Source organism: Megalobrama amblycephala, linkage group LG18 (assembly GCF_018812025.1).
Source record: "Megalobrama amblycephala isolate DHTTF-2021 linkage group LG18, ASM1881202v1, whole genome shotgun sequence".
Taxonomy (NCBI): domain Eukaryota; kingdom Metazoa; phylum Chordata; class Actinopteri; order Cypriniformes; family Xenocyprididae; genus Megalobrama; species Megalobrama amblycephala.
In genome coordinates this window covers 29477832-29737044 of record NC_063061.1, presented here as the reverse complement: position 1 = coordinate 29737044, position 259213 = coordinate 29477832, and the positions used below count along the sequence as shown (strand labels likewise).

General features: G+C 36.9%; 14 protein-coding genes across 30 annotated transcripts; 7 read left to right on the top strand and 7 right to left on the bottom strand.

Moving 5' to 3' along the window:
- Positions 1–17967: 17967 nt before the first annotated feature.
- Positions 17968–45426, bottom strand: zgc:113162 (uncharacterized protein LOC553743 homolog). Of its 2 annotated transcripts, none has more exons than XM_048165448.1 (10): positions 45020–45426; positions 44496–44565; positions 31365–31558; positions 29455–29576; positions 26907–26955; positions 26516–26665; positions 21000–21173; positions 20599–20682; positions 19301–19387; positions 17968–19115 (listed from the first exon to the last, which is right to left on the bottom strand). In XM_048165448.1, exons 2-10 carry the CDS (start codon positions 44527–44529, stop codon positions 19014–19016), a joined length of 996 nt encoding a protein of 331 aa, XP_048021405.1. In that variant the 5' UTR covers positions 44530–44565; positions 45020–45426; the 3' UTR covers positions 17968–19013. The 2 variants fall into 2 exon arrangements, with proteins under 2 accessions (XP_048021405.1, XP_048021406.1); XM_048165449.1 differs by having other exon boundaries at positions 44496–44562; positions 45020–45425.
- A 524-nt stretch (positions 45427–45950) lies between these two features.
- On the bottom strand, positions 45951–75144 carry LOC125252264 (calcium/calmodulin-dependent protein kinase kinase 2). Of its 3 annotated transcripts, XM_048165445.1 has the most exons (17): positions 74989–75144; positions 65141–65771; positions 63784–63831; positions 60547–60600; positions 59244–59295; positions 58949–59082; positions 57459–57495; positions 57289–57310; positions 57105–57193; positions 55698–55897; positions 55550–55603; positions 55339–55412; positions 55169–55256; positions 54244–54375; positions 53962–54062; positions 50410–50460; positions 45951–49624 (listed from the first exon to the last, which is right to left on the bottom strand). In XM_048165445.1, the coding sequence occupies exons 2-17, from the start codon at positions 65726–65728 to the stop codon at positions 49552–49554; spliced, it is 1797 nt and encodes a 598-aa protein (XP_048021402.1). In that variant the 5' UTR covers positions 65729–65771; positions 74989–75144; the 3' UTR covers positions 45951–49551. The 3 variants fall into 3 exon arrangements, with proteins under 3 accessions (XP_048021402.1, XP_048021403.1, XP_048021404.1); XM_048165446.1 differs by lacking the exon at positions 50410–50460; XM_048165447.1 differs by lacking the exons at positions 45951–49624; positions 50410–50460 and adding an exon at positions 52708–53530.
- Positions 75145–76579: 1435 nt separating this feature from the next.
- Positions 76580–78281, bottom strand: snrpd3l (small nuclear ribonucleoprotein D3 polypeptide, like). Its single transcript, XM_048165991.1, has 4 exons — positions 78144–78281; positions 77470–77603; positions 77139–77331; positions 76580–76809 (listed from the first exon to the last, which is right to left on the bottom strand). Exons 2-4 carry the CDS (start codon positions 77593–77595, stop codon positions 76742–76744), a joined length of 387 nt encoding a protein of 128 aa, XP_048021948.1. The 5' UTR covers positions 77596–77603; positions 78144–78281; the 3' UTR covers positions 76580–76741.
- A 3330-nt stretch (positions 78282–81611) lies between these two features.
- On the bottom strand, positions 81612–94123 carry adora2ab (adenosine A2a receptor b). Of its 3 annotated transcripts, none has more exons than XM_048165987.1 (4): positions 93801–94123; positions 92778–93174; positions 89397–90090; positions 81612–84735 (listed from the first exon to the last, which is right to left on the bottom strand). In XM_048165987.1, the coding sequence occupies exons 3-4, from the start codon at positions 89717–89719 to the stop codon at positions 83727–83729; spliced, it is 1332 nt and encodes a 443-aa protein (XP_048021944.1). In that variant the 5' UTR covers positions 89720–90090; positions 92778–93174; positions 93801–94123; the 3' UTR covers positions 81612–83726. The 3 variants fall into 3 exon arrangements, with proteins under 3 accessions (XP_048021944.1, XP_048021946.1, XP_048021947.1); XM_048165989.1 differs by having other exon boundaries at positions 92778–93044; positions 93801–94121; XM_048165990.1 differs by lacking the exon at positions 92778–93174.
- Positions 94124–95250: 1127 nt separating this feature from the next.
- specc1lb (sperm antigen with calponin homology and coiled-coil domains 1-like b) lies at positions 95251–141176 on the bottom strand. Of its 3 annotated transcripts, none has more exons than XM_048165557.1 (16): positions 140979–141176; positions 132931–133111; positions 132646–132790; positions 130830–132481; positions 130527–130734; positions 128201–128274; positions 127626–127801; positions 127312–127475; positions 125656–125780; positions 115081–115159; positions 114702–114791; positions 112209–112356; positions 111063–111165; positions 100146–100262; positions 99918–99977; positions 95251–96995 (listed from the first exon to the last, which is right to left on the bottom strand). In XM_048165557.1, the coding sequence occupies exons 2-16, from the start codon at positions 133072–133074 to the stop codon at positions 96906–96908; spliced, it is 3375 nt and encodes a 1124-aa protein (XP_048021514.1). In that variant the 5' UTR covers positions 133075–133111; positions 140979–141176; the 3' UTR covers positions 95251–96905. The 3 variants fall into 3 exon arrangements, with proteins under 3 accessions (XP_048021514.1, XP_048021513.1, XP_048021512.1); XM_048165556.1 differs by lacking the exon at positions 140979–141176 and adding an exon at positions 133428–133708 and having other exon boundaries at positions 114702–114788; XM_048165555.1 differs by lacking the exon at positions 140979–141176 and adding an exon at positions 133428–133702.
- Positions 141177–143837: 2661 nt separating this feature from the next.
- setb (SET nuclear proto-oncogene b) lies at positions 143838–147347 on the top strand. Of its 2 annotated transcripts, none has more exons than XM_048165278.1 (8): positions 143838–144163; positions 145146–145203; positions 145280–145422; positions 145530–145633; positions 145715–145828; positions 145948–146118; positions 146204–146347; positions 146486–147347. In XM_048165278.1, the coding sequence occupies exons 1-8, from the start codon at positions 144091–144093 to the stop codon at positions 146504–146506; spliced, it is 828 nt and encodes a 275-aa protein (XP_048021235.1). In that variant the 5' UTR covers positions 143838–144090; the 3' UTR covers positions 146507–147347. The 2 variants fall into 2 exon arrangements, with proteins under 2 accessions (XP_048021235.1, XP_048021236.1); XM_048165279.1 differs by having other exon boundaries at positions 143895–144163; positions 146204–146342.
- A 1222-nt stretch (positions 147348–148569) lies between these two features.
- Positions 148570–153454, top strand: dync2i2 (dynein 2 intermediate chain 2). Its single transcript, XM_048165277.1, has 9 exons — positions 148570–148982; positions 149081–149332; positions 150506–150615; positions 150700–150857; positions 151230–151339; positions 151420–151587; positions 151788–152020; positions 152129–152286; positions 153094–153454. The coding sequence occupies exons 1-9, from the start codon at positions 148905–148907 to the stop codon at positions 153330–153332; spliced, it is 1506 nt and encodes a 501-aa protein (XP_048021234.1). The 5' UTR covers positions 148570–148904; the 3' UTR covers positions 153333–153454.
- sptan1 (spectrin alpha, non-erythrocytic 1) lies at positions 153453–188830 on the bottom strand. Of its 6 annotated transcripts, XM_048165267.1 has the most exons (58): positions 188754–188825; positions 185768–185830; positions 179133–179372; positions 178014–178139; positions 177448–177588; positions 177058–177338; positions 176539–176683; positions 176180–176334; positions 175932–176067; positions 175735–175836; positions 175489–175626; positions 175241–175351; positions 175070–175147; positions 174780–174935; positions 174481–174685; positions 174090–174271; positions 173082–173325; positions 172835–172957; positions 172485–172702; positions 172134–172226; positions 171879–172013; positions 171629–171777; positions 171118–171177; positions 170466–170664; positions 170266–170370; positions 168924–168956; positions 168765–168800; positions 168454–168501; positions 167706–167797; positions 167434–167578; positions 167158–167339; positions 166220–166319; positions 165892–166089; positions 165648–165794; positions 165434–165537; positions 165160–165322; positions 164902–164916; positions 162891–163022; positions 162664–162801; positions 162318–162422; positions 162017–162225; positions 161796–161916; positions 161552–161673; positions 161257–161389; positions 161022–161120; positions 160749–160908; positions 160565–160641; positions 160170–160379; positions 159783–160079; positions 159478–159590; positions 158988–159005; positions 158596–158658; positions 157567–157621; positions 154675–154871; positions 154486–154539; positions 154256–154402; positions 154029–154176; positions 153453–153909 (listed from the first exon to the last, which is right to left on the bottom strand). In XM_048165267.1, exons 2-58 carry the CDS (start codon positions 185795–185797, stop codon positions 153784–153786), a joined length of 7539 nt encoding a protein of 2512 aa, XP_048021224.1. In that variant the 5' UTR covers positions 185798–185830; positions 188754–188825; the 3' UTR covers positions 153453–153783. The 6 variants fall into 6 exon arrangements, with proteins under 6 accessions (XP_048021224.1, XP_048021225.1, XP_048021229.1 ...); XM_048165268.1 differs by lacking the exon at positions 158596–158658 and having other exon boundaries at positions 188754–188830; XM_048165272.1 differs by lacking the exons at positions 158596–158658; positions 171118–171177 and having other exon boundaries at positions 188754–188830.
- Positions 188831–190801: 1971 nt separating this feature from the next.
- Positions 190802–191984, top strand: si:dkey-228b2.6 (uncharacterized protein LOC563918 homolog). The gene is made up of 3 exons (XM_048165282.1): positions 190802–191034; positions 191106–191289; positions 191440–191984. Exons 1-3 carry the CDS (start codon positions 190970–190972, stop codon positions 191752–191754), a joined length of 564 nt encoding a protein of 187 aa, XP_048021239.1. The 5' UTR covers positions 190802–190969; the 3' UTR covers positions 191755–191984.
- Positions 191875–205839, bottom strand: odf2a (outer dense fiber of sperm tails 2a). 3 transcript variants are annotated; one of them, XM_048165275.1, is made up of 19 exons: positions 205338–205839; positions 204484–204600; positions 204228–204332; positions 203905–204078; positions 202562–202749; positions 202337–202475; positions 202085–202216; positions 200503–200577; positions 199015–199086; positions 198817–198933; positions 198451–198636; positions 197708–197817; positions 197470–197605; positions 197195–197305; positions 196062–196325; positions 193807–193907; positions 193397–193559; positions 193173–193298; positions 191875–193091 (listed from the first exon to the last, which is right to left on the bottom strand). In XM_048165275.1, the coding sequence occupies exons 1-19, from the start codon at positions 205338–205340 to the stop codon at positions 192918–192920; spliced, it is 2493 nt and encodes an 830-aa protein (XP_048021232.1). In that variant the 5' UTR covers positions 205341–205839; the 3' UTR covers positions 191875–192917. The 3 variants fall into 3 exon arrangements, with proteins under 3 accessions (XP_048021232.1, XP_048021231.1, XP_048021233.1); XM_048165274.1 differs by lacking the exon at positions 205338–205839 and having other exon boundaries at positions 204484–204606; XM_048165276.1 differs by lacking the exon at positions 205338–205839 and having other exon boundaries at positions 202343–202475; positions 204484–204606.
- Positions 205840–206610: 771 nt separating this feature from the next.
- On the top strand, positions 206611–224091 carry fam219aa (family with sequence similarity 219 member Aa). 2 transcript variants are annotated; one of them, XM_048165280.1, is made up of 6 exons: positions 206611–206914; positions 215091–215190; positions 216289–216391; positions 217726–217806; positions 221901–221976; positions 222132–224091. In XM_048165280.1, the coding sequence occupies exons 1-6, from the start codon at positions 206855–206857 to the stop codon at positions 222288–222290; spliced, it is 579 nt and encodes a 192-aa protein (XP_048021237.1). In that variant the 5' UTR covers positions 206611–206854; the 3' UTR covers positions 222291–224091. The 2 variants fall into 2 exon arrangements, with proteins under 2 accessions (XP_048021237.1, XP_048021238.1); XM_048165281.1 differs by having other exon boundaries at positions 206627–206914; positions 221901–221955.
- Positions 224092–227619: 3528 nt separating this feature from the next.
- On the top strand, positions 227620–240543 carry zgc:109965 (Nicalin-1-like). Its single transcript, XM_048165482.1, is given in 17 exon segments — positions 227620–227661; positions 227663–227734; positions 230138–230312; positions 231498–231688; positions 231876–232020; positions 232815–232912; positions 233024–233101; positions 235175–235278; positions 235374–235462; positions 235927–236066; positions 236167–236345; positions 236717–236804; positions 236917–236955; positions 237499–237671; positions 237935–237988; positions 240135–240213; positions 240362–240543. Coding segments are annotated over 17 exon segments (1803 nt in total). The 3' UTR covers positions 240419–240543.
- A 3212-nt stretch (positions 240544–243755) lies between these two features.
- On the top strand, positions 243756–246315 carry LOC125253595. Its single transcript, XM_048167624.1, has 4 exons — positions 243756–244155; positions 244297–244456; positions 244736–244870; positions 245922–246315. Exons 1-4 carry the CDS (start codon positions 244047–244049, stop codon positions 246013–246015), a joined length of 498 nt encoding a protein of 165 aa, XP_048023581.1. The 5' UTR covers positions 243756–244046; the 3' UTR covers positions 246016–246315.
- Positions 246316–246981: 666 nt separating this feature from the next.
- On the top strand, positions 246982–253956 carry myorg (myogenesis regulating glycosidase (putative)). The gene is made up of 3 exons (XM_048165779.1): positions 246982–247169; positions 249557–250043; positions 250128–253956. Exons 2-3 carry the CDS (start codon positions 249781–249783, stop codon positions 251920–251922), a joined length of 2058 nt encoding a protein of 685 aa, XP_048021736.1. The 5' UTR covers positions 246982–247169; positions 249557–249780; the 3' UTR covers positions 251923–253956.
- Positions 253957–259213: the final 5257 nt, after the last annotated feature.

Genomic DNA, 259213 nt, shown 5'->3' with positions numbered 1-259213 from the left:
CATACTGTTGTCTATATTCACAATTTTAGTAGCCTTTATTAGGCATTACAGTCAAGGAAGTCTCTGTTAGCATTTCCATTCATCGCAAATGCACTTGTACGGAAGTATGTGATTTAAAAAAACGTTCATTACATGCTATAGCCCTGATGAAATGGGATCTACCATCTGGAATTAACCTGGTCATGCCAACTAGCTGAACCTTAACCTCTTGAGTACAGTATTTACACACATAAATCTTGCATTGGTCGGCTACAATGGCCAAATCAAGCCGGTGCTTCCAGTGAGAGCACAAAGAAAAATGAAAATCATTGGTGTATTGTGAGATACAGTATAAACAGTATCATTTTTTTATCTCGTGCATATATTTCAACCCTTTGTGATCATGCAATATGCTTGTTAATGCAGTTTAATGGTTCTCCAGTTGAGAATGTACCGAATTAATTTCAAGTGAGGTTGCAGTTACAGACCGGCTGTTTATTTCACTCAAAATGCTCTTGAGTAGAATAAATATCTTACAATCTCTCCAAAAACTTTCATGTTTTTCCTTCCTGCCCATCTCACCATGTCCCATTCATATGTGCAGGAAGATAAGCAGGAGCGCAGGTGCGCCAGAGCTCATTAGCTTTATGAGAGACTTGATGGATGGTTTGGTTTTCAGAGCATTACACTCCAACCCTCTTCACGTCATATGAGATTGTGTTTTATAATTAAAGAGAATGAATATTCAACAAAAAAACATCCTTTATTGTCTGTTATTCAGTGAAGAGAATGAAAATGTTCTCTGTGCCACTTGAGAGGTGGAGAGAGTGTATCATCATTGATATTTTTTTTTTTTTTTTTTTTGATGCACCCATGAATAATGATGACATGCTATTGATTTTAAGACGTAGATATTGTAGATATGAATTACATAACAGATATATCTGGTGTTGATTATGTCATTGAGATATCTACAGTACATCTGCAGATTTGTGTCTTGTGCATTTCATGGTGTAACTGAATCATTGTGCTGGAGATAAACTCATGCGGTCGCTGGACCCGCAGCGTCTTAAATACGAGATATTCCAACATGCTGGCACTGAACGGGTGCAAAGTGTTTCTATGCTTTTCTTTTCTAATAAAATGTTGTTTCGACCATCCTTTGTGGACCCTTTCAAATTGTTCCTGAACTGTTTTCTTTACAAATGCTATTGAGAATTTAATTGCATTTTGCAATGGAGTGCATGAGGCTAAAGATAAAGGTTCATTTTTGTATGTGTATTTGCTTAAGCAATAAAGTACGAGAATATCACAGCTAAAGGGCATCGTTAGGCACCATGTACAATGGAGTTACCATGGTATTGTCATGGTAACATCTCCTTTGTATCATGAAAAATACTAAAATTAATTTAAAAAATCCATAGTTAATTTTACTCAATATTAATAATATTACAAATGTCATTTTGTTAGTTAATTAATTCATTAAATGCAAAGTGTTACCTAAAATGAAAATCATTTTCTAACACAACTACCCTGATGGCACACGTACATCTCGGAGACGTCTATTTGATGTGCGTGTTTCGTCTGGAAGATGTCATTTTGTGTTCGCTCATCTGCAATGCGTCTATAGGATATTTCCTGTCAGATGTCAAATAGACCTTTAGAAAATGTCTTTAAGATGTTTATGATTTAGAATGTATGTAAAACTGACATCTTAAAGACGTCTATCAGATGTTTGTAAACAGCAGATGCTTTCCAGATGAAGTGATCTTTAACAGACATCTTGCAGATGTACGTGTGCTATCTGGGTAATAGGCCTGTATGTGACATCTGTGGAAAAGGAAAGTCATTTTAGAAAAACAGCAAGTTACTACATTTTATTATTCTTTGTAGTAGCCTACTGTGCACTGATGAATCACAATAAGGATATGAATATGTATTATGTTTGTAACATGTAGCTAATACTGTATGTTTTAATTTCATGATGAATTTAAAACCTTGATTATTCTTGGTAGAAAAATATTTTAAAGACAATATTTTGATATGTGGAAACAGGAATTTTTGGAAGTGAACAACAGACATTAAAAGAGGAAACTCAGGGGCTGTTTATACGACACCGTTTTCAAATAAAAACAAAACTTTTTAGGCGTTTTGGCCGTTCATTTACATGACAATGTGGGGCCTGAAAAAGCAAACTTTTCAAAACGTGTTTTAAAGTGCAAGTTTTTGAAATCGACACCGTTATTGTCTTTGTGTAAACTACAAAAATGCGAATTTGTGAAATGGTGACATCATGTAGACTGGGTAAACCCAGCCTGATCTGCCGGCGATTTGATTTCGCCCGGCAACTCAGTCTGGAAACCCGTACATTCATTTCTACTGCTTCTGTTACACTTTTGCGGGAACCAATCACAGACTGGCTTATCCACCTTGCTCGCTATTGGCGGGTATAACACGATGACGATAGAGAAGCGACGGCAAGCGCGACCGTCAGTCCAATTCCTTTTAACCTCTCGACGATGCTGAATGACTTCTTTAGTTTAGCAAACAAATTGGAGTGGGTGTAAATACCACTCACTTTCATGTTTTTTTTGCACAACCTGCAAAAATCGCTCGATGCCATTGCTGCTTCTGCAAACCGCTGATCAATGCTACAAACTAAACCTGTCTGGAGTTTTTGTGTCGCTCTGCAAAGTACATCACCCGGATCATTGATCTGATTGGTTGAAGGACTATCCAATTGCGTGAATAATGCTCGTTGATCACGCCTCTTGTGCAGTAGAAAATACATACAGACTCTCCAGACCAATGTTCAATTTTAAATTGAGCTTGGTCTGGTAATAAACATGCGAATGCCTATTACGTGTTCAGTCTATAGGCGCGTAGTGTTTCTTTACAAAGTGACATCGCCAACTACTGGCCTGACAGCAGAATACAGCGCTTTTAGTCGTTTTCGCAGATCCGTGAGAATGGGGATTTTTTGTGATGGGCGTTTTGTCAACGTTGTTGTCTGTACATAAAAAACGCGTTACATCGTTGTCGTGTAAACGTACCCTAAAAAAGATTAATGTAGTATCCCAGCTAATAAGAATATGTTCTAAGAACGTTAACGTTTCCATTAAGTTGTGAAAACATTATTTCTGAATGTTCCCTGAATGTTCAAAAACGTCCAGTCAAAACATGTTTTTTGCAGACATAAAGAGAACCTTCCATTTTATCATTCCGCAAACATTACAGGAATGTTACTTTTAAATGTCCTCTGAACATTGTGTAGTAACATTTAAAAAATAAAAAAAATGTATACGAACCTCTAATTAAAACATTTCAGAAAAAGAAACATTTCCGTGCTAACGTTTTGAGAACATTATTAAAGGGATAGTTCACTCAAAAATGAAAATTATCCCATGATTTACTCATCCTCAAGCCATCCTAGGTGTATATGACAATGTTCTTTCAGACGAACACAATCTGAGATATATTTAAAAATATCCTTAGTCCTCCAATGTTTATAATGGTTGAGAATGGCAGCCCAAATTTTGAAGACAAAAAAATGCACCCATCCATAAAAAAATTAATCCATACTACTCCAGGGGGTTAATAAAGGCCTTCTGAAGTGAATCGATGCATTTGTGCAAGACAAGTGTACTTAATATTTAAAACATTATAAAGTAAAATAACGAGCTTCCGGTGCAACAGCCATTCGACGTACAGTACAGTCCAAAAGTTTGGAACCACTAAGATTTTTAATGTTTTTAAAAGAAGTTTCGTCTGCTCACCAAGACTACATTTATTTAATTAAAAATACAGTAAAAAACAGTAATATTGTGAAATATTATTACAATTTAAAATAACTGTGTACTATTTGAATATATTTCACAAAGTAATTTATTCCTGTGATCAAAGCTGAATTTTCAGCATCATTACTCCAGTCTTCAGTGTCACATGATCCTTCAGAAATCATTCTAATATGCTGATCTGCTGCTCAAGAAACATTTAATGTGTACAATTGTACAAAATATTTGTGTACAATATTTTTTTTTCAGTATTATTTGATGAATAGAAAGTTCAAAAGAACAGTGTTTATCTGAAATCTAATCTTTTGTAACATTATAAATGTCTTTACTGCCACTTTTGATTGATTTAATGCATCCTTGCTGAATAAAAGTATTCATTTCTTTAATTTCTTTTCAAAAAAATAAAAATAAAAATTCTTACTGACCCCAAACTTTTGAACGGTAGTGTATAATGCTACAGAAGCTTTGTATTTCAGATAAATGCTGTTCTTTTGAACTTTCTATTCATCAAGGAATCCTGAAAAAAAAAGTACACAACTGTTTTCAACATTGAAAATAATCATAAATGTTTATTGAGCAGCAAATCAGCATATTAGAATGATTTCTGAAGGATCATGTGACACTGAAGACTGGAGTAACGATGCTGAAAATTCAGCTTTGCCATCACAGGAATAAATTACTTTGTCAAATATATTTAAATAGTACACAGTTATTTTAAATTGTAATAATATTTCACAATATTACTGTTTTTTACTGTATTTTTAATTAAATAAATGTAGCCTTGGTGAGCAGAAGAAACTTCTTTTAAAAACATTAAAAATCTTAGTGGTTCCAAACTTTTGGACTGTACTGTACATCCAAAAAGCGTTAACTTCTGCAACGTAGTACACAATGACATGACGTACTATGCGTTATAGCTTTTACTTTATAAAGTAGCTATTACTTTATAAAGTTTTAAATACGCATATTTGTCTTAAGCCTGGAACACACCAAGCCGATGGTCGGCTGTCGGCCAGTTTTTGTTCGTCGACGTGTTTTCTCAGTGTGTTCTGCACCGCCGGCTGAAGTTGGTCCTCGTCTGCTTTTTTTCAGCTGATTCGACATGTTAAATCAATTTGCTTCAGAAGGCCTTTATTTACCCCCTGGAGTTGTATGGATTAATTTTTTTATGGATGGATGCATTTTTTGTCTTAAAAATTTGGGCTGCCATTCAAAACCATTATAAACCTTGGAGGACTAAGGATATTTTTAAATATATCTCCGACTGTGTTTGTCTTAAAGAAAAGATAGTCATATACACCGAGGATGGCTTGAGGGTGAGTAAATCATGGAATAATTTTCATTTTTGGGTGAACTATCCCTTTAAAGACTACATAACTCTGAACATATGTTCTAATAACGTTACTGGAAGAATGGTTGTTTATAACTTTGAGAGGACCTTGCCACAACGTTAACCTGAGTTCTGAGTGTGTTAGTCCCTGTTAGTGTTGGGATAATTCAAAATTTTCTCAGAAAGAAAATCTTTTCATTTTATTCAAAACTAGATATACAGTGCACCATGTTTCACTCTTACCCAGAAGGCCATCTGGACAGGCGAGGTGAGAGCGGACAGGAGCAATCATGAGAAGAGGGGGCCGTGTCGTGATCTAGTGACCTTGCTGAGCTCAAGGCTGCGGTGAGGACGCTGATGGCTTGTCAGAGCACAACATGCGTCTTGCAGCCCTCCAGGCTTAAGCTGCAGAGATTCATCATTTATACTGTGTGTCTGTTGACTTTCATGGGCAGCAGACCGCGAGAGGTTAGGACCAGTGAACTCTCCTTTCTCCCTCTTTATAGCCTACTTTATTCATTCACCTAAATGAGCACCTGTGTTTTAACTTGCATCAAATCGATGAAATATTTGTTTTGGTGGCATTATATAAGAAGAGTAGTATAATACACTCATTATTTCTAATTAGGCTAGACTCAAGAGTTTATTGAGCATCAAAAACAAAAGCAGCAATATCAATTAGGTTCTCATAGCTCGTAAATTGTCCATAGCAGCCAGTGTTGTGAGTTTAGCCTAAAAACTGATTTTTTTTGTACTGACTAATTGTGTGAACACTGAATTACAAAATACTGTTACATTGTTTAGCAGTTCATAATTGTACTATTTAAAGGTATCGTTCACCCAAAAATGAAAATTCAGTCAGAAACAGAAAGGTTATGTATTATTAATATTTTGACTAAATAATACATTATCTCTTTTTTTTTTCCAAGTTTGAGCCTGGTTGTGATTCACTGCCATATGGACGAGTTTGAGCAGGACATTTTTCAAAATTTCTCCTTTTGTTGATCCAGAGATGTTGACTTGGTAAAATCACATTCACCGTTTGGGTCAATGCCAACTTTAAAGATACATAAAATAAGTAAATATAGTCTGAGAAATATTCCTTAAAAAACAGTGACAACTAGCCAAGGCCCATACAATAAGAAAAAGTTTACATTACTGTAAAGTTGTGTGGAAATGCCTGTGTTTATGTGAAAGCACATATGGGCCTTGAGAATCATGCAGTGGATAGACTGGCCTTGCGCCGAGAACATCAATCCATACAGCCATATATGCCAGGAAACCTTCAGCTGTGACAGTAGTGGTAATGTATGTGTTTTTTCTTCCATCATCCACGGACCTAGATGAGACATATTTTCTCTTCTATAGATCCGAGAGCTGTTCTGCTCAGTAATAATCAGTCTGACGGAAGGCTCGACTCGATCGCCACCCAGAGGACAGGCTGAGTACGACACAATGAGAGAAAACGCGCTAATTTATTTTTTCACCCTGTTAATTAATGTTTAAAATGAAGAAAATAATTCAATCAGACTTTTAAAACAAACATTTTTTAATAATAATTCTCAATTTTTAAAAATAGGCTAATTTTCTTTTCATATTTCACCTGTTTCTATTTCAAGGTCACATAGGCTATTAGGTTTTTTTTGTTTGTTTGTTTTTAATTATAATTATTTTATGATTGTGCTCATTTTTTTAACAACAATAATAACCAGGATATATTAGTTGTGATAAAATATGAGCACAATCATAAAACAATACAACTTTAAAGAAAAAGTTTGGGACTTTAGATAATTTCCCTAATATGTAGGGTGAGTTCAGGGTGATTGGGACACTTTTTGTCATTGCGATTACTTGGAAAAAGTGTCCAGGCGACTCCCAATCAAACTAAATTCACAATGAAATAAAAATCGGCAATTCTTATTTTTTATGAACAATTTCAGTCAGTATTTATTATAAATTATTTATCTGTGCACACCATCATTTTTTTTTTTTAATCCACGTGCCCTTGTAATCTTTAATCAAAATGAGTACCTCAGGGACGACATGTTTTTGTAGGCCAACCCGGAAGTTAGCCGCGCACGGGTTCCCTCGATCGAAAGTCAATGCATTTTTCCAATAGACTTGGAAAATCGCAAAAAAAAAAAAAATAAGCTCTGTGTTTAACAAAGGGTTATGACACTTACACGTTTTGTCTATCAAGATAATCTTTACAAGTTAACACAACATACATTTTGAAGCCTAAATAAAGTCGTCAGATATAAAAAGCTAACAGTAGGCTATAAACGGACTAGCACACCATCAAAGAATACACACTAACAAGAAGCGACAGTCAATAGAAAGTTCCATTGAAACACCGGCGCCCTGCAGCAGCCCTGCGTTTCCGCCATTTTGGGGTGAAAGCGAGTCGGTAGTCCACTTTCTATGGCAATATCAGCTGCTTTGTTAAAAAAAAAACGTACATTAAAGCTGAAATTCAACCTGAGTGATGACAACACAGAATAAAATACTGTAAGTGATCATCAAATCCTTTTAACAGTTTATTTTACACACTTTGTGTTTAAGTCTTCCACTTTTTTCACAAAACTTTGCTCTCTAGAAACCCAGTCAGTTTGGGTTAAAATTCTTTAAAAGGCTTATAAACACTGAATTAATACCAACATATGAAATTAAATTAAGGACATGCTTCAGAAAAATTGGGAATGTTGGACAATATATTGTAACGAACGGAGGAAATGATGAAACTCACTTAACAGCTTAGTCTTCTTTTATTCAGGTGAGCACCTGTTTGGCCGATGCTCTTACCTCACAGACATCGAACCAACTTAGGAACATTTTCCCCAGAACCCCGCCCACACAACACCACGCAGGCTCTACTTTCAAGAGAACCTCCCACCCCTTAAAGCCCCACACAAGCTGAACCATAACATAAGAAAAGAACATACATTACTTAGATTTATCTGAACAGAACATAAAACACTCTTTGGACTTGCTACAATATATATGAATAACAGCTTGATTTTGCAGTGTTAATGTCCGTTAAAGCAAAAGTGTACAAAAGTATGAATTATGCGATAATGGACACAGCAATGCATCATGTATTTTAAGATCATTATGTTTGTAGCGTGATCGATTAAAACGTACAATATATAGCATATTTCAATTCTAGTGATATATTATTATTATTACTATTACTCCACTAGGTCTGAAATATATTGTTCGCTGCAACATGATGATCTTAAATTTATTAATTATTAATTTACTATTAATAAATGTGTAAAGTTGCATCAAATGGAAATACTCAAAGTAGGCTATACTTTACCTCAGAAGGTTGAATGGTTGAATTCCACAACTGGTAAAATAAAACATATATAAGACAATACAACATTTACTGTAGGTGCCATAAAATTTACTGGTGACTTATTTTAAAAAACGGTTCTATTGCGCTTCTGATTTGGTTGTGAAATTGGTGATTTTGGTTGCATAAGATGTGAAGGATTCTAAGGGCCTGTTAGTGTTTTCACCCCATAATGGCGGCCACGCTACTGGAGTGCCACCTAGTGACTGTTACCCAAAAAGGATAAGAGTTTCGCCTCTTGGGTTCTAAGCTCTTTGACACCATGGTCGCGGATCAACGTCACCACCATCAAGCTTCCTCAAACTTTATTTAAAAAAACAACCTTATTTAAAAACATGCTCGCTGATTACGATTTGCGCTGTGTATGAATACTTATCCACTTTTTCATGAGAAATGCTGTCCAGATATCTTGTTTGTCATGATGACGTCTAAAGTCCCCGCCAAAGGAAGTAGTCCCTTTTAGCAACTTGTTAGCAGCCGCCGTTTTTAAGACATAAAGGTTTAAAAAATCACAAGCAGGTTATAACTATGTGTTTTATGTCATAGATCAAAACGTGAAAAACCCATTCAAAAAACCCATTGACTTTCGGGCGATGGAACCGGAAGTCCTAAAATGCTCGCTTCTGGTTTTTGCCTACAAAAACACGTCATCCCTGAGGTACTCTATTTCCCCTCCATCTTGCAACGACATCTTTGATGATGTGTTTACTGGTGCGAGAGTGGGAAAACCTGTCACTCAAATGAGATCGAACACACCACATTTTTTCTTGTTCAAGAAGCCGTTTCACTTAAACCTTCGGAAAGAAAGACTAGCGCAATTTCCGTTTCGTGCCGACAATTGTCATTGGGGCAAACTGTTCCTTTAATGTGTGAAAATTAACAATAGAGTTAAGGAATAATAAAACAATATTAGAGTGTGAAATTACATCAGCACAAATATTACAAAGGCCTCTTTTTTTAGGAACCACGTTTGTCCTTTTCTTCTTTGTTCTGTCCTTTTGCTGAGTCAGACCAGATTAGGAGTGATTGAACACACGGGAAAAGAATCTCAACAAAGTTACAAAACACAGTCTTGCACCTGCAGTTGTAGAGTGCTGACGATAATCCTTCATTACGGAGTTGTTTGTTGCTGCACCTGTTCTCTGAGTAAACAATTAAACATGGCGTCTGGATACAAACCTCCCCTAGAATCAGCAAATCTTGTGTGCTGACTCAAGGATCTGAACCCCACATGTGCCGCTGGGTTCAACTTGCCTCACATGGGCCTTTGAACAAGAGCTTTTAATGTCACTTTCTTGGCGAGCGAGCCGAGACTTTGATGTCTGTTCCCACAACTGTGGCATTTTCTAAAAGCTCTTAGCATAGCAATGTATGTAATTGAGGTAAGACATTACCTACATTAGCAAATGGTGCAAGTTAACAAACATGGCTGCATCAACAAAATAATGACAGATTCAGTTTTGATGTGTGCACAGTGAATTCCACAGTGACTCAGGTCGAGTATAATTTTAGATGTTTCACCTTTCTAGATAATCTGTAACAAAAGGCCATTACTCTTTCTGCCTTAAACATGCTGACCGGAGAGAATGAAATGATTTTGCTGACTCTTAAACCTCACATTCTTTACCCCTGAGCGGTGCTTGTGAAGGCCAACCTGCAAGTAGCCTATAGGCTATATATGCTCAGTTTCTCTGTATTTTAATACCTAATAAATGAAGCATATACTGTATTAGATGGTCTTTGACAAGATGATGGGTGAAAATTGTGCAGATGTTCATAGCGCCTTGAGATGATACCAGCTTCAAGGAGAAAAAAAAACATTTAAGCTACCAAGAAATCATACAAGCATCATATTCTTACAAAAAAAGTAGTGACAGTAATAGGCTATGTTATTCCATGATACTGAATGATGGCCATATTCAAATAATTTCATGATGTCAGCATAGAATAAAACACCACAAAACCTGTCAAATGTCCTAAACACTTTTTAGTTGATTTAAAGGGTTAGTTCACCCAGAAATGAAAATTCTGTCATTTATTACTCTCACCCTCGTGTTGTTCCACATCTGTAAGACCTTCGTTCATCTCCAGAACACAAATTAAGATCTTTTTGATGAAGTCTGAGAGGTTTCTGTCCTTCCATAGAGATCCAACGCAATTACCACTCCAAGGTCCAGAAAGGTAGGAGAAACATCATCAAAGTAATCCATGTGACTCCCGTGGCTTAAACTCAATTTTATGAAGCGACGCAAGTAAAATTGACCACTTTATTTACAAAATAATATCCAAAACAATGTCAGCTCTCGCGTGAACACATGCGAACGTGCAAGAAACATAACAGAAACAGAACATTAAACATTAAACACTAACAGATCTCTCAAGATCTCTGCATCTTCACTTATTACAAACCACTCTGACTTTATTTCTTTCATACAAATCTTCTTAATGAGGTGTTGATGTTTTATCAAAATTTATAAATGTCACCGTTACAGAGGTTAGCGCATGCTTTAGTTGGGCTCCTGACTCTTGACATTTAGACTTTAATTTTTCTCCAATTATTGTAACTCTGTTTTTAAAGCATGTTACAACAAAAATTTGTGGGGGGGAAATCTGATCAAATGGGTTTGGTTGCTTATTGTTGATGAATATATAATCATACAGTGGCTTTATTCACTGATCTCTGAATATTGTATTTTCTTTCAATGTTGTTGTAGTCCTATGATAATGCATAAAGTAAAAGTCCTGTCTTGCTTTGACATTTTGATAGTTTTTATTATACAGAAATTATTCAGGCAACATCATGTAGACTCACACAGACATCAAGATTCTGCGTATGATCCTCAACAATGGTGACAAGATTTTCAGATAAAAAGATCAACTCTGAGCATCACAAAACAAGCTACTAAAGTCACAAAAAGATTTTTGTTTGTCACCACTGTTAAGGATCATATGCTGATTCATGAGGTCTGTATGAGCCTAAAAGTTACTGCTCACAACTCTGTCAGTATAATGAACTTAAAAAAAAAAACAGCCATTAATTAATGCAAAACTAACATATAATATACTCACATTTTGGGCTCTGGTGATGATCAGTGAATAATCAGCACTAAACAACAAAATTCATCTGATCAGAATTTCTCCTGCATTTTGTGCTATAACAAACGTGTCTTGAAAATACAGTTAAAGCAACCAAAAAAAAAAATTAATGAGGTTAAAATGGCAAGAATCAAGAGCCCATCTAAAGCAAACGCTCACCTCTATAACGGTGACTTCAAACATTATTTTCTATAAAACGCACGTTAGAAGGCGACGTTCTCGTGACCTTGTGCAACTTTGCCTAAAAGTTCTCTAAAAGTGACAAAAATTCTGAAATTTTACAGAACATTTGGGATATAAAACGTCCTCTTTTGGTAATGAAAGTGCTGCAGTTCAAGGTTCCTTTTAGGCGGACATTGCAATTTGGTTAATTTTATGGTCACATAACAACGTTAAATTGAGGACATTTGGGGCATTACCTGAACGTTCCCACACGGTCCTCTGTTGGTCATTTAATAACGTTCCCGATATGAGTTTAAGGGGACGTTCTATTTTGGTTATTTTATGGCCGCGCGAGAACGTTACAAAGAGGACATTTAGGAAGTTAACAGAACGTCCTATAGTAATAGTCCCCTAAACATTCCCAGAACGTCCTGAATGTCCACCAAATAACGTTCCAAACTTTAAAAGAACTCCACATCGTGACCGTCTCTGAACGTTCTGGGAACGTTACTAGACAACGTCCTTAACTCGACGTTCTGAGAATGTTCTGGGAACATAAAATTTCTATTGGGATAACCTGTCACACAAATAGGGCTACAGTAGGAGTCCATTTCTGTCCCCCAAGGTACAATCTACACTAACGTACCCCATAGGGCTTATTATTGGACCTCAAGGTACATGTTTGTACCTTTTTGAGGGTCAAAAAGGTACATATATGTTCCCAAGCATTAAAAGGTACATATATGTACTTTCTTTTAAAGGTTAAGGTACATCAAGAGACAGCCTCTGCTAAGCCTTTTTTTTGTGTAAAAGTTGTTGTTTAAAGATTTTAATGATATATAAATGATATATAAATTATATATATATATCATTAAAGATTTTAATGATATATAAAGTTGTTGTTTAAAGATTTTAATGATATATCATTAAAATCTTTAAACAACAACTTTTACAAAGAGGCTGTCCATCTTACCAGGTGTTAAAAAGTAACACTGAAGCAGTGTTAAAGTTAATGAGATAATTGATTGATGATTGAGTGGTGATTGACAATTAGTGGTGACACCTGATGTTAATAAGCAGAATCACTGAAGGAAAGAGAGAAAAAAGGTGTTAATTAATGTTTTATAATGTTTCATTTCAAGTCACCATGAAATAGGTCAGCGTTTGCTTTAGTTGGGCTCGTGACTCTTTACCTTTTATTACCGATTTTTCTCTGGCTGCTCCATCATAGTTTGATGATGATATAATCATCATTGGATGGCCTGATGTTGTTTGGAGTCTAAAATCTCTGACCGTGTGCTTGATGTGTAGCTTCGTATTAATGATTGAGTATTCCTGTGATTTTACAGCTTGAGATCCAACAGCAGTATGACTTTTTTTTTTTTTTTTTTAGGAATAATAGATTGTAAACTGAAGCTTCAGTGTTTAAACACACACAGACATCAAGAATCAGCATCTGATTCTCAAGAACGGTGAGGATAAATAAATACAAAATACTGACAAACAGATCAACTCTGAACATCACAAAACAAGCTACTGTCACAACAAAACAACAGAAAAATAAAAGCAAACATGAACAATCTACGAAAATTACAGGAAAATTCAGCTGCATAATTTATTCATGCAGCAATGCATGATGGGAGCCATGGATGAGTTTTGATTGGCGGCTCCCATCATGCACTGCAACATGAAGCACTTTGTTTGATTGTCACCATTGTTGAGGGTCATATGCTGATTCTTGATGTCTGTGTGTGTTTAAAAAAAAAACCTTCAGATTATAAAAGCTCTGCTGGATTTCAAGCAGTAACAGAGATTTACTATAAAGAAATAATATAACATCTATATGACCAGTTAACACTGGATGTCACCAATGAATCTGACCATTTCTCAATGAGAAAACACAATCATTATGACTGTGCTTCCCAAAGTATTGTAAACCTAAATTGATCAACTTTGGCTCACAGCACTTTTGGGAAACACAGCTCAGATCATAGTTTCTCTGACCATAACAAATGTGCTCTACAAACACAAAGTTGAAACAGTCAAAGAAAATTAATGTTAATAAATAGAGTCAAGAGCCCAACTAAAGGACATGCTTTTCACCATCATGGTGACTTCAAACTAAACTTTCATTAAAACATTAACATCTAAACATCTGTTAATTCTCAATAAGAACTTTTGTTGATGTATGACAGAAATCAAATCAAACTGGTTAATAATAAGTGTAATAATGTTTAATGGCTGGAAGTCAGTTGTAGTTGTTGTGTCTCTCTTTTTCTCTTGTTGTTTCTTCAGCGATTCTGCTTATTAACATCAGGTGTCACCACTAATTGTCAATCATCACTCAATCATCAATCAATTATCTCATTAACTTTAACTGCTTCAGTGTTCATTTTTAACACCCGGCAAGATGGACTCAAATGAAATGTTGTAAAATGTGAAAATGAAAAGGATTTAATAAATTCTGATTTTAATCCAGCGTGTGTGTGTGTGTGTAAAATATATATATATCTCATTATAGTCAACGATTGTATGCTGTCAAAGCCAATTTTGTAAACATTTTGTTAAATAAAGGTACAAAATTGTCACCAAAGGTACAAAACTGGTCTCTTAAGGCAGTGGTTCTCAAACCTGTCCTGGGGACCCCTTACCGCTGCACATTTTGTATGTCTCCCTCATCAGACACACCCAATTCAACTCTTGCAGTTTCTACTAATTAGTTGATGAGTTGAATCAGGTGTGTTAGATGAGGGAAACATGCAAAATGTGCAGTGGTGAGGGGTCCCCAGGACAGGTTTGAGAACCACTGTCTTAAGGTACAAATCATAAGGGTACAAATGTGTACCATTGAGGGTACAGCCCCAGTGACAAGCCATTGTACCCCTAAAGGTACAATTATGTACTTTATTTTCTGAGAGTGTTAATTAAAATAAAAACCGCATGCATGATAAGTCTAAAACAAGTAGACAAATGTTAAGTAGATTAAACAGAGCATGTGACTGACTCTGAAGGTGATTGACCCCTAATGTATTTCTACGGATTTTGATATTATTATAATTATTATTATTATTATTATTATTATTAACAGTTAAGTTCTTTTTGAGAATTGACAGAGGTTTGATATATGTTCAATATTTGAAAATATTTGGTTACCATTATGGTGATCAGTGCTTCCTTTAGTTGGGCAGTTGCTCTTGGTCTCTATGTTAAGATTATGTTAAACACTTTGTAACTGTATTTACAAAAACAAATAAGACATCAGATAAAAGCAGTCTGGTGATAGAGTTTACACCATAAATAATAAAATCTAATCCCATCATTGACTGAAAGTGGTTGTTCATTCATTATTAAGTTATTTTAACAACAGTACTTTCATGCAACAGATCAGGCATTTTGAATTAAAATCTTAAACACACTGGGAGAAAAGAAAAATTTTGCCAATTTTGTCCCCTTTTTGAAGGGTCTATTTTTGTACTGTTAAATAAAGGTACAAAATTGTCACCACAGGTACAAAACTGGTCTCTTAAGGTACAAATCACAAGGGTACAAATTTGTACCCTATGCTAAGGGTACAAAAACTGTACTCTTGAGGGTACAGTCCCAGTGACAAGCCATTGTACCCCTAAAGGTACAATTATGTACTTTATTTTCTGAGAGTGCACCTACTAACGTTCCCAGAACATTCAGAGACTGTCACGGTGTGGAGTTCTTTTAAAGTTTGGGGAACGTTATTTGGTGGACATTCAGGACGTTCTGGGAATGTTTAGGGGACTATTACTATAGGACGTTCTGTTAACTTCCCAAATGTCCTCTTTGAAATGTTCTTGCATGACCATAAAATAACCAAAATGGAACGTCCCCCTAAAGTCATATAAGGAACCTTAAAGGTCCCGTTCTTCGTGATCCCATGTTTCAAACTTTAGTTAGTGTGTAATGTTGTTGTTAGAGTATAAATAAAATCTGTAAAATTTTAAAGCTCAAAGTTCAATGCCAAGCGAGATATTTTATTTAACAGAAGTCGCCTACATCGAACGGCCAGTTTGGACTACATCCCTCTACTTCCTTCTTTAATGACGTCACTAAAACAGTTTTTTGACTAACCTCCGCCCACAGGAATACACAAAAAGGGGGCGTGGTCTTGTTGCGCTCCCACGGAGAAAAGCAAGAGTTGCGTTTGTAGAGTGTGTTTGTCGCCATGTCGTCGAAACGCTGTTATTTTCATCCCGCAGTCCAATCACCTTTGTTTGGCCTTCCCAGGGACGCTGTACTTAGAGATCAATGGTTACAATTCATGTTTAACTCGGTTCCCGAAAATTATAATCCACATGCAAAACTATGTGCAGCACATTTTGCTGAGGACAGCTTCCTCAATCTCAATCAGTTTAATGCCGGATTCGCACAAAGATTATTCTTGAAAGATGGAGCAGTTCCCTCTTTGTCTGGAGAATAACACTGAGCGCGTGCATCTCCACGTTATGGTAAGAGGCGTGACCTTTCCGGGCAAGATGTGCTAAGCTGCTGTCGAATCACAACACAGGAACCGCTGGCACAATCAGAACTCGTTACGTATTTCTGAAGGAGGGACTTCATAGAACAAGGAAGTCATCAGCCCGTTTTTATGACAGTGGAAACAGCGGTATGCAGATAAGTAAATTATGTGAAAAATACAGTTTTTTTTTACACGCAAAACATGAACACATGTTATATTGCACAATATAAACACAATCAAAGCTTCAAAAAACCACGAAAAACGGGACCTTTAAACTGCAGCACTTTCATTACCAAAAGAGGACATTTTAGGAACGTCCCGAATGTTCTGTAAAGGTTCGGAATTTTTGTCACCTTTTGAGAACTTTTAGGGAACGTTGCGCAAGGTCCTGAGAACGTTGGAATGTAACGAAGCCTCGTTTACTGAAATCACCTGACTTTCACGCTTCAAACTACTGATTCGAAACAAAAGATTCGTAAAGCTTTGAAGCTTCATGACGCAGTGTTTTGAAATTGTCCATCACTAGATATTGTTGAATAAAGTTATTTTGTTTTTTTTGGCACACAAAAAGTATTCTCGTTGCTTCATAGCATTAAGGTTGAACCACTGTAGTCACATGAACTGTTTTAAATACATATTTAGTAGCTTTCTGGGTGTTTGAAAGCGTAAATTAACTTGCTGTCAACGCAGGCCTCACTGAGCCATCGGATTTTATCAAAAATCTTAATTTGTGTTCTGAAGATGAACAAAGGTCTTACGGATGTGGAGGGTATTACTGATGTATTTCATTTTGTAGAATAAAACATAAAATAATATCCAGAGGTTCTGTAAACGCTGACATTTTTTCAGGCCAAAAACCGATTAAAAAAACAAAAAAAAACATTGGCCTACAAAAATATATCATCCCTCTGTAGCAATCATTACTTAAGGTTTTATAATCAGAGACAGCTGTTAACTGATTCATGCATTTTTATATATCACACTTGCAGCCTCACAGATTAATTTTTATCAGCGTATTAGCTTTTGATACTATTTTTAATTGTCTTAGTATAATAAAAGTGTACTCAGTATGTGTTTCAATGAATCACTTGAATGACTGCCTTGTACTCAGAGACACTGATTGCATTTCCCATATAATGAGGCTTGCGTCCATATATTTGCCACGTTCATTTACACCAGGGTCATTTACAACCACCATAGGAACATATTTCCCAGCAGAAATGACACCCACTTACCGTCACCCACATACATTTCCTCGCAGGGAGCCCTGTCAAGTATTCCTCTGGCTGTAAACGCTTCTGTCACAAATCATATATGCTGTTTACCACCACAAAGTGCTCTCATTTCATACCGCTGGTGGCCTCCAAATGGATTTTCCCTGATCATAAATTAACATCACACAGGCCATGTCTCTTACAGGATTGGCCCAGCGTGGATCGAACTTTCGAGCACACACACACCATTGTCAGAACGGTAAATCCATGGCCTCCAAGTCACCTCAATTACAGAGGAAAGTACAGGGCAGTAATGCAGACGCCTGTATCGGAGAAACCGAGCAGGACCCCTGAACTGTACCTGAATACTAATGACAAAAATAAGCAATGCTCCATTCACACAAAGTGCTTATCATATTGATTTATTGTCGTGATTTGATTTTAATAGATCTTTTTTTGTGGTCCGAAAGAGTTTGAAAAGGACATATCGATTTTTTTTTGTGTGTGATGGATCTCACCCAATTGTGTTTTCATGAATGTCAAAAGACTTAAAAACTAATCAATATACTTTTATTGGTGTAACTAATAAACTAGAAATGTAACCAAACACCATATACACAAATATAGTCAGGAATAATACAAACAGCCCAATTAGATTCAGTAAACAAAATAGATTCTGGTTTAGAAACACTATTTTAACCTAGTTAAAGGGCTATACAAACATATCTACAAAGATAAAGTACAAGACACCACTAATATGAGAATATTCACATATTTAAAGCCCCCATGTGACCTGAGAAAACAGTGATCCACAGCCCTTACTAAAGTACATTAACAAAACAGCTCTGGTACTGTTGTTTTTAGTATGATTGTTCAACTCTTACGCCTAAATGAACTGAATTTTTATTCAGAAATACACTGTATTTATGTTCTACGACCACAATTTTGAGTTTAATTGGACATTTTAGAGCTCCATGAATCTGACAGTTGCTAACACTGGGAAAATGAGTGACATGGAAAGTGCAACAAGGTAAAAAACAGGTGATATCAACTAAGCGATTACTTGGTACTGTAAATGTACTGATGGGATATGCTTTTTTTTTTTTTAAACAAGGCAAAAGGTGAAATTAAATCTAGCACACCTTAATTTCTCTAATTTGGTTTGTTCCAGGTTTGTGCAACCTTTGCTATATACTTATTTTGAACTTTATAAAAAAGTAAGCTCATTTTATATTTTCCTGAAACCTTCAATCAAGGAATCAAGGGGTTGTCCATGGTGAATTTGGTCTTTAAAAAAAAAAAAGTTGGTCCCTAAAGAATCATCTTACTTTCATCTATTTGAAATAAAAAACATAAAAGGCAAAATTCAGCCTCTCGCAATCGTTCAGTGTCACTCTGCAGGCAGGGCGTCCAGAACTGGTTATTGAGTGAACATTCAGTTGAGTGGTTTTGTCCTCAATTACCAGACATTCCCCTGTATGTCCTACTCTTGGGAGAACAGAGTGCCAGTCACGGTCCACCGCTGCAGACTCTTATGCAGTAAAGTCCCTTAAATCCTTCAGTCCAGGGGTTTGTTAGGAGGGATTTGTGAAAATCACCCTGTGGTTAGGTTGTTGTCTGGTGGCTCTAGGGTCTCGGCGATGTCCTCCAGCTCATCTAGCAGCTCAGAGAAGGAAGGTCTTCGGAATGCATCCATCTGAGAGAAAGAAAGAAACAGGATAGGCTTTGGATGTGTTTCATTGAATCTATTATATATACAGTACACATCTTCAAAACAGTTAACCAGGCTGCCACATTGTGAATGCTGAAGGTGAAATCTCTCACTTTGAAGGTGTTATTGCTATTCACAGTCACACCATTATTAAACACACCACTTCATACCTGGCAACAGCTGGCCGACAGCTCCAGAACCCGCTCTGGGCAGCCGTGCACCAGCTCTCTGAACGAGTCCACATCTAGCCCATAGTCCTGTGAACAGATCACACAATAAATGTCAATTTTCTTTCATTCTTTCCTTTGAAAGAAAAGACTTCTTAATTAATCCAAAACATAAAAAATCTTAATTATTCCAAACTGTTGGAATGGAGGTGTATATACCAATTGGTTTAGCCCCATACATATATTAACGAAAAGTGGATAGACCAGAAAATCATTATCCTTGATGTGATAGAAGTATGCGATGAATAATTCCATACTGAACAATCTAAATGTCTGTGCGATGGTTCCCTTGACCTGATCTATCTGTTCTCTCCCCTCCAGACATCATCGGATGTCCATCAACATTAATGAAGCATAAATGACCACACTGCGGTACACCAGAGGGCAAATACTCCGTCTGACCTTCCTTTCAGCCCCAGTGCAGGGAACACAACCATATTAATTCATGCCACATAACAAGCCTCTCTTAAGGGTTATATGAAACCATCTCAGAGCTCACGCAAGTGCTAAATTATGCATTCTGTGTAAGGATTTAATGTAAAAGAATAAATACATTGGCCTACATTTATGGCCAATGTTAAAACATATGTTTGTGATCAGGAGAATGACCTCGTAAAAGCATTTTCTATAGATTTTTCATGCATCAAAAATATGATCCATATGTCTTGGCGAATAAACTTCATTTTAAAATATTTATCGTCATAAATTATTTGTATGTTTTGAGGAATTGCTTACATTTGTTTTTTGCCCAGAAGCAACACTGTACAACAGTGGGTGGATATGAATGCAGTGGATATGAATGCAGGATATTATCATATTTTTATTAATAGTTTTTGCATTATCCATTATTAAAGTATTTACTTAACATTTTTAAACAATAAAATTTGAGTAGAACTTTAAGCCAGGAGCAGTGAACGTTTGGTCAGCTAATATTTCATAAAAAAATAAAAATAAAAAAAGGTTTAATAGCATTATTCTTTGCTGTTTTTCAGTATTCTAACATACAAGAAATAAAACATTTAAATAAAGAAAAAACTTTTAAAAACTTGTACTGTTTTAAATATATTTGTATTGTATTTCATTATTTCTTCCTACATGACATGCCACAAAGATTTGCCATAAAAAAAATTTTATTTCATCATTGATGGCCATTTTATACAAGAAGAGTGAACTACATGTTTTGCTTTTAGCATTGCTTTCATAATGTATGCGATAGAAGGTCGATGGGTTTGAGTGTTTACCTGCGTCCTGGGCAGCACCTCTGGGTCGGCTGGGATTCTTGCTAAGATCTCGCACAACATGATCCCGAAAGAAAAGACATCAACCTATGATTAAACAGGGAAAAACGGCCAGTCAGCAGAGGTCGAGTTCAGTCTCTAATCACTTCAGCACCGGCTTTATCTCTGACAGTGAGGGAGACACAGTTTACTGTATCTGTTACTCATTATAAATGGCTTTCCAAATCTGTTCCTCTGCCCTGACCTATTAAGTTTGGCATCAAATCAGAAGGTTACATTTTAATTAAGAAGCAACTGCAAAAGGTTATGTGGGTTAATGTGAAATCTGTCAGTAAATCAATACTAATTTAATTTTCCTACACGTCCATTTTCAAAGTCGTCATTTGAATTTTGATTCTTAGTACCTTGCGATCATACGGCTCTCCTCTAAGCATTTCAGGGGCCATCCAGAAGGCCGACCCCACCAGAGACAACTTCCTGTCTGGGTCATTTGCGGGAAGCTCCCCCACCTCTCTGGCCAGCCCGAAGTCAGTGACTACGGCCTCCCTGCCACGCGAGGTCACACGGATGAGACAGTTCTGCATCAAGAAAAACAACAGATTCCACATGTAGTATGTTGCATGAGTCACAGATTGAGATCTTTATCTCACTGCGGTATGAGGAAAGAAAGCAGAAGCAAATTAGTAAAGCATAAAACAATAAGGAAGATTTCTCTCTATCTCAGATTACCAAAATGATATGCAAACAGAGTTGGCTGATGTGCGAGACCTGAACCACAAGCACAGTATTACACCACAAGATGGCAGTATTGCTCTATAGGAGGATTGAGCACTCTTTCACTCTGCTTCTCTTTCACATATCCCCTAAACTAGAGCTTGAAGAAAGATCCAGTCATCATATGGCCAGCACATCTAACACTAATCATAATAATATATAAGATCAAATATAATAATTGAATTTAGAAATTATACATTATACATGAATGAAAAAAAATTTAATGCTGAATGGTGAGAGTTAACAAGAGAGGCACCATCAATAAGACATCAATGAGAATGTGCAATGCAGGATCATGCTCTGAGGTTTCATGTGTGTCAGTACCAGTAACAGTAGCCCTGTATTTTAAATACACCCACTGACAAAAGGCAGCTATACAACCACACTTCACCTCCAGGAAGAAACTTGAACTTGTCGTGTTATGTAAGCAAGCCAGTAATGCTTCAACCCCACTCTGATAATGGCATCTTTGCTTCAATTAATGCACTTAGATAACAGAAAAGTGGAAGAAAACAACACTGAGGTGGGTGATTGCGTGGTATGGAGAGGTTGTGTGTGTCTGAGTGGGCTCATGGTTAGGAATAGGTTTGAGCATAGGGTTAGGGGGTAGAAAATAATATAATTGTTATTAATAATAATATAGTAAATTATGCATAATAATATAATTAGCTCAATAGTCAATGGAAATGTACCCATCATGATAAATGCGAACATAAGTAATGTTGTGTATTGATTTCAAAAATATGGTTAGACTTTGTAGTAAACTATAGCAGTAATCTTTGTGCTATTTAAATATCACAAATCATGTGGCTTGTTCAAGAGTGCTATTACTTCTCTAACTAATCAGGTTTGTTTTTTTGCCTGGCAGATGAAAAAAAAAAAAAAAAAAATCCCTTTAAATTGTGCCAGTAAACAACCCCCTAGCTATGCCTCATCTAACAGGGAACATTCTCAGAACTTTGTCCAACACTCTTGAAAGGTTCACTCAAATTTATGAAAAAACATTTCTTTAGTAATTATGTGGTCTTTGATAATGTTATCAAAACATTAGCAAAAAAAAAGTTTATACATCGTTCGTGGAATTTTTTCTGAAACATTTTAATTGGACGTTAGTCTGTTTTTTTTCGTCTCAGATGGTTCAGATGTAACCCCTCCTGTTCGAGCGGTCCAAGCGGGACTCGAATCCGGGTCCACTGGCATGGGAATCGGGTGCTCTAACAAGGAGGCTAAAGACCGCAGTCTCTAACGTCAGTCGCTAGAGCAACTCTTGAGTTCAGGGGAGTGAGGTTTACATGAGCTCTCACTAGCCTAGCCACAGAGAACATTCAAACATAACATTCCCGAACTGTTTGCAAAATGATCAAATTTAACATCCACTTAATGTTTTCTCCAATCTTCACATAATCAAGAAAAACGTATTTAAAACATTAAAAAAATAGATGTTTTTAAAGTTCAGAGAACATTCAGAAATAACGCTTTCGTTTACACTAGTGCGTTTTTGTTTTAAAATGCCGGTTTGCAGTTCAGTCTCCATGTTATTGTTTATGTGGTCGTTAAGGATACGCAGAGTGAATGTGGGCAGCCACACCATCGTTTTAAAAAGTCTCCGTTTTGGTCCGTTTATACTGAAATGCAACCCCGGCATTTTCAAACTAAAACAGGGTCTGCAGCATTTTCGAAAGTCTCCGTTTTTCGAGGTTCCAAAAACGCCGGCGTAGTGTGAACGACAGGCGTAACTGTAGCAAAAATGCGTTTTAAATCGAAAATACACTAGTGTAAACAGGGCCTTAATGGTAATGTTAGGAAAACTTTCTTAGAACATTTTTGTTTGCTGGGGCCCTAGCAACCATCCAGAACACCTTAGCAACCATTTTAGTAAGCACATAGCAACACCCTAGCAACCCCAAACATTGTGGCAGTAAGTTACTGTAACTTGGAACAAGCACCAGTCACATTCTAGTATGTGCAATCTAGTTATTTTAAAGGTGTCCTAGAACTTTTTTTAAAAAGATGTAATGTAAGTCTAAGGTGTCCCCTGAATGTGTCTGTGAAGTTTCAGCTCAAAATACCCCATTTTTTTTAATTCATTTTTTTAACTGCCTATTTTGGGACATAATTAGAAATGAGCCGATTCAGGGTGTGTGGCCCTTTAAATCCCGTGCTCCACACCCCAAGAGCTCTCGCTTGCCTTAAACAACATAAAAAAAGTTCAAACAGCTAATATAACCCTCAAAATGGATCTTTCCCTAGTGTTCGTCATGCAGCATGTCTAATCGCGTAAGTACAGTGTTTATTTTGATGTTTACATTGATTCTGAATGAGTTTGAGGCTGTGCTCCGTGGCTAACGGCTAATGCTACACTGTTTGAGAGATTTATAAAGAATGAAGTTGTGTTTATGAATTATACAGACTGCAAGTTTTTAAAAATGAAAATAACGACAGTCTTGTCTCCATGAATACAGTAAGAAACTATGGTAATTTTAACCACATTTAACAGTACATTAGCAACATGCTAACGAAACATTTAGAAAGACAATTTACAAATATCACTAAAAATATCATGTTATCATGAATAATGTCAGTTATTATTGCTCCATCTGCCATTTTTTGCTATTGTTCTTGCTTACCTAGTCTGATAATTCAGCTCTGCACAGATCCAGACGTTCTGCCCTTTTCTAATGCCTTTCATAATGTTGGGAACATGGGCTGGCATATGCAAATATTAGGGGCGTACACCCCGACTGTTACGTAACAGTCGGTGTTATGTTGAGATTTGCCTGTTCTTCAGAGGTCTTTTAAACAAATGAGATTTATATAAGAAGGAGGAAACAATGGAGTTTGAGACTCACTGTATGTCATTTCCATGTACTGAACTCTTGTTATTTAACTATGCCGAGGTAAATTCAATTTTTGAATCTAGTTGTTTTTAAAAAACAAGGCTAAGGCTATGTCTGTTTTTAGTAAAGTTAAGTGTGTGTGAGCAGGGTGAGATGATAAAAGCTTGAAAGTCGACAGGAGTCAGCAGGTCATTTTATATATAGTGAGCGAGAAGAAAGAAAGACAATAAAGAGGTGAAAAGCAGCCTCAGGTCTGGTGTTTTTGGAATGGTGAATGCTGGGTACAGCATTAGCATAATAAAGGTCTGACCTCCTCATCTCTGTTCAAACACACAGTCCTGTGCTCACTGCGCACTGCAGCCTGGCAACTGACACAGTTAAATTTGTTTTTCACTGCTTAGAACTATATAGGAGTGCAGGATCCCTCCCCAAACAGCAAAAGTTTTTGTATTTTGGTCTAATTCACTAACAATATTAGTGATGGCATCATATACTACCATTCAAATGTATGGGGTCAATAAGTTTTTTTTTAAAGAAATCAATACTTTTATTAAGCAAGGATTAATTAAATTGATCAAAAGTGACAAAGACATTAAATAATGTTAAATGCTGTTCTTTCGAACTTTCTATTCATCATCTTGAAAAAATATAATTAACATTTTAAAATATTTCAAAAGGAAACTTATTTTAAAATATAAAAATAATTGCAATGCGAGTGCTTTGTTTGTGCAAAAATCTGCTCCTGCGTCAACACAACATGCATGCATCATGGTGCTCTCGTGAACGCATTTTGGAGATAAATGTTTTGTTAAATAAAGTTGTTTTTTTTGTGCAAACGAAGCACTCGCGTCGCTTTATAAAACTGAGGTTAAACCACTGAAGTCGCATGGAATACTTTAATGATGTCTTTACTATCTTTCTGGACCTTGAAAGTTGTAGTTGCATAGGCTGTCAATGGAGGGACAGAAAGCTCTCATATTTCATTAAAAAGATCTTATGATAAAAGTCTTATAGGTTTAGGAACGACATGAGGGTGAGTAATTACTGACAGAATTTTCATTTTTGGGTGAACAAACCCTTCAATATTTTGATCAAATAAATGTAGCTTTGGTAAGCATAAGAGACTTCTTTCAAAAAAACAAAAACAAAAAAAAACAAAAAAAAACGATTGCACGGCAGTGTATTTACAGAAGGAGTTTCAACATGATGTGATTTTCCATCACTGCACCTGTATATGTTATTCTGTAAACACATTCAAAAGAAAAACAGAAAGAACCATCACTCTTATTTTCCCCTGGGTTAATCATGTTCCTTTACAGCAAGCGTCTTCTTTAGGACACAATGTTCTTTACCAAAAAATGCTGAAATACCTTGGCACACGGTGTGAGAATGGTCACATGTGTTTTGGTATCTACGTTCCATCACTCTGCTATTGTGTTCATAATGGACAAATGGAAACCATAACCGTAGTAAATGACTTTACACCTAACCAAAGTCTTTCACTCAAGATATTATCAATCTCACACATGAGTTTCACACATTGAAAACTATTTGTTACAAAATGCCTTTAAATTTTTTTTTTTATAGTTTCAACTGTAAATTTGAAATTTTATTTTTGCGTACATACCACACTTAAAATGCATTCAATTCATTGCAAAATTTAGATTTTAAACCAAGCAGCATCTGTAAGCAAATAATGCTAGATCTTTTCCCAGAACTAACTTCAGTTGGTTAAAAGTTTGTAAAAAGAGTGAGTTCTGAGAAAATGTCTAGCAATAGTCTGCAGATATCAATTTGATATATCCAATGCAATGCAATTAATTCTTATTTAAAATCATATTATTTTAATATATTTTAAGTGTGGCTTAAGCATCCAGACAACTTTGGTGTCATTGTGTAAGTATGCCAATCTTCACTTTGATTTTGAGTAAGATTATACGAGATAATATTACGGTTATCTCATAACTAATATCAGAAACTAAACTTTGCCAAAGCAATAAAAAAGTCTGTGCCACATCCAGTTATATAGGAAATGGACACAAGTAAAGTGTACTAACTACCACTTAAACATTCAAATACGTGGTTTCACTGAATCATTTTGTTCAAAACATGACTCAGGTCAAGTCAGGCAAGTTAATAAAACATTAGAGCTAAAATCATTAGCACATATTTCACTGGAATGACATTAGAAATGTCTGTAATTATCTATAAATGCAAGGCGTGTTCTTGACACATGCTGCAAGGTGATATTTCATAATATATCTTTGCCATAATTGCTCAACTTTGATCCCTAAAGCCTGCCAACACACCTTAGAGTTGAGGTCTCTGTGGTAGATGTTCTTGTAATGGAGATAGGTCATTCCTCGGCTGATATCACAGCCCAGTTCGATCTTCTCCCTCCAGCAGAGGCTGACGTCATCCCTGGCCAGCAGCTCCTCCAGACAGCCTCCGCTAACATACTAGGTGGAGGAGGGAAGGACGGGATTTATACAGTGAAAACACAACTCACTTTTACAGCATGTTAAGTCAGGAAAACTTCTGCTTTGTAGAAATTATATACTCTTGACACATTAGAAGAACCTAATGGTGAGTCACTGGTTTGTGTCATGAGATTTACCGGTCAGCCCGTTGAGAAAGCAAAGATTGCTTGTACTGGAAACACTGAATTGTGAATACTAAATCCTTAAAGTTGCCACCCACCTCAAGAATTGGGTACAGCTTGTTCTCCTTGACACAGATCCCCATGTACCTACAACAAGAAAATCAGAATAATTGACTTTATCCGTCTGAGGAATGAGGAATTATGCAAAGTTTAGAACATTTACTGGCAATGACAAGATTGAGAAATCATCCAATCAGCACCTGCGACCTTTATACATCTGTGTAAACTCTTGAAACTAAAATAAAACTTAATTTCAAGCATTTCAGAAGTGCAAATTAAAAGTAGATTTTTACATTTTCAACCAAATGCGAGTGCCTATCCAAAGTTCACTGCCTTAATGCAGGTGTTTACCAGGACATTGCTATGCATATAGTAAGTACTAGTAGGTTTTAGTTGCTATTGGGTTCCTAGGGTATTCTGGGTGGTTGCTAGGGTGTTGCTAGGGTAGACAAATATGAGGCCACTCCAAGTTTCTATCTACACAAAATCCGATCTGGGGTGCGTTTCCCAAAGCAAACTATGGTCGCAAGTTCCGGGAAACGCTTTCGAGAAACGCACCCCAGGTCGGATTTTGCGTAGTTTATGTGACTTTCTCACGTCATGTAAAATGTAATTGTTAGACATTGTTATAGGAAACATGCTGAAAGTCGCTTCAGAATAGAGCTGTTGTAAAGTGTCGGATGAGCAGAATAACAATATAACGAAGACATGTTTTGAAAGTGCCGGAGATGACAGCATGGAATAAAGCCTCCTACATTTCTGCCGCTGCCTCAGAAGATGCAGTAGTCCAGCGCGGCGGCGTATACCTATTAATGCAATGTGATTGCCAAAGATACCAATGCAAATATTCTGGAAAACGAAAGAGTGGCATGGACGCACAAATCAGATCTGAACAGCTGTGATACACAATGGATTCCAATTGGATACACCAATAATCGGATTTGGACTGACAGATTCAAATTCTACAAAAGAATTTATGGTAACACTTTAGTATAGGGTACATGTATTCACTATTATTTATGACTTTTTCCTCAATAAACTCCCAATTTACTGCTTATTAATAGTAAGTTAGTTGTTAAGTTTAGGTATTGGGTCGGATTAAGAATGTAGAATAAGGTCATGCAGAATAAGGCATTAATATGTGCTTAATAATTGCTAATAAACAGCCAATATTATAGTAATATGCATGCAAATAAGCAATTAGTTAAAAGACCTTAAAATAAAGTGTTACAGAATTTATGTATCACAACATTGTACAGTATGAAAATTTGATATTCATATGGAAATTTGCTAAAGATTATATTTAACAGTGTAATTAAGATTTGACGACTAAAGGCCCGTTCACACAAAGAACGATAACTATAAAAGATATAGTTCTAAAAATCATTCTAAATATAAAATAATAGCATAGAGACCATACCACATCTATAATGATATAGAGGAACGATATAGTTGGAATCACTTTTAGAATTATTTTTTTTCCAGCTGTTGAACAATAAAACACTGACAGCCAATCAGAATCCATTCTAATTTAACAATCTGCGCATTTAAAATGGAAGGCGACATTGCGGAGAAGTTAATCGCCGAGGTCCAGAAAAATCCACCACTGTTTGACAAGTCAAAAAGCCCCTTTTCAGTTATACTTTAAAGAAAATTGATATATGGAAAACAAATCGGCCATACCTCGGAATTAATGGTGAGAAGTATTAACAATGAGATCATTATGTCAGGCTAGCAAACAGTGTAACATAAAATTACCTCAGGTATCCAGTGCTAGTTTCGACAACATAGCCTTGCTTCCTTTGAAGTTGCAGTGAAAAAGACTAGGGGTTGTTTTTATTCCACTATATTGACTTTGTCAGCTAAATTCACTTAGATTAGATCGATTACACTAGCTATTCACTCAAAACATTGCATGCTGAGGACATCTGCTGGCTAAAGCCATGTAAATGCAACAAGAACAGCAAAGACATGTTCAACGAATGACATGCATGTACACACTTTGAAACTGCAGAGCATGCGTTTAGAATAAACAGACCATTATTGTTCGTTGGTGTGGACGCAAATATAGTTATCGTTATAGTTATCGTTCTTGGTGTGAACGGGCCTTAAGATTTGAAGATCTAACTGATATTAGAATTGAACATGCACAAATTAAATTTCCAATAATGAACGATACCAATGAACTAAAAATCTCTAATACCGGCTAATATGGTGTAGATATGTATCCTTACAAGCAGTACAAATAATGATGCTTGTTTTAGCAAACATTACTAAAGCTTAGTAACTAAAGCAAGGGCTGTGTGTAGGCATTACAGTCTGATGCTTTTAATATCAGAATTTTAAATTGTATTTTAAATTTTAAGTTGTATTTTGAATTATAATTTTTATATTTTTTAATTGTAGCCAATCACGAGTTATTTTTGTTCAAGGTCAGGAAATTTTAACCCAGTCAGGATTTGTTATTCAGTATTAGGCAAACAGAGTCAGAGTTGTTTTCTTCTCATGTTCTGAGTGGGCGCTATGAGCATCAGGCCGGCGTGGGATTGATGGAAGTGATTAATCGCGTGCGCAGAGGCGGCTCACCTCACAATGTTCGGGTGGGAGAGTTTCTGAAGTAAACTGATCTCCCTCACAATGCTGTTCTGATCCACGTCATTCTTATAGATCTTCACCACCATCACCTTTTTTGTAGTGCTGTGCATCACCTGAGTGGTAGAAAACAACATTATATTGATTAGAGTGGGAGTTTCAACAGGAGGGATTTCCTTCACTGAGATTCTCTAAACACGTTCACAACAAAAAGAAGCATCTCTCTCATTTTCCCCTGAGGTAATCCTATTCCTTTACAGCACACGTCTCCTTTAGTACACAATGTTCTTTACATAAAATGTAAATTTGTCACATTTCTTGGCCCGTGGTGTGAGAATGGTCACAGTGGAGGTATGTGGCACAGTTTTTCATGTTCTGTGTGCACTGATATTAAACACGTTATCTACGTTCCATCACTCTGCTATTGTAAAGCTCTGTTGTGAGCCAAGTCTTTACCAAAGTCAATCAGTCAAGATAATATCAAGCACTAAGAGTTTCACACTTTGGCATTTTTGTGAGGTCTACTTGTAACAAAATGGCCTTCAATGAATTCTTTCAACTTGAATTATGAAGGTAAAGTAATGCAGGAGGGAGGATATTTTACAAGATGAGGCATGGCATATAAACAAAATGTGGTTCCTCAAATATTTTTTAAAAACATATAGTTATTTTCTTGTTTGTGAAGTCTTTCAAGACCATTTAAGCTTGACTGGGTGTTGACGGTACATGACGCTAAACATGTATTTCTGTGTTGAGTTAAAAACCGTCTGCAGGATGTAGCTTGTTTTTGGGAGACTACAAACACACCATGTCTGTACAGTTCTGTTGTAAGGACTAACAGGGCTGTGACTTCCAGACAAAATGATTTCAGGATTATTTAAAGGATTAGTTCACTTTCAAATGAAAATTACCCCAAGATTACCTCAAGCTTTACTCTTTATATGACTTTCTTCTTTCTGACGAACACAATCTTAGAAATAATAATAAATATCCTGACGCATCCGAGCTTTATAATGGCAGTAAGCATTACCAAACCGAGTATGAGCTGAAGAAAGTGTCTCCATCTACATCCATCCATCATAAATATAGTCCACACGGCTCCGGAGGGTTAATAAAGATGCGTTTGTGTAAAAAATATCCATATTTAAAAAGTTACAAAGTAATATATCTGGCTTCCGCCAGATCTCCTTCCGTATTCTTCAAAAAGCTTACGCTGTACGTTCTACGCCTTCCCTATTCAACTTATGTCAGTTCTGTTTTTCCGTAATTTGAATACGGAAGGCGGTCTGGCGGAAGCTAGATATATTACTTCAAAACTTGTTTAATATGGATATTTTTTTACAGAAACGCATCGCTTCGCTTCAGAAGGCCTTTATTAACCCTCCGGAGCCGTGTGGAATATGTTTATGATGGATGGATGTGGCTCATGCTCATTTGGTAACACATACTGCCATTATAAAGCTTGGATGCGTCAGGATATTTATTAATATTTCTAGGATTGTGTTCGTCAGAAAGAAGAAAGTCATATACACCTAGGATGGCTTGAGGGTGAGTAAAGCTTTTGGTCATTTTCATTTGAAAGTGAACTAATCCTTTAACATTTTGGAAACAGAATTTGGTATGGAACAAAACCAAGTGATGAAAACTTTGAAGGCCTTGAGCGCCTGAGATCTTGATGTGCCTCATTTTCACAGCTTTGATTAAATCAGCGCACTTTTGCTAAAGGGCAGATTATCTAATCAGATTCTGTGCTGTTCAATATCAGCGATACAGCAGCTGCGTCCATTATTACATGCTGCCTTCAGGTCATTCTAGCAATTTTAGTACATTTTTTTTGTTGCAAACTTTCCATCTCCAAACTGTAATTTGTTTTTCCTCCTCCATTATTGAGAGGAAACCCTTACCTTGTAGACCTTAGAGAAGAAGCCAGTTCCGATAAGCTCTGCGCTGAAGTCATCCCAGAATTCCAGCTTGCGAACGGTGGTGCGGAGTGGGTGCCAGCAGTCGGTCTGGCAGTAGGTGTCTGTGGATTCGCTGAGCAGCGTGGGACTGACAGGTTCCGGAGTCTCATCTACCTCACACATCTTAGAGATCTCATCTGCAACGGAAAAAGCAGAAGCAAGAGAGATAAAGCTTAGTTTTACACTGCAGAAGTGGATCTGGAGTAATCAAAGCAACCAAGATTAATTTGTAGGACATGAAATAATCTGCTTTGTAATACAAAATAAATAAATACAATTCACAGACAATTCATCATATACAGCCTTAATCATATGATGTAAGACCAGTTTTGTAGTAAAGCCAGCATTTGTTGAAAGTAAAGCCCATTTGTTTGGGATCAATCTTAATGCCCAACTCTGCATCTATACAGAGGATAATCCAAAGAAAAAAAAAAAAAAAACGGATGAAAAATTACTGCCATTTCTTTCCTCCAGATGTAACCTCAAATAATAAAATGGTTCTATATAAAATATGTGCATATTTTCAAATCCTTTACAAATATCTTTATCATACTGCACACTTAACAAAATCTGCAGGTTCATAAGACAGATTCACAACAAAACGTTTTACTGTTTAACCATGCATTTGCATTACATAATATATTTATTTAGCTGTTGCAGTGTTTATGACTATGGAAAATATAAATTTAAACTCATAATTTTTGATATAGGTCTACAATTACTTTGACAAATTTTCCATGAATTTTTCAGTACTTCATTTCAATACTTTATTTTTTCAGTACTCAGTACTTACAGTATTTTTAATAATATTTCAATAAAAATGTGTATATCGTGATACATAATCTATTGTTATCAACCAAAATTGTAAGAATATCATAATATAAAGTTTTGTTTATATCGTCCACCTCTACTATAGTCATAATTTACTGCATACAAGTTGTATTTACAAGATAGCAGGTTGATACAGTTCAATAAGTTTGCGATGACAAAATCTTTAAACCATACTCAGAGTTTTGTTTGAGAAACAAGGAGATATCCTTGAGCACTCCTAAATATTCTCCTTTGTTGTCGGAGTTATATCCAATTTCAAATTTACCCAACTCGAAAAGAACCTGTGTTTGGTCAATCTGGATCTTGGCCAGATGTCTTCCTATATAAATTGGAAGCTTTTGGCCTAAATAAGCTGCAAAGTCCACCAATAGTTAAAGTTCTAGCTATGCAAGCTATCCTTGAATTGGGGCTGTGTCCGAAACCACATACTCTTTCAGTAGGTACTTATATTTAATTAAAGCTGCAAGCAGCGATGAAAGGGCCCTTGCACTTGTGTCACTCAATTGCGTATTTTAGTATGTTGCTAGTAGTGCATCACAGCGTTAAACACGCAACTTCCTGTTACCAGTGGGTGGCGCTATTACTATAACTGAATATTGTCATGTAGATGTGTTCAGGGATTGGACATAGTATGCCTGAGTTACAACAACTTCCTGTTTCTTGGCGTTAATCGCATACATTAGCACTTAGCCAAGTGTTGCATGATTTAACATGTTTCTAGCATGTTTCGTACTTTGTGGCATATTGAAATGTGTTTCTGGTAGTGAATTACAATATAAAGCATGCCTTGAATTACAGTTGCCAACCGTTGGCACTATGACTAACTGAATATTGTCATGTACATGTCTTCAGGCCAGGACTCTTATCACACATGTGAAGTTTGGGGCAGATCGGATATTGTATGCCTGAGTTACAACAGCTTCCTCTTTCATGGCGAAACATCAGAATTTGTCAGGCCGCCACGAGACACGCCTTTCAATGAAAACTCAAGATCTTTGCAATTTAACATCAGTAAGGCCTTAATATTAGACTGACCAAATATGATGTTGATCTGGTTAAATCTCAATGAGGAGTTAATCACAGTGTAAAACATGGCATTTCCTGTTGCCCGCAGGTGGCGCTATGACTGTAACTGAATATTGGCATGTAGATGTCTTCAGGCCAGGACTCTAATAAAACGTGAAGTTTGGGGCAGATCGAACATTGTATGCCTGAGTTCCTGTTTCACGGCGAAACATCAGATTTTGTCAGGCCGCCACGAACACGCCCTTCAGTGAATAGCTTTTAGATTAGACTGACCAAATGTTATGCTGATCTGATTAAAGCTCTAGGAGGAGTTTGTTAAAGTAAATGGCAAAAAAGAAAAAAAAAAAAGAAAATTAAAAATATCTAATTTTCTGTTGGGTTTTCAGATTTTTTTTGTAGTTATTTGGCTGTTACATCTGTCTACCGAATTTCATACCCGTACATGAAACGTAGCGCAAAGGGCGCTTAATTGAAATTTTGTAGGTGGCGCTATTGAGCCATACATTTCCACGCGTATAGTAGGGAAGTATGTGATTTCGGATGCAGTCTGACTTTAAAGATGGTTTGGCTTTATTTAGGCCAAGAAGAAATTATATAACTATCTCCTAAGAGATTAATGAATTCACAGGATGAACTCACAACATGAGGTCAAAATGTAGACTTTGGTCTAAATAAAAAGGTGCCAGCCAAAGTTTATATTTATTTATGTCTCTCCTGATGCTTGGTGTAGATAATGTCATGCATTATGCAAGCCTTTATGTGCTACACTAGCACAAACTTGTGTCTGACAATGAGATCTATAAAGACCATGGCTTGCAAATAAAAACTATACATGTACATGTGTGCATAGTGTAGATAAGTCTGGACATTTTATTGAGTTGCATGTTAGCGTGTCAGCTGGAGAAGATGACATCACTGCTCGACTGAAACCGCGTCATCTTTGGTGCCCAGAGCACCGGGTGTCCTAACTGCCTAATAACATGATTACTGGCTTTCACACGCGACATCCTACAGTGTTTCTCAGTGATGATCGTGCCTCAACCTCTATCCATCAGCTGCCACCAACACACCAGCCAATGACCCCAGGCTACTGACACCAACACACCCCCTCACATTGTACTAGATATGTGTTTGCTTAGATATTCAAAGCTCTGTATCGGTTGCAATAATCCCCAAAGTGATGACGCATTGCTGCTGCGCTGGAAAGATCTGGAAAGTAGAATCCATTTAATATCAGTGTTACCTCAGCATAAACAGCGATTAGATAACTGACTGACCGCACATATGGAGAAAAGGCTATAATCATTAGAGAATGGATTTGCAGAAAGAGACAAAATAACTGCATGGGTTATATCACTGCTCTGATGATTGTCTGCAAGATACACAATTTAGTCCATCAACATGGTTTGGTCAAGTTTTTTTTTTTTTAAACCATAGCTGCCTATTAAAATTGTTTTGAACTTGTTTTTATGCTTGTTATTGCTTGTTGTCATTTGAGTTTTACAAATTACAATGCAGTAACCAAAAAAAATATCAGGATTACTTTGGTTTTTTGGGACAAAGGTAATACCATGGGATTATTTTGAGTGACATGGATATGAATACCATTGTGTATGAATATGGTAATTATTCAATACTATAGTGTTTTAGAAAAATATAAATTGTGGCTGCATTCTAACGTATTTACAAAAATATATCACTTTATCTAACCTCTTATATGTAATATTATGTAATATATAATATATCAGAGATGCTCAAATATAAGATTTTTGGTCACTATATACATCCCTCACCAGTGCTGGGGAAAGTTACTTTTAAAAGTAATGCATTACAATATTGCGTTACTCCATAAAAAAGTAACTAACTGCGTTACTGTTTTATGAAAAGTAATGCATTACAGGCTGGGCTTGCTTGTTTGTTTTTAAATAACAACAAAAAGTTCTATTTTGAACAAATGTTATGGCCTTTTCATACCAAAAGTGAAATTTATAAACCTCAGGCTGAAGGACAAGCATATTTATGCCTGTACAGTAGAGGGCGCAGCTCAAACAAACCTTTCAGCTGTGCTGCCATTCTAGCCTGACTTCGTCATACTCATATTCTAGGCAGAATGTGAGTCTGATACTGCTCCATTGCACTTGAATTATGGGGCGTGTCTTAACCGAACCAGTAAAAAAAAAAAAAAATCTGCACTCAATTGGATAGACCTACAACCAATCAGAGCAACGCAGTAAGTGACATATGTTGAACTTGTACTTAAACTTTTGCCGAATCCCGTTGGAAGGACGGCAAACACATCTTTCCCATCGACAAATGCCTTGATTGCAGTTCTTTGTTCGTCTTTTAAAATTAATGCGCTGTCGATTTCTTTTATTACAGACGTGATAGCGGAATCTAAACATCTTACTTCTCCAGCTGCAGTCATCGTTGGTGAAAACCAATTCAACCCAAGCGCTCTTTGATGACGTGGGTGGTTACGTAACCGCAGATAGCCTGTCCATCATCGATTAAAGCCCGCCCTGGCAATTTGACTGGCTCGGCCTTCTGGGAGCCGAGCATAATTACTCCACAATGGATCGAGTCCAGACCGAACTTCCCGTCCAAAAAATGTTGTGGGCGGGGTTCGGGCTGGCACCCAGGCTACTGCCATTCTGGATTAAAGAAAAATAGGATACAGGAGAAGGAAGTTCAACACTCTTATTTCTAAATCTAATCTAAAGTAAATTTTTGCCTATTAGTGTGGTTGAATTAGATAATTGAAGGTCAGCAGCAAAAACAGTGGTTAATAAAGTGAGACTAAATACATAAAGTATATTTGTATAATTTAATACAGTTAATAATTACAGGTTTGCATAAAATTCTGAGATTGTATTTCACTGTTTTTATTCATTTTGAGGAATTTCTGTTTTCGTGCAAGTGAGATGAGTAAATGCATGTTCACATTTAGTCTAGAACTACTATAATCATCATGTTCATACAGCGCACACAACACCTCTGCAATTTATTTATCTCAACATGGAGACAGGAGAGCCGTCAGTCAATAAATGTGAAAAAGTGACTTATATAAGTTACTTATTTTAAAAAGGTAGTTTGGATATTTTGTTGTAAATTGAAAAAGTAATGTGTTACTTTACTAGTTACTTAAAAAAGTAATCTAATTACATAACTCAAGTTATTTGTAATGCATTACCCTCAACACTTTTCCTCACATATTCGGTCACTACATATTTTCCATACTTTCATTTAAGTTATTTAATAGTTTTAATAACTTTACTATTATTCTAAATGTGCAAAATAGTAACAATAAAGAATGAGCCACAACTTTCTAATATTGTTAAATAAAATACCATGGTATTTCCATCTGATACCATTACTGCTTCACAGTACCACCACAATACTGCATGTAAGGATGATGATTTGTGGAAAAACATGGCATATGCTGAGCGCACATATGCTAACAAAAGGTGTTGATTGAAACGTTTCTTTTTCACGCTTGGATAATATTAAATGCTGCCGCACTGCATTCGCGTGTGGCTGCATGTGTGAACAAACAAAAGCATTTTTCCAAAAACTTCTTTGAATACTTTATGATGACATATGTACGTAAGATGTAATAAGATCCATCGGGGTCTAAATCTTGAATTTACGTTATCATCTAAAGGGATCATAACCAGAATGATCTAAAGTAAACAGCACTCAAAGATAGACAGGTCACCTAACCATCAAAGGTGACATAATAAGAGATAAGATAAGAAACTCACTAATCCTGTACGATAAGAGAGAGTGATTACTGCCAATGCATAACTGACTGATATTTGATATCTCGTACTATCACGCACAGACCCATGCACATGCACGCACACAGATGCACTGACTCTTAACACCATCCTCGAATGTCATTGTCGTTATGCGTGACACTTGAAACCTGCTTCACCAGACGTAGCTAGTCTCTCTCACATGCACATGACAATGGTGAACATAAGATCGACTGACGAGGTCTTTGAGGGGGTTTAGCAACCCAGGGTGTCTCTTTCAGTGAATGTGGGTATGATAATGTAAATGAGACATGGAAAGAACAAACAGAACAAACAAGTGTAGAATGGATTCAGATGTGGTGTGACGCAAAGCACTTGCTTGATCTGTACCTTGGAAAGAGAGGAAGAAATTAGTCTTAACACAAGGCTCCTACTGAAATGGTGAACAGCACAGCTTCATCCACTTAGGGTCTGACTCTGAAGAAAAGTAAAGCAAATGCTGTGGAGATTGTAAAAATGTGGTTTAGGGTGATTTATTCTACAGCATGATACTCTGTGTCCACCAAAGTGTTTTTTCCTCTACTCTCTCTCTCTCTATATATATATATATATATATATATATATATATATATATTGTTTCTTTTCTTGTTGCAGAGAGTTGAAATTTTTTTTTTTTAACTTTGAGTGAAACACATCACTGGCACCTTTTACTCAGCCGTCCAATCACAGTGGAGGAGAGGCGGGACTAATACCGCACCGACCAACCATGACATCCTACTTGTACAAGGACAACTTTCTATAGACCTTATGTAGCCCCGCCCCTTTTCAGTGCTGTGCTTTTTGTCTTTTGACTTCGGTTTGTACTTCCACAGTGGTCTTACGTATTTATGAATGAACTGCTCATTTTAAAATCTTCCCGGTCTACTGACATTTGTTAAGACATCTGTTTTAAACATAACAATGCTCATGATAACTTTCATTAACTCTACAGCAGGTAAATCCAATTCACCAGCTAATTATTCTTCAACAGCGATGCCACAGAAATATATAGGGCTACCGCAAAAATGGAAGTTCAAAGACAATATTCTAAAGCGCTTGTTTCTCTGGTAAATAAGGTCTATATGGTTCAGCCATCTCCTCATCCAAAATAAGAGCCAAGTACTTTACATTGTGTTGACATTTTGACCCACAGTTTCACAAACAAGGCTTAAAAAGGTACCCTAGAATTAAAAATTGAATTTATCTTGGCGAGTTCATTACTGTTGTTTCCTCCTCCTTATATAAATCTCATTTGTTTAAAAGACCTCAGACGAACAGGCGAATCTCAACATAACACCGACTGTTACGTAACAGTCAGGATCATTAATATGTACGCCCCCAATATTTGCATATGCCAGCCCATGATCAAACATTAGACAAGGGCAGGACGTCTGGATTTGCACAGCTAAATCAACAGACTAGGTAAGCAAGCAAGAACAACAGCAAAAAATGGCAGATGGAGCAATAATAACTGATATGATCCATGATAACATGATATTTTTTAGTGATATTTGTAAATTGTCTTTCTAAATGTTTCGTTAGCATGTTGCTAATGTACTGTTACATGTGGTTAAAGTTACCATTGTTTCTTACTGTATTCACGGAGACAAGACTGTCGTTATTTTCATTTTTTAAACACTTGCAGTCTGTATAATTCATAAACACAACTTCATTCTTTATAAATCTCTCCAACAGTGTGTAATGTTAGCTTTAGCCACGGAGCACCATCAAACTCATTCAGAATCAAATGTAAACATCCAAATAAATACCATACTTACGCGATTAGACACGCTGCATGACGAACACTTTGTAAAGAACAATTTTGAGGGTTATATTAGCTGTGTGAACTTTGTTTATGCTGTTAAAGGCAAGCGCGAGCTCCGTGGGCGGGGAGCACGAGAATTAAAGGGGCCGCAGCCTGAATCGGCTCATATTTAATGATGCCACAAAATAGGCAGTTAAAAAAATTAATAAAAAAAAAAATCTATGGGGTATTTTGAGCTGAAACTTCACAGACACATTCAGGGGACACCTTAGACTTATATTACATCTTTTAAAAAGACGTTCTACGGCACCTTTAAAGGGATAGTTCACCCAAAAATGAAAATTATTGAAGATTTACTCACCCTCAAGCCATCCTAGGTGTATGTGACTATCTTCTTTCAGACGAACACAACCAGAGATATATTTAAAAATATCTTGGCTCTTCCAAGCTTTATAATGGTAGTGAAGGGGAGGCCAAACTTTGAAGCACAAAAAAATGCATCCATCCATTATAAAAATAATCCACACAGCTCCAGGGTATTAATAAAGGCCTTCTGAAGCAAAGCGATGCATTTTTGATTCTGGCGGAAGAGTGAACTTTGACCTGACACATATAACGTATTGGCGTTACATGAATTAGAAGTCTAAAACAAGAATTTTTAAAGAGAAATATCGGAGGAGCTTGAGTTTGTTGCCCAGCCCTATTTGTTTGAACCGGAGGCATCCACTCTCACCTAAGCTTACGCTACTCTTATATCCTACGTCATACGCCGGAACTTGACTCTCTCGTGAACGTGCGGACGGACAATACCGGAAGCTAGCCTATAAAGTTATAAATATGAATATTTTTCTTACAAAATTGCATCACTTCACTTCAGAAGGCCTTTATTAACCCCCTGGAGTTGTATGGATTACTTTTATGATGGATGGATGTGCTTTTTTGGGCTTCAAAATCATGGTTACTATTCATTTCCATTATAAAGCTTGGAATATATTTTTTAAATATAACTCCGATTGTGTTTGACTGAAAGAAGAACATCATATACACCTAGGATGACTTGAGGGTGAGTAAATTATGGGATAATTTTAATTTTTGAGTGAACTATCCCTTTATTCTAAGGCCTGTCTCTGAAACCAGGCCTTATATTCAGAAACAGATTATCACCAAAATCAGATCATTTAGTGTCCGCCAAAATATTTTCAACGTTTTACTCTCAGCGACAAGAAAAACAACAACAAAAGCACAGCACTCAGCGTGAAATAAACACTCAGTGCCTCATCAAGCTGCTGGCATTTGGTGCTCCCTTTGAAAACAATTGAAACAATATGCTACCATATGGAAACACTTTGGTGGGCACACAACCTATATGCCATTCAGGTAGTTTTCACGGTGATAAAACTCTTCAAAGCCCACAGAGGAAAAAGAAACTAAAAAACATGGGCTTGTGCTGTTAAACAACTGAAGGGTTAAAACAGGCCATATCCACAGTAAATAATTCAGTGTAAGGCGAGAACTCTCATGTGAGTCTCTTTGGATGCTCTCCTTTAGAGATCTATTGAGTTTCCTTCTGTCTGTGTGGCAACTGAAGCTCCCTGGGTCACATCCCCTCTGCTTTCTATGACGTGAGCTCCGGAGCGTGTGAATGAGACAGAAAGAGTGAGAAAAAAACCAAAAGAGGTGATGAAGATTACAGTTTGGCTACATTCATCCCAAAGCTTCATATTATGTTAGAATATTCAGTGCAATGTCGTCTCACAGATGGTTACTGAAAACACAAGCTGTGAAAATCTGTCATTTCACATCGGTAACCATCTCTAAGTGCTTTGATTTGGCCGATAATAACCCTGAAGTCAAGCGTGGGTTAAGCAGGTCTCAGTCATCACAGGTAATGCAGACGACACATGCATAATTTACACATACAGGACGAGTGTGATGAGTATTCAAATGCATTCCGGATAGAGACACTCCTATAAATGCGGGTCAAATATCAATATAGCTAATGGACATAAAACCAGACTGCAAAGTAGTCATATTTATGTCATACTTCAGATTAGGTCCACTTCTCACTATTACCTAACTATTAACTATGACTTTTGCCTCAATAAACTCCTAATTACTGCTTATTAATAGTTAGTAAGGTACACAATAAAATCCTTAGAGTTAAATCAGCTCTGCTCAGAGTGCATATGGTCCCTCTCTAAATAGTGTTAAAGTAACACTGAAGCAGAGTTAAAGTTAATGAGATAATTAAGCAATTAATATGGCTGTGACTGAAGTCCGTTGTAGTTTCTCTTTTCTTCACTGATTCTGCTTGTTAACAGCAGGTGTTCATCACTAATGTACAATCATCATTTAATTAATTGCTTAATTATCTAATTAACTTTAACTCTGCTTTAGTGTTATTTTAACACTATTTAGAGAGGGACCATATGCACTCTGAGCAGAGTTGATTTAACTCTGGAGATTTTGCTGTGTAGTTGTTAAGTTTATGTATTGGGTATGATTAATGATGTAGAATATGGTCATGCAGAATAAGGCATTAATATGTGCTTAATAAGTTCTAATAAACAGCCAATATCCTAGTAATATGCATGCTAATAAGCAACTAGTTAATAGTGGGAATTGGACCCTAAACTAAAGTGTTATCCATATTTATATCAATCAAAATAATCCGGTTTTATTCAGTTTGTTCCATAACAAAAATATGCTTTTTTATTTTTCTAGACTGTTTAAAGGGGTTCATTTCAGCTGCTGTGCCTTGACGTAGATACTCTATATGTAAATTAGCACTTTGCATATGAAATGATTATTAAAATTAATTATATAGTTGACACTGACCCATGCATTTACATAAACTCTTTGCGAGGCCTTCATTACACTGAAATATGATGAAACAGTTAAAGTTGGACGTGATCGGGAACATTGTTGAAAATAAATTTTCTTTCCTGACATTATGCAGAGCTGTATGTGCAGTCTCACAGCAAGAAATAGAAAAACATTTGGCAGAGTATCTTACTTAATGTTAGTTATATACAAACTGTACTGTAGTCATAGTTACTTCTTCTTTTGGTGTTTAGGATTAATTGTTTTTTTGTTCTTTGTTCTTATTACTTCACCATGACTGGGTGAGTCAAACTGAATACAGAAAAGGTGTTGATGGAGTGGTTTGAAAATGTTAGAATAGAATTAAATGATTCTGTAGAAAACATTCATAAAATCATCTGTATGACTCTCAAATGTTGTCAAGTGTAAGTATCAATTATGTCAAAACTATACGGGGTCCAAAAACTGATTGTTTTACAGCAAACAGACATCTTCAGGGTCTAAACACAGGTTATCGGTTTCATTAAAAAGAAACAGAGTAATGGAGTCACCCTGCAGGACATGGATAGCTGAGCTCAGGCAAACACTGGAAAAAGCTGGTATAGTGAAGTCAGAGAGGTCAGGCATTTGAGTACAGTGATAGAAAACCGTGCACATTATACCCTTCAAAAGTTTGAGGTCAGTACGTTTTTTTTTTTTTTTAAGAAATGAAAAATACTTCAGGATGCATTAAACGTGACAGTAAAAACTTTTACATTGTTAAAAAAAAAAAAAAAAAAAATTTTTTCAACTTCATATTCAAAGAATGCATGTTGGGTTTTCATGTTTTATGGGGACATTCCACAGACATAATACATTTTATACTGTAAAAACTGTATATTCCGTCCCCAACCCCTAAACTAACCTACCACAGAAAAATGTCAGCATTTTTACATTTTCAAAAAAACATCACTTAGTATGATTTAAGCTATTTTCCTCAAGGGACCAAAAATTTCCTCACAAGGTCAAGGATTTCAGATATTGCCATCTTTGTGGGGACATTTTGTCCCCATAATGTAGGGTATACCCGAAAAACACACAGACACACACAGGGTGCGGTTCATACCAAGACACCATTCTGTGAAATTCCACACTTTGTGAGGATTCTGTAGCACCTGACATGAGACAAAAAGCACATATCTGCTAGTCTTACCAGACTAGAAATCAACATCAAGAGGACAGACATACCAAATAAAGGCTTAGGCTGTCCAGCAAAGTCACTGACACCTATGAAAACGAGACTCTTTTCCGTTTTACAAGGGTTTCAAGACACTTGATCTCCATTTGCACGTGTACGGACGGATCTACCAGCTAGCACACGCAGCTCCAACCAACTCTTTAAAACTTACCGGCTCCATCCGGTAATATACAAAACGTGAGGGAAAAGGTCATCTGATTTTCCAGAGGGAATTTATTCTGATTACATCAAGAAAAAGGGAGATTAGCAACAGCCTGAGATCATTAGCGGGTTGCGTGCCGCTGATTTGCCCAACTACAGCAGTCATAATGAATCAAAGCCCTTGTACTCTTTGTTTAGCCTGCATAGATGACCTTTAACCTTCTATTGAGACCTTCCACTACAACTGGGACAGCCAACAGTGATTCCAACAACTTTAAAGTTGAACTAATTGATGAACATGATGTCCAAATCATTTATGGCTGGGTATATTCCCCTCTTGGATAACATCACAGAACTGTCAGAAAGGTCACTGACCTCAGGTCTGAGATGTATCTAGTTTGGCAGCAATATGAAATTTAAACAAACTGACTGGCGGTATAAGGAGACATTTTGTGACCCTGAAGACTGAAGTAAAAGCTGTTGAAAATTTAGCTTTGCCATCACAGAAAGAAATTAAAGCAATTTAAAACTTAATAATATTCACAGTATTATGTTTATGTTTTTTTCTTAATAAAATAAATGCAGCCTTGGTAAGCATAAGAGAGTTCTTATTTGAGCACAGAAACTAATTTCAATCTTTTTTTCAATAAAAAAGAAACAAAAATTGCATTGACAAATGCACTTACAATAGAAGTCTATGGGGAAATCATTTACCATTTTGCTTCCTGTAAAGCAACTGATAGCCGAGCAAATCATTGCTCAAGTCATTTTTTTCAACAGATTTATTGTGTAAACCTCATAAAAGTTGTTTCCTACATCCTGCACATGATGCTTAGACTGCAAATGACATTGTTCTTGAAAAGTCTGTGTTTTTATCCTTCTGCAATGTTTCTGTTTGTGCTAAACTGACAGTGCCGGTCGACACCCTGCGGTCTGTTACCTTGGTAGATATAAATATCTGATTCATCACCTACAGTACATTTCCATTCGTACTCTCTAACCTCTCAACAAACCTACGTAATCTGTAAAACAATGTCACAAAATATAATCTAAATCCTCTTGACAAATATAAGCAATAAATTAGAGAGAAAGAATAGTTTTAAAGTCACACACACACATGGTTTGAACAGCCAGTGACATAAAACACAGCATCTATCAACACCTGACAGTATATTTGTATTCATTAGCATTTGTAATTGAACATTTTCCAACTGCAGTAAATTTCAAATGTCATTCAGTAGCAGCTGGGCAGACCGGTAGACTAACCCGTCATTTTCCCTTGCAATACAATCCAAACTTCTGAACTAACACGCAACTAATTTTAAGGTTCATATCCATCTTAATGCATACAAAATATAGAGAGACATCATGGACATATAGCCTGCACATAAATGTAGTTTCTTACAAAAAGAGAAGGAAAGTATTTTTACAAGTAAAACTATAGATAGGCTACTTACTCCATCTGTTCAATAAGCTGTTCATATGCATCATGAGAAGATGTTGATGGTCAACTTCCTGTGACTGCTTCTAGGAGAGACCACACAAGTGTGAAATACTTGTGGAGCACATGATACCAAAATATGCATTACAGTCTCATAGAAAACAACACATTCTGAGATGAAGTGCTGATTGACTAGGCAGGGTTTATTTCTTCTCTCTACACTTTTTTCTGTAAAGCTAGATTTTGTCTATACTTCTAAAGATAAAATAAGTGTTAGATAACTGTTCTTAACTAAACTTGCTAGATAACAGATTATTTACTTGTACATTTTGACTCTGATTTATTCAGTTGTTGTTTACTAATATATATATATTCATATATATATAATATAAAAATTATATTCATATTAAAATAAGCCTACATAATAAAAATTATCTAAATAGTTCCTAATATTCAGTAAACAAACACAGTTATCTAAACATTATCTAAAACGGTTTCCCGCAATAGCATCTCTTAAAAGAAAGGAAAATATATACTTACAAAAAACCACCTGCCTCCCTCAAAATTGGCACCTTCAGAGGGAAAATGCTCCTTAGATGTTAATGGCAGATTAAATCGTGAATCCACACTGTTATGAAGGCTTCCTTCTCGGACAGATGCGCAGTTCAGTGCGCATTCCCGCTGATCCGCGCGCTACTGCGGTCCGCCGTTCACAATCACAGAACGCGCGCACAGCTCAAGTCAATACACGTTTGATCAGTTGCCATAGGAACCTGCGAGATAAAGCCTTCATGCTGATCATAGGCTCCACTTACCTGCGCATACAGTTCTCAGACTGCAAATTTGTGGCGCTTCCCACACGCGATAGTTTTTTTTTAATTTTCAGGCAAAATATCTCGCAGAGTTCATATACATTTGTGTCGAATGTGTGAATATGGCAATTACGTTCTACAAGTTCGTGTTTTATATCCTCAGAGGTGTCACGTTAGACGAAATACCAAATTACCTATATAAATGCGTGTCTTAATCCCAATTCTGATTTATTTTTGAGTTTATGAAAATATTTTTCAGTCTTATTAAAAAAACAAACCTTTAAATATACTGAGTCTACTGATATTTTTTGTTTGCAGAATGAACAATCCGTCACGAGACCACTGACGCCCTCTAGTGGAATTTAAAGGAATATTTCTTTCCTGAAAAGAACAGTAAATTCTGACATTTAACAGTTACTCACCCTCATGCTTTACCAAACCTAAATGACATTCTACCTACTGTGAAAAACAAAACGAGAGGACAGAAAAATCATAATTTGTGTGAACTATTCCTTTAAATCCACATTATTACTATACCATGTAGGCCTATTGTTTGAAAACTGCCTGATTCTTTTTTTTTCTTTTTTCTTTAAAAAAAAAAAAAAGCAAATATTATTAAAATATGTTTAAAAAAAAGAATAATAAGAAAAAAGCAAAACTAAAGGCAACTTCAATTTATTCAAATAATCAACTGGATACAATATATAGAATGATCAGTAATGAGATCAGAGGATGCTGTAAAGAGCTCAAACATGCTTTGAAAACATGCTGAATGAAATAGCGTGGTTGTGACGGCATGCATTTATGTAACATGTAAACAGCCCTCTCAACAGTGCTCAAAACGCAATCGCTTTTGTGATATGGATGCAAACATTTACCCTAGCCCTTCAGGAAATACTGGGCAGATACAGTGAGGAATGATATTGAGAAGTTAGAAATGTACAGTACAGCGTTCCCTTTCAAAATACACCTCTACAATCAATCATTTCAAACTACCGTTCGCATGGTCAGTATTTGAGAAAGTGGTTATACATGAGAAACTGAAAAATGCTGTCTTTGATTTCAGCTGGTGAATTTTGCTCCTAGTTTTGATCGTACAGAAGAATAAAACATGGTTACAGAGACCTCATCCTTCAGTTAAAGTTAATAAACATGCATCTTTTGAACAATTCCAATGTGCAAAGATAAATCTCCATATATATATTTAGATTTTCTCTAAAAATATTTACTCAAAAAACGGGAACGGTGCTTCTCTGGTCCTGAATATATTACTTAAAGGTGCAGTATGTTATATTGACAGTCTTACACTGCAAGTTGATCAGGTAGTATATATACGTTTGCAATATTTTATTGCTTTTTTTGGTCGGGTCGAATCTGCGATCTCCAGTTTGTTTGCTGGTTTCCATGGCCAGGGAAAAAATCCAGCTAAAACCAGCCTAAGCTGGTCAGGCTGGTTTTAGCTGGTCTCCCAGCCTGGTCATAGCTGGTTTTAGAAGGGTTTTGGTTAGCTAGGAGACTGGGAGACCAGCTTAAACCAGCTGAACACCAGCTAACCCAGGCTGGGAGACCAGCTAAAACCAGCTACTTCCAGCTTAAACCAGCTAAGACCAGCCAACCAGGTTGCCAGATTTCCACAACAAAACCAGTCCAACTGCTACTCAAAACTAGCCCAATCGTGTTTCAGGTGGGCCCCACAGTAAAAATCACGTTCTGGAGGGTAAAATCCCCGTTTTTGACAGGGTTACCCTGGTCAAATTGCATTTCAGGGGGTAAATATAATGTTATTTTGGGGCTGCTTCAACCCGCGGACATGAAAAACAACCCGCGGCAACAGGACTTGGCAACACTGTCCATGGCTGCAATTCGCTGTGTTTTCCGCCAACTGGCAACCTGGGATGTCGAAATATTATTGGGTAAAGCGGCAGTGGGCGGGATCACACAGACCAAAACAAAAATATACATTCCGACACGGAATGCACATTTCAAAGTAGAATAACTGGTTGTTTTTCAGAGAAACAAGTGTTTGAACTTAGAATCTCTGCATATTATGGTATTTTTATGCTTTAGTACGGTCAAAAAATGACATACAGCACCTTTAAAGGTCATCAAAAACTGTTCAGCAAATCATTAAAATGTTCACTTACATGTAGTGACATTGTATAACCAGCTTCGGTCTGTCGGCGCACATGCATATTTGAGTTAAAATTACACGTTTGCTTCAATTTTCAATAATCAACATCCAATAGAACAAACACAAAGGACCAACCGACTGACTTACAAAGTCCAGAACTGCACCACAATGTGAGATTTCTTATGCATAGTAATAGTACCTACACAAAAATAAATCTCTAAAAGAGAGAGAGAGAAAAAAAAAGTCACAAAAAACAAGTACTATAAAATACAGCAAAGTTTAACATGCGGGAAAAAAAAGTTAAAGAAAATTGACTTTAGCTACAAGGTAAACCAACAACATACATTCAACCTACTTGTGCAGAAAAGACTCCCCTGATACATGGAAGCATGAATTATGTTATAAATCAGTGGTGGAAAAGCACCATCACTCAGACATGTTGAAACTACAGCTAAAACAATCATAGAAAAATCATCAACACAGGAGATACATGACCGTAGTGCACATTGAGAAAATCTCAACAGGGCTTTGGACTATTTTTGCTAACTTTAAAACTGAGCTTAAGCAAGTTACTTTATTTCTACACTGTCTAGAACAGCTTATTTAAAATCCCAAATTCTACTTTATCTACAATTCTATTGTACCAAAAAACTCTACACATGTACTGGTGATCTATGCTACACTTATGAGTATGAAAATGTAAGGCATACATTTGTGTCAAAACAGACTGACAAACATTGATTCCTTAAGTGAAAAGTCATGCATAGATTGCACAAAGTTATTGTATTTCCTCAAGAACGTTAGAGTAGGATATAGAAATGGCGATAACTAATTCACTCTGATCATGACGAAGTCGGAAATGCACTACTACATGGCATTTTGGTAACTCTACACAGGGAAAGGAAGCGAAATTACAGTAAGAGACTGTTACCTTCATGATTAAAAGGGTCACGTTACATACAAGGAGAAGAATGGTCACAATGCCTACAGTGGCATTCCCTAGATGTTCGTTGTGCCCTAAATAATTGAACTACTATTCAAAAACATGCTATGCATAATACTCTGATCTCTTGGATTTGGACTTTGTTGTATTAAAAAGGAAGTTTACAGATAGTTTCCAGGTCTGGTCCTGTTCACCATCTACAGCGCAGACATTATTATACAAACACAAAGCTGTGTGATTTGATATATGAACAAACACACATACAAACATATCTGTATTTTCCCTAAATCACACCCTGAAGTGTCTCCTTACTGTATTTATACACATTTCCTGGCTGCAAAATTTGAAGAATTTGATTTCTTAAAAACTCACTTAAAATTAATTCAATTCTTTTTTTTTTTTAATGTTTTTATTATTATGTTCAAATTTTATCATACTTTATTCAAACAAACCTGATTTTTCAGAAGATTTGAAATTAATTTATGATGAAAGTCTGAGCAATTTTTCTTTTATTATTTTCAAATTCAGTTCTAAAAATCTAATGAGATCTGTAAAACTGCAATCAAGCAGCATGTCTATCTAACAACTGATGAGTGATGGACAAACCTAAGAAATCATAAATTTCTTCTAAAAACTTAGTGAATATTGTGTGCAAATTTGAGGAATTTTAATCATTAAAGGTCATTTATTCTTTTATTTGCCTTTATAATATATATATATATATATATATATATATATATATATATATATATATATAGCTTAATTTTGTCAAACCTGTTTTTTGAGGAGATTTTCAAAATGAAATGAATTGCAAAACTTAAATCAAACAGAATGTCTCTCTAATTAATGACTGAAGTCGCAAATTTCTTGTAAAAAATTCTTAAAGGTTATTATCCGTTCAGCCTTCAGTGGCGCCCCCTAGCTGAAGTAGAGTCTCCGTGCCGGAGAGGAGAGTAGAAACACGCGCACACAGAAAACAGGTCCTGAGAGATGGCAGAGACCTGGGCGGACAGATACGGTGCATGCTGCTGTGGACTGTACAAATGCATGCATGAGCGGGTGGGCACCCTCCACATCAACAACTTCCTTCCGTCCACGCCCCAGCCCCAGGTCCATATCCTGGCCTTCTGGAAGCCACAACAGCCCCATCCTGATGCATTTCCCCCGAGTAAGACGCCCACAATTATCAGGAAAGAACTTCATCCTCGCCCACGAAGGGCAGCTCCATGCTCCGCATGCCTTCCTCGCTCTCTTGTTTCCTAGGAAACAGACAAATGTGGAGGTTTAAAATAACCGCACATTCTAGGCGCGTCAACCTGTCTGCAGCAATGCAGACTGTTGTTAAGTGTTGCTAGAATTGTTAGGCAGAGGGGAAATTAAGTCAGCGCGAGGGGGAGCACATGGCATCGCACCAGTCATATGCTAGGGGTCAGATGGAGGCACATGAGAGTGACTGACTACCATGTTTTTGCCAGAGGTTGTACCGGGGAGGCCAGGACTGTGGCGCCACATGCAAATGCACCCAGTCCAACAAACCAATCAGAGTCCTCGTAAAAAAAAAAAATTATATACCATGGCTGGGTGGCAAATCAGGATGCTCTTTTCTTTTCGTTGCTGAGATTACCCATGAGGAGCATGCAGATATTTAGAAGGACCTGGAAAACATCATCCTGAACTGCCCATTAACTTATATTTATCTGTTAAAACATTACATGCAAAATATAAATGCTTGATGAACTATTAAAAGTAGCTTAAATACATACAAGAGGTTTTTAGGAGGGAATATCATGAATATTTTGGATATTACATGCATAAAAAGCCGTTTATTAGGTAGGAAAACAAGCGGGAAAGCTTGTTATTCTTTAAGCCATCTGAATGCTAATTGTTTTGATCTTAAAAGCATGCTAAAAACACCATGTCATTCATTTTAAGTGCAGATCATTCAATATGGGCATGACCATTATCTCTTACATATACATATAATACAGGTGGAGGAGAGTGAACAGGACATAGGTGGAGCGCTAACAGGCTAGCGGAGCTTTACCTGGGGGTAACGAGATTGCGGCAGTATTTCAAACTCCCTGCTCTCCCTTTTCTAGACGGTAGGAGAGATGCGGATATGTGAGAATTCTTAAATCGGAGTGTATCTATCAAATATTCCTGAAAACACGACTAAACAAAAGGCTTAAAAGAATACTTCATGCTAAATATTACTCGAACATGCTATTGATTACCACAGAAAATAATTTATACTTGCTCCTAGGGTTTTGAAAACCAACAAAAAATGTGGGTAAAGTAACAAGTAGTAATTAACCTAGCATAGCATTGAGCACTGCTGCAAAGGGGGCGCTCATGAGCCAAAAAAATGGTGACTATATAGCAGTGACTGAAAATGCATACTTTCCTACTATATAATAGGTGAAAAAAGTAGTATATCCAAATTCACAGTATTCATAAAACAGTAGGTGAAAAGTAACCGGATGACCTACTACTTCTGGTGAGATTCTGACATGCGCATGCAATGGGCACTTTATTATCCCATGAGGCTTTTGTGAGTGGCAGTGACGTGACGCAACTGATGCTGTAACTCACATGATAATGGCAACATGGCTGGATTCCATTCATACTACACACATATAGGATGTACTTGAGAAAAAAAAAATTAATGTAGCAAATACTCAAACAGTATGTGATTTTAAACGCATCTTATGGTGTTGTGGATTTTATGGATGCACACAAGTGAAGGCCACAAGTCCACATCAAGTGTCATTTGGACAGAGCCTTGTGTGAAGCATTTTAGCTTAGCAGGCTAATCAGTTAGCTAACGGAAAGTACAATAAAAGTGTTTAAAGGCACAAAATGTAGTTTTTCATCACTAGAGTTCGCTTATTCAAAACAAAGGCGTAGCTTGATGACGCCTTGATTTTGGATTTTTGGCAGTAGAGCTTATTATGCCGCAGGCGACCGCTTCCATTTCTTCTGGTCGTGTATGTGGGGTAAAGCAGTGCTGTTTTATCATATTAGATACATTTGTGTGTTGAAAGTTGTTATAATGCTATTCTGCATTCGCTCAGCAGCTACTATAAGACACTTGTTGCACACTGCAGTAAGCTAGATCGATATTAGGCATGGTAAAACATGGTACTCGCAGTAAATCAAGAAAATGAGATTTAAACAATAAGACCTACTGTGTTAAGCTATAGAACAATGATTAGTGTCTTTGGTGTTTCCATGGTTTCTTCAAAATAAAACGAGGATAACGCGGATATGATGTCATTGATAGGCGACGCACGGACACAGTCCGTCTCCTGGTAAAAAATTGCTTATTTCTCTGGATTTAAACATTCTTGGAAACATTTGGGATAATGTAAGTACACAAGTCAACAACACATTAAACATTGTTCTAGTGGTTTTTGTATATTTTAATCCAAAAAAATGTTAACATGTAGCTTTGGTTTCAAAATGTGAAATATGATTTGTGACATATGATTTGAAAGCCATTAATTTATTAATTGAGAGAAAATAACCATTTTTAATTTAAAAATGCAATAAACTCCTGTGATGCAAAGCTGAATTTTTAGCAGCCACTACTCCAGAAATCACATGATCCTTCAGAAATCCTTCTAATACGTTGATTTTGTGTTAGAGAATCCTTTCTTATTACTATCATCAATGTTGAAAACAGTTGTGCTGCTTCATATTTTTGATACTTTTTTCCCCAGAATTCTTTTATGAATAGTAAGTAAAAAAAAAAAAAAAAAAACAGCATTTAGGGGAAAATGGGGTGAGTTGTGCCAGTTTTTACTCAAAGTGACTTTAAAGTGAGGCCATGGCAGTAATGCCTTCAACTTAAGAATGTACATATATTTCAGGATGTGGTGAATCCCTGAGAACAATAAATTGTTTCACAAATATAGCTTTTGGGAAAAAAGTGGTCTTGTGGCACAACTTGCCCCTGCCTGGTGCGGGGTAAGTTGTGCCTTTGGGGAGAATACGTTGGGGTAAATTGTGCCAGTCATTTCTGAAGTAAATCAGAACATTTGAATGTTTTGAACTGTAATGCTATATGAAAGCAAGACAAATTCAATACAAAATTACTAATTTAAGGTTTATTTAGATATTGTTACCCTATTAAACTGTTGGAATAAGTCATATTTTGTAGTTTTTGGGAAAACACAAAAACTTAAATACACAATATATGATATCTGTGAATCATTTCAGGCAAAAATGCTTTCTAAGAAAATGTTTGTTTGTTTATCCATGTCTTTTTAGATTAACTGGTATCAATCTCAGACAAAATAATTTGCCAGGTCTATGGAAACACTACTTAGAGGTTGTTCCACATTATTAAGCAAGTCTCAGTTCTCATGCAATATGGGGAGGAAGAAAGATCTTTCTGAAGATGAAAATACCTGTTTGCTGCTGAACACTGGCTTTTTTTTTTTTTTTTTATAGCCGCCCTTTTTTTGACAGGATCTTTCATGAATAAACCTTTATCTGACCGAGTTCTGCTGTGCTCTAAATCACTCACAAATCTTATGATAATTTGATCATCTCCATTCAGTTTTCACACAATATTAGTTGTTTTTATGCCTTTTGCACAACATTGCACCATTTCATGCTTTTCATCTTCAGAAAGTGTGTTTTATAAGTGCGTGGCATGATGGGTTTTGGTCTAAAATCAAGAATGTGACATAGTTTAACAGCTAAAATGTAAGAGTACAATGTACAATTAAAATTAATAATATGTTGAAAATAATCATAAGTGGGGGTCACTGGCACAACTTAACCCAGGCCCTTTGGCACAAATCACCCTGGACCCACAAGTTTGAAAAGCTAGCATGATCTAGCAGTTAAGGGCTAACATCATGCTAACTGTATAGACTCATTGTGTAGCCTGCTAAAGCACTAAAACATGTGTGAAATGTTTTCAAACTTGTCTATAATTGTTCAGACACTACAATCAAAAAACCTTTGAAGGTTACTTTGAAGGGAACTAAACAGTTTTTTGAGCTAAAATGTGCTTTCCTCTCATGCCATGTGTCTCTCTTATTTCGAGAATGAGTAAAATGGATGGCTTTTCAAAATGATGTGGTCACGACCAATTTCTTCTATGGTTTTCCAGAAACAATGGGTGGAACTGGCACAAATCACCCCACTCTCCCCTATTTGAAATGGAAATAGAAATATTTCATAACATTATAAATGTCTTTACTGTGACTTTTGATCAATTTAAATGCATCCTTGCTGAATAAAAAGTATTTTAAAGGATAGGCTTACATTTTAGGTGCATTACTATAAACACATTTTTTGATTGTATTTAAGGAATTGAGAAAGTAGTCAAAATTATTTTCTGTGGAAATGCTGTGCATAGACAAACTCTATTTAACCTGAAAATACATTTACGCTTTATCATTATACTATTACAGTAGGACCTAGTATAGTGACATAGCATTGTTTAAAGTACGTCTATACTAGTAGGTTCAATTAAATTACTGTCAAACCAGCAATGATCACTGAAACCACTGCAGAAATCCAAGTCTACGTTCAGGAAGTCTGTTCCAGTTATAGCCCATCCCTAATGAGGAAGACTTACGATAGCACGTGTCCTGGTGCGGCGGGACTTCTGTCTTCCCTGCGGCCCCAATCAAATGGGTTTCCAAAAGAACGTTTGCGCAACATAGTCCTAACCAAGATCTGTAGCAGAGAGCATGCAGCAAGTATAAGTAACTCCAAAAACAAGCATTGGGTTGTAATCTTTGTGGGTCATTAATCTGTTTATTCATTTGATGTGGTCATTAGCATTGAATACATTATGTGGGATCATACAAATGAATTAAAATTGTCTAAACAGGCCACCAGGGGCTTGCGAACTCACCACAGTGGCCAGGCTGGGGATGTGCTTGACAGAGTTTTCCACCTCCTCCTCCGTCACTTCTATCAGGCTGCAGCAGTTGTCGTCCTCAGGGGGGAGGGGCTCAGCGCCGTGCCGCGTCACCCATGGGTGCACCTACAACAACAACGGAACAAAAATCCTGCTTTGATATCATTAATTAACTCAAGACTGTGTCTAGGCAGCTGGAGTGTCCTATATTCACACAGGAAGTGCTTTGAAATCATCTTTTAAGAATAAGGAAGAGTTTTATTTTTGGTTCAATTGAAGTACAGAGGCTAAATTTAACATTATAAGAAAAACGACACTACCCTGTACAAAATTAAAAGAAAAGAAATTAATACTTTTATTCAGCAATGATACATTAAATTAATCAAAAATTAAAGTAAAAAACATTATTAATGTAAAAAAGACTTATTAAGACTAGCACAAGTGTATTCAATATTGATAATTGCGCACCAAATCAGGGATCAAGGATCACGTGACACTGAAGACTGGAGTAATGATGCTGAAAATTCAGCTTTGCCATCAAATTACATTTTAAAATATATTCAAATAAAAACAGTTATTTAAACTGCAATCATATTTCACAATATTACTGTTTTACTGTATTTTTGATTAAATAAATGCATAAATACCTTGGTAAGAATAAGAGGCTTCTTTCAAAAACATAAAAATAATAATAATAATAATAATCTTACCAACCCAAACTTTTGAACGGTTGTGTGTATAAGTGGAAAAACAAAACATCAACCAATAGAGTGATTCTGGGGTGAAACAGCTTGTTTTTCTGACCAATCACAGATGAGTGCTAGGCATTACTGGTGTCGTTTGTGGTTCTGAAATTACGCTTTTCACCTATGATGAACTGGAAGGGGACGTCCTTGGTGAATAAAAGAGTCATACTGACCTTGATTTGTGGGACAGTTATTCTGGTTTCAGGATTCTTGTCCAACATTTTAAAAAGAAGGTCCTTTAAGTCATCCGATATGTCCGCACTGTTAAGTGGTAGAAAAACACTATCAATGTCAAAACGGTGGGATGAGGGGAAGGTTTTTCAGGCTCAGGAGAAATACTCACTTCTCGGGAAGCTCCACTGGTTGGGTCTTGATCTTCTGATGGAGGCTCAAAATACGCTCATCCATAAAAGGACACTGTGGAGAGAGGAAGTAAAGTCAAAGGCAACATCCGTTTTACATATTTTTCTTGCACAGTTTTGCTGAATTTAATTTTGGATTATTTTTAACACTGCATATTTAATGAGAAATATGAAGGTCCAAACAAGCCATACCACTCCAAAGATGAAACAATACAAGGTGACTCCCATTGCCCACACATCCAGAGCCTATAGAAACATGATGTTAACTTAATTAAATCAAAATTGACAGCAATATGGACAGGCTATTAGAGAAACTAGCTTATAAAAAAGAGCATTTAACCTTTCCAGAGAAGTTCTTGCGTGTCTCTGAAAGGGTCTCTGGGGCAAGAAACGCTGGCGTTCCCACTGTGCTGGTCAGCAGGGCATCCGTTCCCTCAAACTGGTTACTGACCCCAAAGTCGGCAATCTTAACGTGGCCATCTTCTCCCACCAGCAGGTTGGAAGGCTTGATGTCCCGATGGATGATTTTCTGATAATGTACTGTTGAGGATGGATAGTTATCATCACTTTTGATCATTATTTAATGTATTCTGAAGACTAGCAACAAGAACTGTATCTAATCTCGCTATTTGATGCATATTTCAGAAAGAAATGTCAAGAACTTTCTGAAAACAAAAGCTTTAATGCTATTGGTACCCAGATTTACTGTCATTTAAATGTCAGTCAGATGGCTTCTTCCTTTATAAGTGGCAGTGCTGTTATCGTTAACTAAAACTATTAAAAAATGTTTTTGATCATTTAAATAAAGCAGAAATAAAATATAAGTATTAAAAAAAAATTTTTATTGGTAACCCTATATTGGTAATTAACTGAAATATAAGATTAAGAATTACAATTTCTAAAACTAAAATTAAAAAAAAAAAAAATCAGAAATATATAAAAATATGTATATTTTTATTTTTAATATATAAATATTAAAAATATAGTAAAATGACAAAAGCACATGACAAAATGATATATAAAAAAATATTTTTTATTTTTAATATATAAATATTAAAAATATAGTAAAATGACAAAAGCACATGACAAAATGATATATAAAAATATATATATTTTTATTTTTAATATATAAATATTAAAAATATAGTAAAATGACAAAAGCACATGACAAAATGACAAACTTGAAAAAAAGCATATTTAAAAAAGGCTAAGTCGAAATATTAATAAATGCTATAATAGTATAAAAAATTAAAGATATGTAAAAATACTAAAATAAAATGAAAATGAGAAAAACATGTCAAAGTGATTAAAACTTAAACAGAAATAAAAAACTGAATATATAACTGAATGGCTAATGCAAAATATTAATAAATACTATAATAGAGTATATAAAAATAAAGCTATAAATTATTATAAAAAATATATATTTTTATAAAAAAACAAAAATTTCAAAACCACGACAAAAATCACAAACTTAAAAATTGAAAAAAAAAAAAACTGAAGATATAAAAATAAATACTATAATAGTATACTATAATAAATAATGCTAAAATAACACTACTAAGTGGGTTGTTGTTGGCCAGAATAAGCTTTGTGGACAACACTAATAGTCTAAATCTAAAAGTTAGGCTCCATGAGACTAATCAGAGCCTAGCCAATTGTAAGGTACCACTTTTAGTTGGATGTACTAGTACCAATCATGAGTACAGATGACAGTGCAAAGCAATAGCTAAATTCCCACACTCACAATATTCAATTCCTCTCAACAAGTCCTGGAAGTAGAAGCGTGCCTGGTCCTCATCCAGGGGCTTATCAGTAGGAACCTCCATCACTGCTCTGCAAACACATGGGGAAAGACACAGTTTCTCTAGCAGAGTGACACTAGCACAGCATGGGCCGGCGCTACAATCAGAAATAACGTGCTTACTCACCCTCGTTTGACAAGCTCGAATACTGTGAAAGCACAGAGGAAGCAGAGTTAAGGTGTTGTGCATTACATTCTCTGACTTCACTTACATTTATCACTGAAAATTTTAGAATACATTGTGCATGTGCACGTGTGTAGCATCTGCCAAGAAGATGAGTATCTAGCCAGACTTACCCATGTACAGATGGTCCTCACTTGGATCGTCCAGCACCTGCACAAAAAAAACAACAACCCAAAGCTGTTTAGAAAGAGAATGAAACCAGTCAGCATAGAACTTATATTATGCCACATCTAATTTGATGCAAATAAAAACAAGGCTTCAGTTAATTCAATATAACGGACCGCATTAACGTTTCATGTCACGTCTAATTATGACAACCCAGACTTTTTTTCCACTGGAAATTCGTGGAAAGGCTTACTTTCAGTGTTTTAGTTGTATAGTACATTGCAAATTAATTAATTTTCCAGTAAAATATTTTCATCATAAAAATAAACAGTTTCTTCATCTTCTTCTTATTATTATTTTGGCTTTAAGCATTAACCTCACTACATATTGTTAGAGTTATACTTAAAATTGAATGACTTTTTATTAATTTCTAATTTGAATAATTTTTATGCAATTTTTCTAAAGTACATTTATATTGTTTTAAGAAATGTTTATACATTTTTACTGGAAAACAGAGCAAAGATTCTGATTACAAAATGTATTTTGCAGTGTATAACATTCAACAAACCGTTTATCTATCCCTCGCTGTTTTGCATTTATTCATGTCAAATTTAAAGGCACAATATATCAGATTTTTGGATTAAAATATCCAAAAACCACTAAAACAATGTTATATATTTTGTTGACTTGTGTACTTACATTATACCAAATGCTTCCAAGAATGTTTAAATCCAGAGAAATAAACAATTTTAACCAGGACACGGACAGCGCCCGTGTGTCGCCAATCAATGACATCATACCCGTGTTGCCCTTGATTTCCGGTTTTATTTTGTAGAAATCATGGAAATACCAAAGACGCTTTAATATATTATGTGTTTTATTAGTCAGGTGAGCAGCTGTTTGGATACATTCATTGACAGAAAACTAATCATGTTATATAGCTCAACACAGAAAGTCTTATTGTTTAAATCTCGTTTTCTTGATTTACCGTGAGTACCATGTTTTACCATGCCTAATATTGATCTAGCTTACTGCAGTGTGCAGGAAGTGTCTCATAGTATCTAATATGATAAAACAGCACTGCGTTACCCCACATACACATGACCGGAAGAAGCGGAAGCGGTCGTCTGCGACATAATAAAACCTCTACAGCTCTAGTCTCGTCAGATTCTTTTCCACCGGACGTAGACATGAAAACAACACCTCCCATGATTCCATGAAATCAAGGCGTCATCAAGTTACACCTTTGTTTTGAATAAGTGACCTCTAGCAGTGAAAAATTACTTACTAATTATTTTTTCAAGGTTAAAATACTTTCCCCATCCCAGTTTAATAAATTGCATTTTCTGTTTGTCTGACGGTGGAAGTGTTTGGGTAACCTGTTCGAAAACAGTCATTATTTTTTTTAATTCCACGTTAGCGTGGCATAAATTACACACTTCACACTGTAAGAATACTGCATATTGAATGGCTGCATACTGAGAATAGAAGCACTCACCTCCACAAGCTTAACCACATTAGGGTGATCAAGCTTCTTGAGGATGGCTATCTCCTGGTAAACACGCTCCAGCGGCCCTTTGGGCTGAGGGTGGCCTTCAGGGGCAGATTTTGCCCCACGAGGAGGAGGTCTGCCTGTTTAAACCAGCACAAGAGGAAATCATGTGAAAGGTTGAAGTATTAGGCATTCTGTTAGCTGATGAAAGTGCGCCCCCAACCTCACACACATACACTCACACATACACTCAATCATAAACCCCGCTGTGCGTTCCATCTGCTTTAAAGCAGACACTTACGCGGGAACCCAGCCTGCCTCATCAGTCGTTTCTTGGACAGCACTTTCATGGCCTGTGGAGAGCAGTGAGAATGAGAGAGTGAGAGCAGATATCCAGTGTCATTACTGGTGCTGGGTGACATATGCCCCATTCTACAACCAGCACTGTGTGAGAACTACAACTACACCCAAAACAATGGGATAAAATCAGAGCAAGGAGCAAATTTAAATTAATATTAAAATATTACAACATATTATTATTAACATGCTGTAGTAATAATACAAATAATAATAAAAAGAAGAATATAATATCATCAAGATAAGGATATTCTATTTCAAATTAAAATTAAACTATTTATCAAATCTCAACAGTACAGAATGGCAAGAATATGAAAAATATATATATAAATCACAAAAATTAATATAGAAGAGGAGAAAGAGGAGAAATTATAATATATATACATATATATGTGTGTATATATATATATATATATATATATATATATATATGAATGAATGGAACCCTTAAAGGGATAGTTCACCCAAAAAAAATAAAAATGATCCATTATCTTCTTTCAGACGAATGCAATCGGAGATATATTTAAAAATATCCTGGCTCTTCCAAGCTTTATAATGATAGTGAATGTGGGCCTGTTTTGAAGCCCCAAAAAATGCATCCATCCATTGTTTTGTTCTATCCTCTGAGCTTCTGCATTCATCATTGCGTCATGCATCGGGTCAGAGGTTACTCTTCCGCTGCGAATCGATGCATATGCCATCTGCTGGAAGCTAGTTATTATACTAGATAAAGTTTTAAATATGTATATTTTTCTTACAAAAACCATCGCTTTGCGTCAGAAGGCCTTCATTAACCCACTGGAGCCGTATGGTTTATATTTATGATGGATGGATTTTTTTTTTTTTTTTTTTTTGGGGGGGGGGGGGGGGTGTTCACTACCTACACAAAGCTTGGTAGAAACAGGATATTTTGAAATATATTTCAGATTGTGTTCATCAGAAAGAAGATATACTGTAGATATAAACCTAGGATGGCTTGAGGGTGATTAAATCATGGGATAATTTTAATTTTTGTGTGAACTATCCCTTTAAGGAGCAACTTCCCGAGAGGAAGGCAGCCTGTGACAGTGTCTACAGGACCATTTTTGGCTGCTGAAGGTGACCTCAACTAGGCAATCATAATTCAATGATTGCTGATAACACTAGGATGTTAGCTCTTTACTCTCCTTGTCTCCTAAATAAAACTGAGATCAAGTGTGTAAACATATGTGTGCGAGATTGTAAAGAGACCATGTTGCATCACTCACATAGTATGTGTTGTCGTCTTCATTATACGCCAGCTTGACAACTCCATAGGAGCCCTTTATCAGGAAAACAAGGTGTGTCAGTCATGACAACTTGTAAATGGATCAAACTGCAGTGCAAACACACTCAGCAACATGCAATAACTGAGGGAAACAGGAAGCTAAAGTGTCCAAGCATTTGTGCCGTTTGATTAACTGGAGAACATGTAAACCAAACCGAGCCAGTAGGCAACAGCCGGTGTCATGATGAACTCCACAGACAGGCATAATTCCACTTCTGTTCCGTCTCTATCTCTCTCAAACCTACACACACACACACACAGGTCCCAGCTGGGAGAGCAGATTGCCGTTCCAGCAGGGAATCCAACCCTCAGACACAGAGATGAGAGCAGAGCAGGAATCTCCCCATCCAAGCTGACAGTTTTCCGTGCCCTCATATCAAGATGAAGCTTAGTGGAACAGCAACAGCGAAAACACTTCACTGCTACTTTTAATTGTATTACTGTATTACTATAAATACTGTAGTAAATTTATTACATGCTCTTATCCTACTCTATGCTTCTTAGAATAAAGTACTGTGGTGGAATTATGGTTTACTGATGGCATCAGATGGGAATATCATGGTACTTTATAATCACCCTATTCATATTTCACAGTAATCTGAATTCTTCAAAGAATAACAGGGCATTACCATGATGCCATATCCAAAAAAACCACACAAAAAAACAAACAAAAACAATGTGGTAAAACATGGCACTTTTTGTCTATTCTATTCTATTGTATTGTATTGTATTCTATGGTATTCCAAGATACTTTAAAGGTGCCGTAGAACGTCTTTTTAAAAGATGTAATATAAGTCTAAGGTGTCCCCTGAATGTGTCTGTGAAGTTTCAGCTCAAAATATCCCAAAGATTTTTTTTTATTAATTTTTTTAACTGCCTATTTTGGGGCATCATTAAATATGAGCTGATTTAGGCTGCAGCCCCTTTAATTCTCGTGCTCCCCACCCACGGAGCTCGCGCTTGCCTTTAACAGCATAAACAAAGTTCACACAGCTAATATAACCCTCAAAATTGTTCTTTACAAAGTGTTCGTCATGCAGCATGTCTAATCACGTAAGTATAGTATTTATTTGGATGTTTACATTTGATTCTGAATGAGTTTGATACTAGCCTATGCTCCGTGGCTAACGGCTAACATTACACACTGTTGGAGAGATTTATAAAGAATGAAGTTGTGTTTATGAATTATACAGACTGCAAGTGTTTAAAAAATAACGACGGCTCTTGTCTCCGTGAATACAGTAAGAAACGATGGTAACTTTAACCACATTTAACAGTACATTAGCAACATGCTAACGAAACATTTAGAAAGACAATTTACAAATATCACTAAAAATATCATGATATCATGGATCATGTCAGTTATTATTGCTCCATCTGCCATTTTTCGCTGTTGTCCTTGCTTGCTTACCTAGTCTGATGATTCAGCTGTGCACAGATCCAGACGTTAATACTGGCTGCCCTTGTCTAATGCTTGAACATGAGCTGGCTTATGCAAATATTGGGGGCGTACACCCCGACTGTTACGTAACAGTCGGTGTTATGTTGAGATTCACCTGTTCTTCGGAGGTCTTTTAAACAAATGAGATTTATATAAGAAGGAGGAAACAATGGAGTTTGAGACTCACTGTATGTCATTTCCATGTACTGAACTCTTGTTATTTAACTATGCCAAGATAAATTCAATTTTTAATTCTAGGGCACCTTTAAACACTATGGCATTACCGTAGTAGCATGTTCATAAAAAACATGAATTCATTTTAACATATTAGGCAATTGTGCCAAAAAAGTAAATTTCCCTTGTTTTGAGAATGTTAAAAATTATACTGGAAAAAAGCAAAAATTCTACTCAAATACTAATTAAATTGTTACTGTACAACATTGAACAAACTGTTACAAAATGTATTCTCTATTCTATTCTATTCTATTCTATTCTATTCTATTCTATTCTATTCTATGCTATTCTATTCCATTCCATAAAAGCATGTTAAAAAAAATTACAATTTTTTATGTAAGTCTCTGTGAAATACTTGATTCTGAACGGTCAATAGTGTCAATATGTGGTCCTTTTTTTTTTACATTTTATACATACACTACCGTTCACATGTTTGTAATCGGTCCGATTTTTTAATGCTTTTGAAAAAAGCCACTTATGCCAAAGACTTTATATATAGAAAGACGGTGCACTTGTATTATTATGAATGGGTAAAGACTAGAAGAGATACAGCTATGGACGCTGGACATGCATACATTAATATTGAGTCATTTAATTACTGTATTTGCATTATTGTAAGGTTTAGGGTTGGAGTAGGTGTAGTCATTAAAAAAACACAATCTGATAAGTAGAAAATAAGTAGCAAATTAATTTACTGTTATTTTATCATGAAATTTTGCCTCATTTCCGGCGGTTACTGTATCCCTTCTAGACAACCAAATGAATGGGAGAAAGTGCAAAGCGCAATATGGTAGAATAAGCCCCGCCTTCTAAAAAAAGAGCCAATGGCTGATTGGTAAAGTCATCACGTGTGTCACTGCAGTGGCCGTTAGAAGCTCCGGTTCCTATAGAAACAGATGCGTGCTTCCTATAGAGACTGTGCATGCGCATTAGCTTGATCCAGCCTGAAAAATACAGTTTTTTTGTCATGATTCGAGTGTTTAGAAACAAAATTTTTGAGACAGTTGTTATCAGATTTCATTGGTGATTTAAATATGAAATTTAATCGAAAGCTTGGCAAACAGCTTTGGAGAATTTGATGTTTCCCCATTCAAAGAGATAGGAGCTGCACTTGCATGCCCAAGAGGCATTTCAAAGATGGCCACCGAGTGAAATGACTTGTCTTAAAGGGACTTTGCTTATGCTCACCATGGCTGCATTTATTTGTACTATAAGAACAGTAAAATTGTGAAATATTATCACAATTTTAAATAACTGTTTCCTACTTATATATTTTAAAGATTTTTTTATTTCTGTAATGGCAACACTGAATTTTTTAGCAGCCATTACTCCAGTGTCAGAAATTATTTGCATTTTTTATTTACTATACCAAATATGTGAGATATTTGTTTGTTCTGAAATAAGAACAACCGCTCAATTACTATTTCAGCAGAGCGTTCATTCGTCTCAGACTCTCAGGAGGAAATGATCTATGCATAAATAATAAATGAAAAATAAACATACCTTTCCAATCTCATCTTTCAGCTTGTACTGGTTGAGCTGCACACAGTCCTTTTGAAATAAAGAAACAAATGACATCGATAAATGACATTGAGGTCTTCTTTAGAGAGTTTTAGTTACTGAAGGACAGCTACTTCAGCCAGTGTGGCCAAAGATCACAGCAAACGCAAACTTGATTCTCTCATCAGGAATGATGCTTGCAACATTCCAGGTTCAAAGAATCGAAAGCATTAGCACCAGAAGTACTACAGGGAGTACTTGAGTCGAGAAAGGCACAAGAGCTAAAGCTACACACATTTCTTGCTGATTTCATGTCCTAATGGAAAAGCAGAAGCATCTACTGGGGAACTTTCTGTTGACAAGCACCATTAAGAGAAAGGTAATTGCTCCTGTCAGTAACCTTACCTTACACACCTTCTCAACCTTGACTTTGCAGACTTGAAGCCAGTGCAGAGAATGAAGAAAAGGAAATGTTCTTCTCAAAGACAACATCAGTTCTCACACAAGCAACTCAAATCTCAGGCCACAGCATTGTATTGTCTCTTTTTTGGTGGTACAATTATATAATCTTGCACTATTGGTCAAAAGTTCGGAATTATTAAGATTTTTTAATGTTTAGGAAAATAGTCTCTTATGCTCAGCACAGCTGCAGTTATTTGATTAAGCAGTAAAAACAGCACTGTGAAATATTGAAAATTTTAATTTAAAAGAACTGTTTTCTATGTGAATATATTTTAAAATGTATTTTTTTTCTGTGATGGCAAAGCTGGATTGTGGTGACACATTCTCCAGTGTCACATGATCCTTCAGACATCATTCTAATATTTGCTGTGCAAGAAACATTTCTTATAATTATCAATGTTGAAAACAGTTGTGTTGCTTTATAAAGTGACAGTAAAATCATTTATAATGTTACAAATGCTCTTATGAACTTTCAATTAATCAAAGAATCCTAAAAAAATATATCATGTTTTCCACAAACATGTTAAGTAGCAAAAACAATAGTTTTCAACATTGATAATAATAATAATAATAAATGTTTCTTGAGCAGCAAATAATCATATTAGAATGATTTCTGAAGGATCATGTGACACTGAAGACTGGAGTAATGATGCATTTTATAATATATTAAAATTTGTAATAATACTTCACAATATTACTGTTTTTCTGTATTTTTGATCAAATAAATGTAGTTTTGGTGAACATAACTTCTTTCAAAAAATTTATTTTAATTACTCCAAACCTTTGACCAGTAGTGCATAATTATTAGGCATGATTGTGTTGTTCAGACAGCTGGGTTTTTTGTAAGGGACTTCCAAACAATTCCAAAAACACTTGGGGTTTAACTTCGGCCACCTACCTGCAGGTCTGTGATGGACACACGATGAGACTCCACGGTTGGTCTTCGAGGGAGGCGTGGAGACGAGTGAGGGGAGGTGATTGGCGAGTAGGGCAGGGATGGGTAAATATAGCGTCCGTTCAGCCCCGGTGAACCACAGGGCGACGAAAGTGTCTGTGAGCGTTCCTGTAGTGACAGCTTCCTGTCGGAGAGGCTGAGTCTACCTCTGTGTTCCTGCGGTTCTGGGAAGAGCGCTTCTGGGCGGGCCATTGTGTGGGATAAAAGATCACAGGAGGCCATGCGGAAGGGCGGTACCTGACCTGACGACGCCGGCTCTGGTGTTTCCGAGCTGTCCATGTCCTCCACCTCCTCCTCCTCTCCGCCCTCCTGCCCTGAGCCACCACTGGGCTCATATTCCGTCACCACAATCATGGACTCCATCTCGTTGGTGCAAGGGCTCAGGCGCGTGGATGGGGAAGGGAGGACAACGCAGCTCCGCAGCAGGTCAGGCAGTGGGTGATTGGGCGGCTGTACCGAGGGAATGGGCGGAGCATGGCCGAGAGCGGCAGGGGGATCAGAAGAGGGCCAGGAGGAGACACAGGGAAACATAGTGTCCTTCCCAAACACCTCTCAGTAGCCCCTCCATCAACACCTTGCAAGAAAAACAGATTTGAGTAAATGTAGGACACAGCTTTTTGGCCAATGAATTTCTTTGACTTTGAGTAGTATTTGGGAATGGGCGGTATGATCAATTTACATTCCGAGTGAAGGAAAAGTCAAGTCAAAAAGACATTTCATTATATTTTTTCATCATGTTTTTTTCTTGATATTGCACACCCCTAATATAGAGATCACAAAGAGCAATCATATATTTTTAATATTTATTATATAAATATTTAATACTTATATTTAACATTTAAATTTTAATTAATTGGTCTTAATTTATAAAATTGTAAATATTATGTAAATAATATACAAATACATTTTTGTTAAAAAAAAAATGGTAAAATTTTAAGGTTTGCTGTTGTAAAATTTTTAACTGCATTTTTTTACCTCCATGACTTTATATTTATTATTGTGACATATATACAGTATTAATGTAGTTATGAATATCGTGATTTTTTTTTCTAAAATTGCAACTTCCATTTGGAGATCACAAAGAGCAATTTCTATATAAATATTTATTATTTACATATAATAAATAATTTACTGAAATTAATATATATTATATATACAGTACAGTCCAAAAGTTTGGAACCACTAAGATTTTTAATGTTTTTAAAAGAAGTTTCGTCTGCTCACCAAGACTACATTTATTTAATTAAAAATACAGTAAAAAACAGTAATATTGTGAAATATAATTACAATTTAAAATAACTGTGTACTATTTAAATATATTTGACAAAGTAATTTATTCCTGCAAAGCTGAATTTTCAGCATCGTTACTCCAGTCTTCAGTGTCACATGATCCTTCAGAAATCATTCTAATATGCTGATTTGCTGCTCAATAAACATTTATGATTATTTTCAATGTTGAAAACAGTTGTGTACTTTGTTTTTTTTCAGGATTCCTTGATGAATAGAAAGTTCAAAGAACAGCATTTATCTGAAATACAAAGCTTCTGTAGCATTATACACTACCGTTCAAAAGTTTGGGGTCAGTAAGAATTTTTATTTTTATTTTTTTGGAAAGAAATTAAAGAAATGAATACTTTTATTCAGCAAGGATGCATTAAATCAATCAAAAGTGGCAGTAAAGACATTTATAATGTTACAAAAGATTAGATTTCAGATAAACACTGTTCTTTTGAACTTTCTATTCATCAAATAATCCTGAAAAAAAAAATATTGTACACAAATATTTTGTACAATTGTACACATTAAATGTTTCTTGAGCAGCAGATCAGCATATTAGACTGATTTCTGAAGGATCATGTGACACTGAAGACTGGAGTAATGATGCTGAAAATTCAGCTTTGCATCACAGGAATAAATTACTTTGTGAAATATATTCAAATAGAAAATTTTATTTTAAATTGTAATAATATTTCACAATATTACTGTTTTTACTGTATTTTTAATTAAATAAATGTAGCCTTGGTGAGCAGACGAAACTTCTTTTAAAAACATTAAAAATCTTAGTGGTTCCAAACTTTTGGACTGTACTGTGTATATATATATATATATATATATATATATATATGGGAATCGACCCAAAAACCTTGTATTTTTGTATGAGGCTTGTCCTTAAGTCAACTCATTGTTATAAAATTATATTACATTGAAAAATGGTTTACCTATACAGATTAAATGACAGAATACATCTAATAAGCTGTATTCAGTCACTTCAAACATTACTCAAGTAAAGCCTGCTCGAAAAAGATTACATATCTCCATTCTGCTCTAAGCCTCCGTTTCTTATGGCCTTGATTTACATGCAAACTAGAACTGTAGTTTCTTTGGAAAGCAGATTTTCTGAACATTGGAGACTCTCTCTGCGTGTATGTGTGGGAGAGGTGTGGGTCTCACAGAATGAGAGAAATATAAGCAGGTACAATAAAAAGACATTCATTACTCTGAGGGGTTCAGAAAGGAGAACTTGTGTGGGCTGGCCCACCCCCTCTGTGCGTCCTCATTTCTATCTCTCACATTTACAGAGATTCAATGCAGCTTAGTTTTTCTTCTCCGTCTCTGTTTCGTTCCCTGTCATTTCTTCATCTGTGATCGAATCTCTACTTGTGTTTTTGCTGTAATATCATCTTGGGGCCCTGGCCTCCATGCATTCTCCTGTCAAAACACCCACACAGCTGGAAGATGGTGTTCTCTCTCCCACTTTCGACAACCCGGTGCGGGAAAAAAAAGCATATTTTTCTCAGCGTTCATCTTTGACCCCTCCCGCATCCATTTCTCAAGTTATTACGTCCCTGACACTCATTTTCACTCTAAATCAGAACACACTGATGAGGATTCGACATTCAAGCTTTTCGAGCTAAAAATGCCAGTCATACTGGAAACAACTTCTCCAAACAGTATAGCTGCTGCACAATTATGGATAAATTGAGAAACATGTTTTGTTGTTGTTGTTGTTGTTGTTGTTGTTTCAAATAGAGATCACGATTCTGAACAGACAGCTAAATAAAATAACGTGAATTACTAGAGGTTCTGACAAAAAAAAATTAATTGAAATTAAAATGTTTAATTAATTAGAATGAATATTTTTAAAAAATAATTAAAAATTGGTTTGAATGAATGATTCAATGACTCGCTCACAAAGACTTCAAGGCCCAGTTTCACAGACAGGGCTTAGACTAAGCCAGGATTAGGCCTTAGTTCAATAGCTTTCATAAACATGCCTTAGAAAAAACTGTTAAATCGAGGGCACTTGTTTCATTACTGGATTAATCAGCGTTTTTGAACGAATCACTTGAATGAATGATTCAATGCCTCACTCATAAATACTTAATTTGTCTCATTACTGAATGAATCAGTGTTTTTGAACGAATCACTTGAATGAATGATTCAATGGCAAATATTTTAGCACTTGTCGCCACCTAGGGGCTAGTGGTGTAACAACAATGTAATTGATACCATCGTTATTTGAAGCGCCATGTTGCTTTCAAAAGATGCTTTGCTCTATTTTGATCGCAACTGTAGACATCTGTGTTTATATCTGAACTATAAACTTTTATCCCAGTAATTACTTCTGTGGTCATTTGAATTATTGTAAGACAGAAATAACGATACTGTGTGTGTGTAGTTGAAAGTACTGTTTGTGAAGCCATATCCAGAGACCAGAATATCATAGAAACTTGGGGCCAGACTCTTAATTTAAACCACTTTCTAATCATCTAGAACACCCTAGCGACCATCTAGCAACCACATAGGAGCATTCTAGAACCACTCAGAACACAACATGTCAACCTCAATATTAAGCAAGCACCAAACGTAGTTTATATTGTTTATTAAACTGCCTCTCTCCATCCATCACCTACAGAGAAATTCTGCCAGCAGGAGAATGAATGATGGATTCTTCATGACATCAATATGACAAGAGGCAAGAGCCAAGTGATTATAACGTCACGCAACATAATATTTGCAGCATTCTGTGTTATAGGCTAAACATTTTAAAACATACATCATGAATCATCAGTTAAGCAGACAAAAGTACCTTTATCCTCATTAAACTATAAACATTTTAATAAGATATATATTACTACCATTATATTTATGCAGTTTCTATTTAATATAAAATTTAAAATTTAAATTATAAATGTATATTTTACATTTACTTTAAACATTTTACACTACCATTCAACTATTTGGGGTCAGTAAGATTTTTTGTTGTTGTTGGAAGAAATTAATACTTTTATTTAGCAAAGATTCATTAAATTAATTAAAATAAGTTTCCACAAAAATATGATTAATATATGATTAAAATATGATTAATATATATAGATATATCTCAATTAACCACATTTAACATAAACATTTGTAAATATATATGTATGTGTGTGTGTGTGTGTGTAATAATATATATATATACACACACATGTATATGCACATATTATATATATACACACATATATATATATATATATATATATACATATATATATATATATATATATATATATTCTTTTATTTAACATTTACATTTTAAGTCATAAATTATTTTTTAAATATTCTATAAATATTATGCAAATATATTTTGAGCGTAATTATATATATAATATTATTAAGTAAGAAATGTTACTTCAGCACCAAAATATAAAAAAAAAACTGTTTTAAAAATTTTTAAACTTCAATATTAATATTTAATAATAATAATATTTCACAATATTACTGTTTTTACTGTACGTTTAATCAAATAAATGCAGCCCTGGTTAGTATAAGAGACTCAAAAACTTTATTAAATATTAAAGAAACTGATTGTGCTGAAAAGTGTAACTACTGGTAAAAACAAAAAAAAAAAAAAAAATCAATAGAATTGATTATCTCTGATGATAATCATTCAGTGTCATATCAAAGTATCATAGTATTGACATCTGATGCCATTATACCATAGCACCACCAAAGCACTAATGGTTAACTTTCTTGTAAACTATTATTAGTACATTTTGGCTAACAAAGTAGCGCGCAACAAAATGAATCAGCTATTTGAAGACATCAGAGCAGAAGAGGCCAATTTCGTGATAACCTACAATGAGACCCTTTTAACGTCAGATCAGATTTTAATCACTGGCCCGTCCCTGGTGTGGGCACCGTTTGCGACTTCCCATCCTCACATTTCTCAACCTTGATGACAAAGAGACAGCCCAGCTGAGCACAGAGCGGCCAGGCATGTCCGACCCATTTGTCAGATGAGGTGCCGATGGTAGGATGATGAAAGTGTGCAGAAAGTCAGAGGGATTGATGTGCCATTACCCAGTCCGAGCGTCAAGCGACTTTAAAATGCATGCGGCAGAATTACGAGTACCTTGCAAGCTTTTACAAAAAATGCAGAGTATCACGTCCTCTTTTCAAGAACAGGAAACACACGGTAGATGCGGGCAAGATGTGGCCTGACTGCAATGGTAGGCTGAGCTATTTTAATCTGAGAGCAGTTTTCACATTCTCTGTGACCTACTTCGATCTTTGATGGATTGCAAACCAAGTGCCTCTCCTCCATGTGCTCAACCTTCCAAACACATCCAAACCTCATTTGTTATGGACTCAGACTCACAAGCAAACAATCCCCGGGGACTGGACTCCCACTGACCACATAACAAACGGTGTCTACATTAAAGGGCTTCTACAAAGTACAACATCAAACGCATAAAAAGATCCATCGTTTTCAATCAAGCCCTTACCCAAGATGACCTCCTGGAAGAAACCAATCTTACCCTAGAAACAAACAGATGCAGCCTTAGATGACTCTGAGTTTAACACACACTTTCCACTCCCTGGTTGTTTTTATTATGGGGAGATACATGGGGCGTCCACAGGGTCAGAGGATTGACCGTATGGGACAATCTGCAGCCTAGCATTCTTTGAAACGTTCGCTTTAACGGGGGGGGGGTACTAATCTGTGGTCAAGAGCAAGGATGACAAAAGAATTATCAGGAATAATCCAAGTGTAATTTTTTTTTTTTTGGTCATTTTTCTAGTAAAATACAGTAAAACTGTTACCATAAAAACCAGGTTAACAGTTAGTTACCTTTACTATAGTTGAAAAAACTGTAATAAATCTTTTTTGGAAAGAGTTTATGGAAGTGAAAATGAACAAGCCATCTTAAAATGTTCACTGAAAACTGAATTCCCTGTGTGACACTTCACGTTTGATGGTTTTTCTTTGTAATAAATCTGTTTCTTATTATTTTTTTACCGTACATTTCACTGATTTTTTCAAAGTTTGATTTAACGTTAAACTACCATGTTATACCTAACAATTTAAACACAAGTTATGGGTTCAAAACGAATAAATGGTGAGTTCAAGTCATGTCGGAAAGATAGTATTTATGAGTTGAACCCGTTAATATGAGTGGGAAGCTCAGGGTTTTCTTTAAGCCCAGAAACATATGGGGTTAGAATTGTTGCATTATTCCAAATTCTCTGGCATTTTCAAAGGCTCATAAAATATAATACTGTAAATGAATGAGCAAAGTTATTTCAGGGCTGGTTGTAGCAAGAACGTGTCATGATTGGTCAGCGCAGTGTGGCTCCTTGAGTAAACGGATGGTGGAGTTTACTTATTTGTTGATTTGTCTCCACGTTGACGCTAGAAGTGTTTCAAAATCCACACAAATGCACTGTACAAGTGCACAAGAAGCAATTCACAAATGAATGCCATGCAGAGTTGTGTTTGTGACATAAAACTGATTTGTAAATATTTTTTTTTTTTGCAAATCTCATTTTATTTATTTGTGTATTTTATAAATTTTTGTGAAACTCTTTACTTGGAATCTTTATTTGGAATAATGCAACAATTTTGACCCCATAGAAACATGGTGGAGTCCCACAATACTTTGCCTAAAGGTATTAGCAGTGATATTGTCAGGCTTTTCTATTTACAACGAGGTAAGCTAATTGCCTGCATAAAATATGATAGCATTGTAATATAACAATATAATAGATAACGATAAAGTTGCTTCATAAATTAATTAAAAACATAAAAAAGCAAAACACATCTGATGCACATTCTTTGTTCTTCATTTTCTAGAAGTATAGAGTTAAAAACCTAGCTGTATTTTTGTGTAGTTAATTAAAGGTGGGATATGCATTTTTTCAACTACACTGTTTAGAAGTTAGTCGGGCCAATACCAACAACAAACGTGTAACCAATCAGCATTAGGGGGTGTATAACGGTCGAGGAGAGAGAAAGAGCAAGAGCGAGTTTTAAAAATAAGAGAAAAAAAAACAACACAAAAGAGCTCAAAAGAATATCACTGGAATGAAGGTTTATGATTGGGCAAGCGCTTTAGGACCCACGGTTATATTAGAAAAGCTTTCCAGCACTTGAGAGAGCTAAGCAGGAAGGCCTGAAAACAGATGTGGAGGTTGCTTTGATCCCGCTTCCCATGTGAGTAACACTGGGTTTTGATTGTCTGGAGCTGCTGTGCTGTTGGTGACTATCAACAAACACTTGTTTGTATTTACTCTTGTGTATTGTACTGTAGTTTTGCTGTTAAACTACAGAAAATGTGGTGAATGCGGTGAATGCGGAGAATGCAGTGTTTAGCGTCATTGGTAGTGCATTCGCCTCGTTTGTCAGCAATGATCAGCCTGAGGTTCGAGACAGACTCGGAGCAGGGTGGTTAGGATTGGAGTGTGAGTTTTGGAGGCGGAGCAATGAAGAGAGGGGTGGGTTTGTTTGGGTTGATTTCAAATATCAACAGTGTTCAACAACGAATTTGAAAAATCGCATACAGCACCTTTAAGAGAAAGTACACCGCCATCTTACTCCGACAAAAATGTCTTGAACGCACCTGACGTCATAAACACCACTTCCCACCACGTAAATACGAACTTCCCAGGAGGACATCACCACAGATGACTCAGTTTAAAATATTTGGCAGGGTTTAAAAAGCAGAAATGTACAGCTTTTATTCTCTTATATTGAAACTTCTGTACAAAATTATATTTTATTTGAACTATAAAATTGTATTGTTATATGTTTTTCTTTTTTAAATGTTTTTCCTAGTGCAATTCCTTGCCCCATAGACTCAAGCACATAGCAAGCACATTACTGAAAACACAATTTCTGTTTGTTTTTACAAACTGAGGAACTAGTTTGAACCATTTTTTTTTTTTGTAATAGATTATATTGAATTTGGAAGCAGTTTAAAAACAAAAAAGGCCATGTCTGTGGATATGGTTGCATCTGATCAGGTTCCATAAACTAGAAATGAAGAAATGAAAGAAGAAATGAAAACTAATTACGGCAACCTCAATCATACTTTTTGCACTTGAAGCATGACAAATAAACAACTTTATCCAGCACATCCAAACATACCCAAATGGCTCATTCCACAGGGAAAAGCCCTCCAGGGACCTTCTTATGTCACCCTCTCCAAACAAGGCAAACTATTTTAGACCCAAACACCCAAGCAACATGAAAACACAAGTCAGTGGATACAAAATATAATTTGTTAATAATACAGCACAACTGACATCTAATGTACTTGCATGCATGCTTCTCCTTTCATTATATTATACGGATTAAAGCATCACACAATAGCTGTCAAAACCTAGCGAGCTATCAAACTAAGAGAATTTTTGGACATGCGAACCTTTCAAATGTGCCTTTGATGCCCAAAAATACTGTCTAGGCAGGCAGCTCACAAGATGCTGATACACAGCCAGTGATTTTACGGGTTTCACTTGTCAGCTGTCAAACAGACAGGATGAAAATGAATTAAGGATGCTATATTCTTTGGTAACTGGGTCATTGTACAAAACAGGTGCCATTTTTGTCTGTGGAAAAAATGACTTTAACAATCAATAGATGATGCCATGCCAACTTTAAACACAGCAACAAACATACAGCAAGTTTATTTTTTGCTTTTTTCTTTCTTCATGAAGATGAGTCATTTTTGGGCTGTACCCACTCCTGTCTGTTTAACTTCTTGCTATATATTAGAATAAAATCAAATTTAAAATATATATTTAAATAAATATAAATAAAAATATATAAAACTAAAAATCTTTTTTTTCTTTTTTTGCCAACTTTGTCAGTTAATTCTTAAACGTCAATCCTGTTTACCTGAACATGTAAATACTTGAGAATTAAAATATGTATATATGTTTAAATACATATCTAGTTTCTTCCTAGTTTCACGACCTTGTAATATCAACTTGAGCTAAAAAAAAAAGCTGTCAACCCTGTTACAATCAGTCCTGTCCTATCATAACGTTACATTAAAATGTATTAATTTAATTTGAGATGCCACAGTACAATTCATTAACACTTAAAACATTAATTGTCTCATTGAACGTAAATAATCTCAGAAAATGTAACTTTAAATCACCTTATCAAACTGGAAAATGCGCCTTTTTCGTAGAATAACCAAACTTCTCATCTTATGTGAATATTTAGATGTGTACAGGCTTTTATCACTCCTGCTTTACAGTTGACATGCAACGCAATTTCGTGCATAATATCTTTAAAGGCGTCATGTAAACACTGACACTGGCTCGAGGAGCCGATGCCGTTTGGAGAATAATTTTAAGGCAGGTTGTTATTTTGCTAAAGCTGGCTAACGCATCTCTTACGAAACAGATGTTTGGAAAATCCAGCCGAGGATTAATAAAATGATTGTGATCAAGTATGTTCACGCATGTCGCTATATAGAGGTATAACACAAATCGTTAGTTCAGTGTTATGTCCTTACCTCGGCCGTTTATAAGATCCTGTTTTTGAAGGGTATGTTGTTAGCTCGCTGGCAGTAATGGTAGCGGTTTATGATATGGTATGATGTGCAGCAGCGGGGGACGGAGGTGCTTCTGCTGCGAGTGAATGTGAGAGGAGTGGCGACATCTAACGGCCACAAGAGGAACTGCGTCTAATGCTGAACTGACACGCAGGGTGTTATTAGTCCTTGATTGATTGAACTTCATTGCTGTGCTTCACTGGAATACCTGCACTCTTACTTAAAGGATTAGTCCACTTTTAAATACACTTTTCCTGATAAATTTACTCACCCCCATGTCATCCAAGATATTCATGTCTTTCTTTCGTCAGTCGAAAAGAAATGAAGGTTTTTGAGGAAAACATTCCAGGATTGTTCTCCTTACAGTGGATTTCAATGGCTACCAACAGATTGAAGGTCAAAATTACAGTTTCAGTGCAGCTTACGGAACGAACGCGGCGCCAGTTTCGTTTTTTTCCGTAACTTGAATAGGGAAGGCGTAGGACATTCAGCGTAAGCGTTATGAAGAATGCGGAAGCGGAAAGTACGTTCAAGGTGATATTTTGTTTATAAAGCATTAACGGTTGTATTTTTTTCGAAAATGACCGATCGATTCACTAGATAAGACCCTTATTCCTCATCTGGTATCGCTTAAAGCCCTTGAAGCTGCACTGAAACTGTAATTTTGACCTTCAACCTGTTGGTAGCCATTGAAATCCACTGTAAGGAGAATAATCCTGGAATGTTTTCCTCAAAAACCTTAATTTCTTTTCGACTGAAGAGAGAAAGACATGAACATCTTAGATGACATAGGGGTGAATAAATTTATCAGGAAAAGTGTATTTAAAAGTGGACTAATCCTTTGTTTTTTTACGTCACAAATTAAACTTTTTAATCTTACAATTTTATGTAAAGCCCCAAAATGCCATTTTATTGATCTTACAAGTCAATACAATGATGCACCTGGCTGAACTTTCATAGCCAGTGACATTGAATTTCAGTGCAAATTGTATTTGGACACACGTCTATGGGTATTTATTCTTGTAAACACAATATTGGACCTAAATACATTTGTTGAAGGTGGACAAATTATCAAACAGGTTTAAATTAAACTTCCAGTGTGTTCTAGAGCAAGGGGTCTGATTTAAAATGAATTTTAAATAAATAAAAAGTAATAAATTGATTTGGATAACTTAATATAAACAAAAATACATTTAACAGTACAGAACTTTACTGAGTATAAAAATAGAAACTTAATATTTCCCAAATTAATAGTATTTTTTTATAGTATAAATTGGGTCTTTAAACATGAAAAAAAAAAAAAAATTCTATCTTTTAAATGTAAGTATTGGGGTCCCTCGCATGAGGATGATCATATTTGGGGTCCATGGCATCAAAAACATTAAAAACACATTACATAATCAGGACACTGATGAAACAGGTTCTTTTCCTTTAAAGCAATAATTTGGTGCAAACTTTAAGTGCGTGCTGAGGTGTTTCAATATTTGACTGCTAATAAATGGAATAACGATGCTAAATCAGTCCTTCACCTTAATCAATAAAACACTTTTTGTGTAATTAAACAGCTTTATTACATGAGAAAAGTGAAATAAAACTACTGCAAAAATCAACAAAACAACAAGATCACCAATTTTAACAATCCAAAAAAAGCACAATTTCTCAAAAGAAAAATAAAACTGTACAAAATGACATTGTGACTGAAACAGGATTCACATTATCGCCTTTTCTGGAAAATATTTCCCCTTCCTCCTGGTCCTCCTCGACCTCGGCCCCTTGCTGCGACTGCAAGGGAAAAATAAACAGTGGTTTCATCTTGTGCTTTTCCCATGAAAAACGTTAACTTGTTCAGCCACTTGATAATGTATTAAATGACAAATAGTGCCATTATCTTTCCAATCGTTTTTTAAGAATTGTAATATTTTAATTGTAGCATTTATATTAAAATGAATGGTACTAAAAGTAAAATGTACTATATTCCCAGCAAAAACATTTTGGACCATACAAATAATTTATGCACCTAAAAAGCACTTGATATTGCAACCACTGAATAATACATATGCAGCTACTGTATGAAGTCAACAATACCGAATAAAGGATGTTCGTTGACTAACCTTGTGCTTTGAGAATAGCAGCTTTGCCTCTTCCAGCTCCTGCCCCTTGGTTTTTGTTTTTCATGCTCTTCAACATAGGGGCGTTTTTCAACATGTCAGGCAGAATGAGAAAGCGTATTTTGCTGCCGCGAATGTACACCTGCTCTAGCTGGGACACTCTGCCGTCGCGATAGGTCACTGTAATGTTGGACATCTGGTTCACACAACATAAGTATTTGCATTAGTCACGAATCATTGCAAATTCAAGTTAATGGAAATGGTTTGGGTAATGGAGACAACTTTTCAAGAATGAATTGTGATTTTTGTGGGATCAACTCATTTTCAGAAGTACCTGGCAGTTCATGTTATCCTCTGCTTCAATCAGTTTGCCTCTGTACACTTCACCTGTGTTTGTCTCGCAGGTCACGATGTGACCCTCTGCTTCATGCAGGACTTTGATGGGAACACCAATAGACATGTTTTAACCTGGGAGAGAAAAACAAGTTAATTAACAGCAAATAAATTTAGGTTATTTTCGAGTCAGACGTGGCGAAGATAATAACTAGTGAACAGCTGTACAGTGAGAATGTGTCACAGTTCCGACTCATTAGAACAAGAGCCGACTCATTAGAACGATTCGTTCAGCAATCCGACGACACTGGTCACACTTTATAGTTGTGATTCACTAAAAAGAACCGACTCGTAAGAATCATTCGTTCTGGAATCGTTCTGTGCATATTGGAGGACACAATCTACGGTGTAAAACGAGCGTCATGGAAAACGTTCAGTTCTGGTATTTACTAAAGTTAGCTTAAACTGACTTAAATAACTAAACTAACAAATTCACAATAAACATCTAGAGTGGTCTCGAACGAGTCGCATGAATAAACCAAGCAAACAATGACTGTCTAAGATGGACGTTTCTCCGCTAAAAATTAAAACAGATCAAACACGACTGTATATTTTAGTGAAAGACCAAGTAACAGATTACAAGTAGTAGATTTTCCCTATTAAGCATTACAGTACCTTGAGTAGACGGCTTCGTTGAAATCTCCACTACTGAACAACGTGAGTATTTGCGGCGTTTTCCCGCTCCCACAATGCAGCTGAAAGCAGAAGCCCCGCCTTTTCCTGAAACCCTATTGCATCTTGGGAATTGAAGTCCTATTAATATGTAAAATTCAGGTCAGTGTGAACAAGCGGAAGACACTTCAGATTTACAGAAGAGGGCGGTATTGAATTGTGGATATGATTCAATTTAATTTAGTCTTTCAATTTAATGTCACAGTTATCACTTATTTTAATAAAATGTTACAATAGGTGTCACATTCAGCATTTATTTCTGCTTTTTGGTTATCATTTATTTGTTATTATTTAAAAAAATATTAATCTTACTGTATTTATTGTCCATGAAATCCATATTTGACACAGATTTTATAAATGATTACTTTTATATATTTACTTTTAAACCATTATTATATATATGATACAGTATATGGCACATATAAAACAATGAAGGTCAAAAGATTGTTAAACAATGGAAGACGCTTGGGGAAGTCATTTGTCTGTGTTTGGCATCATCAAGATTCATCGCTGTACTCTCAGGAATTGTGTAAGGCAGCAATATGGAGTCTAAATGTGTTCTGTCATCCTGCTGCTTGATAGACTGATTCTGTGTCTATTCTTAGCATAGTCTTTTCCTCTTTGTCTGTAAATCACTGCAGAACAAGAGATGTTATGTGCAAAATGGGCTGAACTGAGCCAAGACAGGAAGTAAAACCATTACGTCTGCTGATTATGTTTATTAATTGAATGTTCCTGTTTTCCAGAAATAAATGCAAGTAAAATCTAATAATGTGCTGAAATATTGTTTGTCAAAGTGCAGAACATTAAACAATTGGTTTATTTAATTTTACCACATAACGTTGCAACATCGAAATTCCCCTCCTAATATAGGCATTTATTAACTTATTCTTTTATTTTGATGTTATCTAAGGAATTTTGTCAATGGTAAGAGGTAATAAAATGAAAAAAAAATACCTTTCTTTGAAAGCATTAACAGGAAAATGTGTTTATAAAATAAAATCAACAGTCTCTTTCTGTGACCTGAAACTGCCCCCATGATCTTGAACCTGACATTCTGAAAAATGTCACCTGCATCGGATCCACAAAAGAGAGAAAAAAAGAAAAAGAAAAAAAAAACTCAATTCAGCCAATTACAACCAGTGACAGTGGAAGAGGTGGGGGCATGTTTGTTGATTACACAGTAACTCAGCAATGTCTTCAAACCTCATTTTACCAGCAGAATGAACCTGCCAGCTGCTACTGATCTATGTGACATGCTGACAGTCTGTTAGCTTCACTCCGATCTGATTTACACAACAAACATCCATGATGGAATAAGATAAATTACTGCGTAAGCCTGGAAATTCGTTTTTGTAAAGGACATCTGTCTTATTAAAAAAATAGTGCTTTCAAAACAAAATCAAACCATGCCACTGCTGCGCTGACTGACATTTCTCAGCTTGAATCAACAAACCAGCAGATCTGAACTGATATACTCTGACCAAGTGCTGGATACATCACCTTTACTGAGCAAATGGACAGAACTGAACAATGGAAAAAGCTTCTATCTTTTTCTTAACTTTTGCTTTTTATTGTTATAATGATTATAATTAGTATAATTGGGTAGTTGCCATTAAAATAATATAAATAATAATACAATTTGTATGTGCACAGCTTTAATAACCTCATTTTCATAATAATAAAAATATATATGTATAGGCTACATATAATTGGTAACACTACAACATGGTCTAATTTTTTAACACTAGTTAATGTATTAACTAACAATATATTTGTTACAGTATTTATTAATCTTTGTTAATGTTAGTTAATAAAAATAGAACTGTTCTATTAATAATAATTACTGTAAAGTACCATATATTTATAATATAATAATATAATATATTTTAATATATTAATGTACATTTTTTAAATTTCCTCAACAAATATTAAAGTAATTATATATATATATATATATATATATATATATATATATATATATATATATATATATATATATATATAATATTTACAGTATTTAATAACTTTTGTTAATGTTAGTTAATAAAAATAGAACTGTTCTATTAATAATAATTATTGTAAAGTTTTATCATATATTTCTATTTTAATATATTATTGAACATTTTTAAATTTACTCAACAAATTTACTCTGTATATATATATATATATAATTAAGTAATATATATATATATATATATATATATATATATATATATATATATATATATATATATATATATATATATATATATATACTTATTAAGTATTATTATATTAATTATTATTAATATTATAAGTTTACTTATTAATAATAAATATTTTTATTAATAATATTATTATTCTCTCACCAAATATAACATTTTGCCATCACAGGAAAAAATATATATATTTTAATATGTTAAAATAGAATTTTTTATTTTTTATATATATGTATGTGCATATACACACATATCTACATTTTTTCCACTGTACTGCTGATTTATAACAAATGTAAATGTATCGACTACCCATGTCTATGATCCTTCAAAGTAAGCCAAATACAGAGGCAATATTGATTAAAGTTATAATTTTTTTTAAAAATGTAAAAATTCTGGGAAGTCTAGCTCACTTGTTCTATTTTTATGAATGGTCACTCTATACTCGCTCCTATAAATGGACCGTTACACACCACAACACCTAAAAATGTCAACTCCCATGTGCCAAATACATGTATCAGTAGTGCAGATCTTTCCCACTCTAAAGCTTTTTAATGAGGAAAAGGGAAGTGTAATGGTACATTTTAAGGCATCATCAAATGCCCCTTCATTTGATTTCCATTGCATTAGGCCGGCCGCTGGCATCAGCAGTCTCTCTGTAAATACAATCATAGCTGGTCTGTGTAGTAGTCCACGATTGTGTTTGTATGCGTGTGTGTCGCAAGAGAGGATTATACACCACTGTCCTACATCCTCTGAGAATTTTATGATCCCTAATCATTATGTTGTGTTGAAGAATAAATAAATCTATTACAGATGACTGCTCATTTAATACACTATTTGTGAATCACTAGTGTTTATACTTGCATTTTTCTGGGAAATTTGGAATCAAAGTCCACTTTATTAAGCACCAAGAAGTCCACTTGATGGTGCACAGACAGTATATGGCTTAAACTCTTATCATAATGAATGTCTGCATTTGATTCTAATCAACACACAAGGTTTTATGCACTCTCAGTAAAAATAGGTTGTCAGTGGGGTTGAACCCTAAGGTGCAACAGATTTCACTGGGCAATACACTTTCATAAGGTACTAATATGTATCATTTAGGTACTAATATGTACCTTTTACCTTTTGCACTTTTTGTATCTGGGTGCCACCCCAGTAACAACTTGTACCTTGTACATGATACATAACACTCTATTTGCGCAAATTTGGTTATAGCTTTGTTTTATTCAGTACATTTCCTTAAATATTAACACATGCTTACAATCAGTACAGTATAATTCAGGTTGGTCATGTTTTAATAGGGCTGCACAATTAATAGAAATTGAGCAGAAATCACAATATCACTTTATCAAATCGCAAAGGCTGCAGTTTATAGGTTCAGCGTGTAAATTTTTGCGGTGTCTAGTGGTGAGGTTGCGAACTGCAACCAATGGCTCAGTCCACCACTATTCCCTCCCTTTCGAAACACATAGAGAAGCTACGGTGGCCAACACAGGACACAGGACACAGTCAAGCAAACGCGCTCTGTAGAGCAGTTTGTTAGGGCTACTGTGGAAACAAAATTGCGAATTCGATGGAAGGGGACTCAAGGCGCATTCTAAGTAGGGCTGCACGATTAATCGCATGATTAATTAGAAAAAATAACATTGAAAGCACGCTTAAATGTGATTCTTAGTGCAATTATGAATTTGCAAAGGCTGCGATTATTTTTTTATGCGCAGCTTGTCAATGAAGTATGGCTCGAAATGCTAATCCATCTCAAAGCACTGCGAGTTTGAGTCACTTATAATGTACATTTGAAAAATCAAACATCTTTCCAGACATGAGAAGCATTTATGTACATCATGTCCAACAAAAGACAACATTTAAAAACATGTCTTTACTCCAAACTCACTTCATAACATCAGTTGAAAGATTCTATGAGATGATGTGGCCTCTTACACAGAAAAAGGCAGTCGTGTTTATTAGTTTCAATCTTCTGTTTATTCAGCTACAGCAATAGTATGATGCCCATAGTGATTTCCTGGAATGACATGTGTTATCTACTTCTGCGGCAGGGCATATCTGGAGTTTCTGTGCAAGAGCACCCTCTGGCTTTCAGATGGAGAAGCATTTACTACTGATCACTGAGCCGTACAGCTCTGACAAGCTGCGCATAAAATAATCACAGCCTTTGCCAAATCGCGTGCAGTTTAATTGCGATTAATCGTGCAGCCCTAATTCTAAGGAAATAAAAACATAATGGTTCATTATGTAAGGTCTTTATACACCACTGAAAACATAGTTATGTATATTACATTGCATTTCTGTGAATAGATCCTCCTAAATGTTACACACTGGACCTTTATTGACAAATGTGTGCTTCATGTTTCAGAGTGAAGAGCGGCGCTGTGTTCTTTTACAAGCTAACAGCTCATGATGTGCTGTTTTCAGTGTCTCAGAGTGGCTCGGTTCACAGTAAAAAAAAATAACGTGCATTTGGAATTATTATTATTACATAATTTTTCTTAAATACTTGATTTTTTTTTATTTTACAATGAAATATTATAATAGTAAAATTTCTAATTTTTTATTTAAGTAATAATAATGATAAATTATTTTATAGTCATATATTAATATATAATCAAAACATTTCTGGACAAATTGTGCAGCCCTACAAACAAGCACATACAGCAAACCTGGAGCTTTTTTCAAATCACATTTTAAATAGCAATCACAATTTTTAATCAGAAAAATTGCAATTAGATTTGTTCCCCAAAATCATGCAGCCCTATGCTTTAAAGCGCTACAGAGGTTCTTGAAAGTGTATTAATGGTACATGTTCTCAGTTTGGACATACAGTACTCCTACTTATAAAGCACAGAAACATGATGCTTCTTTAAAGCGTGCCACACATCAAGGTATTATATGGCACGGTCATAACAGGTTTATCTGAATTCCCCAGAATATTGATTTAATCTATTAGGCCTCTCCCACTTTGGCTGGGAACAGTAATCTTTTAATAAAGCTCCTTAGAATCGCTTTGAATATACTCTACAATGTCAGCAAACTAGTTCTTTATGAGGTCAGAAAATCTGGAAACACCATCAGGGGTGTTTGACTGCAAAGACAAGTAAGAAATTCCTGGAATTTGTGCAGTGAGGGTTCCCACAGGAGCTATGTGATCCTCTCATAGCTTTATCTTTCCTGACCCTGGCCTGGATAGTACTGTAAATGAAGTCACCCTCACTTGCACAACAACTCAGATCAGTGATTGCCTCGCGAAGAACGAAACAAGCCTCGTTTGGGTATTTAACTTGTTGCGTAATGGAAGTGTGTGTCATGACACTTCTGCAAGATCGGATGAGTTGCTTGTCCTTATGGGCACCAGACATCTGACAGGCACATTAGTAACAGCACTACAGTCTTTTACCGTCATGATTTCTACATGGTCTCTGATGGAGGGAACTTCCTCCCTGGTATGTAATGAAAAAATCTGTGTCGAACTGGCTCCATTTAAAGCTCCATTTAAACTGTATCCTAAGTCTTGGAATTCCGTTTTTGGCCTGATTTTTGCTGGCATTTGCTTTGTAAATTCATCGCAAGAAATCATGCCTCGAATGGGATTGGGATCCAGCACAAAGCCACTGGACATCGCACAAGAAGTCTCAATCACACTGACCGCAGCAGAAGAAGCAGTCATACCTCCATTGCTGCTACCAATAGCCAGTCTGTTTTCGTGCCACAAGAAGTGCTGACGGATGATCCTTCGGAAGGTTTGCCTGAAGTCACGTATTCGGTAGGCGTATATAAACGGGTTCACCACTGAATTAGCATGTGAAAGTATGATGGCCAGGTACATGACCCAGTCCTGAGGTCGATCACACTGAGGGCAGAACAATGTGAAGCAGTTAATGATGTGCAACGGGAGCCAACAAATAGCGAAGAGGCCCACGATGATAGCCAAGGATTTGGCGGCGTGGACCTCCCTTTGCAGTGTGGACCGGGATGAGGATCCCTCCCCGTGGGTATGTCCGTGCATGTGCACTAGCTTCTGCTCCATCTGTCTGAGCTGGCGACGGGCAGCCATGAAGATCCGTGCGTAGATGGCCAGCATAGCAAATAATGGAATCAAGACGCAGCCGAAAAAGTTAAAGTAAACCATGTAACCCATGGTGACCACCTTCTCGAACAGGCACTCCGTCATACCTTGAGGACAGGAGCTGTTGTTGTCTGTGGCGATGCCACTGTTCCAGCCCAGCATGGGGGTCAAGCCGATGACCACTGAAAGTATCCAGCATACCGCAATGATGCCTTTGGCTCTTTGGCCTGTGACAAGGCTGTTGTACCTTAGCGAAACAAAACAAAAACAGACATGAAACAGCAATTTTGGAAGGAAGCATGCTATGAAGCACTATGGTGATAAGAATGCCAAATTTGATCATATATTACAACTCTATCTGCCTCAAACAATATGTTAATGTTTCCTGAAGTCCATCCTGAAGTGGGCTGTATTGTTCTGTATTGTTCACTGTCAGGGCTGGAAAAGGGTATGGCATTTTTTTCCCCAAATCCACACAAGCATGCACTGAATTTGCTCCTGGGAAATGTCTATTGTTTAGGTGTTAAGTCCTAGTAATTGTTGCCAAAGTGGAAAATACCAGGATATGTGCTAATAAGAAGCATATATTTCACCTGTATTGTGCCTAGTCTTAAAATAAAACTTACGGGCTTTGTTTTTCTACAACTTTCAATGAGGCTGAAAACTTAATCTTTTCAGTGATATAATTAGAAAAACAATAAGACTTAAATTGTTCAGTTAAATCAGGGGGTTTCAACTGCAAAAGATTATTAAAATCTTTTCACAGTACTTTGAGAGGTGGCAAAAATGCAATCCAATTAACCCAAAAATGAAAATTATCCCATGATTTACTCACCCTCAAGCCATGCTAGGTCTATCTTCTTTCAAACAAACACAATCAGAGATATATTTAAAAAATATCCTGGCTCTTCCTAATGGCAGTGAGTGGGGCCCAATTTTGAAGCAAAAAAAGTGCATCCATCCATCGTAAAAGTACTCCACACAACTCCGGGGAATTAATAAAGGCCTTCTGAAGCGAAGCGATGGGTTTTTTTTCAAAAGAATATCCATACTTAAAACTTTATTAACTATAATAACTAGCTTCAGGCAGACAGAAGCTTACAATACTCCTACATCCTACGTTGTTGCACAGTATGCGGTCGTCTGCCAGAAGCTAGTTATTTTAGTTTAAAAAGTTTTAAATGTGGATATTTTTCTCACAAAAACCCATCACTTCGCTTCAGAAGGCCTTTATTAACCCCCCGGAGCCTTGTGGAGTACTTTTATGATGGATGGATGCACTTTTTTTGGCTTCAAAACAGGCCCCCCATTCACTGCTATTATATAGCTTGGAAGAGACAGGATATATTTAAATATATCTCTGACTGTATTCGTCTGAAAGAAGACTTGGATGGCTTGAAGGTGAGTAAATCATGGGGAAATATTCATTTTTGGGTGAACGATCACTTTAACTTCTAACTTACATGTGTTTGCCCTGTATATTTTTTAAAAAGAAAAGTTTTCTAAAAAGAAACGACTCGTAAGAGTCATTCGTTCGCGTGTCATACTACACTGGTTGCGCTGTATGCTTTTTATTCACTAAAAAGAACCAAATCAGAAGATTTATTCTTTCAAGAGTTGGACTACACTGGTTGCGTTGTAGGTTTTTAGATTCTCTAAGAAGAATCAGCTCAAAAGTCATTTGTTTGCGAGTTTGTGTACACTGTTTATCTGTTTTGTTTTTTTTTACTAAAAAGAACCAGCTCACATGAGATTCATTCAAGAGTCAGACTATACACTGGTTACGCTGTATGTTTTTGATTCACTAAAAGAAACTGGCTTATAAGAGTAATTTGTTCATGAGTCGGGCTGGTTACACTGTTTGTTTGATTGTTTGTTTGATTCACTGAAAAGAACCAGCTCATGTGAGTCATTCGTTCGAGAGTAGACTATTTAATCGGTACGGTGTTCTGTCCTCTTAGGCAGAAGTATGCATGTGAAAACTGTTAATGCAACCAAACGTCATTTGTTTTTTTATACCTACCAGAAACCCCCTCCCAGCCAACCCACAGGCCACAAAAAAAAAAAATCATGGTAACACATTAAAACGTTTTATTAAGAATGCTACTATATTGAGACCCCGCAGACCCCCTGGTTGAAAAACTTGATGCTAAAATAAATTATACAAAGCATATCAGCAACTGCATAAGCATCAGTTTACAAACAGTTTGGAATACAGCTGTGCAAAATCCACAGCCGCTACACATTTCAAACATCCCGTCACACAGACAGCCCTGCTACATGTTTCCTTTGCCAAGGGCAACAGTTGGAAACGGTGGTCAAATGTCAATTGTTCCAAAAATCCTTGGGCTTATATCAGGCCCATCGAGAACAACAGTGGCTGTTTCATTAAACCCAGAGGACTTACTGGGCTCCAGTACTACTGGTACCTCATTCACACACCCACAGAGACTGGAAGCCGGCAGACCTTATGTAATCAACACTTGCACGGGCTTTTGCTGTCACTGCTGTTCTCTTACAACGCTTTGGGCAGCTCAATCTACACCATGAGCAGAAATGTGCATCACACCCTGTAAGCAGGCAGGTGGTAAAGTCCCACACCTTTCAGCTTCCGAAAAGTGCTGCTGAGAACTGCTGGGCCAGAGGGTTTAAGAATAATAATTACGATGTTCAACTGGAGTGCAAAATGTCCCAGGTTTAATACCACACTTTTACATCTTCAGTAAATTAAGTTTATATCATTGGACCAAGATATAATTAGTAGTAAAAAATACTAAAATAAGTATAACTCTTTATGATAAATACTTCAATCACTAATTAAAGTGTGTATACACACTATTTATTCCGAGAAACCCTTAACCTCAGTATTAAACTCCCTCACCGTTTGTGCTACATACAATGAATGATACCACAAATCATGTGGCTTGTGGAGTAGACGTGTGCTATTATTTTTGTAAAGGATCAGACCTATGATTTACAGCTAACGGACAATAAAACGGCTGAAAAATCCCCTAGGCTTACACTGAAGGAGGGACCTGAGTCAAATCTAGAGACTTGGGCCTGTTTAAAAAAGCATCTAGCAACCAGGGTTGTATGCCATTTATAATTCAATTGAGAATGGCTTTTGAATTACAAATCAATTCCAGAATTTGAACGGAGGTAGCAAACAGGATGCAGAATTTCATTTTGAATTTGAGTGTAAAAAGAATCAAACTGAATTGATTTTGAAAAAAAGAAGCAACATTTGTTTTTGAATGTTTGTAGCTGTTTGAAAACTTTGAAACAAGTAATAGATAGATAGATCATTCTACTTCCTGTAGGGTGTGACTTGTTTGCTCCTCCTTTGTATGTCACTATGTTACAACATGGTGCCAGATTAAGTATTGATTATTGATTTGGCTCTACTGAAATTAACTATTCTTGAAACATTTGTCAACAGTGTAAAGCTGCATGATGCCTATTTACTGCAAAAATCATTGCAAGCAGAGAAAGAGAGATTAAAGGGGAAATTACATGTATTTGAGGGAATTATAGTGCATGTTGTGCCCATTATCAAGTCATTATCAGGAAAAAGGCACTCAGTCTAGGAGCCTTTAACCTCATATCAAAACATTTGCAAAATTCACATAAATAAAGATTACATAAGATTACATATCTGCAAACACGTTTCATTCTAAACCTGTATGAACCATCTTTCCTCTGTGGAATGCAAAACAAGATATAGAATATACATTCTTCAATATATTTTATGCCCCCATGAGTAAATAATGACAGACTTTTCATTTTTGTGTGAACAATATATATTTATTTTGGGTTGTGTGTATGTCTGCATTCCAAACCGGTATAAAAAAAAAGGACTATATCACTATCCAGTGTTATTTTAGTATCTTTGAGAAATTTTATAGTTTTTATTAATATTTTGAATTAATATTTGAATATTTTCAGTTTTCATTAAAATTTTAGTTAAATTTTTAGTAATTTAATTGGGTTTTTGTCAATGTTTTTTTTAAATATCTTTCATATGGAAGTCTTTTTTTCTCAGAATTGCGAGTTTATAATGCAATTCTGACTTTATAACATGCAAATGCGAGTTATAAAGTCAGAATTGTGAGATATTAACTCGCAATTCTGAGAAAAAAAAGACAGAATTCCCTCAGAATTTTGACTTTATAACTCGAAATTACGAGTTTACATCTTACAATTCTGAGAAAATAAGCAATTCTGACTTTATTTCTAGCAATTATGAGTTTATAACTCGCAACTCTGACTTTATTTTTTCTTAATTATGTGTTTATATCTTGCAATTCTGAGAAAAGAAGTCAGAATTGCTACATGTAAACTCGCAATTCAATTTATTTCTCGCATTGTGAGGTTTTATCTTTTATTACAATCTATTTTTATACAATCTTCCATAATTTCCATGTTTAATGTTTTTAAATGTCTATAGTTTTTATTAATTCGTATTTTAGTTTTAGTTATTGTAGTACATGACATGAAACTAAATTAAAATGAGAAATTTTACCTTGTTATCTACTTTGTTTAATTTATTTATATTTATTTTTTTGGTTTTATTATAACACTTTTTTTATTTCAAGTAAAGATTTTTTTTTTAATGGTGTTAGTTTCAGTTTTAGTTTTTGTTAACTATAATAACCCTGCTCCCATTTGCCATTATTTAGACAAACAGACAAGACTGCAATTCTGATAACACAAGTTTTGATCAATTTTTAGCATTAATAATAACCAATTATGAATGTACTGGTAGTGTGAAAGAGGAAACTTTGTCTATGTTCTTGCTATGGGGCGACTCTGTAATCTGTTCTTTAAAGCAACCATGTGATCAGTAATCTTGTTCTTAATAAAAGTTTGCCTTCAACTCATACCTGAAATTCACAACCTTTCACTCACCTCAATGGGATCTTGATGGCAATGTACCGATCCACAGCAATGGCCAACAAACTGAAGATGGAGCTCTGCGTGAGGACCAGCACAAAGCAGGCGATGAAGAGGCATCCATGAAAATGGCTGCAAAAGCCCGTGCTGATGGTGACGGCAAATGGAATGGCCAGGAGTCCCACTGCGATGTCCGCCACGGCCAGTGATACCACGAAGAAGTTGGTGATGCTCTGGAGATTGCTGTTGAGGCAGACGGCCCAGCACACCAGAACGTTCCCTGCCACGGCCAAAACCGCAATCAGTAGCTCAAGAACAATGTAGACGAGAGAAGACATGGTTCCATCAACCAATATGAAAGGACATCCTCAGAGACACACATAGTTGTGCTCCCGATAATTGCTCAGTGGGACTCTGCCACTCAATGGCTCCTGCACTAGGTGTGAGGACGAGCCAATCCAACCATTGCTCTAACCAAATTTCTCTTTTTGAAAGGAAAGAGGGAATAGGAAGAACCTGGTATCAGCTGCTAAGCCACTTTGGGGCTCACTGTGGTAACTGCAGGGTCAACAGAGACACCCCTCCATAAATCTTGATTTACCCGTTCACCAGCCTGTCCTTTAGGTCCAGCTCACTTCAGCCTTTCATTGAAAGGAAACAGATGCTAGATTGCATGAAGCAGCTTCGACCTTCAATGGGACTTCTTAGCCTGTAGAAAGAACAATCACATCGCAAAATAAAAGATCAACATCTCTGGGTCACAAAAGCAATCCATCTCTCAAACAGGAGGTCTCCAGCAAAAGAAGACAGACCAAATCCAACAATAAGCTTTTATTTTAAGAAAGACTCCACAAGTACGAATGAAATATTTGTGCATGCCTTATTTATCACAAGACCCGGTCAGCACTTCCTCCATTAGTTTCTAGGATGTGTACAGTTGAACTTTGCAATGCCTTTGCTATTATTGGCTTAGAATCATGAACAAGTATTCTTTTGTACCCATTCATGTGATTCTGCTTTCATGTTACATGGACTTTCTACTAGAAATGCATCAGTTTCACCTTTATTAAATGAATAAATGGTAATTATTGGTAGTCATTTCTTTTATATCATAATCAAACACACATTCAAAAGACTTTTGAAGTGTTTTTGAAATAACCCTTTTATGCTCACAATTTAAAAAAAGAATTGTTGGTTTAACTTAAAAAAGTAAGTTTCACTGGTTGCCTTAAAATTTTGAGTTCACTGCAATTAAAAATTTTAGTTAATACAATGAAGGCGATTGGTTTAATCGACAGAAACTCAAAATATTATGTTATCTGAACCACATTAATTATTGAAGTTGATTTGACAAAAGAAAAAATGTGTTAAATCATGAAAATATATTTTTTTACAGTGTACCCAGCTTGCATTTATTTGATTAAAAATACAGTAATTTCTATTTTAATATATTTTAAAATGTAATTTATTCATGTGATGGCAAAGCTAAATTTTCAGCATCATTACTCCAGTGTTTAGTCACATGATCCTTCACAAATCATTCTAATATGCTGATTTGCTGCTCAAGAAACATTTCTTATTAGTATCAATGTTGAAACAGTTGTGCTGCTTAATATTTTTGTGGAAACAGTGATATATTTTTTTCCAGGATGAATAGAACTCCTTTGCATTTATTTGAAATAGATTTTTTTTTGTCTTTACAGTCACTTTTGATCAATTTAACACATCCTTGCTGAATAAAACTATTCATTTGTTTAAAAAAATCTTACTGGCCCCAAACATTTGAATGATAGTATAAGTTTCAGCTCTACTTCTTTAGTATTTGATAATGTCTGAATTGTTCAAATACAGTATGCTCATCTAAAAATGTCTGTCTCTATGTGTAATTAAATCATTCTAGCTATCCTTTAACTCTTTTGATTTCTTTATTGTGGTTTTGTGAAGGCCTATCTAGAAAGAATTGAGTAACTGCAGCATTCCTTCCAAGGTAGACCGCATTATCTTTTATTTATTTATTTTTTTAGAGATTTCTTATCTTTTAGCTCTGTTTGATAAGGCACAGAAATGCTATGATTAAAGTCACAGTCAATCTTTGTGGGGTTTAGTGCTGTGGTTTTCTTTTTATAGTACAGTGTGACTGAGGTATGGCTGTTGATTCTCTCAAGTGAAAAAAAAATGACAAATTGTTTCCAATGCACAGGTCCAGAATCATGTTGCGTTTTAACAACTTTTACCTCAGCAAGCATCGTTCTACAAAACGTTTCCTGTGCATTTAGGTGAGGTACTTTCCGAAACTTGTTGAACTGTTACGAAGTATCTTAATATTAAGCACATGATGTCTGGACTGAAAAGAATGTACCAGGTCCCTCATGAGTCACGTCATGCACGTCTTTATTTAAAAAAGGGGTGGGAATGTGGAAATATTGTACAGTATTCAGTACTGTAACAGATGCTCAGCGAGCGTGTTTGGCGTGAGAGGAAATGATGCTGAGGGTTTGGGAACTATGATAAGCATGTATCTGTCATAAAAAAAACCTGTCATTAACAGTTCTGTCATTTTAGTCTAGTTATTTTAAACCTGCCACTGTCAGAGAAGGATATGCCTTTTACAGATTGTAAATTACATCACTTTTCTGTAAATCATTCCATAAATAGATGTAGATAGGTAGCGGACAGGAACTTTTTAATTTTTTATTGTAATATTTTAGCTTTAAAATCTTACTTAAAATCATTAAGAATCGTATTAATTATAATCTAAAAGTTAAAGTGTTCAATTTTTTGTCCCTTTAATCAGCTTTTGGCCATGAGGTGTGACAAAAGATTAAAAAAATAAATGATTAAATAGACCCATATGAGGTCATAAAATGTGTATGCATGGCATAATACTTGTAAAAGATAAAAGAAAATAGGAAAAAAATGCTATTAAAAGTAGTTTTTAGCACAGTAACTTATCACACTGACTGTACACTGTAAAAAATGACTGTTGTAGTTATCACAACTTAATTTTTTTTTTTTTTTTTTGGTGTGATAACTCAAAAATCCAAGTTGATTAAACTTAAAAATTTAAGGCAACGCCTACACTTATTATTCTAAGTTGTTTATGTCGAAAGAACATATTATTAGTTATTCTAATGGTGAATTTTAAGTTGTGATAACTTCTAATTGCAAAAGTAGACTAATGTCACTCCTTGTCTTGAGAAAAAAAAAAGTAGAAAAAATGAGAAAAACAATACGTGACGTTATCCAAAAATAACGAATACATAGAACACAGGTGTCACTTTGTTTCCAAAACTGACAAAGCCACTTAATCTAAATCCAAAGTCAATACTTTCAGTTAGATCTAAAACATTATTAGTAAACAAATACAGTTATAAACACTTTCGTTCCGTTACTCACTTTGGCTGTGTACAAGCGCGTTTCCGTCGCGCACCTGAGTTGTAGGTTTCTCCTCTGGCATCTCATCGCTTCTTAAAGTCCAACCGCAAAACTGCTGAACGTACGTACATTCCACACGTTTTCCTCACCCTGACAAAGTACACTTACAGACTACTCTGAACGTGTTTGGTCGAGGAAAAGGCGAGCAGCAGCTTCCCTCAACGCTCCGTGGAGATGTGTGGTGGCCACAGACAAGTGCGCGCGCTTTCACAGTGACACTGACACGCGCTGTGAGAGAAAGAGACGCACTCCTGATTGGTTTTCGTGGTTACATTAAACATGATGTTTTCCTCGCTACGTCTACATCTGGGGAGGTAACCTCTTCATCATACTGTCATACTGTCATGTTTCATATTTCCTGCAGTTACAACAATAAAAGTCAAGGCATTAGCCAGCGCATGATAAGTAGATAAATAAAACAACAATAGTAGCCTAATAAAAAAAATAATAATAATAAATATTTATTTAAATGAGTACGGTTTTGATTTATGTACAACATTTACTATATATATATATATATATATATATATATATATATATATATATATATATAACTGATATGTGAGAAAAATGTTAACTTTGCAACAGTTATTTATCGTTAGTAAGCCCGCTTTGAAATGTAGTACTCAGCCAGCACAATGGGCCAGCTGATGTGAACGTGAGGACAAGGAAGTGAGGGACCTGTGATGGGTACCGTGAGGTTGTGTGCTTTCTCACGTACAGCTGAAACATCCTGCTTCACCTCAGGGCCACATGAAGATAAATGTATGTAATCAGCAAACCAGAGGCTGAGGTCCACCCACCAAGGACTTCATTAAAGCACGCAGCGCACACTGACATTTCTTAATGTTTTGGATCTAATACATAAGCCGAAGACTTTTTTGTGGCCCTTCAGTAAATCAAATCACAGCCTCCCTGCTCACCCTTTACTACAGCCTTGTTTACGCTTGGACAAAAAAACCTTCGGCACAAATAGACACTTACCTCAGAGTTCCAGACACAATCGGTGTGAAAATGAACGGTTATTTTCGTAGAAGGAGGAAGTTCTTGAGTACAGCTGTTTAAATAGACCTTTTTTTGCTGGTTCAATTCTTTCTTTCCACAAGACAAGGGTGTAGTTTAGATTATTTATTTATTTTCCACATTTCTGTTTCTTCCCTTAAGTGCCATGCACGACTTCCAGGAAAAGGCTATTTAAAAAGAAGAAGAAGAAGAAATCTTGATTACTGTGCAGTTTCAGGATCATGTGATCTTGGAGTAATTTAAATACTACTAGGTTAATTTAAAACAGGCGTGTGTGTTGTAGAACTTTAACTCATGTCTACAGAAAGGTGTCTTTGATTTAACATTATGGATCTAAAAGGTTAAACCTACTCAAGCTGGAAATGTACTGAATTTATGTACCGTAAAAGTAATTGTTAACCAGTGACAGAAGGACCCCCAAAGACCAAGATGAGATCAATATATCAATAATGTTTAAATAAACATGAGGGATATTTGAGAAGAAAATAGTTTGAGAAGAGAGTATTATTTTTACTATTAAATTTTGAATTGGGTTATATTTTAGTTATTTCTATTTAGCTTTATTTTCAATTGAGTTTTTGTAATTTTAGTACTTTATTTCAGTTAATGTTTAATTTTTTAGTGTTTTTATCTGATATTTGTACTTTGATTTCTGCTTTATTTCAAATAAAGAAAAAGATTTTTAATAATTTTAGATTACCATAACACTCACTGTAAAAAATAACTGTTGGTTTAACTTAAAAAAGTAAGTTTCCTGGTTGCCTTAAAATTTTGAGTTCATTAAAATTAAAAATTTGAGTTAATACAATGAAGGCGATTGATTTAATCAACAGAAACCCAAAATATTATGTTATCAGAACTACATTAATTATCTAAGTTGATTTGACAAAAGAAAAAATGTACCATAATTTTTACCACAAATATTCGTATTCTTCAAAAAGCTTACGCTGCATGTCCTACGTCTTCCTTATTCAACTTACGGAACGAAAGCGGCGCCAGTTCCATTTTTTCCGTAAGTAAAATAGGGAAGGCGTACGACATACAGTGTAAGCTTTTTGAAGAATACGAAAGTGCATTTTTGGCGGAACCACTTGGAAGGCTTATCGTTTCGCTTGATTAGACCCTCGTCTGGTATCGTTTAAAGCCCTTTGAAGCTGCGCTGAAACTATAATTTTGACCTTCAACCGTTTGGAGGCCATTGAAGTCCACTATAAGGAGAATAATCCTGGAATGTTTTCATCAAAAACCTTAATTTCTTTTCGACTGAAGAAAGAAGGACATGAACATCTTGGATGACATGGGGGTGACTAAATTATCAGGAAATTTTATTTGAAAGTGAACTAATCCTTTAAGTCTCATTATAAAACCATGCAAAAGCTCATTCACACAAATAAATCAAACACACACTGAACACATTTGAAAATATCAAACTGTATTTGTGCACACAAATATTGTTCTCACAAAACCTTTGCTTACAGGAAACCTTATTTTTCTTCAAAATCCCCCCTTATCGTACAGTGCTCCAAGAATCTTGATAGTGAAACATTAAGGTATTTGTAGTGTCAACAAGGCTCCAGGATTTATACAAATATGAATTATGGCAAGTTTTAAAGAACAGCACAGCAACATATGATGTGATGTTGTTCAAATCAAAGCGTTCATATCAAACTCCATGTGACTAGGTAGCAAAACAGAGGTTACGTCTCACAAGAAGATCCAAACAAAAATACTCCTTGTCACTACTGACCTTTTCTAGGAAATTCAATGTCAGTGTCAATGACATTTCCACATATAAACAGAATCTATCATTTAAAACACGACAGAGCTCTCTGTAGCGTAAATAGAATAAGTTAGTTTTGCGACAAACACGACTTGCCCTTGACATAAAATTCATTTTGAACTGCTGTCATTAGCAACACACTCGATCCCTTCAAAGAGGTCTCGAATTGGCAAATAATCCATGAAACAAACATATTAAAACAGCAGTGCATTGAAGACAGCAGAGCAAGTTTACCTAAAACAAAAATTGTGCTCTTGGCAATTCTTCTTCCATGTAAGGCTTCGGTTTTGTGTGCGGAGGCTTATCTTTGACAGACGTATAGTATATAAAGCATGAGTAAACCATGAGCTGACAGTGTGGATGGATTGTAGTCGTCTTATTTCACATTTCATTTAGGTAAATACACATTCAGCCTTTTTGTATTTGTGCTTTTTTCACCCATAAGACAAACTCAATCTGAATCAGCAAGCTTCCAGAACCCAGCTGGCTTTATGTGTCAAATAAGGATTAGTAGTGCGTAGACAAAGGACTGAAATGCTGAAAAATATTCAGTAAAATAGAAAACAAGCAGCCATGCATTTCATTTGTGCTGATATTTCAAACAAAAAACTTGCAGCATTTTCAGTGATCAGCTGGAATGAGCATTGAGGGGGGGGAAAAAAAACACTTTCTGGCCAAACAGCTTCATTTCAAATTACATATTAGCTTTCATTTAGTGTATGAAAACAGTACAATATTATAATAGCAACAAAACAAGGTTTACTTATTAGGAAAAAAAGGCTAAATAAATCAGGTTTGAGCTTATTCAGGCTAAGGGAAACACAAAAAAAAAACAACATTTTTGTGGGCGAAGCCTGTTGTGGCATCACTCTTTGGAATAAATACTGATAATCTAAGACCAATACTGGCATCCTTTTGAAAAAACAACCATTTTCAAAGGCAACTGTTTTCCAAGATACGTGTTTTTGTTGATTCATCGGCACAATACGCTTTAAATCGCGTTGCATTGTTATTAAAGGAAGTTGCTGGCTCATGATCTCGCCAACGTCCCACTCCTCTTCAAAAGTATTGCCGCTCAGAGAAGCTTAGTAGGATCTGGCCAGCCTCTGCAGCCATAGAGGATTCTGGGAAAACACATTGGGAGAGAACTATAAGTTGTGTGGGTCGAACAAGCTTCCCCCATGCGCAGCTAAGGCATCTGGGAAATTTGTAGCATCTTGGAAGTAGCATTTTGCAGCAAGGCGAACTGAGGTAAGCTGCCAATACAGCCCTGTTCAAGAAGATTCTCAGGTCTCAAAATACTTATAGATGGCCGTCACGTAGGTCATGACGCTCTGCCAGTCGGGTCTTTCTGTGTGCACCATTTCACCAATGTCCTGTCAGACACAGAGATTGAGTCAGAAACGGGAAGGCAAGAGCATTTGCTCTTAAAAAAAAAGACGTTTGCGTCAACCTATGTGATGTTACACATGCATCTTGCCACAGCTTGTTGAGCAAACATTCCAGCTATCAGTTACAGTTTTCAACACTAAAACTGCTAAATATAGTCATATTATTACACATCTATTTATGTAATACAAACTTAATTGGGTAATTCTTAATATATGTTGACCGCATGACACCTGAAACCATAAAAACAAAAACAACAATGGTTCACATTTTTTTAACATTGAAACGGGACAAAACAAACTGCTGGGTAGAATATGTATATAAAATCCAGTTCACCCAAAAATTATTTAGTCACCTTCAAGCCATCCTAGCTGTATATGACTACCTTCTTTCAGACAAACACAATCAGAGTTATAAAATATCCTGGCTCTTCCAAGCTTTATAATGGTAGTGAATGGCGCTCACGATTTTCAAGTTCAAAAAAGTGCTTCCATCCATCATAAAAGTAATCCATACGGCTAATAAAGGCCTTCTGAAGTGAAGCAATGGGTTTTTGTAAGAAAAATATCCATATTTCAATCTTTTGGCGTAGACGGTCTGCCAGAAGCTAGTTATTTTAGTTTTTAAAGTTTTAAATATAGATATTTTTCTTACAAAACCTATCGCTTTGCTTCAGAAGGCCTTTAACCCCCTGGAGTTGTATGGATTACTTTTACCCCTTGTTTACACTGCATGCGTCTGCGGCGCGTTACAGCTCCGGCGAGGTTTTGTTCCGTCCTCTACGCGGTGTCAACTCACACCAGAAACATTTCAAAAGCGAAGCGGCTGGATTCGCGAGACCACTAGATTTGCCTGTCCGACGTTGTTTTCCTTGTTTTTTTGTGTTTTTAATGGCTAAGTGGTTATATTTTGTCCAGTTTAATTGTGTTTATTTCTATGCCATACTTTATTTTGCTGTAGCCTACAGACAAAGTTAAAGGTCCCGTTCTTCGTGATCCCACGTTTCAAACTTTAGTTAGTGTGTAATGTTGTTGTTAGAGTATAAATAAAATCTGTAAAATTTTAAAGCTCAAAGTTCAATGCAAAGCGAGATATTTTATTTAACAGAAGTCGCCTACATCGAACGGCCAGTTTGGACTACATCCCTCTACTTCCTTCTTTAATGACGTCACTAAAACAGTTTTTAGACTAACCTCCACCCACAGGAATACACAAGAGTTGCGTTTGTAGAGTGTGTTTGTCGCCATGTCGTCGAAACGCTGTTATTTTCATCCCGCAGTCCAATCACCGGGTCTGATTCTGGCTCAAATTGATATTGTAAACATGTCTTTAATTTTACCCTAACACTGAGCGCATGCATCTCCACGTTATGGTAAGAGGCATGACCTTTCCGGGCAAGGTTCGCTAAGCTGCTGTCGAATCACAACACAGGAACCGCTGGCACAATCAGAACTCGTTACGTATTTCTGAAGGAGGGACTTCATAGAACAAGGAAGTCATCAGCCCGTTTTTATGACAGTGGAAACAGCGGTATACAGATAAGTAAATTATGTGAAAAATACTGTGTTTTTTTACACGCGAAACATGAACATGTTATATTGCACACTATAAACACAATCAAAGCTTCAAAAAACGGGACCTTTAATACACTTTAAAGTCCAGTTATGGATGACAAGGACAACATTTTTTTTTTAAGTATTTCCAACTTTGAATTTCTTGTCAATTTCTGGCCTCCTAGTGATGTAAAATATGAGCGGGAGTTTACACAGGGTGACTATTTTGACTTTATTTTGTATTTGAGCTGCGCGGCATCCGTCAAAAAGACTTGGCGCCTATCTTTAGCGAAGCGGCATGGCGAGTCGCAGATGGTGTAAACACAAGCATTGACTAAAGTGGCTGCGGATCAGCTCCGGTAGCCTCGTCGCAGCTGTAATGCCGTAATAAGTGGTTATGATGGTTGGATGTGCTTTTTTGGACTCCAAAATCAGGAGCGCTATTCACTACCATTATAAATCTTGGAAGATCAAGGATATTTTTTTAATATAACTCTGATTGTGATTGTCTGAAAGAAAACAGTCATATACACCTAGGCTTGAGGGTGAATAAATCATGGGATAATTTTCATTTTTGGGTGAACTATCCCTTTAAGAAAGACTGAAATTAACAACATGCATTTTAATAACATTCCTGTGAGGAATGACTAAGTTAGTTGTAAACAAGCGGGCTATGACAATAAAACATCCATAAATCAAGAGGATCATTGAGGCTTATGAAGTCTTCATAGGATATTTTTTTTCTCAATATAAGAAGGGGAAGTGATGTCATACTTGCATAATTGCACTAAGCAATTAGTATTTACTAACAGGATGGCAAAATTGGAATACATCTACTAATGTTGAGGGAAATTCAAAGCAAAAGGAGACAGATTTGTAGCTTACGGAGATCATTTCATTTGTTTACAACAGAATTTCATTAGGAAAGGTAAAAAAAAAAAAAAAGCACCTGGAGACATGGAGAACACATGCCTCCTCTGATAAGACACACACATTTAAAAACTACACAAATGCCGTATTTATTTGATCAAAGATACAATAAAAAGAGAAATATTGTAAAATATTATTAGAACTTAAAATAAAAGGTTTTCTATTTTAATATAGCTTAAAATGTAATTTATTCCTGTTATGACAAAGCAGAATTTTCACCAATCTTCAGTCACATGATCCTTCAGAAATCATTCTAATATGCTAATTTGGTTCTCAAAAACATTTATTATTATAATCAATGTTATAGCAGTTGTGCTGTTGTAACTATTATACATTTTCTTCAAGATTCTGAATATATATTAGGCTTTGAGACATTGTAATATGATGCATATCTGAATTAGCTGTGACGTTCATATTAAAACTCACCAGTGTTGATTTAATTCCCACGCTTTCTGCTGCCTGGAAGGCTAAAGTGAAATTTCGCCTCTGCAAACGACAACCAGGAAGAATAGATGTCAATAAATGAATTTTTTATGCTAAATGGTATTGAAGAACACAACATATAGAGTGAATTCAGGAAAATTGGGCCACATTAGGACAAAAGTGGTCCGACTGACCTGAATTCACCCATCTTATGTGTATGCGCGTACAGACCTTGTCCTGGCTGCTGAGCTCGTGGTAAGGGATATGTGCTGGTAGATAGGTGTGAAGAATGGCACAGAAAGCGAGCCCATCATTCCAGCTGCTGCTGAAGTTGGTGATGTCAATGTTCTGTGTTTGTGTGGAGGGGGAGAGAAAGATCAATAATTACAATTTCAGTAGATGAACTGAGGGGATTGGGTGCATGATTCAGAGGGACTGATGAAGCAGTGAATCTTTCGGTGTTCCTGTGACATTATGGTTGTAGTTAAGAGCCATAACTGTAAATCTCGTCACAAATAATGTCTTTTTTCAATGTTTACAGAAACATTGGCAAACACTGCTTTTCATACAGTTAAAACACACCTCCCTTATTTGGAGATGTGCAGATTCAACAAAGTGTATGTTGACCAAAAACCTTACCTTGCTACATTTGTTACATTACACTTAAGCATTACATTGTTTGTTTAGTAAATATTTTTGAGTGCATCCAGCCACCGATAAGACCATATTACTGAGAATGTACATTTTACAATGTTTAAAATCACCATGAAATCAAAATGGACATTTTTATGGATATTTTATGGCAGTATTTATTATAAATGATTTAACTGTGCACATCATTTTTTTTAATTCACGTGCCCCCGTAATCTTTAAATTAAAAGTAACATCCCCTCCTTGTGGAGTAACATCTTTTCTCTGATTATGCGTTTACTGGCGCGTGGGCGGGACAACCTGTCACTCACATGACATCACAGCAATAGCAAACCACAACCATTAAATCAATTTTCAATGGACAAAATCATGTTTTTCTTGTTCGAGAAGCCGGTACACTTGGATATACATGAGTGAAATGTATTCTGGGTAAACTGTTATGCAACCAAATATTTTATCAGACACTTTCACAAAAAGTAACTTTCATGCTGTTCAGAGATCAGCGTTCACTTACTTATTCACAGGCCAATGTATTCACATTCACTGAGACCAGCGTTGGAATGTCAGTTCTTGATATCAACAATTGAATTGCTACTAGTAAAAATGTTCATTTTTGATATCTGAAAATGTATTTCTGATATCAATATCATTTCAGATATCTAAAATAGCTTTCTTACTACTAACAATCACATTCATGATATCAGAAACTAACATTGTCACTAGTGAAAATCAAATTATTGATATCAAAAATTAACATTTTTACTAGTACCAATTCAATTTTTGATATCAAGAACTGACATTTCAACTAGTGACAACTGAATTATTGATATCAAAGATTATTATTTTTACTAGTAAGAATTGTATTTCTGATATGTGAAATTGGAATTTCAACTAGTAAGAAATCAGTTCTTGATATCAACAATTGAATTTGAATGGCAGCCTATGGTGACATTTCACTAGTGAAAATACAATTACAGATATCAAGAATTCTAGTTTATACTAGTGGAAATATAATTCTTGATATCAAGAATTAGCATTTTAACTAGTGAAAATTGAATTGTTGATATCAAGAATTCATATCTTGAGAATGAATAAAAGTCAAAACGGCTTGCCATACTTATTCACATTCACAGACTGACAGTCTCGCCTCATGCTGAAGTATTTGTTCAACAGCCCTGCTTATCTACATCAACATACTTCACACATGCTTTAATCCATACACGGAAGAAGCCATTCGACTGATTGCAGGACATTTATGGTTTTGTTGTGACCGGGAAAGAGGGTTTGCGTTCATTATTTGCGTCAGCATTTGTACAACTATTGCTCTCCTTTTCAGATCTACAGCTCTCACGTGTTTCATTCACATAATATACACTACTGTTCAAAAGTCAATAAGATATTTTTTTTTAATACTTTTGTTCAGCAAGGAATCATTAAAGGGTTAGTTCACCCAAAAATGAAAATAATGTCATTTATAAATCATCCTCATGTCGTTCCAAACCCGTAAGACCTTCGATCATCTTCAGAACACAAATTAAGATATTTTTGATGAAATCCGATGGCTCAGTGAGGCCTCCATTGAGAGCAAAGCCACTAAAACGCTCAAGATCCATAAAGGTACTAAAAACATATTTAAAACAGTTCATGTGAATACAATGGTTCAACCTTAATATTATAAAGCGACGAGAATACTTTTTGTACGCCAAAAAAACGAAATAACGACTTTTCATCTCGTGATGGCTGATTTCAAAACACTGCTTCTGAGCTTTATGAATCTTTTGTTTCAAATCAGTGATTCGGTTCTCCTATCAAACGGCTAAACTGCTGAAATCATGTGACTTTTGTGCTCCAAACCACTGATTCGATTCGTAAAGCTCTGAAGCAGTGTTTTGAAATCAGCCATCACTAGATATTATTGAAAAGTCGCTATTTTGTTTTTTTTGGCGCACAAAAAAGTATTATTGTCGCTTTATAATATTAAGGTTGAACCACTGTAGTCACATGAACTGTTTTAAATAATTTTTTAGTACCTTTATGGATCTTAAGAAGTTCAGTGGCTTTGCTCTCAATAGAGGCCTCACTGAGCCATCAGATTTCATCAAAAATATCTTAATTTGTGTTCTGAAGATGAACAAAGGTCTTACAGGTGTAGAACGACATGAAGGTGAGTAATTAATGACAGAATTTTCATTTTTGGGTGAACTAACCCTTTAAATTGATCAAAAGTGACAACAGAGACCTTTACATTGTTACAAAAAATATTCTATTTCTTTCTATTATGATGTTCTTTTGAACTTTCTATTCATCAAAGAATCCTGAAGTGAATTACAGTATCCACAAAAACATTAAGCAGCACATCTATTTTCAAAATGGATAATAATATGAACTAGAAGCTAAAGTTCGTAAACAATCTTTGATGTTGGCTTGAGAAAGCCTTAATGGGCAGCCTCAGAAAAAAGAGCCAAAGCACACGTCTGTTTGGTGTTCTGGAGCTGGCCCCGCCACAAAATAAATAAATAAATAATTTATTTTGATGATCGGTTAATCTATCGATTCTTTTATAGATTAATCTATTGATTATTTTCACTTTATGTTAGGTGTCTTTAACTACTATGTAGTAACATTTAATTAATCATTAATCATTCAAATTAATCATTTATTTATTTGTTTTTACATTGTACTTATATTTTTTTAAAAATACCTGCATGTATCTACAGCTTTAGTTAATGTCTATAATTACATAAGGACACCTAATATAAAGTGTGGTGTTGGTGGATCCAAATGGTCAATATTAATATTCATGCATTTTTATTAATATTTATGTTAATCGTTTATGGCTTATGATTGATCAGTTTTACTTTTGATTTCATATATTTATGTACTTCTACTTATATATATATATATATATATATATGTTAATTCTCATCATATTTTCAAGTATTTACTTGTTATTGTACCCTTATGGTTATTCTTATTTTATATTTAAGAGTATGTATGCTTGTTCAATTGTTCTTCAAGTGTTCCGATGTGACAGGTCACGCTGACACGTTTGTACTCATTTGAATTCGATCAAAATATGTCTGTTATTATTCCTGCTGACATTTAACAGTGTAAGATTTGCAAAATTCCCTAAGGGTTAAAACAACTATTTTTGACACTGGACCAGTCGATGACGTAATGGGTGAAATCATTTAACCTTTATTTTAACAAAAAAACATCAGATTGAGTGGGTTGGGAATTTCCTTGTATGCTTATGGTATAATATGGACTGAGTTGTTGATAATTTAGCTTTTTCCCTCCTTTGCTCTCCTGGGCTTCTGCTTCTTCTCTCTTATCTGCAAATGTTTTAATTCTTTTTTGATCTTCATCTATTAGATACAATACTCTGGATTTTACAATACTCTAAATTTATTATTAAAGGATTAGTCCACTTTTAAATAAACTTTTCCTGATAATTTACTTACCCCCATGTCATCCAAGATGTCCATATCTTTCTTTCTTCAGTTGAAAAGAAATTAAAGTTTTTGATGAAAACATTCAAGGATTTTTTTCCATATAGTGGACTTCAATGGGCACCAAACAGTTGAAGGTCAAAATTAGTTTCACTGCAGCTTCAAATTGTTCTACACGATCCCAGTCGAGAAATAAGGGTCTTATCTAGTGAAACAATCACTAATTTTCAAAAAAAAAAAAAATTATACATATTAACCAGAAATGCTCATCTTGAACTAGCTCTCTTCTTCTTCTTCTCTATTAGAATTCCGGCAGTGTAGACGCTGCTAAGTGTATTACTGCCCTCCACAGGCCAAAGTTTGAACTAATTGTTATATACTATTGAACTAGCATATTGCATATAAAAATTAGTTCAAACTTTGACCAGTGTCTACACTGCCGGAATTCTAATAGAGAAGAAGAAGAGAGCTAGTTCAAGATGAGCATTTATGGTTAAAACTTTCAATTTTTTTCAGAAAATGAGCGATGGTTTCACTAGATAAGACCCTTATTTCTCATCTGGGATCGTGTAGAACAATTTGAATCTGCAGTGAAACTAATTTTGACCTCCAACTGTTTGGTGCCCATTGAAGTCCACTATATGGAAAAAAATCCTGGAATGTTTTCATCAAAAACCTTCATTTCTTTTCGACTGAAGAAAGAAAGACATGGACATCTTGGATGACATGGGGGTGAGTAAATTATCAGGAAAAGTTTATTTAAAAGTGGACTAATCCTTTAACTATTGACTACTCCTTTATGATGGTTATTTTACCTTTTGGTTTTATTAAATATTTTCATTATCGATTAAAGTTTGCGTGTGAGGCTAAATTTAATTGTAATGAATAAATATTTTTTCATCAACATTATCATCAGCCTGGATCTCAATCTCTCAAGTTTTTGCATCAAGTGTGACCTTTTTTTCCCTTCATTTAATCTATCTATTTTTTTTCCTGAGTAGTCAATTATAGTGCCTTGCCAGTATAACCTTAGTTTACCTACTAACTATAATTTGTCATTAATCTTTAAATGTTTTATTTGAACATTTTTTCATAAGATTTACAAATAATAATAATAAGAATAATAATCCCAACAGCAAATCAGCATATTAGAATGATTTCTAAAGGATCATGTGACACTGAAGACTGGAGTAATGATGCTGAAAATTCAGCTTTGCATCACAGGAATAACTTATATTTTAAAATATTCCAATAGAAAACGGTTATTTTAAATCGTAATAACATTTCTCAGTATTACCATTTTTACTGCATTTTTGCATCCTTGATGAACATAACAGACTTAAAAAAAAAAAAAAAAAAAAAAAAACATTTGAATGGTAATGCAGGTGCAATAATTAAGGTAAAGAGTTACAATAAAGCAAGGCTAGCAAGTATCACTAACTAGTGTTTTTTTGTATTATTTCAGTTTTTTAATCCTTTGTCTTGTTTGTTATATCTGGAATCCAGAATGAAATGCGTAGGATGTACGGTGGCAATTTACTGGAACTGATATTTGTTCACCCGTTCATTTGATGTGTATTCAAGAGTTCCCAAAAGAAACAAAAGCACCCTTTCAGATTAGACTATCACCCACTTCCTCTAGCAAAAACGGACCCTAGATTGTAAAGAAAGAGTAACAACCTTTATCAGATGTGGCAGGCCAGTGTAACCGTGCTAAGGGATGGCGTAAATTGGCAGAGAGCACGCTCGACTTTCTGGTAACCCATAGAGAGCGGATTGGAAGGAAGTGATGAGCTCATCATGAGAGGGAGGAAGAGACCAAGGCCTGTGGAGCACCAAAGTGGTCTCACACTGATAATGATGCTCTGCTTTTTATCCAGAGATCTGTGATAGCACACTGACCACCAACATAAAAAGACACTGGCTTTAGTTATTATACAGTGTCACTATAAACTATCTGGACATTTAAGCTACAATCAAAGATGTATGAACATCATTGTATTTAAATATCAAAATATAAATTAAAAAACATAAAAGAAATAGTAACACTTTACCATAAGGATAAATTTGTTAACATTTGTTAACATTAGTTGCATTAGGTATAATGACAACGATAACAATGGAAAGTACTTTTACCACATTTATTAATCTAGGTTAATTTATACAACTTGGGTTAATTTATCAAAAGTGACAGTGAAGATATTTATAAAAAGTCACTATTTCAAATAAATCCTGTTCTTTTGAACTTTCTATATATTAAATAATCCTGGGGGAAAAAAAATCATGGTTCCAACATATATATTAAGCAGCACAACTGTTTTCAACTGTGATGATAATAAGAAATATTTCTTGAGCAGCAAATCAACATATTAGAATGATTTATGAAGGATCATGTGACAATAAAGACTGGGGCAATGATGCTGAAAATTCAGCTTTGATATCACAGGTATAAAGTACTTTTTAAAGGTGCCCTAGAACTTTTTAAAAAAAAAAAAGATGTAATATAAGTCTAAGATGTCCCCTGAATGTGTCTGTGAAGTTTCAGCTCAAAATACCCCATAGATGTTTTTTAAATTCATTTTTTTAACTGCCTATTTTGGGGCCGATTCAGGGTGTGTGGCCCTTTAAATCTTGTGCTCCACGCCCCAAGAGCTCGCGCTTGCCTTAAACAACATAAAAAAAGTTCACACAGCTAATATAACCCTCAAAATGGATCTTTACAAAGTGTTCATCATGCAGTATGTCTAATCGCGTAAGTACAGTGTTTATTTTGATGTTTACATTTGATTCTGAATGAGTTTGATATAGTGCTCTGTGGCTAAAGCTAACATTACACACTGTTGGAGAGATTTATAAAGAATGAAGTTGTGTTTATGAATTATACAGACTGCAAGTGTTTAAAAATGAAAATAGCGACGGCTCTTGTCTCTGTGAATACAGTAAGAAACAATGGTAACTTTAATCACATTTAACAGTACATTAGCAACATGCTAACGAAACATTTAGAAAGACAATTTACAAATATCACTAAAAATATCATGATATCATGAATCATGTCAGTTATTATTGCTCCATCTGCCATTTTTCGCTATTGTCCTTGCTTGCTTACCTAGTCTGATGATTCAGCTGTGCACATCCAGACGTGTAATCCCATGTTGGGAACATGGGCTGGCATATGCAAATATTGGGGGCGTACACCCCGACTGTTACGTAACAGTCGGTGTTATGTTGAGATTCGCCTGTTCTTCGGAGGTCTTTTAAATAAATGAGATTTATATAAGAAGGAGGAAACAATGGAGTTTGAGATTCACTGTATGTCATTTCCATGTACTGAACTCTTGTTATTTAACTATGCCAAGGTAAATTCAATTTTTGAATCTAGGGCACCTTTAAAATATATTAAATGTAAGTGTCAAATGCAAGTGATGAAATACACCTCTGGTTACTCTCCTAAAACACATGTGTGAACTTGAGAGTAACTGACTTCATAAATACAATAAGACCAGGAACATGTACTGAGGAAGTAAATAAAGGTCAGTTTTGTTTTCACTTTTACTGTAGATTCCTTAAAGCAAAAGTTCACCCAAAAATGAAAATTCTGTCATCATTTACTCACCTTAAAGTTCATCTAAACCTGCATGAAGTTCTTTCTTCTGCTGAGCACAAAAGAAGATATTTTGAAGAATGTCGGTAATCAAACAATTGATGGACCTCATTGACATTTTTCTTCTATACTATGGAAGTCAATGAGGTCCATCAACTGTTTGATTACCAACATTCTTCAAAATATCTTCTTTTGTGTTACAGATCTTCATATAGGTTTAGAACAACTTTTGGAACAAGAATTTTGGGTGAACTATCCCTTTAAATCCCATTGTAGCCAGTTATGTGTACAAACTCAAGCCATGTTGTTTGCAGCCAAACAAACGTCAGCACAACAAAACTGTGTGAAGAGACAGGGTTACGAAGACATCAAGACATCCTTTCCGTGTCCTCTCTCGTTTGTGTGCGAGTGTTCAAAGTGAGCAGCTAATGAAAAGAGGTCTTCTGTGCAAAAACAGGAAGGCCCAGGGGAGAGAGCATTAGGCTAATCACATTGAAAACAGAGAAACAGAAGCCCGCCCGCTCGCTGCGCTCTCTGCAAAAAGTGCACTCCAAGTAAAGCCAGGCCGCTTGTAATGAACACATTAGAGTTGTAGTGAAAAATGGCTTTTATCCACTACTGGACATAACCATCAATCACACGCACGCTTACAGAGAGACAGACAAAGATGTAGAGAGAAAGGAGGAGACAGAGACTGTTGGGTTATGGGAGTATGGTGTCAAAAAGAACTACCAAAACTGAAAAGGAGAAAGTTGTATTTGTACTGAGGCGATAAAATGAACAAAAAATCCAAACCGCAAATTTCAGAATCTATAAAATAAAAATAAAAAACACAACTTTAAATCACAAGGTCATCAAAATCACAAATCTGTGCCCACAAGGGTTCTATGCTCTGATTGGCTGAGAGGTTTTCTGTTTGCGACATGAAGCAGGAGAAATGTAGCACACTTCCTGGCTTGAGGGAAACCATGGTAACATCATGGTCCAAAACCCTCTCTGAATGGTAAACAATTTGTATGCTTGACGGCAGAAGAGTCATTGTGATAGAAGACAAATTTGTGGATTATGCATGGTCACGTTCTGTTTAAAAATCAAACGCACTAAAACAAGAATACCTGAATGCTGATAACTGTGAAATTGGCAAGTGAATTGAAGAAGTTTAAGCTATATTGAAATAATGAAACTATTTCAATTGTTTAACAAGATGAGACCACATTAATATTTTCAAAAATTTATAAACAAAGTTTGGAGTTTTGAAAACTCTAATGTGCAAAAAGGTCAGAAAAAAAAAAAAAAGTATGTAAAGGCCTATATTAAACTGCATTTTGAAGCACTTTCACCATTTCACAAGTGAATATCTTTGGCACTGTATGTGTGTGTGTGTGTATGTGTGTGTGCTTGTTTTTATGATTTATGAGGACACAAATTTCTATAATGACATGGGTATTACTACAGAAGAGGATTAGGGCCAAGCAATAATAAAAAAATAAAACCATCCCGAGATTAAAGTTGTTAAATTTCGAGAAAAAACTTGTTAAATTTAGAGAAAAAAGTCGAAATAAAATGTTGAGAATAAACTTGTTAAATTACGAGAAAAAACTAGTTGAATTTCGAGAAAAAAGTCGAGATAAAATGTTGAGAATAAACTCGTTAAATTACGAGAAAAAACTCGTTGAATTTCGAGAAAAAAGTCGAGATAAAATGTTGAGAATAAACTTGTTAAATTACGAGAAAAAACTCGTTAAATTACGAGAAAAAAGTCGTTAGATTATGAGAACAAATTTGTTAAATTATGAGAAAAAAGTCGTTAAATTTCGAGAAAAAAAGTCGAGATAAAATGTTGAGAATAACGTCATAAAATTACGAGAAAAAAAGTCGTTAAATTATGAGAACAATTTTTATTCTGAACATTTTATCTCGACTTTTTTCTCGAAATTTAACAACTTTAATCTCGAGATGGTTTTATTTTTTTATTATTGCTTGGCCCTAATCCTCTTCCATAGTATTACACTGGTATTATGACGCAAACATGAAATATTAGGACATTTCATGAGCTTTAAAAACATACTAAACAATGTTTTATTAAAAAAAAAAAAATGTAAAAATGCATAATGCTTTCTGTGATGGGTAGGTTTAGGGGTAGTGTAGGGGGATAGAATGTACAGTTTGTACAGTAAAAAAAACATTACGCCTATGGAATGTCCTCACTTTGATAGCAAAACAAACCTGTGTGTCTGTGTGCATACATTATCATTCATACATATCATTCATAATTTTTGTTTTTTAATTTTGAAATTCTCTAATGCTCACTAAGGCTGCACTTATTTAATCAAAAATACAGTAAAAACAGTAATATTGTGAAGTATTATTACAACTTTTAAAACTTTTAGAAGTTTTCTATTTTAATACATTTTAAAATGTCATTTATTTCTGCGAATTCTTCATTCTTCCGTGTCACATGATCCTTCAGAAATCATTCTAATATGCTGATTTGGTGCTCAAGAAACATTTCTTCTTATTATTATCAATGTTGAAAACAGTTGTGCAGGTTAATATTTTTGTTGAAACTGATTTTTTTAGGATTCTTTTATAAATAGAAAGATCATAAAGAAAAAACAGCATTTGAAACATTCATTTTTGTGACAATGTCGGTTACATTTAAAAATTGAATGCATCTTTGCTGAATAGAAGTATTCATTTCATTTCATATGATAAAAAAATAAAATAAAAAATAAAATAAAATAAAATCCGTACTGACCCCAAACTTTTTGGATGGTAGTGCATATACACTGCTCTCCAATTTGTGGTCATCACTTGTGTGTGAGTGTGTGTGTGTACATACGTGTTTTCGTGATTTATGAGGCCGAATTTGTATAATGACATGGGTATTACACTGGTATTATGACGTAAACATGAAATATGAGGACATTTCATGAGTCCTCATATTTGAAATAGCCTTAAAAACATACTAAACAATGTTTTATTAAAAATATAAAAATGCATAATGTTTTCTGTGATGGGTAGGTTTAGGGGTAGTGTAGGGGGATAGAATGTACAGTTTGTACAGTATAAAAACCATTACGCCTATGGAATGTCCTCACTTTGATAGCAAAACAAACCTGTGTGTGTGTGTGTGTGTGTGTGTGTGTGTGTGAGAGAGAGAGAGTTTTGTTTGTTCATCTCAGGCCAATATACCGTATATTATTAATAGGGGTACATATATAATTTCATGTTATGACTGACAACCAATATGATGATCAATCGTATAAATACAGATATTTATTCATTTTATAATAACATGTCTAATATTTGCCTAATCAGACCAATATTAAAAAAGAAGCTAAAATTAGCTCATACCAGTATGGTCATCAATATATATTGTGCATGACTATTAATATCCCAAGTGACTCAAAGAAATGTAGATACAAAAAGAACATGTACCTGATAACCCTCAGTCTTCTTCTGGCACCACCTGAGCAGAGCGTTCCTCTTGGATCCTCCATATTCCCTGGCTAATGCAGACAGAGGGTCCTTCCTTTCCTCTCTGGAAAGACATCAATCACCTTAACAGCACAGTTCCTTTGTATTACACTCAACTTTAATAGCAAAAATGATCCTTCAATTTTTTGAGTGGAAATTCTACCAAGCTGCATTGACCTGATAGATGCCCCAACTTTCTTAAGATCTTTCTGGCACTGTAATGATTTATAAATTGATCAATGATTCTGTATTGTAAAACAGATAACCTGACTCAAAGAAGGAAGCAATTATAAAGGTTTATAATATGAAAGAAAGGCACACAGAAATGCCAACTCACTGACCTGAAGTGTGTAATTATTTTAAAATTTGCAGTAATTAGCTAATTGACAATAAATGGCACACAACCTTTAATGACTCCATCTTTAGGTCAGATATGACACTATATAATAATAATAATAATAATAATAATAATAAAAGATAAAATGAAAAATAAAACTTTTTTCCTCAAGCATAAATGTCTAGTTTCAACCCTTTCACTTGATTTGGATTTAATTGACACTATATAAAAATAATAAAGCAACAAAAATATTAATTATAATATATACATAACAAAAATAAATAAATATTATATTATATTATATTATTAATTAAATATTTAAATAATTAAACATTCATATTTTGCCTCCATGCACAAATGTCCAGTTTCAACCAGCCAGCACTTGAGATAAACCAGCTACCATCAGAAGTCGGTTCTAGCTGGATTTTTCCAGCAAGGAAGTTAATGCTACGACCAGAAGGAAATGCTCTGATAATAAAGGAAAGTGCAGAATGATTCGTCTTCTTCCAATGGCCTATTCAAAAGCCACGGTGGACCCACGGTCAGGTTTCAGGACAGGTAAACGAATGACATCCATTATCGAAACACTGGCCTGTCAACACCGCAGTGAGCAGACAGAGACAGAGATAGAGTGTGAAACAGAGAGACATCTGGCAAACATGACAGCGAGAAAGAGTCTTTTAGAAAGTCAACAAAAGAAGAGCCAGAGAAGAGATGAAACATAAAAGAAATGGAGGCAAACAGACAAACAAGGAAAGTCCGCCTCTTACCGTAAACGTCCTCGTGTGGTTGGTGTGACGGAGGCGGTCGGGGAGGATGAGTTTGAAGACATAGAAAGCTGGGGAGATGATGAGCCCAACATTGATGTGTCCGTCACTGACAAATCTCTCTTTAACTCATCGCTGCTTCTGCCAGAAACTGACAAGGACATTATGATAAATATTATACCTTGAATACCTGTTAAAAGGGTAGTTCATCCAGACATAAAAATTCTGTCATCAATTACTCACCCTTATGTCATTCCAAATCCATAAAACTTTCATTCATCTTTGGAACACAAATGAAAATATTTTTAATGAAATCTGAGAGATTTCTGTCCCTCCATTTGTTCACCCAAAACTTTGACGCTACAAAATGTTCATAAAAAGATCACAAATGAGGTTCATTCTCATGTGTCACGGAGCACGTTTGAGCTTCAGCAAAAACCAATGAAGTTTGTTCTCACGCGCCAAGCAAGTACGGTTGAGCTTCTGTTTGTGTTCGCTGATCAATGTTTATATGTGAATAAAAGCCCAAATTAAATCTGTTCGTCATATAAAGCAATCAAGTATCTTGGATTAAGCCATTTATTTGATTTACAGTTAGGTCCATATATATTTGGACACAGGCACAATTTTCATACTTTTGGCTCTGTATGCCACCAGAATAAAATGAAAATCAAAAAACCAAGATGCATTTGAAGGGCAGACTTTCAGCTTTAATTCAAAGCGTTGAAAAAAAATATCAAGTTAAAGGTTCAGGAACTGCAATCATTTTTATGCACAGTCCCCCCATTTTCAGGGGCTCAAATGTAATTGGACAAATGAATATAATCTTAAATAAAATGTTCATTTTTAATATTTTGTTGAAAATCCTTTGCAGGCAATGACTGCCTGAAGTCTGGAGCCCATGGACATCACCAGAGACTGGGTTTCCTCCTTTCTGATGCTTTGCCAGGCCTTAACTGCAGCTGTCTTCAGTTGTTGTTTGTTTGCGGGTCTTTTTGCCTTTAGTTTTGCCTTCAGCAAGTGAAATGCATGTTCAATTGGGTTGAGATCAGGTGACTCGGCCATTGCAGAATATTCCATTTCTTTTCCTTAAAAAACTCCTGGGTTGCTTTTGCAGTGTGTTTTGGATCATTGTCCATCTGTACTGTGAAATGCCGTCCAATCAACTTTGCTGCATTTGGCTTAATCTGGGCAGACAGTATATCTCTATACACTTTAGAATTCATCCGGCTGCTTCTGTCTTCTGTCACGTCATCAATAAACACCAGTGACCCAGTGCCACTGGAAGCCATGCATGCCCATGCCATTACACTGCCTCCACCATGTTTTACAGATGACGTTGTATGCTTTGGATCATGAGCTGTTCCAAGCCTTCTCCATACTTTTCTCTTCCCGTCATTCTGGTACAGGTTGATCTTAGTTTCATCCGTCCAAAGAATGCTTTTCCAGAACTGGTCAGGCTTTTTTAGATGTTTTTTGGCAAAGTCTAATCTGGCCTTTCTATTCTTGAGGCTTATGAATGGTTTGCACCTTGTGGTGAACCCTCTGTATTTGCTCTCGTGAAGTCTTCTCTTGATTGTAGACTTTGACAATGACACGCCTACCTCCTGGAGAGTGTCCTTCACTTGGCTGGATGTTGTGAATGGGTTTTTCTTTACCATGGAGAGGATCCTGCGATCATCTACTACTGTTGTCTTCCGTGGACGGCCAGGCCTTTTTATGTTGCTGAGCTCACCATTGCATTCTTTTTTTTCTCAGAATGTACCAAACTGTGGATCTGGCCACTCCTAATGTTCCTGCTATCTCTCTGATGGATTTGTTTTGTTTTTGAAGCCTAATGATGGCCTGCTTGACTTGCATGGAGAGCTCTTTTGAACGCATGATGTAGGTTCACAGCAACAGATTCCAAATGCAAATACCACACTTAGAATCAACTCCAGACCTTTTACCTGCTTAATTGATGAAGAAATAATGAAGGAATAGCCTACACCTGTCCATGAAACAGCTTTTGATTCAATTGTCCAATTACATTTGAGCCCCTGAAAATGGGGGGACTGTGCATAAAAATGATCGTAGTTCCTGAACCTTTTACTTGATTTTTTTTTTCAACCCCTTGAATTAAAGCTGAAAGTCTGCTCTTCAAATGCATCTTGGTTTTTTTGATTTTCATTTTATTCTGTTGGCACACAGAGCCAAAAGTATGAAAATTGTGCCTGTGTCCAAATATATATGGACCTAACTGTATATGGATTTTTTTTACGATCACTTTATGAAAGTTTTGAACCATCAGAGTTTTTTGTGACTAGACATTCAATGGAGGGACAAGAATTAAAAATATCTTTATTTGTGTCCAAAAGATGAACAAAAGTCTTACAGGTTTGGAACGACATGATGAAAGACTTTCATTTTTAGGTGTACTATCCCTTTAAGTGAGTAACTGTATAGTCGAGTACTTGACTAGTTGTTGCAGAACGAGTAGTCAAGGTCTAATCATACCCGATATGGATTTATTCGTGTCCATGTTTGTCACCCTCTGGAGGCCGCAGCCGGGGCGCGTTACAGGTGAGGTCCGGAGGAGGTGGTCTGCTATTGGATTACATGAAATCACATATACAATCATGAAAAAGAATAAAAGGCTTTATGCGGCATGACTAAGCTTGTGCTCTTCTAAAATAAATATCCTGCTTCCTTCTCAAAGCTTGGCACACAATCTCTGGTCATTAACTGCGAACGTTAAGCCTGAGGGAAATGGTACAGCACGATTACACATGACCTTTAACTCTGAGTTCGCCTCTGAATAACTAGATCAAACTGGTGTGAGGGAAGACTGAAAGATCAAGGAGTTAGATTTCTAGTGTGAGTAACGTCATCCCACCTGGTATGCTCAGGTCCGTGTAGCTCGGCCTCTTGTCCAGCATTGACGACAGAGGTTTGGCTGAGCTGATGGTGTGTCTCTGTGAATTAGGGAAGGGACATAAACATTATAAGGCCACTATAGGGCTGTTCAGTATTATTTACTATGAAGTGGCTGACCAGGGTGATTTTGAAAGAACCTTCATGTCAACCATGCCTTTTTTTCTAAGGAGATTTATAAAAAATAGTAATAAAAAAAAAATCTAGGGATGTTTTTCCAGATGTTTTTCGGCAATGCTTTGCGTTCTCTCGCAAATGTTTTGCGTTTCCCAGAGAAACTTTGCGTTCCCTCACAAAATGTTTGCGTTCCCCTGAGAACATTTGCGTTTCCACAAGAAACTTTACATTCGCTTGCAAAATGTTTTCGTTCCCTAGAGAAACTACACGTTTGCTCACAAAATCTTTGCGTTCCCCTGAGAACATTTGCGTTTCCTCAAGAAACTTTACATTCACTTTCAAAATGTTTTCGCTCCCTAGAGAAACTTTGCATTCCCTTAGAAACTCTGCGTTCGCTCAAAATGTTTGCGTTCCCCTGAGAAACTTCACGTTTGCTCACAAAATCTTTGCGTTCCCCTGAGAAACTTCACGTTTGCTCACAAAATGTTTGCGTTCCCCTGAGAACATTTGCGTTTCCTCAAGAAACTTTGCGTTCGCTTGCAAAATGTTTGCGTTCCCCTGAGAACATTTGCGTTTCCTCAAGAAACTTCACGTTTGCTCACAAAATGTTTGCGTTCCCCTGAGAAACTTTGCGTTTCCTCAAGAAACTTTGCGTTCGCTTGCAAAATGTTTGCGTTCCCCTGAGAAACTCTGCGTTCGCTCAAAATCTTTGTGTTCCCCTGAGAAACTTCACGTTTGCTCACGAAATGTTTGCGTTCCCCTGAGAACATTTGCGTTTCCTCAAGAAACTTTGCGTTCGCTCGCAAAATGTTTGCGTTCCCCGAGAAAATTTGCGTTTCCTCAAGAAACTTTGCGTTCGCTTGCAAAATGTTTGCGTTCCCCGAGAAAATTTGCGTTTCCTCAAGAAACTTTGCGTTCGCTTGCAAAATGTTTGCGTTCCCCTGAGAAACTTTGCATTCGCTCACAAAATGTTTTTGTTCCCCAGAGAAACTTTGCATTCCCTGAGAAACTCTGCGTTCGCTCAAAATCTTTGTGTTCCCCTGAGAAACTTTACGTTTGCTCACAAAATGTCTCCGTTGCCCTGAGAACATTTGCGTTTCCACAAGAAACTTTGTGTTCACTTGCAAAATGTTTGCGTTCCCTGAGAAACTTTGCATTCCCTGAGAAAATCTGTGTTCCCTCAAAATGTTTGCGTTTCCCTGAAAAACTTTATGTTTGCCCAAGAAACTTGTTTGTGTTCCCCTGAGAAACTTTGTGTTCGTTCACGAAATGTTTGCGTTCGCTCACGAAATGTTTGCATTCCCCTGAGAACGTTTGTGTTCTGAGAATGTTTGCGTTTCCTCAAGAAACTTTGCGTTCGCTTGCAAAACGTTTGCGTTCCCCTGAGAAACTTTGCGTTTCCTCAAGAAACTTTGCGTTCGCTTGCAAAATGTTTGCGTTCCCCTGAGAAACTTTGCGTTCCCTGAGAAACTCTGCGTTCGCTCAAAATCTTTGCGTTCCCCTGAGAATATTTGCGTTTCCTCAAGAAACTTTGCGTTCGCTTGCAAAATGTTTGCGTTCCCCGAGAAAATTTGCGTTTCCTCAAGAAACTTTGCGTTCGCTTGCAAAATGTTTGCGTTCCCCGAGAAAATTTGCGTTTCCTCAAGAAACTTTGCGTTCGCTTGCAAAATGTTTGCGTTCCCCTGAGAAACTGCATTCGCTCAAAATCTTTGCGTTCCCCTGAGAAACTTCACGTTTGCTCACAAAATGTTTGCGTTCCCCTGAGAACATTTGCGTTTCCTCAAGAAACTTTGCGTTCGCTTGCAAAATGTTTGCGTTCCCCGAGAAATTTGCGTTTCCTCAAGAAACTTTGCGTTCGCTTGCAAAATGTTTGCGTTCCCCTGAGAAACTTTGCGTTCGCTCACAAAATGTTTTTGTTCCCCAGAGAAACTTTGCATTCCCTGAGAAACTCTGCGTTCGCTCAAAATCTTTGTGTTCCCCTGAGAAACTTTACGTTTGCTCACGAAATGTTTGCGTTCCCCTGAGAAACTTTGTGTTCGCTCACGAAATGTCTGCGTTCCCCTGAGAACATTTGCGTTTCCACAAGAAACTGTGTTCACTTGCAAAATGTTTGCGTTCCCTGAGAAACTTTGCGTTTGCTCACAAAATGTTTGCGTTCCCCTGAGAAACTTTGCGTTTCCTCAAGAAACTTTGCGTTCACTTGCAAAATGTTTGCGTTCCCCCGAGAAACTTTGCGTTTCCTCAAGAAACTTTGCGTTCGCTTGCAAAATGTTTTTGTTCCCCAGAGAAACTTTGCGTTTGCTCACAAAATCTTTGCGTTCCCCAGAGAAACTTCACGTTTGCTCACAAAATGTTTGCGTTCCCCCGAGAAACTTTGCGTTTCCTCAAGAAACTTTGCGTTTCCTCAAGAAACTTTGCGTTCGCTTGCAAAATGTTTTTGTTCCCCAGAGAAACTTTGCGTTTCCTCAAGAAACTTTGCGTTCGCTTGCAAAATGTTTTTGTTCCCCAGAGAAACTTTGCGTTTGCTCACAAAATCTTTGCGTTCCCCTGAGAAACTTTGCGTTTGCTCACAAAATGTTTTTGTTCCCCAGAGAAACTTTGCATTCCCTGAGAAACTCTGCGTTCGCTCAAAATCTTTGTGTTCCCCTGAGAAACTTTACATTTGCTCACGAAATGTTTGCGTTCCCCTGAGAAACTTTGTGTTCGCTCACGAAATGTCTGCGTTCCCCTGAGAACATTTGCGTTTCCACAAGAAACTGTGTTCACTTGCAAAATGTTTGCGTTCCCTGAGAAACTTTGCGTTTGCTCACAAAATGTTTGCGTTCCCCTGAGAAACTTTGCGTTTCCTCAAGAAACTTTGCGTTCGCTTGCAAAATGTTTGCGTTCCCCCGAGAAACTTTGCGTTCGCTTGCAAAATGTTTTTGTTCCCCAGAGAAACTTTGCGTTTGCTCATAAAATCTTTGCGTTCCCCTGAGAAACTTCACGTTTGCTCACAAAATGTTTGCGTTCCCCCGAAAAACTTTGCGTTTCCTCAAGAAACTTTGCGTTCGCTTGCAAAATGTTTGCGTTCCCCTGAGAAACTTTGCGTTCGCTCACAAAATGTTTTTTCCCCAGAGAAACTTTGCGTTTGCTCACAAAATCTTGCGTTCCCCCGAGAAACTTCACGTTTGCTCACAAATGTTTGCGTTCCCCTGAGAAACTTTGCGTTTCCTCAAGAAACTTTGTGTTCGCTTGCAAAATGTTTGCGTTCCCCTGAGAAACTTTGCGTTCGCTCACAAAATGTTTTTGTTCCCCAGAGAAACTTTGCATTCCCTGAGAAACTCTGCGTTCGCTCAAAATCTTTGTGTTCCCCTGAGAAACTTTACGTTTGCTCACGAAATGTTTGCGTTCCCCTGAGAAACTTTGTGTTCGCTCACGAAATGTCTGCGTTCCCCTGAGAACATTTGCGTTTCCACAAGAAACTGTGTTCACTTGCAAAATGTTTGCGTTCCCTGAGAAACTTTGCGTTTGCTCACAAAATGTTTGCGTTCCCCTGAGAAACTTTGCGTTTCCTCATGAAACTTTGCGTTCGCTTGCAAAATGTTTGCGTTCCCCTGAGAAACTTTGCGTTTCCTCAAGAAACTTTGCGTTCGCTTGCAAAATGTTTTTGTTCCCCAGAGAAACTTTGCGTTTGCTCACAAAATCTTTGCGTTCCCCTGAGAAACTTCACGTTTGCTCACAAAATGTTTGCGTTCCCCTGAGAAACTTTGCGTTTCCTCAAGAAACTTTGCGTTCGCTTGCAAAATGTTTGCGTTCCCCTGAGAAACTTTGCGTTCGCTCACAAAATGTTTTTGTTCCCCAGAGAAACTTTGCGTTTGCTCACAAAATCTTTGCGTTCCCCCGAGAAACTTCACGTTTGCTCACAAAATGTTTGCGTTCCCCTGAGAAACTTTGCGTTTCCTCAAGAAACTTTGCGTTCGCTTGCAAAATGTTTGCGTTCCCCCGAGAAACTTTGCGTTTCCTCAAGAAACTTTGCGTTCGCTTGCAAAATGTTTGCGTTCCCTGAGAAACTTTGCGTTCGCTCACAAAATGTTTTTGTTCCCCAGAGAAACTTTGCATTCCCTGAGAAACTCTGCGTTCGCTCAAAATCTTTGTGTTCCCCTGAGAAAATTTACGTTTGCTCACGAAATGTTTGCGTTCCCCTGAGAAACTTTGTGTTCGCTCACGAAATGTCTGCGTTCCCCTGAGAACATTTGCGTTTCCACAAGAAACTGTGTTCACTTGCAAAATGTTTGCGTTCCCTGAGAAACTTTGCGTTTGCTCACAAAATCTTTGCGTTCCCGTGAGAAACTTCACGTTTGCTCACAAAATGTTTGCGTTCCCCTGAGAAACTTTGCGTTTCCTCAAGAAACTTTGCGTTCGCTTGCAAAATGTTTGCGTTCCCCCGAGAAACTTTGCGTTTCCTCAAGAAACTTTGCGTTCGCTTGCAAAACGTTTGCGTTCCCCTGAGAACCTTTGAGTTTGCTCATGAAGAACAAGAAAGTATTGCGAGTGAGCACAAAGTTTTTCGCAAACATTTTGCAAGCCAATGCAAAGTTTCTCGGGGGAACAGGAAACATATTTGCGAGAGAACAAAAGCACTGACTTTTTGTTTTTCCTCCCATCTCATTTTTTTGCCACCACCGTGTCTCTTTAGGGTCTCCGTATACATGTATTAAAGTCCGCGTGAACCGGAAGTTGCAAACGACTTTTCTCCAGTGCTATGACGTATTTCCAAGTGAAACAGAATATTGAATAGAGGGCAGAGTTTTATTTTAGCGCTCCTCCTCTCTATCTCTCGCTCATAGCAGAATAACAGTTGCAGGGGAGTGGTTTACGCGTTTTCAACACAAGCCGTCAAACTGATGTCATTACAGAAGGGGCACCGTTGCAGAGGGGAGGAGCATTTTCAGATTTTGATTAAATATTACGAAGCCAAACAATTTGTGTGGATTGACTTGCACGGATGAATTGTTCACCACAAAACTAGCAATTTGAGCTAACAAAATAAATTCTGTGGTGTGAATGAGAACGGGCGGAGATCCTCGTGGAGCGAATGTTAATGAGCGACACGTGCGCGACACACCAGTCCTGAGTTCCACGGAGGAGCTCCAGAAGGATAAAAGGAGGCGCGATGACAGTGGAAGACGAGAAAGGACCAGGCTTGGGATTTTGAGCTAACAAAATAAATAAGGTCAATTTTGATTTCATGTGTACTTTAATATTTTGAATTAGATGTTTTTTTTTATATTTTACAGTTTTTAAACAATTTATGTGCTTTTGACATTATTAGTTTTTTAATATATATATTTATAATAATTTATTTTTATTTCAGTTTTAGTAATTTTATTACTTCAACTTCAGCTTATTTTTTTATAGTTATTTGCCAAGGCAACATTCCTAATTTTTAAATTTTTGAAGTTAACGTTTCCTAATATTTATATTTTATTTCAGCTTTACTTCAATTAATGTAAAATGTTTTAAATAGTTTAGTTCACAGTATCGCAACACTGACAGAATGCACCAATTTAACAATACACAGTTAAAAAGTTCACCCAAAAATTAAATTTCTGTCATTTATTACTCACCCTCATGTCGTTCCAAACCCGTAAGACCTTCGTTCATCTTTGGAATTTTGATAAAATCTGAGAGCTTTCTGACCTCTGATAGACTGAAACGCAATTACACTTTCAAGGCCCAGAAAAGTAGTAAAGACATAGTTCATGTGACTACAGTGGTTCAACTTTAATGTTATGAAGTGACGAGAATACTTTTTGTGCGCAAAAAAACAAACAAAAATAACGACATTATTGAACAACTTCTTTTCCATGTCATTATCCTACGCTGTTTATGTTGTATAGACAGTGCAGCACTTCCGGGTTCAGCGTCAGAGCTCATTATTGGCCGGCTCCTGCGTCAGCATCAAACGCATGCGACGTGCTGCTCACGTGAACAGCGTCGACCAACACTTAGTCGGCATTCTGACATAGAACCCAGAAGTGCTGCACTGTGTTTACAGCGTAAAGGTCTTACGGGTTTGGAACAACATGAGGGTAAGTAATTAATGACAGAAATGTTCATTTTTGAGTGTACCAACCCTTTAAAAATAAATATATTTTTTAAATGATTCTTTGAAACGGACAGTTTCAACTCAAAGAAATGAATCAGAAGCCCTTTTTGTTACTTAAGTTTAAAACACAGATACTACTGAAAATACAACTCATGAGACAAGTAAGGATTGCAAGGCTAGTCTCATGACTGTCTGTAGGCATTAAAACAGTATTTGAAAATATCATGAATAAACAATATATCACCCAGCCCTAGCTCACAGCACAACTTTAATAAATTCAATGATGTTATGTTAGAGCTCAGGTGGTCAATACAGTTAGGTGTGAATTATTGATGTTTTTAAAAGCACTGTTGTTTTTCATAGCCTAACTAGATAAACAGTCCTACCATGGCAAAGACAAATGCTCAGTAATTATAATTTCTAGAAAAATTCAAGGCTCTTTCTTGTGCCCAATAACACAATTTTACAAATACAATCGTGCTTAAGCAAGAAAACATTAGTTGTCTGCAGGAAAACATTATCGCTTTGTGTAACACAATTGACAATTTCAAAAACCTTATGCAAGTTACATCTATTGTTCTCCTTTCTCTGTGATCCTTTGGGACAGGGTTGTTACAAACATTTTTTCTAGTGCCAGTATTATTTCTGCCGGTGGCTGCTGACAGTCACAGAGAAAAAGAAAGTATGCTGACATAATTTTGACACTCTTTACCTTCAGGAAAGTAAATAAGTTAATAAAGAAAATATTGAATTCCCTATTTGGTCACATGATCAGAGTTTATTTTATATTGTCCACACAATATAATCTATAATCAACTCTACATCAAAATACAAACCAAAATTTAAAATGTGAAATCGAAAACGAAATATTTCCGCGGCGTGAATGAGAACGGGCGGAGATCCTCGTGGAGCGAATGTTAATGAGCGACACGTGCGCGACACACCAGTCCTGAGTTCCACGGAGGAGCTCCAGAAGGATAAAAGGAGGCGCGATGACAGTGGAAGACGAGAAAGGACCAGGATTGGGATTTTATGTTGCATTTTATTATGTTCATATGCAGCAGTCATCCATGAGGGGCTGACGCTTGTTTTGGTTGGTTTTGTTTATTTTGGTGATTAAAAGTCCCCGCCTCCTTCTCTGAACTTCAACATCTTTACAATTTCATTCTAAAGCCACATAACCAATCATGGATCTCAAAATTGAACTAGAGAAGTTGAGCTTGCCATGTAAAATTCTCCACCATGATGTTATGGGTGATAGACCTTATTGACCTTATAGACCTTATAGTCAGGTTAAACACCATATTGAATTTAACAGATGAAAATGAGGCTGTGAGGGACAGATGCACAGTCTTAACAATGGCATACACTGTATAAAGATCTCAGATCATGTAATTTTCATAACTCACAACTTTTATATATAAGCTGAACAATCAGTATGTTGTTAAACAACAATCTATTGAATGCACAGTATTCTCTCTCTCTCACAACCTCATTTTCATTTCTGTCTGGATTTTGTGATCTATTGCAAGGCGAATTTTCATTGGCCCAAGTCAAAAATGTGATTTTCTGGTCCTCCTTCAAGGATTTTTTTCACCCGTTTTATCTAAAATTGGATGTTCAAACTTTTTCCTCAAGCTGCCTGATTTCATGTCCATAGACATGAAACTAAAATTCACCACAAATAAACAAACAAAATCTCTGTGCCTCAAACTTTTTGCACTCAAAGTACGTCAAACTGTTTTTTTTTTTCTGTTCTTACAAAAACATCCTGTTTTGGCACATTTTGAGGAGACTTCTGTGTCCTATTCAAAAAGAGCAACAAGGCTAAGGACATCCGCGGGGGACGGACGGAGAGAAAAAGAAGGAAAGCCCCACTCCAGCTCTACACACACCAGATCTGGAGATCTCATCTGACAGACAGGGGTGTTAGGTCAAAAAAAAAACCTATAGAGAAGAATGCAAGCATCTGCTAGAGTGATCAGAGATCCGTCCTAATGCATCTATCAAACACGGACACATCTATCCCATGGCGAAAATCAGTTTACCTTTTAACATGAGGTTACTATACAATGGCTTCATATGTATCTAGTCACATTTATGACGCATACACCACCATTCAAAGTTCGGGGTAAATTTCTTTTTAACCCTTATAGGGTCTTTGGGGTCTGCACAGACCCCAAACGACGTTTGCTCAAATAAAAAAAATGTTCTCTTTGTCCAAATGACATGAAACTTTGTACAGTTGTTAACACTTTCTAGATCTACAAAGAAAAAAAATTGGAGTGATATCTTGTTTTTATGTTAGTGTAAAAAAAGGGTCACACTCAGGGTCTTCGGGGTCTCCACAGACCCCAGGCAACAAAATGTAATTTTGTAACAAAATAATTTTTTTTAAAAAAACAAATGTAATTTTACTCTGTTTATTAATGTTTTTACTTCATATTTGTGCAGTTTTTGGAGGATTTTAAATTTATATAAATAAATAAATAAATAAATAAATAAATATGTTTGTTTTTTTTTATACAAAAACAGCTTATGTAAAATTCACTTTATAAAAGAGCCACATTTCTAACTTTCATTCATGGGGATAACATGGATAATTTGACATGGTTTAGTGTAAGATTTTTGCCCATCTTTTGGAAAATGCAGTTTTAAAAGTAAAAAAAATATCACTTTTACCAGTAGATGGCTGCAGAGCTCCACTATTTGCTATGTGTTATTTGACTGACTGAAAGACATCTTTTTACAAGTATTTTTCAGCTGGATTTATATCTAAATATTATGAAATCACAATTATGAAAATAAAAGACAATAAAAATTACTTTTTGTCAAAGTTTAGCATTTTTTTGTACTGAAAAAAAAAAATAAGTTCTTCAAAAATGTTGATTTTGAGGATGACTTTTGTCCATTTTCTAAGTGGAGTCTCATCATAATGTAACAATATTGAAAAAATGTTTTTTTGTTCATTACAAAAAATACTAAACTTTGAAGCAAAAACTTTGAAGTAGCCTTTATTGTTATAATTGTGATTTCAGAATATTTAGATATGAATCCAACTGAAGAATACTTGTGAAAAGATGTCTTTCAATCAGTCAAATAGCACATAGCAAATAGTGGAGCTCTGCAGCCATCTACTGGTAAAAATGATAGTTTTTTTTACTTTTATAACTGCATTTTCCAAAAGATGGGCAAAAATCTTACACTAAACCATGTCAAATTATCCATGTAATCCCCATGAATGAAATTTAGAAATGTGGGTCTTTTATAAAGTGAATTTTACATAAAAAGCTGTTTTTGTATAAAAACCTATTTAAAAAAATATTTTTTAATTTATTTATATAAATTTAAAAAATATGATAAATCCTCCAAAAACTGCACAAACATGGAGTAAAAACATTAATAAACAGAATAAAATTACATTTGTTTAAAAAAAACAAAACAAAACAAGTATTTTGTTACAAAATTGCATTTTGTTGCCTGGGGTCTGTGGAGACCCCGAAGACCCTACTTCCCAAACGAAGTTACTTCCCAAACGAAGACCGCACAAGGGTTAAAGAAATAAATACTTTTATTCAGCAAAGATGTATTAAACTGATTAAAAGTGAAAGTAAAGACATTTATAATGTTACAAAACATTTCTATTTAAAATAAACGCTGTTCTTTTGAACTTTCTATTCATCACAGTTTTCACAAAATATTAAACAGCACACTGTTTTCAACATTGATAATAATAAGAAATGTTACTGAAGCACCAAATTAGCATATTAGAATGATTTCTGAAGGATCATGTGACACTGAAGACTGGAGTAATGCTGAAAATAATTATATTTAGAAAAAATTATTAAAATTGATTAGTTATTTTAAATTGTAATAAAATTTTATGATATTACTGTTTTACTGTATTTTTTATCAAATAGATGCAGCCCTGGTGACAATAAGAGACTTTTCTCTAAAATATAAAATCTTACTGACCCAAAAGTTTGAACGTTTAAAGATTAAATAAGGTTTTTGCACTAATGTAAAACTTATTATTAAGGACAATCTTATTTTTTTGTTTGGAGTTCATTAAATATGTGTTAAAAAAGAGACAATATTACATAATTATCTAATATATAAAACATTTGGGGGTTGAACAGCCAGCAAAATTGACTTTACTGTGATATATATATATATATATATATATATATATATATATATATATATATATATATATATATATATAAAACACTATTGTAATATATTATAACCTGACATAAAAATTACTTGTGTCATTTAAGGTTTTGGTTATAAGACTATATCCATCCATTCATTAATCCTGATTGTTTATACCTGTATAGGAGAGACAGCAGCGGCTGGAGGGGTTTTGATCGGACTGGGACTGAGGGGGGTTCTGGAAATGGCAGTAGCAGCAGCAACAGCAACAGCAGCAGCAGTCGGACTGGCTGGAAGAGGACCTGTACAGAGAGACAGATGGACAGACAGTTTATGCGACTTGTAAAAGGAAATAGGAAATATATATATATATATATATATATATATATATATATATATATATATATATATATAAGCAATAAGGTACGAGAGGCCTTCAGCTGTGAGTTATTCAGGATATAGCATTAGCCTCAAGTACCTTATTGCTTCTATATGTATCAGAAGTTACATTATTACACCATTAGATGGTGGCTAAGACTTTATGAGTGTGTCAGTTAGTAGCGAAGACTTTTATATTGAATTAATTCAATTCAATTATATTGAATTATATTGAATTGTTGTGAACACGGAACAAGACGCAACTGATAAATGCTTTGACTAGCCCTGTCAGTCACGGGAAACCCCTTAACTGTTAAAAGGACAAGATATTGCAGCGGACATTTAAACAAGATTTTTTATTATGAACATAGGACTGACCTGAAGGAAAATGCTAAATCTGAATGCAGGTAATAAACTCGCTCACTTGATCTTTTTCTCACAATACTCTTCTAAATAATACAGTAAGCTTCAATGAACAATATCAATTGAGAACAAAAAGTTTACGTTGCTAAGAGTGGTTGCTAAGGGTGTTGTGTAGTGATACACAGAACCGGTCATAGCTGTGTTTTATCGTGAATAAAAAACAGCTATTGACCAATCAGAATCAAGGACAGGAACTAACTGTTTTTTATATATATACACATACATACATACACATATATATTTGTATGTGTGAATATATGAAACAGTTTTTTCTTTCCTGGTACATACTATTTCAGTCTTTCTACTTCAAAATTTCATTCAATGTGTTACTTGCTGTTTCTTTGTAATTATTTGTGAAATTTACTATCAATTTCTGAGTGAAAATTCAAAGTAAATTGTACACCAAATTTTTTCTGGTGTTGAAAAATATGTACTATAAAATAATAATTATGATTTAATCATGATATTGTTATTAAATAAAAATAAACAAAATAATTTGTCAAATATATTGTAATAATTTTACTGTAAAATTACAATATTTCAATTTCAATGAGTAACCCATCAAGCTTTTATTTTGGAGGGTTGTTGGCAAATAAAAATGAAGTGAAATGCAGCACTGTGTTCATTTATATGCCCACAGCTCATGACATCAGGTGTGTACATGCTGCGCATCACTCTCAAACCAGTGACTCATATATTTATTACATTTCATCGCAGCCTGCACTAAATCATATTGCAATATCGATTTAATTTCAATATATAGTGCAGCCCCCACATGCTAGTATGTCATATTGCTAATTTGTAATTTCCTATCTTTATCAAAAGTGACCTGCAAAACGCTTGCAGAGGTGAGAGGTGAAAACCTCTAGAGAAAACCTCTTGAGAAAACTAAGGGCACAATGGTCAGTCAATCGCCCTTGTGGGGTTCGAACAACCAACAAACTTTTAATCACCAGCTAAGATATAGAAACACTAGGCCACACCACCCCAAATATGAGCATGTATCTGCATAATCTGCATGTGTTTGTGAACCTTGCGAGGCGCTGTCAAAGCTCTTGATGAGTGTTTTGACGGTGGGCGATGGTTCAGAAGAAGTGGAGGAACGTCGACTCAGGCCCATCCCCTGCCTCAGTGCAGCCAGGTCTCTCTCCACGGCATTCATATAATTATAAACACGGCCACGCTCCTCTTCCTGCCTGTAGCACAAGACACAAACTGACACTCAAGTCTCCAGCATATGCAAATATTTGCACATATAAACACAATCACACATCCTGTGTCTGAGTGTCAACATCCTAGTCACAACATATGTACATTGGGTTGTAAATGTACATTACATCTCTTACTTCTTGCTCTTTAGTTCATCCAGCTCTTTGTTCATCTTCTCATTTTTCTCCTGAGCTTCCTGAAGGCGACGCCGTAGGTCTCCAATCTCCTCCTGAGCTTCTGTCTTGATGTCGTTGGCGATGACAACGGCCGTTTGCAGATCAGCTTGGAACTGACGCCACTCAGCTGATTCCTCCTGTGAGTGACAGGTGTCAGTTAACTTAATTTGGAGAATCATGGGCTGTGTCCAAAATCGCCCCCTATACGCTTAAATAGGGCACTATTTGAGGGGACAGCCATTTGTAGTGGTGTCCGAAACCATAATAGACGATATAGAGTGCACTCATTCAATCCCACAATGCACCAAAATAATAAGTTTACAACCGATGTACGCTCAACGGCTAGAGAATGTCATATTGCACTATGAATCACATGCTGACCGAATCCATTTTCCAAACCGCTGGTCCAATGTGGCTAAAGCATAATATCATACAGGTATAAATTCCTTTTTAACTTGTTAGTACTGATTTCAAACCATTTTTAAGATTACTATAAGAATCCTAATATACACAGCACATAAAAAGGGGAAATTTACCCGCAATTTACGGTGAAGAACCTTAATCTCCTTCTCCATATCATATTTCTGATCATGAAGCTTTTTGATGGAATCTGAGGAGGGAATATGGCAGAAATAAATGCAGATTTATAAAGAAAGTTAAATGTTCATTAATGTGTTGCTGAAAGTTTATTTTATTCAAATGTCTAATTTTAATTTTATTTTTATACAATTATGCTATTTTTTTCAGTAAAACTATCATGCCAATAAAACGAAACTGAAAGCTAAAGACATGTTAAGTCAAGAAAATGTCTGTATTGTATACTCAAGATAGCTCGATGACGCCTCTATGTGGACAGAAGCCTGCATAACTACAAAATAATGAAAACAAAACTGTCTGGTCAACATCTGTAATCTGGTCAATACCAGACAAATTTGCTTGTTATATGCATAGAAACAAGTTTTCTGTACAATTCTTTACTTGAGATCTATCTTACATTATGCACATTGGATATATTTATAGATAAGTATATACTAATACAAACCTTGGATATAGCAAGTTTTTTCTTCAGTCTAAAGGCCGTTCACACCAAGAACGATAACTACAAAGATAACTATAATGATATAATAGCGTTCACACCAACACACAATATCTGTTTATTTTAAGCACATGCTGCAGTTTTGTCGTCTGTGGCTTTAAATGATCAGGATGGATTCTGATTGGCTGTCAATGTTTTTATCATTCATCAGCTGGAAAAAAAAAATCATTCTGAAAGTGATTTCAATGATATAATTCCTCTGTGCCATTATAGTTGTGGTGTGGACTCTGCTATTCATTTATATTTAGAATGATTTTTAGAACTATATCTTTATTGTTATAGTTATCATACTTGGTGTGAAAGTGCCTTAGCTTAAATATATTAATTTGATAAATATATTCAATATTATGTATTAATTAAATATAAATGTATACATATACAGTCAAACCAAAAATTATTCAGACATTTTTAATATATTTTTACTAGTGGGTGCAGGACACTATAGTTCATTTATGTAAGTGAGGATAGCAAAATAAAGTAAACTGACATATTATACCCAAAAATTCTTCATACAGTGGACTACCAGTAAAATTGTTAAAAATTTGGAACCTTCAGACACTTTGACCTGAACATGTTTTGCTTAAATTTAATTTACCTTGGTATAGTTAAATAACAAGAGTTCAGTACATGGAAAAGAAATACAGTGAGTCTCAAACCCCATTGTTTCCTCCTTCTTATATAAATCTCATTTGTTTAAAAGACCTCCGAAGAACAGGCGAATCTCAACATAACACAGACTGTTACGTAACAGTCGGGGTGTACGCCCCCAATATTTGCATATGCCAGCTCATGATGTTCCCAACATTATAAAAGGCATTAGACAAGGGCAGCCAGTTAACGTCTGGAGCTGCACAACCGAATCATCAGACTAGGTAAGCAAGAACAACAGCGAAAAATGGCAGATGGAGCAATAATAACTGACATAATCCATGATATCATGATATTTTTACTGATATTTGTAAATTGTCTTTCTAAAAGTTTCGTTAGCACGTTGCTAATGTACTGTTAAATGAGGTTAAAGTTACCATCGTTTCTTACTGTATTCACAGAGACAAGAGCCGTCGCTATTTTCATTTTTTAAACACTTGCAGTCTGTATAATGCATAAACACAACTTCATTCTTTATAAATCTCTCCAACAGCGTAGCATTAGCCGTTAGCCATGGAGGACAGCCTCAAATTCACTCAGAATAAAACTTTAACATCCAAATAAATACTTTACTCACATAATTCGAAAGCATGCATACAGCATGCATGACGAACATCTTGTAAAGATCCATTTGAGGGTTATGTTAGCTGTGTGAACTTTGAAAATGCGCTGTAATATAATCGACAGCTGGTGTGGCAGGGAGCACGCGATTTAAGGGGGTGGCGCCGAGTGTAAATCAGTGCATTGTTAATGATGCCCCAAAATAGCAGTTAAAAAAATTAATTTAAAAAAATCTATGGGGTATTTTGAGCTGAAACTTCACAGACACATTCAGGAGACACCTTAGACTTATATTACATCTTGTGAAAGAATGTTCTTGGGCACCTTTAAGTGTTATCTGACATAATTAAGATAAATTTTTCTGACACAGTTTAACTCTGAGATCTTGTCATATTTTATTACCTTTTTTTAAACTATAGTGAATAAACTGTATTAATGAATGAAATGTTCAAGGTGTTTGAATAAATTTTGGGTTTGACTGTACATATATTTAATGTGTCAATTAAATATAAATAGTGTTTAGTGAGCCATGGAAACCATTTTGTCATGTGACTTACTCTCCAGGTCGGAAATGATGAGGTTGTCATGGAGCTTGACAGCGCGATGTTGCTCAACTTCATCCTCCAGCTCAAAGATGGTCTCCTTCATGTCAGCGATCTCTGTATCCTTCTCCTCTAGCTCAGAGCACTGCTGCTCCAGGAGCCGCTTCTGCTCCGCTAACTGTGCCTGGATATCGTCGCGAAATGCTCGGAATTCACCCTCAAGCTTTAGCGAACACAAGGTTACATGTTAGCAGGGATACATCAGGCATGTGATCAGCTAAAGACAAAACAGAAGAAAAATGTGTTTGTGAATTTCACCTTGCTAATTGCCTCCTGGAGCTGGGCAGCTTCACTGCGCGTGTGCCCCAGTTCCTCTTGTAACTGTGCTGCCTTGGCCTCGGCTCGCTCCTTGTCTAATCTCTCGCTGTCCAGCAGGTGGCGTATGTCGGTCTTATCCCCTGCATTGTGGATGGAGAGGAGCTGGGCGACTCTCTGCCTCTCTTGCTCAAGTTGGATTCTGCAGCGGTTCAGCTCTACCTGCTCCCCTTCGGACACCACCCTCAGCGCTTCCAACTCTGCTTTGGCAACAGCCCGCTCCCTCCGCTCCATTTCCACAGCTCTCTCTGCCATATGGACACGCTCCTTCAATGCTGACATCAGGCCTTGGGCTTCTGCGTTCTCCTGTTCCGCCATCTTGAGCGCACTGCTTAGCTGTTGCTGCACACCAAGCAGCTGCTCCCGCTCAAAACGCGAGCCCTCGTTCAGCTCGGCGTAGCGTCTCTCCAGCTCCACATAGCGCCCGCTTTTGGCATCTTCGTCATCCTTGGCATACGCCACCCGGTGCTCGTCAAGAAGGCCACGGAAGTAGTCCAGCTGTCTTCCATACAGTTCTAGACGCTCCCCTTGTTGACAAAGGGAGTCAACAAGAATGGCACGCTCCTCACCCAGGCGTTCGTTCTCCGTGGTCAGCTCTTGTGTGATCTGTTGCAGATCAGCAAGCTCCTGCAGGGTGGCTTGGAGTTCTTCTGATGTGCTGTGCTGGTTCTCCTCCATTTGATGGATTCTCTCAGTCAGGCAGGCCACAGAAACCTCACTGGTGTTCCCGCTGCTGCCCCTGCGGGAATGTTCCCGGCTTGGTGGCCCTCCTTCTGATTCAGAAGATGATCCACAACCTGAGGGCGCGTCCAGAGCATCATCACTGGAGATGATTGGCTGGTAGGCCTCACTGCACTCACTGTCCACTGCATCGGGAGAGCCTACACGTCTCGGTTCTGACAGCAGGTCCTCAGTAGAGCCTTGGGTGGAGCCTTCTGCAGAAGACATGCGCATGCCACCGCATCTGCTTTCACGGTGACCTCCGCTGCTGCCGGAAGCTACAGGCTCAGGACTAAGGGACGGGCAACGCAGACCTTTGTCAGGGCTGTCCAGACGGTGCTCCAGAGAGAAGCCAAGAGCATTGAGGCGATCCTTCAGCATCCGGTTTTCACTTTTCAGCATATTTAGCTCATCAAGGATGCCCTGGTTCTGGTCTTGAAGGAGGAGGAGAGTGGACTCTACATCAGTGGCACTGATCACAGGAGAAACTTCTTTTTCCTGAGGCTGCTTGGTTTCTTGAGAACCTTGTTCTGGATCAGGAGCTTCATGTTCTTCCAGACCAAGCTTGGCCTTCATACCTCTAAGTTCAGAGCGGAGATGGAGGATCTCCAGGTCTTTGCTCTTGGCTAAGCCCAGCAAGTCCTTCACTTGACATTCCAGCACTGCTTTATGGCTTATCTGGCTGTCTGAGCGAGATTTGCTCATCCGAGACTCAGTCTCGGCTACGGTATGGCAACGTGACCGCTTCTGAGGCATGGCATCATTGGGACCGGCGAGCTTCTTGGCAGCACTAGCTCTGGTTCGTTCTCGCATGTTCTCTCGGGTTGTGCCTGGATCCTTGGCTGTGGAGGTCATGGCACGCCTTCCTGAAAAACCTACAAGAGAAAAAAATGGTTGTAAGCTGAAACATTTACATAACTAAATAAATATTAAATAAATATTTCATTAGTGGTAATTTTGCCACTAGTAATTTTGCAACACAAACAGAAGATTTTAACATCTTTAACATCTTCAGAATCAATGCAATGCTTAGCGCTACCTGAACTGGTCTTGGACCTGGTCTCAGTGCTGCTGGTGTTCTGAGAGAAGGTTCCTCTCTTGTTTCTTGCAGTAGTGTTACTGTTGCTTATGGATACTGCTCCACTTCCTGCACTGACCGCTGGGAGATCATCATTGCTCTTTGCCTGGTTAGCATGCAAAACATTAAGTTAATGATCTGCTACAGACAAATCACAAGTTAAATGCAACATTCTTAGCTAGAACTTGGTTCTATTGATTACGATTACAAACAAATGTTTCTGATTTCTCCATATTAAAGAGTTACCTTAGACAGTGGAGCTGAACTATGGCTTTTGTTTGTCATCTTGCCACCTGTGCCCATAATGCTGCTCCCCTCAGATCTGCCTGGGGCCTTAGTGCCCGCTGAGGTTCTGGAGGTGGCGGCCGTGGGCTTGGTCGCCTTTTTCATGCTTGGCTCCAAGTTTTTGATACATTTACAGCGTAATCTAAATAAAGGGAAGCAGATGATGAGTCATTTGGATTAAACTGGCTGCATTTATGCAGATTCAAATGGAACAAACTAAAATGCAGAACAAGTTAATATTGAATGACAAATTAAAATACCCCACTCCTTCAGAAAATAAAAACAGTGTTAAAAGAAAGAAGTTTCTGAACACTATGGCATGCAGTTCTAAGTAAATCCAGTCACAGACAAAAATATACATCACAAAAACATAATTTCTTCTTCAGACCTATCTTTTTTGTCCTGTAGCATTCAATAGCATTCAATCATGCACAGCTTTAATCGAAATATCTCATTACCTTACTCCAGCACTGGTTATTTTCCTCGGGGAACACATTGTGTACAAGTCTATGTTTTTGCTCGGAGACAGTTGGAATGTAACATTACGGTCCCAGAGGACTCTATTTATGCAGCTTCACACACACTGTAAACTCAGACACTTTAGGGGAAAACAGTCATTGGCCAGTGTTTGAATGCACACAACATTGTGTGATTGGAGGAGAGTCAGAAGAGGATGGAACTGCCTTTCTTATCACATCATCATGGGTGGAGGCCAGGCCTGTTGGAAGAGCTGACCAACTGCATCTAGCCTTAAAAGGCTTTAAACGTCAAGAGCAACAGGGCTAGGCCTGAGGCTAGAAAAACACAGCAGCTATATGCAGTACACTACAGAGGATACATTTAAGCTGTTTGAAAAGTGAAATTGTTTGTGCGTGTTAACATTTCACTCCAATTGTGAGGTCAAAATTCTTTATTTCTTCAAGTACAGTAAATTTCCTTCATAGCATACTTGTGAAGATGGTCCTCATTAGTGTATGTATGAGTATATATGTATGTACATGTGTCATAATAAATATGTAATGTTGCCCTAGCCCATCTATGAGGGTTAGGTAGCTACAAAAATCATAATATAAGAACAACAGAGATCTAAAAGGAAGGTCTGTGCAAGTATAAGTGTACTCACATGTTGAAGAACCAGAGACTCCTGTGCATGCTCAAGCAGTTTTGAACTCTGACACTTTCCTTGACCCTATGTGGCCTCTCTTTGCAAATCGAAACTAAGGCGATTTGGATACTTTGATGGCAAACAGATAAGGCATGCCCGGATAGACATCAGCCCAAACACCCCTATTTTCCCTAACAAGCCTTTTAAGTTGATATGTTTGAACAGGAGTCAAAACAAAAAGCACCACACCCAACTCCAGACTACAATTAATGCTGACTGAAAGAATATAGTCACATTAAGCAAAACCTGATAGTATCGTAAAATGTAGCTCTTTAAATTCATCTAAAAAAAAAAAAAAAAAAAGTTAAAATAAATTCTAAACGTTATTTAATTCTAGCTTCCATAATGTGTAAAAATAAATAAATCAAAATAAAATCGCAGAAAATATAGTAAGTGTTAGCAATGAAGCTGAGCACCATGGTAAGTTTCTTCAATTTTCTTTCTTTCTCAGAAACTGTAAAATCATAAATGTAATTATACAAGCCCTGAGGGAAAGAGAAGACACTCTGCAGTAAAATTCTTCAGCTGCGCAGAGTTAGTTGCCGGAGTTAACTTCCCACTTGAGAGGTCATGGCGGCCAACTTTCTATCAGACTTGATTTCAGCATTCAGTATGAAATAGGCTACCGGGCACAAATCTGAACACGCTGAACCACAGTGCCACAATGCTTCAATACATAGACATTTCCTTCAACACGCTTCTAAAAACAATTCAAAGACACACAGCCTCAAACATGCGGGACCACACAAGCAAATTCATATCGGGTAACAGGACAAACTCAATGATCGCCAGTGGAATCTGAGCTGAAAGTGCAAACTCTGTCTGAACTGAGTCTTTAAAATGAAAGCAATATTAAATTTTTGAGGTTACAACATTATGAATCATATGTACTCTATGACTCTAAAATGAGTCAGTCTAAGCATTGGTCAATTGGGAAGGAGGTTATAGAAATAGAGGATGCTTTCAAAGCTTTTGAGGATGGGGGAAGGTTTCTCTTTCAAATCAACTCAGACTATGCCGAGGAATTGTGTGACTTTCTGTGTCTACTGGAGTCAAGGGTCATTCCAGGTACATAAAGAAGCATCTGTTATAATGGCGGTCCACAACACAGTAAAACCAGAGCCTGCATAGGGAGAGATATAACACTTTTCTTTAGGGCCTGTTGCAACCCTCTATGGACACACTGAAGCTCGAGTCACCATTGGCTAGTAAATGTTTTATTTTACGCACCAGACTTTTTACATGGAATGCAAGAACTATATAAATGAAAAAACATCCAGCTTCCACCAGACGCCTGTAATGTTTTGCTTTCCGTATTCAACTTAGGAAGAAAGTGTAATGCCTCTCACAGTTCAAAACTCTTACACTACGTCCTACTGATGCGATGTCAGTCACGCTTCTTTCGTAAGTTGAATATGGAAGGCGGTCTGGCGGAAGCTAGATATTTTACTACATAACTTATTAAATATGGATATTTTTCTAACACAAACGCATCGCATCGCATCGCTTCGCTTCGCTTCAGAAGGCCTTTATTAACCCCCCGGAGCCGTGTGGAGTACGTTTATGATGGATGAATGCACTTTCTTCAGCTTCATACTCATTAGTCCCATTCACTGCCATTATAAGGCTTGGATGCATCAGGATATTTATTAATATTTCACTGATTGTGTTCATCAGAAAGAAGAAAGTCATATACACCTAGGATGGCTTAAGGGGAGTGAAGCTTGGGGTAATTTTCATTTTAAAGTGAACTAATCCTTTAATCCCTATTAAAGTTACAAAAGTTATTCAGTCAAGAGCGAGTGAGTTTTTTTTGCAGTGAGTCTGTTGTTTGATTAACATTAAAAACACAGACAGCACCAGTAAATCATACAATTTACTAGTATTTGGCTAATATAAACATTTTTTTAATCGCCTCTCGCGAAATTTACTTGCATATGCGACTGATTTACTCACATTGTAGAGGGTTGACTGTTCACACCAAAAACAACAACTGTAATAACTATAACTAAATTTGAACAATCATTCTAATATGTGAGAATAGGAAGTCCACACCACAACTATAACATTAACGACACAGAGGAACGATATCATTGGAATCACTTTCAGAATTATTTTTTCCAGCTGATGAATGATAAAAACATTGACAGCCAATCAGAATCCACCTGACTTTAAAAGGAACACTTTTTTTTGAAAATAGGCTCATTTTCCAACTCTCCTAAAATTAAACAGTTGAGTTTTACCGTTTTCAAATCCATTCAGCCGATCTCCGGGTCTTGCGGTACCACTTTTAGCATAGCTTAGCATAGTTCATTGAATCTGATTAGACCATTAGCATCCTGCTCAAAAATGACTAAAGAGTTTCAGTATTCTTCCTATTTAAAACTTGATTCTTCTGTAGTTACATCGTGTACTAAGACCGACGGAAAATGAAAAGTTGCGATTTTCTAGGCCGTTATGGCTATAGGAACTATATTCTCATTCTGGCGTAATAATCAAGGAACTTTGCTGCCGTACCATGGGTGCAGCAGGCGCAATGATATTACGCAGCGGCTGTGACCCCCTGCTTGCACAGGGAGCGTGCCTTGCGACCATGGAGACGTTTGTGAGAGGTGCTGCGTAATATCATTGTTCCTAGCCATATCAGCCTAGAAAATCGCAACTTTTCATTTTCCGTCGGTCTTAGTACACAATGTAGCTACAGAAGAGTCAAGTTTTAAATAGGAAAAATATTGAAACTCTTTGGTCATTTTTGAGCGAGATGCTAACGGTCTAATCAGATTCAATGAACTATGCTAAGCTATGCTAAAAGTGGTACCGCCAGACCCGGAGATCGGCTGAATGGATTCGAAAACGGTAAAACTCAACTGTTTAACACTAGGGGAGTTGGAAAATGAGCCTATTTTCAAAAAAAGTGAAGTATTCCTTTAAAGAGCTCAAGATTTAAAGCAGTAGAAGACATAACTGCAGCACGTGCTAATAATAAACAGAATGTTATCACCTGTTGGTGTGGATGTTTCTATAGTAGTTATCGTTAAAGTTATCGTTCTTGGTGTGAATGGGCATTTGGACTTCATGGCCATGTTTAAACTTCCTGCTGGGTGGTCGGTTTGCCCGTGAAAGCGACAGAGTGTGACGTTGCCTTAAATATGTGGAACATAGTGGAAAGTCATTTGGCTCATGTAGTGCAGGATGAGAAAATGCATCCAGTGCTGTGGGTAAAAAAAAAAAAAAAAAAAAAAAAAAAAAAAAAAAAGGACCCTCTCTTCGGAATAAAATAAATGTGTGAAAATAGGAATAGAAGATTACAATCCTAAAAGCCAGAAAGCAGTGCACACACAAATAAAACAGATGTTGTTTTGCCGAGGTAGATACATGTGGTAAAGACATTGGGCCACAGTGAAGTTCTGTGTTTTTTTCTTCTTCTCAGACATTAAAGGAAAAAGGACTTTGTGGGGAATAATACGAAGCTTTTGAAAAACAAAAACAAGAACTAATTCTCTCGAGAGGGAATCCAAGCAGGACAGAACAGTCCAGGAATCTCTAATGGCCCACTAAACGGTGACCACAGTCCTGACCTACTGACGCTCTGCCTAAACAAACCGTTTGATATGCAAAACAGGCAAGATGGTCCTGTGAAGTTCAAGGGATTCAATTCCTTCACTGTATCTCACCAAAAACCTATGAATTCAGTGTTTGGAATATTCTTCGAGCTATTTCAGACACACATCTAATGGAAATTCCTTGCAGACCTGACACAGCAGCCGCTTGTTAATTGAGTATGAAGGCTGATGGGAGGAATGTGTTTGTTTGGACAGTTGATTATACACACACACACACTGAACAGTCTGCAATTATTACAGCAGGAGGCCAAAACCTGTAAATAAGCCTATAAAAAATCCCTAAACAGCACATAGTCAGGAAACACTACTTTTAATGGTTTTTTACCATCAAGTGAGACATCAGTCCAAATCCCTGCCAAGGGTCTGAGACATAAGAACCATGACGCTACTAATAAGAGCTTCCATTCAATGAAATCATTCCTCTGAGAGCTGCTAATGTGATCAAGCAGAGTGCAGTCAGCTCAAGAGAGGTACAACTGGGTCAGTGTCTCTGCCCGGTCCACAGGACGTCCCACTGGGTATGCAGGCAGTTGCTTCCACCCAAATATCTTAAAACCAATATACTAATTTATAATGAAGCACTCATAGAAGGACCATAACATATGAGAAAGTTGAGCATGCATATAAGCAAAACATAACAGCATTTTATGCTATAAATGTTTCTTTGACTTCATAATGTTTTGAAATGATTAAAGTTAACAGGAAACAAGTTTCACAGCCCCCATTTCTGATTCAAGATATTCAATGAGAGAAAAAAAGGAGGATAGGATATGATTTTATTCATTGTGAATTATTGGATTGTGAAAAGGGACGTTACATGGAGCGAGAAGTTTGGAGGGATGTTTTGATTCTTTGAGATTATAAAGAAGTGAAATTTCGGCAACCAAAAAAATTCAGCTGAAACAGCAGGAATTTTTTTTTTTCTATTTCGGCCAAAGGTTGCGAGTTCTATTCTCAATACCAGCAGGAATCGACTGAAGTGTCCTTGAGCAGGGCACCTAACCCCCCCAATCACTTCCCGGGTGCCACAGCAAAAATGGCTGCCCACTGCTCTGGACGTGTGCATGTGTCCACAGTTTGCAGTGTGTGTGTTCACTACTCACTACTCCTAATGTGTGTGCACTAACATGGATGGGCTAAATGCAGGGAACAAATTCTGAGTATGGGTAACAATACTTGGCCTTCACGTCACGTAAAAAAAAAAAAAAAAAAAAACATGCATTTTAGTCTGGGACAAAGTTTAAGCCTTGTCTGTGAAACGGGGTAATTTTGATTTCTGATTGGTTTTGGTAAAAAAATAAAAAAAAATTTCAGAGCATCACTAATAAAGACAAACCCTTTTTTTCCCTTTAAAATAATGTGCACTGATGAATCATTCAGTTGTATGATGAGGAACAGTTATTTTAAAAGCAAATAAGGCTGGTTTTGATTTCTTGTTGACTTTAAAAGAAGATGATTAGCAAAAGGCCACATATTTTGAGTTAAACCTGACAATCTCAGCACCTTAAAATGCCTGACTAACCAATCTCTGCTGAGCTGTGGGCTGGGAAATGTTGAGTTCTGAATCTGAAAGTAATAAAACTGACATGAATCTGTTACAGACCAAGAAAAATATAAAGCGACGAGAATATTTTTGGAGCGCCAAAAAAACCCAAAATAACGACTTATTTAGTGATGGCCGATTTCAAAACAATGCTTCAGGAAGCATCGGAGCATAAATGAATCAGCGTGTTGAATCTGCTGTTCGGAGCGCCAAAGTCACATGATTTCAGCCGTTGGCAGTTTGACACGCGATCTGAATCATGATTCGATACACTGATTCATTTATGATCCGATGCTTCATGAAGGAGTGTTTTGAAATCATCCATCACTAAATAAGTCGTTATTTTGGGGGTTTTTTTGGCACTCCAAAAATATTCTCGTCGCTTTATAATATTAATATTGAACCACTGTACTCACATGAACTGATTTAAATATGTTTTTAGTACATTAATGGATCTTGAGAGAGGAAATGTCATTGCTCCCTATGAAGGCCTCACTGAGCCATCGGATTTAATCAAAATATCTTAATTTGTGTTCCGAAGATTAACGAAGGTCTTACAGGTGTGGAACGGCATGAGGGTGAGTAATAAATGACATTTTTTTCATTTTTGGGTGAACTAACCCTTTAATATATCAAACAAATTTTCTTATCGGGCCGATAACGATAACATTAACATTAAAAATTAACATATATCGGCCGATTATTATTGACAGAAATGCTCAATAAATAAAGCAAAGCAAAAAAGTAACTATTACAATATGATTATTCCCACTGCAATCAACCTTTTTACAACCTTATGCAAAATGAGGGTTTGCCATTACCCATATACTCTACCCTGAAGCACTCCCCAAAATGCTTTGGATGTTTGGGGGCGTTGGGTTGACAGGAATGTGCTGCTGCCTGCTAGAATCAATTCAAACCAGCTCATCAAATGCCTTCATGGGAAAAAAGCTATGGATGCCATAGACTCAGCAGAGACTACTCCGAACAACATTAAAAGAAATCCTCTAGCCATTAATGACACATTCTGAAGAAGGACTGTAATTTATTTTTAAAAATAACTCTAAGCTTTGATAGAGACTTCTTATTAACTTAATATATGGGTAGTTGGAATAAAAATATATAGAGAAGTTGGTGTGACATGCTATACATGTAAAACTATTCTACACAGCATTGCATAGAATTGCACAGCACAAATTTGATTAATGAATCAATTTAAATACAGTTAAATAATTATCTATTCAATAGATTAAATCAATTTGATGACATCTGACAGAAGTCCTTTGATGTGGGACAGGCCCAAAATCACCATATAATTAAAGTGGATGACAATACTAGTTTGTCAAACATAAATCTATTATATTATATTTATAAAAAAACTTAGGATTTGTGGCTTTTAAACTTAAAAAATACTCATGGAAAAGCAGTGTGTAGTGTATTCATGTAATGTGTCATATGCATTATGTGTAACTTGACTATGACACTGCCAGCTGATATTAGGAATCATAATTCACATAACGTACATAAAAGTTATGACACCTCTTATGACAAATGGAACATTATTTCCAACAAGACATAAGCTTGTCTAAATCACACTTTCCCCACAATCAAACTGGGACACAATCCAGAAGGAAAAGCGACATCGATCGAGAAGACGATAACTTAAATGACATTTTACCTTGCGCTCCTCGGAGAACTTCCTAGGATATATCCGAATGAACACAATTTGACGTAATCATAACGTGAAAATTAAATAAACGCTTTGATCTTGTAAAAAAAAAAAAAAATCTCAGTTTCCCGACTCCCGGCAGCGGAGTGATGCTAGTGTTTCCCAATCCTCCTACCAAGCCGAAACTGAACGCGATGTGAAGCAGGAAACAATATTCGGCCACGCCTTTCTTCAGTAAATTTGCTTTATTTTTTAAAGTAAAAGTCCTTTTTTTTTAAAGTTATTATTATTATTTTTTCTTGTATTGATAACTAAAAACGTGAAGCAGGGATATGGGGTGGTGGAAGAAGAGGAAATAAATGGAGGAGTGTTTAAAAACGTCAAAAACAATTGCTCTTTGTAGAAGTATGTAGCAGTAGCTTAATAGTTAAAAAAAATAGCCACTAAAACAAAGGTTGCAGGGCATTCCCAAATTTAGAAGGTCCAGATCACAGGACTAGTATTACAGTCTTCACGCTATAATTCAGTTAGTTTATTCTGTCACTTTAAATGAAAAGCTTTGCTACAGTTAACTAAAGGCAATTAGTACACTTGCCTAATTTGTGATTTAGAAAACATAAACATCAAGTGATATAGCTAAAGTCCTGCATCACTGTATTTTAAATAAATAAATAAAATAAAAAGTGTATTAGGTGATATATGAATACCTTTAAAAACACTCATCTCCTTTGTTTATGATTTCTGGCTTCACAAAGGTATTTGCGTGACGTAGCTATGTGATATCAGCCGCGCACTTTGTAAAACTAGGCGTGTAAAACATCACTGACATATTGAAAGCAGCATTAAAGTATAATCGGTGTAACTGTTAAGTCTATTATAGATGAAGTTTAGCTAAGCTAAATATTTATAAGCATTGATGCATGTATGATTTTCTTCAAAATCCATAGGCCTGTGTTCATTATTCTGCCAAAACACAATCAACACCATCAGATAGGCCTACAAAAAAGTGTCAAATATCTAAAAATATATAAGCACTAACAAATCTGGCATTCAGGTTAATTAATGAATGAAGGAATTGATATTACAGGATTTCAAACTGATTTACAGCTCAATATTTTGGATTATAAATCTCATAAATTGAAAAATTCATATCAGGTTAAATATGAATGTAAAAGTTGTGAATATATATATATATATATATATATATATATATATATATATATATATATATATATATATATATATATATATATATGAAATATGGTGTATAATGTGGGTAAAGAGACAGGACAACAAAGCAACAGGACTGAACTCTATTGGTATGTCTAATCTTTGTCTTGTCACTCAGCAGTATGATGGGACAAGTTTATTTAGTGTTTTTTTTTTTTAAGAAATTAATATTTTTATTCAGCAAAGATGCATTAAATTGATCAATGACAGTAAATGCATCAATAATGTTGTTAAAGGTTTCTGTCTCATATAAATACGGTTCTTTTGAGCTTTCTATTCATCAAAGAATTCTGGGAAAATGTATCATTGTTTCCACAAAAATATTAAGAAGCACAACTGTTTTCAACATTTAGAATTATAATGTGCATCAAATCAGCATATTAGTTCCATTTTTAAGTGTTGAATATGTATATGTGGGCTTTATGTATGCATTTAACAATTGCTAACATGCAAGTTTAGGAATGTGCATGTTTAAAGGTGCATGTGAAGGTATAATGAGTTTGTATGTACTCGTACATGTGTATATATGTCTATATAACGAGTGTGTGTATGTATGGGTGTATGAGTGTATGTATATATGGAATGTGTATGTATATATTGTATATTCATACAGAACATTTACATGTCTTATGTAGTTGATTAATTAGTTGTTCACATTGTGCACAAGTATATTAAAGGATTAGTTCACTTTCAAATTAAAATTTCCTGATAATTCACTCACCCCTATGTCATCCAAGATGTTCATGTCTTTATTTCTTCAGTCGAAAAGAAATTAAGGTTTTTGATGAAAACATTCCAGGATTATTCTCCATATGGTGAACTTCAATGGCCTCCAAACGGTTCAAGGTAAAAATTACAGTTTCAGTGCAGCTTCAAAGTGTTCTACACGATCCCAGACGAGAAATAAGGGTCTTATCTAGAGAATCCATCACTCATTTTCTAAAAAAAAATAAAAATTTTATACATTTTAACCATAAATGCTCATCTTGAAATAGCTCTCTTCTTCTTCTCTATTTGAATTCCGGCAGTGTAGACACTGCTAAGTGTATTACTGCCCTCCTCAGGTCAAAGTTTGAACTAAATTGTCATATACAATATGCTAGTGCAAGTATATAATAATTAGTTCAAACTTTAACCTGTGGAGGGCAGTAATCTTGGATGACATAAATTATCAGGAAATTTTAATTTGAAAGTGGACTAATCCTTTAATCTCTAACAACGGCAGTATATAATACCTTATTTTGTATACTTACAACTGCATAACATATTTAATGTCATTAATGTTCCCTGTTGTTCAAAAGCCAAAAAAAAATAATAATAATTAGATATATTAGAATGATTTCTGAAGGATCATGTGACACTGAAGACTAGAGTAATGATGCTGAAAATTCAGCTTTGCCATTATAGAAATAAATTACATTTTAAAATATATTAAAATATAAAACTGTTCTTTTATATTGTGATGATATTTCACAATATTACTGTTTTACTGTATTTTTTATCACATAAATACAGCCTGGGTGAGCATAAAAGACTTTCAAAAACAATGAAAAATCTTACCAATTATTATATAATATTATATTATATTATATGGAGGAGGCGTGGCTCTTTATTCTCCTAAAGCGCGTTCTCGGGACTGCCAGAGAGGGCGCGCATGCGAGCACAGTGGCGGGTGTCAGAAAAGAGGAGGTGCGTGGTGTGATACGCATCTCTCATTTGAGTGTGTTGTATGTGTGGAGGGGAAGCGCAACACACGTTGTGATATTCGCACTTCTAAACTGAGCTAGAACCAACTTTATTTCCCCTTCTTTCGCTTTCCTCGAGCGGAGGAGGTCGTTCCGGAGTTTTTGTTTCAGCAGTAAGAAGGCAAATCCTCGGCTGTGGGGGAATAATGTCGGCGTCGGCGGCGAAAGTGAGCCGAAAGGAGCAGAACTCGAATCACGACGGAGCGGACGAGACCTCGGGTAAAGTAATGGCGGCCTCCTGCGCACCGCCATTTTCAGTAACTTACACCTCTTGCGTTTTAAGCACGAATATCAGTTTTAACTATTCGCTTAGTGTTTATTTTAATCTTTAAGTAAAGCCCGAGTCTGTGACCGTTTATTCCAGCAGAAGTCCAGTTTTGCAGGGTAATTTCAGCAAAAGGTTGTCGCGCGCACCGGAGGCCATGATGTTTCCTCGCGCGGCGGCTTTATTGTGCCACGCGCGACGAACATTGCGCTCGAGCGCCATTTAGTTTATCAAAACACACATTTCCATATTCTTTTCACTTGTGTGCTCGAGTGTGTCGTTTTAAGCCCCCAGTGAGTCGAAAATAATGAGTGCGCTGTATTGAGCCCATGTTGTGTGCTAATAGGCTAACTGGTTATTGTGTCTCCCCCGCCATCACGAGCCATTCCCACATGTGTCACAAAACCACGCTGCCGCTCCATCACACATCACCGTAGACGTGTTTTAATGACGCTCAAGTGGGGCGAAATGACTTTCGGATACTTTAAATGCACGGCAGTAATGTGTAATTCATTAGGAGGACGGTAAATGTGGCCCAACGCGTGGCCTCCTCCTTTTAAACCTCGCGGCCTTGCGCAGCTGCTGCTGAAACTGTACCGGATTGAGCTGGTCGTCCGGCGTTACACCTCGCTTTCACTTTAACCTCTCTATTGTGGCTTTGAATCAGATCAGATTAGCTTAAAATAATGGTGCTTTTTGTTCTGTTATGATATACGCAATGCGTCGTGTTTACATTGTTCCTTTATATATATATAGTTGTTTGTGTGTGTGACTTATAAACTAACATAAAAAACATGACTTTTATATAAGGATTGCATGTGCGTGCAGTTTTATCCTACTACATTTTATAACGCATGAAGAACATTGTGAATAAATGTTATTTTATTTATTTTATTTATTTTTATTGCGAATAAATGTTATTTTATTGCATTTCAGAAAAAGAGCAACAGGAGGCAATTGAACACATTGATGAAGTACAGAATGAAATCGACAGGTAAATTTGCCAGTGCCTCTTAAGTATTATTTGTAAGTGCACAGTTGATGCATTTTGTTTTTGTTGCTTTTCACAGATTGAATGAGCAGGCGAGTGAGGAAATTTTAAAAGTAGAGCAGAAGTACAATAAGCTACGTCAGCCATTCTTCCAGAAGAGATCAGAACTCATAGCCAAAATTCCAAACTTCTGGGTCACAACATTTGTCAACCATCCACAAGGTAAGAAATTGAAACCCATCCTCTGTGTTGTTAAATATGGGTGACCTCTGTGCTTTTGCTTGTTTGTTTATATATTCACTTGTAATGTATTGTTTTTCCACTAATAGTCTCAGCCTTGCTCGGTGAGGAGGATGAAGAAGCACTTCATTACCTGACCAGAGTGGAGGTCACAGAGTTTGAGGACATCAAATCAGGTTACAGAATAGATTTTGTAAGTAACCCTTTTCGCCTGGTCAAGTTTGAAAGTAATGTCTGACAAAATCAAATGTCTGACCTGTAATTTTATGTGCAGTACTTTGATGAAAATCCATACTTTGAAAACAAAGTCCTCTCAAAAGAGTTCCACTTGAATGAGAGTGGTGACCCATCTTCAAAATCCACTGAAATCAAATGGAAGGCTGGAAAGGTGGGTTAATTTTTAAAAAAATATATATATTTTTTTTAATAAATCAATTCTTTGGGTCAGTTTTGGAGTAATTGCTGTTCTGTTTTTGGGTGTCTATTAACTGATTACGTATGATGCAGGACCTGACGAAGCGTACTGGACAGACACAGAACAAGGCAGGGAAGAAACGGCAACATGAAGAGCCAGAGAGCTTCTTCACCTGGTTTACCGACCACTCTGACGCAGGGGCTGATGAACTCGGGGAGGTCATTAAAGATGACATCTGGCCCAACCCCCTGCAGTACTACCTGGTATGAAATATTATAATTGTGAAACGCTGATAAACACTTGCTGCATTGAGTCAGAACTTGCATTTAACTCTCTCTGTCTGCTCAGGTCCCTGATATGGATGATGAAGAGGGTGAGGGTGAAGAGGATGATGATGAGGAAGAGGAGGAGGGTTTGGAGGACATTGACGAAGAGGGGGATGAGGATGAAGGAGAGGAAGACGAAGAGGAGGACGATGGAGAAGATGGTGAGGTGAGAGTTTATTCAAAGCTTTGGCTGATTGATTTTTAAAGTATATCTGTATTGTATAAACTTCAGAAACTGCCACAGTTAGATCATCAATTTTAATGTTGTTGTTTGTTTTTTTTTTTCTTGACCTCTTTTTTTCAGGATGATGGGGAGGATGACTAAAGGCTGATAAGGACATATTCCATCACTTGTACCTGTTCTTTCCTTTTTGAAGTCATCCTCCAACCATGGGAGCAAAAAAAAGCTTTTTTATTTTTATTTTTTTTATTTTGTGCTCCATGTTCTGTTCTACTGAAGCCTCTCCTGTCCTGACCATGTCTAAACCCAGTTAATTCCCTGGACATACAATACCTGCATTGGAAAACTAGTGGCATCTCGTTGCTGAAGCCTCTTGCGTCATCTTTAATTACAACCATCTCCAAAGACAAATACAAAATATTAACAATCTGCACGTCATCCTCTGTAGACTAAACTGAAGTAAATAGCAGTTTATATATTAAGTATATAAATGAATTTTTTTTTTTTTCTGTGAATGGTTGTGAATTGAAGTAATAAGCCATGGTGCAGTGATCTAATCATAGCGTACATACCTAGCCACTTTTTTCTTTTTCTTCTTTTTTTTTTTTTGTATATTTTCTTTAATGCAGAGGTGGGCCCCAAAGAGTTGACACTGTTTTTCCTATGTGATATATTGGACAAAAGGAAAGCACCAGCTAGCTCCTGTCACCTCTTGTAAATGATTTGGGGTCAATATCAGGGTATGGCAGTTATTATTGTTGACAGTTCAGTGGGGTCGGGTGGGGCAAGCGGGCATTTGACACATCAACATTTGGGTTTATGTTGATTGACTTTTCATTGTAATGTTTTACAGACACCCATGAGGTTTGAAACATTTTTAATAAAAATAAAACACAAAAAAACTTCCTCTTGTAATTTTGAGCTTGGCTAATTAAAGGATTATTTAAATGAGATAATAAAGCCTGTAGAATCTTAAAGAACTCTACAACTTGTCTTTTCTCCATCTGTTTTCTTTATTGGAGATACACAGAGGAACACGTACAATGTGTTTTTATATGGTTTTTAATGTTTTGGTACATCTTTGAAAGTTTTATATGTAATTGTTTTTAGTGTAATGTTGAATGGTATTTCATCAAAGAGTCGTGACAGTAGGGTTGATGTTGCTAGAAAGTCATTCATACAATTTAGTTCCTATTCTTTTATACATGGCACATTTATAATGTTACATTTTAACTGCTTGTAGCAATTGCTTTGGGCCTAAAACTCAAGATTTTACGCAAATCATCTTTATTAGTTTGATTATACAGAGCGGTATATTAAACTATCATTACATTTTCATGAATGGTATGTGAAAGCAAATCTATGCCTATGTATTACATTTATCTACATTTTTATGTGGTTAATTTTTTTTATAGTTGATCAATCATAATTCTGTTTTGTGTGTAGTTATTGTCCACCTCATTGCATCCTGATACATTGACTTATTTAAGAATTATATATTGACACCACACAATGAAAAGGACATCAGCCATTCAGCAAAACAAAAACTCAGAGGTCTAAATTAAATGTTACTTTGTGTGTTCATGAAAGTATCACAATTCAGTGTCTTGTCCACCCTCATGTATTGATGTTTTTATACATAAATCCTAGTTTAATAATATAAACAAAAATGTGTTTGTTGTCAATGAACTGATACAGAAGTGGTAAGTCTGTCTACTTAAAAAAACATATCTAGTTCTAATAATCTTAGTTTTATCTTAAAGTAAACATAAATCGCACGAGATTATAAAGCTGACGTGAGGATGTTCTGTGATAATGTAATATCAAATAAGACAGGGGACATATTTCATGATTAATGCAAAAAGGAAGAAAAAAGTATTACGTTTTTATTAGACGTCCGAGGCTATTATTCATCCCAGGGTTTGTGCCAGTCAATTTTTTACAATGTATTTTTTAAACAATAGAATTTATTACGAATTAACACAACAGTTATCAACATGTTCACGTCCTTTTTAAAACAAAAACACTTATTCAACTAGGTTTCTTTCTTTAAAATGTTCAAAGCCCAAAAGGCAACGAATTGTACGAACGACCCAGTACAAAGGGCCTTTTATAATCTCAAAATGAAAGTGCGGAAAATAGTTTGACCAATCAGAAGCTAACACCAGTGACGTGCGGAGGACAGCCAACCATTGATTGGCTGAGGGTAGCCATGGCAGCGCAGTTACCGATGTCACATCCAGGATAATCATGGAGGAAAGAACTGCGCTGTGCAAAAGCAAAATACAATAAAATATCGTTCAAAATTAGCGATGCTGCTGTTTTTCCCCATCATAGAAGCAGATTTTGATTCGTCGAACATAAACAGTCTCTTAAATATAATGAAAAACCAGCTTGCTTGATATACAAATATTCGCTAGCTCCCTGCTAACTCTGACGTGTAATTGAGACTAAGCAATTTGTAGCGATATAAATACACACTTTTTGTCTTGATGGTAAAGATAAAACATAGTTTATTCTCGCTTGCTGGCAAAGTTTGAACATGTTTACGGATGAAACGCTTGAGTTAATTGGTGCTGAATCGACATGGAGAAAGTCACATCAGCAAACACAAGAATCAGTAAGTTAACAGGTTTATAAGCGCAATATTCATGCGCTTGATGAAATATCAGTCCTTTTTTGTGATGTATCTATCGTGTTTGTTTTATTCCTGTACAGAGAAGCTGTCAAACTCGTCCAGTTCACACAGCAGAGGCTGAAACACAAGCCAAAGATGTGTTGGAAAACAGCACCCAGACACAAGACCAGATCAGCCAAACACTCTCTCTAGATCGAGACATTTCTGACTTTCCTGGTTTGGTGGACTTCTTGCGTAGAGTTGAAGATGTGGTTATCAGAGAGCTGGTGAAAAACTCCAAGAGTCATGCTTTTGATGGATTTGAAGTGAACTGGGAGGATCAGAATGAGTCGGTGAGATCCTTGAATGCAAAATAGCATTAATAATGGAATAAATGGTATTATATAGTAAATTATGGAAGCTTGTTTCCACCACAGAATCAAAAATAAAAAAGGTAATTGCAACTTTTTATCTCACAATATTATTTTTTTCCCTTAGTTGTTTATAGCTCACAATTCTGACTTTTTCCCCTCACAATTCTTAGTTTATTTCATACAAAAGCAATTGCGAGTTATAAAGTCAGAATTGCAAGACATAAATTTGTAATTTTGAGAGGAAAAAAAAGTTATGAACTCAAAAATAAAAAAAAAAAACAGAAAAAAAAATAGTTGGAAAGTCGAAATGACCTTTTTTATTTTTTATGGAAGCTTGTTTCCACATCTTAATTAAAAAAAAGGCAATTCTGACTTTTTTTCTCGCTACAAAATGGCAAAAGTCAAATCTTGCAATTCTGACATCATAACTCGCAATTGAAAAATTAAATATCTTTTAAAAATTATAAGATAATAATTGTTTATCAAAAAGGCACAATTGTTTATAAAAAGTCACAATTATCTTAAAAAATGTTTAATTCTTTGGCGAAAACAAGCTTCCATAATTTTGGAAAAGACATACATTGAGTTTCAAACTCCATTGCTTCCTCCTCCTTGTGTAAATCTCATTTGTTTAAAAGACCTCCGAAGAACAGGCGAATCTCAACATAACACTGACTGTTACGTAACAGTCGGGCTCATTAATATGTACGCCCCCAATATTTGCATATACCAGCTCATGTTCAAGGCATTAGACAAGGGCAGCCAGTATTAACGTCTGGATCTGTGCACAGCTGAATCATCAGACTAGGTAAGCAAGCAAGGACAATAGCAAAAAATGGCAGATGGAGCAATAATAACTGACATGATCCATGATAACATGATATTTTTAGTGATATTTGTAAATTGTCTTTCTAAATGTCAGGGAGCACAAGATTTAAAGGGGCCGCAGCCTAAATCGGTGCATAATTAATGATGCCCCAAAAATAGGCAGTTAAAAAATTTATTTAAAAAAATCTAGGGGGTATTTTGAGCTGAAAAATCACAGACACATTCAGGCGACACCTTAGACTTATATTACATCTTGTGAAAGAACGTTCTAGGGCACCTTTAATTATATTACAGTTTATGTCTTTCTGGTGATTTCTTGCACAGGTGTCCTGCATGTACCGCCTTCAGCATGCTGTTGCTCAGGAAAGAGGTCTGCAAGTCACCAGTGTGTCCTGGAACTGCACTGGCTCGGTCATAGCCTGTGGATTTGGCCGGTAACAGTCCTTTCACCATACAAAAACATAAAACCACCTGCAGTGTTCATAAAAGCAGTTTTAATGATGTATTTCTGGGGTTAGTGTGGATGATGGCGATTGGAGCAATGAGAAAGCTTATGTGTGCACGTGGAACCTAGACCGGCAGAACCTGAACCCAGTGCGGCCGGATGTGATCATCGATGTGGCCACTCCCATCATGTGTTTGTGCTTCCATCCTGTGAGACCGTCTGTAGTTGCTGGTATGACACACATTTAAAAAAAATGCTTTTAAGATTTATTTCTCCCTTAAAGTGCAAATCTATGGATCTTTGCAAAAACAAAAAAAATACAGGTTTTCACATGCACAAGAAACTATTGTGCACACAGCAATATTTTTTTTATGTTAAATTTTGAGCAAATAGATTTTTATTCATTCACACGCATACATACTCTCCTTTTCTTTATAGTAAAATAGTAGCGATGCACAAAGGAAATAGGTTATTGTATACATAAACCCGGAAATTGTAATAACGTTCTTGTCCTAAGTGTAAAAACATAAAGCCTCAGGACAAATACCTTTTAATGGCTCATTTCATCAAGATAATTCCCATTCCTCTTTATTGTGGCATTAGGCGGGCTGTACAGTGGAGAGGTGGTGGTCTGGGACACGAGCCGCTCACAGGACCTCATTTTGGCTCATACAGGAATGTCTGCAGATACCCACCGTGAACCAGTTTATCAGGTATGAAACGTTTATGACTGAGGCATGATGAATAAGCATTCAGTGATATATAGAAGCACAGTATTTCTGTGTGTAAACAGGTAAACTGGGTCCCAGGAGCTCGCCGAGGGGAATTTGTTGTACTGAGCGCCGGTTCAGGAGGAAGAGTTCTGTTGTGGACTATTGATGGAGCCGAAGCCAAGCTCACCTTGAGTTCTGGATATGCCCTTGTCCCACAGCAAATGCCTCAGAGTGGAGCAGCAAGCAAGGTGGGTGTCATAATATGGTCTTGGCAAACTGATTCAGTATGTATGAATCCTAGCTAAATCATAAAAAATGCTGATCGTCATGCATTTAAAAAAAAAAAATGTAATAATATAATTGTTAGATTTTAGGATGAAATATGACCTTGACATATTTCTGTGCAATTCACCGTAATAACACAATACTCTTGTTTTTCTCCCTGAAGACCCGAGGTAGCACCACTATAGGAGTAACCTCTGTTGCACTTTCCCCATGGGACCTGGACACATTCTTGGTTGGCTCAGAAGGAGGCCTTGTGCTCAAATGCTCCTTCAGCAGTGAGACCGTAGCAGCAGTGCCCCCTGATGGTGAGAGCGTGACACTGCGTGCCCCAATGCAATTCTCTTTCTCTCCACGAGGGGGCCCTATACACTCAGTCCACTTCTCACCCTTCCACAGGTGAGCTTTGTGCTATTTTTCCCTACTGTATGTTTTCTACATTGTGTAATATCCACTTTAAGGCTAATTGGCAGTAATTGTAACATCTCTTGGTGTTTCTGACTTTAGGAATCTGTTTGTAAGTGTCGGGACAGATGGTTTAGCTCATCTGCACAGTGTGCTTCAGCCACGCCCCCTGCTGTCTCTACGTGTGTCCGATTCGTATGTGTTTTGGGTGAGGTGGTCACCTACACGCCCTCTAGTCTTTGCTGCAGTCACAGGACAAGGTGAGATGTTTGTACACACACACATATATATACATACATGGGACATTGACAAATGAGGCTTTAAAAAAGTTGTTTCTTAAAAACCTTTTTCAAAAATGATATAATGCATATTTCTGAGTCATGAACAGTGTGTTTAAGTTTCAGTTGTTAAATAAAATTTCAAAGTGTTTAAATTCATTTTCATTTTTTTTTGTCAGGCGGTACAACCAAAATAGGTGTATATGTATATACCACCTGACATGGAAAGTGAAAGTGAACCAGTCTACACATACTTGAAATTATCAGTATTTTTATAGTTTTTACCTTGTCAATTCATAATAAAAGAGCTATGTTTGCAGTTGTGCCACCCTGACATTCTCAAATGTCCAAATTGCTGGACAAAAGTTTTTCAATTATCTCAACAGCTTTAAAACTACTGATATTCATAAAATTTGTTTATATGAAAGGATTCAAACCTAAAATGATGCCATAGTATTTAGTTATTATTATAAGACAACATTTAAATAGTTTTCTCATCTGTTCAGACAGTTGCACCACCTGACATTTTGGGGGTTTAAGATAACAAAACATAAAATATGTATTATATAAATATAACTTTATTCTATAAAACATATGTCATGAATTTATCAAATTATTTTAAAAGGAAATAAAGCACTTGGTCAAAAATATGCACGTCATTGACCGTACACATATTTGTGAAAACAAATTTCTCTTTTGCAGTTTTAGTGAAATTAAAGCATGGTCTTGAATTTGTGTTTATATAACAACAATGTCTAATAATTTCAAATTTAATTTGAACTCTGGCAGGTTTGATCCAAATGTTTGATTTGGGTAGAAGGTCTTTAAGGCCAACCGCCACAATTGACCAGAACACAGGAGGTCAGCCAGCTTATTGCCTGGAGTTCAATCCCAAACACACAAATCTGATGGCAGTGGGCAATGCAGATGGTAGCGTCAACATCTGGCAGCTCAGTGCGGAATTAACAGAACAAGGTGCAAAGGAGACTGCAATACTGGAACAGCTGGCCAATGAGGTGACGGACTGAGACCACTCAAGAATTATTTTTTCCCCCCTTAAAACACATGTATTGTAACTTGTATATATGCATTTCATGTTGAAACATGTATTTATGCTTCTACTCCAAATAAAACCACGCTGACAACGCTTTCCAGTTATAACCAGTAGCGTTTATTTAAGCACACTGCAGTCTTGTGGGTGATGTTACAGCATATTCTCTCTATAGGTTTGTTAAACAAAGCAAAGCACTTAACAGCTAAAACAATCACAATAAAATGCAGACAGATCCACTACACTATACTCAGTGAAGCAAGAGGAAGTGTCAGATAAATATGCAGGGTTAAGAGTGATGGCAAGATACAGATATTGCTATACTGGATGCTATAGAGAATTTTCATTTCAGATCCATGCAGTTTGGCCTTGTGTTGTGAGGGGGGAAAACGCATCCCGATTGGTCACTGGCAGGCGGGGGCGGGGAATCAGTTGACGAAAAGCGAGCGGGTGAATTCCACAAAGTCGAATGCTGACGGGATCTCGCGGCCCTTGCTGTCCAGGTAGGGCTTCATATGGGAAATGCAGTAGTCTGCCTGTTCCTTCGTCAGGTTCTGTAAACACATAGAGGGTCATTAAGATCATCTTTCTAAAACCAAACATGAAACCGAGGCCAAACTTTTGGTACTGATCCAATACCAGTTGTAAATAACACGGGTTTGTTATTTTGTACCTGGTAGAGTTCTTCCTTGGTGACGTAAGGTTTGTTCTCGGCGCTGAGAGCACGGAAAGCGCTCTCGATCTCCTCGCTTGATTTCACATTCTCTGTTTCTCGGCTGATCATGAAGGCCATGTACTCCTGCAAGGACACGTTTCCATCCCTGAATAAAACAAAACTGATGTTAGCACATCAACAGAAATAACACAGTATTTAGCACATCCATAGAAGATGTTTCTCACCTGTTTGGATCCACTATGTCCAGGATGGACTCAAACTCTGGGTCTGGTTCTCCTTCTTCAACCATGGGCAGGTCGTAGCCCAGAGACCGCAGGCAAGACTTGAACTCCTGATGGTTTAGACGTCCAGATTTTTCTTTGTCGAAGTGCCTGAGAAACAAAGACTTCCATTACATTTTCAAGAACAGTAAAGTTTAGCATTGTAATGTTTTTTATGAAAGTGGAAAACTCACTTGAACATCATGCTGAACTCCTTCAGGGCCTCCTCTGTTACTCCTGTAGTGTTTCTAGAAAAGAATTGCAAGAACGAGTCAGTCAGGGTAAATTGATCCAATCACAATGTTCAACAAGTTTGTTCCGTTTTAATAGCTAATCTACAGAAAATCATAAAAATATAATAATATGTCATTGTGAGGTGTCACCTGGCTTGGATCTGTTGTTCCAGGTTGTGTTGCATCCTCATGCCCAGCTGGTCGAGTTGGTCCCACTGTTGGGCCAGACCCACGGTGCTGTGTTCTGTGTATTTGTTGTCCAGGATTAGCGCCTCCTCCATGGCTGCTCCCAGATCCTCGATCTTCTTCAGCTGACTACGCATGGCACGAATCTCCTGGTGCTTGCGCTGCAGAGAAACCCAGAGGGAAAAGACATTTAGAACAGAGCATTTGACAATTCATTGTGTCCATTTATCTGTTACTCATGTTTGAGGTTTATGCAAGCTTTTTAATGTAACTTCTAGCTAAAGAAAAATAAAATTATACAGATTATAGACCTTTTTTCCAGGATTGTTGAAACCCTGAATATTAAAATATACATACTTATATCAAGTTTTTTTTTTTAATTCACTATGGAAATTTCCACAACTTAAAGGGTTAGTTCACCCAAAAATGAAATTTCTGTCATTACTTACCCTCATGTCATTCCACACCTGTAGGACACCTGTTCATTTTTGGAACACATTAATGACAGAAATTTCATTTTTGGGTGAACTAACACTTTAAGATTTAATCAATTTTCATGACTTTTTGCACGACCAGGACTGGTTCATAATTTCGTACATGAAACTTTTTTTTTTCTTAAATAACAAAAGAATTTATTCAATATAATACACACTACCATTCAAAAATTTGGTGTCAGCAAGATTTTCTTAAAGAAATTAATATTTTATTCAGCAAGGATGCAATAAATTGATCAAAAGAAACATTTATAATGTTACAAAAGTTTTTTTTTTTTTTTCAAATAAATATTGTTCTTTCGAACCTTCTATTTAAAGAATCCTGAAAAAAAAATGTATCACGGTTTCCACACAAAATATTAAGCAGCACAACTGTTTTCAAAAATGATAAGAAGTTTCTTGAGCAGCAAATCAGCATTTTATAAAGGATCATGTGACACTGAAGACTGCCAAAAATTCAGCTTTGGTTTTTAATGTTTTCTTGATCAAATAAATGCAACCTTGGTGAGAATGAAACACTGAAGAAAATCTTACCAACCCAAAACATTTGAACAGTAGTGAGCATGATTTAATACCAGAGTTGGGTATAACGCGTTACATAGTAACACGTTACTGTAGTCTAATGACTTTTTCTGATAACGCAGTAGTGTAACGCATTACATTTTAAATTTATGTAATTTGATTACAGTTACTGATGTCAATAAAATTACGTTACTTGCGTTACAAGAAAAAAAAAAAAAAAAATAGGTAAAGTGCATTTCTAAAGAAATCACGTTTGGCGCGGATGCGTCATTATGAATCACCGGAGAACGCTTGGAGGAGAATACCCGCTCCCAAGACGAGCGCGGTCCAACCTCCTAAACAAGCTAGATTGGATTTTTAGGCGATTTGTTCAGGATCGGGAGAGAAGGTAACTTCTGAACAATACTTTTTTTTTATTTTTTATAAATGTTATTATAAATGTTTTCAGCATTTTTTTCCTGTCTTTAATGCAGTTACATACAAACATAAACACAGTTAAGATACCACACACACAGCAAGGAATGTTTAAGCTGTGTCCGAAACCGCTCACTCGTTCTCCGATTCACTAATCCCTATATAGTGTATGTCATCTGAGTGCACTATATCTGCAAAGAGTGAACGAAATGAAGTGACTAAATTCGGAGGCTGATGTAGACTATAACTGCGTCGGAGAGCTGGAGCTGTCACAGAAACGGCTCAACACGTGATAAAACTAGGCCTACTTTTATCCTACATGTTATTTTATAAAATAATATTAATAATAATCTTGATGACTTTATTTTGTAATCATACATATTTGCCAGCTTTGTAGTTTAATCGATTGAATGGTTTGTCATGCTTAATATGTGTTCATAATCATTAAATACTATAAAAAAACGGCAAACAAAAATAAACATTAACAAGTGTACAATATTTCATATATTTATTAATTTATATTTCATATATTTATAAGTTATTTTTAGTTTGTTAGAATCTCACACTCACAGATGACGTGAATAAGCTACCTATAGATGATTAACGAATATTTTTAAGTCAAGTTGCTGTTTTCATACTTCTGTAATATTTTTCAGTCAATATGAAATTACAGAAAGAACTACGAGTTTCAGTTTGTTGCGTATTTTTGTAGGTTTCAAAGTAACTTGAATGTAAAGTAATTAGTAATCTGATTACTTTTTACATGCAGTAATCAGTAATGTAATCAAATTACAATTTTAATGTAGTAATTTGTAGTGGATTACTTTTTTTGAGTAACTTACCCAACACTGTTTAATACTCCAAAGGCTGATTTATACTTCTGCGTCGAGTGTACGGCGTAGGCTGTGCGTAGCATACGACGTAGCCTGACGTGCACCTCTTCAAAAATGTAACAACGCGTCAATTCTACGCGGACCTCAAGCGCTGTGATTGGTCTGCTAGAACCCCTCCCTCGGGTCAAAAAACTGGCGCGGAGCAATCGGAGAGGAGCGAGCACTTTCAACTTCCATATGAATGAAAAAACAGTTTCAGAAGACACGTACAGTCACACTGCAACAAAAGTCTTTACCTATTTGCCGCTTCTGTTTGTAAGCTTCTCTGACAACGTACATGACGAGCTACTTCTTCTTCGGCTTTTGTTTTGATACTCAACATGACCGCGGACACTGCCTACTAGTGGTCTGCATGCACGTCGACGCGGACAACGACGCAGAAGTATAAATGAAAACAGACGCATAGCCTACGGCGCAGAGGCTTCGGCGTAGGTCCGACGCTGAAGTATAAATCAGCCTTAATAACGGATTCATTTTGTCATTTCAAAACTGATCAGCTTCACCATTTATCCATTCACTGGTCCCAAACTCACCTTAGTGGCCTCTAGCTGCGACTCTAGCGTTCCAGATTCTTCCACCATGCAGGACCTGCCCAGCCACACACAAAGCGATGAAACCAGGAGCAGGAGTCCGAGAGCACATGATGCATCCACCCAAAAACATCTCACTCACTCCACATGCCAGTCTACACCTTACAAGAGCAGCTCCAACCACAGTGGCTTTCACTAGACTAGGTTAGTTATTAGCTCAACTATCATTAAACATATAAAAATAGTCCTTTTTAACTCTCTGGAAATTATTATATATGACTATACTATTTAGTTTAAATGGGTTTGCACAACCTCTGTAACCGTCATCTTCCTGAATTTCATGTACATGACAATAGGACTTACCAATTGTTTTGTAGTAGATATGGAGTACAAACTATAAGACACCCCCAGAATGCAACTACAATAATCAAAGTCATGCTAACAAAGCCAACTTATATCCATGGTAATCCAGACCATGCTTGATTAGGGCTGCTGTCAACAGGGTTAGAAACTGCTATATTCGTACCACTGCTTAGCTTTAGTTTAAAGTACAGATCTTGCAAAATGTGCAAAATCAAAGATTCAAAGTTACTTGACTAGCCATATAAGAGTACAAAAATGTTAATGCACAGCTGTTCAATTCAGATCAGGATATTGAAAATGTCTAATTTTCCAATCATGGAAATCACATTGCAGTTTCCACCCTGAATCTGGTGCATGAACATTTTTCACAAAATGAAGAAAAAAAAATGTAAATAACTGAAACAAGGAAAAAACAAAAAGTTTAAAGAATGAGATGAAGTGTTCACACTCCTCAACACTGGTGCTGAATGTAGCCAGGCTTGCTGGATTAAGAAGCTGGAAGGGTTCATCTCAAAAAAAGCCTCATCGCAGTGAATGTTAGTAAAAGGGATTGAACACACACACAGAGCCTTTACAGTGGGGATCAGACTCAAGTGCATGAGAAGAAAACCCAAAAGGTGTGGGGTGAGGGGTAAGAGGCCAATCAGAGAAGGAAAAAAGGGAGAAGACCTTCCAGAAAGATCATCATCGACTTCATACTGATAGACACGGATTACCCTCCGATAGGCTATGCTATTCAGAGACGGGGGAGGTGGGAGATGAAGAGGGAATGGAAAAAGAGTGTGAAAAAACAGAAAGGAATACATCTGGAAATATATAGTCAAAACATACGGTAAAATATGCAAAATATACGTAAAGTGCGATTCTTCTTGATGGCACCTTGTATTAGTTCTAACCAAATTAATTATCGGTCTATTCTGACCTGAAACTCCCAAATGCCTATCTTATTGTTTTTATCCCTAGACATCCATTGGCTGACATATGTAAATGCCATTAAACGATTCATACACACTCACACACAAACATACTATAGTAAAATAGAAAAAAATTGTGATATTAACCCATCCAGAAGGTATGTCCTGATTAGAGAAATGATTCCAAGCATCAAGGTAGCAGCAAGTAGGCCGAAGGAATGGGGAAAGAGAGACAAATAAGGGAGGGAGAGAGAAAGAAACATTAAAACATTGAGCGGTGACATTAACGCCACTTCTCAACACTCACATGAAAGCACATGTGACTAGCGCAAAGCACTGCTGTAGCAATATCAACCCCAGATGGGTTTAAATTGTGTGACCATGTGAAGATAGATCTTCACCCAAACAGACAACATGGCAAAGCAGGCAATGACTTCATGAAAATGGCTGTCTAAGAAATTTACATGGAGATCAGGAAAGCTTGATTAAATTCAAACAGATGTGTGTGACATCATGCATTGGAATCAAATGTGTTGCATGCGGTGTGTTTAATCCTCAGCTAACTACAATGCTAACTATTCTTTTACTACAATGAAAGAGAACGCAACAATAAGTAGTGCATGCTGGTCCCCTGTACCTGGTCTCCTGCAGCCATTGGTGGAAGGCATTGGCATGTTGGGCAAACTCTTGTCTGAGTTTATCATTCTCTTCCTGTCTCCTCTGCTCCTTCTGTAGCTCCAACTCTCGCTCCTATAAAGCAAAGCCAAATTAAACCAGTTATCCAATTCAATTCAAATTTATTTTCATAACGCTTTTCACCCATACATATCATTTCAAAGCAGCTTTACAGAAAACGCATGTCAACATTACAATTTACAAAGCACATTTTCTGCTTCAGATATTATGCAAGTCAAGTTAAATACTTCAGGATCCCATCATCACCTTGATTATCTTCTGAAGGTTCCTCCAGGTCTCCTCTAGAGCCTCCATGGTAAACCATGTGTATGGGTTGGATACCACTTGGTAACTCTTGATCTGGCGATCAAGTTCTGCCAGCTGGCTGAAGTCGGCCTCTGCGGAGCTGAGCGAGGAGCGGAAGGCGTCATGGGCGTCCCGCAGGGCCCTAATCTCCTCCAGAGAGTTGCACCGTACAGGGTCCGTCAGATCTTCCTCAGCGTTCTCAAACCAGCTGTTGAAGGCTGAGGCCTTCTTGGCAAAGGTGAGGAAAAGATCCTCGACCTGGATGGAGTGGCGAACATAAGAACAGGAGTAAGACATGCAAAACAGAATTTCATTTCCTCACTTTAGGCAAAATTCCATTCTTCACACCTTTCTGAAGTGCTCCTGGGCTTCCAAAAGCTTCTTCTTGCGGGCGGCTGAGTTGGACAGCAGCTGGTTCCAGCGCTTCATCAGGGTGGCATGACGAGCCTCGATGGCCTTGGACTGCACGTGTTTGGCTGCCAACAGCTGGTCTTTCAGGGCTGTGATGTTGGTGATGCCCTCCTGCTGGAAAGCCTGAAGCCCTGCATCAAAGGTTTCCTATGGGTAGAAGAAAGACAGTCAGATCTGGCAGTAAAGCTTGAAAGGATTTGATGTGCTTAAGGTATAATGTTTAAAAACGGCCATGGATCTACAAAAAAATATACAACTGAGACATTTTAAAGGACTATATCTAGAATATGGTTTTTGAATGTGTTGTAGATATGTCATATGCAATGTCACACCTGTTTGGTGAGCAGAGTCTGCACCGAAGAGAGATCCCGACCATAGTCATCAGTCTTCAGGCTGTTTTCCTTCTCACCTGATCAAGCCAAAGACAGTGAAAAGAGAAAATCGCACTGTATTTCTTGGCAATCCTTCTTTTAAATTAAAGTTTCTTCTCATTTGCATGAAATATCATTAACTCACCAATCCATGACTCCACCACATCAGCCTTCCAGTTGAACTGCAGGAAGGCAGAGTTCTCATCCAGCTTGGCCTTCCTCTGAGCTGCGGCTCTCTCAAGCTCTGACACCTTCCCACGCAGGGCCTTCATTTTAGCCATGATGTTCTCCACATTGTGGTTCTCCTGCACAAAAGCAACAATATGATGTAATGATATTGAAACTGTAATGAACAAAGAAACTGTCTGTGATTAAACATTAAAGGGTCAAAGGGGACTTTATAGTAGTTGAACTATACCTTTTTGATAAGTTCATCTCCATTGGAACACACATCATTCACTCGGTCCCTGTGCACGGTAAAATCGGTTTCAAACGCTTCATGTTTCTTCAGCAAGCCCTGGAAACGAAGAGCCAAATTAAGACACACACAAAAAAACAGCAATATGATGGTGTGTCCAAAATCCAGCTATAATCAGCTAAATGTGGTTTATTTTCATCCAATGAATAATGAGGTGAATTATAGTTTTTCACACCTGTACGGCTGCCAGCGTATCACCGTAATCCTCACTTCCAACCAGGTTCAGTTTCTCATTAATCCAGGCTTCCTCTTCCTCCACATTTGCCACAAACTGCTGGTATTCCAGCGACTCCTCAAGCCTCTGCCCACTAAAAAAAATGGCAAACCAAACAAATTTTCATTCAAATGTTTGGGGGTTGACAATATTTTACAGAGACTGAATTTATTTGATCGAAAATGCAGTAAAAACAGTAATATTATAACAAAAAAATAGAATAGAAAAAAGTAAAATAGCAAAATACAGTTCTCACCGAGCAGCAGCCAGATCTTTCAGTTCCTTCCAATGCTCCACAAACTGGGCCAGCCTCTGCTGGATCTCCTCCTGTCCTATGGTGTTGTCATCAGAAAGCTTCTTCCCAGTCTCCAACACAGACTGCAAGGCCACAAAAATACTCTGTTAGCATTCAGAGTTATAATTCACTAGACCTTTAATACGCTCAAGACTTTTTCACTTCCATGGATCAATATGTAACAAAATCGCAGATGCCTCCTCACCTGAATGGCCGGCTCGTGTGCTCCCAGCTCAGCCTCCAGCCTCTTGTGCTTCTTCCTCAGATTCTGTACTCCTGTCAAATCACGTCCGTAGTCCTCCGAGCTCACCAACAACTTCTTTTCCCTAATGGAAGAGAATGAATTAGATCTAATATACAGCCTCAAAAGAAAAAACGGTTAGTGTGTAATAAATTTTAGACCACTCAGAATGATGTAAACCATACTTGATCCAAGATTCCTCATCGTCCAGATCCCTGAAGAACTGGTGCAGACGATGCGACTCGTTCAGCTTGGCACGGCGGCCAGCAGCCATGCTCTTGATTTTGACAAAGCGTCCGTTGACGGCGTCACGCTTGTCCTTGACCTGGGAAGTGTCGAAGGCATTGCTGGCCATCAGGCTGTCAGCCTGGCCATTAAGATCCTTCAGACGATCCTATAAGAGCACAAAGACAACAACGAGCCATCAGAATGTGCTAAATGAGAATAAACTGATGAGTATGTCTGGAGTTACAGTCGGTGAGCTACCTCATGAGCAGAGATGTCAGCTTCCAAAAGCTGGTGCTTCTTAAGCAGATTGTTGACTGAGGCCAGATCTTTCCCATAATCCTCAGAGGCAAGAAGAGCCTCAACCTAAGGGCCGAAGGAAAAATGTCAGTATTTGTGGAATTATTCTAGTTAGAAATTGTATAACTACATCAATATTGGTCTCTTTATTATTATTATTAATATAATAAAAATATAATTTGTATATAATAATATTTATTTTGATTATTATTATCATTATTATTTGATTAAAATATTAAATAGTCAGGATTTAAGTAAAGACCAACCAAGAACTATCCCAAGTAGCTATTACATCACATATAAATACCTCAGACAGCCAGAAGTCAAAGTCCTTGATGCCAGTATTGAAGTTCTGCTGCTTGTTTGCCTCCTTTAGTTTCTGACTCTTCTCAGCAGATTTGTTGACGAGGAACTGCCACTGCTCATCCAGAGCGTTAAGACGAGCCTGAGAGCAAATATGAGCGCGACCACAGCAAAATGAGCACAGACCATAACTCACCAGCTGCCTATTTCTGAAATGCTTCTGAAAGTTACCTTGACAGCATCCTCACTTCCAGCACAGGCACCTCTCTGGATGAGAGCATTGCCAGTGTCTATCACCCCGCGGATACGATCAGCATTAGCGTGTAACTCAGCCTCAAAAGCCTGGTGCTTCTGGTGTTTGCTCTGAAAGTGGCAAGAAAGCGAAATACAGCTAAACTGAGCCACACAGTGAAGTCATGCAAAGTGCAGGTGTGAAAAAGCAATAGCTGGTTTTGTATCTACCTCTGTAGGTGTACGGGACACTGATATATAAACATCTATGTGTAAAAACTCAATGTCCATGAAAGCGGTGCATATTCAACGCTACTGTAACCTATATGTGTGTGTTTTATGTGTATGCCCTTGTTTAGACTGTTTGTGAAAAGTGATGTCTTATCTGTAGGTCACAACAGTGCACATATTTCAAAATAAAAATTAAAATGTGTACATTACACAAAAAAACAAAACACAGAATGTGAAGTGACTGTGAATTTACAAACCACCAAACAAAGACCAAACACGTAACGTGGAACTCATTCTATAAACATGACACATTCAAAGCCTGATGGAACATTCAATAAAATGAACCGGACACGATCCAGCACACACTGAACTCTGTGGAGAACCTAGGAGTTGGGGTGTTTTGTTTAAGATCATTACACATTTTATTTCACCCAGAGAGATGGAGAGAAGGAAAAAAGCACTTCCAAAAGGCTCATCTAAAGCATTTGCCGATACACTAAAAAGAAGCCGGTTTGCTGGTACTGCAACTGCATATGGATTCTGGCCGTAGCACACATGAAACTGATTCTAATGTTTTAACACAGTATTCCACAAAAAGCAAAGCAGAATTAATTGTTTTGAAAGCACCTTTCAGCCTTCTCTCTCTGGGTTGATACAGTATTGTGGCTATGTTCGGAATAGCAACAAACCATATTATAACATACCACTATTGCAGCATGCATATTAGATGTATTAAGTGCATTTAAGCAATTTGAGCACACTGTTGAGCACACCTTTAATGTGAACTTGACACATTTCACATTTTTATTCTTGACAATTTGATTGGATGACCAAGAGTTACAACAATTTAAACTTAAAAAACAAACAATTATTTCTGGGATGATAACTGGAAAGTAACATAATGAGGCCACGTGACAATAGGACTGCATGATTCGAGGGGAATTTTTAAAATTTTTTTTAGTTTTTCTGATTTTCATGTTTCTTTGTTAATAATAATAAAAATAATAAGTTAAAATAAGAAAATAAGAATATACTGTGTATGTGTAAATATATATATATTTCTTATATACACACACACACACATACACACAGTCAAACCAAAACTTATTCAGACACCTTGAACACTTCATTCATTAATACAGATTATTCACTATAGTTTAAAAAATGTGTCAGAAAAAAATAATCTTAATTATGTCAGATAACACTTAAGCAAAACATGGTCAGGTCAAAGTGTCTGAATAATTTTTGGTTCCAACTTTATCAATTTTACTGGTAGTCCACTGTATGAAGAATTTTTGGGTATAATATATCACAGTTTACTTTATTTTGCTATCCTCACTTACATAAATGAACTATAGAGTCCTGCACCCACTAGTAAAAATATATCAAAAATATACATATATACTTCATTAAAATCACATAATGAATAGTATGCTATTCCAAACACAGCCAAAAATTTCTTGACATACTTCTTTTTGCCAAAGTTTGCTCTTAGATCCATAATTCTGTGAGATGCACAGGTTTTCTGTGTAGAACAAATTTAAATCAAGACATCCCAACTTCAATGACAAAACAAGAAAATGGAGGCCACACCCAGCAATTAAAAAAAATTAAAGGCTGCAACGATGGGGCACGGGAAGGAACAATGACAAACAACTTATGATGCTATACAAAGCAAGACATATGGAACTCAAATACACATTTACAGACAAAACAAGACAACGGACAAGTGGAGAAACCCTACTGGGGTTAGTTAGCTCTGGCACACTACTGCACTTACCAGCAGCTTGGACAGCTAGAAACAGACAATGGGAACACAGACAGAGGTTCAGTTTAATTTCCCATTTAATAAAACACTTGGGGTTGGTTGAGGCGGGGATAACAAGAGAAACATTTTAATTTGCACTTTAATTTATTATGGTATTAATAGATTTACAAGGTTAGACTTAAGCGGGATATTCATCTTTAGAACTTTAGCATGTCTGCAAAAATGTTGATAAGATCTGTTCAGAGACCGATGCCTGAAATGTGACGTTACCTGGATGTTAGTGGGATCCTTGTAAGACTCGTCGGTGGCGGTCTGGAGTTTCTCACTGATCCACGCTTCAATCTCATCTACATCTCTGCTGAACTGCTGCAGAGTCTGTGACTCACCCAGCTTAGAGCGTTTCTCAATCATCTGAGCCTTGAGACGGCGCCACCTGGAGGTCCGAAAGACATACTGTTTTAAAATTAAATCACATGAAAATCACAAATATTCACATGGGAAGGATTCACTCAGTCTGCACAGTATAAAACAGAAGGAGCCTGACCTGTCCAAGACTTCATTGCGGCGATTGAAGATTTCAGGCTTAGCGTAGTGGTCAGCACTAATGAGCTGGTCAGCAAAAGACTGCAGTGCTGCAATCTTCTCTTCCTGCAAAGACAGACAAATTGAAGTGATTAGCAAAAAACTAAAACTCCACGTTCAAAATCAAATAATGTTGAGATTGACTACATCATCATATCACAATGGCACTTGCTGACCTGCACATTGATAGCCTTGTCAAAGTCCTCGTGTTTCTTGATGAGGGCCTCCACACTGTCCAGGGAGTCTCCCTTGTCATCGCTGGCCAAGAAGGCCTCGCGAGCTGCCATCCAGTTTTCAGCCTGCTCGCAGTCACGGTTGAATAGCTGCAGAAGACAAAAAGAAACATATAATGTAATTTGACTGTAACATTTCCTAATGTCAAAGTTTTGCGTGTTAAAAGTAAACAGAGTCCTTGCTGACCTGCAGCTCCAGACATTGGTCCAGCATCATCCTGCGCTGAACCCAGGCCTTCTCCAGGTCGGCACGCTCCCGGTCAAGAGCCTCCAGCTTCTGTTGGATCTCAGGGCTGGCGTAGTGGCCACGGGCCAGAAGCTGCTGTCCAAATTGCTCAAAGGCCTGGAAGGTGCCTGCACGAGCATCGATCTCAGTACGGTGTTCCTACAGGATTTGAGGTGTGAGTGTTTAATAAATCATTTGCAAAACCCATGAACAACTAAATAGTATTATTAACAGTAAACAGTCATGTGACAAAATACAGATCCCAGATGTTTTTGGCAGCATTCAATACCTGATGTCTCTCCAACAAGGCTTCAGCTCCAGTGACGTCTTTGGCTAGCTCGTCAGAGGACACAAGCCCTCTGATGCCATTGATCCAGGACATGAGATCTCTGTGAGAAAGAAGCACAGATTTGTTTAGAGGCTTGCTACTGCTACTATAGAGACAGAGCGACACGCGTCATAATCTGAAAACCACGCCCACCGGGGAGAAAACAATCCAACCGTCTGACTTTGTATTGCGTAAAGCTGCCTCCTTGTCATTTCTGACTTATAACTAAAAAACAGAACAATGTCTAAAAGCTGCTATGTGTCAAGGTGTACAGCAAACAAGATAAAAAACCCAGAAGTTTTTAGAAGCTGTCGACCCAAAAAAACGAGCGTTTAAGGACACAAAATTGGATACAGACAATTGAGACAGAGCGCAACATGTTATATTACACTGAGAACTACCCCAACTGAAGGGGAATGTAATCAGCGACAGGAAATATAATACATAAAACTGACATTTGGATATTTGACTTAACAGTGACAAAATGTTTACAGCACACGCAAGCATACTGAGGCATACTGAGTGTCAGGATCCCAAAATTTACCCATTCTTCATGCTGATGCTTCACTTTTTATTGCCTGTATCCACTTTTTTCTCCTTAAAGGCTGGCTTTTAAGGTTCGGTAGCTTATAAAAAACTTAGTTCTGGGTTTTTTAGCTTGTTTGCTGTACACCTTGTCACACAGAAGTGTTTAGACATTATTATTATTATTTTTAGAAGTCAGAAATGACAAGGAGGCAGCCTCACGCAATACAAAGTCAACTGGGACGGTAGGATACTTTCCCCCCCCAGTATGGGTGTGGCCTAAATGCGCTCTGTCTCCATTGATGCCACCAAGTTTCTCTAAGTTGTTCCTTTTGCATCTCTTATTTTCATATCTTTTTATATATCCTTCTCACCTGAAGTCACTGAGGAAGCGCTGCAGGTCATGAGAGTTGCCCAGTTTTTCTTTGCGTTGGTCAGCACGACCCACCAGGCTGCTCCAGGCTGTGTTCAGCTCAGTGCACTTCTCCTGGATGTCATCCACAGCCTCTGGATGAGACTGAATCAGACGCTCAGCAGTCTCACCCAGTGAGTTCACCTGCCACAGGGAGAAGAGGATACTTAGCCGACGTTCTAGGCAAGGAATAAACAAAGAAAACTTAAACTAAACCAATGAATATGACCATTTTTACCTTGTCTCCTAGAGCGGCCAGGTCTCTCTCAAAGCCTTCATGCTTGCGCTGCAGAGCCTGCACGCTGGCGAGGTCATGGCCGTAGTTATCGGTGTTCAGGGCTTGGTTCTTCTCTTCAATCCATTCCTTAGTCTCATCTGCATCCCTGTAAATCACACACTTAGCTGAACTTCTCAGCATTTCATGTGGCTCATATCATACAAGTATAACAAGAACATAACAGTATGAATGACACATAGTTTTGATCTTTGCTATAAGTGGCATATATGTACCTGTGGAACCTCTGCACTTCATGAGCACTACCCAGCATGTTGCTTCTGTCTTCAGCCAGCTGCTGCAGGGCCCTCCAGCGGTTGTTCAGCTCCTACACACAAACATAAAACCATTAGCAGCCAATCAGAGCTCACTTTACTGGTCAACATAAGATAATGATGTGATCCTTGACAGCAGGCAGCAGATTCTTCTTGAATGATATAAAACAACTGTTGAGAAACAAACATTTTTTGGCAATGTATATTTGGAAACATGCCAATCCACTATCCAAAGCACTACATTAATGCTTCTAAATCCTTTGCATCATACTTTGCTCTTCATATCAGCAGCAAAAGCAACAGTATGGATGAGTGGCACAAAGAGAAAGGCTACAACATTTAAGCATGTAGGATGAGTGATGACAGTTAGCAAATATGGAAACTTGGGTGGATGCATCTGCCACAAACTGAAAAAAGAAGCGTTAATGCATTCTAGAATGGCCGTTTTACCCCCACCAAAAACAGATGGCGTCAAGACATAAAAGGAGGTATTTCAAATGGTCGACATGGACTCATGAAAGGAAAAGGGGGGTGGGATGCATTTGCACAGTTGATGGTTCAGTAACGGGACATAGGGAACCAGAGACCATGGTAACAGTACAAAACCACCACAATGAGTTAGTCCTCCAGGTACACAGGCCACAATGCATGATTTAGTGGGATGGTTGAGGGATGATTTAAAGATTGCAACGGAATCCTAGGATCTTACCTTAATAGTATTAAAGTTGGCCGTTGTTTGAACAGCCAAGCGAACAGACTATATTGAGTTGAAAAATTTCAAGAGTCAAAAAACAGACAGGAAAAGAACAGACAAAAATCACACCAATCAAGAGAGTATCATCATGTGAATTAAAAGAACCAGACTGTGCTTGTCATTCTGCAAGCACAGTCACCAAACAACACTGTGACTGACATAGAGGTCAAACAAGACCCTGCATCAAAACTACACATGCATCAATCTCAAAGACCCAGGATTAGATGGTAAGTCTAAAGCATTTCAAATTCAACATGTTATATTACCTTCCATGGAGAAGCACTTTTAGAGTCAGCTTCATCCTGTGAAATAAAATATAAATACAATCAGTTCAACCCACAAGAACAACACATGATATTCTTGCATTTGTTTCATGAAGACAATCTGTTGTAGAGACTAGATGAATGATATAAAATAATAATGACCTTGCCAGGAGCTGAGCCCAGCATCTCTAGTTGCTGATGGCAGGATGAAGGGATGGTGGGATGAGGGAATGTAGGTTCGGAAGGAGAAAGGGGAAAAAATAGGTAAGATCATCACATCTATAATGCTCATAAATTCAGGCATACCAATAAGCAGACTACTCTGATATATACAGTGGCTGCCTTAGACTTTCTCATTGCTTCTCATTTTGATGGACAGGGTCAAAAAACTTCTGTCATAATCAATTATTACTCGTGAATTTAACTTTTTTTTTTTTTTTTTGAGCAAATATGAATACAATAATACAAAATACAATTATGATTAAAAGTATGAATAAAACGAACTAAACTAAACTCAATCGACTTTTTGCATCTGCCTAAACTCAAACCTTCCTCCTGGTCTGCATGGATTTAAACTGGGTGATTTCTGTACATCAAACACTTCAAATGAGACTGATGCAGAGTCAAATGTCATTAGATTTTGTGTCTTTGCCTCGGACAGACAACTTCTCATGGCAGTTTTAATTTTGTTCTGATGGATGCAGCCATGCTCTGCTGCCACACTGGAGTGCACTGGCCACCAACTGGACAGGGGTGGGAATTACAGTTATATCAGATCGCAGTGTAATCTGTCAAAATGACAGACGGCCTTCATATTTTTCTGTCACAGCTAAAAAAATACTTGGTTAATACGAATGTACACTCCCACGTTTCGATGTAAACATAAAACTGATGAGTGGAATGACTCACTTAGAAAACATGATTCACACTTCCATTCAAAAGTTTGAGGTCAGTAAGTTTTTTTTATTAACACTTTTATTCAGTAAGGATGTGTTAAATTGATTAAACTTGACTTTCAAGACATTTATAATGTTACAAAAGATTTTGATTTCAAATAAATGCTGTTCTTTTGAACTTTATTCATCAAAGAATCCTGAAAAAAATGCATCACGGTTTTGACAAAAATATTAAGCAGCTGTGTTTTCAACACTGATAATAATAATAAATAATTCTAGAGCAGCAAATCAGCACATTACAATGATTTCTGAAGGATCACGTGACACTGAAGACTGGAGTAATGATGCTGAAAATTAAACTTTGATAATCAGGAATAAATTACATTTTAAAATATATTAAACTAGAAAACAACTACTTTAATTGTAACAATATTTCACAATAATACTGATTTTACTGTATTTTTGATAATAATAATAAATGCAGCCTTGGTGAGCATAAGAGACTTCTTTCAAAAACATTAAAAAAAAAAATCTTACCAATCCCAAACTTTTGTATGTATGTGTATGTATAACCAAATTCACGGTGTATAAAGTGTTTTTTTTCTCACCTGGGCCTGCACAACCGGAGCCTCTTCCGCCATCAGTCCTTCAGACTCCAGCTCAGATGCTACCTTATTTATGTCCCTCAGCCGAGACTCATTTGCTTTCAGATCCTAGTAAACAAAAAAACAAAAAGTTTAGAATTAGGATGTACAAGCAAATGCTAGTATCCGATGATAAATGTTTCAGAGGTGTAGGAAAAACATACCTTTTGGAAGTCATCAAACTTCTTCTGCAGCACTTCCACTTGCTCCAGGTCAGAGCCAACCTCCTCATTAGTAAGCGCTGACTCTTTCTCATTGATCCACTGCTGCAGTTCGTTCGCCTCACGGAAAAGCATGAACTTCTTGCAGCTCTTCTCCAGCATGTCCTTCCTCTTCTCTCCCAAGTCTTGCAGTGTACCATACCTGATAGAGAAGGAGAGAGGGATAAAGAGAGAAGTCAGAACCGTAAATGCAACTCCCACCTCAACACAGGGATTGGAAAAGGAATTTCCTCTAGGAGAGGAAATGAGGTGGAAACAGACAGGGGTTCAACTACTGACAAGAAATCTGCATAGTCAGCCACTGAAAATGCAGAATGAAATCTAGACACCAATTCTACAAATGAAGAAAGCTCAGAATAACAAAATCCTCAGAAGAGATGTGAACTTCTATCCCTTGATGGAATAGAAGAGTTGAGGAGAAATGAGAATGATCTGATAGCTAGAGAGAGAAATAATAGGAAGGATAGAATGTTAGAGGACATAAAGTGTGATAGAAATGCCACAATGGATGAGAGGAATGAGGACGAGAGTTTTGCAACGATTGATCAAAGGCTTCTTTGATCAAAGGAATGATATAGGTTGGGCCCATACTCACAGTTCCTCCACCTGCTTCATGCGCACAGACACGCTGCACACCTCCTTGATGACCACAGTCCTGCCACAGGGCAGGGCAAGCAGACACATGCAAGCATTCAAATTAAGAAGAAAGAAAGAAAATAAAGGAAAAAGAGGAGTAATGAGGGGTCAGAAACATTATTAAGAGTTAGTTTTGAACAGATGCACTTTCTGAGACACAGGAAGAATAAAGCTGCAAAGATCTTAAGAGGCTTCGTGTTAAAAAGAAATGATTTTGTTGGAATGTAAGATGTGAGGTAGAAAAATAACTACAAATAAATGTTCACATTAGGGCTTTCAATCGATTAAAGTTGTTTAGCGAGGTTATTATGTTTCCTGGAGTAAAGGCTGCTGAAAATTCAGTCACCTGATCCTTTAGAAAATGTTTTGAACTGCAGTGTACATTGACAGCCCTAATGCATATTGAACATACAGTGAGAAATCTGCCCACAATCATTTTATAAGATAACTGAAGGCAGAATGACTCTTACTGATTCTCAATCTGCTCCTGTCGCAGAGCGATGCTGCCCTGTTCATCTAGCAGATTCTCACGAGAGGAAGATTGAGTCGGGTCCAACTTCTTCACGTACGCCGCGGGAACAAAGCCCTGCCTGTCATTCACTTCCACTTTCCACCAGTCCTGAGGACAAGATTAATATACATCACTTGCATGAGTCCAAACTGTCATTTAGATCCAAACAGGCATGCTAAGTAACACATGCAGCGTGCCTATTAAATCACCTTGTTGGTGCTGTTGAGCAGAGTGAGGATGTCGCCCTTCTTCATGGTGACCTCACGTGGACTCTTCTCCTGGTAGTCATACAGAGCAAGAACCAGCTCCTTACCGGTCTCATCATCAGTGGGGGCCACTTGTTGCTGTTGATGAAATCCATGAAAAGGGACCACATTTTCATTGACATGAAATGAACAAAGGTGCACATGTTGTCTATGTTATTTCCTGTTGGTTAATGTTGTAGTGTTTTAATGTAGTCTTACTCTGCAGGCCTGAGCTTGTTCTTTTAGGGACTGGATGCTGCTGCCATATGCACTCAGATCAGACATCAGTGCCTCATGCTTCTTCAGAAGAGCCTGTAAATGTTAACAATAAGATTTCAGTCTATCCAGTTTTTTTTTTTACATTAACTGCAATGTGAGACACAACAAAGCAATTATTTTATTTCTGCCAATTAAGCACTTTAAACACCTTATGTATGAGAGATGATATATGAAACGAACACCAGAACAGTAACTGAATTACTTTTTTCCCTTACTTTGCATGTTTTGCTATAATGTGAGGTTATAACTAATTTGAGGCCTCTAAACCCAAAAGATTCCCTATTTGTTTACCTCTGCAGAGTCCTCGTCTTTGCCATAGTCAGTGCTTCCTACAATGGGCTCCTTCTCTCTCATCCAGGACTCAGCCTCGTTGGCATCAGCGAAGTACTGCTGAGCCTGAAGGGAGTCCTCCAGATCCTGTCTACGCTGGGTCGCTTTTCCCTTTAGTCCGTCCCAGCGGTTGTGCAGCTCTTGGAGCTTAGCTTTTACATCCTCTGCTGCAAAGTGACCTAAAATGGCAGGAAAAAAGCTTTTTTATTTTCATAAATACTTTACTACTACATTGACTAAAGGTGTTTAATTCTGAAACGATGCCTAATACAAAGTCAGTGTCTTATGAAAATGCTTGAATTAAATCTTACCCTCATCAATCATGGCCTCTCCCTTCTGAGTAACAGCCTTGATTCTGGGCTCATGACCAGAGATTTCTGCCTGCAGAGCCTGATGTTTCTTCAGAAGGTTCTGGACTCCAATAAGGTCTTTTCCTGAGAGGGTACAAGAAGATCATTGTTTTATGAATATCAATAGTTTATAGTTATTTTAGATAGCCTGTAGAATTTCAACTTCTTTTGACTAAGACCTCATTTCATGTAATTTAACTACACTGACCCCTGTTGGTGGAGGAAGCAATAGGTTCCTTCTCTCGGATCCAGGTCTCCTCATCTTCTACGTCCCTGAAAAGTTGCTGAAGGCGCAGAGAGTCTGAAAGCTTCTGTTTACGGGCTGCCATGGGCTCCTTTAGGGCCTCGTAGCGTGCAACAAGAGCCTCTTGTTTTTTGCGGATGTTATCAGCATCAAAATGGCCGGCCTCCTGGAACTGCCTGGCCTGGATGGTAATGCCATCAATACGGTCCTGTCAAGAGGAGAGAAACAAGATGTCAGTTAAGATGAAGGACGTTTAGATGTTTAGAAAAGCCAATTGTGTAGATTCATACATGAAACAGTCTACATATGAAGAGTTCAGATGCAAAAGCCAGTAAATGGCACCTCCATCAAAAATGAGTTCATGATATTGAGAGAATGCTCTCCACACATAGTAGACGTTCATCAAAAACTTTCGCTTCAAATCCGCTAAATCCCAGCATCATCTCATTCAGAAAAAACGGTATGTTGGCAGAAACCGCTAAATGGCACTTCCCTTTGTAAACAAGAGCCTCTAAGTCCAATTGGAAGATGCATATCGATTCATATGACTTCAAGATGAATGACAATGTGGGGCTTTCAATTTCCGAGCTGCAAATTTGTTTTGTCCATCATGTTTTTGCGAGTAGCAAGTAAACACAACAGTGTACCTTTTGCTGCTGTAAAACTGACAGAAACAGATGTTTTTCTATGTCTTGTTGTCCAAAGAGATGGACAAAAGACAGTCAAATTTGTCGAATACCAATGAATTGACTATAGTGACACTTTTGAAAATAAGGCATTTCAATAACTGACTAATAACCTTTTCATTGCCAGTGAAGTGAAATTACTGAATCTAAACATAGGAGCCTGGTAAAAAAGAAAGAAAAAAAAGCTCATTTAAAAGAAAACATGTCAGACGGACTTAGAGGTTTTTGCATCTGAACTCTTCATATTTTATATCAGTTACTTTTAAAATCGTTCAGAAATTGTTACCTGGTGGGCAGCCACGTCAGCCTCCAGCAGAGCATGTTTCTTCTGAAGGTTCTGGACGCTGGTCAGGTCTTTTCCAAAGTCATCTGAGGCCAGGTGTCCCTCCACCTCGTACAGCCATAGTTCGATGTCCTCTACATTACGATTGAACTGCTGCTGCTGGTTTGCTTCACGCAACTTAATCCCTACAGTGGTAAAAGGATGTGATATTATTAAAAACAACTTACTTGTGTTACATGTTTGCCACAGTTTTAAACTAGAGCCAAAAAAGTTAGGGATTCATTACACACTGACAGAAGTAAATGAACAGTGGTTGTTGCATTAAATGTCAGTCAGATGGTTTCTTCCAGCAATTCTTGGCCACACTATATTCACACTCTGAGCATTTTCTCACCTTTGAGCTCGGTCGCTTCTAGAAGTTTCTTCCACTGAGAGCTGACCTCATCCATTCGGGTGGACACCTCGCTGGAGGCATAGTGTTTCCTATCAACCAGCTCCTGGCCTGACTTCTGCAGTGCATCAATGCGGCTCTGATTGGCAGAGAGCTCGGCCTCGAAGGCCTGGTGCTTCTGTACCTTCCCCTGCAGGTTGGATGGGTCCTAAAAAAGAAGGAACCGAGATGGGGAGAAAAAGAGGATGAGAGAAAGAAAGAAATACAGCAAAACATCTTGTAGTAGTTCTAGGACAACATACCTTGTAGGCCTCATCAGTGGCGGTCTTCATCTTCTCATTGATCCAGCTCTTGAGCTCATCAGAGTCTCGGAAGAACTGCTGCAGATGGAAAGAGTCCTCCAGGGCGGCACGGCGGAACTGAGCTCGCTCGTGAAGAGCGTTGCGTCTGCTCAGCAGCTGAAGTAGAAAAAAAGGGTGTTTACATCATAGTATTACCTGTGAATCAGCACTTCTGTCAGCAATAATTGAGAGGAGGAAAGTGCTTGCGAGGGTGAAATGAAGGACGTTTCAGGGTGCTAATCTCCACTTACTGCATCTCTGCGGGTGGCCACATCCTCCTTGGCGTAGTGATTGTTCTGGATCAGTTTGGTGGCAAATTCATCCAGGGCCTGTACATTTCAGTGCACAATTAAAAGGAAAACTGTTAAGATTTGTAAAATAAATTGTACCAGGCTTGTACATCAGACTGTGTGATTTCTTACAGTGATCTTCTCTTCCTGTGCACTGAGGGATTTCTCAAAGTCTTCGTGTTTCTTCAGAAGAGCTTCAACGCTGTCCAGAGAGTCACCTAGATCTTCATTCAGCAGGAAAGCCTTGGCAAAGACAGAATGAGACCTTTGCTCTCAGCTATAAGCAAAACTAAATTTTTAAAACCAAATTTTTGTTATACGTTTGAGAGAGAGTCTGATCTTCACAATATAAGATGAATGGTTTCTACATAAATTCGTACCTCTTGTTTGCTCATCCAGTTGTCAACCTGCTCGGTGTCCCTGTAGAAGAGCTGCAGGTCCATGCACTGCTCATACTGCTGCCTGCGTAGCTCCCACAGCTCCAGAAGAGACACTTTTTCTTCAGAGAGTATGCCCAGCTACACCAACAAACACAAAATGGGAGTCATTCAGGTGCTCACTTTAGATTTACAAAGGCTTCAATGATGAGTTTGCAAATAGTCTACAAAAACCAAGGTCAGACACACCTTTTCCTTGACTTCCTCGGAAGCATAATGCCCAGTGTTCAGGAGAGCTTGCCCAGCCTCATCAGTAGATTTGAAACTGTCCTCATGAGCGTCAATCTCGCCCTGATTTAAAGAAAGAGAGGCTGTAGATCCAATATTCAATCCGAACATAATTTCCCCATGTTGCTCTACTTGTTTAGATGTTCAAAGGATAATACCTTATGCTCCTGGTGGCGGTCGAGCAGGGCCTCAGCTCCAGCCACATCGTTGGCGAGCTCATCTGCGTTGATCAGAGCCTTCATCTCTGTCACCCAGCTGGTCAGATCACGGAAATCTGCAGTGAAGCGCTGCAGCCTAGAAACAAAACAAAAACCATAAGATCACAAGCTAGCACTGTGTAAGCAGAGCTTAACGCTAAAATCTCAATTAGAAGCGATCAAAAGCAGAAAGGTGTGTTTTAACCCACCTGTAGGAGTCATTGAGGCGAGCATGTCGCTCAGCTGCCAGGGTACGGATTTGTTCCCAGTTGGTAATGAGTTCGTCTCTTTTCAGGTGGATCTGAGAGGCGTTCTGGGGGTGTGTCTGCTGCAGACGGTCTGCCTCTCCGCCGAGTGTGTTTACCTGAAGACAGGACAGCATGTTTATATCATACACAAACAATGATTGCACATTGCTTAAACATATGTGTATAACAGAATGTGCATTGAATGTACATAAACAAAACAATGAGAGAATAAATGTATAAATGTGACTGGGCATGTCTGTATTGAGGAATTGAAGTAAAAAAAATAAAATAAATAAGTGTGTGGATATGCTGAGACTGACCTTATCCTCCAAGGCTGCCAAGTCTCTTTCCAGCCCCTCGTGTTTCCGGAGCAGGGCTTGAACGCTCGCGAGGTCACGACCAAAATCATCAGACGCCATCAGCTGCTCCTTCTCCTTAATCCAGCTGATTGTCTCATCCACATCCCTGTAGGCCAGAACAGAAAATTTCAGTAACCAAAGATTACATCAGGAAAGCCAAAAGAAAGATTCATACAATACAGCCAAATACTGTAAAAATGTCTTGAAAAACAATAACAATAAAGATATCTATATTATCTATATCTATAACAAAAAAGATATCTATATTAGCATCCACACCAAAGCATAATAACCTTCCGTTTACTATAAGCATGTGCTGCATTTGCTGTGTCCTTTAAATGTTTAAACTGATTGACTGTCAATGTTTTCATCGTTCTGAAGTTGTTTTGAAAGTGGTGTGGACTTCCCTATTCTCAGAGAAATAGAAAGATAATTAAAACTTTACAGTAATAGTTATTGTGTGAACAGTCCTTAACTTACCGGTTGAAACGCTGCACCTCAGCAGCTCCAAACAGCTTGCCCTGCCTCTGCTGAGCCAAGCCCTTCAGCCTCTGCCAGGCAGAATTCACCTCCTCCTGCTTCTTCAGGATGAGCTCGGCCTCTGGGTGGTTCTCTTGGGTTAGCTTACCGGCTGCTTGGTTCACCTCGTTCACACGCTCCTCGTGGGCTGCCAGGTCTGTCTGGAACTCCTCAAATTTCTTCTGTAGAACTTCCACATGCTCCAGGTCCTGCCCAAGCTCCTCTGAGGTGGCAATTGCTTCCTGCAAGAAAGTTTTGTCAGTGTGTTCAAATATTTTGGGTGAAATAATTTTTCAGAATTGACCAAACACGCCTATAGCACACTATATGACGTCTACAATAATTTCTCACCTTGTCACTGATCCAGTCCAGAGCATCCTCGCACTCACGGAGATACTGCACCAATTTCTGGGCCTGCAGGAGACGCACTCCCTTCTCTTTAGTCTTCTGCAGCAGCAGGTCCCACAGACGGTGAAGCTCCTCTAGACGGGTCTGAGTTTAAAATGGGGACAAAGACAGATGGTTAGGATCAAAACAAAATGCTCTCCTTGTCACACACAAAGTTTTTCTAGGACAGCTCAGTTAAAGTCTAGAAATGTCATTTTCTGTAATATAAAATCAGATTGTAGTGTAATAGAAAGGCTGAAAAAAGGCTGACAGAACACTGCACGCAGTTCTTTCAAGGGACATGCACTGTAAAAAGTAGTAGAAGAAATTAAAATTAAACATGTTTCACCGCACTCAAGTACCTACTTGAATAAAAGAGCCATAATTGACACTTTTTACTATTGGTCGCTGAGAGGTCCGGTAAGGCGTAAAAGACTGATCCATATAAAATGATGTTAAAAAACTATAAATTGCACTTTTCACCGTAATGGAAATCTAGCATGTGGTATTAAAAAGAAAGAGTCTCTTACTCGGATGGTTTCAGATGCAAAGTGGCTCTCAGATATCATCAGGTTGCCGGTATCGTCCAGTTTGACGATGGCCCCAGCGTTAGCCTGCACCTCTGCCTCAAAGGCTTGATGTTTCTGGAGCTTGCCCTAAGAGAGGGAAGAAGAAAATAATGGTAAACAATGTATATTGTGAAAATGCATTTCTTTAAAGAACTTTGTAAGTAATTTCAACCAACTGCATAATTATCTGCATATGTCACAACATAAACCTTGTGATCAAAGTCACTGTATGCATGTTCAATATATATTCAAGCTATTATAATCTGATGACTGTTGATTACAGCAGACACCCTGTCAAGGAATTTACAGCTTAAGGGAGGAGTCACTTCAGGAACAGAGGTGATAACACATTTTAGTACTTTATTTTTTAATTGTTTCCCTGAGTGACTTACACGTTGTTCACACGAGTAGAGGAGTCATTTTGGAAACCTCTAATGCCCTGTTTCCACCTGGTATTAAGATGCGTTTTGGTCGATCGGATCACAAGTGAACGAGGGAGACATACCATTTACACCTGGTATTTTGTCCACTTTCAACCACTTCTGTCCTGATTTCTTCATGGGGAGGGTCTATGGGTGGGTAAATGTATGGGTTTTTTCATATCTTTCGATCAAAATAAGAAAGCAATTTACATATGAGCATGCCCATGATAATGGAAAAACATACGGGAGCACAGCAGCTTTCGTTTCTGCTCTGACAGCCGCAAGGCTGGCCAAAAGCGTTGTGCTTGTGCTTGGTACATTTTTCGTCTTCAAACCAAACTTGGGTCTTCAGCCGAAAAAGATTAAATCCTGTCTGGCTAGTGCTTTCCATAATGTTTACGAATTAGGTCAGTAGGTGGAAAATAGGCAGACTTTTGTGTCTGTTTGAACACATTTGCCCACATGAGAGTTTACACAGCAACACTGGTCGAATGTGTTTTTGACTACCTCTGGAAGCGGTTGAAAGTGGACAAGCTCAAAATTTTTTACTCCCCATTTACACCTGTATTTAGCGTTGTCCACTTGTGATCCAATCAACCAAAACACACCTTAATAGTAATACCAGGTGTTAACAGGGCCTAAATTGCCTTTCTCTCACCTGTAGGTTACTAGGGTCCTTGTAGTTCTCATCAGAAGCAATCTGTAGCTTCTCTTGGATCCATTTCTCAAGCTCATCTGCATCTCGACGGAAGAACTGGAACCGGTACGAGTCTTCGAGTTTCTGTCTGCGCACAGTAGACAGCTCCTTGAAGCGACGGTACCGGTCCAGAACCTGCTGTCGGCGCTCCTGGATGTCCTCAGCCGACTCCAGAACTTTGACACCACTGACATCCATTTTCTAAAAGAGGGCAAAGACTTTGTTAATAAATGCATCTCCTAATGCCAAATGTCAATGCCAAATGTCCTTTCACATGAATTTGGGCTTAATAAGCAAAAAAATCTGAATACATTTTTGAAGAACCTCGGTGTGGCTTCCAGATCAGAAAGGAACAAGAGTACAGCAAGAGTGTTCTCTAAAAGGAAATGGGAATAACTTGCAGGTATAAGCAAAAAAGGACTACTTAAAAAAAAAAAAGAAAAAAAAAAAGATTTCACTATAACATTATAACAATGTTTTAATTAAAACTATATTTATGCAAATTAATAAAAAATTACACCACTAAGTCTGTGTGAAACACTCACTCGAGGGATGTACCTAAAACCAAGCGGACATTTTATGAGTTAAAAGACACAACTCTCCCCAGCAATGGCCAACAGCTGAGCACATGGGGGGCCAGGCGGACATTCCTCACGCTTCTGAGCAAACCGGCACAAAGAGAGTGCTGCCATCAGCCCCCCACTGACTCTGAACACAACCCCCACCAATCCAAAGCCCAATCCAACTGCATCTGTCCCATACTGTTAGTAGGGAGGGGGTGGTGTGATTTCAGCTGTATTTGAGGGTGGAGGGGATGTTAGTGTCCAGAATGACTGAACCATAGGGCAGGAAAAGATGGGTCACACCCAGGTTACAGAGAATGTCTCTAGCTTTTTTCTACCAATAGCATGACGTTGCCTGATCTAGAACCGTTCCAAATGTTTCCACTGCAGAAAATGCAGCTCTGGGCCAGAGACACTAATGTCTAATGTAATGTTAATGTCAGAGGTCGAGGGTGGAATAATTTCAACAGCAGCTCATTATAATGTGAAACAAAACTAGGCTGCTGTTGACACTGGAAACACTGGACAATTTGTTCTCAAAAATCTTTATACTCCTAAAGACAATGATGTGTCATGTTTATTTGTAATTAGTTAATATAATGACAAAAGCTGTTAGGTCAGTGGAATTGGAGTGCTGATTTTCAGAGAGGTTCAGAATGACTGTATTTCTGGGAATGCAGGGTTTGCTGTTGATCCATTTCAGAAGAGTCCGAAGTTATAAAAAGCTAACCGAGGACAAAGAGTAGAAGAATTCACTTTACACACAGGTGTGAACATCTGGCGTCATTCTACACTGATGTGTGAAGAACTAAACATTCTTCATCTGATTCAGTAATAGCATGCCAATATATATTAACGCTTTCTGTGCGTTTCTTTATTTATTCAATTATTTTAAGTCTAAATGCTATTCTCATGGCAAGAACATTATCATTTAAAATACAATAAACAACCTCTTAAGGCTGGAATACACAACACCACTTAAAACCAGAACAGATTTTAACAGACTAGGCATTATACATTTGACGACTTTGTAAATAGTTACAGAGAAAATCTGATTATACACTAAACGACCGTATATACACGTGCTGTTAGAATGCGTGTAGTGACGTCGCCACTCAGGGATTTGTCACTTGTCCCTTGTCTGGCTGACAGTTTCTCCGTAGATGACCAAGCACACTATTTAGGCGAACTTATCGCAAGTTAATAATAAAATTAAAAGAAATATCTGATCATTCTTAATAACGTGGTCGCCATTTACATCGTCTGTAAACTCTTGCGTTACCACAGAAACAACTGACGCATTTGTATTACATTCCAAAGAGCTCTGTTATCAGCCATTACAGTGGAAAATGAGACCATATCCGTACCGGCTTTCAGATTCAGAACGGTTTGGCCCAACATTGGAAAAGCAGCTATCACTCAAAATATCAAACCTGTTTTATATCCTCAAATTGGATGGAATCAAAGTCTGAAGCTAAAAAAAAAAAAAAAAAAGTCTTTTAAAAAAGCAATTTTCTGTCAAATCTGTCAATTCCAACTGCCCAAAATCTTTAGACGGTGATGACTTTCGGCAAATAGTGTCAACTCATCCAGAGTGTAAACTGGGGCAAAAATCTGTGCAAAAGTCATGTAGTGTATTCCAGCATTTACAAGACTATAAAAGCTTAAACATTTGACAGAAGTTGTACAACTTTCTTTTTAATTCTAAGTTGTACAACTTCCTTTTTAATTCTACTTAAACATAAATTAAAGAACTTTCTGTATAAAATCTTTCCTTTCTGTGAGGGGAAAAAGCTTAATTCAAATTCTAAATTCGACAATAGCATTGCAGTGTAACTGCATGTGGATGTTGTCAGCCATCACATGCTAAGATCATTTGAGGGTCGTGTGCTCCATTTCCTGAAGTGAATCCATTATAGGACGCGTTTGGGGAGGGTGCAGGCTAATGCAAGGCCAGAGAAACTAACAAAACAGCATTTTAAACAATGTGAAGAGTGGCCAGACTATGGAGTCAGCCATATAATGCACTGTCAGCCTGGATCAATACAGTCTTTTGTTATGCTGGCCAGAACTGCTATCTTTTTTTTTTTTTAATGACCCCCAAATGAGCAAAGAAAAAAAAAAAAAGAGAGAAGAAGATGGTGGAATGGGGGCCCGAATGGGAGGGGAGAGAAGATGGCGGTCATAATGGTAAATATGAAAGAGACTTGAATGGCAAAGGTTTATTTTGGTAGATCAGCCTAATCAGTGGCTGCCATGTACAAAACATCTGCTTAATATAATGACAGGAGACAGAAAAGCGAAAGCAGATAAGGAAGTGATTAGCTAATGGCTGATCCATTAGTGAGGTCCTTGACTCAATCATAACTTCTCAAAACACATAAACCCATCCAGATGAGAAATGTGATGAACGACCTAAGATCTAATGCACGTCTTGCTGTGGAAACATTCTGTTTTTGTCCAGATCAGCTGGATGCATGCCGCCCTTCCCCCTCCCCCCTCCCAGCCTCTCCCAAAACGATCCCATCTCAATGTCCGCTCAGATCACACAGGATTACGACCAGCTCAGCCTGGTTTCAGTCTGACAGCTCTGTGGGGATCTATACCGTTAAATTAAGGTGGCAAATGTGCATGGGAAAAACGCAATAGGCCACACCCATGTGCAGATCAAAAGTCAACAGACGTGTACGCTCAACCCGTGATATGTCTTTAAAACCCATGCAATCTCAGTATCCAAGTTGTGACATTGTTTTCAAAATACTTAAGCATGAAATAAGTTTCAAAGTTAAATGCACAAAAACATTTATGAAAAACTCACTGTGATATAAAGCTCCGCGTTCACGAGAGCCTCACTGCAGTCCAGCTGTAGCAACAGATAGCGCCTCTAAATGCGACTGCGTACTAGTGATAACACAAACTCACACGTTCTTCTCCCTCCCCGATCCTCTCTAACATTTGTCTTAGTCTGTTGCTTCTGAATCCAAATGAATACAGCAGACCAGCAGCACTCTGGAATGTTCCCCTCTCATTCCCATGCGCTCGTTCACTGAGCAGTGAGCTCTTCAGTAACTGCCTCTCACATTCCCAACACATGATGACACAGGCAAAGTCCAACCTCTCGCCCTCCTGCAATATAGTGGCCATTTATGATTTATGAACAGGCAACCATTATAAGAGCTTTAGAACATGACATGGTGAAAACCATTTCATGTTCTTGAGGTTTGTGTAATAAAAACAGCCATCTTTGCTGTTGTACAACCATTATGGTCAGAACCACAACGCCACAAACCAAAAAAAGGGAAGTATGAGCAGTCAATGGAATTACAAAAAGAAGATCATTTTAGAAATGCTACATATATGTATTTAGTATTTAGTTTTTAGTGCTGTCACAATACTGGAATTCCGATACGGATATCTTGAAAAATATCGATATTCATTAACATTTCTCATTTCATGTCCATTAATTGAAATTTTTGGCAATCAATATTTAAGCTTCAAAAAGTACATGACACATTGTAAAAATAATCCATATGAATCTAGCAATTTAATCTAAGCCTTCTGAAGAGACATGATCAATTTATATGATGAACAGATTTTAATTTAGGCTTTTATTCACATTTAAATGAGAAATGACATATAATAATGAGTCAGCATTCTGACGTAGCACCTGGAAGCGCTGAACGTAAACGGCATAGGAGAATGACACAGCTCTCAGATTTCATCAAAAACATCTTAATTTGTGTTCTGAAGATGAACAAAGGTCTTACAAGTTTGGAACGACATGAGGGCGAGTACCTAATGACAGAATTTTCATTTTTGGGTGAACTAACCCTTTAACATTAGTGCATCACCTAACTAAATGTTTGCAGCATTCAAGATCCTTTTTGACCATTTAAGGATATTCCCACTCCACCCAGACAATCAGGACTCTCTAATAGCAACAAGGCTCCTATTCCCACTCTCCTGATAATGAGGTTGTCCTCTGATAGACATTCTTAAGATTCTCTCAGAGAAGAGATTGGATATTAATAACCACAAGCCTGAAGGTGACACAGATTTCCAAAGCAGTATCCAGAAGATAGTGACGATGAGTGAGACTAAACCATTAATCAGGTAAAACTAGAACACCAAAGTGAGTCAAGCATAAGGTTACACTGCTAAGACAACAAGATTCTTATCAGATCACAAGTTGACAGAAAAAAAAAAAAAATGTAGTGCTGTAATAAGACACCCATTTCCTCAAGCATTCATTTTTCATAACATGGATGGATCCCATCCCATACTCAAAACATCAGTGTTCAGCAAGAGTGAAGCACTTCTCATTAAACGCACTCCCACTATCAAGCTGGGAATATGGAGAACTAAGTGAGGTCATGCTGAAAGCCTGGAAGTTTCCATGGTAACACATCTGTATCCGAGGGGCGCTGACATCTGAATGGGAGGATGCAGGCCTAAGGAATTCAGAGGAAACGGGTGGGATGTCTCCAAGGATTTAGCTTGGCTAATAGTAAGTGCTCAAAGAGTCCAAAAAGCTGAAATAATAGCAGTTTTGCATGGATATAGAGAGATGCCCATATTATTTAAAGGGTTAGTTTACCAAAAAAATGAAATTTCTGTCATTAATTACTCACCCTCTTGTCGTTCCAAACTTGTAAGACCTTGCGCACAAAAAGTATTCTCATTGCTTCATAACATTAAGGTTGAACCACTGTAGTCACATGGACTATTTTAACGATGTCTTACCTTTCTGGGCCTTCAAATTTGTTATGACGTTGCTGTGTAGGGAGATCAGAAAGCTCTCGGATTTCATCAAAAATATCTTAATTTGTGTTCTGAAAATGAACGAAGGTTTTACTTATTTGGAACGACATGAGGGTGAGTAATTAATGACAGAAATTTAATTTTTTTGGGTGAACTAACCCTTTAAATAATATGTGCATCTCTGTGTATCACCATGCAAAACTGCTATTTCAGCTTTTTGGATTCTTCGAACAGTTACTATTAGCCAAACTAAATCCTTGGAAATATCCCACCCCTTTTCTCTGAATTCCTTAGGCCTGAATCCTGTTAACTCATTTCAAAAAGGCTACTTTATTGATTGAGATTTGAAAGCACAATGAACCTGGAGAATGAAGATGCACTCAAATTGAGCCCACCCTAAGTATGCAATATTTATGATTATAGATAATATTTATGAATATATCGAGCTGCAGGAAAAAAAGGTTCACTGCAGCCTTTCATCGCAGCTGCCAGGGATCAAAACATCACACGCAGGCGGATTTCATGAGATTTAATCCGTGCCAGCATGTCAACTAGGCTACATCATGCAGAACACACCCACGCAAACCATGCAACAAACACACAAAACCTGAAATAAATCAGCACTTCCATGCATTAAATGTAAAAAAGCACCCACAGATCTTACAAATTCATAATATCCTATCCCGTTACTTACTTTAAGCCCAGGTACTATGTGCAATGATGTTTCTTAAGATGAAGATGGGTGCATGAGTATGCAGAAATGCATATGCATTTGTCTACCCATCTCCTCTCTTCTCGCTGCAGTGCTGACAAAAGCATCAGCGCTGCAGTGACGGGCCTGTGTGGGGCGACAGCCAAGGTACAGCCCAGCCTATGCGTCTCTCTTTTTAAGAGAATAAGGAAAAAAACACTTACTTTCTTCCTTCCTACACTGACAATGCAAACACTTTCAGTTCATTTTCTAATGGCTACTACACAGCAAATCAGGGCAGAACACAAAAGACACCAACACAATCTCAAGGCAATTCGTAACTATTTTGCATTTTGCCGAATTGGTGGCTCGTATGAATTCGTATAATCTCATTCATATGTTTTCATATAACCTGCTTACGCTCCTGTGACAGGTATGACTGGGTGGGGTTAGGGGTGGACCTTCATGCTTTCTTTTTCCCAATAATCATACGTTTTCAAATTCATATGAAATTGCCACCTCATAAAATAGTTACGTTTTCCTGTGAGATCAAGTTTGAGATGCAAACTCACATATTTTACCTTCAGTTTGGGTTTAAGAAACTTGGACATGGTAACAGATGTCTCAGGGGTGGGCTACAAGGCCTAATGTAAAACAACATTATTGGTTAAACATTGAGGCTAATAAAAATAGAACCGGGAAAATGCACATGAACCATTTAATATATTGTGAAATCACTGGTTATGTGAGCCAAAGTAGAGCTTGCAGTGTTATAGCAGCTCATGCAACGCAATAACACATCACAGGAAAGAGACCATCTGATACATATCAAAGTGACAACATAGACATGAATACGAAATAAGGGTGTCCCTTAGAGCTTTAGAACACTTCAGGTTTGTGTTACACCAGGATGCAACCTGAAACCAGAACAATGGCACAACACACAGCCTTTGGTCTGCGTTCTATGTACAGCCTTAAAATACACCATCCTAAGCCAACAATGTTTAAATGTGCACCAATAATGTGATTATTTCCAATAACCAGAGTAAGGACTTAATCGAGGAAGATGTTTACATGAGCAAACCTTATGCAATTTTCATTATTCTGATTACTCTCAAAGAATTGTGGTTATTTTTACCACCATTATTCACATACCCCAATGCACGGCACAAATTAACTCACATACAGTATGTGTGATACTGGCCAAGCTCTTCCAGCACACATTTGTTCGCCAGTTCTTTGGCATCCGGCCTCAGTAATTTTTTTCAGTGACGCACCTAAAAGTGTTTCCATTTCAATGTTTTCGACCATCAGAATCTTGACATGCAACATGACTTTGGTTTCTTCAGCACCCCAAAAATGCACATGCGCACTTTGGTCAGAGTGGAATAAATGCGATTAAAGTGTTTACATGCCTGATTAAAATACGGCATGTTTTGCTCCAATTATGGTTGCTACGATTATGAGCTTAATCGCATCAATTTGATTCAATCAGTCGCAGTATATTCTCATTATAATCACATTATGAAAGTGCATGTAAACATAGTCAGTGACTGGTCACTTATTAACCATCTGCATCATTATGGACACAGAGCTGCTATGAATTTAATAATCAAGTATTTTTTTTCCAGTGGCACCCTAATGACCTGCTCAAAGTCTGTCTTTAATAGTCACAAGGAAATGAAAAAAAAAAAATCATAATCAGGATTGGTTTAATATCTTGAACCAAGACGATCTCTAAAATATGGAGGTGTCAAACAAATATTTACCTCATTTATTTTCAATAACAGAAATTCTAAAGCATCCACAGACAAAGTATGGGACCCTGACACTTGGGAGAGGACAACTAAAATAGTTACACAGCTGCATTTGCAAATGCAACGCGTCCCAGAGGACACCCCCACCCACCCTTACGGAGACCCTGCATGTTATGAGTTACGTTATGAGACAGGAGACCACACCCTTTAAAAGATTCTCAACAATTTCAACATGCATGCCATCAGCCTTTGAGGAAACAGGATGGGGAGTACAATGAACACTGTTATTTGCTTCGACTGGACTGTCTACACTGTTAAAAGTGCTAAATTCCAGACGCCGACAGGCAGTGCAAGGTTATTTCATAATGCGTAATTTCACTAAGGCACCAAGTCTGAAAATAGAAAATAGGCCTCAAGTGGCCAAAATATCCAGATATCAGTTCAAAAAAATACCGATCAAACCAATCATCAGTCTATCTCTACATGTTATAATGAATAAGGGGCCCAGTGTGAAACTATGAATGTTGTACAGTTTATAAGCAATGCATGCTAATGTCTGAACACAAAAACATTCATCCTTTTGGCTTCAGGGGCTTTTTCATTTGCGCAGCAGGGCTGTTGGCATATCAGCAGTTGGCGTGCATATTAAGTCAGTGCTTCAACCATAAAAGTCTGAGTTCAAAAAGCAACGGTACAAATCGTTAAAACCTTGCAGGCGTGTTCAGAGGTTGAAATATTTTTCCAAACACTTTGCATAAGCCAGAAGTCAATGAAGTGAAGAATTTAATATACTGACAATATATTAATATATTTGCCTGCTTATATCCATTCACATGGTTTAGCCAGATAAGTGCAATTTTACAATAAACGACTTTACTTCTAAGAGATTATATAGCATTTTTTGTTTATTATTATTATTAATAATAATAATAATAATAATAATAATAATAATAATTCAAACATTGTTATTATTAGCTGTTTGCCAACATTCACATTTTTGCAGAAATTATCCATCATCTACTCAAAAACACACAGCTATGGATAAGTATGCAGCTGTGTTTATAATAAACACTGTTCATGTAAGAAGACCATCAGAAAATAATAAAAGCAAAGCAAAAGCCCAGGCCTCATATCAAAGCATTAATCCAATGACAAACCGAGAGAGAAACAGGCGCTGGGCGGATCCTCTATAGCCTGAATGTATATATGTCTATACATTTACGTTAATTCAATGAAAATAGACAAATTGCGTGTTCTGTATTGGTAGAACAAGGTACTTTGTTGAAATTAATGTCTTTGTTTGGAAGAGCGTTTGGAATTGGAGGAGGCTGGTTTATGTACAAATGCCTTACATATAAGCCTAATTAATAAAAATTAAATCAGGTTTTTTATTTAATAATTTAAAACATCCCTATGTAGTCCTGTAGATTTAAACGAATCTTGCTGCACTTTGTATTGTATCCGTGTAAAATGTTTAATTTATAATCTAGCCGAGAATATAGGTTAGCTCTGCAGCTAACGACTGCATTTAGGAAGGGCAATGGAAGCTTGTCTGAGAAAACGTATTTAACTCGTGGTGTTCGCACAACAATGTAATAACTGTATATTTACAGCACAATGAGGGAATTGTGCGGTTCTATATAACATTAAACAGATGGAAATGGTCGCTGAAACGCCCAGCACGGCCCGCGGCATAGCAAAAGCGAGATAAACCAAAGCGTTATTTTAGTTCACAATAAAACGTCCTGGAATTGTGCTTTGTTTATAAAAATGCACAATTTTACAACTGAAATTTTGTGTATTAGCCTACCTTGCTGGAGGATTTGCTGTTTTTCTGAGACTGGGTGGCAACGGGTGGCGACCTCAACGAATGAAATAGCAGCGTAGACCGAGCGATCGTACTTGACGAGCTGCGCGAGACAGTGACATCATGCACTGCAGCAACTAGCCGAACGCTGACGGAAAATGCCGAAGCCCAATAGCGCTCCCCTTCCAGTCTGATTAGATACAATTAAACATTTTTAAAGCCCTGTGTTCTTTATTAAACAAAATACACATGTATAATAAATTTATATTTTATAGTCATGGATATGACATATATAAAAGTTGTTTTTTTTTTTCCCTGAAAGTGAGTTTTGCATATCTGATCAATGTCATTTGGTGAATTTCCTGTAATTAATTTAATTGATTCTGCATCTTTTTTTAATTCCTGGCACTGCAGTACTGCAGTATTGGTCCTGAAAATGCTGCCATAATAAATTTGGTTTCTGCTGTATCACAGTGCCTTGGCACATCCCCATTAAATTTGTGAGAAATGGCTATAAATAAAACAAGGACAACAATCAAAACATCCAAGATCTATTGGAACAGTTTCTGAGGCAAAACAGCTATGTATTTGGTCAAAAGTGAGGACAGATGACAGTTTTTTTCCTGACTAAAGCATGATGTTCAAGTAGAACCTCGTGGAAGCAAGTAAGAGAAAATTGTGTCAATATAATTATATTTCAAGGAGGGAAACAGAGAACAAAATTCAAAAGGGCCAGAAATGTCATAAAGAAGGACTTGGTAAAGGCAAGGAGTGCTTTGGCTTGTAAAAAGAAATTGTAATGACACACAATCATTAAGAATACATGTTTGAAATGAAATTCAGCCTCTTTTTTCAAAGGCCTATTCAAACCTTTTGCAACCTTATAAATTGCAAATCACTCAAATCTTCCTGTAGAGTCGTTCAAGGTGGTACCCGGTTTCTTTCAAGGCCCAATTTTGCCTATTGTTTTGGAGACATATGCTGTTTAACAGTCATTCTTGAACCAATTGTTTCTAAAAAGGCATTTTAAGCATGTTAATGTCATGAATATGTGTGAAACTAGAGGGAGGGTACAGAGAATTTAGCAAGGAGGAGCAATGTATGTATAGCTGCAAAATATGCCTTGAGAAAACAACCCCAAGAAATGTAACATTTAAACAATATGTTAAAAATAAGGGAAATCGTTAAAGAGTCTCAATAAAAAGTTTAAATCAATTTAGGCTCATTTATTACGTCTATTTAAATTTAGGATGACAGTAAGTTAAAACTATGATAAACTGAAAAATAACCCATAGTATATGCCTATATTAGTATATGCCTATATTATTATTGCTTTATAGGGCCAAGCAATAATAAAAAAATAAAACCATCTCGAGATTAAAGTTGTTAAATTTCGAGAAAAAAGTCGAAATAAAATGTTGAGAATAAACTCATTAAATTAGGCTACGAGAAAAAAATCGTTAAATTTCAAGAAAAAAAGTCGAGATAAAATGTTGAGAATAAACTCGTTAAATTACGAGAAAAAAAACTCGTTAAATTTCGAGAAAAAAAGTCGAGATAAAATGTTGAGAATAAACTCATTAAATTATGACTTTATTCTCAACATTTTATCTCGATTTTTTCTCGAAATTTAACGAAATTTTTCTCATAATTTAACGAATTTGTTCTCGTAATTTAATGACTTTATTCTCAACATTTTATCTTGACTTTTTTCTCGAAATTTAACGACATTTTTCTCATAATTTAACGACTTTTTTCTCGTAATTTAATGACTTTATTCTCAACATTTTATCTCGACTTTTTTTCTCGTAATTTAACGAGTTTATTCTCAACATTTTATCGCGACTTTTTTCTCGAAATTTAACGCCTTTAATCTCGAGATGGTTTTATTTTTTTATTATTGCTTGGCCCTAATGGCTACTTTTACATGCTACTTGATTTGTAAAAATATATAGAAGTTTTAACGTTAACTATTTGCTGGTTTGTGGCTCCTAAATGCTGCTTAAAAAAAAAAAAAAAAAAAAAAAATCCTACAACCATTATGTAAATAAAACACAAATGTCTCTCTCTATTCAAGGGTTTTGTGTAAATCGCCCATTAACACCTCTGTGAACGAGAACCCTCAATAGACACACCGTGTATAAAGCAAACGATTCCTCAACAGGCCTTCATTAAGTTACTCTGGTCTCTGCAATTCAGTTACCGTCAGAGCTGAGGAGATGCCATCGTGTGATTTCTGCGGATACGGGCCGGATGAGAATATCGACGATGTCTCATTTTACAAGTAAGTTTGTGATTAGTTTGTCTGATGGTAAAACAAAACCTTTCGTTTACTGACAATCCTGTTTCTCTCAGATTCCCATTACAAGAAGCGCATCGCCGCCATTGGATAGTGAATATGGGGAGGGACGCTGAATGGACGCCATCTGAATCCTCGTCTTTGTGCTCCGCTCATTTCACTCCGGATTGTTTTGAATCTGGATCTGAGCGTTTACACTCAGACGCCATTCCGACTGTATTTAATTTTACACAGACAACGGTAAGTCTATCTATGGAGTACAGACTTTGGGTAATTAAGTAATTTATAGGTTTAATTTACTGAAATATTGTGACAACTAGCCCCGGCCTTAAAAGAGTTTTAACAAACAATAGTGTAAACATTAAAATTATAACACTTTTTGTGTTTCAGAATCAGGTTCTAGGGGACACTGAAAATATCCTTCCACAGCAAGGAGCACCTGGATCATTCGACTCATCCAGATCACCCTGCTGTGACTGTTTTAAACATCTGCAGGCAACAGAAAAAAATTACCAGCTGAAATTAGCTGCTGCTCAGCTTCAGATAAAAGAGTACAAAAAGAATCTAGCGGAAGAGTCACGGAAAGCAACGCAATGGCAAAAGAGAGTAATAGTTTTGCAGAGTGCAATCAGAGCAATGAAACAAAGGGGGTCAATACCTGCAACAAGAAAAACTTCTACACCTAAAACTAATCATTTGGACTGAAACGCATTTGGACTTTGAGGATTACACAGAGAAACAAATTATATGTTGGTTTAGTTGCAACTGTAATAGAATCAGTTTTCTTCATTCAAACAATGTTACTGATACTGAAGCATCTTTTGAATAACTTTATACACGTCAGTACAGTATAATACATTTGATATGTATATAAAATATTCTTACCAATTAAAAAATACATGTACTATTCCATTTCATATAAGCACAAACAACAGTGAAGGATTACGGTTTTGTTGTTTTAACATGATGGTACATCAGATAAACAAAAAAAAAAAATAGACAAAAAAGTGCAAGTATGACTTTAAACAACAAAAAAGATGAATAATTACAGTAATATAAAAATGTATAGCACCAATAAACATTTTATTAGTGGAATTCTATGCTGTCAGCCTACTGGAGACAAAAATTTAACATCAATCTTGACTCAAAAGATGCTTTATATTGTTTTAATATAGAAAGATTCACATAATGACCCTGCTATAAACAAAAACAACTTTGGCTAAAAAAAAATAAAATGAGAAATCCTGAGTTTGTTGTCATTTTGTCTCTTAACCCAATTCAAGTACTAAGAAAATTCAGATTTGAGTAGGTGATCATGTTTTAAATGGGATTTTATGGATATAAGAGATTATACTGTGCCTCTCACAACCATCATCATACTGTAGATACTGATCATATTTAAACTAAAAGCAATTAGATAGTACAGAGGGTCAGATGCTACAACTAAAAAGCATACTGTATGTATTATAACCAGATAAAAAGTATAAGATCAAAGAAGACTAAATCCATAATAGCCATATTACTGTAAGTGCAGTAAAACCTTCATTATTGCCGTGTAAATTAAGGAAGAAGAGTTTTGCATGAAGATAATAGCTTGAAGTCTGTTTATTGCATAACGACCACCTTGAGACAGAGCAAAATATGACAAGACAAGAATTTGTCCATAAGACCACACTTCTCATTCTAGGATGGATATGTAATACTAAAGACAATTCTTAGTACTCACCAAAATGACCATGTCCAATAAATAAGACTTTTAAGAGTAAAGTACAATGCACAGCAAAGTCAAGAGGTCATCAGTTGTGACAAGTAGACTAATACATGTCAGTCCATGTAAAGGAAGTCTTAAAAGACACCTGCAAGAGTTTTCAGATTGGTGAAGGCGTGCGGAACGAGGACCCAGTGAGAGCAGGATCTCCAAACACATTGACGTAAGAAGATTTTAGGAACTGGACATAGTTCTGGAGGCTACGGTTTGTGCTGTCGGACTGCTCCAGTCTGTCCTTGACGTCTTGTAAACGGCTCTGGTACCTCCGTTCGGCCTGTGAGAAAGTTCATGGATGTTTTAAAGAATTTGACAACAATATTTGAAAGAAATTCACAAATGGAGAAATTTAACTGACCTCCTCTTTGGCTCGTTGTAGCTGGTTCAGCTCAGTTTTTACTCTGCTAAGTTGAGCCTCTAGGTCGACAATTTTGGACTGGGTAACACGCTCTTTAGAGGCTGCTCGCTCCCTGGTCTGGGTCACCTGTTAATCAGCAGGGAATCTTCAGTGAAACAAACAAAAGCTTTGCAAGATGAAAACAGATAATTGAATCCATGAGTTCATGGCAGCTGGGGCCAGACCTGCCGACGAGCATCGTCCAGGGCCTCCTCCAGCTGTCGAGTCAGAATACTGCACTCCCGAGACTTTTCTTCCAGACGCACCTGGTTGCTATGAATAGTCTCTTCACGTTTTGAAATCACCTGGATGAGGTCTCGGTTTTGTGAGTTAGCCTCCTCTAGCTTCCTGTTGACAACGTGGGATAAAGCATGTTAAAAGGGAAATGAAAATTCTGTCATTATTTACTCATCCTCATCTTGTTCCAAACCTGTATAACTTTCTTATTTGGAACATAAAAGAAGATTTTGGGAACCAAAGAAAGTCATACAGTTTTGGAACGACATGAGTGACAGAACTATCCTTTTAACAGATGAAAATACTTTAAAATGAATGACAGACAATTAACAAGGGATAAAAGGATGAAGTGACAGACCGCTCAAGGCCCTCTGCTTTGTGCTGAAGCTGCTTGTTTTCTTCCAGTACCAACATGTTCTTGTGTCTCAACATCTCTGCCAGACTTCCCTGTTGCTCCACCTACACACAATTCACCAGAGAAAACAAAAAAAATCTATCAATAAAAACATCATTTTTGTACTACTGAAGATCACTAGAAATAAAATTGTCTGTTACAGTTTGTTTTTACAATTACTTAATTTTTTATTGAAAAAATAAATACCACCAAACATTTTGTGAAATAAAAAAACAACAACTTAAACTGACCATATTCTACCTTTTTGAAGCAACTCATATTGCCCCACTTATGTTAGTAAAGGTTTCTTACAACAAAAACTTCATAATTTAGCTATACACAATCATTTTTCCACCCTTTTCCTTTCCATTGACTCTTTAGAATCAAACAGGCTCTTCTTGCTACTGTACCTTCAATACTTCTGTATGTAAATTTTACAACCTCCGTTAGGAATGACTAACCTATTTGCATATGAAATAAGAAACAACGGCCCAGCCAAGTTGCTGAATACTGAATAGCCATTGGCTAATATGGTAAATGCAAGCAGTCAAATGCAGTGTTGAGGAAAGTAACTTTTATAAGTAATGTTACAATATTGCATTACTCTCTAAAAAAGTAACTTATTACTAGTTACTTTTTATGCAAGATAATCTATTATGTTACTTTTGCCCAGTAAAGCATTCAGCAACATAGCCTTCATTTTCTTTTAAAAACAAATTTAGAATATTGTTATATTCTGACTTAGAATATTTCCTGACCCTAGAGCTATGTATGCCAAACAAAAGATCTCTTAACATTTCTATTTATTATAACCCACTGTACAATTATTTTACTGTAATTTTACAATTGTTTTCTGTTCCCATGCATGCATGTCTAAATGACAACGTTGTGAGAAAGAGAGAAAATAGTTTAAAGGTGCCATCGAACGTTTTTTTTACAAGATGTAATATAAGTCTAAGGTGTCCCCTGAACGTGTCTGTGAAGTTTCAGCTCAAAATACCCCATAGATTTTTTTAAATTAATTTTTTTAACTGCCTATTTTGGGGCATAATTACAAATGCGCCGATTCAGGCTGCGGCCCCTTTAATGGCTCGCGCTCTCCGCCCCCCTCCCGAGCTCTCGACGCTATCATTGCATAAACAAAGTTCACACAGCTAATATACCCTCAAAATGGATCTTTACAAAGTGTTCGTCATGCATGCATCAAATCATGTGAGTATAGTATTTATTTGGATGTTTACATTTGATTCTGAATGAGTTTGAGGCTATGCTCCATGGCTAACGGCTAATGCTACACTGTTGGAGAGATTTATAAAGAATGAAGTTGTATTTATGAATTATACAGTCTGCAAGTGTTTAAAAATGAAAATAACGACAGCTCTTGTCTCCGTGAATACAGTACGAAATGATGGTAACTTTAACCACATTTAACAGTACATTAGCAACATGCTAACGAAACATTCAGAAAGACAATTTACAAATATCACTAAATGATGTTATCATGGATCATGTCAGTTATTATTGCTCCAACTGCCATTTTTTGCTATTGTTCTTGCTTGCTTACCTAGTCTGATGATTCAGCTGTGCACAGATCCAGACGTTAATACTGGCTGCCCTTGTGTAATGCCTTGAACATGAGCTGGCATATGCAAATATTGGGGGCGTACATATTAATGATCCCGACTGTTACGTAACAGTTGGTGTTATGTTGAGATTCGCCTGTTCTTCTGAGGTCTTTTAAATAAATGAGATTTATATAAGAAGGAGGAAACAATGGAGTTTGAGACTCACTGTATATCATTTCCATGTACTGAACTTTTGTTATTTAACTATGCCAAGATAAATTACATTTTTAATTCTAGGGCACCTTAAAAAAATGTTTAAGCAAACTAATTAAACTATAAAGTAAAATGCATTACATTTTAAAAAAGTAACTCAAATATTAATATGTAAACTTATAAAGTAATGAGTTACTTTACTTGTTACATCCACAAGTAATCTGATTACGCAATGCACATTACATGTATTGCATTACCCCCAACACTGGTCACGTGCTCATAGTAGTGTTGTCGATACCATGAAGAACTATTGTAGCTTTTTCTAAGACATTTTTGTTGCACAACCAACAATGTTCTTCTAGTGTTTTTCCTGAAATAGTTGGCCATCTTTTTAATATTAAATGCAAACTACTTTCAAGGACTTATGCTGAACAAACATACCTTAATACGTAGCTCTGAGAGGGAGGTGCTGAGCTCTGCATTTCTTCTCTCTTGCAAGCGCTCTTTCTCGTGAGCTTCCTGCAACTGGTGTTCGGTGTGTCTTAGAGCTTCAGGAAGTGGCTCCAGTTCCGCCAGACGACCGTGGAGCTGCTTCCTGACCTGCTGGATCTCCTGGTCTAGCTCATCTCTTACAGTCTGAGCTGCACTTTCAGCCACCTGCAGGCGTGCAGAGTACTCGTCTGCTTCAGCACGGGTCTTCTGAACCTACGAATTCAAAGAAACAGAGCAGAGTTTATAGACAGACACACACACAAAAACACACACCAAAAACTTACACATACACAGAGTAGAATTAAACAACTGTTTTGTGTTATGGGATGCTGGCTTACGCAAGTCATTTCCAAATTTGGATAATTTACAAGATATTTACAATTTAAAAGAACTGTTTTCTATTTGAATATGTTTGAAAATGTACTTTATTCCTGTGATGACAACGCTGAATTTTCAGCATCATTACTCCAATCATAAGGATCATACAATCCTTCAGAAATCATTGTAATACGCTAATTTGATGCTCAATTATGAACAATATATATATATATATATATATATATATATATATATATATATATATATATATATATATATATATATATATATATTTATTTTGATTCTTTGATGATTAGAAAGTTAGAAAGAAAACAGCATTTAATTAATTTATTTCTTTTTTAAATCTTACCCCAAAAGTTTTGAAGTGTACCAAGGTTTACAAAAAAATTAAGCACTAAGAACGTTGATAATAATAATACATGTTTTCTTGAGCAAATCAGCATATTAGAATGATTTCTGAAGGATCATGTGACACTGGAGTAATGATGCTGAAATTTCAGCTTTGCCATCATAAGAATAAATTACATTTTAAAATATACTGAAATAGAAAACAGTTCCTTTAAATTATAATAGTTATATACATTATACAATATTACTGTTTTTACTGTATTTTTGATCAAATAAATGAAGACTTGGTTAGCATAAGAGATTTCTTTCAAAATCTTAATTATTCTAAACTATAATGTAGTACCTGAAATGCATCATCTTAAGCAATGAGTTTGTTAAGAGTTTGAGGATCACACCTGGACTTTATAGCTGTCCACCAAGCTCTCATACTGTTTCACGGAAACTTTGACCTGCTGGACCTCAGACTGGGACAATGTCAACTTCTCTTCCAAGGCAGACAAAGTGGCCTGCACAAGAACAACAATTCAGCTTTCATTTGTATTCATTTGTCATATTCATTATAAAGGCATGAGGACAACTGAGGAATTATGGGTAAAATGAGACTGGCAATCAACTGAAAAAAAAAAAGAACAAATCAGAGATTTGTACATACGGCTGCAAATGGACAAACCTTAAGGCTCTGGTTCTCCAGGCGTATAGTAGTGCTCTCGGCATTGAGCTCATGAAGGCGATCTAAGAGTCCTTCTCTCTCAGTTCGGGCTTTCTCTTCCTGCCCATGCAACTGTTCTGTCAGGTCTGTAATACGGCTAAAAGAACACAAGAATAGTTTGTGTGGCTTTTTACATAATTTACAATTATTCATAATTAGGATTTGCATAATCATACAAGGGACACAAATCCCTGCTGACCTGTTCAACAATGTGATCTCCATCTCTAGCTGTCCTTTGTCCTTCATCTCTTTTGAGTGGCGACTGCTCCAGTTCTCTGCAGCTGACACAGCATCTGCCAACTGTGCTTCCTGAGAAAAAGATAATTATTTCATATTTTTATATTACTGGCATAGAAAAATAAGACAAAATCTACAATAACTTTCAAAAGTTTGGGGTCAGTAAGATTTTTTTGTTTTTGAAAGAAGTCTCTTTTGCTCACCAAGGATGCATTATTTGATCGAAAATACAGTAAAAATTGTAATATTGGGAAATATTACAATAGAATTATTTTTATTTCTGAGATAGCAAAGCTGTATTTTCAGCATCATTACTCCAGTCTTCAGTGTCACATGATCCTTCATAAATCATTCTTATTCGCTGATTTGCTCAAGAAACATTTTGTATGATCAATGTTGAAAACAGTTGTGCTGCTTAATATTTTTGTGGAAACCTTGATACATATCTATTTTCAAGATGATTTTTAATAGAAAGTTCAAATTTATTTCAAATAAAATCTTTTGTAATATTATATAATTTCCCTCTTGATTAATTTAATGCATACTTGTTAAATAAAAGTATTAATTTCTTTAAAAATTCTTCCATTTCCAGAGTAACAACTTAACCAGAAGTGATGTCAGATGCGATAGTTTTCTGCAGGATACCACTGCAAATTGTAATTTTAAAAACCTGGAAGCAGTATGAATTAAGCTCACTCCACTCACTATCTCCATGAGCTGGGCGCTGAGCTGTCCCACAGTGTCTTCACTGCGCTGGGCCCGCTGTTTCTGTGCCCTCGTGGCTTTCTTTAGGGCCTCCTTGTCAGCCTCCGCTTGCTGCCTGAGGTCTCGCAACTGATTCTGCAGGTGATCTACCTCCCCCTGCTGCTGGCTGATGGATCGCTCTAGATTCTGAACCAATTGGATTTTATACATTTTATATATTATTTATTCTGCATTATATATATGAAGACAATATTTGAATTATATAGACAATATCTGAAATCATCTAGACATGTCTTGTAGAATAAACACTATAAAATAAGACAGTGGTACATGTTGCTTAAATACTAATGATGCTGTATGCATTACCCTGATCTGAACATTAAGGCGGCTATTCTCTGACTCTTTATTGCGGAGCTGACCCTGAAGATGTGCTCGGGTGGACTCCAAAACTTTGGACAGTTCACTGGTGGTCTTTGCACTCTCCTGTTACAATGGGAAATGATAAGCGCTCGCAAATTGAACTGAATTTCCTTATTGTCATTGTATGCATGCAATCTAGTTTACCTTTTCGCTCTCTAACAAGGAAGTGAGCTGGTTAACCTCTCTCTCTTTGTCTTGAAGCTTCGCAAGAATACGCTGGAAGACAGAAAGGAGTTCAGCGTTAAAACTAACAAATCAAAAACAGCGCAGAAATAGGGGTGTGATGAGACCTTGTGCCACGAGAATAAAACGTGATGAGATTTCTCATTGATGTGAAAAGCTGTCTCGAGATATTGCCATGGCAGAGTGTGATGGTGAAATTAGGATAATTCAGTTGGATAACGGTCGCTTCAATCTCATCCAGCTCATCCAACATGAGTTGCAGAGTCATACGTAGTGCAGCAGGAATCAGAGTTCACTGATCAGGTGACGAGAGCAAGTGATGAGATGACTGACAAGACCATGGTGGAAGATTCATTGCACAACAGAGCCTAAGAGTCTGAAAAATGTCTTATCTTGTAGAATGTGCGCTCAGCACCGCCACTCCCAATTCAAGTATGTGCGTTCGCGAAATCAAAAGTAAAATGCGAATGCACACTCAAACGAGATTTCAATACCCTGCATTTTGAAAGCAGCTCCCTGATGCATGCAAATATCTCCCAATATGAATGTGTGGATGTGTAGTTGTAACCATCTCTCAGCTCTGTATCAGTTTGAATATTGAGAGAGTTCTTTGTTATGGTTGCACATATTGTTTGCACTTAATACGATTAAGAGAAAACATACATTTTTATTCATTTCTATGATCAATTTGTGAAAAGGAGTTAAGTTAAAGGTGCTAAAGAGGATGTTTTGTTTTATACATTTTTGCAATATTACTTGAAACTGTCTTTACTAACTGATAAAAGACTATTTATTAGGTGCACTGAAAGTAATAATATTAATATACATCATCTGTGCACGAGGTAGGGCCTTAAAAACATCAGCCAATCGTTTACGCGATTGGCCCTCTGGCTTGTCATCAATGCCGTGACGTTCCTTGTGAAAGACGTGCGCGGATTGGCTCTCTGGCTTGTCAATCACTGCCGTGACGTTCCTTGTGAGGACGTTCCTTAAAATGCATATGATAATTCATACTCAAAAAGTCTAATTGAAATGACATTAATTACAAGATGATTGGTTAAACGATTTCAAATGCAAATGTTCTCATGAACTCAATCTCGTGTCTCGTCTCGTGAGCTAACTGTCTCGTCACCAGGGTTGCCAGGTTTTCACAACAAAACCTGCCCAATTGCTCCTCAAAACTAGCCCAATCGCATTTCAGGGGGGTCCCACGGTAAAAATCGCATTCCGGGGGGTAAAATTTGCATTTTTGGAGGGGCTCCCCTGGTAAAATTCGCATTCAAGGGATAAATATCACGTTATTTGGGGTCAATTCAACCCACGGACATGAAAAACCACCCGCGGCAACAGTGTAAAAGTAGCCCAATTCCGCTGGAAAACCGCAGACTTGACAACACTGCTCATCACACTCCTACACAGCATACTTTAAGCAAACACAACAACACCAACCGAATTGTCTTCTTCCACATCAGAAAGTCTTTTCAGAAGCGTGTCTTTCTGCTCCAAAAGTCTTAGTGACTCCATCTGTTACAAAACAAGTAGTAAAGAAAAGGTTAATAAACTTTACTGTTTTTTGTACAGTGAAATGTAATTGTCAAATACAAACCCGATTCCAAAAAAGTTGGGACACTGTACAAATTGTGAATAAAAAAGGAATGCAATAATTTACAAATCTCATAAATTTATATTTTATTCACAATAGAATATAGATAACATATCAAATGTTGAACGTGAGACATTTTGAAATGTCATGCCAAATATTGGCTCATTCTGGATTTCATGAGAGCTACACATTCCAAAAAAGTTGGGACAGGTAGCAATAAGAGGCCGGAAAAGTTAAATGCAAATATAAGGAACAGCTGGAGGACCAATTTGCAACGTATTAGGTCAATTGGCAACATGATTGGGTATAAAAAAAACCATAAACCATAGAAAACCATACTGGATGCCCGTGATCTTCGGGCCCTTAGAAGGCACAGCATCACATACAGGAATGCTGCTGTAATGGAAATCACAACATGGGCTCAGGAATACTTCCAGAAAACGGTGAACACAATCCACCGTGCCATTTGCCGTTGCCAGCTAAAACTCTGTAGGTCAAAAAAGAAGCCATATCTAAACATGATCCAGAAGAGCAGGTGTTTTCTCTGGGCCAAGGCTCATTTAAAATGGTCTGTGCAAAATGAAAAACTGTTCTGTGGTCAGACAAATCAAAATTTGAAGTTCTTTTTGGAAAACTGGGACGCCATGTCATCCGGACTAAAGAGGACAAGGACAACCCAAGTTGTTATCAGTGCTCAGTTCAGAAGCCTGTATCTCTGATGGTATGGGGTTGCATGAGTGCGTGTGGAATGGCAGCTTACACATCTGGAAAGGCACCATCAATGCTGAAAGGTATATCCAAGTTCTAGAACAACATATGCTCCCATCCAGACGTCGTCTCTTTCAGGGAAGACCTTGCATTTTCCAACATGACAATGCCAGACCACATACTGCATCAATTACAACATCATGGCTGCATAGAAGAAGGATCCGGGTACTGAAATGGCCAGCCTGCAGTCCAGATCTTTCACCCATAGAAAACATTTGGCGCATCATAAAGAGGAAGATGCGACAAAGAAGACCTAAGACAGTTGAGCAACTAGAAGCCTGTATTAGACAAGAATGGGACAACATTCCTATTCCTAAACTTGAGCAACTTGTCTCCTCAGTCCCCAGACGTTTGCAGACTGTTATAAAAAGAAGAGGGGATGCCACACAGTGGTAAACATGGCCTTGTCCCAACTTTTTTGAGATGTGTTAATGCCATGAAATTTAAAATCAACTTATTTTTTCCCTTAAAATGATACATTTTCTCAGTTTAAACATTTGATATGTCATCTATGTTGTATTCTGAATAAAATATTGAAATTTGAAACTTCCACATCATTGCATTCTGTTTTTATTCACAATTTGTACAGTGTCCCAACTTTTTTGGAATCGGGTTTGTAATAACATACTTTAAATTTACTTGTTTGAGGCAAAGCCGTACCTCTCGACTATGTTGTTCTCTCAGAAGATGCCTGAGGGCTCTGTTAGTGCTCTCAAAAGTCTCCAGTTTCTGCAGCAAGAGCTCTTTCTGTCGGGTCAAGAGTGTTGAGTCTGATCCTGACATCCTTTTCTCCTGTACAAATATATAAACTAAATATTTTTAAAGCATATCTGATATTGTACATGATACTGTACAATATGTTTCAAAATGGTTTCTGTAGAGAAACTGTTCTGAAAGGTGCATTTTGCTCACACTCACACTCCTGGACATATGGCTGACTGTTTCACGGAGGGCCGACACCTGCTTGGCGGCTGCACTGCTGTCCATCTCTGCTTCCAGCAGCTTTCTGAGTAGAACATCTTTGTCTAGCTGCATACTGTCTCTTTCTAGTCTAGACCAGAAGAAATGGTTCAAATTATATTTGAAAGCTGTTATAAGTAACAACAAAATGTTTAAACAGCAATGTTTTCATCATACCTCCCAAAGTCATTCTCCACCAGCATCTTCTCCATGGACACCCGTAGGCGGGAGTTCTCCTGCTCTGTGGCCTCCAGCTCCCGGGCGACCTCTGCAAGCTCCTCCTCTTGCTCAGCAATGACACGCTGCGATGCACTCAACCTCTCCGACTGACGCTCTAGCAGCTGCTCCTTCTTGCGAAGCTCTACCTGCAAACACAAACATCACCATCTGCTTTTTTGTTTTGTTTGCGTGGGTCTTTGAATGATTCAATGACAAATGCGTTTTTAAAAGACACTTGTCGCCACCTGGTGGCGTAACAATATAATCAATACAATTGTTTTTAAAGCACCAAGTTACTTTCATAAAGTGATTTACTCGTATGCTTCCATAGACATCAGTGTTTATATCTGAATTTTAAACTTTTTTCCCAGTACTTCTGTGATAATATGAATATTTGTAAGACAGAAATAACAATACTGCGTGGTTGAAAAGACTGTTTCATACTTATACTGTACATGACAACTGCTCTCTAGCTCAGCGGCAGCGCCAACGCAGATCTGAATGTTCCAGTGTGATTTTGTCAAAGGTTTAATAGACACTACTGGCGAATCAATGAGATTGCATGGGTGTTTGAATCAAGAATGCAATCTTATAACGATTAATCGTGCAGCTCTAATTTACATATATACACACACACACACACACACACACACACACACACACGCACACACACACACACACAAAACCAATCAATAGTTTGGGGTCAGAGGTCAAGATTTTTTGGAAAGAAATTAATACTTTTATTCTGCAAGGCCACATTAAATTGTGTCTTTCACATTAAAAAAGTGAAAGACACAATGTTACAAAGGATTTCTATTCCAAATAAATCATCTTCTTTTGAACTTTCTTTTCAACAAAGAATCTAGAAAGAAAAAAAAAAAAAAAATCACAAAAATTCTAAGCTGCATAACTTTAGAAAATGTACAAATAAAAGAAAAGAAAATGTATATTGAGCACCAAATGGGGGGAGGATCATGTGACAATGAAGACTGGTGTAATTATGATGCTAAAAATTCAGCTTTACCATTACAGGAATAGATTACTTTTGTAAGTATATAAAAACAAACCATTTATTTTAAATTGCAATAATATTTCACAAAAAAATGCAGCCTTGGCTGCCATTAGAGACTTCTTTCAAAAACATTAAAAATCTTACCAACCCCAAACTGTACGGTAATTCAGGTAATAGTGTGTTTCTAATTTCTGAATGAATATTTCCCAGTATATAATGTAAATGTTTTCTGTCAAAAAGAAAAGAATGACAAACAAATTCTCCATTTTTCCAATCTCTCTATTCTCACCTCATTTTTCAGAGAGCTGACCTCTGTCATCAGGCTGTCGATCTTCCTCTCGTACTGATTGATGCGTCCATGCAGTGCTTCTTCCTCATCCGTGGAAAGATCTTCAATTCGGAGAGGAGACTGGGAGCATTCAGGTTCCTGTGGAGGTGTTATCTCTAGACGATGACTTGGTCCCTAAAATACATAAACATTATAACATCTAAAATAGCAAAATGGTTTTCTTCTGCAAAATACATAAAAAACTACACTCACAGCAGTGTGAAATATTTTAAATGAATTGCGCACAAGCACAAATGGGCATGTATATGTAATATTTGACTGACCTCCCACTTATATGAGGCCTCTCGAGTTGAGACCTTGCCAGGTGGGATCCATGGGACCCTCGTCTTTACCTTAGCAGTAGGATGCAAGCCACTTTTTGTCTTAACCTGGAACATAAAAGACATAGAAGGTGCATGATGGGTCTTATGGAACTTTGGATGTTTTCTCAGTTGCACACCTCTTTGGACTTGTGTTATAATAATAATTACTATAAACTGAAGTGTATTTTGAGGATGAGTATCAATGATGATGCTATACCTGGGCTGTCTTGGTAGGGCTGCATTTTGTGCTCTTCTTCACATGCACGTGCACAGGTGTGGTCTCGTTCACATGCACATGCAGAGGTGGGGAGGAGGAGCGTGTTCTTGATTTTTTCTGCATAAAAAAAGATAAATAACAATAATAAGGCAACATACAATCCTGAACATCAAGTCAACTATCTATATGTATGAAAAGCATTGTTGTAATTAACATACATGCCAGATTTAATCATATATTAATCAAGAGGCTGCATGTAATATTTGTACTTTTAAAAATGCATGTTAAATAAACAAAATGTACAAATATATATAGACTATATATTGTAAAATAAAATAAAAAAAACTTTAAAAAAAAAAAAATGTATCTTTAATTCATTGGGTCTTTGTTTATAGATCAGGAACATATGGTTGAAGTATCATTTTACTGGTCACACATCTTCAGGTCATGTTTCAGAGTCCAGTACTCAAGACTATCAGACTACCACAACAGACCCTCTTACAACAATGACTGACATCTGGCTTAATGTAAAGATGACAGCAAATTCAATATAGTATCTGTATGTACATAACCATACAGCACCATCAATGGATTCAGAAGTGAATGAACGCCAAATATAACACTGAGCTGAAAACTGACAGGCAATGTACCTGATGAGGAAGCAGAAGCTAGCTATAAAGCTATAGCTATAGAAACAATGACAGAGAACAGAAATTAAATTGAAATCATGAATAAAGTTGCAAATACAGCAGGATAATTGTCCATACATCGGGAGAACTATAGTTTGAAGATGTCTACAATACAAAGTCGTTAAAGCATGAAGTAAAAACGTATTTATTTGCAAACCATCTTACCATGCGAAACTACAAACATTCAAACGTCGATATGGGTAAAATGTACATAAAAATAGTTGCGAACTACTTCAGTTTTCTTGTCATCCCAGAGTCTCCAAACCATTTTCCGGTGGGTAATCAGTCTCTCATTTGATTGGCTGATTCAAAAGGTTTCGTAGCCAGTGCGTGATCGTGATTGGAGGAAATCGCCTGACCTTGCTCAACTTTATGTAGTACGCTTTCTATAGCAACGGTGTCCCTAGAAACCAAGCCCAACAAAGGCCCAAGCTACAGTTGTTGTCAAGGATAACAAGGATACCATTCCCATGATAATCTTTGGCGACCAGACAGTAAACTACAAACATGTATTGGAAGTGCTATCTATTATTTTGTTTCAGTGTCCGTTAATAAACCGACGCTGGAGAGCTCACAACAGCAGCAACATGAGAAAACGAGAATTAGCCTGGAAGTGGCCCAATGTCTGTGAGAGTTGGCTTTCAAAATAAAAGCGTTGAAAATAGGAAGAGGAATGGTTTATAATATGTATTATTTATTTTATTTTTATATGTAAAATGAAAGCTGATTGATATTGTTTAAAGGAATAACGTTATATGTTTAAATAAAATAACAAAACCAAAGTGAAAATTAAAATCCACAGTAAAACATATCAGTAAAACAAACTGTTCCTAAAAGATCTAGGTATCGTTCAGTGTTGTTGTTGTTGTTTTTTCTTTTGACTATATAATGTTTTCTGCAATATAGCGCTCATTTCGCGTTATTGGAATGAACGTAATCAAGGATTTCTGCAGACCGCTGAAGAGAACTTTACGGTAGATTGTTTCAAAATAAAAGTCACGCATTGTTTTATTTTATTTTTTTATTTTGCACCTGTCTTTCAAAGTTTCATAAAAGCTGAAAAAATGCAAAAAAAACAAAACAAAACAAAACAAAAAACAAAACAACCAAAAGAATTTGCCATTCTTATATTATGCGCAACTAAAAAAAATAAACGATAGTATATAAAAATAGCAACATCGACATCTGCCATTCTTACCTGATGCGCAAATATAAAATAAAACCATAGTATTTAACCACAATAAAACAAAATATTGAATTTATAAATAATAATAAACTATAAAAGTAATATTGTAGCACTTGTCTCAGTATGGCTACCAATATTTGCACGATTGTTATATTTCATTTGCCATTAATCCAAAGCTTTGCTGTGTTGATTTTGATCTGCAAATCAACCTTATCTTACAGTAGCCGTGATGTTTGTCAATGCTGTGATCAAATCGATCGAGCTCATTAATTATTCAGCTCCTCGTCAGTTTGTGAGGGGTTCCGGACCCGGAAGTCAGATGTTGCTGTTGAGTCACCCCTGACTGGTAACAGCCAGATAGCGGAAAACAACTAGAGATGATGCTGGAGAGCTCGGCATCTTTGAACCGAACCAGAGAGTGAATAAATGCGGGTTTCAATTAGGATATCGCCTTGAGCATTTGTGCTTCACTTTACAAGACTGACGTTTTATCAAAATGATGGAAGAAATTGACCGATTTCAAGTGCCACCAGTGAATCCAGAGATGAAGCTGCTGGTAAGTGCCACTCTCTCACTACATGGAGAATAACAACCTTTACATGTCGTGGTAAATGACACTGTGTGTAAAGACAGTAATTCTGTACTATCTAACTTAACCTATCCAACAAACGCCGGTGCGTTACCAGATGTCATCCAAAGCATCGGTTATTTAAACCGACATATGGAATTGTCTAGAATAGATTAATACTATTGACATTGATTCAGTCAGTAAACAGAATATGTCCCAGCCTTTAATGAGACAAAATAAATAATCTCGCATTATAAATTAAATCTGTGATATTGTTTTATCTGACAGGAATGCCTGTTTGTCCAATTCGTGAATGTATTGTTCTTTTGATTCGGATCTTTTAATTGAAGCGGTCTGCGCTGTTCGGTCACGAATCGGATTGAATCGGTTCGACTCACTATGAATTGGACCTGTAAAGTCGGTTTGGTTCAAATGAATCTCTTTTGGTAAGATTCATAATGTGCTGAGAACTAATTGATTAAATGTATACTTGTATCACTTCTGTGATTAAGTTAGTTACTTTACAAAGCTGAATAGTACAAAAATGTTCTAAATGAACTACTGGAAGGTTCTTTTTGTGCCTCATTGGAATGTGAGGGACCACGCGACAGTTCCATACGTCATGATGACGCAAACCAGTTGCCAGGGTTGGGGTAGCCAAATGTATTACAAGTAACGTGAGTTATGTAATCAGATTACTTTTCAAGTAACACGTAAATTAATGAATTACTTTAAAATTCACAGCAAAATATCTTAGTTACTTTTTCATATCAATTAATTAGTGCAAGTTAGGCTACTTAGTTTTTTCATTTATTGCCCGACACCTCTCCTGTCTCCATGTTGAGAGAAATCGGGAGTAAGATGTTGCGGCATTGTGTGCACTGTGTAAACAGGATGGTTACTGTAGTTCTAGACTAAATGTGTAACACTTTACAATAAGGTTCATTAGTTAACATGAACTAATAATGAACTGCACTTATACAGCATTTATTAATCTTTGTTAATGTTAATTTCAACATTTACTAATACATCTTGTTAACATTAGTTAATGCCCTGTGAACTAACATGAACAAACAATGAACAACTGTATTTTCATTAACTAATGTTAACGCAAGAAAGAAAAACAGCAAATGCATTGCTTGTGGTTAGTTCATGTTAGTTAATTCATTAACTAATGAACCTTATTGTAAAGTGTTACCAGCATGCATTTACTCATCTTACTTGCACAAAACAGATTCAGTATTCCTCAAAATTAATAAAAAGAGTGAAATGCAAACTCCACACAATACTACACAAACCTGCAGTAGTTAAATATGTTAAATAACACAAATATACTTTATGTAGGCTAACTAATTTCATTGTCTCAATGACTTTGCTGCTGACCTTTGATGATCCACCAAAAATGACTAGATAATATTGTTTCTTTTTTTTTATTGCTGAAGTAATTGCATTGAACTTTCTTCTCCTGCATCATTTCACTTTTTTTGTGAAAAGGACCTTTCATTTGGCAAAATCAACAAGCAAACAAACAAGCAAGCTCAGCCCAGGTGAGGAAAAGTAACACAAAAGTAACATAACACATTATTTTCGTGTTACACATTTAGTGAGTAACGCAATATACTTTTAAAATTAATTTTACACAAAGTTGCCAAGTGAACATGTCTTTGAAGTATTGATTCTTTTAAGTATCATTGTCAATTTGTATATTAAGTACACAACACTAAAAATAATTAGTTAGGAGAACAAGATACTGCAGAATTTAACATATATAAGAAAAACACAAGGTTGATAGTCACAAACAATACAAGCCTGAAAGCACTGAACAGCACTTGAACAGATTTGCTCTCATCTGCACAGTCAAAGAGTAGTAGCAGACACATCTTGGATTTCTTGAATTTCTTATTTGTTTTAGAGCTGTTATAAACACATTTATTTACAATTAAGTAAGTTTTCATTCAGTTAGTAGCCTGTATTTTCTGGGCGGACTCCGGACTGAAATGTGCACCTTAGAATATGCTGGATTGGTGCGATATGGCCTGGAGTGATATTGTCATTCGTTTTTTCATTGGCGCCCCACTATTCCCAAAGAGCTGAAGACCCAGCTGTTACCCTATACAACAAACTGTGCTTTCTCATGCTAATTCATTCTTCTGTGGGCAGAAAAGGACAGGCCCACTGCAAAATGGCACCAGCTTTTCAAAGAACAATGCTTATTCCTTTTAGGAATATACTAGTTATTGGCTTTCTGATTTCATCACACCTTTAAAATGTCTTGTCTATACATAGATGAAGATGACATTCTATTAGGCCTCATAAATAAGTAGGAAAAAAAACACTAATTTTAATTTCAGAATGCCATGGTGCTTAGATAAAAGCAGGTCAGTAATAACAGGAAGCTGCCACAGTCCTTGCATGCCGGTTTCTGGTGACTATGATTTTGCCAAGTAGTGCATTTTCCTGGATCTTTTATTAGTCCTAGAACAACATTCCTGTCAAACTAATGTATGACTTATATGTTTCTTCTGCAGAGCACAAAAGAAGATAGTTTGAAGAATGTTAGAAACCAAGAAGTTTTGGTTCCCATTGACTTTCATTGTATTTTTTGTCCTCACAATGGAAGTCAGTGGGAATTTAAACTGTTTAGTTACCTACATTCTTCAAAATATCATTTTTCATGTTCCACAGAAGAAAGTCATACAGCAAGAATGACATGAGGGTGAGTAAATAATGACAGAATTTTCATGTTTGGGTGGACTATCCCTTTAAACGAGTGAGATATTTAATATACATATCATGTATTTATTTTCTTTAGGCATTTGCTTATCCGTTCTATATGGGACATTAAAACCGCCAGCAACTGTTAGTCACCTTATGGATCATGCTTTGCTGTGATTGGTCCCAAGTACATCTTGTCATATAATCCCACCAATCCTTTTTATCACTTCAGCCGTGTCAGCATTCGCTCATCTTCGTCTCCTTCATCAACCTGGATCGCAAAATGCCAATAAGATCTTGGTCTTCACATTATAAGATCCCATATGACATCATTAATCTATGTTTTCCTGATGTTAAAAGTTGACCTTCTCATTGACACCCATTTTGAAGTCCTTGAAGACAAACGTTAGTCCTTGTGATAGATTTAATCTTGATTTTGATGTGTTTCTATGGATTTGTGAGTCTTGCATTGCTCTAGATCAATGACTCACTTAATGGTTTCAGTAATTTCTATAGATTTCTGATCACTTTAATCTTGTGACAACATTCTAAATCAGCTTTAAAACATGAGAACACAGATTAGGTTTGCATCAGATATGACTCTGTAGTGCTCTGAGGCATCACTCCTCTTGGTTTTCTCTAGCAGATGTTGCATAAATTTCACGGGCAGTTGTACATGTAGCCGGTGGAATATGTGTGACTTTGATGTTGTGCTTTGTGGTGTTGCTCTGAGAGTTGTGTAGCCTGTGTAGTCTAACAAAGGCTGTCTGGAAAGCTCAATACATCGGCTTACTCAACAGAGTCCTTTGTAGACCACAAAGTCCAAAGACAGATAGTGTTTTTTTAATTAACGCTGACGTGAAGCATTACACCCCTGCTTTGAAGGTGTTGTGTTCTGATGCTTCAAAATATGACAATTCTATAGCGGTCCAGCAACAGCTTCATATCGAGATGAATGACAATGTACTTTATACCCAGAATATGATTACATGCTTCAGGAGTTTGATGGTATCCTGCTGCGCTATTACCCACAATCCCCCGCTGGTCTCTTTAGCTGGTGCTGGGCTTAAAGGGTTTGTGAGAACCCTGCCAGGCCTACAGCTGGCACTATGCCACCGCTGAGCCAGTGAGCAAAGGTTTCCTTCAGCAACAAGACTGCTTCCTCCATGTTTGGTAAGCAAATTGGTTTCTTTATGATATGGCTCTTTTTTTTAACATCCAGTGATCCCTTCAACGGTTTTAGCATCATTTAGTCACTGTTAACATGAGGTTATGGTGGTCATGTTGATCCAGCCATTTCATACTACCTTTAAGTAGTATGTGATAAGTGGTTAGTGGAAAAGTTCAGAAATAGTGTGAAAAATATATATTTTTTTGTGTTATTTTTGTATTCTTTATATACTATTATAGTATTTATATAGTAGTGTTGCCAAAAGTACCGACTTCAATACCAAGTTGATACTGTTGATACAAGTTGACCTCTGATTGGCCGTTGTGTTCATGCTCTCAACAGATAGATCTCGGAGTGGCTACAATGATCAACGCTTCAAAAACATGTTGTAAATAGACATCAATGAAGCTCTTCACCGAGCGCTTACACAGATACACACGGGAGTGTTGGAAAGCAGGAGTCTATCATTGGATGCCTACTTTCAAACGCTCCTGCTCCCGCTCCCGCTTTCAAACCGCTTTCAAATTCAAACACTTGCATGTGCTTTCAAATGCTCCTGTGCGCTGATCGTTGTAGCCAATCACAGACATATATGTTGAGCACGTGAACACAATGGCCAATCAGAGGTGTTTACGAATCCGCTCAAACAGAAAATTTCAGTATCGACTTGGACTTGGTATCGAAGTCAGTACTTTTGACAACACGATTTTATAGTATGTATTTATAATTTTTTTCAGTTTAATTTTAATTAAAATTTTATAGTAAATATTTCTATGTAGCCTTTTAGTAACTGTAGTATTTTTATTTTCTAATGTATATATGTATGTAAATTGTAACTATATTTTATTTAAAAATACACAATGATGGCCTAAAGAGTCTCAAGTGGCCACATGGGCCACATCCAGTGAAGGCAGGCTTTCTGAGGTCACAATAGGCGCTCTGTTGGCAGAGGTGGCTTGGGTGTGCTCTCAACATTTCCTTCAACAAGCTCCCTCTGTTCTGTCTCTTCCAGTCCCTGGTGATGTCACAGGGCACTCAGACCCTACATATTAAAGGCTCAGTACCAGTCGGTTACTATGACAGCTAGAATCTCCCTCCTTTCATCCGTCTCTCATCCGAGCAGCTGTGCAGAAAGAAGGCTGTGGAGAAGGGAGGGTGTGGCTCAGACTTTAGTAGTAATGAAGGCTTGAAAATTTTACATTGTACAATAAGACAGTAAGATATAGTCATCATCAGTCTTCAGTGCTGCTTTTAAGTTTGTGAACCCCTTGCAGAATCTGCAAAATGTTTATTATTTTACCAAAATAAGACGGATCATACTTTTTTTTTTATTTAATACTGTCCTGAATAAGAGATTTTACATAAACGATGTTTACATATAGTCCACAATACAAAAAAAAAAAAGCTGAATTTATAAAAATAACCCCACTCAAAAGTTTACATACCCTTGATTCTTAAAGGTGCTAAAGAGGATCTTTTCGTCGACTGAGAAACCAAAGACTGTTAGTGAGTTTTTGAAATGAGTGCATGCGTAAGAACAACCCCCCTCCTTCACAGCTCATTTCGAAGGAACGCCTCCCAAAACTAGTGCACGAGTATTTTAACACTAGTGTTTACCACCGGCATTCGCTGTGTTGTGTTAGTGGATTCATTATGTCGGACTCACCGCAGGTAACTCATAATCTGCAGTTACTCCTGTCTCCTGACAAAAACATCGCATGCGGCGCCTGTGGAGTGTGGAAAGTTACCGGAGCGCGCAACTGCGCTCATCTCTCACAAGGAACGTCACGGCAGTGATTGACAAGCTAGAGGGCCAATCCGCGCACGTCTCGCACAAGGAACGTCACGGCAGTGATTGACAAGCTAGAGGGCCAATCCGCGCACGTCTCGCACAAGGAACGTCACGGCAGTGATTGACAAGCTAGAGGGCCAATCCGCGCACGTCTCGCACAAGGAACGTCACGGCAGTGATTGACAAGCTAGAGGGCCAATCCGCGCACGTCTCGCACAAGGAACGTCACGGCAGTGATTGACAAGCTAGAGGGCCAATCCGCGCACGTCTCGCACAAGGAACGTCACGGCAGTGATTGACAAGCCATAGGGCCAATCCGCGCACGTCTCGCACAAGGAACGTCACGGCAGTGATTGACAAGCTAGAGGGCCAATCCGCGCACGTCTCGCACAAGGAACATCACGGCAGTGATTGACAAGCTAGAGGGCCAATCCGCGCACGTCTCGCACAAGGAACATCACGGCAGTGATTGACAAGCTAGAGGGCCAATCCGCGCACGTCTCGCACAAGGAACGTCACGGCAGTGATTGACAAGCCAGAGGGCTTTTTACGCGATCATCGCGTAAACGATTGGCTGATGTTTTTAAGGCCCTACCTCGTGCACAGATGATGTATATTAATATTATTCCTTTCAGTGCACCTAATAAATAGTCTTTTATCAGTTAGTAAAGACAGTTTCAAGTAATATTGCAAAAATGTATAAAACAAAACATCCTCTTTAGCACCTTTAAAGGGTTAGTTCACCAAAAAAATAATTACTCACACTCATGTCGTTCCACATCCGTAAGACCTTAGTTTATCTTAGGAACACAAATTAAGATATTTTTGATAAAATCAGATGGCTCAGTGAGGCCTGCATTGCCAGCAAGACAATTTACACTTTCAAATGCCCAGAAATCTGCTAAAGACATATTTAACTTATTGTGACTACAGTGGTTAAAACTTAATGTTATGAAGCGACAAGAATACTTTTTGTGCGCCAAAAACCAAAATAATGACTTTATTCAACAATATCTAGTGATGGGCAATTTCAAAACACTGCTTCACAAAGCTTTACGAATCTTTTGTTTAGAATCAGTGGTTCGGAGCATGTATCAAACTGCCAAAGTCATGTGATTTCAGTAAACGAGGCTTCGTTACGTCATACGTGTTTCGAAACGCTTCGAAATTTCAGTGGTTCATGTGATTTAGGGAGTTTGATACACGCTCCGAACCACTGATTCAAAACAAAAGATTCGTAAAGCTTCGAAGCTTCATGAAGCAGTGTTTTGAAATCGCCCATCACTAGATATTGTTGAATAAAGTCGTTATTTTGTTTTTTGGTGCACAAAAAGTATTCTTGTTGCTTCATAACATTGAGGTTGAACCACTGTAGTCACATGAACTGTTTTAAATATGTCTTTAGTACCTTTCTGGGCGCTGAAAGTGTTAATTATCTTGCTGGCAATGGAGGCCTCACTGAGCCGTCGGATTTTATCAAAAATATCTTGATGTCTTACGGGTGTGGAACACCATGAGGGTGAGTAATTAATGACAGAATTTTCATTTTTGAGTGAACTAACCCTTTAATACTGTGTGTGGTTACCTGGATGATCCATGACTGTTTTTTTTGTTTTGTGATTGAAGTCCCTTGTTTGTCCTGAGCAGTTAAACTGCCCAACGTTATTCAGAAAAATCCCCCCAGATCCTGCAAATTCTTTGATTTTCCAGCATATTTTGCATATTTGAACCCTTTACAATAGTGACTGACTGTATGATTTTGAGATTCATATTTTCACACTGAGGGCAATTGTTTATAATGTAACGTTGTAAGAAGTTTAATTGTATTTTGTCTTTTTTATTTTAATTACATTTTTTTTGCCATAACTCAATAGCCTGAAATATTAGTTTAAAATTAATTTAATAATTATTTTGGTAGGATCCAGATTTATTCACGATTGTTTAATTAATCTGTTAACCAGTAAATTGGTTTACACAGTACATTGGGAGTTTTCGACTGCACAGGCCCTACATATATCTCTGGTCTCAGAATCAATAAGTCGTTGGAGCATAGCTGTGAAAGCAAATCTGAGACCTTTTAAGAGAGATGTGTTAAAATGGTCCATTCCAGTGACAGCACGGTGACATTGTGCTGACTCGTGTTATTATTTACCAATAGAATCAACACTCTTTATCCACCTTCTGCCTCACCAGATACCATTATTTACAACCAGTCCGATTTTGCTGTCTGTTATTCATCAGCACACTGAGCATGCTTGGAATGGATGAAGTTTTGCATCAGAGAGAGCCCTTCTTCTGTACATTGTTTCAGATTTGGATGTTTTTTCTAGATTTACACTTTGTACTTATATTGAAACCACTTCCTCAAAATCCATTTGTTGGTCACTTTTGGAAATGTGTAGTTTTGCTTATTGCTAATTACTAGCGTCTGCCCTTGGGAATGTGGTGTTGTATCTGATTGTGTATGATTGTGTTTTTGTCTCCAGGATCCTGCAGCAACGTCCAGTTTAGAGGCCGAAACAGGAACGAGAGAACCAGAGTCAGTCGCTATCAACTACAAGCCCTCTCCGCTGCAAGTGAAGATAGGTAAGCCACTTTCGCATTCATCGCATTCATATATATATGAAGCTTTGGAGGTAGAAATAAGTCCATTTTAAAGTCTAATTTTTGATCCTGGATGTTTTTCAAAAAAATCTCTTCCTCCCTCCCTAAAAAGACTTAATTTGAATGTTTCATTGGCAGAAAGGAAAACAGCGTTGCCTATTGCTCAGCCCGCTCTTCCACTGTCTTTTTCTCCTGTTCTGCGTCTGTATCTCACACCGATTTCTGTTCACAGATGTTCGTTAAGGCTTCCTGAAATACAGCAGTTGCTGTACTTCACTACAGTCCTCCCTCTGACAGCCTTCTTACTTATGGCACCACAGAGAAATCTCCCACACACACACAGACGCAGGCCAGTGGTTAAGTCACGCAGAAGTCAACCTCAGACTTCACTTGTGTAGAAACTGTTCTCCAGCCAGAGAACCACGCAGAACGGGGAATATTAATAAGACTGTAGTCTCAATGCGTAATTAAACTTTTCGTGTTGCCATGGTATTGATCTGAATTTAAAAGAAAACGGTCACAGTGTAATTGTGGTTACATATGTATGCAAGGAAGACTCATGCTGCATAGTTAGTATTACTTTTGAATTTGAATTTACTCTGCGACCATTAAAAAAGTATGTTTTATATAACAGCATGAATATCTGTAGTATGAATGAAATTCGGATGTACTACATCCACCATGTTGTTACTGTCACATTACCTACCATCGTCAGTTGTTTCGCTTCACTGCCATTCATAAATCATCTACTGTGGCCTCATGGGATAGTAAAGTGTCAATCAAATGCACACTTTAGATTCTCTGCGAAATTAATAGGTCATCCGGGGACTTTTCACCTACGGTATATATTGTATTTGGACATTCTACTCTTTTGGCGTACTGTTTTTTGCATACTATATAGGGAAATATTCGATTTCAGACACAGCATCTGTCTTCAGTATGCAGTTGGCTCTAAGAATGAAGACCAAAAATTATGATGACACCATTACTGTTTGTTACATTTTGAATATACATTCTATCAATGTAAGTCAATGGGAGGTTTTCAAAATTGAATTTGTTCTTAACTCATTCTTTTGGTAGAGAAACAACGAGAACTCGCGAGGAAAGGCTCGGTGAAGAATGGACCTGTGGGTAGTCCAGTCAGTCAGCAACCCAAGAAAAATAATGTTATGGCCAGAACAAGGTGAGGCTACTCCACCCTTATTTTCATGAGCTATAACTTTTTTTTAAGGGTGTGTTCACACTTGTAATTCGGTTCTTTTGGTTCATTTGGTCCGGACGTAAAAAAAAAGTGATACATTTTTAACACCGAATCTAAAGATACAAAACAAAAGGAATAAGGATAAGGTCACAACCTGATTGAACAGACGATATGATACATATTTGAGACAGAACATACCGAACATACAAAACAATGCTAGGTGCTGCTTATGAAATGTGTAAAGGAGACAAAACAGTGCCAGGAATTCCTCCGTTACACATACAAATGATTACAACGTTTTAAAGGTGAGTCTCTGTCCGCTTGTTTGGTGCACACCACAGTTTGGATGGCAGAATTCACACTTATAAAAACAAACCGCAACAGAGCAATCACACCAGAGTTCATTTTAACACCATATATGTTTGTATTACTGGTACATTTTTCAATAAAATAAACAGCAGCATAAAATAAACAGCAGCTTTATATGTAGGCTGTACAATCTGTGAATGTTAATTAGTGTTAGTGCAGTCCATTTGAGGGCTTCTGCCATCCCACCGGTCTCTAGTGCCCTGTTAGGATTATTGCAAATGTGAGCCCCCTTCCGCAGGCCTGGTTTAGAGCACAGCTTTAGGCCTGAAGATTAGCTGCACACAGGCCTGCTTATTCTAAAAGCCTGAGGGCCAGAGATTAACTTGAGCCTTCGTTCCTGAGAGGAGGAACAAATGATGCTCCAGCTCTGGCTAATGTAACAGGGTTTGATAATGTTAAACTCAGCCATGCCCCTAATTTATTTGATTTCCCTTGCCAGATTTGTCCTAGTACTTCATTTTTGGGAAAATTGGATGTTAAAATTAAAGGTTAATAGTTAAAAATAAAACCTAAAGAATGAAAAATACTGCCTCTGGTTTTTGAGAGTTTCTAATAGTGATAGGTAGATATATCAGATAATATTTGGCTATTTTATATTAATGGTATTGTGCCTTTGAAAGAAAAAAAAAATTTATTTGATATAATTGAGAATATAATAAAGAATATAATTGTCTCTAGTGGTCTCCGATTTTTTTTATAGCAGTTCAAATTGCCATTATATCGGCCATCAGCAACACCACTTTCTAGAAAATATATTGGCTATTGAAATATGGCTGTTGAAACACCCATATCACCATTCCAGTCCAGTTTAGCCAATCATCATCAAAGCAATGTGTATACGTATTTACATATGCCTACATTCATATGTATATGTATAGACATGGGCTATACATGTTTGTTTTTCACTGGTCTGACAGCTTCTTCCATTTTACCTACTTTCATTACAGGTTGGTTGTACCTAATAAAGGCTATTCCTCCTTAGACCAGAGTCCAGATGAGAAGCCGCTTGTAGCACTGGACACTGACAGGTATGACACACTTAACAATAAAAAGTTCACTCTATTGTTCTCTGGGAAATGTTCTAGAAATCTTTTGTGAGTATTTCAGAAGGCTTCACTTCAAGGGAAGGATTAGAATGTATCAAACGATGAGATGGAAATAAATCCTCTAATTAAAGCTTTATGCCATTTTCCTAGCAAACGCAAAGCCAGCCATCTCCATCTGAAAAGGACCTGACATTTAATCAAAATACCAGCTAATTTTAAAACCGACTAAAGCTGGTGCCCTTCAGACTGGGGTGAGAAAATGGCAAAGCATAAAAGATTTAAAATTAATGTGCTTTCCTGAAGGCAAAGCGAGACCCTTCAAATTGGCAAAATGAATCAATGAGTTTTTTTGCATGTGCAAAAAAACAACAACAGATGAGGAAATTGTCCAGAAAGTGTAATTTCACCATACATTAAACTTTAAGTGGACATATTCTACATTTTTGTAACATCTTCTGAGATCATTGATTATTAACTTTATTTAATAATAACATATTTTTTCATAATTTAGTTTCACTTGACCATTGTCCACATGATCCTTCAGAAATCATTCTAGTATGCTGATTTGGTGCTCAAGATTTTTTTTTATTATTATCAATGTTAAAAATGGTTGTGCTGCTTGATATTTTTGTGGAAACCATAATGCTTCCCCCCCCCCCCCATGATTCTTTGATGGATAGAAAGTTTAAAAGAAGAGAATTGTTTTAGAAATAAAAATCTTTTGTAATATTATAAATGTCTTGACTGCCACTTGATAAATTGAATGCATCCTTGCTAAATAATATTAACTTCTATTAAAAAAAAAACGTACTGACCCCAAACTTTTGAACGGTGGTTTATGTAAAAATGCTCATTGTGATGAACCATGACAATTACTTAAAACTGTGTTTTTTCCAGATTCATTTTCATAACTAAATGTTTGTCTCCTTAGTGCAATAAATGATTTTATTTTTAAAAAAATGCTGTTTCCATCCACCAATTTTTATGCTTATTTTGGGATATTGCAAAAAAGAAAATAGCTTGATGGAAACGCAAAGATGTGCATAAATTCTAATAATGTGCATAAAAAATGTGAGGCAGTTGAGGCAGATAAAGGTTTAATTTTGACAAAATCTTGTAAAGAATATCATTCCAGTTCTACTTTGAATATGAATTATCATATGCATTGAAAGACAACAATATACAAGCATTGTAAAAAGTTTGGCCACAAACTCAATTGACCCTTCGCCGGAAGTTTGATTGACAAGCGATCTAACCAATCAGAACGCCGAATCCGCCATTTTGTCCGACAAAGCAGTCAGGAGTTAGAAGATTAACCTCGGTGGAGTTAAACTTGAAAAATGGTGTATATTGACATCTTTCCTCGTTTGAAACAACATTGATTCTCATGTTCATTCATGTTTATTTGATGCTATAAATGGACTAGTAGGAAGAGATGATCGGTTTACGAGCCTCTTGAGCTGAGGCGCTACAGCAATCTGTCACAACAAAACGTTTTTTATTTTTTTAATTTCTTAAAAAACTACACAGTTTGAAAGCTTGGGACTTTGTTTAATATCATAAGTAACCTGCCACTTGTCTTGTCTGTCGACGTGTTGTCAGTGTCCTCTTTGCTCCGCAATGTATTTTTCCCTCTGTGTGGCGTGACAGTGCCACGGCTTGTCAGACAAAGCACCGTAATGTACTGTAAACGTAATGGTGGCATATTCTATGCTAATTTCACCCTTATGCTCATGTCATGGCGATATCGTGAGGCAGCTTTTCACTCTACGAGAAATCTCATCACATTTTAATGGCACCAGATTTCACCACACCCCTAATAGCTATATCATATTAAGCATTCTGGACTATGGCATGCTGTCAGTGTAGAATCACCATTAACAGTACAATTCTGGTCAGGATTTGTCTTGTGTCTAGGATTCCAGCCCTGAGAGTTGGAAAAAGCAAGAAAACATGTTTGCTGGCACCAGTCCAAAGCACTTGAAATCATCTGTATCATTTGTGTGGCCTACACCCTTCTGTAATGAGATGTGTCACAGTATGTGTTCAGCCATAATAGCGTGGTTGCTGTTCAGTTCAGATGATCAGGCACAGTGTGCAGCGTCTCACACAGATGGGTCTCTTAACTTAATGCTTTCTGTGCTGCCAGCTGTCTGCTGGATCTCTGTGACCTCAGCTGCCTGCACTTGTGATTAAGTCATGTTTTAGGTCACCCATCCTTCATTGTCTCTCTTTCTCTCTGTTTTTCATTTTCAGCCTTGCTGTATGTAACACTCATTCCCTGACATTTAGTACATACACCCACTGTCTGTCACATGCTCAGACGTTTTGTCCATCGCAAGCTTGTACAGACTCTTCCAACGCTTGTTCTCGCTTGTGTTCTTGTTCGTTTATTGGAGAGCTCAGCTTTATTAAAACATGCTTGTAATTACAGAAGGAATCAACAGAAGGCTCCAGATTGTCGCTGTTGATTTTTCCTGATAAATTAATTTGGCTGAAATGTCGTCTTCACATTTCTCTCTCTCTCGCTCAACTGTGACTAAATAAAGTCTCATTTGTCATTATAAAAATGTGTCTAATATTACTAGAAACATTAGGGGAGTCCGCATGCTGAAAAAAATCATTACATTTAATATGACAGCTGTATCTGTATATAGCTCAACAGAAGTTTGCTGACTCAAATTGATCCAAAAAATGGTGCAGTCTTCATTTTATGTATTTGTAATTTTTGTATTTATTTATTATAAAGCACTTTTAAAGCTACACAGTAACTCTAAGATTGTAACAGGTTGGAACAGGTTGTTCCATAATCTTAGACCAGCGACAGAAAAAGTGTGATCACCCTTCGATTTGAGACGCACTCAGGGAATTGTTAAAAGGATGTTATTTGAGGATCTTAGCATTAAAGGTGCCCTAGATTCAAAATTTGAATTTACCTCGGCATAGTTGAATAACAAGAGTTCAGTACATGGAAAAGACATACATTGAGTTTCAAACTCCATTGCTTTTTCTTTCTTATGTAAATCTCATTTGTTTAAAAGACTTCCGGAAAACACGCGGATCTCAACATAACACCGACTGTTATGTAACAGTCGGGGTGTACGCCCCAATATTTGCATATGCCAGCCCATGTTCCCAACATTATGAAAGGCATTAGACAAGGGCAGCCAGTAACGCCTGGATCTGCACAGGTGAATCAACAGACTAGGTAAGCAAGAACAACAGCGAAAATGGCAGATGGAGCTATAATAACTGACATGATTCATGATAGCATGATATTTTTAGTGATATTTTTAAATTGTCTTTCTAAATGTTTCATTAACATGTTGCTAATGTACTGTTAAATGAGGTTAAAGTTGCCATCATTTCTTACTGAATTCACAGAGACAAGAGTCGTCGCTATTTTTTATTTTTTGAAACACTTGCAGTCTGTATAATTCATAAACACAACTTCATTCTTTATAAATCTCTCCAACAGTGTAGCATTAGCCATTAGCCACGCAGCATAGCCTCAAACTCAGAGAATCAAATATAAACATCAAAATAAATACTTTACTCACATAATTCGAAGCATGCATACAGCATGCATGACGAACATCTTGTAAAGATCCATTTGAGGGTTATATTAGCTGTGTGAACTTTGTAAATGTGCTGTAATATAATCGAGAGCTCGTGTGGCAGGGAGCACGCGAATTAAAGGGGCGGCGCGCTGAAAAAATCAGTGCATAGTTAATGATGCCCCAAAATAGGCAGTTAAAAAAATTAATTTAAAAAAATCTATGGGGTATTTTGAGCTGAAACTTCACAGACACATTCAGGGGACACCTTAGACTTATATTACATCTTGTGAAAAAGCATTCTTAGGCACCTTTAAACGTGAATTATAAGGTCAACTAAATATTCTGGCGCCATTCAGTAGATTGTTTTAAAGCATATCAAAATCTTGTAATTTGTGTAGTTCATGTGAGCATTTTCTTCTGAGGTTTGCTGCAGAAGGGCTGATTTTATTGGTCCATTGCCGTTTATCTGAAATCAAGCTTTCCAGTTGTGACCGTGTACTTTCTGTTGTTTTTTAGTGACGACGACTTTGATATGTCCAGATACTCATCGTCTGGATATTCCTCAGCCGAGGTGAGATGTCTGAGGGACCAGGTATTTATGCACTGAAATAGTCACTTAACCATTTGAACCCTTTGCCATCTCATTTTATTATTAAATGATATCATTTTCTTAATTATAATTTTACCAAAATAATATAAATTCTCTGTTAACTAACAATTTAGTTTAATTCTGTCCTTTTACCACAGCAAATAAACCAAGACTTAAACATCCAGCTCCTGAAGGATGGCTACCGACTGGACGAAATCCCAGATGATGAAGACCTGGACCTCATCCCCCCCAAATCAGTCAACCCTACCTGCATGTGCTGCCAAGCCACTTCCTCCACAGCCTGTCAAATTCAGTAACCCCACCCTCCCTTGAACCCCTTCTGTCCCAACCCTGTGACTTAAGCTCACAGTTAGTATCCTCAGCATAGATTAACTGCTAAAGAAGTTAAAAACGATAGAATGGGTGTATTAAAATGAGTATAAAATAGGGAAAAAATATGCACAAGAAGTATGTAACTGTCATTGGTTCCTCCTATGGTAGGACGGGAGTCTTTGCATCATCACCAGAGGGCGCTAGAGTTAGGTTTGGATAGCTGTAAGATGCGTTGAAGTGTATAGAAATGCATGGTACTACATTAAAATGATACAGCTGCTTAAGTATCTTTTAAAACAGAACACAAATGAACAGTTCACACTACAGATTTCTCAGTACCCTTCTATGGAACAGTGTTCCCCCCCAAAAAAATTTGTCTTAAATGGGTCATGACAGGGTTTTTTTAATCATTTTTAATATGTTCCTTGAGGTTCACTTATAAAGTTTTTTTGCACTATATATATGTATGATATAATATATATATACTATTTGCCGACGTCTTGGTCTGGAGGCAGGCATGTGCAATGTATTTGCCTGTGTGACGTCACAAGTCCACCAATATCCAAACGAATTTATGATGAGGAGGACATTTTAAGCTCATTTTAATGGTACAAAGACCTCTTATATGTCAAAAGATCAAGGCAAATTTGATTTCTCATGTCATGACCCCTTTAAATACCCCACACTCCATCAGGTAGGGCCTCTTTACAGCAAACCAGAAATGTGTTCCATTTTAACTTATACTTATTTAAAAATTTATATTAATTTAAATAATAATAATAATTAGAAAATTATTTTGATCTTTTGTCAGACCTCATAATTTTATAATTTATTTTAAATCGTAATTTTTGTTCTATATGTTTAACCAAGCAAAATCAACATGTTTTCAAGAACCCTTTTGGATACATTTTTGGGTATCTCTGCTCTAAAATATCTGCCTTTTGTTAAGTTGATGCTTTCTGATGTTATCAAGGACAGATGTGCTTGTTTTCTAATGAAAGGGAGTGTATAGTGACCAGGTGAATTTCTTTCTTAGTTAATTTACGTTTCAAACTTATGTATTAATATATTATCAGTAGCTTTGTAGCAAACACTAAAAAGGGAATACTCTTAGGGTGTGTTCACACTTGGCAGGTTTGGTTCAGTTAAAACAAAATCTGGTGTGATTGTTCTGTTAGTGCGGTTCATTTGAATTTGAGTAAGTCTGAACTGCCATTCAAACAATTGGACCGAGACCCCCTGAAAAGTGAACTTCCAAACGAACTCTGGTGTGGTTCGACTTAAATATGAACGCAACACGGACCATAGGCATCCAAACAATCCAAAATCAGGACGTGATGCCATAGGATGCAACCCTAACAAGGACAGAATGCTCAAGCACACCTGGTTTTTCTAGTCATATTCATGATGATGCCTACATTACATTTCGGTACAGGCATCATAACCGCTCTTTCTTGCAGCGGATCTTAGTTTGTGTTTGTCACAAAGAAATTACTGCTGATTTGACTCCTTTATACATTTTCTAAGCTTTTCATGAGTTCTCAACTGGTAATAATACCATTGTATGTATGTACGCACATATAATGAGCGCACTTAGCACAGCACACAGCATTGTTTTGGATTTTCGTCAAGTTCCGTCACAAAATATGTCATAAAAGCCGTTTTTTTTTTTAAGTTTCTTTTTTTCTTTAGGTTTGGTCTTAAAGGTGCCATCGAATGTTTTTTTTACAGATGTAATATAAGTCTAAGGTGTCCCCTGAATGTGTCTGTGACGTTTCAGCTCAAAATACCCCATAGATTTTTTTAATTAATTTTTTTAACTGCCTATTTTGGGGCATAATTAGAAATGCGCCGATTCATGTTGCGGCCCCTTTAAATGGTCGCGCTCCCCCGCCCACGGAGCTCGCGCTTGCCTTAAACAGTGCATAAACAAAGTTTACATTGTTAATATAACCCTCAAAATGGATCTTTACAAAGTGTTCGCCATGCATACTGCATGCATGCGTCGGATTATGTGAGTATAGTATTTATTTGGATGTTTACATTTGATTCTGAATTTGAGGCTGTGATCCGTGGCTAACGGCTAATGCTACACTGTTGGAGAGATTTATAAAGAATGAAGTTGTGTTTATGAATTATACAGACTGCAAGTGTTTAAAAATGAAAATAACGATGGCTCTTGTCTCCGTGAATACAGTAAGAAACAATGGTAACTTTAACCACATTTAACAGTACATTAGCAACATGCTAACGAAACATTTAGAAAGACTGTTTACAAATATCACTAAAAATATCATGTTATCATGGATCATGTCAGTTATTATTGCTCCAGCTGCCATTTTTCACTATTGTTCTTGCTTGCTTACCTAGTCTGATGATTCAGCTGTGCACATCCAGACGTTCTGCACTTGTCTAATGCTTTGAACATGAGCTGGCATATGCAAATATTGGGGGCGTACACCCCGACTGTTACGTAACAGTCGGTATTATGTTGAGATTCGCCTGCTCTTCAGAGGTCTTTTAAACAAATGAGATTTATATAAGGAGGAGGAAACAATGGAGTTTGAGACTCACTGTATGTCATTTCCATGTACTGAACTCTTGTTATTCAACTATGCCAATATAAATTCAATTTTTAATTCTAGGGCACCTTTAAAAATGACAGTCTGAACGCTAAGTGAACCAGGACTAAATGTATCATTTTCTTTCATTTTGGTCCAGACTAAAAGAACCAGGAGAACCAAAGTACAAGTGTGACCACACCCTGAAATTGAGAAATCCATACAGAAGACACCAATCTGCTACTGACAGCAGATTTAACTCTTAAGTCAGGGAATCTCATTGAATAGTTTAGATATGTTTACTAATGAAGAATCTTTATAGAAGTTATTTTTTGTTTTTATCATAAGGTTTCGGTCGGCGTTGCTGCACACAAACCCAACACAGTTAAACTGGACTGAGGGAATTCAAAAATGTATCTAGATAAGACAGACAAGATAATTCGGTACAATTTTCTGAGTGCATTTAATTATTGAGAGCTCTTTGTTTTGAGAATTGTTGAGATTTATTAGGAGTGGAAGAACGCTTGCATTTATTTACTTCAAGATAATAGCAGCTGCCAGATACATATCCCATAATCTCCGTCATTAGCAAGACAAAAAATACAATAGATTTTGTTAATCTGATTTGTGCCAAAATGCATCAAAAGCATTGTTTCTTTATTTTAAAGATGGGACAGGCATGAAAAGCCTTTGGCCAGCATTGAAAATGATGCCAGAAATCAATTTTACACTTCAGTGCTCTTGTCTTTATAGTAATTTTAAAGTGCAATACCATTTTGTCAGACAGGATACTCTGCGTTTGCTGTTTCACTTCAATTTAATGCTAACATCTTTATAAATTCATCTCAGCTGTTTGGCCAAATCGCCATCACGTCTGTTAAGCAACATCGAACATTCAGAGTATGAAGTTCCTTGCTTCGATTTGAAGATTGTACTGTTCTCTACAGTATTTGTGTCTTCTGTGTGTCATGCAACCGTTGTTGATTTTGTACAACTCTCAGAGCACCTTATCGTCTTGCGTGTACATCGCCACCCAGTCGCCGTGTCCAGCTGTATTTAGATGCCCATTTGCACCAAGCACCTACCTTAGTAACACTCCAGATTTTATCTGAGGTAGTAAATTAGGAGAATGTATGAAGGGAGATTATCATAGTATAATAATGTAATATTTTATGTTTTATACACTGCGGTTCAAAAGTTTGGGGTCAGTAAGAAAATTTGCTTTATTCAGCAAGGATGCATTAAATTGATCGAAACTGACAGTAAAAACTTTTACATCCTTATAAAAAGTTTCAATTTTGAATAAATGCTGTTCTTTTGAACTTTCTAATAATCAAAGATTATGTTTCTTGAGCAGCAAATCATCATATTAGAATGATTTCTGAAGGATCGTGTGACACTGAAGACTGGAGTAATGATGCTGAAAATTCAACTTTGCCAATACAGGAGTAAATTACATTTTAAAATATAAAACAATTATTTTAAATTATAATAATATTCACAATATTACTGTTTTTTTTTTTTAACTGTATTTTTGAGACTTCTTTCAAAAACGTTAAAAAAAAATCTTACAGACCCCAAACTTTTTTAACAGTAATGTAGATCTACTGTATGAATTGACAGTCTTTTTGTTTTGGATATTGTGGTTTGTTATATCACTCTTAAACTCCTTCAGAATAGTATGATGACATTAATCAGGGACTTTTTTTTTTTACTGCTTTTCAACAATGCAAACTTCCCAAAACGTATATCCCCAAATGCTTACATTTTCATTGCTGTATTAATATGTAGGCAAATATTTCATACTACACTGCCATGTAAAGGTGCATTCACTGAGTATTTTCTTTTGTATGTTATGGTGTCACCTAGTGGCTGGAACATCATGCAATTTTTTTCAGTTGCCAATGCCATTGTTCATTTATTTGACAAGGGAAAATGCCCACTTTTGGCCATGTTTTAGTGGTAATACCCTTAGAGTAGCAATAGATTACATACAAAATGCTTGTTCCATAAGCTCTCAATAGATATGTAAGGGAAGAATTTGATGGCAAGTTCCCTTAAGCCCCCTTTCCGCCATTTCTAAGCTGTCATGGTACTTATAGTCATGCCATGAGACTGACTGATCTGTGTATGTGATGAATGAACATGTCTGTCATTCTCTGTGTCTCTGCTTTGGTTCGCGATAAACACTCCATTGTGTAATGACTAAATCATTGTCCGTTCTCTGTTACTACACTGTAGAGTATGCCTTAAGTAAAGCTATACAATGGGTCATGTTATTTATTTCAAGTGGTATGTTTTTCATTATTAGATATACGTTTTTTTTTTTTTTTCTACATTTTTGTTTTCCCCCTTCTGTCAATAAATGATTGTAAAGACGTGAACAGTTTCCATACCAGTATTTAACAATGTTCGTTGTTCTGTGTAGTAAATCAAACCAGTAAATACATCTGAAATATACAATTGCAACACCCTTGTCCTGTGTATTTTTATGCATATGTATGCTATCAGAAAAAAAAGTTGACATATGGTAATAAAATAAAGGGAAAAGTGATTTAAAAAGAATGAATAGATGTGTTCAAACTAGTTGATGTGACTGGCTTTTTTCAGACATATTTTTTTCCAATTTTAGGGGTTTAGATTTAAGTGATATACAGTAGTAACAACTGGAAAGAGGGGTGTGGAAGTGTTGTAGGTTGTCTGGGATTGGAGGGGAGGACTGATTAGCCTGGCTTTATCTCGTCTATGCCAGATGGTACTCTAGGCTTACCTGCGGGCCTCTTTAAGCCTTGTCCCCGGCCATGCTTTGGACACATCCTGCTCAAACCACAAGACAGATCGTTTTTCAACTCTGCGGAAGATTTAACGTAGACTTTGGGTGAGTTACTTTCTCAATAGGGCCTTGTTAGGTGGCTTGGGCCTTTTATATTCTGCTAATATGTAATTCCATCTGCTTTACTTTTTTTTGCACTTAGTATCTCAATATACTTAGTGTATTGATGTGAAGTGCAAAGGTGGCTGTTGATACTCATTACATTGTGTACATATTCTGCATTATTACAGAAGTGATACCATGCATATGTGCAGTATTGCAATTTTTAGATGGCTGATTATATTTTAAAGGCCCAGGTACCCTTATTCAGACTCATAGCCAACCCATGGACTGCTAATATAAAAGAATGTTTGTCGGCTAATATATACAGTGTCTTCCACAAATATTGGCACCCTTAGTAAATATGAGCAAAGGCGGCTGTGAAAATAAATCTGCATTGTTTATCTTTTTGATCTTTCATTCAAAAAATTCACAAAATTCTAACCTTTCATTGAAGGAAAAGAATTGAAAATGGGTGGAAAAGCTCATTATGAAATAAATGTTTTTCTCTAGTTCATGTTGGCCACAATTATTGGCACCCAATTATTGCAATGTCCTTTTCCCAAGATAACAGTTCTGAGTCTTCTTCTATAATGCCTGATGAGTTTGGAGAACACCTGAGGAGAGATCAGAGACCATTCCTCCATATAGAATCTCTCCAGATCCTTCAGATTCCAGCTCCATGTTGGTGCTTCTTCTCTTCAGTTCACTCCACTCATTTTCTTTAGGTTTCAGGTCAGGGAACTGGGACGGCCATGGCAGAAGCTTCATTTCGTGCTCGGTGACACATTTTTGTGTTGGTTTTGTTGTTTGTTTTGGATCATTGTCCTGATGGACGATCCAACCACTGCCCATTATTGGATTTCTAGCAGAAATGGTCAGGTTTTGATTTTTTTTATCTGTTAGTATTTGATAGAATCCATGATGCCATGTATCTGAATGTCCAGGACCTCCAGCAGAAAAATAGGCTCACAGCATTAAAGATCCAGCAGCATATTTAACTGTGGGCATGGGGTACTTTTTATCCATGTGTGCACCAAACCCATCTGGTGGGTTTGCTGCCAAAAAGCTATTTTTTTTTTCATCTTGCCACAGAAGCCGGTCCCATTTGAAGTTCCAGTCTTGTCTGACAACTGAATATGCTGGAGTTTGTTTTTTGATGTGCAAAGAAGGATTTTTCTTGAAACCCTCCCGAACAACTTGTGGGGATGTAGGTGCTGTTTGATAATTTTTTTTAGGCTTTCTGAGACTCAAGACTCAACTAATTTCTGCAATTCTCCAGCTGTGATCCTTGAAGAGTCTTTTCTTTGGTCACTCAAACTCTCCTCCTCACCGCACATTAGGACGATTTAGACACACGTCCTCTTCCAGGCAGATTTGTAACATCTTTAGTTGATTGAAACTTCTTAATTATTTCCCTGATGGTGGAAATGGGGATTTTCAATGCGTTAGCTTTTTTCTTATACCCATTTTCTATTTTGTGAAGCTCAACGATCTTTTGCTGCACATCAGAAATATATTATTTGTTTTTTCTCATTGTGATGAATGATTAAGGAGATTTGGCCTTTGTGTTTACACATATTTGTACTCCTGTGGAACAGGAAGTCATGGCTCCACAATTTCATGCTCCTAGTCACCCTGGTGTGCTAAAAAATGTAAATGTAAATGGGAATATACTTCAGAGATATTTTACTGAGAAGAATTTCTAGGGATGCCAATAATTGTGACAAACATGTATTGGAGAAAAACATTTATTTCATAATGAGCTTTTCTCCCCATTTTCAATTCTTTTCCTTCAAAGAAAGGTTAGAATTTTGTGAATTGTTTGAATGAAAGATCAAAAAGATAAACAATGGAGATTTTTTTTTCACAGCCACCTTTGCTCACATTTACTAAGGGTGCCAATATTTGTGGAGGGCACTGTATATTTAAAGTATTTAAAAATACAGTTACAGTTACAGTTAAGTCTGTTTTATATATGTTAAAGTTTACTCAAGTAGTTAGAAATGTCTACTGTATACTTTTAAAAATAAAGGTTCTTTATTGGCATCTATGGACAACCTTTAACATCCGTTGGAAACTTTCCACTGCACAAAAGGTTCTTTATAGTGGAAAAAGGTTCTTTGGATTATTAAAAGGTTCTTTTATAAATTGTTCACTGAAAGTTTCTTTGGGGAACAAAAATGGTTCTTCTATGGCATTGGAATGGTAACCCCTGTTTGGAACCTTTATTTGTAAGAGTGTATATGTAGTATTTCTGTATGTGTCTACGGACCTCCTGTAATGTCTTTGTGGGCCCCCAAGAATCAATGGATTCTAAGGATTCACACACTTGAAAAAAATGAAGGTTTATTATTGTTTTTAATATTCCATCTTGCATTTTTCATAGAAGTGTTAGTTCTTTTGGCGAACTCAAATGTGGGGTGTCAGCATGACTCTTATAACCTCTAAAGTGGTGGCCCTTCTGCTGCTGTCAGTGCATCTCCTGCATGCTTCTGCCCTGCCGGCAGCATCCTCCTATGAGTTCAATGTCTACAGGATGCAGCAATACAACTTACATCAGGATAAACATGGTAACACACAATCTTTTAAAAGTTAACCCAAAAATGAAAATATTGTTATTTACTCACACTCAAACTCAAGCCATTGCAAACCGGTCTAATTTTCTTTCTTCTGCTAAACACAAAAGAAGTTGCCCATTGAATTTCAATGGGAGGGGAAAAAAAACTTTTCAAAATATAATATCTTCATTAATGTTCCACAGAAGAAAGAAAAGGTTTGTAATGACACAAGTTATGAGAATTATGATTTTTCGGTAAATTATTCCTTTAAGACTACAGTGTCTACAAGTCTACAATGCATTGTGGGAAACAGGCAGTATGCTACTTCAAAAACAAGTTCCCCTATTATGCTTTTTAAAGGTTCCTAATTATGTTTTGGAGTAGGTTTACATGCATCCAAGGTAAAAAAAATAAAATAAAAAAATAAACATTTTAATTTTCTCATATCTAGTATTATTTCTCATAATACTTCATCACCTCTTTTCTCAATGATCCAGTTTCTCTAAACCTCTCCTTTCCAAGAGTCTACACTGCTCTGACTGGTCAGATTTGCTCAGTCTGTTGTGATTGGTCTACCGCTATACCTATTACCATATCTGAATTTCAGCACTTGATACACAGTGATATGAACAGTAACAATAGTGTTGGTTTAACTTTATCAGTTTGAACCCTTTGGAAGTGGATTTGCTTTTGCAGCATAGAAAACAGCGTCTTCTCGACATGTCAACAACACAAACCAAACTCTTCAAGGCCTCAGCTACAACTACAGTGTTTTAGGGCGGGTCAAAGTAGGTGTTATTTGCGAGCAGCCAATGAAGGCCAAAGGCTGGCATTATGCAAATTTGTTACAAGCTTAAATGGGTTCGAACAGGAAGTAAGCCTGGAATTACTGACGACTCGTTTCAGGCAGTTCAAAATCGGTTCTTTCTTTTGGGAGACAATAACTTTATTTGTCTCCTTTTACATTCACAAACAGCTATATAGCACACTACATGAAAGGTAGCATCCAAAAAAGCATAATAGGGGCACTTTAAAAAAATGTCGAACCACAGAATTTGACTTCTGCATTCCATACTGATGTAGTAAAACTTGAAACACACCACTGGAAAATCTCCTGATTTAATTAAGAATGCACACATTTCATTATATCTGTGCAAGGGTGATCATGACATTTAGACTCTGACCTTTGACCTTCAGGTTGCCGTGGAGCTATTGTGGTGGCAGAGGCGCGATCGGCTGCGGAGACGGCTCTGACTCGCCGCTGTGTGATCATGAAGCTGCCTGATTTCACCACAGAGCGCTACCTAGAGGCCAAAAAGCAGAATGCAGCAGCTGTTTTGATACTGCTACCTCAAAATATCTCTTCTGTACCAGAGGATATAGTGCAGGTCATTCAGAAACATCTATCACAGTTTTGCACAATTACACTTGATATATTGCTGCTGATTCATTGTTTCTTCCAGTAACTGTAGGTTATTTGTGATTAGTGAAGGAAGTAGATTACATTAGATATTTCTTAATTCCCCAACCTGATTAGCTAAAGGTCAGAAAATTAATTTCCCCAACTGTCTTTAGGGCTTCATGGTGGCTGAATCTCAAGTCCTGCAGAATGAGACCATCATGCCTGTGTATGTGGTCCCAGAGGATGACCAGCTGCTCTGTATGTATGAAGAAGTCAGTCAGGCTGCAGCAACAAGGTCTGGTTCTGTACTAGTGAGAGGTGAGAGGGAACTGCTAAATGCTAGCAGACATAAAAATGACAAAATAACATTTCAGTTGTAAAAGCTGAAGACACTCAAATGTATTGTTATGCATTACAATATAATATATTTAGCAAAATATAAAAAAGATATTTTGCATTATAGATGCAATATTTGTGGTTTTGTTTGAAATATTGTAGTGATTTGCTTGGTTAAAGGTGCAGTGTGTATATTTTAGCGGTATCTAATACTACTACTTCGTGCATATTCAACGTAGTGACGATGCAAGCTGCCTCTAAAAACATGAACGATTTAGAAGAACAACAACATAGTGCCGAAACGCGCTCTGTAGAGCACTTTGTCCATTTAGGGTTGCTGTAGAAACATGCCAGCGTATAATGGCGACTTGACGTGTAGGGGGGACCCGCGGTGTATGTAGATAAAAATGGCTCATTCTAAAGTAATAAAAACATAATGTTTAATTATGTAAGGTGTTTATGTACCACTGAAAACATAGTTATGTATATTATATTGCATTTCTGTCAATAGATCCTCCCAAATTTTACACATTGCATCTTACCTGTTTCTTTTGTGTGAATCACATCGAGTTTATTATTATTATTTTTTACATTATTAGTTAGGTTAAAACTGTGTAATTCAAATGAATAGAATTTATATGCAATTCAAAAACCTTAAAAAAAATAGGGCTAAATATTTTTGTGTACTAATTGCTATAGCCTACTAAGTAAATATTCATGTAAGCAGATTTATGGTAAATTTTAAGCCATGTGAATCAACTTTCTCTTTTTCTAAGTTCTCCGTAGTATCATCACCGCCACGGCTTTCCAAATATTAGTAAGCAACAACTCCCCCATCAAGCCTATCACTGATACCACCATCATTACTTTAGAGGTGAGAGTGGCAGCTGGCCACACACAACAACTCTATCCTTTGCTGTACAACGTAATAGTGTTCAGCTATAATTAAACCTGTCAGTCAAGTTGATTTATTGGTTCATTCAAGGGAGTGCTTCCTGGAGCTGGAGAAGACCCACCCACCATTGTAATTACAGCCCATTATGACACGTTTGGTCTTGCTCCTGTAAGTCACCCTCATTAATGTCCCAACCCCCCCCCCCCACACACACACACCAAGATTGAAGGAACCTTTTTTTTAGTGTATATTATTATATGCTTATTTTTGGTCACATAATACATCACACACCCCTCAAACATGATTGAGAATGATTAATGCATGTTGTCAATTGGCATGGTTCACTTGCTGTGGGAACTGACCTTTTCAAACACCTTGGTCAGAAATTAACATATTCATATAACTGGCCTCTCAAAGCCCCACCAATAAAAATTGCATTGAATTAGTGCTGGGAATTGACAACTGGTTGTAATTCAGAACTTTCAAAGCTTTATTCATTGTATAAAAGCGATGCAATTGTTGTTGCCATTGTGGTACCAGAAGAAACAACTCGGATTCTTTTTAGGGAATCAAAACCATAAAGTGTTACCAGTGTAGTTTGATTCTCAAACAAATTACTCTTATGAGGTCGTACTTTGTAGTGAATCAAAATCATTCCTGTAGCTTAAAGAGTAGAGCATGGCACTAGCAAAGCCAAGGTGATGGGTTTGATTCCCAGGGAATGTATGAACTGATAAATTGCATACCTTCAACTGATTCTCAAACTTATGAGAGCTGGTTATTTTTAGTTAATCGAACTCACAAAACTTTTCATTTTTGGGTGAACTATCCCTTTAATGGAACCACTAAGGTACTAGAATCTTTAACAGGAACCAAAATTGTTAAAGGTGCCATAGAATTGAAAATTGAATTTACCTTGGCATAGGTGAATAACAAGAGTTCAGTACATGGAAATGACATACAGTGAGTCTCAAACACCATTGTTTCCTCCTTCTTATGTAAATCTCATTTGTTTAAAAGACCTCTGAAGAACAGGCGAATCTCAACATAACACCGACTGTGACGCAACAGTCGGGATCATTAATATGTACGCCCCCAATATTTGCATATGCCAGCTCATGTTCAAGGCATTAGACAAGGGCAGCCAGTATTAACATCTGGATCTGTGCACAGCTGAATCAACAGACTAGGTAAGCAAGCAAGAACAATAGCGAAAAATGGCAGATGGAGCAATAATAACTGACATGATCCATGATATCATGATATTTTTAGTGATATTTGTAAATTGTCTTTCTAAATGTTTCGTTAGCATGTTGCTAATGTACTGTTAAATGTGGTTAAAGTTACCATTGTTTCTTACTGTATTCACAGAGACAAGAGCCGTCGTTATTTTCATTTTGAAACACTTGCAGTCTGTATAATTCATAAACACAACTTCATTCTTTATAAATCTCTCCAACAGTGTGTAATGTTAGCTTTAGCCACGGAGCACTATCAAACTCATTCAGAATCAAATGTAAACATCCAAATAAATACCATACTTACGCGATTAGACATGCTGCATGACGAACACTTTGTAAAGATCCATTTTGAGGGTTATATTAGCTGTGTGAACTTTGTTTATGCTGTTTAAGGCAAGCGCGAGCTCCGGGGGGGCGGGGAGCGCGAGATTTAAAGGGGAAGCACGCTGAATCGGCGCATATTTAATGATGCCCCAAAATAGGCAGTTAAAAAAATGTATAAAAAAAAAATCTATGGGGTATTTTGAGCTGAAACTTCACAGACACATTCAGGGGACACCTTAGACTTATATTACATCTTGTGAAAAAGCATTCTATGGCACCTTTAAATTCCATATGATTCCCATGCCTAATTGAATTTATGTTTTGTTAAAGACCTATACTTTAGATTTTTTTTTGTACCTGTAATTATGCTGTGGTAATCTTGTAATTGCAAAGCATTTCATTACCACTGTGTTTTACGGGTTCAGATGGTAAAATGTTCCCACTGGTAATGAGTTTTACAGCCACCACCTGGCAGATCCATTGGTGTTTCATACAGTGAAAACAATGACCTTGGCTGTATGCTAAGCATATCATTGATACTTAATCTATCTCTTTTGCCCAAAAGAATAGGGATCATTTTGAAATTTTATGTATTGAATGGCAGAGAAATTATGAGTTTTTTTCAGTGTGTACTATGAAATTGTATGTGTTGATGATTTGTGTACGTGTGCTGTAGTGGCTGGCGTATGGTGCGGATTCTAATGGCAGTGGTGTCACCATTCTTCTCGAGCTGGTTCGACTCTTTCATCACCTCTACAGTGATCCACGAACCCAGGCTCCGTTAGTTCTTTCTGTATTTTACAACCTAAAAATATTTGTGTTAGGAATGTTGTTTTTGCATTTAAATTTTGCATTACATTTCCAAAATCTTTTAGATACCACCTCTTATTCTCCCTGACTGGTGGTGGTAAGTATAATTTCCTTGGCACCAAGCATTGGCTGGAGGAAAATATTGACCATGCCGGTAAGTAAATTATTGCCAATATGTATTCTTGACAAACATTTTACTCTCCAATCAAAACTCTTAAAAATAAAGGTTCTTTATTGGCATCTGTGGTTTCACAAAGAACCGTTAACATCCATGGAAACTTTCAATTGCACAAAAAAATCTTTATAATAAAAAATAGTTCTTTAGATTATATAAAATTTGTTTTATACTAAGAAAAAAATGGTTCTTTTAAGAACTGTTCACTGATTCATTGGATACAATGAATCAGTGAACAGTCATACAATAAAACATGATATATTTAAAAAGTTTTCATGTTTCCTTCATGACAAGGAATAAAATGATCTCTTATTCAGTTTGCCATAATAACTATTGCCTAATAATCTCTATAATATCTCAAGTATTGTCAATCAAAGCAAGAGACATTTAAACAGAAGAAATACAGAATCTTGACTGCATTCATTTTTTATGACTCTATGCAGAATCCAGCCTTTTGCAAGACAATGTGGCATTCGTTATATGTCTGGACTCTCTTGGCAGCGGAGATGAGCTTTTCCTACACGTTTCACGGCCACCTAAGCCTGGAACACCACAGTACAGCTTCATTCAGCAGTTAGAGCAGGTTAGGTTGAATTATGCATGGAGTGGAAGTCAGTCTATGAAAAAACTTTGGTGATTGGCAATTGACCCTCTTGTACATCTTTTCCTTTCTGTGTTTACAGATAATCTCTGCCAGGTTCCCCTGGGTGAGATTTGGAACTGTCCATAAGAAGATCAACCTGCTGGAGACCAACGTGGCTTGGGAGCACGAGCGCTATGGGATGAAACATATCCCAGGATTCACTCTGTCGCATATTGAGAACCCTAAATCAGAGCTGAGAGGATCTATCCTGGACACTATGTGAGAAAAAATCTACCAATTTTTTCCAAATTTAAAGTCCCATTCTGAAATATCTGCCAGATGTAGACACTGAATTAGTGATGAGTCTCTTTAAAAAACCACCCCATAAAGAAGTTTGTTGTGCAGTTTCTTGCACAACAAAGTTTCTGCCTTAAGTCACTTTTTTGCAATTAATTCAGTGACATCTGTCAAGTTATATGAATATTTTCCATTCAACATAATAATCTCTTTCAGGACCTAATTTTTCATCCTTAAAACCAGTATTGTTTTGGACTACATGAGATGCAGCTCTGTCATAGCAGACATTTGAGGCTACATTTTAAATCATAGATGCACCATTTCTCATCTCACAGTTTTTCTTGTATATTTAGGGCACAGGTGGACATCAGGAAACTCAAGCGGAACGCTGTTATTGTTGCTGAGTCCTTGGCAAGATTCATGTACAATCTTTCAGACAAGGTGAGGCAAACGTTTGGAGTGTTTCAAGACAACCTTGAAAGCACACACAGACCACTTTCATCTTTGTTTCCACTTTTTATTAATAATAAATACCATCTTTTCTGTGCTGTAGGGCTCCGCTAAGGATGTGCAAGTTTTCAAGGGCAGTTTGGTAATATTTTTTTTTTCTACTCTGTTTTTTATTTTATCAAGCTTAATCCACCTAAAACTTTGCAAAAAAAGAACAGTTTCATGGTACAGTTTTGATACACTACCATTTAAAAATTTGAGATTTTCTTATGCTCACATTTAATTGATCAGAATACAGAAAAAAACGGAATATTATTCCTATTTAAAATAACGGTTTTCTATTTTGATATATTTTATTCCTTTAAAGGCAAAGCTGAATTTTTAGTATCATTACTTTAGTCTTCAGTGTCACATGATCCTTCAGAAATCATTCTAATATTCTTCATATTTTTGTGGAAACTGTAATACATTTTTTAGGATTCTTTGATGGATAGAAAGTTCAAAAGATCAGCATTTATTTAAAAATGGAAATCTTTTGTAACATTATGTCTGTACTGTCACTTTTGATAAGTTGAATGCATCTTTACTGAATAAAAGTGTTAATTTTTTTCCAAACACACACACACACAAAATCGTACTGACACCAAACTTGAAGTTCATCAAGTAACCTTTATGTGCTATGTAGGATATTCAAGACAGTCATTTGTCTGCATTGATGACCATGATGACGTCTGTTCCCCGAGCCTTTCAGTTGCTGGATAAAGAACCAGAACACCAGCTCCTGATCAACAGCCTGCAGCAGGAGTTCAAACACTATCTAAAGCAGGTCCATAGACACACGTTCCACCAGGACAGAAGGTACACACAGACACAATATTTCACCTCATCAATGGCCTGAAGCAAGACTTCAAAAGACTTCTGTAGCAGGTTTACAGATGCATATTTTACTAGAGCTGCAAATACGCATACATTCAGAGCCAGTTTGCCTGTGGCAAAAATGTTCAAACAATGTTTACCAACACTTTCTGCAAAAAGCAAAGCAACAGCTCACACCCATCCAAACACATAGGCTACATAAACAGATACAGACATATTAAACTTGTTTTGTCTGACTTTTATAGGGACCCTGAAATCACGTTCTTTGATCAAATGAGACAACCAATGATGATGTACAGGTGAGTAAGTCTTGTGATTTGTTGGTTTTGAAGCTTTTAAAAGTGAAAATGAAACAGCATTAACAACCCTTGTGATGCATTTCCAAATGAAACAGGAGATTCAGCTAGAAAAAGATAAATGGATGAATTTTATCCACTGAGAATTTATGGTCTGTATAAGACAGATGGTTGCAGGGGAGAGGTTGAAAAATCAGAGGTGGAGCGGAAGATTATGAATACCAAAATTACACATGCAGTTTGCACCAATGATTAAGACTGTCGGTGCGTCCGAAATTGTGTACTGTCTATGTACTACATTTAAATTTGAACTTAGTTTGTGTATGTTCTATTTAGGCTAGTGTGAATATGGGTAGTATGAATGAAATTCGGATATACTACATCCGCCATGTTGTTACTGTCACGTGACCTACCAGCGTCAGTAGTGTCGCTTCACTTTTCGCCTTCTGTTTTTCTACTGTGTATTCGGACATATTCTTATGTCGTACTGCTTTTTGCATACTATATAGTTGGGAAGTATTCGATTTTATGCACAGCACATGAATGTATACACTGCAAAAAATGATTTTCTTACTTAGATTTTTTGTCTTGGTTCCAGTCCAAATATTATTGTCTTGTTTTCAGAAAAAATATGTCAAAATTTAGTGAGTTTTTCCTTAAAACAAGCAAAATAATCTGCCAGTGGAGTAAGCAAAATAATCTTGTTTTTGGTTTGAAATAAAATTATTTTGCTTGTTTTAAGGAAAAACTTTGACTTATTTTTTCTGAAAACTAGACAGTAATTTTTACTTGTCTAAAAATGCTTCTTGATTTAAGAATTTTTAGATATTTGGACTAGAAACAAGACAAAAACTCTAAGTAAGAAAAGCATTTTTTTGCAGTGTATTAAAGGTGCCCTAGAATCAAAAATTGAATTTACCTTGGCATAGTTGAATAACAAGAGTTCATGGAAATGACATACACTGAGTTTCAAACTCCATTGTTTCCTCCTTCTTATGTAAATCTCCTTTGTTTAAAAGACCTCCGGAAAACAGGCGAATCTCAACATAACACAGACTGTTACGCCCCTGAGCATTCAGGGGACACTTATTAAAGGGTTAGTTTAATAAAATTTTTGTCATTAATTACTCACCTTCATGTTGTTCCACACCCGTAAGACCTTCGTTCATCTTCAGGACACAAATTAAGATATTATTGATGAAATCCGATGGCTCAGTGAGGCCTCCATTGCCAGCAAGATAATTAACACTTTCAGATTCCCAGAAAGTTACTAAAGACGTATTTGAAACAGTTCATGTGACTACAGTAGTTCAACCTTAATGTTTTGAAGCGACGAGAATACTTTTTGTGCGCCAAAAAAACAAAATAACGACTTTATTCAACAATATCTAGTGATGGATGATTTCAAAACACTGCTTCATGAAGCTTCGAAGCTTTACAAATCTTTTGTATAGAATCAGTGGTTCGGAGCACGTATCAAACTGTCAGTCACGCCCCCCAGTGGTGAACCATTGAAATTTCGAAACACTTATGACGTAACGAAGTCTTGTTTACTGAAATCATGTGACTTTGGCAGTTTGAAACAAAAGATTCGTAATGCTTCGAAGCTTCATGAAGCAGTGTTTCGAAATCACCCATCACTAGATATTGTTGAATAAAGTCGTTATTTTGTTTTTTTTTGGTGCACAAGAAGTATTCTCGTCACTTCATAACATTAAGGTTAAACCACTGTAGTCACATGAACTGTTTTAAATATGTCGTTAGTAACTTTCTGGGCATCTGAAAGTGTTAATTATCTTGCTGGCAATGGAGGCCTCACTGAGCCATCAGATTTCCTCAAAAATATCTTAATTTGTGTTCTGAAGATGAATGAAGGTCTTACAGGTGTGGAACGACATGAGGGTGAGTAATTAATGACAGAATTTTCATTTTTGGGTGAACTAACCCTTTAAGAACTAAAACTAAAATTAATTCATGGTAATTTTTATTTTATTAGGTCATTTTCGAAAACATTCGAAAATGTATTTTAGTTTCAATTTGTTTTTTCCAGTAATAGTATAATTAGCGAAAATGTTTTCATTCAATTTTCTTTCTAGTTTTCATCAAAAATAACACTGATCCTTGATTTTTTTAAATTGATTTTTTGTAGGGTGAAGCCTGCTGCCTTTGACCTGTTTTTGGGTGGCTGTATAGCTGGATACCTTGGAATAGTCTATTATGCAGTCCAGGTGAGCCGTGGGTAATGTATACCAGACTAGAGAGCTGAGGTCAATATTATACCTTTATAGGCTGGAATTGAATATCTATCAGTAATCTCAATATGAAATCTCAGGGGTTTGCTTAATTTGTTTTTTCGATCATTGCTTTTTATTGCAGAACTTTGGGAACATCTACACAAAACTGAAAGCAACCATGAAAGCCAAGCACCAATAAACTGGGTTGGACACATCAAAGAACCAATGCAGAGAGAAGTCTACAGCATGGCCAATGTAATACCTGAGAGGACTGAAAACTTTTGGAATTCACTTCTTGAATTTAAAGTGTTTTATAATTCCCTTGCCATCTCTTCTGTTTCTGTTTGATTTCTTTCTTTAAATTAAAGATCATCCCTCTCTTTTAGTATCAGCTACTTTGCTCATTCTGGAATCCTTCTGGAACTGTACTGTAGGTTTACACTTTAATGATTGAAGGGAAAAGACTAAATTAGATGATTACCCCATGCAAATAAGATATGTCGGGAGTAGAACGGAACTCATGGATAAATTATGAGTCACTTAAAAAGGAACCTGATGCCAAGTAAGAGTGAGCGGATCTGTTGAATGTGGCACTGGGTCACCTATAGGCTATGTAGTGGAATTATGGTCACTGAACACCTATATGAAAGAGAAGCTTACGAACAGCAGTCGATAATGTTTCAAAGATAAATATAAGTGTGTTTTTTTAAATACCAACAAAAAGTAAGTTGGAGCTTAATGTTACACACATATAATTAGGTTATTTCTCCATTTGAGTGTTTATTTAAAAAGTAGACCTGGACAGAATGTATGGAACATTTTTCCCTGTTGAACTATCTGAGTAACCTGAAAGCTGTCCTGTCCATAATAGGTCACTGAAGACTAATTGATTTACTTGTGTTGGCACAGACAGGAGGATTTTTTGTGGTGCTGACAGAGACTGTGGATAAGTGCCAAATGCTCGGTTAAATGATGACTGTCTTGATTATCTCTTATGAATGAAGAACTCCTTTCATTCATACAAGATTAGACATTCATTACTGTCATTCACAATATTGTAGTTACAATGACATGAGTAGATTCCCCTAATGTATCACATAGTTATATTCTACTGTGGAGGATAATGTCAGAACATTAGCATTCTGAAGTTTTGGCTGTAGTGGTATGGTTCATTCACAGAGAAAGGGAAACGCTACCAAAAAGAAAGAAAGAAAGAAAGAAATTAATAGTTTTATTCAGCGAAGAGAGATTAAATTAATCAAAAGTGACAGTAAAAGCATTCATAAAAAAATTAATTCAAACAAATACTAAAAGAATAGATTTATCATGGTTTCCACAAAAATATTAAACAGTTTGAACACTGATAAGGAGATGAAATGTTTTATGAGCAGCAAATCAGCATATTGGAATGATTTCTGAAGGATCATGTGACACTGAAGTCTGGAGTAATGATGCTGAAAATTCAGCTTTTCAATCACAGGAATAAATTACATTTTAAAATATATGAAAATTAAAAAAAAAAAGCTATTTTTATTTGTAATATTTCACAAAATTACTGTTTTTACTGTACATTTTGAACAAGTGTATCACTATGAAACAATTTTTATGCAGTTTCTGAGGATAAAATAGGTAATTGTAGCACTGCATTACATTTTTAAGTCATAATTCTTTACATTTTAAAGGCCTAGACTACAAATGAAATAACTTTATTAACAAGTAAAGAAAATAATCATTCTTATAACTACTTTAATTTTAATAAACATTAAAAGTATCACATTTATCCATCATTATTTAGCTTGAAGATTCTATAGTTTTCATTTTTTTCAACATTTTTATTTATTATAATCAGTACTAAAAATATCACTCTGCACCTATTTTTTTTTTTTTTTTTTCAGCTCTATTTCTGGCATTTGTCCAGCTCTGAAAAACAGATCTAACCTCACCTGTTTAACTCTCAGTCAGGCCCTGCTGAACAGGGGCCACAAAAGACACACAGGATCTAAGGCTTGAATTATTGATCACTGGCTGAGGGGGGAATGAAACCAAGGGCAGCTCAATCGTGGTGACAGACGGATGTCTATGCAGATTGCCAGCTCTCTTTTTCTCTCTTCTCTGCAGCATCTAATACAGAACAGGCCCAGAATACTAGAATGACATCACATATGATTGCATAAGATGTGCTTTGTGTGCACTACAATTTCAAATGTGATTTTAACCTTTTTTTTAATCTCAAAGTAATCCAGTGACAGCCAAAATGTGTCAAAAAAAGGGACAGAGTGATAAATGGATGACATGAGAGCTGAAAGCAACATACTGTCATCGTTTACTCAACTTTATGTAGTTTCAAACCTGGAGTATTTGTAAACAATGGAAAAATTTTCACTTTTGAGGCATCTTATTGAAAAATGAAAGGATTTAAGATACAGTATAGAGGAAGAGGAGCATGTGAGCACAAGAGCAGAGGTGCTGAAGAGAGGGAGGGGGTGAGGTCGGGTTGACAACTGTCAAGAAGCTGCGGACACACTCTTGCTGTATACAGGGGAAATGGGTCCTCAGCTACAGTTCAGCAGCACCTACTCGGAGGAGTTCAGTTATCCAGCTCGGGTCAAACCCAACCGGCCCAGACCGTCCTCTGCGTATCGCAGGAACAATCCTCATCCACGGCCGGTAAGAGCTTCCTGAACAATTATATGATCACCATCATAAATGAACATTTCATCTATTTATATGGGCCTCATTTTAAAACTTTTCAGTGATATTTTTATTTGCCAAACTTATGGTGAAAAAAGTAAGAGTTTTTATGTTTTTGAAAGAAATCTCTTTTGCTCACCAAGGCTGGATTCATCTGATCAAAAATGCAGTAAAAACAGTAATATTGTGAAATATTATTACAATTTAAAATAACTATTTTCTATTTTAATGTATTCAAAAATTAAATGTATTTCTGATTTGATGATTTTCAGCATCATTACTCCAGTCTTTAGAGTCACATGATCCTCCAAATATCATTCTAATGTGCTGATTTAGTGCTCTGGAAAATCATTTGAAAACGATTTTGCTGCTTAATATTTTTGTGGAAACTGTAATACATTTTTATTTTCGTGATACTTTGATGAATTAAAGTAAAAAAGAACAGCATTTATTTAAAATAAAAATCTTTTACAATATTATAAATGTCTTTATTGTCACTTTTGATCAGTTTAACATGTCATTGCATTAATTTTTTTATAAGATCAGAGATATAAATCTTTAAATTCATATTTTATGGGTTAGAGATATGTGTGATAAGCATTTACACCTTATTCTTTTTCTCTAAGTCTCTAACCACAAGAAAATTGAGAATCAAGTCTTTTGAGGTTAATGTATATAGTAAAGGATGTATAGTGCACAGCAATGTAGCTCATAAGCTGTGTTACATTCATTATTTATTTGTTTTGCATTCTCTTGATTTGCTTTATTTTATTCCTAATGTGTGAATGACAGTTTTAGATGTATGAGCAAAACAATTGGGTTAAAATGCAGTATTGAGGTAAGATACGCTGTAAACAACAGCCAACATTTTTCAATTAACTGACCTGACAAATAATTAATAATTCACCAGGCCTGGGAGCATTGTAGCGGCTTGATTCTGCAAAACAACCTACATGTAGGGGGCTTTGTACAGGAGGCTCCAGTTACACTGTTTCCAAACCACTGAACAGGGATCAGAGGTTGGGATCGACTCTCACTATAGCAAAACAATCTAACCTCTGCGGGGTCAGTGTTACAGGCTATTAAATGCCACTTAGGGTTGGTTTCTGAATCCTCTCCCCACCCAGGACTTCCTGATGCCAAGAACGTTGCAGACAGGATATGGATCAAGAAAACACTTTCAGATGACGGCTGCTCCTGCCTCTTTTCTACCTCCAGTCAGACACATATCTGTCCAGTATCCAGGTACCAATGCAGTCTGTGTAACTACAGCTGAGGTTGATTAAATCAGTGTAGTATATCAGTTGCACAGTGCCAGCTTCAGACTAATATATAAAATGTATTTGCATATATTATAATTGAAAAACTATTATCATTGACCTCAAGACGTGCAGACAGGACACCAACCGACGATGCAGAGCTCAGCGCAAAGAGACTCCAAAGCACCTGAGGTCTCTTCTGCAGTTTGTACACTGCCACCTGCTGCCTGGCTTCTCAAACCACAACAAACCAACTTTGCTCATGCAGCAATCGCAAACACACAAGGGTAAAACTTCTGTGCTTGGGCACTGCATGCTTAGTTTTAGTTAAATGCTATTCCATGACTTTATGTATCTGAATAAACAAGATATTACCCTGTATTGCAGTAGTGTGTCTTTAAAAATAAAATGCAATCCACTGCATAGAATAGGCCTACCTGAACATTCTATTTTTCTCTGAATACTATACTATGAGTTTCTGATGAGATCATGCTATGATTTTGTCCTCAAATACGTTATCTTCATATCTTGCATACTGCTTAGCATAATTTCATCTTTGTACTCAGGAAATATCCAGACACAGATCGTATCAGATCAGCTTGGACCCAACAGATGGACATCATGCCATCTTTAAAACCCTTCAAACACCAGGTTACCCAACATCACAGGAGATCACGCTCAAAATCCACTGCTGATTACAGGTATTTTATTCCCAACTGCTCACAAATAATAATAATATTGTCTGGCTGTCAGTATATGTATATATATATATATATATATATATATATATAGTTCAGTCATGAAACTCTAGATGCCACAGGCTGATGATAATTACAGCATTAAAGGGATAGTTCACCCAAAAATGAAAGTTCAATCATCATTTACTCACCCTCAAGTTGTTCCAAATCAGTACAATAATCTTTGCTCTGTTGAACACAAAGGAAAATATTTTGAAGAATGTGTTGAACTGAACAGTTCTGGGGCACCATTGACTTCCACAGTAGTTTTTTTCCTACTATGGAAGTCAATGGTGCCCCAAAGTGGCCTGGTTACACACTTTCTTCAAAATATCTTCCTTTGTGTTCAACAGAACAAAGAAATTTATAAAGATTTGGAACAACTTGAGGGTGGGTAAATGATGATAGAACTTTCATTTTTGGGTGATATCCCTTTAACTACTTGGCACAAGCTGATCCATGTCACTTCTGCAGCCAATGAGCTTGTTGCTCACACATTTAAATTGCTGGTTACATTCACTATAGCAGTTTGCAGTGCACTTCAGAGTTCCTCTAAACCCCCCCCACCTTCCTCAGCTCCACCTGTATAGATCTGTTATGGGTTATTGATATATGCTGTTGTGCAGCAGCACTATGTCTTACAGCAGCGTATCGCTGTATGTATTTGCAGTAGCAGGTTCCTGTGCTTGCTCTGCAGCAGCAGCAATAATTTACAGCAGCAGCATAGCAGATATATTCCGCCAAGACCAAATACATTAACATTGTTATATCAATTACCATGCTAAAGTTGACAGAGCTGTCATGATTTATAAAAAAAAAAAAAAAAATATATATATATATATATATATATATATATATATATATATGTCACACACTCAATGTTTTGATTCTGTGCTTGTAATGTAATCTTGTCATTCTGCTATGTAGCCTATGTGTTTTGCATAAACATGGCTCAGTTGTTAATGCATTTGAATGTCTGAGATTATCCCTTTAAATCTAGATGTTTGGTTTGCAGTGAAGGACACAGCTGTTTCCAAGTGGTGAAGCCATATAAAGTTGGACATTATATCATCCACCCAGAGTTTGTGTCAGAAGCAAAGCACTACTAAAAGTCAGTGTTTGTGCATTTTTATAAGGTTTTTTTTTTTTTTTTCATTTATTGTCAGTTTGATAATGTCATTTTATAGTGTATAATTGAGGTATGTTATGTGTTTGGAGATCCTGCCTTGTAAAATATGTTTGGGTGCAACTTCATTTTAATGACTGTAAAATGCACATTTGGATGTAAATGTGCATTACTATGACAAATAAACAACGTTTATGATGTGCCCATTAAATGTGTTATTTTTGGTTTACTAACATGGTAACCATGGTTTTCATACAATGTAAATAAACAATTCAAGCTTGAACTAGAACCATCACAATATGTTAGCCTCATTTTAGCTGAAACTTTGTGGCCCATTTTAGCTGATATGGGGTAGAAACATCTTTTTAATAGGTAAAATGGCTTTGGTTATCCTTTTAATGTAAACTATCTTAAAGCTGTTCAATAGCCTAGTTACTTTTGAATAAAAGTGAATTTTACCTTATAAGTGAAAAGTTGAATTTTTCAGGTTTTTCCATGTTTTTCTAAATTTGCAAACTCACACCAGTCAAATCAGTTGATTTCAAATACTGTTTTGACAACTGTTAAAAATAGTTATTAAATTCAAAACCATGCAAAATGCAAACTTTTGCCACCATTGTCATCAGAAATTAATTTTTATTTATAAAAAATGGCAAAAATATGCTTCCTTTAAAATAAAATCTAAAAATGAGATAGAAAAGTATGTTTATTTAATAAAACACTCTTTAAAGGACGATCTGCATATTAAAATAAAGTAATGTTTTAAAGTATTGCGTCTGGTATTTTGGCGGGAATTATTACAACGGTACATTTTGTAAGAGACTGACAGGAAACAATGTTGTCAAGCGCTGTTTTCTTTGTTAGACTAATAAATAAATATTACAAGAAATAAACACACTCAAACAACTATATCTTATATGTTCGGCGACTGACAGCCAGACAAAACCAAGCCAAACCACATTATTCATAGTTTCTCTTTCGCTGAGTATAAAACTCAATTTCCCAGAGTTGCAGAGTTTGTGTGAACAGCGAGTCGCCCAATAAACTCCTCCCATAACAAGACACGGAGTTCAGCGTCTTGAATTGTTCAAGAGCGCATTGAGCAAACAGCACACGAAACCAACAGTGCTTAAGCTGGTAAGTATTTTATCTCATGTAACTAGAAATGTTTATGCATTTAAATAGCAAATTCGTCCTGTCAGCCGAAGATTTTATGTAATACCCTGCGTGTGTTTTACAGTCGACACCCCTTTGCCTGATAAATCGAACACGACTGTCTTGTTGTTCCATGTGTCTCCTTATGTGATTTAATATACCGAACTGTTTTGGTAAAAGGTTTTATTTGTCGTCGACCCGTAATAATGTTACCATTTAAGGAGCTTTAGACCAAATTCAGTGTTATTGTGTAGAGGCTACTACTACTACATGTCCCAGGACTTCTGTTACACTTTGACCCATGTAATATCTGAGCTAGCTCTCAAATTTCCTGAGTAATTAAAACGAGCATGCAATCATCTTTAAGAGGTCAGCCAATATTAATCTTGTGGTTTCCAGTGCTGTGGCTATTTTAGTAAAAGTTAACTTATTACAAAACCTGATACAACTCTCTGAAGTATTTATGTCCATATATGTACAGTTAGTGCCCCTTTGAGCCTCTATTTGGAATAAAATAAGAGTGCAAAGAGTTTGAATAACCAGTTTTTTGAAGCCTCATGTTCTGAATCAGCAAAATGTTGTTTACTTGAGTGCTGTGAGTTAGTACACGATTGCTTCATTCCTCCATTATCATCTTGTCAAGATTGACAACACCGTATTCAGTGGTGTTTTAACAATTACATTTACTCATTTGCCTAGCAAAGTATCCTTGTTAAACATTTTCATTTGTTGTCAAGTAATCACTGTTTCTTCATGCTCTCTGCAATGCGTGACAAACCTACTTTTGCAAGATCTTTTTTCATTTAGGGAAGAACTGAAGTGACTGTTGTCAGAAAATCACATGCCTCTTGTTACTAGTGAAAATGTGCATTATCAGCAGTACTGAACAGAGCAGAACAGAATAAATGTTGAGAATATTTTAAATGATATTTTATTAGTTTATATTATTTTTGATATTTTTAGGAGCAGTTTTGTACTGTTGCATCTTCTAATTTCATCCCTGTTAAAGCATTGATGCTACAGCTTATACTAGTCTAGCCACTACCCATTCAGGCAACCCACTAGCTGATTTTAAAGTTTTAAATGAAAATTGATGCTATTTTCTAAATGCATCTTATAGATCTTATTGTGAATGATTCATTTGTGTCATTTCTAATCAAAATGCCATAACGGCGTCTTCTGGTGCAGTTCTCTGCAACTTCTTTCTGGTGAAGTATGCAGGACTTCTCCAATCATTTTTACCTGCTAAACCCATGTACCTGCAAGCTCACGTTCATCTGCCTCCACTTTTGAACGCAATGCCCACATAACCAAAATCCAATCAACAAACCGATGCATAGAATGTCATCATGTCACAATTATGGAAGAAAACATCTGATGCTACTTCTGTTTCATTTTGCCTGCACACCCCTACTACCTATCATGGCACTTACCAAAGTTAATCTTACCATGGAAATGTTTTTAGCATAAGTTTTTAGCAAAAGGCTCAACATTGACTGTCCACTTCCATAAATCATTGCAAACAACATTGAGTCAGTCTCTGTACACCCTCACACAACTTGTATATGAGTTTTTTGCAATAATCTATTCATTACATCTGTTTTTAATGATTTGTAGTGAATAACTTAATATTGTATCATTTATCTATGATTTGAATTGGCTACATCAATCATAGTGCTTCGTGGGATAAGTATAGTATAAATTCATGATTACAAGTACAACCTTTTTTTACTTATCAAATGTTGTAATATTCTAATTCATATAGATTGATTCAAATGTCTTTAGATTATTATTATTATTATTATTATTATTATTATTTATTTTATTTTTATTTTTTTTGTCAAGTGACTGACAAAATGAGACCCTTCCAGAACGAAAGCCACTGGAAAAAGTTGGCAGTCACTGTTGCACCTTATTAGTGTGCTGTACATTTCCCTCAAAAACAGAAAGTGAGACCATCTGCATTAGCAGTTCAGTTCTTCTAGGCCTTTCTTCAGTTGAAAACATTGTCCATTAACTGTGCTTTTCATTTGAACCAAGAGTGTCTGGTGGCACTTCGCCAGGCTCAAAGTTCTGCAGGTGGCGTTGCATACTGCAGACCCAGAGGCCCTTGTGTTGTCCTCTGGTGCAGTCGATTCACACACTGCCACAGTGAGAAACCTTGGCAGCATGAATAAACTACTTTTTTTTATGCCTTTACTTCCCAACAGACCAATTCAGGGCGATATCAAAGCTAAAAAATAGTGTTTTTGAATACTTAATGCTGGAATTTGTACTGTGATTTCTACATCTGCATGAGAAGTAGATTTCTGTTTGTACTTTGCTTCAACTTATTACATTGTCACTCTTTGCCACTCTTTTCCCCTCAGGCTCATGAAGGATAACGAACAAGAGGAAAATGCTACATTGAGAGAAGGAAAAATGGATGCAAGACTCCATTTTGCACATTTAGCAAGATATCCACTTTGGTTCTCTTAGCTTCAGTTTCTCACAAGTCTACCAAATGGTATCTTGTATATTAGTGCATATAACATCTTAGCCTTGAGTTTAAACTTCACCTATTCAACTGTGAATTCAAAAACCAAGACTCAGAATGTACCAAGTAGTCCCAGGAGGTGCAGGAGGAACAATCACTGATGGTGCGCCCATCAAGAAGATAAACAAGGACAGTCGCCCTCTGGTGGGGGCTGGAGTTATTGGTGTAATTCTGGTGATTGCAGCAGTGACTGCATGGTGTTATTATATTGCCTCCCTACGTAAAGCTGACCTGCTTAAGACAGAATTGCTTGATCTCAATAAGGATGGCTTTCTCATCCGCAACCAGGCTGGGGGGATTGTCCTGAAAATGGGCTTCAGGTCAGTATGCATGGTGCTTATATTTTTACACTTATAAAAGCTCTCCTTGTTTTATAACCTCTCAAATATTCTTGCTGATTTCAGGTCTGGCACGCTTGATCTCGACTCCTGCTCAAAGGAGGGTGTGATCCTTCGCTGCTCGCGTTCGTTTGCTGGCAATGTGAACTTCTTCATTATGACGGTGAAGCCAAAGGAGACAGTGGTGTGCTACCGTGTGCGTTGGGAAGAGTTGGAGTCGGATCGGCCAGTGGAACATGCCATGTCCTACAATGAATCATACTGGTATGGTGGTGCTGAGACTGCTGTTCAGCATTGGCCTATTGCAATCTCGGGGCAGCAGGCACCCAAACCTTTTGTCACCAGCGACGTGTACTCCAATCGCCATGACTTTGGTGGCATCCTGGAACGCTACTGGCTCTCATCCAATGCAACTGCCATTAAGATCAATGACTCTGTGCCCTTCCACCTGGGCTGGAATGATACAGAGAAAACCATGTACTTCCAGGCACGATATCAGGACAGTCCTTACAAACCTGCACCTGGAAGGCCTCCCTATGCTGAACTCAGTTACAGAGTCTGCGTGGGCCCAGATGTGACCTCCATCCACAAGGTCATGGTTCGCCGATACTTCCCTAAACCTAACAAAGTTCCCGCCAAAGAAATGTTCCGGCACCCAATATGGTCGACCTGGGCTTTACACAAGACTAACATCAACCAGGAAAAGTTTTTAACTTATGCAGAGAACATACGCAAACATGGTTTTAACTGTAGCCACTTAGAACTTGATGATCGTTACTCCAGTCAGTATGGGGAGTTTGAGTTTGATACACAGAAGTTCCCAAATGCTTCTGCCATGTTTCAAAAGCTCAAGGCCGATGGTTTCCTAGTATCCTTGTGGACACATCCCTTTGTGAATTATGATTCAGCTAATTTTGGGCCATGTGTACAGAAAGGGCTGTTCGTGATGGAGCCGACAGGCCAACTTCCTGCCTTGGTTAAGTGGTGGAATGGCATCGGTGGAATCCTAGATTTTACCAATCCAGAAGCTCGCAACTGGTTCACGTCACAGCTTCGCTCTTTACGCCACAAATACGCCATTTCCTCCTTCAAGTTGGATGCAGGCGAGACCAACTACTTGCCCTGGCAGTTCAGAACCCGAGCCCACCTCCCTGACCCAAGCACCTTCACTCGCCGCTACACCGAAATGGCCATCCCTTTCAACGAACGTGCTGAGCTTCGGTCTGGCTATGGCTCTCAGAACATCTCCTGCTTCTTTCGTCTGATCGACCGGGACTCCGTGTGGGGCTACGAACTTGGCCTGAAGTCCCTGATCCCAACCGTCCTCACCATCAGCATCCTGGGCTACCAGTTCATCTTGCCAGACATGATTGGAGGCAATGCCTATCCTAACCGTACAGATGGAAATGGCAAGCTACCAGACCGTGAGCTCTATATTAGGTGGCTGGAGCTGTCTGCTTTCATGCCCTCCATGCAGTTCTCCATTCCTCCATGGGAGTACGATGATGAGGTGGTGGCTATCGCTCAACGGTTCACCGAGCTACATGAGACACTTGTGGCTCCCAGGGTCATAGAACTTGCTGGAGAAGTTCTGGACACTGGAGACCCCATAATTCGCCCATTATGGTGGATTGCCACCAGTGATGAAACGGCTTATAGAGTTGACTCACAGTTTCTGATAGGAGATGACCTAATGGTGGCACCAGTACTGGAGCCGGGGAAGCAAGAAAGGGATATCTACTTACCAGCCGGACGCTGGAAAAGTTACAAAGGAGAACGATTTGACAACAAAGAGCCAATACATCTAACAGATTATCCGGTTGATCTTGATGAAATTGCTTACTTTGAATGGGTTCAGTAAGACTTATGGAAAGCATCTGGAGTTCTGAGCATGTCTTCCATTTAAAGTGTTTGTGAAGTTGTTGATTTATTTTTTTCAGGGAATTAGCTAAAGTTATTTATCCAGGGTTTAAATTCTACAATGTAAAAGAGGGCAATTTAAGAGTAAGCTCCCGGTTGCACATTTATGATTCTTCATCAGCTTGGCTGTGATATGTTTAGTGCCATTACAACAGCTACACATGCATTACATATCTGAGGTTAATGTCTTAATCCGTGCCTTGCATTTAAACAGTGAATGTCTTCAAAAGACCGACCCAAAACCTTAATAAAATGAAGCACTGATATGCGTCTGGCCAAATAAACAAACTTTAAGGAAGTTAAGGATTTATTGATGGGCTGTGACAGGTAATTTTGCACAATGTTTGATTCATGTTCTCTCATCTGCATTTTTAAAAAGGGAAACTTTACCAGTACTGTACAAAAGCCTTCATCTTGCAAGGTGTACTTAATGAATTACTTTATAATGTCGTCCACAGAGCAAATCAATTGATTTCTCTGAAATGTACGATTTTGCAAATGTATATATAACATTAATGTATGGCTTTTTAACTGCAAGCAATCGCAATGCTGCAACCCTATATACATTACAGTAAAGTTAGACGTGCATGCTTTTGTGAGCATAATCTACCATGCTCATGTCTCGTAAGCACCAATACTTGAAATAATCACATTAGAAGTTTGTATGAGTAATGGGTTTCTGTGGCTGCATTGGAAATGACCAGCAGTCTTTTTTTACTCTACTGCTATACTATAGTATTTCATCATGTAGTGCCAAATACATCACCAACAGGCCTTGTTCAAGCATTACTCCATTACTGCCACATTTACAGAAATGTTTCCATAAAATACAGAAGTTAGTTTTTCTGTTTATATAAAATTGAGAAGTGTGCTGCTCATCTTGTTCTGATTATGCTGTTCTACCTAATTTTTGTGTTTTGCAATAATAGCACAATGCTAATATCTAAGTCAGTTAATCTTTATCAGATTATATTTTTGCTGTGCAAGGGTCACCTTTGTGTTTGTTGTGTTTGTTTAACGCTCTTCCAGCACGCCGGCAATCGACTCTCACTGCAAGCTTTCTCTAATCTACGACCTTCAAGCTTATTTTTAGCTCTTCCCACACAACTGCAAAAGCGCACTCATCCACTCTGGTGATACAATGAATCTGTCAAGCAATGTGTCTGATCTAAAAGAAGCTGCAGAGTACGTAGACATGAGGCAGTTGCCTTTCCAGTACTTGTGTACCTCAAATAACAGTTTAGAATGTTGCTTCATGGTATTTTAATAACTTACTTTTAGCCCATACAGAAGATATCTCTCTAATTCTCTTCGCTGGGACTATGTTTTTTGTGGATTCTACCCTGAGGAGATCTTGTTAATAGGCTCCTGACGGTGTGGGCCTCTGGTTGACCCAGTCAGACTCTAGACTGCTGATGTTACAGAAACTCCCCAGCACAAAACCAGCGTCAGCTTTCAACAGACTGGAATTTCATGCTTTTTTTGTTTGTTTTGTTTTTGTCATAAAAACATTGCGTGAACATAATTTTCCAGGAGCAAAGATGCTGTTGGTACATCTCATAAACTTTGTATGTGTGTGACTAATTTCTATTTTAAAACAAATGTTAGTGAATGAATGTATTTATTCATTTTGTGCATTAAACTATGCATTTTGCTTTGTTTAAACCAGTGCTTATCTGAGTTCAGGCATGAGTGGACGGTATTTGAATTTTATTTTGAGATGTCCCTCTAAAGCCATGCTAAAAGTAGTCATGTCTCAGAATTTTGTTTGACCAGCTGTCCTGAAAGTATTTTTCTCCAAAGTGTCACAGGAGGGCAGTGTTCACCTGCTTTTCTACTCCTCCACTCTAAGCTTGTGAAGTGTGTTGGCATGACAAGAAAATCTTGTACTTTATTTCAGTATTTTTCTCTCACTGAGTGTAATTAGCCTGATATTGAAGTAAAATGGTACCATTAAACTTTTGACCTCCCTCAAGAGTTATGAGTTATTAATTGTACTTTCTCCTCTGCATTAATTGTACTGCCCCACATTAGCGATAGACTGTGTCTTCAGTGGTCGAATGATGCCACCCACTCACTATTCAGTTCACTATTTTCCCATTTGATAGTGTTGAGCAGCACATGGATTGGCACTGATATGCGCTGCAGTTTTGGCTTGTCTTTCCAGTGGTTATTAGTTTAGTTTCTTTGGTATTATGCAGTTGGTTCTGCCAGCCTCAGCCCTCTGTAGCACAGTATGGATTTCCATCGTGTTTCTAATTTGTTGACCGTAAATGAAAAAGTTAATGAAGGGTTTTTGGCATGATTTTGTTGACTTTTGTCACTCAAATTATAATGCGTTGTTAAAAGTTTCCAAGTATAGTCAAGTGCAATATCAGATTTTGTTAATTGTGACGTGGTTATGTTCATCTACATGCTACAGAATGTCTTGTACTTGCATGTATGGCTGTGCCATGATAACATAAGACAGTGACTTATAATTTAGATAGTTAGTTGCGGAGTCAGGTTATACGGAGCAGTATGAATGCCGCTTTGCTCAGTCTCCATCTAATTTTTCTTACTGGCGGATTGGGACGCATCTCTTCGCTAAGTTAAAACGAGGCTTTCAGACAGGGCGGTCATGGGTCCATGGATTCATTGAACCTCCAGCCTCCTCTAGTCTCTCACAGGAATAGTAATTATTGCAAAGCAGGTTAAGCCTGATCAAAGTTTGAATCAGACTTTGGTCCAGCATTGAATAAAGTCTCCTCTGAGAGGCATCTTCTTGGTTTTTGGGCCCTGCTCATCATTGGTAGATAATGACACAGTGTTGAGGTAATTTACAGGTTATATGGAGGTTGCCCTGGATCAATAAATCATTTAGTTGCGTTTGGGACAGAGGTGGAGTAGTGATTTGATGAGCAGGAAAGGGCAAAGACCAAGGGTGGCCTGACAGTAATATGTTTGGGCCATTCGTTGGACAAGACTTGCAACACAATACCACATTAAAAGAGTTTAGAGTTTCTTTTCTGTTATGACATTTTTAATTTTAGATTTAATACATTGAACACATTAGCATATTACGTAAATTTGAATCAACATGTAATTAGAAAAGAAGCTTTTTTTGAAAGTCATGTTTCTGGATTTGTTGTGTATGATTTATTGATGCAAAGAGAAAAATGTCTTTATAATGTTATTAAAATATAATAACTTGTTCCTTTTGGCACTCTTATTCCTTTTAATCTTTGTTTTATCAAAATATAAGATGGGAGGAAAGAAATTAAGTTTTTGCGTTCCACAGAAAAACTTTGCGCTTACTTGAGAAACTGCAAAAGCATTCAAATATAATTTTTTTCCATGACCACCTCTTTCACCTACTTTTCAATTAAGAAAAATGCCTACTTGCCCCCTCAGATTTTTTTTTTTAAAATCATGTTTGTTTTAAATGCAGCTTCCAAAAAAAATCATCTTGATAATTAAAGGGATAGTTCTAAAGGGATGAAAAATTTGTCATCATTTACTCAACCTTAATTGTTCCAAATCTAAGACATTCGTTCATTTTGGGAACACAAATGAAAATGCTCCTCCATAGACAGCTGCGCAACTGAAACTTTGATGCTTCAAAAAGGGCATAAAGAGACTGTAAAACTAATCCATAAGAATTAAGAGGTTTAGCCAAATTTTCTGAAGAGACTTGATCACTTTATATGATGAACAGATTGAATTTAGGCTTTTATTCACATATAAACATTCATCAACTCACACATCACTTATGGTAAACGGAAGCTCAAGCATGTTTGATTGACGCATGCGAGAACCAATGAGGTTCATTCTCAAGTGATATGCGGCCCATTTGAGTTTCCAGAAGAAGTTTGTTCTCGCGCGTCAATCAGGTTCTGTTGAGCTTCTGTTTATGTTCGCTGATCAATGTTTATGTGAATAAAAGCCTAAATTATATATTTTTATCAAATATGAACGAAAGTCTTATGGGTTTGGAACGACATGAGGATGAGTAGCCTAATTAATGACAGAATTTTTGTTTTTGGGTGAACTAACCCTTTAAAGGATTAGTTCACTTTCAAATTAAAATTTCCTCATAATTTACTCACCCCCATGTCATCCAAGATGTTCATGTCTTTCTTTCTTCAGTCAAAAAGAAATTAAGGTTTTTGATGAAAACTTTCCAGGATTTTTCTCCATATAGTGGACTTCAATGGAGCCCAAACGTTTGAAGGTGAAAATTTCAGTTTCAGTGCAGCTTCAAAGGGCTTTAAACGATCCAAGATGAGGAATAAGGGTCTTATCTAGAGAAACCATCGCTCATTTTCTTTTTCTCTTTCTTTCTTTTTTTTTTTTTTTTAATTTTTAATTTAGTTTTAACCATAAATGCTCATCTTGAACTAGCTCTCTTCTTCTTCTTCTCTATTAGATTTCTTGTAGTTTAGACACTGTTAAGTGTATTACTGCCCTCCACAGGTTAAAGTTTGAACTAATTGTTATATACTTGCACTAGCATGTTGTATATGACAATTTAGTTCAAACTTTGACCTGAGAAGGGCAGTAATACACTTAGCAGCATCTACACTGCCGGAATTCAAATAGAGAAGAACGAAGAGAGCTAGTTCAAGATGAGCATTTATGGTTAAAACGTATACATTTTTTAAAAACATTTTTAGAAAATGAGTAATGGTTTCTCTAGATAAGACCCTTATTTCTCGTCTGGGATCGCTGGGAACTGTAATTTTGACCTTCAACTGTTTGGGCTCCATTGAAGTCCACTATATGGAGAAAAGGGAATGTTTTCATCAAAAACCTTAATTTCTTTTCGACTGAAGAAAGAAAGACATGAACATCTTGGATGACATGGGGGTGAGTAAATTATCAGGAAATTTTAATTTGAAAGTGAACTAATCCTTTAACTTGCATGATTGTTTAAAAAAACATATAGCACATTTGCATGTTTAAATTTGCTCAGTCTAACTGAGTCGCACCTTCCGCATATAATTTGCTGCTAAACAAAAAACTACCATTAGACAACCCCTCTAAAGACTAATATGAAGAACTACCAAGTATTTTGTACTTCTGGTCACGTCTTTTCTTGCCTAGGGCACCAGGTGAACCTGGAAAGCCAGTGCTGCCCCCACAAAAAAAAAAAAAAAAAAAAAAGTGCATGATGCCTCAGGATAAAATGAATTCCAGCCCTACATTATTTTGCAATGAATATTCCATCTCCATTTGAAATGCACACAAAAGAAGTAAAATAGTATTGAACAGCATGAACGTTTAGCCAACTTGAAAGGATATTCACCCAAAAATGACATTTCTATTATCTCGCATATCTCAACCTCATGCGTAACACGGAGATATTTTGTAGAAATAAAAAAAGAAATGTTTAAACTGATCCAACCCCTTGAGCTATAATGCTTAAAATAAGCAGTTTTGTTGTGAATGGAGCGTTCGTGCTTTTACTTGAAGTAGCTACCCACAGTGATTTGGACAACATGTGGACCCTTTTAAAATGTTGGCGCTAACCAGGTCACTAGCTGAGCTTTAGAGCAGGTTTACTTTGCCTGTCAATGACGCCTCCCCGACATTGATTTGCACTCACGGCCTGCGCAGAAGACACACACTCGTATCGATTAGCTGTCTGTATTCCATTCCTCAGAAATCAATGCTGTTTGTGGCTTTGCCCGTCTACAATGATATAGTTTTTTTTGTAAAGTGATTGGGATAAAAGACAGCATTCTAATATTGTTTAAAATTAGGCTTAATGCGTCCTTTTAATGAGGTGGGCGGAGTCTACGATACGCTGTGGCTTTTGATAACGTGCCATTGCGTTCGTCACTGATAAATAGTTTTGTTTTTGCGCGGCTGTTGTTTATACCAGCAGAAGCTCAGTGACTCATGATGACACATTGTGAGTAAGCGCACTTGTGCCCCAAAACAACAAACAACGCGGCTGTTCTCATTTAGACCCAACTGAAGCGCTCGTTCCACCGCTTGGTGATGGAATGACCTGTTAGACAAAATCTGTTCAACATTTACTCCAACTGTGCATTCATATCTTTTTCATCCGCTATAAATGGATTTGTTTGCCGTGGAACTGTATATATTCTTCTCTAAGTTCAAGGTATCTGGAGGCGTACAGTTTGTATATGTATTTTAATATGTGTTTGCTAGTTGGTTATTCCATGCAGTTACAAGAAGCTCCTTTAGGGGGCAGTACAGCTTCACATTGATTCCCCTTTTGATAGCATTGTGGACCTCAGCCCAGATGTGATCAACTGGAAAAAAAAGAGAAGTGCACCTACTCTGAGCTACAAGGACGACACAAACCTGGCAGAGGCCCCCTGCACTCCCTCCTGCCCTGCCTTATGCCCACCTGCGTGCCCATCTGCAGAAGAGTCCCGCCAGTTGTTCTGTTTTTGTGCCAGGGTGAATCAGGCCCATCGGCTCCACTCCCAGGTGTGTATCTGGCTGTCCCCCCCACCCCAACACCCCAAGTGCATACTACTAGTCTTCCTGGGAGGAACCAGTGATCAGATGTCCACTTGCTGTATTGTGGTTTATGAGAAGGAATAGAACCAGATTGTGTGCTGGCTGATCCAACTGCTGTTTTGGCTTCAAACCTTTGAGTTTGTATGCCGTCAGAGAAGCAGAGGTGGGGTTTTATACTCCTTAATATTTGCAGTATTTATATCATATATGTATGTACAATATGAGAGATTGCAGTGACAGCTGCTGTGTCACATATTCTTGTTTTCCCCCAAAACAAATTGGGTTTCATGTCACGTGATTACAGTAAATGTCTAAACTGACCTTTAAGTGAACATGAAATCAAAATTAATACTTTCCTGATATTGTGCACAGTTTAGTAGTGCAAATTATTCTTAAGAAAAAAATAAAATAAAATAAAAGGGTTAGTTCACCCAGAAATGAAATTTCTGTCATTAATTACTCACCCTCATGTCGTTCCACACCCGTAAGACCTTCGTTCATCTTTGGAACACATATTTTGATGAAATCTGAGAGTTTTTTTTTATCCTCCATTGAAATCAACGACATTACCACATTCAATATCCAGAAAAGTAGTAAAAACATTGTTAAAATTGACAGCGTGGCTACAGTGGCTCAACCTTAATGTTATGAAGCAACGAGAATGCTTTTTGTGCACAAAAAACAAAAACAAAAGTTACAAAAAATGGATTGTGACATTTTAAATCATCTTAAAGGCAAAATATGTATGATTTTTG

What these genes read in the sequence shown, in the direction of transcription:
- snrpd3l (XM_048165991.1), bottom strand. Translation starts at nt 77,595, where the DNA reads ATGTCTATTGGTGTTCCCATCAAAGTCCTGCATGAAGCAGAGGGTCAC. An exon ending in AGGATAACATGAACTGCCAG is followed by an intron (nt 77,332 to 77,469) that starts GTACTTCTGAAA and finishes TGTGTGAACCAG; the next exon opens with ATGTCCAACATTACAGTGAC. An exon ending in TGCTATTCTCAAAGCACAAG is followed by an intron (nt 76,810 to 77,138) that starts GTTAGTCAACGA and finishes TTTCCCTTGCAG; the next exon opens with TCGCAGCAAGGGGCCGAGGT.
- odf2a (XM_048165274.1), bottom strand. Translation starts at nt 204,606, where the DNA reads ATGCAGAAAAAATCAAGAACACGCTCCTCCTCCCCACCTCTGCATGTG. An exon ending in AGGCCTCATATAAGTGGGAG is followed by an intron (nt 204,079 to 204,227) that starts GTCAGTCAAATA and finishes TATGTATTTTAG; the next exon opens with GGACCAAGTCATCGTCTAGA. An exon ending in GCGCCCAGCTCATGGAGATA is followed by an intron (nt 197,818 to 198,450) that starts GTGAGTGGAGTG and finishes TCTTTTTCTCAG; the next exon opens with GAAGCACAGTTGGCAGATGC.
- fam219aa (XM_048165280.1), top strand. Translation starts at nt 206,855, where the DNA reads ATGATGGAAGAAATTGACCGATTTCAAGTGCCACCAGTGAATCCAGAG. An exon ending in TCCGCTGCAAGTGAAGATAG is followed by an intron (nt 215,191 to 216,288) that starts GTAAGCCACTTT and finishes TTCTTTTGGTAG; the next exon opens with AGAAACAACGAGAACTCGCG. An exon ending in GTAGCACTGGACACTGACAG is followed by an intron (nt 217,807 to 221,900) that starts GTATGACACACT and finishes GTTGTTTTTTAG; the next exon opens with TGACGACGACTTTGATATGT.
- si:dkey-228b2.6 (XM_048165282.1), top strand. Translation starts at nt 190,970, where the DNA reads ATGCCATCGTGTGATTTCTGCGGATACGGGCCGGATGAGAATATCGAC. An exon ending in GACGATGTCTCATTTTACAA is followed by an intron (nt 191,035 to 191,105) that starts GTAAGTTTGTGA and finishes TGTTTCTCTCAG; the next exon opens with ATTCCCATTACAAGAAGCGC. An exon ending in TTAATTTTACACAGACAACG is followed by an intron (nt 191,290 to 191,439) that starts GTAAGTCTATCT and finishes TTTGTGTTTCAG; the next exon opens with AATCAGGTTCTAGGGGACAC.
- specc1lb (XM_048165555.1), bottom strand. Translation starts at nt 133,465, where the DNA reads ATGTGTTCCCCGAGGAAAATAACCAGTGCTGGAGTAAG. An exon ending in ATAACCAGTGCTGGAGTAAG is followed by an intron (nt 133,112 to 133,427) that starts GTAATGAGATAT and finishes CCCTTTATTTAG; the next exon opens with ATTACGCTGTAAATGTATCA. An exon ending in ACCACACGAGGACGTTTACG is followed by an intron (nt 111,166 to 112,208) that starts GTAAGAGGCGGA and finishes ATGTCTTTCCAG; the next exon opens with AGAGGAAAGGAAGGACCCTC.
- setb (XM_048165278.1), top strand. Translation starts at nt 144,091, where the DNA reads ATGTCGGCGTCGGCGGCGAAAGTGAGCCGAAAGGAGCAGAACTCGAAT. An exon ending in CAGGTTACAGAATAGATTTT is followed by an intron (nt 145,634 to 145,714) that starts GTAAGTAACCCT and finishes TTTTATGTGCAG; the next exon opens with TACTTTGATGAAAATCCATA. An exon ending in TCAAATGGAAGGCTGGAAAG is followed by an intron (nt 145,829 to 145,947) that starts GTGGGTTAATTT and finishes CGTATGATGCAG; the next exon opens with GACCTGACGAAGCGTACTGG.
- LOC125252264 (XM_048165445.1), bottom strand. Translation starts at nt 65,728, where the DNA reads ATGTTTCCCTGTGTCTCCTCCTGGCCCTCTTCTGATCCCCCTGCCGCT. An exon ending in GTTGAGAGGAATTGAATATT is followed by an intron (nt 55,898 to 57,104) that starts GTGAGTGTGGGA and finishes CATCCTCAACAG; the next exon opens with TACATTATCAGAAAATCATC. An exon ending in ATTGTTTCATCTTTGGAGTG is followed by an intron (nt 55,413 to 55,549) that starts GTATGGCTTGTT and finishes CTCTCTCCACAG; the next exon opens with TGTCCTTTTATGGATGAGCG.
- myorg (XM_048165779.1), top strand. Translation starts at nt 249,781, where the DNA reads ATGTACCAAGTAGTCCCAGGAGGTGCAGGAGGAACAATCACTGATGGT. An exon ending in GTCCTGAAAATGGGCTTCAG is followed by an intron (nt 250,044 to 250,127) that starts GTCAGTATGCAT and finishes TGCTGATTTCAG; the next exon opens with GTCTGGCACGCTTGATCTCG.
- adora2ab (XM_048165987.1), bottom strand. Translation starts at nt 89,719, where the DNA reads ATGTCTTCTCTCGTCTACATTGTTCTTGAGCTACTGATTGCGGTTTTG. An exon ending in GCCATCAAGATCCCATTGAG is followed by an intron (nt 84,736 to 89,396) that starts GTGAGTGAAAGG and finishes TGTTTCGCTAAG; the next exon opens with GTACAACAGCCTTGTCACAG.
- dync2i2 (XM_048165277.1), top strand. Translation starts at nt 148,905, where the DNA reads ATGTTTACGGATGAAACGCTTGAGTTAATTGGTGCTGAATCGACATGG. An exon ending in ATAGCCTGTGGATTTGGCCG is followed by an intron (nt 150,616 to 150,699) that starts GTAACAGTCCTT and finishes TTCTGGGGTTAG; the next exon opens with TGTGGATGATGGCGATTGGA. An exon ending in CACTTCTCACCCTTCCACAG is followed by an intron (nt 152,021 to 152,128) that starts GTGAGCTTTGTG and finishes TTCTGACTTTAG; the next exon opens with GAATCTGTTTGTAAGTGTCG.
- zgc:113162 (XM_048165448.1), bottom strand. Translation starts at nt 44,529, where the DNA reads ATGATGCATATGAACAGCTTATTGAACAGATGGA. An exon ending in TCCCACCCGAACATTGTGAG is followed by an intron (nt 26,956 to 29,454) that starts GTGAGCCGCCTC and finishes TTCTTGTTGTAG; the next exon opens with GTACATGGGGATCTGTGTCA. An exon ending in ACAGAGACCTCAACTCTAAG is followed by an intron (nt 21,174 to 26,515) that starts GTGTGTTGGCAG and finishes TTCTTGATGCAG; the next exon opens with AACTGTCTCATCCGTGTGAC.
- sptan1 (XM_048165267.1), bottom strand. Translation starts at nt 185,797, where the DNA reads ATGTCCAAGTTTCTTAAACCCAAACTGAAG. An exon ending in TTGCATCTGAAACCATCCGA is followed by an intron (nt 177,589 to 178,013) that starts GTAAGAGACTCT and finishes TTTTAAACTCAG; the next exon opens with ACCCGTCTAGAGGAGCTTCA. An exon ending in GAAGTGCAGAGGTTCCACAG is followed by an intron (nt 167,579 to 167,705) that starts GTACATATATGC and finishes TGTGATTTACAG; the next exon opens with GGATGCAGATGAGACTAAGG.
- LOC125253595 (XM_048167624.1), top strand. Translation starts at nt 244,047, where the DNA reads ATGCCAAGAACGTTGCAGACAGGATATGGATCAAGAAAACACTTTCAG. An exon ending in GCAATCGCAAACACACAAGG is followed by an intron (nt 244,457 to 244,735) that starts GTAAAACTTCTG and finishes CTTTGTACTCAG; the next exon opens with GAAATATCCAGACACAGATC. An exon ending in AAATCCACTGCTGATTACAG is followed by an intron (nt 244,871 to 245,921) that starts GTATTTTATTCC and finishes TTTGGTTTGCAG; the next exon opens with TGAAGGACACAGCTGTTTCC.